Raw genomic sequence first — 288358 nt, 5'->3', positions numbered from 1 at the left:
GGCAATTAATAAAAATTGCTAAGCTATCTGGAGAGTGTGATGACACATTATCTTAATTGTTTGCAGAATTGGCAAGTTTTTCAGCTACGAGGCATCCAGGAAATGTGACTACCATCTCCTGAATCCTGTGCCCTATGGTCCTTCCATGTATTTCAGAAGACAACAGTGCATAAGATAAGGATGTGAGGTAACATACCTACTGTCAGAACTGGAAGCCATCTTTTACATTGGGCCTTCAAGCCTGACACATTTTCTACTCTGGGAAAATGGGAGGAGGGATTATATGGAATATGGAACAGTGGTGGGGTTCAAAAATGTTTACTACCAATTGTCTGGGTGTGGCTTGGTGGGCATGGCAGGGGAAGGAAACTGCAAAATCCCCATTCCCTCCCTACTCCTGGGGGAAGGTTACTGCAAAATCTCCATTCCCTCCCCACTCCACTAATCTGCTTTCCAGCTCCGTTCTCCTGTTCATGGCAACAAAAGAAGATCAGTTGGGAAGCTGGGAAGTAGCCGGGTGTGTGTGTGTGCAGCCTATTTTCCACTACTGGTCAAAACTGGCTGAATACCACCTCTGGTATGGGAGATATATAGTCTAAATAACATTCCTTTCTCAAAGAATCAAGGACACTTTGCCCTGCAGCTGCGATGGTGTGACTGGGAGGCATCTCGAATTTGGATGGTGCTTTGATTGGACCATGTGATGGACATGTGGGTTCTTGGCAGGGACTTGAACTTTCACTTGGGTAGGGAAAACCTGGAAGATTTCAGATTCGGGTTTTCCCAGATGTGTCAATATCACATCTCTAATAAAATGAGGAAACTCAAGCCTCGATGTCTTCTTTCATTGGGCTGTTACTTGAAACCCTGACACCTACAGCCATTAAAAAAAGCAGTAAGAACCACAAAGAGATATTTCTGTGTTCCTGTTCAATGCCCTCTTGTTTCTCTATCCTGCTTGTCTTGAAGTCATATTTTGCAAAATCAGTTTTTTTGAAACTCATGAAGGATCTGAGGAGCTTAGAATTGGAAGCTGCTCTGCACAATTACTTTATCTACTAACCAGCTGTGCCTGTTTTGTGCAGCTATCTGAACATCTGGGTATGTCTGTTCATTTTCTGGCCTGCCCACTTCTTTTTTTTTTTTTAACCAAACTATGATGGATGAGCACATCTACGCTGTTTGATATATAACACAGCACACATGAAAGCCTGGAACTACTCTGTAGATGCTTGGAACAAAGAGTTTTCTTTCACTAAATATGGATTGGATGATACATTATCTCAAAGTACTAAAATTGGCCATGTGATACCATTTATATCATAACCTGCTTCTGAGAGTCTGAGGGCAACAAAAGTATGTTCTGACATGACCACAGTTGGTTTTCATGTGGCTCTGATATGCCGACTCATTTTTCATTCTTTAGAGAGCACAATAATGATTAACAAAGGAATTCCCTTATGCCACCAGGCTTGAAATGTTGGGCTTAGACAACTTAGAACTTCGCCGTCTTCGATCCGACCTAAGCGTGGTACATAAAATTATCTGCTACAATGTCCCTCCTGTCAACGAATGCTTCAGCTTCAACCACGAAAACACATGAGCACACAATAGATACAAACCTATGGTAAACCGCTCCAAACTCGATTGCAGAAAATATGACTTCAGTAACAGAATGGTCAATGCCTGGAATGCTCTACCCAACTCTGTTGTTACATTCTCAAACCTCCAAAATTTTAACTTTAAACTGTTTACTGTCGACCTCACCACATTCCTAAGAGGTCTGTTAGGGATGTGCATAAGCGCACCAGCGTGCCTATCGTCCCTGTCCTAATATTCCCTTGTATTCCTATCCATTTCATGTATTCATAATCATGTTTATACTTATATCTGTTATCTAATTCATGCTTGATGAAATAAATAAAATAAATGAAAATAGAAATAAAATAGAAAAGGGGATTACAAATCATTGGACAACTAAGAGGAAGAGCTGCTAGGCTGTTGATACAAAGGGAAATCTTAAATTATGGTTGATGGGCAAAGAAAAAGAACCATCCTGGTTTAATTTAGAAAGAGATGGTTTATTTATGTGCATCTCACTAAATATTCATATTTTCTTTTTGGGAGTTTGGTGGATTATAAATTGTTTCCTAGATTAATATCATACAGAAATTGTTATTATCGGTAGTCCTTGATTTACAATAGTTTATTCAGTGACCGTTCAAAGTTACAACAGCACTGAAAAAATTGACTTAATTTATGACCGTTTTCACAGTTACGACCTTTGAAGCATCCCCATGATCAGGTGATCAAAATTCAGATGCTTGGCAACTGGTTCATACATTGTTGCTGTGTCCCAAGGTTCACAATTGAGCCCAAAATTATTGTTGTTAAGTGAGTTTTGCCCCATTTTACGACCTTTCTTGTCTCGGTTGTTAAGCGAATCATTGCAGTTGATAAGTTAGTAATCTGGTTGTTAAGTGAATCTGGCTTTCCCATGGACTTTGCTCATCAGAAGGTTGCAACAGGGGATCACATGAGTCTGGGACACAGCAACGGTGATTGGCTCTTAATGTTCTAGAACTGTATTAGGTCCTATTTTTAAAACTGGCATTATAGTTTTTCTCTGTATAGACCTGTCTCCTATGGACTCCCACAGCTAAATATTGCCTTATAAGTGGCACCTTTAGAACAGGCTAAATTATTATAAGAGTTTTTTTAAAACACTCATACATTCTAGAGACTGCTTGTTTATGTCTAAATGTTTCTCGTCTTATTAGTTAGGTTGAAACATGAATTTGGCAGCGGTGCTAGATTCATATCAAACAAGTCTGATTACAAAGCTGAACAAGACTTGATATAACAGAATATTTCAACACTGACAGATATTTTCGAGGTGTGGCAAAATGCAAATCAGTTATGCTCAAGATTATCGCCGCTGATATCATTTTCCACAGAATGTAATTTAATATTCTGAAGGCATGCTTGTTCCCTACTTCACTGTGGCATACTTTTACAGGTCTGAGCTGAAACTTATTTGTAGGTTTTGAAAGAAAGGCTTCATTGAACTGAATCACTTGGTCCAACCTTTTCATTGCCATCTGGTGTGCTTTATGAAATTTGCAGCATGAATGAATTTTCTGGAGTCAGCAAAACAGCCTCAAAATCCGTCTTATCACCTCATCGGTCACCTTAGAATAAAGTAAAAGGTAAAGGAGTCCCTGCAGGTTTTACTCCACTAGTTGTTGCCTACTATAGAGGGTGGTACTCATCTCCGTATCAAGACCATTCAGTCAGCATTGTCCGAACATATTTCCGTGGTCATATCACCAGCATGATGTCACAGAGCCCTATTAGAATCTTACATCGTGGTACTTATTTATCTACTTGCATTTGCATACTTTTGAAGTGCTAGCTGGGAAGGAACTGAGGTGAGGATGGGAGCTCATGCTGTCCACATGGTGCTCGGATCTTGAACCTGGGCTGCCAGCTTTTCAGCCAACAAGATCAGTGTCTTAACCCCAAAGCCATCACACCACCCCTACCTTAGAATAAGGACGGCTGTAATCCATAACCACATTCATCCCATTAAATCATTTATTGCAGATTTACTGACAAGTCCACCCTCCAAACCTAGGGAAGATATTCTACTCAACCTCGGTGTATGGCACAGCCTAACCCACTTCCCATCACAGGGGTAGATTGGTGGTCCTTCAGATAACTAGTAGAGTAATATCTATTCTGTATCTATATATGTTATTTGAAATGTCATATTGTTGTAAAAGAAACATCTAATTGCTTCTTTTGTTGTTCATTCTGGGAAAACCTGAAAATATGCTACTAGCTTGTCAGTGCTAGCATTTCAAAGAAAGATAATAAAACAGGAGAGAAGGAAACGGTTCTTCTCCTTGGCTTGCTTTTCTATTTTGTGGACAATGGACTGTAACTTAGCAAAGGCAATGTATTTTTAAAAACAGGCTGAATGCCATCTCTCAGATCTCTCTCTCAGATCTCTCCTCCTTTTCTTCCCTCTTGCTTAAGGTTTTCTCACTTGTGCAAACAGCATAAATTCTGCAAGAGAACAGCATGTGCTTATTTGGCTGTTTTTATTTCTCACCCAAAAGGGATCACCTGACATGTGAATCTGAACAATTGGGGATTAAAGTCATGGAGGATGAATAGACAATTCCTTCCTTCCTTGGACTGTCTGATAGTGCCAGATTCTCCTTCATAGATCTCATAGTCCTACTGCTTAACTTTGAAAGGCAAATTTCCTTGTTAATTCAAGGAACAGATTGCACTTTTGTCAGTCAAGTCACAAAAGTCATAGTTTTCATTTCAAGACACACACAAAAATCACTTGAGCAAGCTGTAAAGAGGACCAGCTTAAATCAGCTGTTCCAACCCTTCCTTCCTTCCTTCCTTCCTTCCTTCCTTACTTACTTCCTTCCTTCCTTCCTTCCTTCCTTCCTATTTTATTAAAGGTATGCTGCATTTTAAAACAAATTTCCCAAGCCAGCTTAAAAATACTGCATTTGAAATGAGAACTCTAAAGTTGAATTAAGAATAATCGTAAATTATTAAATCATTTAAACATTTAAAACAAAAGGAGCAGAAATAAGTTTAATTAAAATAATCACACAGCACATAAATTTGGAATTAATCTTTGAGATCTGAGATCTAGAACAAGGTGATGCAAAGCTGATAATAGTGCATCTATGTGGTTATGAGCAACGGTGTTGTTTTTGATGGCCATGATATAAACTTATAGATAATGGTTGAAGTGCTCCAGGCCTAGACATAAGTGCTGCTGGGCATGTATTTATTACTTAGGCAGTTGCACTTTCCAAATTAAATCAACATCAACATTAACATATTAATATTAATACATTAACATGTCATTCATTCATTTGTATAGCTGCCCATGTCATATTTGTGAATCTGGAGGGCTCACATAATTAAAAACAACCAAGTAACACAATCAATAAGCAAAATACAATAATCAATATGCAACACAGGTTTTGCCTGCAAAACCAAATTAAAAATCCAATTAAAAACCTGAAACCTAAAAAGCAAGGAAGTGAAAATCATGAGCAATCCATACAGCCATAATGTTTGCACGGCCAACATCTAATGAACACTAAACCTCACAGAATTTCATGAGATTTCAAGTGATTTGAAACCTCCAATTAAAATGATACCGATCCTTGTTGTAAGCTATATTAGAACAGAATAAGCAGAAATCCTTCTGGATGAGCTGTTCAGGTCATAGTGAATGGAAACTTTTCTTTGTTTTACTTTAAACTTTAAGTTTAGGATTAATTTTTAAGATACAATAATTGAATGTAAGCTTCCCAGTCACTTTATTGTGGCGAGGGGGTGACATATATAACAACAACAACATGTCTATGGATATTCTCAGTCATCCACATCATGGTTGTCCCAAAGGTGTTTTTTTCAAGAGGCATCTGGGCTTTCTGATTTTTCTTTGAAGATGTTTCACTTCTCATCCAAGAAGCTTCTTCAGTTCTGAGCTTCTTGGATGGGAAGCAAAATGTCTTCAAAGAAAAATCAGAACGTACAGTTGCCTCTTGGAAAAAAAACACTGTTTGAATGGACTTCCTGGGGGCGTGGCCTGTTGCCGAGGAGGGCTCCACCGAGCTCCTCAGAGATCTGGTCTGTATATCTAAATAAGATCATAGATAGCACCCCTTTTTGGCTAAAAAAGGGGCAGGGAGTAGCTCTGTAGGCTAGGGTCTATTCGTAAGCCACAGCCTTTTTCTTTTTTTTGGCTGTGGACAGAGATTAGATCCAGCCGGAGCAGAGCTTTTATCTCCAGCCAGTTCTTCTCAGCTGCCTTTTTTTTTTGACAGCCCCAGACAGGCTAGCCCCCCCCAGGACAAAACAAAGTTTTTTCAAGCTAGAATTGATATGGGCGGGTCCCACCCCTGTGAGATTTATGCTTTTATTACTATCTTAAATACCAGCACCATTTGTCTTAGAGACTTCTTTGTCTAAATGGACTTCAAAATGGTGATTTCTCTCCGTGGATGATTGATAGTGGATGTACTTAGCCGGTTTTACCTTCCTGCAGACCGCTCCTTAACAAAATAAACTCTTTTTCTTTGGAAATAGAGGGGAGCAAAGCGCTGCTTACTTGTTTATTTATTATGGCACCCAGGTCAAAGAAGCGTCTTGCTACAAATGTGTCTAAAGAATTTAAAGAATTTTTACTGGAACCACAGCCTTTGTCTCCTATGCCCTCTACTGGAGAATTTCTAACACAGGAATATTTCTTTAAAATGTTTAATGCCTTTAAACAAGAAATTAAGGAATTTGTATTGGAACTATATGATGATTTAAAGTCTAAAGTTAATCAAATGAAGGCGAATACGTTTGCAGCCGTGTCTGCCCTGTCAAATTATTCTGCTGAAATAGAGAACAAATTGGAAAGTTTGGAGAAGGCTAATTTTAATTTGACTACCAATATTCAAATTTTACAACAAAAAATTAGAGACAATGAAGAACAGCTCATGATGATAAATTTTAATAGGAAGGCATTTGCAATAAGAGTCAGAGGATTCCGTGAAAAGGAGCAAGAGAATTTGAAACAGACCTTTGCTGAAGCCTTCAGCTATGCGGTGGGAAGCCCGGGACTTAACTTTGATTGGCAGATTCGGAAAATCTATCGCCAGAACTCATTGATAGCGGAACAGCGACAGCTCCCGAGGGACATAATTATACATTTTTCTACAAAAGAATCTAGAAATGCGATTGTGCAAAAGTTTCATAATAACAGTCTCCGAGTTGATGACCAGGACCTGATTGTCTTCAAAGATATTCCTTTCCAGATGCTGAAAGCAAGAAGGGACTACACCTTTTTAACTAAGGAGCTTAGGAGTCAACAGATTCGATACAGATGGGAGGCCCCTGCCGGCATCACGGTTACATTTGAGAATCAAAGATTTCGTCTTAACTCTGTTTCGGAGGCTCAAGATTTCTATTGCAGGATTCTGAAGGCGGGACTTCCTGACTCACTTGGAAGAGAGGAGAGACAAGCGGAAGGAGAAGGCAAACGGCAGGCCATGTGGTTGCAAGATGGAGGGGGTAGCCCTTCCTCCCTCGGAGAAGCAGAAAAACGGAGATCGAGAATTTAGACATTTCAAAATACTCGCCAAAGTTGAGGACTGAATGGGGGTTTGAGACCTCTCTCCGGTAGAAAAAGCGGACTAACTCTTATTAGAAGGGAAAGCTGGGTGAAACTACTTTGAGCTAGATTTTAAATTAACGTTAGCATAAATTTGATAGTGGTAAACATCAGACAAGCAAGGGATGAGGGTAAAATATATGTGGAATGATTTACGTTGTTTAAGGCTTATTAGAACAGAAAGCCGGTTGGGATTATCTTAAGATAAGTGTAAAAAGAATGTGGAATGATTTATGTTGTTTAAACTTTGTTAGAAGGGACTATTTTAAAACAGAAGGTTAACTGACTCTTGCTGAAAGTATTATTTGAATATGTGGAATGATCCATGCTATTTAACTTTTATTAGAAGGGAAAGTTGGTTGAAATTGCTTTGAGTTAGATTTTAAACAAATGCTAGTATAAATTTGATAGTGGTAAATATCAGACAAGTAAGGGATGAGGGTAAAATGCATGTGGAATGAACTACGTTATTTAAATCCTATTAGAAGAGAAAGTCGGTTGGAATTATCTTAAGATAGAAATTGATTTCTGTGTAAAGTAATATTTGATCTACGCTGCTTAATTTTACTAAGAAGGGGAAGCTTGGCTAGATTATTTTGAATTACTGTTTGAAAAGGAGGTTAAGAAAGATCATTTACGCTGTTTAAATTTTACTAGAAGGGAAAGTTTGATTACTCTTCTGTAAAGTCATATTTGAATATGTGGCATGAACCACGTTGCTTAAATCTTATCGGAAGGGATCATGAGGTTTAGGAAGAGGAACGGGAGAGTCTACAGAAGGTTGGGGTAAATAGCAAAGAAGTAAGAGACGAGAATAAAATATAGATACAATGATTTATACTATTTAAGCATAGATAAAGATGGGGGGCTGAGATCAACACAAAGAGTGGTTTCTTTTTTCTTCTTCTTTTTTTCTTTTCTCTTTTCTTTTCTCTCTTCTTTTTTTTTCTGTTTTTCTTTCTTTTGACATATTACTTTTATTTTTTAATCCATATGTATACAAGATATTTTAGACAGAAGGTAGTGCCAGGTGTGGGCCCTGGGAAGTCGGGAGGATTGGGGATGGGGATTTGTGGGGGGGGGGTGGGGGGTGTTAACATAGTCTTAATAAGAACAAGAATGTATTTATATACGGTGGTTTTTTTTTTCTTTTATTTTTTTTTTTCCCCTTGGTTCATTTTACTTTTATCAGATCAAACAACACTCGAATAAAGGCATACACCAAGGAGGGAGGTAGAGGGAAAGAAGAGGGAGGAGTAAGGAAGGAGTAAGGGGAATGTAAGGAAGGTGTCTGGGGAGTAAGGGGAGAAGGAAGGTTTGAGGGGAAAGGGAAGTAGGAGGGGAGTGTTAGAGGGAGAAAGGAAAGTTGGAGGGGGTAGATGGGGTGTATGGAGGATGGAAGGGTTAGGTGGTGTTGTGAATGATGAGTTGTGTTTCCTTTTTATTTGTTCGTTTTATTCCCTTTTTCTTTTTTTCTTTTCTTATAGTAAATACCCTGTATATAAGTGATTGCAAATGGAATGTGAAAAATGAATAAAATATATTTTTTAAAAAAAAAAAAAAAAGGAAAAAAAACACTGTTTGAACAATAATAGCAATAGCACTTAGATTTATAAACCACTTCCAGAAGTGGGCCCCCGGAACCAGTTCCCCGGTCTCTTCTACTGGCATGTTTCTGTGCATGCGCAGAAAAAATTACAGTCAACTGTGCATGCACGAGCAATGGGCAGCGGGCACACGGGAAGCGAACTGGTACCAACCGGTACAGGAACCCATCCCTGACTACTTCGTAGTGCTTTACAGCCTTCTCTAAGTGGTTTACTTAGTCAGCATATTGCCCCCACAATCTGGGTCCTCATTTTACTGACCTCAGAAGGACAGAAGGCTGAGTCAACTTTGAGCCTCTCAGAATCAAATTCCTGGAGTGAGCAATGAGTTATACTTGCTGTACTGCATTCTAACCACTGCACCACCACAGCTGTTTTTAATATAATATAATAATAGCAATAATAATAATAATAATAATATACTTCATGCCAAAAAGCATACATTTAGCATTTTCACGGGGAACAAAAATCTTTGCAAAATATGCCACTCCCACTTCAATTTTACATGAATGGGAACACCCATTTCTTGCAAAGATGTTGAAGAAATGAGTCTAGTTATGCAAGTCAGCACAAGAAAAACCCAAAATTCTTAAGTCAAGTGTCAGGATAATAAACCAAAAATAACACAGCAACCATTACTTCCACATTTATCAGACTTCATTTTTTAGCCAGTGAAAGTGTGTGACACATTATTATTTTTCTTTTTTGAGACTGACTGAATGGAAAAAAGGACATGGTAGTGTGTTTTTAAGCTGCTAGCATAAATGGAGAAATGATATAATAAAAGCAATATATTTAGCACAGGATCCTATTATCTAGTAGAAAAAAAATATCTTCATCTCAAAGTTATACATGTGTATGATCATTATATCTTTAAGTTATATAAATATACATAACCTTTTTTTTGCTTCAAATGAAAGCCCCAAACATAATAAGTGGCTAAATAAATTAATGGCACATTTAGTAGCTACCATACTTTTATTTGTAGCAGATGTTGGCATATACAAAAATGTATAAATAATGTAACTATTATTTACTTTCTTTTTCCTTTTTCTGAAAGAATACATTTCTTTGTACTAAATCAAATAGCTGTTCAACCATACACTGTGTTAGATCTATCATACCAGTAAAACTAAATAAGAGACTTTGCTGACATGAATAAAATTGTATAGATCTACCTTACTACCTAACTCTTCACCTAATTAAGAACTGAGGCTATGCAGGTCTTCAGAAATAATTTGGAGCAGCAAACACATTAGAGCATGCAGGAGCATGAATGTAGCAGTTGATTGCAACTCTTTAAAGCAGGATTACACGGCTAACCCTCAGCACGAACCTTTGTGTTGATAGGCATGGGCAACAGAATGTTGTTTTGCAGGTAATAGCTAGATTAGGAAGCTTGGATAGAACTGAGTGCATGCATGTTGGAATAAAATAGGGTTTTGTTTCCACATGTGCCGTGCTGAGAAAAATGTGCAAAAACGGACAAATATTGTGCTTGCCATTAGGTATGTGACTAAGGATAATAACATAGACTGCATCGCCTCCATCTTAGTGAAAAGCAGTATGTAAAAACTTCAGTTGGCCCAAAATACCATGTAAGACAAGTAAATGATAAAGAACAGGAAGGAAGGAGGGGAGGGAGGGAGGGAGGGAGAGAGAGAGACAGAGAGAGAGAGTTGTACATCTATGAAACTTAAAACAGGGGAAGGATGAAGATGATCTTGTGGATCAATATTTGGGAGATGAATATCTGCAGGGATGTGTAGATATAGCTTTAATTATAAATGAAAGGGCTAAAGCATATACCAGAAACTATGAATTGATATTATGCAAATTATTATGGGTGCATTATGTAACAGTGGGAATTCAAGGTTGGGAGAGGTGCACCAACATACTCCTCTAGATGGTAATAATGAAAGAACCAGATGTGAAGTTTGGAATAATTGTACAACATTCTGAATTAATGTGACCCACCAGAAAAAAAATCTTCTATTTAGGTGACATGAATGAATGGGTGGGAATAAGACAGTGGTGGGATTCAGCCAGTTCGCACCTATTAGGGAGAACCGGTTGGTAACTTTCTAAGCAGTTCGGAGAACCGCTTGTTGGAAGAAATCTCATTTTGTTTTTTTCCACTTTACAGGGCTAATCCTGTAAGGAAGGCAGGAAGGAAACATTCTGGTGTTTCTAGCCTAATCTTTATTGCCCTGCTTATAGAAACTGCCTCTCTGGTTAACCCTTATTACATTGTAACAGCTAAGGTGAAGCACCCATCAGCATGAGTGATGTTGAGTTGGCCATGCCCACCCAGTAACATGACCACCAAGCCCAACCTACCCTGCTGGTCATTAGGGCAGAGAACCAGTTGTTAAATTATTTGAATCCCACCACTGGAATAAGATAAGAGATAACAAAAAATGTGATTGTCATTTGGACCCCAGAGTGAATGAGAATGATGGCTGTTTTGCACTACTGATGAATATCTGCTGACACAAAGATCCATTTGTTTTAAATATATACTTAAAATATGTCTGTTCATAGACATACTGCATGTTGCAAAAGAACAGATTTATATAACAAATTTGTTTATGATGAAAGATTGGGAGGGTTAGGGAAAGGTACAAGGATGATCAGAGCTTTTGAATGTTAAAACAAATCTGTTTGGTAGTGCCTAGAGAGCATCTTTGAGGAAAATGGAGAAAAGGGAAAACAATTAAAGAAGCAACAGTGAAGGCTGAACAGTGAAGGAAGACCACCTAGAAGTACTGTATGGAAAAACAAAATTGAAAGGCAGATTAATCTTTCAAGAAATAAATGGCAAGTCGATATAAGAAAAGTGGATAGGAAATAAAATGAAAAGAATTATGTTCCAGAGTTCCACAGAAATGTGTACAATTATAGTAATGGGAAATATGCAAAAAATGGTGGAATGATGGTTAAAAAGTTGGAGATGATAAATGCATGAATGATTGTTTGTAAAAAAATATATATAAATGAGTGGTATTGGTAACAAACAGATTGGCTAGCTTTTATTTTTTTAAACTCATGCTTTTTGCTTTTTAACTCATTTAATTTTGTTGGGTATTTTTTTTATTCTTTTTATGCTTTGCAAAAGATTGTTTATTCTGAAAAGGAATAATATGTGTTTTTAAGTGTTGCAATTTTATTGTATAACTGTGCCACCAGTGTAACATATGAATGAATGAATTCACGTTTCATGTAGACAGAAGGCAGAATGATATTCTTTTAACTGTTCTGTGTGCAGAGAAAGAGTTCCAGTACTTAAATGAACACAATTATTTTAGGCACCTAATTGCCAACTGTATAAAATAAATCTAACTCTGGCACTTTTTAGATGTGTTGGATTACACCTCCCATATTGCTTCAATTCTAGTTGGTGATGAGAACTGCAGCCTATCACATCTCAAAATTACCAGATTAGACATGACCATAGAAGAAGACATGTCCATGCATATAAACATTTCTAGAAAAAATACTGGAATATTATATAAAATGTATCAAAATCAGATGTGTGATACTGTTTCCCCACATATTGTAGGAGATGACCAGACTGAGACTGAGGGAGGCGTCAAACATGTCATAAGTCACGAATCCCTGTGTGCCTGCAAGAGATCGAAGTCCAGCTCACCTTGAATGCCTCTCTTATCTCCTGATCATTTGCTTTGACTGTTAGTTGGTCTGATTCTTAGAGAACTTAAGCTTGCAATAAAACTTTATAATCATTTGAACTGCCTGGATCTCCTGATTTCCCTGATGCTTTGACACATATCCATCTAATGAACAATCCTGTAGATGGATCAAAGTTCTATCAGGAATTATTCCAACGTAAAAACACATTGCTTTTTTGGCAGCACCAATACAAACACATAATCCTCTACCTTGCCATTAATGATCTATTGATCTACCTAAATCTACTTAAGTTTTGGATATGTCCAGAATATCAACTTCTAATCACAAAAAATATGACAATGAGTTGCATGGTACTAGGGGTGTAGATTTTTCCTTTTCTGTCCTTCCTACCCTCCTGTCCCATGTTCAAATATTTTGTCAGCAAAGACATTGCTTTCATCCTGCAGCTAGTATCAGACTACAGTAGAACCTCTGGTCATGACCATAATTCATTCCACAAATTTGGTTGCAAACCAATTTGCATGTGACCCAAATCTAATTTTGGAAATTTGGCGCCTACAAAAAAATGGCACAGGAGAGGAAATTGGCTGCGGGGGGAAAATGTGAATTTTTTTGGAACCCGATTTGATCGTGGTGAGAAGTGGTTTTTTTAAAAAGGTTTTTATTAGGTAAACATTAAAAACATTGCACATAGTGCGACATTTCTGGCATAGTCATTTCCATAGAGTTCTTAGATCTTACAACAATAAGAGTTTATATCCATTTCATAGGTATGTGTAATCGGTCAAATTACCTACCCATTAATCCCTTTCATTATATAGTTACTATCAGTACATATACATATCCAGTTCCTACCTATCATACAATATTAATACCATATTTCCAATTCTTAACTTATCCGTGTTTTTCTGTCCCAATCTTTTTCCCTTGTTTCTAACCACCGGTACCATTTGTCCCAGATTTCATGGTGTTCTGTTGTGGCCAGAGGTTCTACTGTATTAAACTGCCAGTGTGGCTTGCAATTTGTGCATGGTGGAAATGAATGGAAATAATTAGTAGTCAGAGAAGAGCAGATTGCACCCCAGCCCCAGCCAATAGATCTATGGGGCAGCAGAGCAGTGGTGGAAAGGAAAAAGTCCCTCACTGGAGCAGTTCCTTTAAAAAAAAAATGAAATGGCTTTTCATCCTTTTTGACAAAAGTCTAGGAATTGTTGAAATCCTTCTATGGATCGAAGGAGATGAAACACTCCACATTTAATTAAAGCAGCAATTTAATGCCTATTTTGGCATTCACAGGGAAAGGGCAATTTCCATCACAAAGGTATTAAAGAAGTCGACTTTCTGATAATTGCCCAAGAAGGAAAAGAATGAAGGTCTCACTTAAAAAAAAAAATTCTACCATTTTGAAATGCACTTGAAGCTTTGTTTGCCTTCCCTCCCAGTTACAAAGTAGGTTTTAGGATATTTTGAAATTCCACTTATTCTCTGGAGATGCTGGGATGGAAAGAATTTCTTCAGAGATTCACCTTCCCGTTTCTCTAAATATCTTCTTCCCATATTTTACTTTACCCCAGTTTCCTTAGAAATGCATTTGGGGACAAAGTGCACTTCAGAGGAAACAATATTTGCAAAGATATAAACAATTTCCAATGTTTTCATTTGAAGGCTTAAGCACCGGCATGATTTTTAGGTGGAATGCTTGAAGAAGAATGAGTCCAGAAATAGAAAGAAAGAAGAAGATGAAAACTCAGAAAAGTCACTTGGCAATTAAAGACCAGTTTATGCAAACAATGTAAGGGAAACTGCAGAATTGGGGCATGTGGATCTTTGGACTAGAACAGAGTTTTCTAACTTTGGCAACTTTAAGATGTGTGGATTAAAGTTGATTCCCACACATATTAAAGTTACCAAGGCTGAAAAACACTGGACTAGGGAGTCTCAGGATGCAGGTGAGATAGCCAGGTCTCTCTTTTCAAGGAAGATAAAGACAGGAGGGGCAGGAGATACTCCAAATCAAGCACCTAAATGATGATGAGGATTGAGTTGGGATTGGATAATGTTGTGGCCTGCCAGCGGCCGGCAGAGCTGGCAGCAGATTCAGACAGTGAGGAGGTTAGAGAAGAACATGGGCAACTCCTGGAGTCTGGGGAAGGCTCTGATGAGGGCTCTGTGTCAGAGACAAACAGGGGGCCAGAGCCGTCTGCCAGTTATCAGCTGCCTTCAGAGTCAGACATCAGTGAGGCAGACGAACAGCAGGAGCCTGTTCCCAGTGTGCAGATGCATGGAGTTGCCAGACGAAGGGAACAGCTAAGAAACAAGGGTCGACTTGGGAGTAAGGCCACAGGTAGATGGTGAATGGCCCCTCCCAAAAGAGGAGTGAAAGGGGAGGGGTGTTTGCAGGAGACAATTACTGTAGTTCATTCCTGCATTCTTGCCAAGTATTGAGGCATCTGAAAGATATTGGCCTGGCCACTCTCCAAGCCTGATAAAGGTCGGTAATTGTGAACTATCTTGAAAGACTGTGGGCCGGGACTTTGCTGGAGAGGAATTCACTGTAAATTAAATAAAAGGGGTTTATCAGGACAAGGACTCGGCTTCATGCTGCTGGGGAAGCCTAGGCCGGAACAGATGATTTATTCTAGACCAGGGGTGTCAAATTCAATTTCATTGAGAGTTGTATTTGACCATGGGGGCATGAGCAGGGGACAGGGCCAGCTTGACATCACTCATGTTGGGGGTGCTTGTGGTGGCCTGAATGCTCTGCCAGTGAAAATGGGCTCCTGATTTCCGTTTTTGCCTGCAATGGTCTCCTGCAAACAGTGAAAACAGAGCTTGGGCTGCACTCAGCCCTCCCAAGTTTTGTTTTCACTGGCAGGTCCTTTGCTGTTTCCAGGGCGGCCCAACAGGCCAGATCTAAGCACTCTGTGGACCAGATCTGGTCCTCGGGCCTTGAGTCTGACTCCCCAATTCTAGACAATAGGAAGATACCCTTTGAAAATCTTTACCCTGAGACTTCCAAATACTATTATCTTACTGCTGTCCCATTCATTGCAGAGAGAGATACATATCTGCAGCCCTATTGATGCATGGACAGAATAACAGTTGGAAGGAACTTTGGAGGTCTTCTAATCCAACCCCCTGTTCAAGCAGGAAACCCTATACCACTTCTTAAAAACCTCTAGTGTTGGAGCCCACACAGCTTCTGGAAACAAGTCATTCCACTGATTAATAGTTCTAGCCAGAGGTGGGTTCCTACCAGTTCGCACCTATTCGGTAGAACCGGTTCGTCAAATCTACCGAACTGGTTAGAAGAGGTTCCACCAGTGGACCCGGAAAGCAGGCCACACCTACAGAAGAGGTTCCAAATTTTTTTGAAATCCACCACTGGTCCTTGGATATGATTATTCTACACTATCATGCTCATATTTCTAAAACTCAGTCCCTCTGTGAAAGGTAAGGATGACTACTGCATTTGTGGTGCAATCAGAACATTGCGTGTGTTGAAGTTGTTTTAACGCAAACCAAAGATGCCTTTTAAAAAACAAGTTTACATCATATTCTTATGCATGTGTCGTCGGCATCTTCATATCCGGTCACATGGGCAGCAAGTCACTCCCATCCGGTCACATGGGTGGCAAGCCACTCCCACAAAGGAAGCCGCACCCACAGAGTAGGTTCGAACAATTTTTGAAACCCACCACTGGTTCTAGCTGTCAGGAATTTTTTTCTTGTTTGCTTCTCTCCCTGATTAGTTTACATCCTTTGCTTTTTGTCCTGCCTTCAGGTGCTTTGGGTGCAGACCTCAAGCCCCTTTAAATTGTTACAGAACTGCAGAATTTTTCTTGAGAAAAATTACAGTGCAACATTTTATTGCACATCTGTTGCTGGAAACACCCTTACCTATCCTATGGCATTCACAGCAAAGAGAACCCATTGCAAAGTTCTAAAGACTATATTTAATTTGGCCTCCTTTCTGTCTTTTCTTTGCTCCCCTGAGCCGGCAATCTCCCAAGGCCACAATAGGGAGTTTCCTGGATTTAGATTCCAGGAAGCAGGAATTCTAGATAACAGCCGCAGCCTCGTCAACAATCGGAGAAGACTGCACATTTTCAGTGGCAGCTGGTCCTCACAAGAACCTTTTCTTCTGTTCTCCAATCATTATTCTGTGCACCCTCAGGATACCCCTTCACAGGGCTCAGGGCTCATCTGCATCGAACTCTGACTTCCTTTCTGCAATATGCTTGAGCCACACGTTCCTTCCAAACTTTGAGATCTGTACTCATGCACAGTGTCCCATTATCTCAAGGAACAGATTAGCTAAATATGCCTGGGAGCTGTGTATGAGGAAACATGCATTGGCAGCCTTAGCTTGCTTTGCAAAGTGGAAGAGATGGTGGCGTGCTTGAACTCCATAGAAGAGAATAGGAAAAATATTGAGCTTTGTGGATTGTGTTGGTTCATTTAAAAACTTAGAAGCCTTCTATGACTCTCACTGGAAGTGAAGCTCCTGAATTGCTACTTAGTTTGCAATTAAGCTTCTGGCAGCAGCTGAATCCTCCCCCCCACCCCTGAAAAAAATATTCTGTCTTTTGCAAGTTTGGTGGTAGCATCTAACTAACCTTGGATGATCTCAGAAGCAGGATTGGAACTGATTAGGATCAGATGGAAGACCAGAAGGAAATCTTGAGACTATAAGTTAGTCTGGAGGAAAACCATGGCCAAGCATTTCTTTACTATTGCAATAAAATTACATAATTGAGACCATGTAATTGCCAGACACTCAAGGAAGATCCTATCTTTTACCATGCCCTGAACATGGAAGCTTTTAATGGAACTTAACTTCTTCTGCTTTTCAAAATGTATTTGAAGGGCTCTGTTTTTGATTAATTAATTTCTGCTGAATTGTCAGTTTACAGAGCAGCAGTGAAAGCCTCCAGATGCATACATAAATACTCCTTCCCCATGTTTTTGGAAAATTAGCAAATCAGATTAGAAATGTACTTAAACTCTCTTGAGGCTCCCTATTTCCCCTGGTAGTCAGAAATTCCAGAGCCAACCACAACAGTGGAGATAGGGATGGTATTATGGCTGGATGTTGCTGATGTACAGCACACAACATTCCTCACTGTGCTGACCTGGTTGGGGGAAATGATACTGCAGCAAGATCTGTAGGCCACAACATCCTTCATCCCTGTCTTACAGATCAGTTTTCCTGGTGCAAAGCAAGTATTAAAGATTTGTGGCATTTTGCTCAATGTTTCTCACAAGCGCATTATGATCAGTGGTGAGATTCAAATAATTTAACAACCGGTTCTCTGCCCTAATGACCACCTGGGAAGATGGAGCTTGGTGGTCATGTGACTGGGTGAGAGTGACCAACTCAACGTCACTCAGTTTGATGGGCGCTTCACCTTAGCTGTTACAATGTAATAAGGGTTAACCAGAGAGGCAGTTTCTGTAAGCAGGGCAATAAAGATTAGCCTAGAAGCAACACCAGAATGTTTCCTTCCTGCCTTCCTTATTGGATTAGTTCTGTAAAGTGGAAAAAAACAAAATGAGATTTCTTCCAACAACCAGTTCTCTAAACTGCTTAGAAGATTAACAACCGGTTCTCCTGAATAGGTGTGAACTGGCTGAATCCCACCACTGATTCTGATGAAGAGGCTTTAGTAGAGAAAAGTTTATGCAGCAGGGAACGGAGCCGAGAGCAGTTCCTTTATCAACTGTATTCAATGAAATTTTTTTTCTAGCAAGTATACTAAAGATTTCATGGGCAGCCTTTAAGATGAAAAATACTATTATTTGCTAGGACAGACTAAGAAAAATGCCCATGGGTCATTGTTCTCAGGGCAAATGGCATAAGACACTCAAAGCAATATTTTTTAAGAGGCATATTTAAAAATAAAATGAAACGAAGACATTTTGGTTCAGGAACCTGCTGCTGTTTCTCCTCTCCTCTGTTCCTTTAAACTTGTCAAAGCATCCTCTTTTTCTGACTTTCTGCTTGTTGCAGCTTTGAGAAGATTAAAAATAGAGATGAAACATGATTGTGGCTGCATGTCTTGAGCTGTTCTATTTTACAGAGATCAAAAGAATATCCATACGTCTGGGAAAAGGAAAAGCCGTTTTTACAGGGGAAGTGTGTTGCCACATCAACCTCTTGCTGTTCTCCATCTACGCCAACTATCATAAGATGATCTCTAATTAGCATTTTCCTCTTATTCTAATTTTAACAAGCCTCTAAGAATTACAAGGAAAACTAAAAGGTATTCAGCCTGAGCCAACAGCAACTTGCAAGCTATACATGCAATGTAAGTATATTTCTTTCAAAGACAGCAGAGCAATTATCCGTCTAGAATTCCTGGTGTTTTTTGTTTTTTTTTAGTCTACTGCTATAGCATTTCATACTCCATTTTCCCGTGAACACATTGGCAGCCTGACAGCCCATCTATAGATGGTCCCATAACTCAACCTTTTAAAAAACTCACATTTAAGACTGACATCAAGGTTGACATTCAGCCTTTACTTGTAGATTATTACATGGCTTGTAAATTAGAATCTGGCAAGCCCAGCTGCATGCATATTTCTTTGAATCCAAAATGGGAAAGAATAGGGGCTGGTATTAAATCAATTTAAATCAAACATGCTGCTAAATATATTTCCAGTTATTCTGATCCAGTCATTCTGAGTTTGTGAGACCGCTAAACTATTACCCTAAATTTGTAATTATCTTAATACAGCTAATCAATACAAAATCAGAACATAAAATATAAGCTGGCCGGATACAACCTCGTAGATGATCCCACTCTGCCAAGGACCTTGGAGTACTCATCTCTAATGATCTAAGTGCCAGAGCCCACTGTAACAACATTGCCAAAAAGGAAGTAAGAGTTGTTAACCTAATCCTGCGCAGCTTCTTCTCTGGGAACACTGTACTACTAATCAGAGCATACAAAAGGGAAGGGAGGAGAGGAGAGGAGATGAAAGAATGGAATTTCTTTGGATTTGGCTTAATGCATTTTATGTACACTAGTCTCTGTGGTTTAGATTTGTCTATTCTCTGAATCCAGCCAATTGTGCTTTATTCACTAATTCCAAGTAAACAAACAATAAATTGTCAGAGAGATAAGAAGAGACCATGATCTGAACTCCAGCACGATTTTTTTTGGTGGAGATTTAGTATAGAGCAGTAATGTGTATAATCTTTAAACTATCCCTGTTTCTTCATTTTGTATGTTTATAAATAGCAGATCTGGGATGTGGAACACACAAGGCAATGTTATATTTGTAAAGTTGTCTGGGCTAAGGTGTATTGCTGCCTTTCTTCTAACACACACAGGTTTGGATAGATGTTAATGGCGCCCGCCTGTTTTGAAGTTGGCTGCCTTAAAAAGGCGACTCCAGGATTTCCAAGAAAGGAAATAGGCAAATTTGTCCATTTCAGTTTCATGATTTTATTTATTCGTTCGTTTGTTTGTTTTGTCAAGCATGTATAAGATAATCGATACATACAAGATTATGAATACATGAAATGGATACGAATAAATGGGGTTGTTAGGACAGGGATGGCAGGCACGTTGGTGCACTTATGTATGCCCCTTACAGATCTCTTAGGAATGGGGTGGGAACAACAGCAGACAGTTTAAGGTTAAAGTTGTGGGGGTTTGGGGAAGAAACCACTGAAACAGGTAACATATTCCAGGCATTGACCACTCTATTGCTGAAGTTGTATTTTCTGCAATCGAGTCTGGAGCAGTTTACCTTAAGCTTGTATCTATTGTATCTTCGTGTATTGTTGTGGTTGAAGCTGAAGTATTCATTGACAGGTAGAACATTATAGTAGATAATTTTATGTACTATGCTTAGGTCAGATCAAAGGCAGCATTGTTCTAAGTTGTCTAAACCCAAAATTTCAAGTTATGTAAGGCATTCTGTTGTGAGCAGTGGAGTGGCGGACTCTTCTCATGAAATATCTTTGGACTCTGGACTATATTCAAGGATTGGTCTAGCAAAGGTTTTGTATGCCCTAGTTTGCAATACAATATTATTAGAGAAGAAGCTTCACAAGATTAGGTTAACAACTCTTAATGCCTTTTTGGCAATGCTGTTACAGTGAGCTCTGGTGCTTGGATCATTTGATATGAGTACTCCAAGGTCCTTGACAGAGTGAGGGTCATCTACGAGGTCGTATCCACCTAGCTTGTATTTGGTGTTCGGGTATTTTTTGCCAATGTGCAAGACAGAGCATTTATTGTTTGAAATTTGGAGTTGCCAATTGTTTGACCATTCTGACACATAGTCAAGGTCTTTTTGTAGGGTAGCAGCCTTGTCGATGGTGTTGAATAGTTTTACGTCATCAGTGAAGAAGATGCAACTGCTTTTGAGATGATCACAAAGGTCATTAATGTGAAGCATAAAGAACATGTTTTCTTTTGCCATTGATTTATCAATGAAGGTTGAGGTGCAACTAAGAGGCACCTTCATTATGAAATGGAATGATAGAGGCTACAACCACTTTGGATTGGTGGCAGAATCATTGGACTAGAAAGTTCAGTAGGATATAACAGAATAACAGATTTGGAAGGGACCTTCATGTCCAAGCCACTGCTCAAGCAGGAAACACTACACCATTTCAGACAAATGGTTGTCCAATTTCTTCTTAAAAACTTCCAGTGCCGGAGCATTTACAACTTTTGGAGGCAAGTTGTTTCACTGATTAATTGTTCTAACAATTAATTTGGTGGTTTGTTTAATTTATTCTCCCAGGGTTCAAATTCTATATTGGAATGACATGCATACTCTCTGTGCTTACTCAAACAACATCTTTGTTCATTAGTTTATAATGTAAAATGTTTCACAAATGTCCATTACTTTCTCTTCAAAAGAAAACCTACAATGCAATGTGTCTTTATTTCCCTGAATTCAGTCGGACTCACTCTCAGGCAAATGCAAGGAGGATTATAGCTTTGAACCAGAGATGAGATTCAAATTTTTTTACTACTGGTTCTGTGGGCATGGCGTGGCGGGCGTGGCAGGGGAAGGATACTTTAAAATTTCCATTCCCTCCCCACTCCAGGGGAAGATTACTGCAAAATCCCCATTCCCTCCCAATCAGCTGGGCCTCGAGAGGCAGAGAATAGATGGGGGTGAGGCCAGTCTGAGGTGGTATTTACGGGTTCTCTGAAGTACTCAAAATTTCCGCTACTGGTTCTCCAGAACTGGCCAGAACCTGCTGAATACCACTTCTGCTTTGAACTCTCATCTTAAGAAGGCAATGGAGGAAGATTTGAGATCTATATAATTGCACCATTGGTGGAATTAAAGGCTTGTTTAGATACAGTCAGCATAATTGGCCTTGTAGCAGTGGTGGGTTTCAAAATTTTTTAGAACCTCTTTTGTAGGTGTGGCCTGCTTTGTGGGAGTAGCTTGCCGGCCAAGTGACCGGTTGGGAGTGGCTTGCCAGCCATGTGACCGAGTGGGAGTGGCTTGGCAGTCATGTGACTGGGTGGGCATGGCCAACTTGTAAAATGTGGTGAAACTCACTTAACAACGCTCTTGCTTAGCAACCAAAATGTTGGCTCAGAAACTCTGGCATTTGAAGCACGCAAGTCTTAAAGCTGTCAAGTTACAAGACCCTTGCACCCCTAACCCTTTAGAAAAAAAATCCCAGGGATGTTCAAACTTGACAGCTTTAAGACTTGTGGACTTCAACTCCCAGAATTTCTCCTCCAGTCATGTTGACTCAGGAACTCTGGCATTGAAGTGTGTGAGTCTTAAAGCTATCAAGTTACAAGACCCTTGCACCCCTAACCCTTTAGGGAAAAAACCCCAGGGATGTTCAAACTTGACAGCTTTAAGATTTTAAGGTTTAGATAGGACTCTTAGAGGCGGGCGGGGTGATTGGTGAGCCAGGGAATTAGTGAGCGGCGAGCTTGGGGCAAGCGTGGTGCGGACAGGCGGGGGGAGGGAGCTGGAACTGGTTCTAAACGGCACGGTAGATTTGTGGAACCTCTTCTATAGAAGAAGTTAGAACTGGCAGGAACCCACCCCTGCCTTGTAGATTTTTGGTAAGAATGTCAAAAACTACAGATCAACTCTATTTCAGGATGCAACTCAAAGCTTATTTTCTACTTCCAAGCTAGTGCACAGCAGGAAAAGAGGAAGTGGTTTGCCACAACAAAGATGCTTCTGGCATGTAAACTCCTCCTAACTACAAGTATGAGATTGTACCTCATCATACAGCTGCAGACAAAAACTCCCAAGCACTAAGCATTCCTTGCCAAGCTTGCGGACTGAAACTTCAAAGCTGAAATTGCATCTTTATTTTGAGCAGCCTTTTATGATCCTGTACTCTCCAAATATACATCTTCATGCTTATCCCAAAATACATTTTGGTTGTTTATGGTCTACCTATGTAGAAAATGGAAAAGCATTCCTCGTTTGGTATAGAAATGACTATTGCAGGTTGCAGGAGATACAAATGCTCACTTTAACAACAGTTATATTCTCTGTTTCATATCTGTAGATAAATTACTATTCTGAGTTCTATATTAAGGCAGATTTACTGACATCCAGAGGTGGGCTGCTGGGGGTTTACAGGGGTTCAGGAGAACCTCTAGCTAAGATTCTGTGCAGTTTGGAGAATCCCCAAATCCCACTTCTGGCTGCCCCTGCCCACTCTGCCCCACCCCTTCCAGGAGTCCCCACAGGGCCCATTTTTGATGCAGGTAAATGCAGGGCAGGGCAAAAAATGGACCTGCCAGAAGTTCATGAACAGGCTCATTTCTGGTCTCCAGAGGGTCTCTGGAGCCTGGGAAAGCCTCTAGAGCCCAGGGAGGACAAAAACGCCCCCCCCCCTCCGCTGCCGTGGTGCAGGAGACCGGCTAAGCCATGCCCACCCAGCAACCGGGTAGAGAACCCCTTGCTAACATTTTTGAAGCCCACCCCTGCTTACATCACACTTAATTCTCCTTCTGTATATCCTATGTTGAGTATTTCAGCACAACCAGATGATGGGACAAATTGTTGAAAACACTGGTGAAAGAAATGCCATTTATAGTAAGTGAGAAGACAACTGTTCCCCCAATCAGTGATTTAAAGTGATCTTATTTTGGAGATGGTTTTCTCAGTCTCAATGACATGACAAGGATTCTGTTAGCAAAATCGTGTTGGTTGATTCTGGCAGTTTTCCCAGAGTTTTATCTATTTATTTATTTTCAGTAGAAATGCAAACAGTCATCTACGATTCCAGTGACAGATGTGTTGTGACATCATCTAAGAATTATGAACCTTGATGAAAGGATAAAAAAATTAAACAATTTGGATGAATGAACAGTTGATAATGTACGTGGGATTAATAAGCAGATTTGATAAACTTGTACAGAAACCCAAAGCCCTAAATTCAAATAGCTTGAATCAACAACAGCTTTATCATGTTGAAAGGATAATAGATATATCAATGTACAGTAGTCATTTATAACATGAATGAGTGGGTGGAATGCTTCCTAGGCTTTTTAAAAGACTACATTAATTCCTTGCAAAAATTAATTATTAGCCAGCATTTACATAAATGGGCAAATTGCCCAGTGTGATACATCCAAGGTCCATCTAGTCTAAAACGCCCAAGAAGATAAATGTTATGGGAAGCACAGCTATCAGCAACCCTCATTTTTAGGAGGGGGAGAAGATACATGAACTATTTTATTCTTTAAACATTCAATATCTATAGTATAAAAATCTATACTATAAAAATGCTGAACAAAAATAATAATATTTCCCAATTTAAAAACAGCCAACAACAAATTAAAATAAGGATGGCAATAAATCCATCAATTGAACATAGGTCAAACCCCTGGTTTAAAAAATTGTGGGGGGGAAAAACTTTAATTGACCTTGTACAATTGTAAAAAAAGGAGGAAAACTTTATCTCATCTGGGGAGAGATCCAGAAATTGAAAGCACAAAGGGGTGGACTTCACAAAATCCAATTCAGGCTGCAGCTATATTGATCTAACATAATATAGCAAAACTGTTATGCATTCCAAAATCATTATGTAACAATAACTAATGTACTTAGTATATTTTTTTCCTTAGCCTGAAATGGAAAACATAAGGGAAAAATGAATTATTCTTTGAACAGAAACTGAATTCTTTGAAAGTTTCCAAAATGGTTGATCAGTTGTTTTATGTATTTCTCTTAGAAAACAAATATTGATCTTTTCCCTTTGTTATTAAACAGATATTAACCAATTAGCTGACCTCCACCTAACGTGGAATATGGCTGTGGCATTACCCTGTAGTTAACACTAAAATATCACTTCGTGTGTATATTGTAACAGCAAAGAAAGAGCTAAGTGCACAAATGACACTGAATCTTTGGTGTTGTCAGAAAGAAGGGAATGTAGGTAAAACACTAGTGGAATTCTTTTGTGGAATTGGCTTTGTTTTTGTGTTATATAATTTTGCTAGATTTTATCATCTCTCTTTTTATTTAATTTACTAATTCCTTGTACTTCTTTATTACACAGTGCTAAAAGTCCTCTCACTAATCTTCCTGTTAAACCCAGCAACCCTTATATTCATCTTTTTATTTCCCTATGTTCTACCTTCCCAGACTGTAGAGTATGAGTGATCGTTTTTGCAGGAGTGAATTCTTCCTCAAAGTGGCGTCTCTTGTACAAGCAGCCATTGGAATGAATTTGTCTTGTTTTGGTGCTCCTTAATTCTGTTGAGTATTTGAATTGTTAAAACTACTCTTGTTTATTTTCCACTAATATACACCTATACTGTTGAATTCACTGTAAATACATAGCATTGGCGGATTGAACATTTAATAGTTTCTTTAATTGCTTTGATGGTAACCTGCATTATACCTTTAATTGTGCCAACTATATTTTGTATACTACTTACAGCATACTCTTCAAATCAATCACAGTAATGATGACCTGAGAATAGATTACCCTGATCTGACCCTACATTTTTTTAACAATCATCATAGCCGTGTCCAACTACTTTATTGAGTTCTAACCTAAAATGAGAATAAGCAGATAAAATTGATTATATCTAGTGTAATTTGATTTGAAATTGAAATAAACTCAAGAAATTTCTCATGTAAGGGTGTGTTTCCATTATATTCTTCTAGAAATCTTATGCCTAATCCAACTGCACTTTAGGCTGCTTCAGCTGCTGCAGTAAATCTTCTGGATATATTCATCATTACATCAATATCCTTTCTCATAGTTGGGCCACATAATTTTATTTCCTATTTTGTGTTCTTACAGGCATGTATTTAGTATATCCACTTTCCAAATCTTAATGTTTCCTCCCCAGCCTCAACACTAAATTGAAAATTATACACCAAGTTAATACAAAGAGTAATGTAATGGGTGCCACGCTATATGATGGAATATAGAATAAACATATCTTCTTTTATATTTCTTGCATATTAAAACTAAGTTGTGGCTCACTAGATGCCAGTTTTTGTGTACGTGGCAGAGAAATAATTAGCTGTGAACAACTATGCTGCTTACTGTTTGAATGTTCTGTGGCAGTTTACTTCAAATTTAACTTTGTTGCAAGCTTTAGTAATAAAAAATATTCTGTTTCTCTCTTTAAATTAATGGCTGCTAGGAGAGAAATAAAACACAGTAACAATAGACAACTCCATTCAAAACAACAGAATATGTTAACTATGGAAAATATTTAGAAAGCCAAAATACTCTTGGACTTGACCTGTCTAAATTCACAATTTACTAAGGGGTTCTAGCTTTTTTCTAAGCAGTTCATATTTTAACACATATCTTATAGCCTTTCATTTATATACCGTACATCATGTCAGAGAAAGTCTAAGAGGGGGGAAAAAGCAATACGGATTAACTGATTCCATTGTCTAAACTGAAATCCTAACTAACTTTCGTCTCCATGTAAAGCCCCATTTAATGAATGTGTGCCCACATTTTTATAGTTCACATATAATAGGTAAAGGTAACCCTCACATATACAGTAAGTGCTAATCATCCTGACTCTAGGGAGCGAGGCTCATCTCTGTTTCAAAGCTGAAGAGCCAGCGCTATCCAAAGACATCTCTGTGGTCATGTGTCTGGCTAAATGCCAAAGGTGCACAGAAACCTGTTACCTTCCCACCAAAGTGGTCCCTATTTTTCTACTTGCATTTTTACATGCTTTCGAACTGCTAGGTTGGCAGAAGCTGGGACAAGTAACAGGAGCTCACTCCATTTCACGGCGCGAGGGATTTGAACCACTGAACTGCCAACCTTCTGATTGACAAGCTCAGGATCCTATCCCACTGAGCCGCCATGTCCCTTATAGTTCATATATAGTTAGTACTTAATATGGCTTGAGTTTAAACTGAAGACAGAATTTTAGAGATGATGATAATGATGGCTGAAGTTCTCATTTTCTCAGAATCATCTTTGGAAATGAAAAAGGCCCTTCCTAACCAGAGTCTGGCCCTAAGGAGCTGATGGCATGAAAAACACTGAAAGGCAGTAGAAGATAAGGGGACAATCTATCCAGGGAAACCTAGCTTTTCCCTTTCTTTCTTGAAAATTGAGCTTGTAGAAGTGTTTCCAAAGTGCAGTTTTCAACTGTTTGACTCCCAGGATGAATGAATGAAGCTGATTTAAGAAACCCTTTCTAGATTGCAACCCTTATCTTTGCTTTGTTACATGGATGGAACTGGATCTAGACTGGGTTTGGTTAGATGAATGTCCCTCTGCTTTATTCCTGGGATGGGGAGGGAATGGGGATTTTACAGTATCCTTGCCCTGGAATCCAGTGTAAATGGAGATTTTATAGTATCCTTGCCCTGGAGTGGGGTAGAAATGGAGATTTTGCAATGTCCTTCCCTCAGGAGTGGGGAGAGAATGGGGATTTTGCATCTGCCCCGCCACTCCCACCAAGCCACACCTACCAAGGCATGCCTACCAAGCCACCACTGACATAGCTTATGATTCCCATGAGAGGGGGGGGAAGGGAGGGAGGGAGGAAATAAGGAAGGAAGGAAGGAAGGAAGGAAGGAAGGAAGGAAGGAAGGAAGGAAGGAAGGAAGGAAGGAAGGAAGATTTTCATGGGGTCATTTTACACACACTTACAACCCACTTTTTAAAGATCCACAATGAGCTTATGAGCAGCTTTCTACTCATGGCACTCAGAGATGAATCAGATATTGGACCCCAGGACTAGCAGGGTATACCAATTCTCTTTTAAAGCCATCTGTGTATGCCAACAATTCCCACATCCTCTAACATGGAGTATCTAGGGTGGTACTCTATACTTTAACAATGTATTATGTGAAACAGGGCTTTCTTTTGCATGAATTGACTTTTTAGTTTTGCCAGATGAGTTCAGGTACTCATAAGAAAAGAAGAGAATCATAGTCATGATTATTTTCTCCAACTATGCATAATTTTAGTCTCCACACCTGTACCTGCATTCTTCCAAGGCAAAACATCATCATCCTTTTATGCATCTTCTCAAGTTCTGCCATGTTTCTTTTTTCCAATTCCTATTGCACCATTTTTCTGGACCAAAAAAAAAGTAGCCTTAAATATTTTTAAAAATGTTCTTAATTCATAGCTGTAAATGGCTAAAACCTACGTATCAAAGGTTATGGTCCCCTTTTAAGATTTCCCTTCTTATTTGTAAATCTGCTTTCTGTGCCAGTCAGGCCCAGGAAAGCCTTACATAACTAGAAGCCTATAATTGAAAGCACAGCTCCCTAACATCTGAACCAGATGGGCCTTTGGAACAAACAGCGGTACAGAAAGGAATCAGATTTGCATCAAATTATGTGAAACAATAATCGCTAGCCTGTTTTGATGTGCTTTGATGTGTTCTTTCGCCTGTGAACTAAGACTAAAGAGAAAGCCCAGGATTAGAAAAAGAGAAGATGAAGTTGGTTGCAATTAGCTAATGAGAACCTTACATCCCCAGCATGCCTAAAAGGTAAAATACAGAAAGTATATAGGCCAGCAATGGAAAAAAATGGTCCAAAATGATGATTGGTTAAGGGAAGCAGCTGTCTGACTAACAGCAAAGGAATGTACAGTCAGCTTTTATCAGGACTGACTGTATCAACCCTTTAAGTGCAGGGCTTTTTCTTCAGATATTTACATTTGTCACTTATATTTTCTCATTCCAACAAAAGATGTTTGACAATCTTATTAGATAATTTGTTAGGTGCCAGTGTCCTTCAAAGGTAAACATTTAAAGTATGGCTGTGATATGAGAAGCTGGGGCCATTTCCAGTAGAGGGAAAGGAATTCATATATTTCTTTGTTTAAAAGCCCCCTATTGTTACTGCTCCTTAACACACACACAATTTCAGCCTCCATCGCGTGCCATGCTGCATTTTGGAATATCATGCCACTGAGGCAGGGCGACTTTTGAGAGCCCTTCTTATTTGTGAAGCTCTGCCATTATTTTGACTGCCTGCCCAGACTTGTAAATGTCATTTAAGAACAAAGATCTCAAGTCTGAACATCTATTTTAGTGATTGTACTGCTGTTCTTGTTTTTATTACAGTCTTAGAGTTTTTGAGTGTTAGAAGGGCTTTCTAAGATATTTAGCAAAAATGCTTCCTATTCAGATATATATTTTATGGCTGTTCCATACCTTTTCCATTCTAAAGCCGTGGTAGCTCAGGGGGTTAGAATGCAGTATTGCAGACTAATTCTGCCCACTGCCAGGAGTTTCATCTTCACTGAGGTTGGAAAAATGAGGAGCCAGAGGCTTATGGTCAATAAGCTGATTTTGTAAAGCACTTAAGAGTGCTTTAAGCACCATGGTTCAGTATATAACTAAGTCTAAGTGCTGTTGCTGTTGCTAAAATGTAGAATGATCCATGCTTATCATGTATCATGATAAGCTATATCATGATACATTGCAGCTTATTGCAGGTTATATAGTTGTCAATTCGAAAGCATGTAAAATTGCAAGTAGAAAATAGGAACCACCTTTGGTGGGAAGGTAACAGTGTTCCATGTGCCTTTGGCATTTAGTCATGCCGGCCACATGACTAGAGACATCTTCAGACAGCGCTGGCTCTTCGGCTTTGAAATAGAGATGAACAATGCCCCCTAGAGTTGGGAACAACTAGCACATATGTGTAAGGGGAATCTTTACCTTTGCCTTATAGTTGTCAATACTGTTTGTCAAGCTCTTTCAACCAAAAAGGTATCTACCACTGCTTATTATCTATCTAACCCACTATGTCCAGCAAATCAACAACAAAAGTAGTTTTCATTCTAAATAGAAAATGGTGAGTTTTCCATCACAGAAAGATGTTTCTTTCTCTTGTCATTATGTATTTCAGGTTGGGAATGATAATTATCTAGAAAATAGTTAGTAGTCCCATTATTGATTAGCCCTTCCATTAAGATTCCAAAGTTGGATTTAGCTCAACCACTTAATAGTCGATTAAGATGCTGCTTTATCTTGACATCACTGATATTTTATTTCCAGGCATCACAAAGTTGTCAATTTTTGAATGTGTGGGACTCTATTGCGTGTACTCCTAACTCCCCTTGTGTGAGTTAGGAGTACTGAAGACTGGCGTCCAATCCTTTTGTAAGATGTGCTTGAGAATGGTTGTTGAGGAATTTGGTGTCCCAATTGCAACATGGCTTATACATTAAAATAAACTGAAGGATGACCCAATGATGAGAAAGATAGATGATCAAAAGGAGACAAATGGAATCCATGTAACACAGATGTCTCATAGTCAAACTAATAGGCAGACAGGAATTTGGTCAGACTATGGTGAGACTAATAGGCAGACAGTGAAGAGCACTCTAATACAGACCAGCCTTCTAGTTGAAAGAGGGACCGAGCAGCAAGTCATCTACAACGCTGTCTGGCAGATAGAGCTTGAATCAGATGGACTGTCTCAACAATCTGACAAAGATTTCTAATTCAGATCTTTTGGGATATGTGTGATTGACTGACTTGATGCTAGAAGCATCTACAAGCTAGTACCCATTGCATGGCGATGCCGAGATGTAGTAGCCATGCAGAAGACCATTGTTATTTCGAGGAGTTTAGTAACGTAGGTTCGATATTTTTATTCATATTAAAAAAAAATTCTAAAAGGTTAGAAGGTTGAGCAGGTTTCTGAACCAATTTGCTTGTTTTTCACTCTTGATTACCGTAAAGGAGAAGGGAGGGGGGAGTATACATGTAGTTTCTCCCACTGTGAAAGTCTCAGACTTTGGATTCCTATCCCGAGTCATGTGTCAGCCAGTCAGGGTCGTGCAGTCTCATGATGGTAGTAGGGCCATGAAGTCATGGTACAAGAGACAGGATTGTTGTTGGTTGGCAACTTTTACATGGAACCCATCACTAGGTGCTGTGGAAATTAGCTATCCTTGGGATATCTGTGAGAGATGTGGGTATCGCCTTGCTTTGTATTTCTGTTTTTTCATATTATGCTTTCCAATCTGTTTGCTTGAGCTAATAACAAAGCTTAAAATCCCTTTATTTATTTACTGGTGTGCTTATTGTCCCTGGATTCAAAAGAGTCAATTTTCCTGGGCACCTGATCATTGCCCTGACACTTGACAAAACACAAAGGAGCCATTTTAAATTGCCCTCTATGGTATTAGCCATTTATAATTAGAAAGATTTATCCCCTCCTTTTCTTACGAAGCCGAGAAACAGAAAAAACAGCTATGGGGGATGGGGGTGGAATGATCATATATGGAGAGAGCTGTCAGGTCAATGATTTAAGGCACCCCCTTAATGGCAGAATAATATTAAATCATAGGAATAGTAGTGAGCAGTGTGCATGTGGATATGACCTTGGAGCTTGCAAGATTTCTAATCTTCGCTTCAATTTAAAAATGCTTGTAAGGAGAAGCAAGACTGAGACTTAAGTCCAAGCTTCCTTCAGTGGAAGAAGCTTTCCTTTGCAGGATCCAATCTGGGCTCCATCACGGGGACCAGAGGTTCAGTCTTCTCAGCTTTCAGACTTCTTCCGGAGCCCATCCTCAGGGAACTTCTCTTAGCAGAACGTGTCTTTAGACTATTCCATGTCTAATATTTAATATGATATCTGGTCGTCTGTGGTTCATTTGAGTTTTGATGGCCAGCTATTAAGTCCTATTAAGGTATTGTTTCCTTGTACTGCCAAGCTCTCCTAAGTACTTAATAAACAGGTGGCAAATTAGCACTTCTGTTGATTGACAAGGGGCCCATTTCCCAGGCTTCAATCATGCCCCTGGCTATTTTTGTCCATTTGGCCAACAATCTTAGTAGCTGCAACAATGAATGTATGTCCTTGTTCACTGAATGTGAAGCTATCCATGAGTTTGGATCTCCTCATCTGACCGTTTGCTGGTTTTCTTGCAATCTGGTGGTTAGCTTCCTCCCCATTTCCCAGGCATAATCCTTGCAGGGGATCCTGTAGATTACATTAGAAATATCTCCTACCTCCAAGCAATCTTTGCAATGCCTGATGTGTCCTCTCGAAGAAGCTTTCCTTTGTCAATGTAAATACCTTTGGATATTAAATGTGTATTGTTAAGTTCTTTCCAAACACCAGGGCTCCATGTTAATGGTGCCTGAATATACATGGGGAGCATATTAGCCTCCACCTAGTTCTTTTAATTGATTTATGTTTTATCTTATTTTTGCTGTCCAGAATTCCATGGTGACTATATAAATGGTGAAAATAAGTAAATCATTTATTACCATTTATCCCTACCAAATTCTGCCAAACAGATATTCCACAACAATCTCTAATCTTTCACTAATGGATTTTGGCAGAAAATATAAGGCAAAAGTTTCAAATTATCCTTAGGTATTAGATTGAATAGGCTGATGTTCCATTTTAAGTGAAATATAATTCATCTTCATGGGATTAAATTTTGTTTTCCATCTCAGTAAGATGCAACAATTTATAATGCTACTTCCCAATTCCTTCCTCTGTTGCTAAAACTTTTCATTTTGGGGCTGAACTTTTGATCAGGCTGTTGTATTTTAGTAGCTTTCTAAGCTCCAAAGTGGAATGAAGATTACTGCGACATTTTCCTCTTGCCTCAAGGAATTCATCTGCCTGAAATCTTCCACAAGCATTTAATGCAACGACGGAGAACAAGAATAATTTTAAAGCTGGGTAATTATTTTACCAAAGCTCCATTAAACCATTCCATATTTACAAACTAGAGATTAATTTCTTGCCTTTTACAGCCTATTATCTAGCAAGCTTTGTAGAAGTGCATAAGGATTAATTTAAGAACTGCATTTTTTCCAGTCCTACCTTATAGGATGTTTAACTTGCATAGTAAAGTTCATTAAATGTAATGCCAGAGAGTTTTTCCTTTTGGGAGCGTCCTTCTGTCTATTAACCTGAGAAACAAGCCTGCTTTGGATTCATTCCAATCAAATGAAGTGTGTGTGTGTGTGTGTGTGTGTGTGTGTGTTTACACACACTCTTCCTAACAACATGCACTGTTACCTCCCAAGAGCAGAACGCACGGAATGAAGCAGATGTGATTTTTATTTTGAGTAAGTTTACCAAGCAAACATTTGAAGAGTGTGTGGAGGACATATATGTGACAGCAAATATTTCATATCTTGCAAAGTTCTTCCCTAGTTGATAGTGAGAATTTAGTGGACATGGAAATTAGTCAGGTCTCTCTTTGTCCTGGTACATTTTTTATCCATATTAAATCAGCACCTCAGGGACTTAAGTGGATCCTCAAACCATCTCTTAAGTACAAGGAGGGGAGTCAGGGGACCTTATAAAAGGCTGCTTTATTCTACAATGTGATTACATGTGAATGGGAAGGGAATAATAATGCATTTAGTGTGAACTCTTTGGAACTCCTGCAATTCTGTCAGTCAAATAAAAGAATGTTAGAGAGTCTTCCTCCCTCCCCCCCACAAAAAATCATTTAAGCTTGTTACACTGTTGTTTCCACTTAGAACCAGAAAAATGTAACCCTGGGCTTATGGTTTATGGCCATGTAAAAGTATGTGGGGTCACCACACCCAGGATTCCGCACCCAAAATGAAGATTCCTGGCTCCCAGCAAGGGAGGCATTGGAGCTCCAGAGAGCCTGAGAAGAGAAACACAGCAATTTATTTCAACAGCAAAAATAGGTCAGGGTAAGCCATACTTGCTTCTGTTAACCACACCTAAGCTGCAGTTATCTACCTATCTACCTATCTTACCTTCAACTCGTGGTTGTCCACATTTTTGCATCCTGGTCAAGTAATGCAGAGAGTAAGGAAGTAAGGAAAAGGGATGTGGTCGCTAAAGGGACGCGGTGGCTCAGTGGCCAAGACGCTGAGCTTGTAGATCAGAAAGGTTGGCAGTTCGGCGGTTCGAATCCCTAGTGCCGCGTAATGAAGTGAGCTCCCGTTACTTGTCCCAGCTTCTGTCAACCTAGCAGTTCGAAGCACGTAAAAAATGCAAATAGAAAATAGGGAACACCTTTGGTGGGAAGGTAACAGCGTTCTGTGTGCCTTTGATGTGTAATCATGCTGGCCACATGACCACAGAGATGTCTTTGGGATAGTGTTGGCTTTGAAATGGAGATGAGCACTGCCCCCTAGAATCGTGAACGACTAGGACATATTTGTGAGGGGAACCTTTACTTTTAAGGAAGATGACTTGAATAAATATATGCAAGTTCCATTGTTAAGATGATCAGGATAAAATGCTTTTTAAGTCCAGATGTCCAGATAATGTTCAGAAGTAGCTCAGGCTGATGCTTCCCTAATTCACTGAAGGAGGAAGAGCTATATGCTCAGGCTTGCAAGATTCTCTTCTTATAGGCAATGTACTAAAAATGGTTTTAGATTTCTGCTTAGCAGAGTTGAGAAGTAGCCCTATAGTAGTTGCAAAGAAGGAGCAGGCCTCTGGATCTAAGGAGACAGTTATCTCTTCACCTAACTTCACGTTAGCTCTACTACTTTCTTATTCATTTAAAATATTGCTCTTCTCCCTTTCATCTGTAAACTCACCATCCTAAGCAAACTTCCATTTAGGCTACATCCATTTAAATAGGAATGATGAGAAATGCTCAAATGGTCCAGATAGCACACCTGAAGAACAAACTCATGTATCGCAACATTCTGCAAAAATAAGAGAGGGGAGGGGAGAGACGAGGGGAATGGAGAAGAAGGGAGGGGAGGGGAAGGTAGGGGAGGGGGGAGAGGAAAGAAAGGGGACAGGAGGGAGGGAGGAAAGGGCAAGGGAGGGGAAGGAGAAAAGGGCAAGGGAGGGGAAAGAACGGAAAGGGGAAGGGAGGAGGGAAGAGGGGAAGGGAGGAGAGGGGAGAGAAAAGAAAAGAAACAAGGAAAGGAAGGAGGAAAGAAAGAAAGAAAGAAAGAAAGAAAAGAAAGAAACGAAAGAAAAAGAAAGGAAAGAAGTATTTTCAAGGTACTTTATTTGAAGGCGGGTAGGGGTAGTAATTCATTTCACACCTCCAAATTCTTCGTGACCCGTCAAAACCGCGCTCGACTAAGCCACGCCCGATTAAACCGCGGCTGACATCATTAACAGGGCGACAACAGCCAGCGCGGAGAAAGAAGGGCGCTTTAAATAGCGCTTTGAAAGCAAGCCGATTCAACTTAAGGTAAGGGTTAGGTTTAGGTTAGCTTTAGGGTAGCTTTAGGGTTAGGTAAGGGTTAGGTTAAGGGTTAGGGTTAGGGTTAGGTTTAGGGTTAGGTAAGGGTTAGGGTTAGGGTTAGGGTTAGGGTTAGGGTTAGGGTTAGGGTTAGGGTTAGGGTTAGGTTAAGGGTTGGATTAGGATTAGGATTAGGATTAGGATTAGGATAGGATTAGGATAGATTAGGATTAGGTTTAGGGTTAGGTTAAGGGTTAGGTTTAGGGTTAGGTTTAGTGTTAGGTTTAGGGTTAGGTTAAGGGTAGATTTAGGGTTAGGTTTAGGATTAGGTTTAGGGGGGTTAGGTTTAGGGGTTAATTTTAGGTTTAGGGTTTACAGAGTGCTTCTGTCTCCGTGCTGTTGTCGCCCTGTGATGACGTCAGCTATGCGGTTTAGTCGGACACGGTTTAGTCGAGTGCGGTTTTGTGGTGGAACCCAATTCTTATTGTAACATTATTTTGTAGCTTGTCGTGGGAAGAAAATCTGGCAAGGCCTCATTCTGAGCAATAAACCTGTGACTGTAATCGTTGCCAAAAACAACTGCATCTAATAGGTGGAATCCTCTTGATTCTTTTTGTACTAAGGTTTTTGGGTATGCTACCTCTGTTCAGATGACAAATTAGGAAACATCAAGGAACCCTTAAAGAAGCATCGTAAACCTGTTGCTCTTGACTCATCTGCACTAGAATCCCATTTTGAAAATGGGATTCTGCCATGAATTTTGTCCCTTTGAACTGTCTCCAGCAGGTGCATAAAAATCTTGCCTTGAAAGATGGGGTGAGAATTTGGCCACTGAGTTTATAAAACTTCCAAGTATTCATTTACTACAGAAAACAGATGTACAGAACAAACTTCCTAGGAAAATAAAACCTTCACTCTTTGGATAGAATGTAGTAAGCAGCCAGATTTCACTTTTCATAAAAATGACTAATGAAGAGTTGATTTTTGCTAGCACTTTCTTCCTGATTTATATTCAGACTTTCTTCTCAGCTATGCAGTCTCCACAGCCCAGTTTTTACGGTTAAATATAGCTGAACTCTTGTTTAGAGGATAGAGTGCTAAGATCTTGAGAGAAACCACCAGAGTGAATTGGATTATGATCAGGTTTATATATTTCAGGATATGCAAGAATTCCAGGGTAACCTATGTACTTTGCATGAAAAAGATCTCTACATCTGCAGTTATGAAAATGCAGATACTGGGGGGGGGGGGGGGCAGAATCTCTTTTCAAATATCTAAATCTGCCAAATGTTGAACGCAGCCCTAGATTAGAAGGACAAGTAATGTGACCTCTTACAACCTGTCTTTCTAAAGTTTTTATGAACTTTTATTGAACTAACGATTTTGCATGAGAATTTCAAAAGATCTGGCATTGGTATTGCAGATGGAGAATATAAATAGGAATGTGTAAAATATTTACAGCTTAAAATGCCAGAGTGCATTGAATGAAACACAGGTAGTCCTTGCAATTAGGAGCAGAGTTTCAATCATAAGTCCTGTTGATTATAAATGAGCACACACATGGCTGAACCTGATTTTACTACTGTTTTTATGATGATGATTAAGCAAATCACACAATTGTAAGACCAAATCCATTCTCCCCCAAAAAATGGTTAAAAAAAAACCATTGCAAATCACAGTCACATTGCACAGAATGCTGCAATCAGTTGTAAGCATGAGTCAGTTGCCAAATATCCAAACTGCAGTTATATATCTATGGGGGAAGCACACAACATTTTACAACAGCTAGAAGTCCTATATGGGCCATAAAGCATCCTTTCCAAGGTTGCTGTAACACCAAATAGTCATTAAACAATATACCGTATAACTCGAGTATAAGCCGAGTTTTTCAGCCCACTTTTTGGGCTGAAAAAGCCGGCTCGGCTTATACTCGAGTCTACAACTGGATCCGGCAGTGCTGTTGCCTGTTGGAGGAGGAGGGGATTCCTTCCTGCGAGACCCCGTCCAGAAAAATGCGGGGAGCGGCATTTGTGGGAACTCCGGCCGCTGCCCACCCGTGGGGAGAGAGGGAAGGAGCCCCGAGCGAGCCGCCTCGGTTTGGCAACCAAACCCATCCAGCCTTTTACCTCCCGTCCCCCCGCCCGCCCCGTCGCAGCCCCCTCCCCGGGCTGGCGCCAACTCCTCCCCGTGCCGGCTCCAGCCGAGGCAAGTCGGTGTCTCTTTAAGCGAGAGAGGAGGGGAGGGAAGGCAGGGACCAGCCGGCTGACAATGGGCCGGAGAGCGGCTGAGTTTGGAGCAAAATTCCGCGGTGGAGGCGGCGTCCCAGCTCCAGCGGCTCCGAGGTCGAGCGGCTTGGCCCTTCCGCTGGTCTCGGAGATGAAGGCGCACTGGCCTGAGTTGAGCGGCGAGCTTTGCCGAGCGCGCGGCTCCGGGAAGCCCCCTCTCCTCCCTGCTGGAAGCCGAGCGAGCCCCGCCGCCCACGGACTCCCGCGGCCACCCCCGGGCTCCGGGAGACAGGGACCCGGAGGCAGCCCAGCCCTGCCGCCGCCCCCGCGCCCTCCACCCGCTGCGCGAGAGGGGACCCCGCTTTCCCCTTGCCGGATGCGTCCCGGCGGAGCTGAGCCATGCGGCGGAGGCTCCCGCTCTTGGTTCCGGAGCTTGCTGTGCCTCCTGGCCGGTCCTGGTGGGACCGCGGCAGGTAAGAGGCGCCCGTCCGAGCGACTCATACACTGATTTATGTATGAGGTTTAAGTGACTGAGACACACTCCTGGCTACGCAGCAATGTATTTCTGACTTAGTATACTATGAAATCCCCAAATCCTCCCCACTCCAGGGGTGTAGGATACTATGAAATCCCCCCAAATCCCTCCCCAACTCAGGGGTAGGATACTATGAAATCCCCCAACTCCTCCCCACTCCAGGGGAAGGATACTATGAAATCCCCCAAATCCTCCCCACTCCAGGGGAAGGATACTATGAAATCCCCAAATCCTCCCCACTCCAGGGGTAGGATACTATGAAATCCCCCAATCCTCCCCACTCCAGGGGTAGGATACTATGAAATCCCACAAATCCTCCCCACTCCAGGGGTAGGATACTATGAAATCCCCCAAATCCTCCCCACTCCAGGGGTAGGATACTATGAAATCCCCCAAATCCTCCCCACTCCAGGGGTAGGATACTATGAAATCCCCCAAATCCTCCCCACTCCAGGGGTAGGATACTATGAAATCCCCCAAATCCTCCCCACTCCAGGGGAAGGATACTATGAAATCCCCCAAATCCTCCCCACTCCAGGGGAAGGATACTATGAAATCCCCCAAATCCTCTCCACTCCAGGGATAGGATACTATGAAAGCCACATTCCCTCCCCACTACAGGGGTAGGATACTGCAAAATCCCCAATTCCTCCCCACTCCAGGGGAAGGATACTATGAAAGCCACATTCCCTCCCCACTCCAGGGGAGGAAAAATATTCAAAAACATTATTGGTATCTATTTTTATTTTTGAAATTTACCGGTAGCTGCTGCATTTCCCACCCTAGGCTTATACTCGAGTCAATAACTTTTCCAGCTTTTGGGGTAAAATTAGGTGCCTCGGCTTATATTGGGTCGGCTTATACTCGAGTATATACGGTAGTGAAGGACTCCCTGCACTAGTTTTGCATTCAGAACAGGTTTTGTTCTGAATGCAAGACTAAAATTACTATTTTGAGTAAAATCCTAACAGTCTTAGGTCCTGTGAGTGGCTTGATGCTTAATGTCTCTATTGCACTTTAATTTTTCCAGCAGACCAGCAAACTGGTAGAGACCAATTCTATTGTGTTGTTATTGGCTGAAAGTGGGGCGAGGTGACAATGGGATGGAGATATGTGAGAGGTAGCCTTTATATAAGTAGATGGCCAGATGGGGTAGTGCTGTTGCTGCAAAGCTGGGTCATTGACTCAATCATTGGAAACAGGATTTTGCATCTGCATCCAAAGACCATTGTGGATGAGTGATTCTAAATGAAGTAACTGATGAAGGTCTTTGTCAGATGTCTGCCTACTAGATATACTTTAAAAAAAATGAATTCCTATAGAAAGTTCAGTTCCACAATATAAAGATTGTGCACAACTTTCTCCTGTTCCCATGTCCCAAAAGTGCTTTTTCAAGAGGCAATTGGACTTCGTTTTTTTCTCTTTGAAGATAGTTTACTTTTCATCCAAGAAGCTTCTTTAGCTCTGATTGGATGGTAGGAAATGGAAGGATTTATACTCCTTGCAGACAGCTGGCCATTTGCATTTTTATAGTCAATAAGGTCACCTGGAGGTTTATCTGTGTCATCAGGGTCAGTGATGCAAATGGGTGGTGCAAATGGTTGTGGAACCTTCTTGGAATTGATGAAAGGACTGTGTTGTAGACTGGAGTTGGATGATATCACATTCCTCTCCCTCTGTTGAGAGATGGCTGTTGAAGTTTGTTATAGATGGCCTCTTTGACCCCAAAAAGCGGTCCTCTCTGTCCAAAATGTGAACTTTGCTCTCTTCAAAAGTGGCCTTTCTCTTTTAAATGCAGATGGACTGCTGACTCTAGGCCTGATGGTTTGTTCTCTTATGTTGTGCCATTCATTTATGAAGTGGCTGTTTTGATGACACAGTTAAACCTCAGGTGGCCTTAACAAATCACTAAAAGAATGCAAATGACCAGCTGTCTACAAGGGGTATAAATCCTTCCATACTTACCATCCAGTCAGAGCTGAAGAAGTTTCTTGGATGAGAAATCAAACATTTCAAAGAAAAACCAGAAAGTCCAGTTGCACTTTGGTTCAACCATGACCTGGATGACTGAGAATCTCCATAGACAAATTGCCATCCTGTTTCCATGCACTTTCTTGATTGTATCTTTCAGATCTGAAGCAAGCCTAAATTAGTCTCTTGTACCTTGCATGAGCCCTTTATCCACACTATAATGTACCTTTCCCCCCCAAAAAAATAAGACCTCCACAGATAATAAGCCCATTTGGGCTTTTGAGCACATGTGCCAAAATAAGCCCTCTCCTGATAATAAGCCCTCTCCAAACATATTGCAACACAGCAGCAGCCATGAGGTGACCACGCTCTCCGCCTCCTGCATCTCAAAAATAATAAGTCCTTATTTCAGGAGTCAAAGAAAATAAGACCCTGTCTTATTTTTGGGGAAACACGGTGAAGATATTCATATGGGAAAACTTTACAGAGGTTACGTATAGATAGTACTACTGAAGTAAATGGAGTGACTCAGTTTCCATCTGACTATCTTAATCCTTTTGATTTCAAGTCGGTCTAACTTGATCATCAGGGGTTTGATCATCAGGGGGTTAACAATTGGAACACACATTACATGGTTTGGTGGCCTCATTCTTCATATTTTCATTCATACACATATCTTCATGAGAATTCTGAACCTGGATTTGAAAAACAGGTTTGGCAAAGTTACAGCTCTTCTTGGTGTGTGTATTCTCTCAAGGCATAAACATTTTGAAGTTATCTGTGTTGTCTTCTTCTGGCTTTAACTTCATCTAGTCAGGAGGATAGAGACTCATCTCGGCTCATTTTCTTCTGGTGATTTCTTAACTCCGTTCCGTATTTAGCCAAAGTACAAGCTGCTTTAACTTTTTTCCACCTATGCTATAGTTAAGTTGTCTGGCCATAGTGATATCTGCCTGCATATTTTTTTTTAAAAAAAGCAGTTTATGTTTATGTTTCCCCCACCTTTTCTCTTTGCAAGATCATAGTTTTCCTGCACAAGAAGCCAAATGAGCTTGGCAAAATACTCACCCTGCTCCTTTGTATCGGTGCAGTGTAAATAACATCCCAAAATTGCTTTCTCTAACCCGGCACCCTCCAGATGTTTGGAATTGCAACTCCCATGTATTTGCCATCAAACATGACCTTTGACCATCCAGGCTGGGTGACAGTCACAACATATCTGAAGGGTGTTGAAAGTCTTCTCTCAAGCATAAACTCATCCTGGAATGCAGCCACCCCCTGCAATCTGTTTCTCTTCAGTATATTCAAGCGATGGGTGATCTTGCATCGTCTCGCAGGAAAGTCCATTTTTAAGCTCTGAAATTTCAAGTCATCTTGAAACTCTCCAATCATGCCAGGAAATATTTAAAGAGCATCATGGGAGTTGGAATTGATTTGCAGTTCTATACAACTAAAAATGCATGGCGTTTAGATTGAAGAAAAGGAAATAATGTATGAGTTTTTTAAAACGTCCAAAGCCTGGCAAAATAAAAACATGCCACTCAGACAGTGGCTCAAGGAACTGGCTACTACACAGACTATAAAAGGCAATGCCTTGGGTTTAAACTCATTAATTGGGCATCAAGAGCCTTTGTAATGGGGTGAACCCTTTGAACTATGGTACTGGAGAAGGACTCCTGCAAGTCCCTTGGACTGCAAGGCAATCAAACCAGTGAGTCCTAGAGGAGATCAACTCTTGACTTCTCTTTAGAAGGCCAGATCCTGAAGATGAAACTCAAATACTTTGGCCACCTAATGAGAAGGAAGGACTCACTGGAGAAGAGCCTAATACTGGGAAAGATTGAGGGCAAAAGAAGACGGGGATGACAGAATGAAGTGGCTGGATGGAGTTACTGAAGCAGTAGGCGTGAGCTTAAATGGTCTCCAGAGGATAGTAGAGGACAGGAAGGCCTGGAGGAACGTTGTCCATGGAATCGTGATGGGTCGGACACGACTTCCCAACTAACAGCAAAAGCCTTTGTAATATGCTAATCTGATCTTATATTTGGGAAGTTAGTTCCTGCAAAATATAATTATTTTTTTTTAAATGTACCAGAATATAAATGCATTTTATTTTAAAAGAGTTCTGTTAATCAATTAAATAAGAAGAGTATCTCAGACAGTTTCTAGATAAAAAGATTGTTGCCTTTTCACAATACTGTTCTTGGAATGGGCTGTTTCCAGTTAGCAAATATCATGTTTGAATGATGCCCATGTCAGCTGTGCATTCTTTTCAGTTCACTGGATTTCTGCCATAGGAATTACATTTATCATTTAGAGAGGTATTGTGAAAGAGTGGATAAATATTAGAGAATAATGATCAATGTAATAATAAAATCAGTGGAAATTAATTCTTTAATCTCATTATAAACGCATGGTTTCTGAAGAAATCACTGGAATAATTTTCTTCCCATAGTTAGAATGCTTTTTGTTAAATATTGAGAAGTAAAAATAAAATCCACACTATCCAAATGATTTGATAAGGTCTCGGAAAAATTAACTTTGGTCAATCTTTCAATCTTCTGTAGTTAAGTATAAAACTACAATTCAAAACTGTTCTCTTTTTTTGTTGTTGCTTGCTTAACATATCTTTACTTGTTTCTTTACAATATTTTACATTGTTCAGCAGCCCATGTTCTCTGGCTAACTTATTGTAAGCATTCAAAACAATAAAAAGTGAAATAGAATAAACCCAGTGAAAGCATAAATTCAAAATAAACCCAATAATAGAAGATAGTAAGTAAATGAATAACATTTCAAGACTGACAAGTATGCATTTCAACATCAGTCAGTGGTATTCAATACTACCCCTTTACCTTCTCTAGCAATAATGCCCTGCAATTCATTTGTCAGGTATGTGACAAATTTTGTCATGTCTAATGTATTTGCTTAATGACTTACAAGGGGTGGTGAGAGTAGCCAGGAAAGATTTCACCCATGCTGTCATCTGCCTGCTGCCTGAAATGCTACAGTCCAGGAACACTTTTATCAGATGACAAGTAGTTTGTCAAGAGAATGTCTCCATTCTAAATAGATTAAGTAGGATGAATGTTTGATTAGCTGTAGAAGTGGTCTGGTAGAGAGGGGTGTGTGTGTGTGTGTGTGTTCAGGGATGTAACTCCCAGACTCAACAATTCTTATTAAGTCACTCACTGTTCAGGAGAGAAGCATATAAGCTTCAGGCTTCTCTTAAAACTGTTTGCTTGCAGAGGGTTCAACACCTAACCAGTACCCAGGTTATGATTAGCGGTGGTATTCAGCCGGTTCAAACCAGTTCACCCAAAATTGCAGTTCACCCGAATAGCGGAAATCTCAGGTCGACGTGCCCACCCACTCCGGCTCTATGCTGTCCTATTCAGGCACATTTTTGAGGCCAAGTGCATGCGTGGAAGGCACGTGCAAGAGCAAAGCGCATGCACGGAAGACCGGGGGCATGCATGGAAAGGAGGCACACGCACGAAGTGAGCGTTCTCACATGCAGAGACCAGTGATAAACAAAATGTGAAACCCACCACTATTTATGATGTTACCTAATTGAGTACTGAAATGTCTGAAATCAAACACCAAGATCAAAGCGCATGAAGAATTTCACAGTTCACCTCCTGAGTGACAGATATTCTCTCCTATTTTAATTATTAGCCAAACTTTGTACGATAGTGTTCTTTCTGATCTTTTTCCATGGATGAGTGAGAATATATTTTTAATTTAGTATGGATATTTAGCATGGGTATTTCAAAACCATACAGCATAGTAATTCTAATGTAAACAAAAAGCTATTCAGTTATCAATTTTGGAGGTTTTATGAGACAATTTCAACAGTAAAATTTATGTGTACGGATGCCTTGCCAGAGTTGATATTGTATTACCCATCTTAAACAGTTGTAATCAGAAAAAGAAAGGTGTAAATTGGTACCAGGATGGGATCTCTAATCTCAGTTTTACTGCACAGCCACTTATTAGATTTAGTTTATACTAAGACAGCATTAACATACATTGAAAATGCTTAACTATCCAATTGGTGACAGAGAGAAAAATAAACTACAGCAATTAAAGACACCGAGCTTATCAGCTGGAAAACGAACTGCCCAGGTTCAAGATCTGAGTGCCATGCAAAGGGTAAGTTCCCATTACATGCTCCAGATCCTGCCCATATAACCAGTATGGAAGCATACAAATGTGAGTAGGTAATAGGGTACCACTTTGGTGGGAAGGTAATAGTGTTCTGTGGATCTCAATGGCTACATGTGCAAGTAACTCACAATAGACTTCATAAAATTTTGATGAATGTACAGGCTTCAACTATCCCAAATGCACTTTGTAATTGTTTGGTAGAATATGAAAAGTATAGACAAAGAGAAATTAAGTTTAAGTTTAAGTTTTATTTTATTTATATGCCGCCCTATTCCCTAAAAGGGACTCAGGGCGGCGAACAACTAAATGGGAAGGGGAAACATACAAATACAAATAAACATATTAAAATGACCAACAACCACACCTGTCGAGAGGGGAGGGGAGCTCATCAACCCCAGGCCTGCCGACACAGCCAGGTTTTAACGGCTTTTCGGAAAGCAGGAGAGAGGTGAGGGTCCGAATCTCCGCGGGGAGTTCGTTCCAAAGGGCCGGAGCTGCAACAGAGAAGGCCCTCCCCCGGGTCGTCTGAGAAGTCACCCTCTATATGGACACTCTGCATAAAACTTTCATATTTTTCAGCCAAAAGAGAGGCAGGACATTCCACAGAAGAACTGACAGCAAACCCTGAGATAATATTCCACTGCAATCTTCATGTTTCATTTTTGTTTTACTTTTAAAAAATTACGTTAGGAAAGGGAACATTGAACCGTTGTTCAGTGTCATTGGACCAGTAGTATTGGGTAATGTCTGAATGGATCTGAAAAACAATCGAGGGGAAAGACACAATAAGAATGATGCTAGAAAAATGCATAAATCATCCATGGTGGCAGAGTGGTTAGAATGCAGGCTAACTCTGCCTATAGCCGGGAGTTCAATCGGCTTGAACATTTGCTAAAAGAATGCCAATGACTAGCTGTCTTCTAGGAATATAAATCCTTTCATTCCCCACCATCCAGTCAGAGCTGAAATAACTTATTGGATGAGAAGCGAAGCATCTTCAAAGAAAAACCAGAAAGTCCAGTTGCATTTTCCCTTCCCCAGCAAAAAGGGGTAGGTGGGTCTAAAGACTCGGTGGTTTTGAGACATGAATGGGGCCCTTGAATAGAAACAGCACTGTTTTCTGGTACTCTTATATAAACTTTGGAAAGCAATTTAATGGTCTTCCCAGCTGCGACTTTCAGCTATTATGAATGATTATCTGCATATGCTCTTCTCTGGCTTTCTCTTGCCCTCTTGAGATACTTATTCTAAATAAAAACAAGAAGGGAGAAAGAAAAAGATTGTCTTCTGTCTTCCAAAGAGTAGAAAGGAATTCAAAATGGGCTCCACAGACTGTTATCATTTTGAACTGGTAAATTATAAATAACGGCAGAGTGTTAGAGGAGGCAAATGAAAAGTGTTGTGTTTATTATTCGGCATGATTTAAGAGTACAACAGTAAGAAATCTGGTTTTCAATGAAACTGAATTGCCTAACTTCTAGACCACACAAGGAGACATTCCAGACTAGAATGGGGATTGAAGATGAATGTGCCTCTTTTTCCTGGGAACATATTTAAGAAAACTAATCTCTACTGAAAGTCAATGAATTTAATTTAAGATAAAACTAATATAGGAGAATCTCTGTGTATCATCTGTGTATATGTTTTTTTAAAGAAACCCATCTCAGTATACAGATATCCTTGGACAATGGAATAATGAGTTTGGCTGAAATTGTGATTTCCAGGGTCACTAATGGTGAGAATTTCTGTATCACTGTGTGCTCGGATGGATTTTTTTTAACATATAGCATATGGCATAGATTTGTTTCCCTCAACTGAAATCATGGAAACATGAGCCACAAGAACAAACTCAATTTTTTCATTGGTGTTCCCAGTTTAAGAAGAGATACCATGTTTTCTCCCATCTTTTGATCCCCAAATAAGTGTTTGGCCTTATTTTCGGGGAGGTCTTATTATTTTTGAGGTGCAGGAGGCAGCGAGCATGGTCACCTCATGGCTTGCTGCTGTGTTGCAATATTTTGGGAAGGTGTTTATTTTTGGGGAATGGCTTATTTCAGCGCATACACTCAAAAGCCCGATTGGGCTTATTATCCGGGGAGGTCTTATTTTGGGGGAACAGGGTAGCAATAGCACTTAGACTTATATACCGCTTTCTAATGCTTTTACAGCCCATTCTAAACAATTTACAGTCAGCATATTGCCTCCAACAATCTGGCTCCTCATTTTACTCATCTTGGAAGGATGAAAGGCTGAATTAACCTTGAGCTGGTAGATTTGAACTGCCGAACTGTAGCTAGCAGTCAGCTGAAGTAGCCTGCAGTACTGCACTCTAAGTATTGCACCACTTCGGACTCTATTGTTGCTGTTCCCAGTATCTTCATTTAGGCACATCACAAAGGGCTCCACGTCTACAGTGATATCTTCTCAAACCAATCAGTCAGAAGGCAAATTTCAAGGCCCTTGGGGCCGAGGATAGAATCCTATCTCTATTTCCAGAACCGCAACGAGAGAAAGGCGGAGGGAGAAAACACACCAAAGGAGGAAAAAGAGGATTGTTGCCTCAGTGAACACAACTTAAGGTTCAATGAAATGCAGAATGCTACCACCATAAACCAAGAGCCCAAACTGTAATTCTATTACAGTTACAAGCCACAGAAAGGGTGGGAGAGAAGCAAGAACAATCTAACTCATAGAGGAAGAAAGAAGTGGATAAGTATAAAAGTCTTGCATGGAGATCTTAAAAAGCTATTTAAAAATCTGTTTCTCTTCCAGAACTAGATATGTTAGGCTAACAATCAACACCAGGGAAGTCAGGCTTCCGGTTTCCTCTCCTATTTTCTTAACTGTGACTGGATTTCATCTCATTTATCAGAAGGAAAGGTCTGCAAGCTTTATTTACATGGTACAGGAAGATTATAAATAGCTGGGTTTGTAACAGGGCTCCTGATGCAGCATTACAAGAATGACAACACTAACAATCCAGGCAACCAGCTCACTTTTTCAATTGGGTAATACATGGTGGCCATTTACTAAGAATGACCTCATGCTGTGACCACTTATCAACATTGCCAATAAAGGGAAAGAATGTTGAGATTTGGTCCCTAAATAACATTTTGCTCCAGCGTGATGCTCCAATTGGCTGCTTATTTTGTCCTTTTTCAACTTTAAATAGGTGTACTAGCCCGAAAATGAATCTGAAACCAGGCAATGTAAAGGAATTTTAGAATCAGGGATGTTCAAAAGTGCTCTGAAGATTGAGGCTGATCTTACCTGTCACTTTATGTTTCCATTGAAATCTTTTCAGTCTTTCAGATGAGAACTCATGCTCAAATAATATTTAAATAAATCTCGGTTGAGTTTTAAAATGCTTGGACAAACATATGTCCATTATCTGAAAAAATAAAAAATAGTAAAATATGAATAAATAAGAAAATAAAACAAAGCAACAAAAAACTCTCAAAAGTGTAAACTAAATGAATTACTAGGACTTTTTCTCCCATCAGATTTTTTTCTGTTTCTGTGTTTTATTTGATAAATAACCTAATGACAGTCTGAAAATATGAAATATTTGTTCTCCTTCCACAAAGAACTGTACTCTAATTGATACAATGCATATCACAGTAGTCCTCGACTTACCACAAAGTGGTCCCTATTTTTCTACTTGCATTTTTACATGCTTCGAACTGCTAGGTTGGCAGAAGCTGGGACAAATAATGGGACTCACTCTGTTATGCAGCGCTAGGGATTCAAACCACCGAACTGTCAACCTTTCTGATTGACAAGTTCAGCATCTTAGCCTCTGTGCCACCACGTCCCTTTCCCTCTAACCATTCCCTATAATGGCCCATTTTCACATGGCATGATCAACCTAATTAATTGTTAACCCAATTAGATCCTCTAAGCAGAAGTTTTGAAAATACACAGTAACTCTGTCACAGAATGGTCATTTTGGAACACAGAATCCCCCGTTCACTTTCTCCAGCAATGGCTTGTATGTCATGAGGCACCGGCAGAGTTACTGACAAAGCTTTACGGTATCTCTAGCGCCTTCCCTCTTTGGCCTAGCAAGAGAGAAAAATACAGGGAGTGCTCTAAGCCCTGTTTTGCATAAAACATTCAGGTTCTGTTCAGTGTCACCTCACACTGCGAGATGAGTGGCATATAAATTTGATAAATAACATTGGAAGGACATCGTGCAAACAGTCCCTGTAGCCACGCAGGGAGGTGTATTTATTTCATGAGTCCCAGAAATCACTGAGTTCCATAATAAGCAGCTTTATTTTCTATTCATTCTACAGCCCAGATTCTTTTTTCCTGGAAGAGGACTAAGTGAAGCCGGGCAGTGCATCATTTTCAACTTGGCTTTTGATGTTTTTATTACTTGTCAGGTCAGGAGAGGGTATTTTAACCCAGGTCAAATTCATGAATAGCTGTGGGTTAAACCATTTATCCTTAACTCTCTAGTTGACTGTAGGCTACACTTACCTCATTATGATCCATGGAAGATGGGATATTATTGTATGCAGAAGCAGAAACATGTTAATGCATAGACAGATGTTGCATTGTCCAGACTGAAGTTCTTTAAATGAAAATTGTATGCTTCTTCAAGCAAATATATCAATAAATACAATAGCAGAGTTGGAAGGGACCTTGGAGGTCTTCTAGTCCAACCTCATGTCTAGGCAGGAAACCCTATAACATTTCAGACCAATGGTTATCCAACATCTTCTTAAAAACTTCCAGTGTTGGGGCATTCACAACTTCTAGAGAAAAGTTGTTCCACTGATTCATTGTTCTGACTGTCAGGAAATTCCTCCTCAGTTCTAAGTTGCTTCTCTCCTTGATTAATTTCCACCCATTGTTTCTTGTTCTACCCTCAGGTGCTTTGGAGAATAATTTGACTCCCTCTTCTTTGTGGCAACCCCTGAGATATTGGAACACTGCTATCATGTCTCCCCCAGTCCTTCTTTTTCATTAGAAGTAACTGAATTGCAATATTTCCTAGAATTTTATCCCAACCTTCTAACCTTCACATCTGTATACATGTACAGCATGGCAGTAAAATAATGATATTTAACTGCCCAAAGCATAAGTCTTCATTTGGGTGCATAAGATTTTATTTTCCTCTCTGGCCTGCATAGAGAGAGTATATAAGCAACACAGAAATGTAAGGGTGCAACAAAATTGCATGTTTTGCTGCCGTTGCAAATATTCAAGAGTTATAGGTGGATATTTGCAGCGCTTGAACCTCCTGAAACTCTTCATAACCAGAGTTCCAAATCGCAGGGAAGACCATAAGTAGATTTCAGGAGTGAATCCACCTCCATGCACGCGCAGGACCTTCCATGCATGCGTGAGCGTCAAAATAGATGTGATGTCATCCGGGCAGGTGGGCAGAGCGTGCTACCGAGCACACCTGAAAAGTAAGTAGTACAGCGGGGGAATCGGCTGTGCCATGCGATTTAGATTAAGTAGAATAGCAGGAGATCTTGCTTTCTAGCTATATAAATCATGCATCACAGCTGATCATCAGAAATACCAGTTCGCCTGAACTGGTAGCATTTTTTTACTACAAGTTCGGGCGAACATACATATTTTCCTTCCACGACAAAAGTAGTATTGTGCAAAATCAATCAAAATCTATAGACTTACCTCACAGCCCTCTTTCTTATAATGGCTACTTCTTGGAGATTCTACTACTAATAAAAATTGCATCAACCTACATACTATTCAAGTCACAATTGTAACCGTCTATGTACCATTTACAGTCAACTGTAAAGAGGGTTTTGGCAGGTCCTTTATTACCAAGTGAAATAATGTTGCCCCATTTACCTCATGTCAAAACCTGCCTAAAAGAAATCATTTGGAGTGAGTCAATAAGAATTGTAGATAAGCCAAAACAGACAAATAGATTTAGATGTACTATTTTTTCTTTTACCTGGAAATGATTGATGTACTTATAAATGTTCTGTGCTTTTCATTTAATTATTAAGAGTCCAACAATAAAAATAATGATTGGAGACTTCCATTATGTGATAATATATTTGACTACAGTTGACTAAGAGTAATCAATCTGACATTCCATCAAAGCATCGGTGAATTATTGTGAAATGTCTGTCTTCTGTGGTTGGAAATCCTGCAAACATGTACAGCTAAATTATAGTTAGCATTTAGGTGACAAATGGTTTCATTTAAAGTGTGATAAATATCTAGATCAGGGGGAAAAAGTCTATTGCAAAGGAAACAGAGGAGCAAGATTCAGCTTAAAAACTCAAAATATCAAGGTTAATCTATCACTTTGGATTTAATGTTAAGTTTAATTAATTAAATAAATAATTTAATTTAATTTAAAGAATATAAATAAGGTGCTGTAAGAACATGGGAAATATGTTTTTGGGAGCATCACGTATTTAGTTCAATTTTGTCAACAGTTTCTGGCAGTAACAAGACTTTCTCCAGCTGAGATTCAACTTGACTTCTAAAAAAAAATCAGAGGGATTTACTCCAAGAAATCACTAATAAATTTGGAATCTTGGTTGCTTAAATGTATTAGAAAGTCAAAGGGCCATGCAGCTTCTTTACAATCACTTGCTCATTGTGGAATTCATAGCTAGTAGTTTCCCAATAGATTTGAGTCCAGTCTATTCCTGAAGATCTTCAAAACGCCAGCCCCAGTTTTTAATTAGATTAATTGCCTGTAGTGAATGGTCAGGCAAGTCTCCACAGCACATTTCCTAAGAGCCAATGTGACTTTCACATTGGCCAAGGCATGATTTGGGATCAGGTAAGTAGGGATTTTTCTCTCCAAACCCTCCTTTTCTTCTAGAGCAAGGATGTCAAACTCGCGTCACATCAGGTGACGTATCAGGACTTTTTTCCCTTCACTAAACCATGCATGGACATGGTCAGTGCCTGGCGCAATCCGGGCCGTGACCTGTGGGCCGAGAGTTTGACAACCCTGTTCTAGAGAGAAAAACTGTTTCTTTTTTTAAAATAAAAGCAGAAGATTGTTCTGTTTCCCCAGAAGCCTCAGAGTTAACTGATTTAAATCCTCAAGAATCTGTAGGAGAAGCCCGGAAATACAGACAGAATGATATCTGTTTCAAGAAAATAGCTACATCTGAAAAAATAGGTTAAAAACAATCTAGGCACAAATATTGTGGAAAATTTTAATTGTGTTTATTTGCGTTTAAGTCTAATATTCTGTGTTTAGTATTTGTTCTGTCAGAAACACTGTATTTTTCTTTTTATCTTCTCTCTTTTCCTCTCTCTTTCTTTCTTGATCTCCCTTCCTGCCTGCCTGCCTCTATACTCTGCCTGATTTTATTTTTTAAATAAAATTTAATTTTATGCATCTCTTGTGAAATGGATATATCTCTCACTAGATGGCAAAGAGATGATATTCTTTCAAATTATTTTTTTTCCTTTTCATTTGCCATAGAAGACACATGGTGTAGGACCCCAATCTCTGTCACACAATAAGCCAATTGAGAAGGACTTCCTGTGACTGTCTCTAGAACATTAGTGATGATAATAAGAACTGCCAAGCTGCACACCAAGAACCACTAGGGTACATAGACCCAAAGATCTTTGGCAAGACATTATTTTGAGGCCTCCAAATTTTTAATTTATATGTTTAGGTCTACCATTATACTGCCAATGTTTAATTGCTTCAGAAAGCATTAGAAAAACATAGAGTTCTAAAGTAATGCAAGTTTTTCTTGGACAGTTTCTTGAATTCCAAATTATTTAAGGATTAATTATTTTGTTATTATTCATGATATTTTTTGATAAGCACTGAATACATATCCAATATTTTTATAGAAATGTCTAGTACCCAATCTGCTCATAATGTGTTCATCAAAACATTTTGTGTTTGAATTTTTAAACAGAATAATGAATGCCATAGGATGTTGTTCATTATTGGGCATACTACTATAGATTTTGTTTTGATAGATAATGTTATTATACTCCCATTGAAATATGTAACAAGCAAATAACAAAGCAGGTAACAAAAATTATTTCTATCTCATAATGATGCATTTGAAACAAACAGTTTGAAGGTAACTTACCACACCCTTACTATCCAGATGAAGCCAGTGTACCAGTCTTATGGTTTTTTACAAAACTATTTTGACTTGCTTTTTTCAGCAAATAATTTTTACCTTTATAAAAGCTGTCCAAAATATACAGTATTCTAGTTAGCATACTTTCAAAGACATTACGCAATTTCTTGATGTATTTTGTAAATTCTTGGACATGGTACCAAGTGCCCCAATGACAATGAGTAACATTGTTACATGTTTTATCCATAATCACATAGCTTCAATAGCCAGGTCATTTATTATTATTATTATTGTTATTGTTGTTGTTGTCGTCATCATCATCATCATCATCATCATCACAACAACAACAGAATTGTATCACAGCGGTCATTTTTTTTGCCGGATTTGGCATTGGTTACTAGTCGGGCCCCACCCAGGGGCCTAGGACGTCGTAATGTATTTTCGTAATATGCGTGCGGATCCAAGCAGTGCGGCTTTTTGCATTTGACTGATGGTGATTTTGTCAATTTTTAACTGTTTTAAATGTAGTTCCAGTGTTTTTGGAATAGCACCGAGTGTGCCTATTACCATTGGAATTACCACTGCTGGTTTGTGCCATAATTGTTGAATTTCGATTTTTAAGGCCTGGTATTTCACGATTTTTTCATGTTCCTTTTCATCGACCCTGCTATCACCTGGTATTGGCACAATTTCCAGTGAATGATCTTTCAAACCCGGTCATGACGTTGTAGGTAGTCAAGTCTGATAATTTTTTTTTATTATAGCAATAGCAATAGCAGTTAGACTTATATACCGCTTCATAGGGCTTTCAGCCCTCTCTAAGCGGTTTACAGAGTCAGCATATTTATAATAATAATTATTATTATTATACAATTGTATCACAGCAGCCAGTTGTTTCGCTGGATTTGGCATTCCAGTGTAATTCCAGTGCTTTTGGAATAGCACCCAGTGTGCCAATTACCACTGGAATTACCACTGCTGGTTTGTGCCATAGTCGTTGAATTTCGATTTTTAAGTCCTGGTATATTGCGATTTTTTCATGTTCCTTCTCAGCGACCCTGCTATCACCTGGTATTGCGATGTCTATGATTGTGACCTTATTTTTCTCAATCAGTGTGATGTCTGGTGTATTATGCGCCAGTATTTTGTCCGTTTGTATGCGAAAATCCCACAATATCTTGACCATCTGATTTTTGGTGACTTTTTCAGGCTGATGTTCCCACCAGTTTGTTGCTGTTTTAATATTATAATTTTTGCACAAATTCCAATGGATCATTTGTGCTACTGAATTGTGCCGCAATTTATAATCAGTCTGCGCGATTTTTTTACAGCAGCTGAGTATGTGATCAACAGTTTCATCAGCTTCTTTGCAAAGTCTGCAAAGAATCCAACTTTAAAGTAGACAATTGATAGTCACCTAGTTAGTATATTGTTAAAAACAGCATGCAATTTTGATAATTAATTCTTTCAATAATCCTCCCCTCAGCAACTTCAGCATCTCTTCCAACTTTGAGCACAATCCTTTTGGAATTTCTTATCAAAATGCTCTTAATGGTAGCAAAGAAAAATTATCCTATGGTTTTATGTACATAATTCCATTTTCCACTATAAAGTCTCTTAAACAATCTAACCCCTATTTTTCCTATAAAATAACATTTCCAACTATGTCATGCAGATTAAATGCATTGTCTCTAACATGAGAGAAGAGTGAATAGCCTAAAGAAAAAGTAATTCATACTTAGTTCAGATTTGCAGGCATATAGCTTTCACTTAACAATTTACATTGTTCTTTCCCAGTAATTCATTACAATGCTTTGAAGAGGATTGCAATAAATTCCTCTCCTAAACAAAACCATATTTTATGGCTTCCTTATGGTAGAACCAGAGCATAAACCATCTAAATTGACAAAAGGACTTTCAAATTCTGGGCTATCAGATGTTTCTGAAGTGTATGGAATGGAACTCCCCCCCCCCTAAAAAAAAAAGCCTGTATTGGACAATATTCATGTGAAATAAGTGTCTCTTTTATTACTTTAGTGAAAATAAAGTTTATCTGAGAACAAGATAAAAATAAATACCACATTTTAAAGAGAGTCTTGTATCTCAGTATTTATATACTCTTGAGATATTTTTTTAGCAATCCAAAGACAATAGAAAAATGAGCTACCAAAATCAGCTCGTGACTGTGCTGCTGAATTCTAAGGATCTGTAGTTCAAAATGTTGAAGGACACCATGATGCTAAAGGGTGCATTATCAGAAATAAGTCCTGATTCACACAAGAGCCTGGTTGGCTTAATTGTACAAACTCAACCAATTGTGATTTATTTAGTGAATTAGCATTAAACAAGCCCTAGTTAACATCTGAATCCAGCTGTGAGGTTCTACCTAGCCACTGCTACAACAAAATAAACCTCAGAGAAGGTTTATTGGGAGGAAGTACAGGTTGGTTCCATGCAGAGTTCAGATAATTAATTGGCCATGAAGTTTAGCCATCCATAAAATGCCCAGAGAAGCAGTATAAATATATTTTCGTTAAATAGCCTGGGCATTCAGAGCTAATGATAACCTGATGAATAAATTGTTCTCAGTTCATCAAATCTAGTTGACATTTCCCTTCGCTTTGCTTGCGCTGATGAAAAAGGCGGGGCAGGTGGAAACTGTTTTCATCCATGCAGTCTTTAAGCACCAAAGAGACAGGACATTATTAAGACTTGCTGCACCCCAGAGAATCAGGGAAGGGGCTCTTGAGATATTTACACAAATCTCTTTTCACCAAAAAGCTTATTAAAAGTCAGTTTTGAGAAACTGATGACAGGCCCATTAAAAGGGATCTCCGCTTTGATTTTGTTAAGAGCATGTTCAAGCCAGCCCAGTTTTTTCCATGGCATGTCTACACCTCAGGTTAAACCATCTGTTTTCCTGTTTAACTATCCAATGACGTCATGTGTCACAAGAGGCCACGATCCTAACCCTGTCAGGATGAAGGGCTATCTCCTCCGTGATTGGAATTACCCTGTTCAAAAGGCAGGAAAATGGTTTCCTGTGGGTTTGCCCTTGACTCCATAAAGCTGATTGCTAAGAAAACTTGGCAGGCAGATTCTGTGATTATAACTGACAAATGAATCCATCAATTGCACTGGGACAAGAGGTCAGGCAGGGACAGCGTGAAGGAATAAAATGCAGTCCTTCATTTATGGGGATTAACATGTCAAGTAGAAATTGGAATGATGTAACTTTTCCCCCTAGGTTTCAGCATGCAACAACCAACAGGGAGCCCTTATGCAAACAAATCAGGTTTTTCCCCACAAGCTCATTGAACCAAGAATCCCGCAATGAGTGATGGACTTTTCTGCACCACCATCCTTTTCATTTCCTAACCATCCTCACCCTCAATCTTCTTTTCACCCCTTTGGCATCACCTTCTATGCATCCCAAACCTTTAGCATGGCTCTGAAGTTCTCAGCCCATTCAGCCAATCTTTCCTCCAACCAGGCTACTCAATTGCTCAGCTTTGAGAACACCAGATCATTATTTCTACCCAGAGTCTCTATAAAACAAAGAGAACTCCCTCCGAAAGCTCCTGCTCACTACACTAGAGGTAGTCCTCGGCTTGCAACAGTTCATTCAGTGACCGTTCAAAATAACAACAGCACTGAAAAGTGACTTAAGACCGTTTCTCACATGACCATTGCAGTATCCCTTTGGTCACGTGATCAAAATTCAGACACTTGTCAACTGACTCATACTTATGAGTATCCCAGGATCACGTGATTACTTTTTGCAACCTTCTGACAAGCAAAGTCAATGGGGAAGCCAGGTTCACTTAACAACCGTGATACTAACTTAACAACTGCAGCAGTGGTGGGTTTCCATTCTTCTCACTACTGGTTTGCTCACGTGCATGTGTACGCGTGCGCGATGCTTCTGTGCGCACGTCTGGGAGGGTGGGAAGAGCCTCCTGCTGCTGTCACTACCGATTTGCCTGATCTGGGCTGAACCAGGAGCAACCCACCTCTGAACTGCAGTGATTCACTTAACAACTATGGCAAGAAGAGTCGTAAAATGGGGCAAATTCACTTAACAGCTGTCTCACTTAGCCAAAACAGAAATTTTGGGCTCACTTATGGTCAATTATAGGTTGAGGACTACCTGTACATATTCCTAATAAAGCATTTTATTGCAGTCAATCTTCATTGGTTAAGCAAACAAGCAAAGTTGCATTCTACAATTTTCCCCTAAAGTAGAATGGAATAGAACAGAACAGAATAGAATAGAAACTTCATTGTCATTTTGAATGTACATTAATTGGCATATATTAAAATGAAATTTTGTTGCATACAGCTCTCATAAGATCACCACTTTCAATATATGCTGTATAACATAATAAATAAATAAATAAATAAATGAGAAAGAAAGAAAGAAAGAATGAAAGAAAGAAAGAAAGAAAGACAAAATTACGCATATACACACATACGTATATTATATGACATAATACAGTCTATTTTGGATGTATACATATACATGAAAAAAAAATCTTGCAAGTTTACCTACATAGGGATCAAAGCTGTTACAGAATTGCTTGCAGGGAGGCGTACTAGGCCCAACACGAGGCGTGGGGGGTGCGGTGCTCCCCCTGCAGCCCATTTTTGCTTCCAGGAGGCTGCAGGAAAGCCTACTGGCCCAAAACAGGGCATGAGGATGTTGTGTGCACATGTGTGGGGGGAGCATGGGGAGTGCGGGGGGGGCATGTGCCCATGTGTGGGAAGTGTGGGGAGCATGGGGGGCACACACATATGCAAAGGATCATGTACACATGTGGGGGGGGCGGGGGGGAAAACAGGGGGGGGGACCAAATTGTATAGTTAACTGTCTGTAGAGATTCTCAGTCATCCTGGTCATGGTTGTCCCAAGTGCTTCAATGACCCTCTAAAAGGATGCAAATGACCAGCTGTCTGCAAGAAATGTAAATCCTTCCATACCCCACTATTCTGTCAGAGCTGAAGAAGCTTCTTGGATGAGAAGTGAAACGTCTCCACTTCTCAAAACGAATCCACGAAAAGAAGAATGTTCAGTTGTTTCCTGAAAAAGCAGTTTTGGATTCCTGGTGGTTACCTATAAAAACCCAAATAGTAGGGAGATCAGAATGCCTGGGCCTGCCTCCTCCTGTTCACTTTCAGAGTTAATAGGGAGGCTCTTCTCTGCATCCCAGCAAGAGCTGATGCCAGACTGGTTGAGATTAATGAGAGGCTTTTCTAGCACCACAGTTTTGAACATCCCACATAAGTTACTTTATGTTGTCTGATTGTGCACACACACCGTCCTTCAGATGGGCTTTTAATTAGCCTCGCTGTTTCTCTAATTCACCCTCCTATTTGTGGTTTCCTTTCAATGTGTGGCATGCTATTTATCTTCATTGCTTGTTTTGTTATTTGATGGATTATTTTATACACTGGGAGCACCTTGAGCATTCAACTTTTTTGGACAAGGGAGGAATATATACTTTGTTAAATAAATATTGAATTAAGTTATGATACAACGGGGAGGACTTGCAAATGGTTGGCTCCACTTTGTTTTCTAGGAAACTTTCAAAGCTTGCAATTGTGGTTAGCTTTGGTTGGCACAGATTTTTGCAAGTCTGTGCTGTCCTCAAAATTGAAAAAAAGAAGTTTTTCATGGCATAAAGGAAAAAGCCACCCTTTCCTTCTCTTTTGCCTTTCCAGCAAACTTTTGAAATAAGCTAATTCTTATATTATTACTATTATCACCACTACTACCAGGCTTTATATTGTTCTTCTTCCTGAATCAGCTCAAAATTATGCACAAGAAAGAATAAAAACAATCTGCCCAAATATCTATGAATACATGAGACAATAAAAACCATACAAAATCAGGAATTAAAACAGTTGATTTTTTTTTTAAAGGCTAAAACGGTCTCTCTCAAATTAGGGGCTTTGAGTCACTAAAGTTAAGCTTGGAGTACAATGAATGCAATCTACTCAGATGGCTTTTTCTCTGGCACAAAGCTTACCAAAAAGGCATTTCATTGCCAGAGATGTCTGCAGGGTGTGGTCAAACAGTCAAGAAGACAAGCACAACAGTGGGATTAAATCTCTGCCAGGTTTTTATGTGCATTGCAGCCTATAGCCGGGGGTGAAACGGGGGATAGGGAAATATTGACTGAGTCTAGAAAGGAGGTTCAAGACAGGAAGGAACAATTCCAGCCTGTTTGGATTGGCTCTTCTTCTTTTATTCTGACCAGTTCTGCTCTTTCTGGATTTCCAATGCACCGATTGGTATACTCAATAGGTGCATGATTTTTCCTGCCATTGCATACACCCTATCTTGGGCATGGCATTGAAGGTAAATATTCTCATACTATAATGAGCATTACTCCTCTCTCCTTCCCGTTCCTCCCCTCCCGTCCCCTCTGCCCTGCTCTGCTCTGCTTCTCTCCTCCCTCTATCCCAGAGCTAGCCAGGTATCTCATAAGGATTACCTGCACTTTTTACCTGCTGTGGCACCTTCTTAATATTGTTCCTTCTTCCATTGTTCTTATTCCTGAATCAGCTCAAAATCGTTCATGAGAAAGAATTGAAATAAGCTACGAAAATATATGTGAATACATGAGACAATGAAAACCATACAAAATCAGGAATTAAAACAGTTGATTTGTTTTCTATTAAGGCTTCCTTTTAATATATCTTCTTAAATATGTTCCTTCTTCCATTGGTGTTAATGCCTTCAGTTTGAGTGCCCACAGATAACCCAGTTTGGCCAGGACAGTCCAGTTTAAGGGAAGGTATCTCAGTTGCAATGTATTTCCAGGTGCAATTCAAAGTGGTGACGGTTAAAATCCTTCATAGCTTGGGACTGGGCTGCTTATGGGACTGATTCTCCCAAATTGTTTCCACCTATCCCACCCAATCTGGCAGAAGGGGCATGCCATGGGTGCATCAGCTAAGAAGTGTTGGCCGGTGTGGCACAAAGGAGAACCTTTTATGCCTTGGGGTCTACCCTTTGGAACATTTGAGATCAGACTGTCCCCACTCTGTCAGCTTTTTGCAAGACCTGAGAACTTGGTGTTTGTACATGGCTTGGAGCTCCAAAAATATAATAAAGTCCTCTGGATCTTTGCATTTAATTTGGCTTTATTGGAAGCCACCCAGAGCCACATATATGAGGTAGGTGGTGATATGTATCAAATCAAATCAATTTAATTCAAATCAATCAATCAATCAATATACCGGGCAGATTCTCCATCAGCAAATTTGGGAGACTTTCAAAGTTTTTAGACTTTTTAAAAAATCAACTGCTTTAATTCCTTATTTAATGCTATTTTAATTGTCTCATTAATTAATGTAGTGGCTATTTTTGATGAGTGTTATTATTATTCTTTATGATCATTCTGAGCTGCCAACTGGCTGGCCTGGCATTAGTGAGACCCTGAGGTAGCTATTGGGATAGCTCATCATGCACTCTTATTTTCTTATATTTATCACAAACACAGACTTCTTTTGTAGAGTCTCCAGAAAGTCACATTCACCAAATATCCAAGCAGCTGCTGCCTTCCCTCCCTTGACTGATGCACAAGGAACTTTTGGCCCAAATGTCTCTTTGCTGCTCCCACAGTTCATTTCTTCATGAAAAACTCAATGAGCCTAAATACAATTCAAGGCAGAGCATCTTTAACAATGTGGCACAAAGTCCTGGAATTGGTGTCAACTCAGCACAGATCACACGCACCTTGCTTTCATGTTGAAAGAACTGCTGGTGTCTTGTAAACAAAATTCCCTTCTCTCTATCTCAGGAAAAAGCAAGAAGGATAAAGAACTTGTGGGACAGGAGAACGCAGTGGTAGGATGGAACACGTCCAGGGTGAAGAGAAGGTCTGCATTCATACCATGCCATTGATCTCTGTGTTCTTCATACCAATGGCTATAGGCTGGTTTCGTGCCAGAAACCCCTGAATATATGTAATACTCTCTTTTGTTGAACGCTATTATGATGAATACAAGGGTATGCGGTGGCTCAGCGGCTAAGATGTTGAGCTTGTCAATCAGAAGGTCGGCAGTTCATTGTTTGAATCCCTAGTGCCATGTAATGGAGTGAGCTCCCATTGCTTTTCCCAGCTTCTGCCAACCTAACAGTTTGAAAGCACGTAAAAATGCAAGTAGAAAAATAGAAACCACCTTTGGTGGGAGGATAACAGCATTTCATGTACCTTTAGCATTTAGTCATGCGGGCCACATGACCACGGAGATGTCTTCGGACAGCGCTGGATCTTCAGTTTAGAAACAGAGGTGAGCATGGCCCCCTAGAGCCGAAAACTACTAGCATGCATGTGCCGGGGAACCTTTTACCTTTACTTTATTATGATGAATAAGATACAAATTCATTTAAAACATTTCTGAATTCATAGTAGTTGTTAATCATTGTTTTATTTAAGCCAACACATACTGAAAATACAGCTAGCTCCAATTTTTTTAACACTGAGTTTTCCCCTGACATTTTAAGAATTAAATTTAAGATTGATTAAATTTTAAATTTGTTTGCTGATTCTATAACTTTTGTTCATTTAAATATACTATCCATATTAAGCTCTCAGGTCCCTTTTAGTGGTGGTCTAGCACAGAAAAATTAAGCCTTGAGGTCAAAATGTCCTGAGAAAAGCAAACATTTGCAATCTATTTAACCACCAAAGGGTGAAGGCTAGATAGACACAAAGCTCCAACCATTGGTAAGAATTAAATTAGGATCTTATTTGGGTGTTAGGTTTTAAGGAAGGTGGTTCAAGGGTAAGATTAAAAGGCAAAAAAGGATTTTAAAAAGATTTTTAAAAAGAGTACCTGTTTTAGAAAAGTGTAAAATAAGTGATGGCTGTTCCCTTAAAAATTCACAAGAGGTTTCCGGTCCCAATGTATGTAAATATTATCCTTTCTTAATCAAAGGAATCAATTTGTCCATCTCAGCAAATTCTGTCAATTTCACTACCGGTCCCTGTTTGGTGGTAATGCTGAACTTTCTGTCTTTGTGCATATAGTGATCTCACCGTAGTAATTGTATATAGAAATAATCTTGATTATCCAAGAAACAAATCAGATCAGGCTTTCCTCCTTTCAAGTAAATAAATATAAAATTTTATTAACCATATCAACATTGAATAAGACACAGTTGGCTAAGGTCATCTATTGTGCATAAACGATGATGCACAAGTCACCATATCTATGCTTACAGAGTGAATTAAACCCATATCAAACTAAATGAAAGAAGGTGCTGAATACTGTATAACATCACAGGGTTTGGTTGAAGATCTAGTACGCTCTAGATCGAGGTCATTGAAGGCCACATCAGGGTTTTGTTTGACCTTGGGGGACAGGATGGGCATGGCCAGCTTGACATTACTCATGTTGGGGATGCCTGTGGTGGCCTGAGTACTCTGCCAGTGAACACAGGCTCCCGAGCTGTGTTTTCGGCTGCAATGGACTTCTGCAACCTTCTGCCAGTGAAAATGTAAGTTCCGTTTTAAGCTGCATCTATGTCCTGCAACCCTCTGCCAGTGAAAACAAGCTCATGAAGACTGCCCGTGGCCCTCCTGAGCTGTTTTCTCTGGCAGAGGCACCGCAGGCCAGTTCTTCACTGTTTCCAGGGCGGCCCCACGGGCCAGAGCTAAGCATCCCATGGGCTGGATCCAGCCCACGGGCCTTGAATTTGACACCCCTGTTCTAGATCAACTCCATGTGGCCAGACCTAAAAAATATTCACACATTCTAGTAAGGGAGAAGTTCCCTGAGTATGGGCTCCAGCATGAGTCCAAAAGCTCAGAAAACTAAACCTCTGGTCCTAGTTACTGACCCAGTTTGCATCCTAAAAATTACTATTGCCTGGAGTTTGACACCACCAGTATCATTAGGATATTGCTCATCCCAATTGATCTACAGTATCTTCTTAGAAAATTTCAATGTACAATTAGGAGAAGGTCAGGATTTCATACCTTCTATGATAACAAAGGGTCCATTTCAGCTAAAATCTGGCACTATACATAAGAGTTAAATTTGATATTCTATTCTGGTGGAGCCGGAGATCAGAAGGTGGAGGTCTCCATATGAATTAATTGTCACAAATATATCACTCTATCTGAGTTTTAGATTTGACAGATCATATACAGTAAAGCTCTACACTGTTGGAGAGCCAGTTAGACTGGTTTGACTCAGCCACCTCATGTGGTAACTAATGCTTCTTTGAAGGTGGGGTCTGTCCTCCACGCTTAAAGGAAGCAGCTATAAGACCTCTTGGGGGGAAGATTCTTCACTTGGCCAGGAAATCTATGCAATTACAGGCTCATTCAAATGATATTAATTATCTGTCCCATTTAACCCAGCTTTCACCCAAGATACAATTCTGAAACTAGTTACCTTAGTGAATGACTTATGCCAGAAATTGGATCAAAGGTGTGTAGCCTTGCTGGGCCTTCTAAGTGGGTTTCAGGTTTCTTCATGCATGGTAGTAGGAATAATGTTTCTTAGAAGACTTTTGTATCTGAAGGAAGATATAAAATCAGTTTATTGATTCAGAACCCCAAGAGTTAATACAGAGCCTGATAAGTCAGATGAGAATTTGTCTGTAATAATACCTTATCTAATAGCCCTAGCAACATAGAGTTGAGGTAACACATCTGCTGGGCTACATTTTTTTATTTCCCTTAGAAATTAGGAGTTGCCTGTATTTCATAAAAGAGTCTTCCTCCTGTGCTGATTTGCACACCGTTGTTGACAGACTGGCCAACTGTATAATGGGACATTTGCCAGGGAATCCAGCTGCTGCTGTATCAACAGCAGTGGAAGGATACGAGATTCTCATACTTTTTGTGTTATCAAAATAAAATCTAAAACCTTGTCCCAAGCAAGGAACATTCAAGAAATTAGGATGAGATAATTAAGTACCTGTGATTTTATAGCTTTTGTGAAGATTGAGATTTGTGGATGATTGAATTATGGTATATTATTATACTTCATCATTAAACATTAACTCAATCAACTGAACATTCAATAATAATAATTCTGATTCTACAAAAAACCACCCTATTTGGGACAACTTATATCCTCCGACGTTACCTTAACAGTTCCTAGGTCTTGGTTAGGATCAAGCTGTTGAGCTACCAACCAGCTCCAAAGGGTGTGAATCTCACCAAAGATTAACCAATAATACTAATCTACTTTATTCATTAAACATGAAACTCAGTCAACTGAACATTTAAAATGTGTCACATGATGGTTGATACAGGTTGCTGTCAATGCCCTAGCAATCAATCAAGTGGCCTTCTTATATATATTGATGTTCCAAGTAGTGCAGTTTTTTTTCCAGTTCCGCTGGTGTTATTGCAGGAAGCTGCAATTTCTTGATGTGTTTTGTAAAGTTCTTGGACATGGTACCAAGTACCCCGATGACAATGGGCATACTGCTACATGTTTCATGTAATTTTGATTGCCAGGTCGCGATATTTCATAATGTTTTTCCCAGTTCTTTTTCTTCAACTCTGACATCTCCTGGTACAGTGATATCAATAAGCTGTATGATTCAGCCCTCAACAACCGTGATATCTGGCATGTTGTGTTCCAAATGACGGTCCGTCTGTATTCAAAAGTCCAACAAGATCTTCCACCGTCCCATTTGGTGATTTTTTCCACCTTTGTGCTCCCATGTCTTTTCAGATACAGATCTGTTGTATTTTTTACATAATGACCAGTGGACTAATTTAGCAATTCGATCATGTCTAGATTTGTAAGCAGTTTGCGTGATTTTGCTGCACTCAAATATTAAGTATGAAACAGTTTTCAACTTTGTTGTTGCAAAGTCGGCAGTTTGGATTGTCAGTGGATTTTTGTATCTTTGCTTTCATGGTTTATAGTTTATAGTGCTTGTTCTTGAGCAGCCAGTATTACGGTAAATCTTCCATTTCGGTCTTGAGGGTTCCTCTCTTAAGCCATGTCCATGTCAAGTTGTTATCACATTTTCCTTCAATGTTTCTCAAGCCCTGTCCATATAGAGTTTTGGTTTTCCATCCTTTTATAAAGTTATAAGGTTTTTATAATGTTCTCCATTTTCACAGCCTGCAGCAATTTTTCTGTGCTTTGGTTCACATAATCATTCAAACTTCATTTTTCTTCTTCTACAGTTTGATGGATTTGCAATAGCCCCCTGCCTCCTATTCTTCTTGGTAGGTGCAACCTGTCAGTGTCACATCATGGATGTAAAGCGTAGTGAGTAGTACATATTCAAGAGTTTACATGTTTTTCAGTCCAGGTTTCCAGTTCAGTCACAGTCTAGCTGATGATTCCAGCTGGGTAGCACATCACTGACACTTCCCATGTATTAATGGATTTTATTATATTTCCACCATTTAGTTTTGATTTTAATATTTTGTGGACCCTCCTGATGTTTTCCTTTTGCATTGACTTTTGACTTTTCCATTCAAGATGTATCTGTTTCCAATATGCCTAGACATTTGTATCCAGCATCCTTTGCTAATGCTTTCATGATGCTTCCATTTCCTAGGTCTATATTTTCTATATTTTCCATTTTTCCTCGCTGCATGGATAGTTAGAGCACATTTTTCAAGTCCAAAATTCATTCTGATGTCACTGCTGAACAATTGAACTGTGTTGAGTATTGATTCAAGTTCAGTGGGGCTTTTTGCATAAAGTTTTAAGTCATCTATGTATAGTAGATAGTTTATCTTGCCATGTGGCTTGAGATTTGGTATCCCAGTTTTGTGCTTCATAGGATTATTGTCAGTGGAATTAATCTGATGTTGAACAGTAGTGGCAAAAGTTAGTCCCCTTGGAAGATGATGACTGTTTTAGTTGTATATTATATTTTGATTTTTAATTGCTTAGATTTTATTGAGTGAAACATTTGTTAAACATAACCATTTGTTATAACCATTTGTCTGAAATGATATAGGGTTTCCTGCCTAAGCAAGAGGTTGGACTAGAAGACTTCCAAGGTCCCTTCCAATTCTGTTATTCTATACTTAATAAAATACAGCTCTATCTATATAATTATCATATTTTTGGAGTATAAGACGCACTGAAATATAAGATGCACCAAGATTTTGAAGAGGGAAATTTTTTTCAAAAAGTTTTTGCACTCTACAGACCTCCCAAACCTTCTGCCACACCTCATTTTGAAAAAATGAGATAATGCAGAGTTTGATGGGCCTGCAAAGTGCTCCTGGGGGCTAGGGGGGGAACGAGCAAAAAACAGTGTGATTTTTGCAAAAAAGGACCATTTTTGCCACAAAAAGGGCATGCATAGTCTTTAGGAGGCTTGTAGAGTGCTCCTGGGAGCTGTGGGGGGACCAAAAACAAGCAAAAACAGTGTGTTGCTTGCTCATTTTTGCTCTCTCCAGTTTCCAGGAGCATTTTGCAGGCCTCCCAAACCCATTTTTGTGAAGGGGGTAGAGTTTCGATAGGCCAAAAAATGCTGTATTCAGTGTATAAGTGGGACCCAGATTTTCACCCTCTTTTTTGGGGGGAAAGGGTGCGTCTTATACTCCGAAAAATATGATACCTTTCTTCCTTCTGGGACCTCATGGAAGGATTCGGCTTGGGCACACTATATTACTTTGTGTGCTGATCCTTCCTCTCAGGCTGTGTCAGAGCGGTGGTGGGACATGGCCATAGTTAAATTGGTTCTATCTTATCTCCAGTGCTATTCAAGATGAATGTGAAATTGCTGAGTTAAATAAAGAGATAAGTTCTTGAGCTAAGATTCTTTACAATGTTGTCAGATTTGGTTGTGTTATGACATCTTGGTTACATCTTACATACATACATGCAGTAGTTATCTTCTACTATATAATGCACTCTGGGCTAACTTGAAAAATATCCTGAAACTCCTCCAATTTATGCCAAAATTGGAAGGTGTGTAATGGTGGAAAGTATAAGAGTTTTCTGTTGCCTGCATCGAAAGATCTTCATTGGTTGCCAACTGTCCATCTTGCAAAATTTAAGATGCTGGTGCTGAAATGTAAACACTTTTAACCTGATGATCAACACAACTATTTTTTCTTTACAAACCTCATTAGATGATGTACTCTGTAGACTGTGTCTATTTGATCCTTGCATAGCAAGGAATTATTCCTTCTGGCATACAGGAGAGACATTTGCATCCTACCAGAGTTGAATTTTAACTCCTTTTAGGCATCTGTAAGGAAACAGTTCATGTCCAGTTTTTAATAAATAATTATATTAATATTAATTGTATTATTAATTAGTATTAAATTAAATTGCTTGTTTTAATAGTTTACTTCTGTTGAGTACTCCATAGAATAGAAAGGTAGAGGTATAAATAAGATAAATAAATGACTTACAGTTTTGCCTATGACATAAAATCGATATGGGATAACTGATAATTGATAAAACCCAATGAGAATGATCTTGACAGGTTGGGGAAAAGAAACTAAAAAACGAAACAGAAAAAGACAAATGCAAAAATCTTCATATATATGAAACTTATGCTCAGAATATTCAAAGGGAGATGCTAGATTCAGCAAAAATATGTATGAAAGGTTTGAGTTGGGTGTGGCATGTCAATCAAATTTCATTCATTAACTTTAATAGCTAATTTTAAAATTACTTTTTGAATTTTTCTATTTTAATTAATTATCATGTTGATTTTTGTGCTGTGTTTTCTTTGGAAGTTTAAGATGCCTAGAATCTGTTAGGCCTTCAGGGATGTTTAATCATCTTGTCATCAGCTGTAACTGACCACAAACTGAATAGAAGTCAATGGTGGGATGTGGCTTTTAAAAGGCAAACATAAATGTAAGATGTGTTGAAAGAAACACAGTTTTGACATCATTGGGCATGTCTAGCTTAATGAAAAGAGGACTAGGAATGATATGATTAATATTTGAGGAGCCACCACAAAGAAGAGGGGGTCAACCTATTCTCAAAAGTATCTGAAGGCAAAACAAGAAGCAATGGATGGAAACTTCTCAAGGAGAGAAGCAGCCTAGAACTAAGGAGAAATTTCCTGACAGTTAGAGCAATTAGTCAGTAGAATGATTAATTTTTGCGTCCAGAAGTTGTGGGTGCTCCAATAGCAGAGGTTTTTAAGAAGAGATAGGCCAACCATTTCTCTGAATGGTATATGGGGTCTCCTGCTTGGGTAGGGGATTGAACGAGAAGACCTCCAAGGTCCCCCCCAACTGCATTATTCTATACTGTATTATTCTATATATAGAATATATATATATATATATATATATATATATATATATATATATATATATATATAATATATATATATATATATACTAATATATATATATATATATATATATATAAATTCTGTGTTGGCTAGACACCATCTGGCATACTGTCTCCAGTTTCTAAGCACCACTATTTACAAAGGATTTAGATAAAGGTTTTTGAAAAGATGATGAAAATGCTCAACAACTAGAAAGTTAAGTCCAATATGGAGAGATGAAGCAATTCTTTGACCTTGAGAAAACCTGACAATGAGTTGTGATAGCATTTTTCAATACTAAAGAAATCCCTTAGCAAATCTGCTCTGATCTTCCCAAAGTGCAAGATATAGCGATGTTCAGTTGTAGAAAACTATGTGGCAAAATATTAAACCCTAATTACATAATATCTTAAAGTATCAAAATGCTAAAATAAAATTAAGTTGATATTTTGCAATTTAACCTTGAAGAGGTATAAGAGCAGCTATTTCAACATTGCTGACTTTATTTATTATATTTCTATCTTGCCTTTCATTCAGGTCATCAAGTCAGCAGAGGGATCCATGGAGAGAGAAGGAGTAAAAATGGTGACTTAGGCCATGCAATTGTAAAGGTAAAGGTTCCCCTCGCATATATGTGCTAATAGTTCCCAACTCTAGGGGGAGGTGATCATCTCCATTTCATAGCCGAAGAGCCAGCGCTGTCTGAAGGCGTCTCTGTGATAACGTGGCCAGCATGACTAATGCTAAAGGCACATGGAGCACTGTTACCTTCCCACCAAAGATGGTCTCTATTTTTCTACTTGCATTTTTACATGCTTTCGAACTGCTAGGTTGGCAGAAGCTGGGACAAGTAACGGGAGCTCACTCCATTATGCGGCACTAGGGATTCAAACACTCAACTGCCAACCTTCTGATCGAAGGTTCAGTTAGCCACTGAACTATCGCGCCCCTTATACAATTGTAGCCCTGTCATTTTTTTCTATGCACACAGCTGCCATTTTGATTTGTTTTTTTTAAAGCCCCCCCCCCTCATAAATGCTCCTGCAAGGGAATGTATAAATCTCTCCCACCTCCATTTTTTCTCCACACTATCCCCATACGATACGTTGGGTGAGAGAATGTGGCTGGCTGAAGGTTACCAGCAAACCTCCTTGGCTGAGAATGGATTAGGAATTGGTTGTCCCAGTGCAATTGTCTTAATCCATACCGTAATCATATAGTACCAGTCATGTTCTCTGAATGTATTTTTCTCCTATCCCCTAAAGCCTCACCTTGAATGACACTATGAAAAGTGAGATTTCCCATTTTAGTCAATTAAAGAGCAGAGATCACAACTAACTAGAGTGGTGTTTCTCAAGCTTGACAATTCAAAGATGGCTGGACCAGTAGTGGGATTCAATTTTTTTTTACTACCGGCTCTGTGGGCATGGCTTGGCTGGCATGGTATGGCTCGGTGAGCATGGCAGGGAAGGATACTGTAAAATCTCCATTACCTCCCCACTCCAAGGTAAGATTACTACAAAATGCTCATTTCCTCCCAATCAGCTGGGACTCAGAGAATAGATGGGGAGGGGCAGCCACAAGTGGTATTTAGCGGTTCTCCAAACTACTCAAAATGTCCGCTACCGATTCTTTAGAATTGGTAAGAACCTGCTGAATACTACCTCTGAGCTGGACCAGGGGTGAATTCAGCAGGTTCTGAAAGGTTCTGGAGAACCAGTAGTGGAAATTTTGAGTAGTTCGGGAGAACCAGTAAACACCACCATTGGCTGACCCCAGAGTGGGGTGGGAATGGAGATTTTGCAATATCCTTCCCCTAGGAGTGGGAGGGCAGTGGGGATTTTGCAGGATCCTTCCCCTGCCACGCCCACCAAGCCACACCCACAGAAGCGGTAGTAAAAAACAATTTGAATTTCACCACATGGCTGGACCCATGCTGGCTGGGGAATTTTGGGAACTGAACTCCACCCATTTTCGAGTTGCCATGGTGGAGAAACACTGGGCTACAGGTATGATGCTACTCACTCCAGAATTTTGTTATTTTTCTATGATTAATCCATAAGAATCTGGAAATAACTTTCTCTTGCCACTTATGAGGAATCACTCCCCATAAGGGACTGGGGGATGCTAAAATTTGCAACATGAGCTGATTAAAAAGCCCAACTATCTACTATTAACCTTGGGTTGGCAATTGGATGAGGGGAAAGATTTGGCTTCAAGGCCATTCTTTTTCTTTGTGAAATCTCCCCCAAACTCAAAGGCAAACTAAAATTAATAATGAGAACATCATTTACCATGTAAGAAAAAAATATATGAGATGACCTGTTTCAAGAAGACAGATCTCTTTGTGCTATGATCCCAGGAAAACCCCATCTTTCAAACCATACAGGCCCTCCTTTGGAAGGACTTTCCCTTTGATCCTGTTCCAGATGTACAAGATGATTCCCCCCAATCTGTCACTTGTGTCTTGAAAACACTGAGTGCAATAAATAAGTGCCAAGCAAGCTGCCAGCCAAACAACAAAAGGAGGAACAGTAAGACGATTAAGAGAGAGTGGATGTCAGTCCAACTATAATAAAGCTAGTATCAGTTCAGTCTGCAGTGATTTAAAACAGCTGCCGGCTGGCCATAGCCTGTGGTGGAGCAGGGCCAATTCTTGGACACTGAGTTATTCTTAGAAATATGCACACAAGCATTGGCAAGCTTTGTTGAAAGCTGCCTGTTGCCAGGACCCTATCAAATTCATGTGCCAATGGATCTTAGAGTTATTGTCCATATTTATGGGGGGGAAAAATAACATGGCTTTGCTTCAAATTGCCCAAAGGTCAAAGAGATGGAATAGCCAAGATGCTTCAAATTTGGTTTTTATACCATCAAATAATAAAGTTGATTGTGCCTTTGCTTAACAAGGCAAAAGGTACCATCCATCAGCCTTCACCAATTTTATGGTTAAGTAAGCAGAATAGAACAGTTTCTCCAACCCGCTGATGGAAAGGGAACTGGACAATTTTGTGTTTGAAGTATCTGGATATGTGTGATGCACAACTCCTCGGTGTGATGAATCTCTTCTTAAGGAAGAACCTTCAAACCCTGGGAACTAACAGGGCCCACCCACATAGGCTTTTCAATTTTCTTGGACAGAAAGGAGTATAAAAGACTTTCTATTTCAGTTGACCATTTTGTTAAGATTTTTTTTTCTGAATTCTGGTGGGTCATGAATTCTAATCAATCTGGTTTGATCCTGGGTTCTATATTCTGTTGCAGTTTCAGCTTCCTATCAGGGTTCCAAGTAATACACCCTGTCAACCCTGAAGCTGACCTGACCAAAGCCATTTTGAAACTTCAGAATTGCCATTTCCCTTGCAGGCTCAGCTACCGGTACAGCTATACAGTCTACTGATAATAACTGAAGCTATCCAAAGGATTATCTAGTTAAAAACATTCCCCACAATAGCCAGGTAGGGCCAGGTAGCACTGGCCAGCTAATCATACCCCACAGCTGGACTTCAAAGTATGTCTGATATTCCTGTGCTTGTCCCCTTTTAAGCTATCCACGTTGGCAACTATCTTTTTTTCCTTCCAACTTAATAGGATAGAAGCCTTAACACATTTTTCATTATATCTGTCCAGTATTACTTCCAGGGAACTTCCTTACTACCTTTGAGTACTACTATTATTGGTGATCAAGAAAAATTCCCATTTTTAGTCTTCCCACTCTGGCCATGATTCCATATTTTAACAGATTAACAGAGTTGGTAGGGACCTTGTCTGTCTGTCTCTGTCTCTGTCTCCCTCTCTCTCCTATAATCTGGTGAATATTGAACATATTTTGAAATAATATAACAGAGTGGTATTCAGCCGGTTGTGGCTGTGGGAGGCCCCAATGTAATGTAATGTGCGAGTACTGCCATTCACAGAATGTGGTGCATATGCACAGACGTGGGATGTGTGAGCCAAGTGAGCGCGAGCACGCTCACATTTGCAACCAGCAGGGAAAGTAAGTGATCCACTGCTGAATATAAGACCTATAGAGTAAACTCCAAACAGAGCAGTAACACACATAAACTAAAGATGCAATGTCCTGTTAGAAAAATCTATGCAAGGCCTCGCGGGGAAATCAGGTTTAGGACCATTTTTGAGGTATGGTGATCGCAGGTCCTACAAGTCCTAGCTGCTGGCTGCCTGTGGTTTAATCCTGACACTCTCTTTCCTGACAGGCATGACCTAAACAACTTCAGAAATGTTTTGCTTGTTTCTAAGAAAGAGTAGCTTGACAGGATAACAATTCTTGGTGAGCTAGTGGTCTCCCTTTCACAAGATGTGTTAGAGACTGTGTCAATCAGGGATGTTTCTTTGGAATCCTGCACTGAGATGCAAGTTGGCCTCAATGGCTACTTCCAATGCTAGGTTGCTTTTAATTAAGGGCACTAATACTGTCACTTTACCATCATGATAGGAAAATGAATCAGTCTAAAACTAAGATGACTATATACTTGGGAGTGGTTCAGTTAAGCAATACTTTAGTTGGCCTATTCCAATGTATCAGACCATTTACAGGAATTCTTTTCAAATAATTGTCATTGCATTTGCATTTTTCTTGGGCAGAAATATGTTGTTCTATCAAATTGAAACTGAAACATAAGTAGAATGTTTTTTGGGGGGTGGGAGTGGGGGGGAATTCCCCAATTGAAATATAACATTCTATTCTCCTGATTATTGGGATAAGTTGTTTTGCTCAGTTTCTCATTTTCCAAGTTTTCCATTTTTCCTAATAACTTTCTGTAATAAATATGTTGCTGCTATGTTTGTGTGTGCTAACCAAGGTATACATATGTGCTTATATAACTCATAGAGTTTATTTCTCTGTTAGTTGCACACATTTATTATTTTGTAGTGTAAGTTAAATACTTGACATGTGTTACTCCTACTACTTTGAGAAAAGGTTGGTTTCTGTAGAGCGATGTGTCCATTAGAAATTTCCCTTTTAAAAAGTGATTGTTTTTTGTATTTTTATGACTCTTAATATTTTAGCCTGAGTTTACAAATAGGACAATTTAATGTAAAGCTGAAATATACATTTTGTTAAGCTAGGTGACAGGATATCCCATCTGAGAATTGGAAATAAACAATTAAGCTGTGTTCTTTTTGACTGAACTTTAAACATAAAAAGCTTTTTCTTAGACTAAAATGCTTTGTTTGTTTGTTTGTTTGTTGTTTGTTTGTTTCAAAGAATTTCTGGAATGTAGAAAGAATCTATATTAAATTATATTAAAACAGGATCCTACCTTTATTATGCATGGCTGGTTTTTTCTTGATAGCAAGAACAAAAAAGCATGCTAACCAGGGGTGGGTTTCTCGCCCCGTTCCAACCAGTTCGGTTGGAATGGGGCCGGCGGCGTCCTCGTGCACGCGTGCAGTGCACGCATGCGTACTAGCGCCTGTGCAATGCTCCAGCTGCTCCTGGAGGATCGTGCAGGCGCTGTATGCGTTCTGCGCATGCGTGGAAGTGCAGAACTCGTCAAAACCAGGTAAGAAACGCGGGCGGGCGGGCGGATCCTTCGGCGTTCCTGGAAGTTACTTACTTCCGGGTTCGCTGACCAACCGGTTCGCGGGGACCGCCGCGAACCGCCTGAAACCCACCCCTGATGCTAACAGAAGTTTAATTTCTTAACAAGAGGCAACCGCCAACAAATTAAGCTGCTCGAACAATTCTAGATAATATTCTATAAAATGTTTTAATAAGGAATTATTTATGTTTAATCATCTCTAAAGCCTTATGCTGTTGGGGCATTTCTGATCTCAAACATGGAACAATGCCAGTGGGAAGCTAAAAATGTTTTTGATTATTATCTTGGAAGTCTAAAATTCCTTAGGTGAAATTTAGTATGAAATGCATCCATGCAGTCATGAAGGTGAGTGTGTATGTCAACATCTGTGCTTTATTAAATCTGAACTATTTTTACTAGGCAGTGAACTGGAGAAACCAAATTCTCTGATAAAACCAGAAACTCTGGAATGGATTTTTGAAGACATTCCTTGCTGCGTTGTCCATCAAGAAAATGCAAGTGTTTTATGTTATTCTCTATCCATCTCCAAACCCTAAGAGAAAAAAATTAAAAGAGCATCAATTTCTTAATTTTGTATATCATATTTCAAATGCATTTTAGTATCTCAGTTTGGAGAACCATTGATAATACCATATTTTTCGGAGTATAAGACGTACCCTTTTCCTCAAAAAAGAGGCTGAAAATCTGGGTGCATCTTATACACGGAATACAGCATTTTTTTGCCTCCCGAAATCCTGCCCTTTCACCAAATGGCTGTGCAGAGCCTTTAGGAGGCCTTCAGATAGGAACTCTTGGGGGCTGGGGAGGGCAGAAATGAGTAAAAAAAGGGCATTTTTTGCTCATTTAGGGGCCCCTGCAAGGCTCCTAAAGCCTTAGGCTCCTAAAGGCTATTTATGGGTTAGGGTTAGGAAAAAAATGGGACTGTTTTTGCAAAAAACGAGCCGTTTTTTGGGATGTTGCAGAGTGCAAAAACTTTTTTTTAATTTGCCTCTTCAAAACCTTAGTGTGTCTTATACTCTGGTGCGTCTTATAGTCCAAAAATACGGTAACTAAAATCCAGTGGTGAAATTCAAAAAAGTTTAGTACCGGTTCTATGGGTGTGGTTTAGTGGGCATGGCAGGGGAAAGATACTGCAAAATCCCCATTCCCTCCCCACTCCTGAGGGGAGGATATCACAAAATCTTCATTCCCACCTCACTCTGGGGGCCAGCCAGAGGTGGTATTTGCCGGTTCTCCAAACTACTCAAAAATTCACTACGGTTCTCCAGAACCTGCTGAATTTAAACTCTGCTAAAATCCCCACCAAACAACAACATAGACTTCTAATACTAAGTATTATGTATACATTGCTCAATGGTAAAATATGCAACCCAAGTGAACAGTGGCATCAATTCCAGATAGCAAAGCAGAAGCATGCAATTGAAATATCAACAAACAGAAATAGCTACTAGTAAATGTGCCACAGCCGGATGATTTATTGAGAAAGATTTCTATAACGAGGAACTCCCATTTAAGGCTGCTATCCCAGTAGAAGGGAATAAATCCAGCATTGCTGAGAGGAATGTGTTTTCAGAATAAAAGATTTCAATTTTACCGAACATTTTAGACTCCTAGGTACTCATGGGAAGCCAAAGCATCTTGCAGGTATTTATTGCTATTACCTTCATATAATTCATATTCTTCCCAATACGGTTATTAATTTCTCCAAAGTGGGGATGAGGATGGCTAGTATCATTTATTTGAATAAAATGATGCAAAGCAGAGAGGCTACTGCCAAGGCTGAACTCTAAGCAGCTGTCAGATATGAGCTATAAAGCAAAACCGAAGAACAAAGCCAGGAAGTTGGAAGTCAAAAGCCAGGAAAACAGATACTAGGGATGCGCAGTGCTTTAGATTTGAAGGCCAAGTTGTCCTTCAGATCATGTCAAGTTGCATATTCCTTAAACCAAGTATGCCTTTTCCTGGGACTGTGGGCCATTGTCACATTAAACATTACAATATGCTGGTAATTTTTGGTAGAACTCTACAGGCCACAGCCAAGATTATACATTGCTGTTGGGCTCAGCTACCACTTATCCATGCTGTTCTCCTACGCAGAATACCTTCTTGTCTTAAGAAGAAAAGAATAAAAAGCAATGGTGCAAATTTAGGAAGCACAGAAAATGTTCTGTGTTGCCTGTTACAACTTTGCCATCACTTGCAGATATGAATTTAGATATTTATTGCAGCCATAAATCTTTAATCAAAGTAGAAAAAAGCACATTGCAGACTGCATCGAAAACAAATGTTTTGCAAAAGAGTTTGAAGAAATAAATCTCAGATTCAGGAAAATTGAAAGATAGTCCTTTTCCAGTCCAAGCTGCATCTTTTTTATATATTCCAAGCTAGCAGCTTAGTAGCTAGGATTGGTAATGTTTGGTGGTATTGCAGTATTACTTAATAATACATAGTAATATTGTATTAAGACTTAACAGGAAATAACTTAACTAGCTAAGATTCTGTGCAGTTCAGAGAACCTCCAAATCCCATTTGTGGCTGGCCCTGCCCTCCCATGTGGCCCGTTTTGGATGCAAGTCAGTGCAGGACATGCACAGACGCCCAAGAAGGGCAAAAAATGGCCTACTGGAAGTTCGGAAAGGCTGGAAACAGGCTCATTTCCAGCCTCCAAAGGACCTCCAGAGCCTGGGGAGCCCATTTCATTCTCCCAGAGGTTCAAAGAATGCCCCCGTCATGGTGCAGGAGGGCAACTAGGCCATGCCCACAATGGCCACACCCACTCAGCAACTGGGCAGAGAACCCCTTGCTATAATTTTTTTTAAGCCCACCGCACACACAAAAACCCAAAATAGCTTATCTAATTTGCTGAATGCTAGAATAGACTTTCTTACTTTGAAGTAGAGAGTTTCATTCCCCCCACACACTTCTTTGTTGTAATTTGCAGGCTTTTCATAGGTTTAGGATTCAGGCTCTGGATCAGCTGACCTTGCCCCTCCAGGGACTTTTCTGTCACTACATTCCCTTCAGTTAATTTCTCTGCTTCTCCTGGAAATGCAATCTAGTTAAGTTTTGCACCTTCTGAATCTGAAGACACTCAGATGTAATCAATATCTTCTCTTAATGCCCAATTGTGCCATAGTTTATACTGATATTAGCTTTCAAAAGTTGGAAGATATTTACTGTGGCGAAAGTGTGGAACCTGTACATTTGGCAATTTTAACTGATTATGAACCTTTCTATTTCCTAAGGAGAAAAAGGAACTCCATAGATCAGGGGTATCAAACTCACGGCCCGCAGACCAGATGTATCCCGTACTGGCCATGCTCACCCCTGGTTTAGTCAAGAGTGGAAGGAGGGCTCAAGCAAGGAATCAGTCTGGTCTCCATACATAATACAAGTGGGCTAGGTCTCCCCTCCTGCCCAAATGCCAAGTCTGGAAAGATTCCTGTACTACAGGAAGATAACAATAAAGTAGCCAGTTTTAATTCTACATTTGTGGATCTGGTTGTTCGTGCCTGACACACATAATTCTTGCTGGATCAGAACTTACTTATAAAGGTCCCTTGAGAAACCAGTCCAAAGGGTTTGAGACTCTCTTGTCAGAGTTTGTTGCATAAACTCAAATCCCGAAGCACACACAGATAACTGATGCAGCAGGATTCATTAATTTATTTATATACATAAGAATAGATGAATAAATGTACAATACCAACAGGTGGTTCTTCCAAGTAAACACAAGGCAGGAGAGTTACAGGCAAACACAAGCAGTTAGTTTCATTTTAGCAGGCAAGCCCAGAAAGACTGCTAGTTTACTTCACAGAGCAGCAGACTGCTTAAATTTCTGTTTCTGTTTCAATTCTCTGCACAGACTCAGATCTGTTTCAGCTCCCATTGGCTGATTTAGCTGCTGTGCCTATTTGTTAGGGATGTAATCTCAATCTTGGGTTGGATACAGACACACACACACACCATGATTGAAATAATGTATCTGTAAACTTTAAATACTGAAGTGAGATTCGATTGGATGCTGTTGCTTTAATCGGTCATAAGAGGGAGTAGGAACTACTACTGGTTGTTCCTGGTTGTTTCTGTATGTTCTCCGTGCTGGTTATTGGAGTTGAATACTGTATATTGGATGGTGGCTACTCTGTATGTTAGTTACCTGTCTACATGGTGAATCGTGAGTTGAGCATCTGTAAACCAACGTGTTGTATCATAGACTGTGTATATAATTCAAGACTACTTATCGCTTGTTTTGGAGAATGTTTATCCTACTTTATTTTTGTTAATGCAAGTAAAGTTATCCTTGTTTTAACTTCGGCAGCTGTGATTGATAGTGTGACTATTCAGCGACACATTCCTTGCTACCTTCTGCTACTCAACTCTAGTCTCCAAAAGGAGATATACTTAACACTATTCATTGGCTGACCTTGTTCCCATGTCTCTCCCAATCATGAATATTTAACATCTCTCTTTCAGGAAAACATTCACGACATGAGCAACAACTGATTCCATTCTGTCAATTTACCCATGAAAATAAAGTTTAGTTTCCTCCGTCAGTAGCTTTTCTTATACACAAAGATCAGATATTAACTGCAAACATCCAGAGGATCACTACATGATAACAAAGGAGCCTCTGTATCTCTTTGCTTAGTGATCATCTGCACTTGCAACCCAGGTTTAGTAGCACTGACACTGTTTTAAATTCCTGATATGCAACATGTGAAGCCTAATATGAAACCCACAGTGCCTAACTTTTGTTTGCCAATTGTCGAGTTCCTTTCTAAAGCTGCAAGAATAGAAGATATGGTTAATTAACTCCCAGGACTGCAAAAATTGAAAGATGACAATTTGCCAGATGCTTTAGGATCTGTGGTTAAGCACATGAATAGCCAGTTATCAATAGGATGAGGTACTTCATCCAAGCACTTCCCCAGTTGACTTGAAAACAAGGAAGGAGATGGAATCTCTATCTGTTTCATAAATCTCCCAAGTTAAATGGAAGTAAAAGCTTCTTTAGAAGAGCCAAACAAAGCGTTCTTAACTTGGAGAAAAGAGCAGTATGATGGATGTGGACATAGATAATATTTGCTCTCCTGTCCCATGAGGGCAGGAGTAAACGATGGGGAAGGATACCTTCTGTATATATTGCTGAAATGTGCATACGGTAGATCCATAGACATTAAACAGGAAGCTAATCACCATTCTCTTTCAAGTTTATATCCATAACTCTGCCAGGCTAATAATTTAAAAGTCCTGTCATCCACTGCAACGTCCCCTGGTTTTCAGAATGGGGTTCTTTCATATTTTAAAGAGATGTTAAAAGACCAGAGGAAGTGTCCCACATTTGAAATAATGCCATTTTCATTACAATCAACACAAGTCAAGTTGATTTACTTGAGCCGAGAGAATTTGGCAGTCGAAACAAAACCAGGCTAATAATAAGCCATTTTTATTTTCTTTGACTGAGCCTCCAATGGACCGGTTTTGTTTTTCCTATTTCCATCATGTTGTCAAATGGAATAATCATCAGAATGTTTTTGAATTTAAGCCTCTCTCCCAAAGGCAAAATAAAAATACCCACCACATTATTTCACTGCTTCTTGCCTGCAATAAGAAACTTACGCTTTGCCATTTATCTGGAAGAGAGAGTTGGCAGCTGAAAAAGATAACATTCTGAACATATTTCCTCACATTGTTTTACCTGCTCTAACTGTTCACAGATGGTGTCTCTAAATCTTGCTTTATATGTTATTAGAAAAAGATACACATAGCTTCAAGACCACACCTCACTTCAGAAGCATTCCAGCTACAAATTAATCCAACCCTCTGCCAAAGAGGCTTAGGAATTTCCTTCCTAATTTCCCTTTTTTTTCCAGCTTAGCGTCTACAGAATTGCTAGGAATAGCCTCTCACCGGCATGCCCCCTCTAGAGTCAGAAACTGAATTCCTTCCCTTTTACAATCTTTTAGGTCCATGTCTTACATTTAGATTTTGGGGCCATAGTAGTGGTGGGATTCAAAAATTTTACTACCGGTTCTGTGGTGTGGCTTGGTGGGCTTGGTGGGCGTAGCGTGGTTTGGTGGGAGTGGCAGGGGAAGGATACTGTAAAATCTCCATTCCCTCCCCACTCCAGGGGAAGGATACTGTAAAATCTCTATTTCCTCCACACTACAGGGGAAGGATAATGTAAAAGCTCCATTCCCTCCCCACTCCAGGTAAAGGTTACTGCAAAATCCCCATTTCCTCCCAATCAGATGGGACTCGGGAGGCAGACAATAGATGGGGGCAGAGTCCCTCAGAGGTGGTATTTACCAGTTCTCCAAACTACTCAAAATTTCTGTTACCGGTTCTCCAAAAGTAGTCATAACCTGCTGAATACCACCCCTGGTCCACACATCATAAAGTGAGAGAGATCAGGAATTTTTTCTCAATTAATTCCTTTCATGCAATTGGCCAGTTTGTGGGTCAGTCTGAGTATAAAGACAGAGCTTGAAAATATCTTGGCCATGATATCACCATTTCCTTCTTTCTCACCAGCATATATATATATATCCAGACCTCCCATAGTCTTAGAACAATTAGAACATATCCTTGTAAGTGTGACCTTCAAAAAGAAAGATCTTATTCCCCCCCCCCAAAAAAATCGACTCCAGATTTTACTTGTTGTTATAAGGCAGTTTTCCTTTCTGAACATTTTTACTCAACAAACTAAAAACTTTCACCTCTTAGCCAATTAGCTCGTCAGTTTTCTGAAGACCTTTCAAAGCTTTCATTCTTCAGGTTTTAAGTCAAGCATGGCTGTTATTTCTCAGGAATTGGTTTATTGCTTCTATATGATAAACAATTGTAGTTACAAGTAATTAAATATGTTGCTTACACACCAACAACAGAGATTGCTTTTTTCCATTCTCATGCACATAAATGCACTGGTGCTTGGCACATTATAAGGATTGTCTCCATATTAATAACTGCAGTCAATCTTTAAAATATTTTCTTCATAGCTGAATCTATATAATACGCCTTTGAACACATACTCCTTTTATGTGAACATTTCTGAAGCCTCTTTGCCTGACACTGATAAATCTGAAATGTTGCTCCACCTTGCCTCATCATTATCTGTCTTCTTAATGCCTCCTTTTTGAGATGTATTGCAGTGGGCAACTGTCAGTAAAAGGTAAACATAAGAAATGGTGCATGAAATATTTCCTATGCTGGTAAGCAGATGCCTCTGAAAATCCAGAAGGTTATCATGCCAACAGCTTCTTCTCTATTGTTGATTGGCCCAAGAATGCCTTTATGGGGCTAGCTAGAAAGATAAATTTACGTGTGATTTGTAGCAATGGACTGTTGGTGTGTGTTGCATGTCAATGTATGAAAGGGGGATGGGGAAGTCCAACAAGAAAAAGAAAGGCTAATGTCAAGCACTACAGTCCCTGTTTTGGTGTCAAATTTGTAGTTTGGATATTACTTTATATTGCTACTCTTAACATATGTATACTTTTTCTTCTGTTAACGAATTGGATGGATATATGTAATAAAATTACACTGCCTTTTCTTCCTGCCTCTGCCAAGGAAAGTCTTAGTGTCAGTCCAATCTGCATCTTTTAAGTGAGTTGTTAGGGCAGAATTACAGAGCAAAATAAACAGCCAGAATCAAAATCCTTGTAAACCAAATACGATAAGTGAATTAAATTTACCTACTAAACATTTTCTTAGCAATGTTTTTGATCAGCACATAAAGCAATGGAAGAGAGCCTTCCTTGAAAGAAAGTTTCACAATGGGGCAACAGGCATCTCAAGGCTAATTGGTCATAGATGCATCCATCATATTAAATGGAAGTTTTGTTGGTTAAGTACATTAACCCGTAATCCTTGCTTTACACACCAAATGGCAGTGTTGTCACTTCATGCTAAACCAAAGCCAAACAAGCCAGATCAAAGCAACACAATGTGGGAACCAAGTTTAAAGATTATTTCAGTAGACAGGCAAAAGCACCTTCTTTTTTCTTTTCTTTTCTTTCAAATACCTGGTTCGAAATGAGGGAAAACTAGAGAAGAGGCACATTGTCCAATTGTTGCTGAACTAAACTCTCAGCATCTCTCTTGATTGATCAGACTGACTGAGGAGAAGTAGATCAGTAACCCGTAAAAGGCCACTTTTGCCTAAACAAACAGGGTTTTTAAAAATGTCTTCACTATGATTTGCAAACAAATTTGAAGCTTATGTAGCTTTCATTAAGAAATGGTAGATATTTGCCATAGTTATACAGCCTTCCTCTTTGCAAGTTTCACATCTTTGAGGAACATTCCTATCCAACTTGAATATGCATAAAGAGGTCATCACCGAATTCCTGGACACCGATGATGATGTGTTGAGACAAGTAGACAGGCAGACAGTACAGAGGTGGTATTCAGCAGGTTTTGACAAGTTCTGGAGAACCGGTAGTGGAAATTTTGAGTAGTTCAGAGAACCGGTAAATACCATTTTTGACTGCCCCCGCCCCATCTATTCTCTGCCTCCCAGCTGATCAGGAGGAAATGGTGATATTGCAGTAACCTTCCTCCAGGAGTGGGGAGGGAATGGAGATTTTACAATATCCTTCCACTGTCACGCCCACCAAGCCACACCATGCCCACCAAGTCATGCCCACAGAACCGATAGTAAAAAAAATTGAATCCCACCACTGGTATAGTTGGTGTAGACACAATACACTTATACACTGCCTGTCAGTCTAAATACACAATCAGAAGTCATATTATGTGTATGCATATATACTATATGTTATATCTACTATTATATAATACTATTGTTATACAGTATGCCATGATGCATTTATTATATTAAGGAAAAATTATCCTGTAGTGCATCTTTTTTTTCTATTTCTTGGAGGCAGACCTATAAAATGCTGCTTACATTTTTGTTGTAATTCTGGCCCTACTTCAATAATGAAATATTTGCAAATTTTTGTTCATACTTCTCAGCCATAATAGAATTCTATAAAGTTTTCATTTGAAAATATAGGGAGTGTAGTCTACTTAACTAGAATTATTTCTTGGATGAAGTCTAGAACTCTTATGTCTGTTATTTCTAATAAACTCTTATTTCTATTTCATGTTATATGTTTTTCTTTCTATGAATTCTCTTTTATGTTAGCCATGGTTAGAACAATCTTCCTGCTCCTAAATAATTCCCAGTGGACAATGATGTTGAAAAGGAGTGCATCTAGTGTGCATCAAAATAAATGAAATTGACTAGATTTCTGCAAGCTTTTTATAGTTAACTGAAAGATGCTCAATTTTCACCAAAATTTTTCAAGTAAGTTGAGAGTTAACAATCACAGCAAGGTAGTTATCAGAAGAGGTCACTTTTTATTTAACCAACTAGTTGTATATAATGTCATTAGGGGCCACAGTATTCTGATTAACTGGCTGGCACAGTATATTTACATATAACTATTTGGAGCCTGATGATTTATATTTGCATATACGTAAAGAACTTAGACTGCCAAACTTAATTGGCTTTAGAATTTTGCACACTTCTGGGACTGAATTACAGGCCATTCATGTCAGAGCAGAAAGGGCTAAGCTGTTCTCGGTGAGCCATCAAATTAGCCCTATTAATTAGTATCTGGAAATACAAATCTCTAGGTGCAACCAGGCAATTGGCAATTTATTCATGGCATAGTGGACTGGCTCTAATTGCTCAAACTGTCATTCAGAACACAGCACAGCTATTAACTTATGGAAATAAACAAGGCAAAAGTTGGGTGAGGGAAAACCAGATTAAAGTGGCAAAACTAGAAGAAATATCTTGCCTAATGCTGGATGAATATCTGGGGACCAATTGGTTTCATAAGCTATGAATTGGTTCTTTCACTTGAAATTTGCTACGGGTCTGTACTGTACTGAAGGAATGTGAGTTAATTATGTAATTCTTAATGCAGTTATGTGCAACCTGGGACTTATCACCCCATAGATGGCCTCTGTGGGCCCTTAAAATAAAATAAAATGTGTGTGTGTGTGTTTGTGTGTGTGTGTGTGTGTGTGTGTGTGTGTGTGTATATATGTTATATTTATGCTGATAAATAAATAAAGGGGGACTAGTATAGATCTATTTCAAGCTATTTAGCTCTCATCAGCTAGCCATACCCAAGTTTTGGGAATCGAACCTGTGCTCTATTGCCTCCCAGGCAGGGAGTTAACCATTTGAGCTACAGAGAACGACTCCTTTATCAGCCAGCCAGGGTGGGAGGTATATACTTAAAGTCACAACCCCTGGTATGCCCAAGTATGGGAGGAAGGTCACACTTCCACTCTCTGTCATTAGGCTCGTCACAAGAGACCATCCAGACAGAAACCCAATATTTTTTACTGTTGCCTTTTTTGTTACATTTGTTATATTTATGCTGATAAATAAATAAAGGGAGACTAGTATAGATCTATTTCAAGCTATTTAGCTCTCATCAGCTAGCCATACCCAAGTTTGGGAATCGAACCTGTGCTCTATTGCCTCCCAGGCAGGGAGTTAACCATTTGAGCTACAGAGAACGACTCCTTTATCAGCCAGCCAGGGTGGGAGGTATACTTAAAGTCACAACCCCTGGTATGCCCAAGTATGGGAGGAAGGTCACACTTCCACTCTCTGTCATTAGGCTCGTCACAAGAGACCATCCAGACAGAAACCCAATATTTTTTACTGTTGCCTTTTTTGTTACATTTGTTATATTTATGCTGATAAATAAATAAAGGGAGACTAGTATAGATCTATTTCAAGCTATTTAGCTCTCATCAGCTACCCATACCCAAGTTTTGGGAATCGAACCTGTGCTCTATTGCCTCCCAGGCAGGGAGTTAACCATTTGAGCTACAGAGAACGACTCCTTTATCAGCCAGCCAGGGTGGGAGGTATATACTTAAAGTCACAACCCCTGGTATGCCCAAGTATGGGAGGAAGGTCACACTTCCACTCTCTGTCATTAGGCTCGTCACAAGAGACCATCCAGACAGAAACTGTTTCCAGGAGTAGTGTGGGATCTTGGCTGTTTTGTTCCTTATAACTGCTGGTAGGGGATTAAATTTTAACTGCCAGTAGGGGATTAAGTTTTAACTGCCAGTAGGGGATTAAAACTGATTGAATGGGGGCTTGGGTGTGTCTTGATTAGGTGGAAGTGTGTCCTTATTTGGTGGAGGGGTGTTCTGTTCTGATTGTTTGGGGGGTTGTGTTTCCTGTGAGGGTAGGAGGGGTTTTTGAAGAGGCTGATTGTGCTTTAGCAGTCTGGCTTCTGGTTCTGGGTCGTGCCTCCTCATCAGTTTGTGTTTTGGTTGTTTTCTTTGTGGATGTTTTTTGGTAGTGTTCTGTGTGGCTATTGTGAGTGTGGGCCTGGTCTCATTCTTCATGTTTGGGATTCGTTTGTTGATGAGGGCGGGTTTCCAAAGGGCTTGTTATATATATACCCCTTGTTATATATATACCCCTTTTCCAAAGGGGTTGTTATATATATAACAACCCCCGGTATGCCCAAATATGGGAGGAAGATCACGACTTCCATTCTCTATCCTTCGGCTCGTCACAAGAGACCATCCAGACAGAACCCATTTTTTTTTTTTACTGTTGCCTTTTTGTTACAAATATAACATATATATGTATCGGTAGTCACAATCTCATAAGATTAGCAAAATTGCATGAGATGTCAGTAATTTTTATCAAAATTTTAGCAGTTTTTAACAAGAATGCTGAAATCTGACAGGAAAATATATTAGCATTATTCTTCTTCATGCAATTTTGCTAATCTTGTGAGATTGTGACAATTTTATTTTTGGTTATCCAGCATATAAAAAGATTATTATTGATCCCTGCATTAAGTACATATCACCCTCTAAAACAGTGGTTCTCAACCTTCCCAATGTTGCAACCCTTCTGCAACAGTTCCTCATGTTGTGGTGACCCCCAACCAAATTATTTTCGTTGCTACTTCATAACTGTAACTTTGCTACTGTTATGAATTGTAATGTAAATATCTGATATGCAGGATGTATTTTCATTATTACAAATTAAGCATAATTAAAGCATAGTGATTAATCTGCCAATCTTGGTTTGGGAGATGATCAGCCAGGCTGGGATTTTCCATGATAAAACAACCTCCCTGCCTGCCTCCAGCAGCAGTTCCTGGTTTACATGAATTTCACTTTATTAAGTTTACTTTTTTTACATTCCATCCCCCCCACCCAGTTTTCTTTCTTTCTTTCTTTCTTTCTTTCTTTCTTTCTTTCTTTCTTTCTTTCTTCTTTCTTTCCATCCCTCCCTCCCTTTTCTTCTTTCTTTCCATTTCTCCCTCCTTCCCTTTTCTTTCTTCTTTCTTTCTTTCCATTCCTCCCTCCCTTCTTTCTTTCTTTCTTTCCATTCCCCCTTCTTTTTCTTCTTTCTTTCTTTCTTTCCATTCCTCCCTCCCTTTTCTTTACTTTCTTTCTTTCCATTCCCCCCTCCTTCCCTTTTCTTTCTTTCTTTCCTTCCATTCCTCCCTCCCTCCCTCCCTCCCTTTCTTTCTTTCTTTCTTTCTTTCTTTCTTTCTTTCTTTCTTAAACACAGATTAAGAAGTTGTCCTTTAAATGGGATTTTAAATGGAGGCTTAAGCTACATCAAACTGTGCTTCCATCCCGGAAGGAGTGGATGGGCGGGGCCTGTCCTCCCTTCCGGCCTCTCCTGCCAGCCCTTCCTGGGGCCCAAAAAGCCTCTGAGCTCAGTTTAGCCCGCAGGACAGGACCGGTGGCGGGGGAGGCAAAGGCAGTGTCCAGGCCCAAGGCAGCTTGAATCCCAGCATGCGCCTGCCTGGGCAAGAGCCCATCCTGCCGGCTGAAGTGGGTGGCCCAACTGCCCCGCAGGTCTCCTGCTCTCCAGGCATCTTTGAGCCCCTGAACAGGCAGCTGGACTGAAGCAGCACCACCGACCGCACTCGCTTCAAATGTCCGTCGGAGCTGAGGCTGATTCGCCTCCCAGAAGAACCCATCTCTCTCTCCCCCTTCAGCGCCTCAGCCTTTCCCTGGCATGGAGACCAGGTGGGGCAGCATCTAGGTTGCGCCCGGAACTGGGAGGAGGTTGCTTCACCACACGGCACTCTTCATGCATCTGCCACTTCAGGACACGCTCCTGAGCATGGGCAATGCCAGTGAAGGTGGATGGTCTTAGGCGACCCCTGTGAAAGGACCGTTCAACCCCCAAAGGGGTCGCGACCCACAGGTTGAGAACCACTGCTCTAGGACCTTTCCAATATATTCTACTGCAGGAGGCCTTCTTCAATCTGATGACATCCACAGGGTTTATGGTGCCAAGATTCATCTGCACAGCACTAAATTTGGACAGGCTGATCTGAATCCTTTCTGTAGACCTTTTTTTTAAAAAAAAAAAAAATCAGCCTCTACAAGAGGTTGGGTTCATCCCTGTTGGCTAATTAGTTACCACCACTTTCAAGGACTTTGGCTTATATATGCAGGGTTCGGAATACATAATTTCCCCTGAAGACGTGCAGATGATTTATTATTGGGGTCAAAATATAATGAATTATCCATATGAGATTCAAAACTGTGGTTTTCTCTGTTGAATCATAGATCTAATTAAGACTAGCCATGGGTTTGGCTATGCCGCTAATAATTACCTTCCTATGGGGAGGTTTTGCTTTGCTTTAAACTGAAGAAGAGAACATTTATTTCTGTGGGTTCCTCATCTGCAGTTATGGAAAGGAGGACATAGTCATATAAAACCTTTGCATTTTAGAGAAAACAGCTATGTGTTAGGTTGAAACAGGTGGTCGAAAAAGAATTAGCTGATTTGACTTGATCCCAGAAAACTAAGTTAGTAATTGATGGGAGACCACAGGAAATTCCCAAGTCTGTAGACTAGACAGGGAATTTAAACAATCTGAGAAGAAGACAGTGACAAACTATTTTGCTACTTTCCCACAACTATATGGTTGTGTCAGGAAATCATCAGGATTTAAGCCTTTACTTTTACAAGGCCAAATTCAAATCTGTTTTCTTGCTTGGGACATGTATGGGGTGAAGTGGCAGGTGTGGGTGTCACAGTTCATACTGTGAAGTGCCGGGGAGCAAACTATAGGCACCATAACCATTTTCATTTTTTGTTTGGGAAACTTTCTTAATAAATTGTAAGAATGCTGTAGACATGGTATGTTAACTTTAACGAAGTACGGGTATTTCACAAATGCTGATAGGCTGATTGGAAGCTACATGAGTAGGGGTTGGATGGCATGACAATAAAGTGAATGGTTGTTGTGTCTCAAGGCAGGATATGGCATACTGTAATGTCTTAAACTAAATCAAAACGGGTTTCAGTTGATTGTGAGGATGTTATTTTTTCAGAGCCCTATATTGATGGAGAGAACTTCTGTGTTCAAGAAAAAGCAAATGCGTTCAGACAACAGGCTGAATGGGGTGAAATCAGGGAGAGGAGAAGTGTGACCATTTTCTGCCTACTTAAAAACTGTCCATATGTGTGACCTAGAACCCATTAAGAAAGTAGCAGCTGATGGCTTGTATCTTGTTCCACTCCCTCTGAGACTCCATCTGAGAGAGTCATCATCCACCCAAAAAGGATAGGACTGTTGATTAATCTTATGTCGTTAATCTAATCATGGAGAAAAATCTATCTGTCGATAACTAAATTAATCAGTCCATTCAAGCCATCTTTTCTCCTAGCCAAGTTCATGTCCAGCAACAATGTAAGACAATAGCAATAGCAATAGCAGTAGACTTATATACCGCTTCATAGGCCTTTCAGGCCTCTCTAAGCGGTTTACAGAGAGTCAGCATATTGCCCCCAACAATCTGGGTCCTCATTTTACCCACCTCGGAAGGATGGAAGGCTGAGTCAACCCTGAGCCGGTGAGATTTGAACCGCTGACCTGCTGATCTAGCAGTAGCCTGCAGTGCTGCATTTAACCACTGCGCCACCTTGAAGACTTTTCTAGAGGTGGTCTCTATCTAATCTTTCTTTCTTTAGGTAGGACTAGCTGAAAACCCAGCGCTGCCCTGGTGTTTATTTATCCCAAGCCTCCTTCCATTAACGTCCCCACAATTTCTACTGTTGGATTTTCCTCCTTAGCAGAGGGAGCCCCCTTGTGGAGTACTGTGAAGCCATTACCATGGCAACTCCATAGTGCTGTACAGTAGAAGCCATCTTAAGGCAGTACGGTAAAAGCATATATATGTATATGTATGTATGTGTGTATGTGTGTGTGTGTGTGTATACACACACACACACACACACACACAAACACCTACACATACACTTACACACACACACACACACACACACACAGCAATAGCAATAGCAGTTAGATTTATATACTGCTTCATAGGGCTTTCAGCCCTCTCTAAGCGGTTTACAGAGTCAGCATATTGTCCCCAACAATCTGGGTCCTCATTTTACCCACCTCGTAGGGATGGAAGGCTGAGTCAACCTTGAGCCGGTGAGATTTGAACAGCCGAACTGCAGAACTGCAGTCAGCTGAAGTAGCCTGCAGTGCTGCATTTAACCACTGCGCCACCTCGGCTCTTATATATGCTTCTACCGTGCTGCCTTAAGATGGCTGTGTGCACGTACACACACACGCACACACACACACAGATATATATATATCAGCAACACAGACACACACACACAGATATATATATATGTGTGTGTGTGTGTGTGTGTATATATATATATATATATATATATATATATATATATATATATATATATATATATATCAATCAGCAATCTTATTAAGCCTAGAATGGGGATGAAGTTTTTACCTGTTTGCACAGAATAAGAGATGGAGGTATCACTCTATGTGCCTTAGTGATAGTGTGTTCCAGTGGTGGGTTTCAAAAATTTTTAGAACCTCTTTTGTAGGTGTGGCATGCTTTGTGGGAGTGGCTTGCTGGCTATGTGACCATGTGGGAGTGGCTTGCCAGCCATGTGACTAGGCGGGCATGGCCAACTTGTAAAATGTGGTGAAACTCACTTAACAACACTCTTGCTTAGCAACCAAAATGTTGGCTCAGAAACTCTGGCATTTGAAGCACTCAAGTCTTAAAGCTGTCAAGTTACAACACCCTTGCATCCCTAACCCTTTAGAAAAAAAAATGCAGGGGTGTTCAAACCTGACAGCTTTTAAGACTTGTGGACTTCAACTCCCAGAATTCCTCCTCTCGCTCTTCATCTTGATGTCCGGACGGGTGGGGGGGAGGGAGCTGGAACTGGTTCTAAACGGCACTGTAGATTTGTGGAACCTCTTCTATGGAAGAGGTTAGAACTGGCAGGAACCCACCCCTGGTGTTTTCCATTCATGAGGCCCCACCATCCATCTTTTCTCCCCTTGAATTGTATTTAGAAGAAATACAGAAATGTACAGCATACAGAAACTAGCAATCCAGACATAATTTCACAGCAGAAATCACAAACGGACTAATAATGTGATTAATTTTCTCAGCTTTGGTTCATTTTAAGTGCACTTCTGTGACCTTGACTCTCTTCCATTCAACATATTTCAGATTTTTAAAAACTCCATTGCAAAGAAATGAAACTGTGTGCACACGTTATGATTTAAAGACAGTGGAAGTATTCATTTTAGTTTTTTTAAAAAAAATAACATCCATAAAGCTAAAGAACAGCCAAGGCATTGTTTAAAAGCCAAGATTTTATTGCAAGCTGTTATTGAAATTCAGGGTGGTCTTTCTTCTCCGGCAAATATGGGACTTTTTTAGCTGAAAACTTTACTAAATACTGCTTGGAATTTAAACACCAGACTATGCATAGTTTTATGATAAATTCTGGACTGTGATGACCTTCAGGATGCTTTGTGAACTTGGTTACCTCTTTTGATAGTAACTTCAATTATCCCAAACATCAGGGCCGTTATATACTACAGGCTTCTAAAAGTCTGGGTCATGCTGCACAACCATGATTAGAGTAGAAGAGAGACCAGAAGCCAAAATTGTTTGAATCTATAGTCCTCACTGCCAATGCTGGTGCTTCTGCCAATTCTTTAATTGTAGCTCACCCTACCTGGAGACCATGAGACTTTGGAAGGCTGGACTAGAATATTGGAATAGAACTAAGGGGAAATTGGTCCAAGCTCTTCCCTTGGGCACAAAACTCACACTGTTACCCTGGGTAACCAGGTTCACATATTGTGCTAAACCATAATGCAGTACAGTAGGCTTGGTTTAGTGCAATATGAGATCCCATGCTTTGCGTTTTGGCTTCATCAACAACTGTAATCAAAGAACCCACGTTTTAGCATAATATATGACTGTCCAAGCAAACATTGTTACGATAAAATGTATAAAACTTTCTTAAAGGAAAGGAGGAATGAAAATGCATTAAGTAACATAGATTTCTTATAATGAGACTTTTCAACCTGGGCCTCTGATTTTTTGTTACCCAGGAAAGACAAAGGAATGTATAACCATTTTGCCAATGTAAAGTTGAGCATAGAACAGAGTTGTAAGGGACCCTGTAGGTTATCTAGTCCAATCCACTGCTCAAACAGGAGACCCTACATCATTTCTGACAGGTGGCAGTCCAGTCTCTTCTTGAAAACTTCCAGTGATGAAGCTCCATCTCCCTTCCACCAATCAGGGCTGGGCTCAGTCAAATTTACAATATTTCTAACTACAAAGACTGGAAAAAAAATGTAGCTCATTTTGAGTGAAAATTGGGAGGAACATTTGGGATTGAATTATTGCTTTTTATTTGTTTTTCTCACTATTTTTTGGCAATTTTGTGGGATAGTTTAATATTAGCACCCGATCCACATGTTCAGAAGTTCTCAGGCAAGTGTGGGCCCCTTCTTTTCCATGTGTTTCCAGCACTTTGCATTGTCAACCAATGAAAGAAGAGCGAGAATTGACGAACCAAAAAAAACACAACCCATTTCAAAAAGATAAAGAGAATTGTGAACAAGGAGTGACAATTATGATTCTTTCCAGCTTGTAATGACTTATAGTTTATCCTCTTCATCTTAGCCACATGAGCACACAAAAAGAATAGGTGACAATGGGAAGATGAGCAATAAGACAACTATCCTCTCATTGTGGCATGATTTTCAGCAGATGCACTCATGCCAGTAAAATTTATTTATTTAGCATATGGCAAATACATGGACTTATAGTAGTCCAGTCCACCCAGCAATTCAAGGACAGGGTGGTCCATGCTGAAAAAAACAGACACTGGGCAGAGGGAAGCTCTTGATGTTGTTTATCATATATTTAGAGAGCCAGGAGTTCTACAAAGATGTCTGACTGCCAATTGTCGTTAACTGCTAATCCTTCAATGTAGTCTGGCTGCCAATTGTTGCTAGTCATTTGATTCACACTTCCATGCTATCCAGGGTGCACCACGAGGAGGCAAGCTAGCATCACGCCCCACCAATCAAATAACATTAGCCCCTTAGGGAAGGGGAAATTGAGGCTGAGCGAATGGGATTTGCCAATGGTGAATTGGAAGTTGACCTGATCCCACTGAAGGCGTCTCAGTTAACATGATTAGATACTATCCTTGGTTTGAACACATAAACCATAGTTTACAAGCCACTAAGTCAAAACCAAACAAAACATATAGTGACATTTTTTGGGGGGGGGGGAATATATCTGTTCACTGTGGATGGAAATTTTGAAATCTGTCAAATTGATGGGTTTCTTCTTAATGTAGCTTCCATCCAGTTCCTTTCCATGCTTACTGATCAATTCTGATCAGCCGGCGATGCTCTGCACAGTCAGCAGTCTGGAAGTCAGTTGAAAACTCAAGTTCTACTGAATTAGTTGTAGGTAACTTCCAGAGAGGATCATACAGCAATAAAGACTCTTCATCGTAGCTTTTAGTCCCTGGGTCCTGAATAACTATTTTAAATTCTGGAAGGAGGAGGTGATAAAATAAACTGTCCAGATTCCAGTAGGCATATTTATAGTCTCTTTCCAACATTGTTTGTGCTGGGAAGCAACTTTCATTTCCAGATGTGGACTTTCAGGGCAGCGCAACCTTTGCACTCCCAAACATATTCAAAAGACTACTGCAATGACTTGTTCGTGTTTATCCCATGCTTTACCTGCTTTACATAGTAATTTTAAAAGATAGCATGTTTTAAGATATTAGGGTGTGAGGGAGAGGCAGGCATCAGGAGGAAAAGTCTATCAAAATAGACATGCTCTATAGTGCTTCAAAATGGGTTTCTTCCAATATCATCTCTGTCTGATTATAACCAGCTGTAAGCTACAGCTGTTACTGGAGCTCTCCTGCCCTCTGCTGGAAAAATTCAAAAACATGGTTTTAAAAAACCAATAATAAAATCCTGTTGAAACAAAACATCCTCCCTCTCTCTCTCTCTCCCTCTCTCTTCCTCTCCCTCCCTCCCTTCCTCCCTCCACAACTCTCTCTCCCTCTCTCTCATTCTTAGATTTTTTTAAATTATATCACAACTAGGTTTCAATTAACAATGAGCTTGCTAATACCCATCACCAGTTACTTTTTCTTACAGGTTTCTTATCTATTGGATTCAAAACCAACTTGTTTTTAACCAGCTTCACTTTTAAAATTGTATTTTGTGTATATGCTACATAAGAGAACACATTGTTGATATATCTATTAATGGCACATATATTTTTTATCATATTGTAAACTGCTTAGCTAGGCACTTATACGTTCATAAATATATAATACAAAATAGATTGAAACATTTCGGTCTCTGGCTGCCAGGTAGAAATTAAAAATGGATCAGCTTAGGAGCACTTGAGTGAACAGTAGAAATGTATTTTTCAGTTTAAAAAAGCTATCAAAAATACAGGAAGCAACATGGTGTTCAAAGTATTAGCTACAGCAGCATGCATTCTTGGGCAGAATTCCCCTATATCTACTAATTAATGCAGCATCAAATGGCATCAAAATTGTCCATAAGATTTGATTCTTCATCCATTTCATTTCATTTCAGCACTCCCACTTGATTCACAGTTCCAGCTCTTTCAGGCTTTCCTGTTTTTAGGTGATGCAATCTTTCTGTGTAATTCACTTGGCAACGAGTGATCTTTGCAGATAACTGATTAAGAGGAAAAAAAACGGCATATGCATAATAAATAGTAGAATACTTTCAGAATGTTAAAATAAATTCTATGACAAGAAGAGGAAAGGAGGAGAATCATCTTCAGGGATGAAGTGATAAAGCAAATGCTCATTGTTAACATCAGGAAGCTACATATTAGAAAGAGCGTCACAGTTCTTATTTCTTCTATTACTTGCATTAAACAGAATCTCTATTGCTGAAAAATATGGCAAATACTAGTTCACTGTCATCTAGATACAAAATTAGTCAAATACAGGTCCAATACAGGTAATCCTCGACTTATGACCACAATTGAGCCCAAAATTTCTGTGGCTAAATGAGACATTTGTTAAGTGAACTTTGCACTATTTTATGAACTTTCTTGCCACAGTTGTTAAGTGAACCACTTCTGGTGTTAAAGTTAGTAACAGAATTGTTAACTGAGTCCAGCTTCCCCCCTGACTTTGCTTATCAGAAGATTGCAACAGGTGATCCCATGACCTCGGCACACTGCAACTGTCATAAATATGAGTCAGTGGCCAAGCGTCTGAATTTTGATCACGTGATCATGAAGATGCTGCAATGGTCATAAATCTGAAAAACAGTCATAAAGCAATTTTTTCCAGCGCAGTTGTAATGACTAAATGAATTGTTGTAAGTCAAGAAATATCTGCACAAATGACCAAACCAGGAGTGGTTTTCACTTTCTTTCCCTACCAGTTTGCAAATGTGTGCACATGTGCCACCTCTGTGCATGCACCCAGCCTTCTGCGAATGTGCTTTGCTCGCGTGTGCGCCTTCCACGCACGCGCTCAGCCACAAACATGTGCCTAAATAGGACAGCATAGAGCCGGGGCGGGTGCCACCCACGATTTCCACCACTGGTTTGGGAAAATTTGTCCGAACCGGCTGAATACTACCTCTGGATCAAACCCACTGAAATAAACCACAGAACATCATAGTAAAGATGCAAGGAGAAGGAATGTTTCTTGGACTTTAGAGAGGATAACATTCTGAATGTTTGCCAGTCCCAACCTTCTGTGCATAAGAAAGCAATTTTTTCAGAAACAGCATAATGCTCTTTAAAAAGGCTTGCTTGGAATATATAAATAGAGAAATACAACATGGCATTTCCCTGAAACCTGAAATAATGATTTAAGACAGAGGTTTGCTTCAAAGCTGGTAAGTGATTTCCAGATTTGGATGCTAACAGAAAACTAACTTTAAGTAGAAGTTTCTTGATTTATCGAAGTATGCCATCAAAGAAACTACAGAGGAGTTGTATGCACAAGCAAAAAAATATTTACACACATTAGCAACGTACTTACATCTGTTCCAAGCTCATAAAATGATGAGCTGTCTCTTCCTTAGAATTTGTCTCCCAAAAGTCTGTTCTCCAGATTGTTCTCTCTGGTCAGGTTCCTATTTTGGGAAGAAATCAGACTGGTAGAAAGGTGATTCATGGCAAGGATGTTATGTGGGCATGACTTTAAGCTAGTTATTTAGGGCTGTACTCAGGAAGTTCTTAAATTCAGCAGGGTTGATTTACCATATTTTGACATAACCTAAGCCATTTTACAATTTTTTAAAAAATCTTCCCTTTATATGACAATGAAGTCCTAAAATTATCTAACTTCACTGTAGTTTGAACTGAGAAACTAACATAGAGTCAGCACTGGGTTATTTCGTTTCTTTGAACTTGAAAACTTAAAAATACCTTCTTTTCTAAGTAGTAAGTCTTGTGATTTGGGAAAGATCTGCCAACCCAACCCATTTAGTCTGATCCTGTCAAAAAAATATCAGCTCTCTCCCACATTGTAAGAATTGTTAAACTACAAGAATTGGATACAGCAACTCAATAGGGCAGGGAAACAGTTCATTACCCTTACATCTGACCTATAGTTAGATGAGGGTTTATGAAAAGTATATCTTATGAATATAGGTGGAGGAGCAAAGATCAAAGGATTAGGCAGAAAGAGCAAATGCCTGCATTTCTTCATTGCTGAAATGGGCTGGTTCCCTTCAATATTAGTTTGAAAGCGATGCTTTGCGTTATTAAGTTGACTCTTTTCTGTAACAGCTAAACAGGATTTTCTCTCTTTCTATTGTTATTCTAATTGGGGTGCCATTTTTGTACCGGTATACTATTTTGATGAGGAGTAATTATTTTTCCTTCCCTCCCCTTTTCTCTCTCCACTATCTTGCATCTATCCATTACTTCAGAACCTGGATATAGGAGACACAGAAAGATACATATATACAAACATGCATACAAGTGTATTATATGTACGCATTTGTTAAGGGGTACAAATTGACATGCTGGAGAAGCATCACAGACAATTTTTGTTTTTACATTTTTTATATACTATTCCTTTTTGGGAAATGGGAGGTTAATATCCGAAATTCTTAGAAGTATATGGCCCTGGAATAATTTGTAAGAGTTCATTGCATTTATTTCTAAATGGCACAGAACTTTTAAAAGGTTTGGTAAAAGATCTGAGTGGCTTATAAAGTATTAAACATTCCAAGTTTCTTAATTAATATTTTAAAGCCTTGAAACATTTCAAGACATGTCTATTCTAGTCTAAATATATACGTATATTTTTCATATCCATAGAGACACTTGAGCTGAATCACGTAGGGATAATACAAGAATTAATTTAAATTCTAATTTTAGGCTTTGCAGATGAATCATCAAAGTCTCTAAATCACTTCATCATTTGGTAAAGTGAAAATCAATGCAATGAGAATCTGATATTTGGTAAAGGTAAAGGTTCCCCTCGCACATATGTGCTAGTTGTTCCCAACTCTAGGGGGCAGTGCTCATCTCTCTTTCAAAGCTGAAGAGTCAGCCCAGCTCTGTCCAAAGACGTCTCAGTGGTCATGTGGCTGGTATGACTAAATGCCGAATGTGCACAGAATGCTGTTATCTTCCCACCAAGGTGATCCCTATTTTTCTACTTGCATTTTTACATTCTTTCAAACTGTTAGGTAAGCAGAAGCTGGGACAAGTAGCAGGAGTTGACACCATTACGCATTACTTGGTAAAGGTAACTTCATATAAATTGCAGCAGGCTTTCACTGCCTTCAAATTTCATTGTATTGATAGCAGCAAATTCTAATAAGACAGATGGTCAGCCTATACTGAGGAAGTCAGACTGAAGATCAGTTTCATGTTCAGAGCAATACTTTCAGAACTCCTATATTTTGATTAGGCCAAGTTGGTTCTTGCGATCATATGGCTCAGGACTCTCAATCTATGGCCTAAATCTCAGACTAACAACTTCATGACTATGACTTCTGACTCTAAAGGTGACTCCCTCACTTAGCATAGTGAACGTAGTGGAAATTAACGTAACTGTTTGCATCTCTAGAGAGCCATGGTGGTGCAATGGAGAGAATGCAATATTGCCGGCTAACTCTGCCAACTGTCAGCAGTTCGATCCTGAGCAGCTCAAGGTTGACTCAGCCTTCCATCCTTCCAAGGTCAGTAAAACCAGGATCCAGATTGTTAGGAGCAATATGCCGATTCTGTAAACCACTTAGTGGGGCTGTAGAGCATTATAAAGCAGCATATAAGTCTAAGTGCTATTGCTGTGGCTTTCTTGCTCTGCCTAAACTTCATGGAGTGACTTAGGACTGCCATTTAACTTGAAAACGTTTTAATGTTTCAAATGATAAACTGTCTCTTCTAAGCATGATGATAAATGTTGGAAACTGGAAGTAGTGAAAAACAGTGGTTAAAAAAATACCTTTAGGTGCTGTTTTTGTCTGGCTGGAAATCTTGGCGGCTGTAGCAGGTAAGCCAACATAAACACCTCCATAATCTCTTAATGAAAAAGACATGAAAGTCGTGACTGGATATCATAGTAAAAGTATAACCTTACGCATGGCAAAAATGTTTAATCTTTTTTGGACCACGTGTTACATTATTTAGTATAACTGCTCTCTCAAAAGTGAAATTTGGGCAGGATAAAATTATTCTGCTCATTACTCATCCTACATTTAAGTATTACTCATTCTGTTATACTAAAAATTACAATCCAATGGTAACCTTTGGAGGGGCACTTGGGATATACTTGGGAGGGATATTTAAGCAAGTCGCTCCAGGTGTATCTCTGGTTAAGACTTCTAATTAGTCAAAAGCAGTTCACATACATAAGTTCAATGTAATCCAAATATGAGACAAGTATTTGAGAGACTCCATGTTAGAGCATTTTTGCATTTTCCCCACAAAAAGTGAGCGGGCTAAAATGATTGGGATAACTCCACACACTCACTCTCAGCCACACATAGACACATAAATCAATGGGGAATAATTCACATGTATGTATTCATATGTTCAGATTTACATACCTTTTCATATGAATGTATTACAAAGGAACATACTAATACACACTCAGGTTACAAATAGAAACAAAATGGAGGGAAATAATGACTTCCCCTCCTCCCAAAAGACTCCCATGCAACAATTTACTTCTGAAAGTATTTCAATGGCTACCGGAAGCAGATTTTTATATTAATAGCAGAGGTGAGTTGCATCCAGTTCGACCTGGTTTGGCCTAACCAGTAGTGGAATTCAGGCCTGGATCGCAGAACCGGCAGTGACCCAGCCCTGTCACACCTCCCAACCGGTTCCCTCGCCGCTGCTGGGCCGCCGCCATTTTGGATTTTAGTGATTGAGCATGAGCAGTTCACTGTAAATTGTTCTGAGCATGCACGAAGAACAATTTACATTGAATAGTGCATGAGCAGCTATATTACTACTTGCGAACCAGTAGTAAAACTGGTAGCAACCCACTCCTAATTAATAGCTGGGTAAAACAGGACGCTTGGACTTTCTAGACCAATCTGATGGTTCTCCACAAATGCTAAATCAATATTATTATCCATATTCCTGCCATGTTCACAATACAAAATTGTTGAAGACATCTACATCTTAGCTCAATATGTCAGCCATATGCTGGAAAAATGGCCTTCTGAGCTATCCCAGAAGAGGACTTTTAAGAGAAAATGGTGAACTAATGCTGTAAAATGCAAACACATAACCATGGGATGCTAAAAATGGCATAAATGTGGCCCATTGTCAAGTACTGTATTTTTCGGACTATAAGATGCACCTAGTTTTGGGGGAGGAAAAAAAACCTGCCTCTGCCTCCCAGCAATTTGCCTTCTTGCGTGGAGGTCAAAAATGGGGGGGAGGGGCGGAGAGGTGGCAGTGATGATAGGCAGCAGTGATCCCCGCAGCCTGGAACAGCTGGTCGGTGGTATTTCAGGAGGCTGAAGCTGACCAGGCTGTTTGCTGTTAGCTACAAGGAGGCAAATTTCTGGAAGCAGAGGCCAATGGATGGGGGCCGATGGGTGGGCAGGGCTTTGGCAACATTCACTCTATAAGACACACAGACATTTCCATCCACTTTTTTGAAGGAGGGGGAAGTGTATTTTATAGTCTGAAAAATATGGTACCTAGTTTGGTCATGTGACTGCAGGAGAACAGCTGTCAGAACTTTGAATCCAGATTGTAAGATGGTAGATCCATTGTAACTAAGTACTAAACAACCAGGCATATGTCAAAGACTACCTTTATTGTGTTTATTGGTTTAGAAAAAAAATTAAAATATTTCATTAAAACCAGATTTCTTAATCTGTGGAGGTTACAATCCCTCTGCTGTAATATATCAGCATAAGACTATATAATACTTTTTGTCTCAGTAAGTTTAATTGGATAATCTTGCATAACTTTCAATATTTTGTTATTTACATCCATCCATGTTGTTTTATCCTTATAAAATGGCATAGGTATCTGGCTGAACCAAATGATATAAATTTTAAACCCAGTATTTCTTTGATGAAAATGAACATAACAGGGCTACTAGATCTTGGCTGCAAAAATACAACAGCAAAGTGATCATTTGCATTTTTTCCAGTCCAGATCCAGTATCTTATTATCTGAATCAACCTAAATATTTGAAACAAGCGTTTAACTATATTTGGATGACAATATCCGCAAGGCTAATCTGGGCACACAAAGGCCATTCATGGAGCATTCTTATAATAAACTTAATATCATTATGAAACTATAATGCTGCAACTATTTCCCAGGGACAGACTACAAGACAATAAAGTGACAGGTTTTCTTAGTTAAAATCTGAGCTCCTATTGGACAAACAAATGCAAAGCTGTTGGACTGGGGCTTATAAAACACATTTTAAATCATTTTCTTGACTTCTTTCTCATGACATAGCAGCCTACTTTTGATCAATGCAATTTCAGTCCAGTTCATTGTCAACACACCTCCTTTTTTCATCTTCTGATACCGATGCATCTGTTCTGCAATTAACAGAAAGAAACAAGGAAGTTTGCTTATTTTATTTAATTGATTTATATATTGTAAACAATACTGTGAAATAAAAATATACCGTGCATCTGATACCAAAAATCATCTGATAGCCCTTTAAAGTTAGAGCACTGCAAATTAAAAATCATTATAATATTAAAATATTTTACAATTTAAGGTTTAAATTTAAAAGTTAGTACATTTTAATAATTTAAAAGTAGTCTTTAAAGGCCCAACCTGGACCAGGTCCCAAATCTCCTATATCTATGCTTCTCTTTAGGAAAGTACATGTGATCACTGTCATATGAAACAGAGATATGGATCTTGTACAGCTGTGGTGGCACAGTGGTTAGAATGCAGTACTGCAGGCTACTTCTGCTGACTGCCGGCTGCCTGCAATTTGGCTGTTCAAATCTCGTCAGGCTCAAAGTTGACTCAGCCTTCTATCATTCTGAGGTCAGTAGAATGAGGGCCCAGATTGTTGGGGCAATATGCTGACTCTGTAAAACCACTTAAAGAGGGCTGTAAAGCACTGTGAAGCGGTATATAAGTCTAAGTGTTATTGTATTGCTATTGCTATTGCTATTGCTATTGTAAAGCTATCAAAAAACCCTGCCTGCTGATTCACTAGAACCGTGATGGCAAACCTATGGCACGCGTGTCAGTCTGAACCAGCTGAATGCACCTCTGCAAAAAGGCCTCTTCTAGTCTATCTCACTAACTCCTATTGCAGTGATGGCTAACCTTTTTTTCCTCACTTGATGAAATCACATGTGTGCATGCAACAACAGGCCTGCACAGGCCCACACCCATAATGCAATGCATCCCACCCCCTGCGCATGTGTGCCTGACCCTCCCCATTCTCCCCCACCTCCCATGCATGTGCACAACCCCCATACTTTCCCCACACATGTGCATGCTCCCCCGTGCCCTAGCAGGCCCCCCTGAAGCTTCCTGAAACAAAAAAAATGGGGTGCAAGGGGGGGTGATGCATAACCCCCACATTGCTTCCTGTTCCTGAGTGCGCAACCCCCCTGCCCCCTGCACATGCACACACATCTCCTGCATGCACGGCAGGGACCCAAAAATCAGCTGGCCGGAAGGAGGCGTGCGCGCATGGGCGGTGGAGCTGAGCTGGCGTGCCCATAGAGAGGGCTTCACATACCACCATGTTCGCCATCACAGCCTTATTGCTTCCTACAATATCTTCATTTCTCTTCTGTCTATTATATCGTTTCTTCCACTGCATAGCATTTTACCATTTCTACATTTAGAGCATGGCGATCATTAGATAGCACAATTTTCTACACTCCGGAGACTTAGCACTGTTCCGTGCCAACTCGCAACCAAGGCAGTTTCCTTCTCACAGAAAGTCAATAAAAAGACTTGGAATGAGTATCTCCTTTTATCAAGAGCAAGAAGTTGGGAAATTCCACAATAAACACATGCAGTTGGAATATGTAAATTCATTTTAGAAATTTTAAAATATGTCAGGACCTTGATATTAGTCTAACAGTGTTTTGCAACCTCAGCAGGATTTCTGGACTTCAACTCCCAGAATTCCCCATGCTGCCTGGTGAATTCTAGAAGTTGATATCCACAGATTTTAAAAGTTGCCAAAGTTTGAAAAACACTGCTCTAACAGTATTGTACTAAACTTCAGCCTAGCGAGCACAAAATAGCAGAATGTAAATGCAACCAATAGTAACAATAATGAAGCTAAGGGTGAACTTTCACAGTTCCTACAAATAAGAATTAGGAGAAAGCTTGTTTATTTTAGGGAAAACAGCAACAATGTTTCTACTATGATCAGGGGTGGGTTCCTGCTCGTTCTAACCTCTTTTATAGAAGAGGTTCCACAAATCTACCGTGCCGTTTAGAACCGGTTTCAGCTCCCTCCCCCCGCCCGTCTAGACCACGCTTGCCTTGCCCACCGCTCACTGATTGGCTGGCTCACCAATTGCCCCGTCTGGCTCTAAGAGTCCTATCTAAACCTTAAAGTCTTAAAGTTGTCAAGTTTGAACATCCCTGGGTTTTTTTTTCTAAAGGGTTAGGGGTGCAAAAGTCTTGTAACTTGACAGCTTTAAGACTTGTGTGCTTCAAATGTCAGAGTTTCTGAGCCAACATTTTGGTTGCTAGGTAAGAATGTTGTTAAGTGAGTTTCACCACATTTTACAAGTTGGCCACGCCCACCCAGTTACATGGCTGGCAAGCCACTACTACCCAGTCACATTGCCAGCAAGCCACTCCCACCCAGTCACATGGCCGGCAAGCCACTCCCATAAAGCAGGCCATACGTACAGAAGAGGGTCTAAAAAGTTTTGAAACCCACCACTGACTATGATACCATGGAGCCATTAAAGAAAAGAAAATATAAAGAAAATAAAACACTTCATATCATTTAAATAGATTAGATTAGATTAGATTAGAAGGTTTATTTATATGCCGCCCTTTTCCCTGGGGGGACTCAGGGCGGCTCACAATCCAAAGGAAAGGGGGAAAACAGACTTTTACATAGAAGACAATACATGATTAAAATACAACATTCATACCATTCGGGTGGGTTACAATCTTTAGCCCCAGGCCTGACCGGATAGCCAGATTCTAAGGGCTGTGCGGAAGGTCTGGAGGGTGGTGAGGGTACGAATCTCCACGGGGAGATCGTTCCATTGGGTCGGAGCTACCACCGAGAAGGCTCACATGTGACCATTTCAAACAAAATTAATGCTGCAAAGAAATTGGGAGTGCCTAGATTAGTGATGGTTAACCTATTGGCACCGAGTACCGAAACTGGAGTGCATGCACATGCACGCACCAGAGCACCAGAACCTGGAAGAGAGCAGCTGTCTGGTGTGCATGCACATGGCGGACAGCTGCTGTTCTGGGTTCCATCGTGTACATGCATACTGGACTAGCTATCCAGCGCGCATACATGTGATAGAACTCGGAAGAGCCATAGGTTCATCATCACTGGCCTATATTGTTTATTACTTTGCCTGGTAAAGAAAAATAAACTAAAACTGGAAGAAAAAAAAATAAGAATTAGCTAGACGAAAAACCATGTAAGAAATTACTTTGCAAAATCATGATAATAATCATACCTTTACTACAGTATATATTGAGTAAACTCTATATTTAAAGAAACCATGAAAAAAGTTCTTTTTATAAACAGTCTGCTTCAAAGCACTTAGCAAGTTAGTAGAATCATATATCTTAAAATACAGAGCTGTCTATATTTCTTGGCATCATTTTAGTAGTCATCTGGATTTTTGCACCCCAGATTTAAACCCTTATAATGTGGTTTATTTGATTTATGAGGTTGTCAACATTTTTTAAAAAGAGGGCAAGGAGTTTTAACTTGTAATAAATAACAAATTGCCAATTGGCATCAGAATTTCAATCAACATTCACCAGGGAAAGTTGAGTTATATCATATAGGTACAGAGGGTGGCCTAATTTCTAATTTTTTTGCTGGATTTATGAGATTTATAATAGTTTTTTTTTATTAAAAAAAGATGGGACTCCTGTGGAATGGAGCAAGCAGGTGTGTGCTGAGAAAAAGGGAAAAAAGCTGAATTATTTCCAGCCTCTTATTAAAAAGAAACAGTTTGAACAGAGATGGGATTTATTTTAAGGGTCCTATATTATATATTAGATAAGACCAACTGTATATGAAGTTTATTTTTTTTAAATTTTCTGACCAATTATCTCTGTCCAATCTACAGGAATTCTTAAGCTTTTATTCTTTTGACTTCTATCTCAAGCTATCTCAAGCTAATTACTATTTAATACTGTATGATATTGGCTATGTATAGTATACATGTGATTGTATGTTATGAAATTGAAATAAAAATATGTTCAAAAATAAAAAAAATAAAAAAAAATATCTCAAGCTATGTCCAATATCATAACAGACCAACGCCATCTAGTGGTCTACTGAATACTGCATGGTGTTTTATTTTTGCAATTCTCTTTTAAAATATTGTCCTAAAAGTTTGTCATTTTTTTAATAATAATTGTAACCAACAGTTTTTGGATTTTTAATATGCAAAGTTTAAAAATAATTTATTTCTTTATTTATTTTATTACAAAAATCTGTGTACCCTAATCCATGGAACTCTGGGCAACAAACAGTTTTCATATTTTATCTTTTCTCCATTCCAAATAAAGTTTGGTTTTGTTTATTTCTGTTGAGATTATTCTGTCTCTCAAGGAGGAGAAGGGCCAGATCATGGGTGAAATTCAACGGGTTTTGACAGGTTCTGGAGAACCGGTAGCAGAAATTTTGAATAGTTTGGAGAACCGGCAAATGCCACCTAAGTGTGGTGGGAATGAAGATTTTGCAATATCCTTCCCCCAGGGGTGGGTAGGGAATGGAGATTTTGCAGTATCCTTCCCCTGCCACACTCACCAAGCCACGCCCACAGAATCGGTAGTAAAAAAAAAAAAGAATTTCACCACTGAGCCAGATCTCTAGTTACCTGATTCTAAACCATGCATCTAAGAATTTATAGCATATAAAGTATTTCATTTTTCCATGTTTCTGTTTTCAATAAACACTACAAGTTATGGGAGCCCTCTCTCATTCTTACACCAGGGTTAGGGGAGGATATCCTGATGCATCCTGATGCATCCTGTAAAGATAGTTAGCAATACCTACCAACCAGAGGTGGTATTCAGCTGGTTAGGACCTGTTCAGGCAAACCGGTAGCAGAAATTTTGAGTAGTTCAAGAAACTGCAAATATTACCTCTGGTTGGCCCCGCCCTCCCATCCCCGTTGTTCCCTGTCCTATATTCCCTTGTTTTTTTTAGCTCAGCCGATTCGTGCAAGCAAGTGGATGCCCACGCCTCAGCTGAGCTAAAACACAGCTCAGCTCACAGCGCTGACACCAAGGGTGGCCTTTGAGTGCTGCGCGCGCTCATAAAGTGCGCATTAGGCACGCCTGCATGAAGGGTGAGCGCGTGCACGAAGTACACTCTCACAGAACTGGTAGGAAAATCTTTGGAATCTCACACTGCTACCAACCAGTTACACCAAGACATTCTCTGGGGCTAGTGTGCAAAGGCTCAGAGGGTTTCAAGGGGAAGAGGAAGTTGCCCTTCCACTCTATAAGCTTTTAAGCCTTTAACAACAACCACAACAAGGATTCCTCAGTGACATCTCCTTCAATACATTTTTTCCTTGAGAAATCCTTACCTCTTGAATTGGCATTGGCTGAGCAGCTCTGATTAGCTTCTGGCTAATTAGATAGATTCGATTAGCCAGAAGCTAATCAGAGCTGCTCAGCCAATGCCAATTGCAGTTTCACTCAGCTTCACATAGATGTTCCAAGAATGATGTTTCTAAGGCACTTATGACTACTATTAAAATTGGACTCCCAAGCATTGTAATTTCATTTCTGCCTAATTGTCCCTAACTAAACAAACGCCATTGCTTCATCATCATCCTATTATTGTAATACCTGCTCTACCAATAAGACAACCTTAAGAGAAAGCATACAATTATTATTATTATTTCATTATGAGTCTGCTTCTTGCTAAATAAGCCACAACTGATTGGTTAACACAACATATTAAACCATGACTTATATAACGCAAAACCTGGGTTCATGGGTCACACTAAGCCAAAATCAAGAAATCACATTATGGTTGGCATAAATAAATAAGTACTAGCTTCCTAAAACATCTTAAGTCAGAGGTATCCAACTTTGGTAATTTTAAGACTTGTGGACTTCAAAAATTCCGCAGCCAATACGGCTGCCTGGGGAATTCTGGAAATTGATGTCCACAGGTCTTAAAGTTGCTAAGGTTGGACACCTTTGGTCTAAACTGTCAATAAGCATATTTCAAGTTAGCAGGAGTTAGCAGATACTACCGGTAGTAATACCAGTATATACATGCCAATTAGAGGTAGGTTCCTACCAGTTCGGACCGGTTTGGCCAAACCGGTAGTAAATTGGCGGCCTGGGTCGCTGGAACCGGCACCAACTCAGGCCGGTTTGCACAGCCATCTTGTTTTTGCCTTCTGTGCATGTGCAGAGCAATTTTTGTTGCACTGCACATAGGCATGCAGCGCGCTTCAAGCGTGCACATGGCACATCCCTGAGCAAACTGGAACCTACCCCAATGCTAAAATGCTAAGCCATGCAACATGCTTTTGTAACATGCTATGCCATTTGGTATACCAAGTTGTACAAAGAAAGTAATTGTAGTTTGTTTTTGGTGCCTACAAATCAGTTTTTGATTCTGGTGATTACCTGGACTGGTCCTTGCAATTTTCTTGACAATTTTTTTCAGAAGTGGTTTACCATTGCCCCCCTCATAGGCCTAAGAGAGCATGACTGGCCAAGGTCACCCAACTGGATTTGTACCTTAAGGGTTTTTCCAGTTTTTAGCCTGATATTTAACCACTATACCAGACAGGCTTTTTTGTTCAATAAACTGTGGCTAAACGAAGTAGGGCTTAGTGTCATCCAATTGAAAATCCACCCAAACTACTTAGCAGCTATCTTGACCTTGTTATGTATTCTGTAATACCTGGAAAACATAACACAAAATAGAAAAAAAAATGTATCAAAATATATACTTACATTACTTTTGATGTTGCTGTAGTACCTGGAATGAAAAAAATGTGAAAACATATTTGTGAACTTAGAAGTTATCCTTTTCCATATATCTGACCAACAGTAGTTATAGGAAGCCTAAAATGAACCCCTTTCAAGAATGGTGACATCCAATGTTCTGCATATATCACTCATTTTTCCCACCTTCACTTTCCTTTAGTTAGATCAGTTTCAGAATAATTTAATCAGGAAACCCTGTGAATCAGTGGTGGTATTCACATACCTCTGCTACCGGTTCGCAAATGTGAGCACTCTCGCACATGCCACCTTTTGCACATGCGCATCGCATTATGTCAGGGCAGGTAGGTGGAGCCTCCAGTTGCCATCGCTACCAGTTCACCCGAACTGATAAGAACCGGCTGAAAACCATCTAGACCCACAATTCACAAAGTTTTTTCTCACCTTGCTACTTATTTGCCCACAATTTGACTTATGCAAATCATTCAGGCAAATCATTGCCTACAAAAGCAAAATATTTGTTTGTTCCAGCTGGGTATGGAGCAGGAACTTTGTACAGGAGTGACAACACAATTAGGACATCAGGTAAAAATAATCAGGATGGTAAAAACAATCACACTGATGCACCCATTTTGTTCATAAACCATACTGATGGCCCTTACGAAGACACCACCCAGCCTCAGCCTGAAACAGCCATTACCATAGACATTTTCGGCGTTAAGTGCTGCCTCTGCACAAAATCTCTTTTAGTATGTCCAGTAGCTGACTGAAAGTGTTAGAAGAGGCTTCTGTCCAGGATAAAGTATGGAAGATTTTCTGGTTACTAAAAGTGCTGACTTGAGCCTGTGAGGCCATGAAAAGCAAACCAACATGTACTTTTGTTCCATGTTTTGTTTTGTTTTTTTTCCCCAAGGACTGGACACACAATAACATAGCAGATAATGTACACAATGATTTACAGGACACACCTTGTCCAACAACAGGCTCTTGTTGCTGCCAAGCAGGACTCCTACCAGGATATGCTGCTCACTATAGATTGTGCTCCTGGCAGTTGACGTATAGTCTTCTTCAGTGGTGGGATTCAAATTTTTTACTACCAGTTCTGTGGGTGTGGCTTTGTGGGCATGGTGTGGCTTTGTGAGAGTGACAGGGGAAGGATACTGCAAAATCCCCATTCCCTCCCCACCCCACTAACCTTTCCAGCTCCATTCTCCCGTTCAGGGCAACAAAAGAAGATCAGCTGGGAGGCTGGGAGGCAGCGGGGGCGGGGCCAGCCTATTTGCAGGTTCATCGAACTATTCAAAATGCCTGCTACCGGTTCTCCAGAACCTGTCAGAACTGGCTGAATACCACCTCTGGTCATCTTACCTCCGTGTAATAGCTGCCAATCTCCAGATATTGCATCTCCAGAAAAGTTTGTTTGCCATTTTCTGATCTCCTTTTTTCTACACATCCACCCACACGTAGCGTTTGTTTTTGTAAGCCAAGGGCCTGGGTGGGGTGAAGCTGCCTCTGAACATCAGCACATCCTTGAAAACGCCAGGGTGTGGCTCAAATAGTCAGGTAGCTGGAAGACTGTTTGCGAATAAGGTTGTGAGTAAAGTAGTGAGTGAGTGAACGCACAAGGAAAGTAGGGTGGGAAGCAGTTCTGCCTGGCTGCAGCTGCTTTTCCCAAGCACAAACTGCTATCTCTGTTTCACTTCCTCACACATGCGGATGACACATTGCTTCATGGAACTACTTACCGTATATACTCGAGTATAGGCCGACCCGAATATAAGCCGAGGCACCTAATTTTACCACAAAAAACTGGAAAAGTTATTGACTCGAGTATAAGCCTAGGGTGGGAAATGCAGCAGCTACCGGTAAATTTCAAAAATAAAAATAGATACCAATAATGTTTTTGAATATTTATTTCAAAGAAAAACAGTAAACTAGCGGTGTATTCAATGAAATACTTCACTCACCTCATGATGCTGATGTCCCGCTGTGATGATGATGTCCCGTACAGCCGCGGGAGCGATGTCCCGCCTCCTATGACACACGGCACAGTGATTCCTATCATTGGATCACTGTACCAGAGGAGGTGGGACATCGCTATGTGGCTGCTTGCCATAACAAGGAGGAGGTGGGACATCGTTGCAGAGCGGCAGGAGGGGGAGGAAGGGGAATCGTAAGACAGCCCTGCATTACATTAGAACGTGAGGAGGGGGGATGGTGCGGTGCGTGCTGTGCGGCAAACTGACACAGAGGGAGGGGAAACTCACAGGGGCACTGGGCCATTCACGAGTGTCACCCAGCGGCATGGCCCCGCCCCTTTTTCTCCTCCATTTCGGGCAAATTTTTCACTGACTCGAGTATAAGCCGAGGCGGCTTTTTTCAGCCCAAAAAGTGGGCTGAAAAACTAGGCTTATACTCGAGTATATACAGTAATACGGTGATTCAGTCAAATCACTGTGAAATTGAATCACTCCTTCAAAGCTTTGCACAGCTACTAGTTAGTAAATTAGGGGTTTATGACTTAATCAACTGTTTGAGGTTAATGACAATGGCTCGTTTAACAAATCAAGGTTAAAACATACCAGGGGTGGGTTCCTGTCAGTTCTAACCTCTTCTGTAGAAGAGGTTCCACAAATCTACAGTGCCGTTTAGAACTGGTTCCAGCTCCCTCCCCCTGCCCGTCCGCACATCATCAAGATGAAGAGCGAGAGGAGGAATTCTGGGAGTTGAAGTCCACAAGTCTTAAAGCTGTCAACTTTGAACACCCCTGGGATTTTTTTTCTAAAGGGTTAGGGGTGCAAGGGTCTTGTAACTTGACAGCTTTAAGACTTGCGTGCTTCAAATGCCAGAGTTTCTGAGCCAACATTTTGGTTGCTAAGCAAGTGAGTTTCACCACATTTTACAAGTTGGCCATGCCCACCCAGTCACATGGCTGGCAAGCCACTCCCACTCAATCACATGGCCAGCAGGGCCACTCCCACAAAGCAGGCCACACCTACAGAAGAGGTTCTAAAATGTTTTGAAACCCACCACTGAAACATACTATTGTCTTTTACAGATAAGAAAATAAACACGTCTTCGTGGCTTGTTTAGACCAATTTCTAGTTTATTTGTCAATATGCTGTCAAGCACAAATAAATAGGAGCATTCATTGCATTTTAAGCACAGAAGAATTTATTACTGTAACTTATACAATAGAATCTAGTCAATTAAAGGTCAATCCTAAATTGGCACAAGATAAAGATCAATGGAATTCATGGGGAACAGGACTCTTGTGGCAACACAATGACTCCAAACATATAGTGCAGTTAACTCCGCCCTCCAGCTGTGCTACATATGTTTTTGTAAGTTTATTAATACACATAGGTGTTCAGAGGAATAATTGAAAATTTCAAAACAGTGACCGTGTGTCACCCACTTTTTCCATGTGCCACATTTGCAATGCGCATAAAAAAAACAGGATTTTGATTACCTATTTTAACTTTTTTTTAACTGCCCTACAGATGCTCTTGTTAAAATGAGTTACATAAAAAGTAATGGTAGCTAGAAAGAAGTCAGGAAACTACAAACAAATCATTTACTCGTGTTTGCCTATCATTCTAATCCAGCAACAAACAATGATTCCATTCTTTGTTGGATTGCCTTAAAGCCACCTATGGTGTATTTAATGACTACAGTTTGCACATCATTATGCTTTAAATGGGGGTTCTCATCTTTTGGGTGGAAAACAGTTTGAAATTGTGGCTGCCTTGGAGAGACACTGCCTATTTGTGGAATGGCCATCACTGTGAGTACCTCGCCTGATTGGTAAACTCAAACCTACCTGCTAAGATACTTTTTCAAACAGATGTGTTCCCCAAAACAAGAGAATTCAGGTAAGCCTTGGCATATACAGCAACACAACTCTATTTAGTGCTCTGCTTACAGTAACTCATGTTCTTGTCATTTCTAGGCTAGACTGCTGTAACATACTCTACATGAGGCTGCCCCTGAAGACCATTTGGAAATTTCAACTGGTGCAGAATGTGTATGCATGCGTAGTAAATGATGCCAGATGTACAGAACACCTAACACCGTTTCTGCATGGGTTACATTGGTTACCAGCATGTTGCTGTGTGTGATTTTAAGTTACTGGTTACCTTTAAAACCCTACATGGCTTGAGACCTGAGGGCTCAGCTTTTTTTCCCAGAGTCTCTACCAGTCCAATTAGGTGGAGCTTAATAGGCATGCTGCAGATCCTGTCAGGCAGAGTGCCAGCTAATGGAGATCAGCAGACAAGCTTTTTTCTGCAGTGATTCCTGCTCTATGGAGAGATCAGAATGGCCCCAATCCTGCTAGCCTTTCACAAAGTCCTAAAAAACAGGCTATGATCCCGTGCCTGGGGTCCTGAGTACATTAAAGATCCCGTTTCCTGGCTGTATTGCTAACTGGCCAAGTATTGTGTTCCTATGTGCATGTAATCTTTTTTAGTATTTTTATTGTTTTAAAATGTTTTTAACATTTTTAATTGCCTTTTTAAAAAAAATTGGAAGCCACCCAGTCATTGACTGAGATGTGCGGCTAGAGAAATAGAATAAATAAATAAATACTGAGTCATCAATATGTTTATTCTAAAATAATCATTCCTAGATTGTCCCCAGAAATGCACCTTGCCCTTTTCCAAATGCAAATCCATAGAAAAAGCATTTAAAAGACCATAAAGCTGTAACAAGAGCCAGTTTAGTGTAATGGTTAAAGCACCCGGTCAGAACCTGGGAGACTGTGAGTTCTAATCCTGCATTGGTCACTAAGTCACCTGGGTGACCTCAAGCCAGTCACTCTCTCTCAGCTCTAGGAAGGAGGCAATGGCAAATCACTTTAGAAAAACCTTGCAGGGACTTGTCCAGGCAGTTTTTGAGAATCAATTATGACTGAACAAAAGTAGTAAAAAAAGTAAAAAGTATAATAGATACACCAAAATAGACTAATTTCAAAGTATACTAAAATCTGCTTCATTAGTATGCAACAATAGATGTAATCATCTGAACACTCGTATTACACAACCATTATCTCTTCTTTGAGTTATGTCTTTTCAATATTTTCTAGCGGGTGGTCTAATCATGGTCAAGAGATTTCTCAAACTATTAATGGCATGGAAGAAATACAATAGATTTATTCCTTGAGCCGTGAAATTGATTATTCTTTGCAATATAATTGGACTTAGAATATCACTATATTGATTAATGAGATACTTGAAATGCCTCAAATTAGATATTTTATGACCTTATCTATTAGAAAGAATGGAAAAGTTCAAAGGGAGTAAAAGTAGCAGGTACTTGCCACATGGTTCTACTTATTTTCCTTCCTATATAGACACAAGGAGATAAGTTTAAAATTGCGCTTTGCACTATATATTTCATAATCCAATAGTCCTCCACCACTTCCAAGGGTTGATACATGAAGTCTGAAATAAATGCACTCAAAACTGTCTATTTTGAGGAAAAAAGGGATGAATATAACTAAAATGGTAAAGAGCACTAAAAATCTTAATGTTTATTTTTATCATTACTTTTTAAAGTGCCAATTTAAAACACATTCCCATAGATTACAGTACAGAAAACATTTTAAGATGAATGTGTACAATGGAAAATATTAAAAGTAGAACTTAGTATATCTATATCCAAAGTTATGTTAACAGAATAAGGCACATACTTATTTATAAATCCCACTGAAATCAGTGGAGCAGCTTCAGGGTCACAAGGATGGAAAAAACATATACATGGTTAGGATTAAGCTGTGCTGATTTTAGTTAAGACTTGTTTCTGAACCAGCCACAACATTGGGACAGAAATCATACTGTAATCATTTTACAAAAGGTATTCCATCCAGAGCGTCCATCCGTGGTAAAGAAAAGGTTGAGAACCACTGACTTAAGGATTTCTAGCTGGGAAATTTAAATAAAAGGCATGTGATAGGAAAACCACTTTAAGTCTAATTTGATTCTTATATTCATCATTTTCTGGCCAAAAGAGGGCATGGTGATGGTGATGCTAATGATTTGCAAAAGCTGGTAGCCCTACTTTTTAGATCAGCCACTTCACTGGCAAATGTTATCTGACTAAGTATGCCCCTCTTTTATTATACCTCCCCAAAATAGCTTTGAGGATTCTCCTGTATTGGGGGATGGGGAGGTATAGAGAAAAACAACAACAACAACCCCGGGGCTTTCTTGCCTGCAAATGTTATCTGAACATGAATGCCCCAGTTCTTTTGCTATACCTCCCCATCCCCGAATCCAGGAGAATCCTCAAAGGTATTTTGTTCCTGCAGAAAAAGATGAAAGGAATGCATTGCTGCCACGTCCTCTATACACACCTACACACGCGCACACACCCCATTTCTTCCTCCCAGCACCACCTTGCCTCCCCAATGCTGCTACAGCAGAACTTTCTTTGCAGTTCTAGAAGTAGCCACGCGCTCTCTTTCTCTTCTTTCTCGCCAGGCGCAAAAGAAAAACAGCAGCTTCTAGAACAGATGGAGCCTCTTCCTCCTCCAGTAGTTTTTTTTTTTTAATCCCTTTCGCTCGACTCTATTTCTTGACCCCGACTCCTCCTGTCCTTTGCCCCCCACTCCACTCCGGAGTCTTCCAGCTTTCCCTCCCACTCCCGTTTTGCTTGCGCCTTTCCTGCACCGCGTTATTCCGCGCCCACCTTTGCTGCCCGCGCTGGAGTTCCCACAGCCCATCGCTGGCAACTTCAGCCGGTTCCGGATGACTCTACCCTTCCCGAAACAGCCTGGAATGACAAAACGATCCGCTTCGTGCTGCGGTGACCGGGGGAGGGGGGAGAGAGAGTGAGAGTCTAAGAGATGATGCCAGAAGTTGCTGGACCTGCGAGAGAAGAATCCGCGCCGAAGGAACCATCTCTCTTTTCTCCCGATCCGTCGTCTTGGCAACAACAGAAGCCAATCAGCGTTGCCTTCATCTTTTCAGGATGCTTTCCTACTGGCCTAGCAGAAATGAGCGGGGTTTCCAATGGAGAAGGAATGGGGTGCGGTTAAAAACTCAAGACTGGACCAGCTGATTCGTAGGGAAGTCCTCAAGAATGGTCATCAGTGACGATTATTGCTTTTCTCACCTTGCAATCCTTCCCTAACAACTATTTAATGCTACAATGCCTTTGAAATTTGCCATTTTTTAATTTATTGATTTATTTTACATCCCTCATCACCATTATGTATACTTCTTATTTGTTTTTGGGTTTTTTGCAACAACTACTGTGGCAGTGGGCTGGACTGAGAAGAATGACTGGCCCAAAGCCACCCAACTGGCTTTCATGCCTAAGAATTATGCCAGCTGATCAATGGTGGGTTGCAGGCAGTATGTCCCGATACAGGCATAATGGAGCCTGCCCGGAGCCCCAGATACCATTCCAGTACGGTGCTCCGGAGGCGCCTGCCCACCTGAACTCCTTACCTTTCTTTTAAGGCTTCCGCGCATGCGCACGGCATGTAAAGCGCCTGCATGATGCTCCGCGGAGCAGCTGGAGCGTTGTGGAGGCTCGGGGAGGTGCTAAGACACATGTGTGCGTGTGCTGCACGCGTCCATGTGGATGGTGGGCTCGTTCCAACTACTGGTTGGAACGGGATCCGGAACCCATCACTGCAGCTCATTCATATGGAGGCTGTTTCCTGGTTTCTAGCCCAGCACCTTAACCACTACACCAGGCTTGCCAATAGACATCTTATCCAGTCAGGTATACAGAAATATATGTGGAGGGAACATTTGGACACATTCTTTATATATTTACCTGTTACGGTTATCTATATCAAATTTAAGGAGACACAAGTACTTCCAAGAAGGGTTAAAATAGTATCAACAATCATTAATGAAATAACAATGCCAGATTCTCTACCAATACAAACCAGATTGCCACCTACCTTTATAGTGTTCAAGAAGATGGTGAAAATCAAGCTGTTCTGGAGAGTGTTCTAATCAGTTTTGGCCATCATTATTCTTTATATTTTCTTTTGTTTATCAGTATTCTTCTTAATTCTTTCTTTTTTTAAAAAAAAGTTTTCTTTATTTTTTATTTTCAAAACAAACACAACACATAAAATTTTCCTTTTTTACATACTGTAGAAAGTGTATCAGTTGGTTACAAAAGACTTTTATGCATCTCTTCCACAGTCATCAAGCATAATTCATATTAACTCAAGTATTTTAACTCAGATATTTATACATGTTACCGTCATCATACCTCCATTTTCATTTGACTATAGTTGTTTAAACATCCTTCATCATAAAATATACCAAGATTTAATACATAAACACATACTGGCATTTCATTTACTATTTCTAAAATCCTCCAATGACACTAAATCCTTATGTCCTATTCTAGGTAAACATCCCTAATATTTAATAACAAAGTTTTCTATTCTTCTTTCCAAATCATTGTTTACAATTTACATCTCATTTCCTTATATTGTACCCATACATATATATACATTATTATCATTATCCCTCCTTTATTTGACTATATCCTGCATCATATCATTTTCCCCCCTAGTAATCAAGAGACTTAACTGAATCTAACTTAATTCTTTTTTAAAAAGTTATTATTAACCTTTATATATAATCCAAAAGGGTTTCTAATCTTCCTTTCATGGGTACCATTCAATATCCATATCCAGTTATTACTTATCATAACACTACACATTGTATACATTATTATCATTATCAATTATTTAACTATATCTATTATCACTAAATTAATTCTTTCTTAATTATCTTTATTCCTCTTTTAATATGTACTGTGGATATTTTCATGTTTTTATATATTTTAACTAAACTGCTCTAAATTATTGTGGCTGAAGCAAGTATGGAACATTCCCTCAGCTCCTGGTTCTTCTCGCCATCCAAAGACCATTGCTTTGCAATGTCCTTGTGAAAAGCAACCATACAAAATGCAGCTTGTATGATCTCACATCATTTCTTTGTCCAGAGAGGGTTGAAGGAATCAATCTACTGGTTGACTCTCTGTTCTTGGCCACAATCATTGGCTTTACTTTACATGGAGCAATCTTTTATCCATCATTCTTTTTCAGTTTTTCGGTAATGTAGATGTGCAAATAAATGTGTCTTTCTGAGAATAATTTCTAGGAGCCAGTTCAAAGTCAATAGAGTTTTGAAGAGACTTTGGTGCCGTATGCATTCCCCTGAGTTGTTCGCCGCCCTGAGTCCCTCCTGGAGAAGGGCGGCATACAAATAAACCAAATACAAATACAAATACATTGCTGTAAGACCAGTTTTAATAGATCATGATTAGCTTTCATTGAAAATTTGCCTGGAAATATATATTTTGATCAGGTAACCTAACAGCATATTTATGAATAAATCTATTTACTTAATTTTATATCAATTTATACCCCTCTCGCTCCTTTGAGTGTTGGGAAACCTACTTGTTTCACAGTTAATATAGTATCACAAAGTTTTTGTACTTGGCAATCAATTTCTTGCAAAACAGTGAGTATCTTACAGAAGGAAAAGGACAATGTAGTGTGATGTCATCAGGCAAATGCCATTAATTTTATATCAGACATTGTGACACAACTATTCAGTGATGGCTATTGCATGTTGAAGTGTGTATTGTTATTTTGGTGCCATTGAGATGTGTGCAAACTCCACTATGCATAATTATGAGTGGAAGGGGGAAAAGGTGAGAACAGGAGAAAGTGACAGCTTCATGTAATATATATATTTTATTATGTTTTCATTCTATACAATCACATATTTACTGTGCTTGATCAGGGCATATAACATTGAGTAATAAACACGGATAGAAAATGCCCTCTACAATACAAACCCAATATACCACCTTGGCCCACCATACACCCTCTTTCAACCCCCTCCAACTTTCATTCTTCCTTCTCACACACCCCTCTACGCCTACTTCCCCTCCCCTTCTTTCTAACCCTAACCCTGTCACTCCCTCTAATCCATTCCCTCCCTCCCTTCTCCTCCTCCTCTCTCTCACCCTCTCCACCCTCCTTCTTCTTTCATTCGACTCTTTCCTTCGGTATATTTCTATTATCTTCCAGTATATTCGGTTTGTTCTATTTTCGCACTAACATTGAAAAGCCACAGTATACAAATGCAATCATGGAATTTAACACATATTGTATTTCCCCCCTCCCCCCTCCCCCTAAATCCCCACCTCCCTTCCCTCCCCCCGACTTCCCAAAGACCATACGTGGTATAACTTTTGGACAATCACAGTCTAAAATATCTCTACATTGAACTCAGCTCCTTACTGTTACCCAAATTTTAAACAATTTAAATTGTTACTGATACTAAGCATAAGCTATCTGGAGTTTCTTAGTCCCATATTTACTTTTTATGTAATCAATCCATTTTTTCCAGTCTCGTTTATATCTCTCGTTTGAATGTTCTTTGAGATATGCTGAAATTTTGGCCATTTCGGCTAAGTTCATAACTTTCAAAGTCCATTCTTGAATTGTAGGTAAATCTTTCTTCTTCCAATACTGCGCCACCAAGAGTCTTGCTGCCGTTATTAAGTACAGAACCAAATTAGTCTCTGCTGCTGTAAAGTCAATACATATACCCAGTAAGAACAACTGGGGGGTGAATTTTATCCTTCTTTTGAGGATGTTTTGCAGGATCCACCATATTTTTATCCAAAATGCCTTGACATTACGACATGTCCACCATATATGAAAATATGTAGCATCACAGAAACCACATCTCCAACATTTAGGTTGAACATTTGGATACATAGAGGCAAGCTTTTTAGGATCTAGGTGCCATCTATAAAACATCTTATAAAAATTTTCTCTCAAGTTTTGTGCTTGTGTAAATTTCACATTTCTTACCCAGATTCTTTCCCATGTTTCAAGCATTATTGGTTCCTCGATACTCTGAGCCCATTTTATCATACAATCCTTAATCAGTTCCGTTTCAGAATCCATCTGTATTAGTACATTATATATCCTCTTTATATGCATTGAGCTTTGATCTCTTATTTGTTTAAACAAATTATCCTCAACTTTTACAAAGCCAATTTTTTGATCTGTTTTCCACCTAGCCTGCAGTTGACCATACTGAAACCACGTTTGAACTACCTTCTCTTCTTTAAGTACCTCTAAAGATTTTAGTTGCATCACCCCTCTTTCTGAGATAAGAAGTTGTCTATAGGTGGTTCTATCGTGTTTTTGTTCTACATTCATATTTTCAATTGCATGTCTAGGAATTGCCCACATGGGCACTTTATCATTTAGTTTATGTTGATATTTTTTCCAAACCCGCAATAAAGCATTTCTTAAGATATGATTTTTAAATTTCTTATCCATTTTTTTGTTAAATAACAGGTAAGCATGCCAACCATATAACAAGTCATATCCCTCGATATTCAAAATTCTGTCATTAGTTAGATGAATCCAGTCACTAATTGCAGATAATGCCACTGCATCATAGTATAATTTTAAGTTAGGTAATTTCAATCCTCCTCTTTCACGTGCATCTTGCATTATTTTCATCTTTACCCTCGGCTTCTTTCCTGCCCACACAAATTTGTTAATACCCTTCTGCCATTCTGAAAGATTCGCATCTCTTTTAAGTATTGGTAACATTTGAAAAAGAAATAAAAATTTTGGTAAAATGTTCATTTTTACTGCCGCTATTCTACCCAACAAGGACAAATGCAGTTTTTCCCACCTTTTCAACTCCAACTGTATACTATGCCAAAGTGGTTCATAATTATGCTTATATAATTTCCCATTTGAGATTAAAATATTAACTCCAAGATATTTAACTTTTTTAACTACCTCACATCTTAGCATCGCCCCCAGTTCTTCCTTCTGTTTGATAGTCATATTTATAGCTAATATTTTGGTTTTTCCTAGATTTATTTTAAATCCCGAGACTTGACCATATTGATTGATCGTGTTCAATAATACCCTACTAGATTCCTGCGGTTGTTCCAATATTATGACCAGATCATCCGCAAATGCACGGACTCTATATTCTTGCTGTCTAATTTTAATCCCTTTTAGACCGCCCAAGCCCCGAGAAAGTGACAGCTTCAGATGTTGTTGAGTGATGCAGAAGAAAGTAGTGAGTTGCAGTTAGAAACAGAATCACAGAACAGATAACATTTTATCTGTATGTATGTATTTACATTATTTCTTAAATATACTTCTAAATAGTGAAACTCTGCAAGCTATGCATACTCTGTGTTTAATGGGATTTACTGCCAGATATAGTAGCAGTCTTGAGTAATTAACATTGGCTAGTTTACTCATCATTAATTGTAATCCATGATTTAACCATAGCTTATTAAACAAGCCATTGAATCTAATTAATACACACTGATACATTCATTCATTCATTTTAAAATTCAGCATTTCATTGTCTCTCTTTGTCATGTTAAAGTTTAGCCTTTTCTTCACATTATAATACTGAGACCACTTCATCATGCCTTCTAAATATGGCTTATAGTTAAGAGTTGCGATACTGTGAGAGTGATTTAGGTGTCTTAGTGGACCACCATTTAAGTATGAGCCAGCAGTGTGCTGCAGCTGCCCCAAAAGCCAATGCAATCCTAGACTGCATCAACATAGGGATAGCATTAAGATAGCAAGAAGTGATAGTATTGCTTTACACTGTGTTAGTGACACTACATTTGGAATATTGACTTCTGATCACAAAGGTTAATTGCTCATATATAAAAAGATGTTGAGATCCTGGAAAGTATGCAAAGAAAAGCAACAAAGATGATAAAAGATCTGGAGGTTAAATCGTATGATGAACAGTTGAGGGAACTAGATATATTTAGCCAATCAAAGAGAAGGATTGAGGGGACATGACAGCTGACTTTGAGTACTTGAGGGGCTAATACAAAGAAGAGAGGGTTGACTTACTCTCTAAGGCACCAGAGGGCAGGACAAGAAGTGGAAACTTGTTGAAGAGAGATGAAATCTAGAAGTAAGGAGAAATTTTCTGCAGGGAGAGCAACTGATAGTTTGTTTCCTGAGATTGTGGGGTACCCCGTCACTGCAGATTTTTAAAAATAGACTGGACAACCATTTGACTGGCATACGGTTCCTGCCTTGAGCAGGGGATTGAACTAGAAGACCTTCAAGAGCCCTTCCAGCCCTATGACTTTACAATGATTTTATATTGGTTAATTAATGGGACTCTGGACTTTTTGTTTCATTGGACAAGATGTTGTTTATGGATTTGCTATAGTTAAGAGTTGAAATTTGGAATCAAATGTTTTATATGTTAATTAAGAGGAAATGAGAAATAGAACTCTTTATATTTGTGATGAGAGGTTGCTTTCTTAGAAGGCTTCCATTTTTTCTCTTTTTCTTACACCTTTTATTCTACTTTTTGTTTTCTTTTTTTGTTTTTTTAAAAAACTAAAGTTTTTAGTATTTACTGTTGTTATTACAACTTTTAATACACTTATTTTTAAAAAAAATAGGTACTGAGAGAGAAGCACAAAAGCCTGTTTCCAGTGCTTTATATGGCATCTTGTTTCTTTTCACAGTCCTCCATAACAGCAGGCTCTTAGAAAAATAAATCCTAAATCATCGGTAATCATTGATTTTTATTTAGCAGTACAGTCCTTATCTTCCTGAAAGGATGACAGTGTTATTGTGCAATTTCAAATGTGTAAAATGTCAAGCTTGTTTGCCACCCTAAGGGGTCAAAGCTGAAATATCTTCTTTAAGCTGTTCTATTTGGAATGCTTACTGGGACTGGTTGACACCTAGTTGGTTGGCAAACTGCTTCCCACAGCTTGAGGTGCCACCCTACAAGGAGTTACCTAACAAAACAGATGAGGCATAGCTGTTATTTAAGCTGTTACCATTACAAGTTGCACTACACAACTGGGGGCACCATCTGCGGTTCCTCGTGAGAATCATATTTTCTCCCATTTTATAAATACAAATAATAAATCATCAAAATGTCAAAGATAACAAGGGGCAAAATCAATGAATCTCTAGAATAGAAACATTCTTTAGAATAGAATACATATATAGGTGGTCCTCAACTTGCAACCACAATTGAGCACAAAATTTAAGCTAGGCAGTTGTTAAGTGAATCATGCAGTTGTTAAGCAAAACTAACTTCCTCTATTGTCGTTGCTTTTTAGAAGCCAGCTAGGAAGATTACAAGTGGTATCATGTGACCCTGGGCAGAGCAACTATCATAAATATATGCCCAGTTGCCAGATGCCCACAATTTGACCATGTGACAATGCAGATGCTGCAACAGTCATAAGTGTGAGAACTGGTCATAAGTCATTTTTACAATGCCACTGTAACTTCAAATAGTCATTAAACAAATAGTTGTAAGTCAAGGATTACCTTTTTTTTCAATCAGTCAATCAATTAGAATAGAGCTGGAAGGGACTTTGGAGATCTTCTAGTTCAACTATCTGCTCAAGAAGGAGATCCTATACCAGTCTCTTCTTAAAAACCTCCAGTGATAAAGCACTGGATCAGAGGTGAGTTTCACAGCTTGTATGCATGCATGTGGCTTAGAAAACAGGGCTAAATAGGACAGAATAGCACTGGGGCAGGTGGGCAACCCACAGTTCGCCACTACTGGTTCGCCTGAACTGGTCTGAACTGGATGAATATTACCACGGCACTGGATGAAGCACAATATATGACAGCAAGCTGTTCCACTGGTTAATTGTCCTGTTAGGAAGTTTCTCCTTAGTTTCAAGGTTGTTTCTCTCCTTGATTAGTTTCCATCCATTGTTTCCTGTCCTGCCTACAGGTGCTTTGGTAAACAGGTTGACCCTCTCTTCTTTGAGGCAACCTCTCAAATACTGAAATACTATCAGACCACCCATGCGATTTTGATTCTATGCCTCTGTTTATGTATTCGTTTTTGGCTGCCACCGCACAGCTGGCTCATATTTAAGTGATCTTTGTGATGATTTTCTTTTCTTGAAATCATTTTCATGGTAAATTAAAATAATTTTAAAATAATTTTTATTTTATTTCGTTTTTAAAAAGAACTGGGTGAAAATGATAACTTGAAGAAAAGCACACACAAACCTCTGTGTAATTAACAATTACATCAGTGGCTTTTCAAATTACAATGCAACATCACCCTTGTCTCACATTTTAACTGTAGTTCCAATCTGGATCAGAGGAGGAAATGCTTGCTTTATGCAGAGATGAAAAAGTCAAGGAAGGTAAATAGGATCATACAGAAGCTTTTACCCATTGCAAATAGGAAGTGATCACAGATGAATTAGAATCTTTCTTGGGACTTTTCTGTGATTCTGAAAACAGTCAAAAACATTGCGGGTGGGGGGGGGGAGGCATCATTTTTTCCAATGTATTATTTCAAATAACTGAAGCAGAACGCACAAAACAAATGTATATTGTGTTTACTTTTAGACTAAGCCCACTTGCTGGGTTAATATAATGACTTGCAGTTGCAGTTCTGAATGCAGATAGATTGTTTTGCTTTGTATAAAATGCCATGGCAGAATTTCAAGGAATGTTTGAAAAATTTTGGGCTTAGTTCAGAACAAGCTTGCTTGCTGCTCTTTGCTTTGATTCTTCCCACCAGAAGGCAAGGCTAACAGAATATAGACGGTTCTATTCAGTGGATTAATTAATGCACAACTAAGAGTTTGGAGTTGATGGGCATTTTTTCAATTTTAGGATCATGTCATCAGCAGGACTGAATGTTGTTGGTCACAAAAATCAATTATTTAGGGTTCCTCTAGCCATTTCATCAAAGTTTCCAGAATATTTACTGTATTATGCTGGTCTACGACCATAATGAATTCTCTATACTTTTTTTCCCTTATTTTTTTTTCATCATATCAATTTTCTTAAAAAATGACTTAAAAAGTCACTCTTGGAAGTAAAGATTCTAAGCATTCTAAAGATTACAGTAGTACTTTTATTTATTCTTGTGCTGATTTTTTTAAACCATTCAAAAATAATTTTTCTAGTGTATAGTTCAATTGACAACACATACGTGCCTTATGCTTACAAAACATTTTAAAAAGCAACATACAAAACAGTACAGTAAATATAATCATCAAGTGCAGTGGACTGCATGACGATCATCTGCAGTTTACAATAGCAATAAATACAAAATGGAAACTCTCATAATAGACCAGGAAAGCTTTCAAGGGCTCACACTTTTAGGAAACACAAATAAAGTGTATGTATGCTGTTCACTAAACAGCAAAGGCACCTGAGGTCAGCAAACGCACCACCACGGGGCCCGGGAAGGAACAAAAGAATCAGCATTCTAAGAAAATCTCCAAACTCTGCAAAAGTTTTAAAACTCTTTAAAAGGCCTAATGTCCCCATTTCCTCTGCTCTTATCATGTTTACTCTTATTCCTGTTATCTTGTACGAGTGACAAACGAACGAACGAACTAACTAAATAAGATAAATAAATAAAACTACAGGTGATATTTAAACGGGAAGCAATCCTCCTTCGAAATAGCCCCATGAACACTGATTATGCTCAAGTGGGGAGAGGAAACGAAAGTGTGACTTGAACTGCAGCATGCTGAGATGGGGTGGGGAAGGCCTGGCTGCCTAACAACTTGGCGTGACCCTCCACGCTGCAACTTTTACTCATAACCCTCCCTTGCTGTTTGCACTTTGCGTCTGGGCTCTTTGCCTTTGAGGCTGTGAGTAACCAGGGCGGAACGCACACAGAAGAGCTAATGAGGAAGATCCTCAATGCCACACTTCCTGCTGCTCTCCATTTCTCGTCCTGCCAGAAACAGCAACTAGGAGGAGGAGGAGTCCTAGGCGAGGCGTTTGCCCTGCCTGCTGACCGGGGCTGGGCATGCAACAGGCGGGAGTACAACCTGTTTAACACACCCCTGGGTTCCCGGACTGCGCCGCTGGCCCCCTTCTCCCCTTCATTTTAGCGTGGAAGAAAAAGGGGGGAAAGGAGGCTCCGGAGGAAAGGCGCCAGATTCCGCAGGCTGTTTGCTCGCCCCTTCGGTCTCCTGGGCGAAGCGTCCAGATCCGACGTGTCAGCAAGAACGTCTGGCCAGCGCTCTCGCTGCGAAGCGAGCCTACGCGATTTCCCCACCGCCTCTCTCTCTCCCTCTCTCTCTCTCCAGCGCCAGGCAATGCCCGCCGTCGACAAACTTCGCCTAGAAGACGCTCTGCAAGATAGTCCGCAGGTATCCGATCCCGGACCAGGCTTGCAGGCACCTGATCTGCGGTTTGGGAAGGGATGGCGCAGCAGATGCCGGGCAAAAACTACCTGCCGTCCGGGCGAGGGATGGGGCCGGGGCCGGGGCCGGGTAGAAAGAGAGAAAGGTTGACGGTAGTGACCGGGAAGACGCGATTTAGCTGAGCTGTCTTTATAGGACAGAGTTTTACGGTGGCATCAAAACAAATCTGAGACTGAATTTATTCTTTCACAAACAAGCCTAGGAAAATTACGTTCTGCAAAGACTGCAGTCTTCCTAACCATTATTCAAATGATACCATCGCGCCTTCTTCCTTCTGTTCTGTTTTCTTCTCTTTTGTGGCACCAAGAGAATAACAATATTATTTAAACAGACCAAGCGCTGTCACTAAAATATTCAAAGCGCTTTATCAGAGACGTGCGTTGCAGCGTAGGATGGCAGTCCAAACTTCAGTATTTACGTATCCTGGTCATATGGATCATATAAAAAAGAGCAGGGTACTTAACAATCGCAATAAAAATAAAGCTCACCCGGATACTGTACTGTGAAAACACCCCTTCCGTGCAGTTGCTGTTAATGTGTCTCGTCTTAGGTTACAACTTGGAAAGGAAGGAGAGCAGGGAAGGGTTAACGAGGATATACTCTGGAAATATTAATGAGCTTTTGGATGGAGGAGGTGGAGACAGGAAGTACTGCAGCTTTATTAGTGTATTTGCTCCAATTTGACAAATCTAGGTCACTGTGAAGAAAAGGGTGGAATTTTGCAGGAAAGAAAAACAATCACTACCTGAATGCAACTGGGGGGGGGGCAATGGTTTGGAATGACAGGGGGTAATTAAGGTTAAATATTGAGTGTCCACAATAAAAAATTATATAGGACAATTCAGTGTGGAAGGAGGAGATTGATTGTTCAAGGCTGGTGAATTTGGGGCCTTGGTAAATCATTATGGTCAGTCAACTGCCTCTGTTAGCAATGATTTTATTAGCAAAAAGCCCTCTCACTCGTCTGGTTTCTGATTTTTGTTAAGCATAGCAAAGGGTGTTTTGATTTATGAACAAACAAAGCAATATAACGTGATTCATCCAAATGGATGCAGATGCTTAAAAGTCTTGGATGGTTCCTGATTACTGGTTTGTGTCAAGGGACCTGGACAATAAAGTGAATGTAAAACAATTGCCACCATGTTTGGGAATTTTTTTAAAACTCATTCCCACAATTGCTGAAGTTCTAGTGTTCATGCTTGTCTATAATTTATAAAATGCACATGTTTCCTTGATTTGTAGATGTCTTAGATATAGTTGTTTAGCTACCTGGACACATTTTTTTTTAGTGAAGGAGTGTTGACAAGTAACTTGGAACTTGAGATATTCTGAAAAAATAATAAAGGTAGCCTATCACATAATTGTGTCAATACATATTGAGAGATCAGAGATGTAATACTTCGGACTAATAAATTAATTTCAAAGTGCAAGCACATGGAGGACAATTTGTAGTGGTAGTTTAGCTCTGTGGTAGCTAAACTACAACTCCCATCATTCTCACTATGGCTTTGATAAGAAAGAATGAAGGGAGTTGCCATTGGATTGCTGGGCATCTGGCTGGGAAGGGACAGCACATGCATTTTAATGTTACTGTGCAAAAGAAGCAAATTACATTCATTGTGCAAATAATATGCAAGCATCAATTGCACAGCCCTCATGGCTTGATTCTAACATGTGTATTTGGACCCCATGGAAGGTCACTTACCCATTTGTTCCATTGATACATGCTTCCACAATCATTTTTCCAAGGAATGCCATCTTCCCCAGCATGTTGTCTTCCATATGTGTTGAATTATAATTTAGATCACCCATGTTGATTAGGGATAATAGAGTTGTCCTTCATATTTAAACATTTTGGATGAATAAAAACTGAAGGGGCTGGTGTGGGTAGGTTTAGGAACCACACTCGGAAAATATTTTCTTTTAAAAATTGACATTTTAATCGTGCTAACTTGAGTTTGTAAACTTCCATCAGGAAATATACTTTGAAAGCTATGCATTATCAATAATTATGCTGCTTTAGGTGTTAGATTGCAAAACAAAACTCTTAAATCCAACTCTCCATGCTCCCTTTCTTTTCAACAGCTGAAAATCTTCAGTGTAAATGCAGAAATGAATCTTGGATTATATTCCCCATATTCTTAAAAAAAATTGGTCAGGATAAACAATAATATTTGGAGGGGATATCCAGTTACCACATCCCACACATCAAAAAATGCTAATTTCAAATAATTTTGTATATCTAACACCATCAGATCTCTTACAATGAGACTATTATCTTATGGAAATAGTTTGCTCCATAGTAACTTGAGAGCTGTAATAGGGTATGTAGTGTGTAGAATTCCCATAAATATGTGAATATTTTGAACAGTAAAGATTTCCTAGTCAATATTCCAAAATGTATTTTGTTATTATTGTAGCAGGATTTTTTTCATAGTTCTGAATTCATTTTGCTTTTTTGCTAAGAGTATCCCATCATTCTAATTTACCTCCTGTTGTTTTGATTTACCTGACAAGAAAACATTTTCCGTTGTGGTTTTAAATAATTCCATTATGGAGACAATCAAGATTGTCAAAATTAGAACAATCCATTCTAATCCTGATTGCAAGAAAAACGATTTCAGCAATAAAATAGTAAATGTGTGGAACACCCTTCCCGATCCTGTTGTTAGTTCCTCTAACTCCCATACCTTTTACCTTAATCTGTCTACCGTGGACTTTACACATTTCTTAAGAGGTACCTAAGGGGGCATGCATAAGCGTACCAGTGTGCCTACCATCCCTGTCCTACTGTCCCTGTCCTACCGTCCCACTTTTTATGTCTTTACGGCTATGTTTTGCTTATTTTTATCCTGTTATTTGTGCCATTTTTAATGTGTTTTTCCTACTTGTTTCCTTGTTGACAAATTAAAATAAATAAATAAATAAATAAATAAGATTGCAATATGGGTTTATAGCAGAGATGCTATTTAGCAGGTTCTGACCAGTTCTGAAAACCGGTAGCAAACATTTTGATAGTTCGGAGAACCGATAAATACTATCTCTGGCTGTCCCCGCCCCTATCTACTCTCTGCCTCCCGAGTCCCAGCTGATCGGGAGGAAATGGGGATTTTGCAGTAACCTTCCCTGGAGCAGGGTGGGAATGAACATTTTACAGTATCCTTCCCCTTCCACGCTCACAAAGCCCACTACAGAACCAGTAGTAAAAAAAATTGAATCCCACCACTGGTTTATAGGGATGTGGCAGGAAGCATTGTTAGCTCTATTTTGATCAGAAGAAAAATGTCAGATTCCATATTTTGACAAGCATCTTAGGCTGATTGCTGTGCAGCTTCTTCAGAGCTATTCATCAGGCTAGATAGTAAACAAAGCCCTCCCACATGCCTTCAAAGTGGCAAAATCCGTGGAAATGACTCTCATCACAGATTAGGCTCTGCCAGGAACTCCAATACAATTCTTAAGTTTAGGGGATGAAGAATCAAACCTTTTTAAGGATTATACCAGAACTGGCATTCCACACAGGGAACAATTTATTTTTAAATTCCAACTACAATATTTTAAAAAAAGAACAGATTCAAAGTGAACAGCAGTTCAAATTATATAAAAGCAATATAATTCATGATATATTTATAATCACAAGAAAAATAACATGTTTACCATCATTAAATGTACTTACTATCTAATTTACTGTCGTTCTCTGCATCTGCTTCACTTCTATCAATCACCTCACTTTATTAAATACTATAAACAAGTGTTCAGATCCCTCTTAAATCATTTGTCCAATGAAGAGTGAAGCTTCTCAAAACATTTCCTCCTGGCCCAGGTTTCAGACCCAGAACATGATAAAATTCTTCTTCTTCTAAAACCCCTAAATTCTTTTTATCTGAAGTTGCCCTGTGTATTAACATAAACTCTGTGGCTTCCCTTAATTTGTCAGTAATCATTTGGTAAAGCCTACATAATTAGTCATTACAGAACATACTGATTGTATGGATTTTCTCTGTTCTCCTGACTATTTTGGCTCGCCTCTCAATAACCTCATTTGAAGCATTTCCTGGGATTCCTCCTTAAAAATTACACAATCCTCCTGTAATCTGGTATCTTCAGGAGTTTGGATTAACTCCAAACTCCAAACTTTTATCACCCTGTAATCTCCAAGTATTCTTTGTTTTGTTTACCTTTGCCATTCCACTTTCCCTTATTCTCTGGTTTCTCCTACAGTGACCTGTTAATAGACAGAATTACCCTTTCAATGCAATAATTTAATGCAAATTGGCATATGGAATGTTAAGATTGGTTTATGCTCTTATCTATTATGATATTTTGCCACATAATTTCTTATTACATTTTAAATTATGTTAACCATATGTAATGTGGTACACCTTGCCATGCATTTCTACAGCATATAAATGAAAATAATATAAACATACTTTTGAAAATAAAAACCTCCCCCACAGTTACAGTTATCAGGAAAAATCTTTTCTAAGCCTAGATCTGTTTTGAGAAGAAATTCTGCATTTGAAGTTAATAGAATGTCTGAAGGGCCCCTAAGTCCCCCTTAGAGTTTTAGTTTGAAGGGGTAACCCATAATAGACATCCAAAACTAAATAGTTTAGCTGGTCACACCCTTCCATAATACAGTGAAATGTATTTAAGCATTTATCTAAAACTGGTATAAATATTTATTACCCCACAAACATGTCAAACAAGCTTGTGCCCTTTTTTGCACCTTTCCCTTTCATAAGTGTCTACGTAAGGAATTTTCCACAATGCAAGCAACACTTTCAAAACAATTATCTCAGTGGTTTTCAACCTTGGCCTCTTGAAGAAGTGTGGACTTCAACTCTCAGAATTCCCCAGCCAGCTCACTGAGGAATTCTGGGAGTTGAAGTCTTCACATCTTCAAGTGGGCATGGTTGAAAACCACTGATCTATCTAATAATGCCAGAAGTCGGGGTCATCTAATAAATAGAGACTTTCGTAGATGGTGTGGTTTCACTATGGAGTTTATTCCATCATTATATAGGTAACGTCTGACAGATTTAATTCTGCAAGAAAAGACTATGGGCGTTCACTAGTTCCAGTGGCTCTTTGAACAGTAATAATTGTTGGGTTCCTGGGCTTACGTCCCTCTTGTGAACTTCTTGTCAAGAACTTGGTGAACAGTATTCTGGATCACAGAATCTTTGGCAGATAGTTATCTGCTGAATGATTTTTTTTATAATTAGGGTGTTGCTAATAGAAGAATTAAAGTGTTGTAAAAGTGTTAATACCACTTTATAATGCCTGGGTAAGGCCATACTTGGAATACTGCATCCAATTTTGATTGCCACGATATAAAAAAGATGTGGAGACTCTAGAAAGAATGCAGAGAAGAGCAACAAAAATGATTAGGGAACTGGAGGCTAAAACTTATGAAGAAAGATTACAGGAACTGGGTATGTCTAGTTTAATGAAAAGAAGGACTAGGGGAGACATGATAGCAGTGATATCTCAGGGGTTGCCACAAAAGAAGAGGGAGTCAAACTATTCTCCAAGGCACCTGAGGGTATGACAAGAAGCAATGGATGGAAACTAATCAAGGAGAGAAGCAACTTAGAACTAAGGAGAAATTTGCTGATGGTTAGAACAATTAATCAGTGGAACAACTTGCCTCCAGAAGTTGTGAATGCTCCAACACTGGATGTTTTTAAGAAGATGTTGGATTTCCATTTGTCTAAAGTGGTGTAGGGTTTCCTGTCTAAGCAGGGGGCTGGACTAGAAGACCTTCAAGGTCCCTTCCAACTCTGTTATTCTATTCTATTATAAGAAAAAAAGATGTGAGAACTTCTGAATGGTACCTTTATTCAAGATTTTATTTATATGTTTGTTTTTAAATGTTTCAGACCCGCTCGTTGCTGAGCGTATTTGAAGAAGATGCAGGAACACTCACAGAGTACACCAACCAACTGCTTCAAGCAATGCAGAGAGTTTATGGGGCACAGGTAAGTTCATTTCCATGAGGGAGAGAGAGAGAGAGAGGGACCCCCATTTCTCACAGAAAACACCGGGAGCCATAAAACCTGGAAAGGAATGGCTGAGGGGGTGGGGTGTCATTTAACTGGGTGGGAGTGACATTGATTGGCCACGCCCATCCAGGTTTTGTGATTCCCAGTGTTTTCTTTTCTGTGGGAAACAGGTCCAAATGGCTCTTTGAGTGTTTTAAGGTTACAGACCCCTGGCTTAGACACTCACTGAAATGTGTTTCTTTGTCACCGTTATAATCTGCTTTTTGGTAAGGACCCAAGGTGGTTGCAGTGGTTTTTCACCACACCAATAAGTCACGTTGGGCTAAGAGAGAATGACCAAAGTCTCCCACAGAGCTTCAGAAGCTGAAAGCAGACATGACCCTGCCTCCAAATATTACCCAATCCTGACTCTACATAACTGGATAGCGTCTTCTTTAATAGTTGGCTTTAATGTAAATTCTCTTCTTTAATAGTATGCAATAAAAGACATTGCCTGAGCAACATCTTGGCCCAATCTGCTACTTTTGCAATAGAGCATGTCATTTAAAAGACAAATGCAGTCCTCCTTTGGAAGCAGTTGTGCAGTCCTTTCATTGTAAATCTTTAAGTGGTTGTGAGAGTCAATAGTGAGACACATTCTCTCTTTGTAGAATGAAATGTGCCTGGCAACACAACAGCTTTCCAAGCATCTTCTTGCCTATGAAAAACAGGTATGTCCGGTACAATCTTTTCCTGAGCAATTTCCACATTGGGGAAATGAAAAGTAGATAGAGTTTAACCTTCCCCTAGTATTTTGCTTGATCGTTTGCAGAGATTACAAGGAGACTAACTTGTTCTGACATACTCTGGTGGCCACGTGGAATTGATTCTTAAAACTCAAACAATTGTGTCACTCACTTGTGATCTACTCACAGTAGTGGTGATGTACCTAGGATGTTTGCAGTGAAGGTAGAAAATGTCAGGATGATAATCACAGCCACACAAGAGAAGTTTAAAAAGGGGTACAGCTTCAAACCTACCTATCTTGAGTTTTGGCACCCCTTTCTAAATACCCTTGGGAGACACACTTGGCCTTCTGATGTTGAGGAAGATACTACTGGCATTTATCTCAGTGGGTCATATTGGTAGGAAACTTTAGAAATGTTAGGAAGCCTATATGTAAGTGAATCAAACTGGTATTTTGCAGAAATTTGCCAAAGATTAGTGCAGTTGATTATCTATGACTAGTGGTTGAGTTGACTAGTGGCCCTTTAGAAGGCCAGATCCTGAAGATGAAACTCAAATATTTTGGCCACCTAATGAGAAGAAAGGACTCACTGAAGAAGAACCTAATGCTGGGAAAGATTGAGGGTGAAAGAAGAAGGGGATGACAGAGAATGAGGTGGCTGGATGGAGTCACTGAACTGTGAGCTTAAATGGACTCCGGGGGATGGTAGAGGACAGAAAGGCCTGGAGGAACGTTGTCCATGAGGTCGAGATGGGTCACTCACAACTTTGCAACTAACAACAACAACAACAAGTGGTTGAGTTTAGAAGGGGGGGTAGAGTTTCTATCACTTTGGGTTATAAATAATGAGAGGTAGGCTCCTTTTTCTCTCTGGCTCACAAGTACCCTTAATCTTGCTGAGTAAAATACTTTTGATTGGACTAAACCAAGCCTTCTTAGACTCATTCCCTTCCTTGATTAAGTGCTGCTATTAATTCTTCTTAACTTGCAGAATTTTGCCTTGGGGAAAGGAGATGAAGAAGTGATATCTACGCTTCAGTCCTTCTCAAAAATTGTGGATGAGGTAATCCAGATTATAACTCGCTTTTCTCTCTTTCACTTTCTTGATTAAGACATAAGGATGCTAGAAAATAAAAAAAGATCAATCAATGCACTATTACTATTATTATTTACTGGTGCATAAAATACTCTGTATGCTTATTGCCATTTGACAATTTTTCTATTTGCACCAATTAGCATACCCAAATGCAATAAAACCATTTCTGAGTTCTTACAATGTAAGGCAGGGATAAAACACTTGTAGCCTTCCAATTATTGCAGAACTTCAAAATTTTATGACCCTAAATTTCATCGTTTAAAGGCCTATGAATTTCCTCATTCATGTTCATAGACTTTATGCCATATCCTTGTCCTCATATGTTCTAAGATGATTTCTCTACTATTTCTATTACTGTCCATAATTTTTCAGAGGCAGATAGGGATTTTTTTCTTTCTTTCTTTCTTTTTTTTTTTAGCTTTTTCCAGCAAGTTGGTTTCTGCTATATCGCCCATTTTGGCTTGTTCTCAAACAACTTCATTATTCCAAATTTGTTTTCTCTTAGGAATTTCCCACCCTTTCCCACCTGGTTTCCATTGTTTAATTACATCCAACCAAAATCCACAATTCCGTGAGCCACACAACACTAAAACAATAATACAGAGATGGTGAACCTTTTCACCACCAGGTGCTGAAAAGGGAGCACTTTGCACGTGTTTCTCTGGGCTGCGACCAGGAAGAGGAGCTGCCGAGGGGGCATACACACGCCGGAAAATGAACTTCTGGTTTCTGGTGTGCACATGCGTGCTGGCTCGCAAGTCTTCCGGTTACTGCCATGCATTTGCATGTGCCAATCAGCTGGCTGGCATGCATGCTCACACAGGAAAATGGAAGACCAACTCTTCCGGTTTCTGGCACTGCCACATGCACAAAGGCCAGCTGATCATCATGTGCACATGCACACCAGAAACCCAGAAGAGGAACGGGCGCCGCCGCATGTGCCAGGCAACATGGCTCCACGTGCCACTTTGGGCATGCATGCCATAGGTTTGCCATCACAGCAGTAATACCTTTAGTAGACCATTAGCTGTTGCAATTTATCCTAAACAGTCTTAAGATTTGTATTTTTTTTGTGGGGGGGAGAATTCTTTAATCTCTCCATCATGTACCTGACTTAGTTAAGCCTGTAAGTGTTGGGCCTGATTAGTACTTGGGAGACCACTAGGAAATCCAATAGTTGTAAGCTAGACTAAGAAGAAGAAAAAACATCCTGGAAGAAGAACAGCTATTGGCTTCTTTCATATTGTTGGTAAAAGAAAAGTTATATGGAAGTAACAAGGAAGACTTTACTTTTTTTTCCCTGATAGTTCCCTAATCTCTACATTACGCACCAAGGTATAATATCCCAGAGAGAACGATTCATTCTCTTTTAATAGCTCAGTTCTATGTATGACTGTGCATACACAAAAGCACCTCAGACAAAATGTATCAGCAATTCAAGTACAAAATATTTGTTGTTGAAAAGTCCATTATCCTGTCCATCCTTTTAACAGAACACTTAACAGTGGTATCCTGGGTCCAAAATGTGATAGGGAGTTTGTCAAATACATACGTACATAGTAGATTTCAAAGAAAGTTTCTGTGTTCTTCCCCAGGTGTTCTCCCTTTCACACAGTGTAAACCATTTAGTGGCTCTTGTGTTTGTCATTGGTGATGAATCATACCTTTAGTCTCCTCCTTGTATTTATATATCAACCCACACATGAAAATCAATAACCATTTAAAAACCTCCCTTGGATATTACAGTGTTCTGCTAGGAAAAGAAAAACATAACAGCTATTTGTTTGGTTTGTATAAAACAGCCACATGGGCAAAGCAATACAATGTGCGAATGAAACTGAAGTTTCCAGAATCAATATAAACATCCCAGTTAATTTTGCTTCAGAGCCTCTCCTTAAGTAAACTCTCCAGTCATTTGATAACCTTGAAGACATTCTTGCTCTACTGTATAGTGAGGTCTTATTTATGTGTTGAGTCTTTGCATTTTGTGAAGTAAATTCCCTTGGAACCTTTGGTGGAATAATCCTAGTGTTCAGCTTCATACACTTTTAAGATATGGTTAGTTTCGCCACTAGAGGCAATTCACAGGATACATGCAGATATTCCGGATTGTAAACTTGGACTTCATGTGGGAAAACTACAGAGTGAGTGATTCTCTTGATCGGTCTTTACAAACTGCTACCTTCTGAGTGTGCTTAAATTGTGCTTCCTGTCATCCTCATGCTGGTTGGAGAAACGTTGCACTACAGGTAGTCCTCGACTTACAACAGTTCATTTAGTGACTCTTCAAAGTTACAATGCAACTTTAAAAAGTGACTTATGACTGTTTTCACAGTTACAACCTTTCCGGGATCCCCATGAGCATGTAATTAAAATTCAGAGGCTTGGAAACTACTTACAACCATTGCTGTGTCCTGGGGTCATGTGATTCCCCTTTTGCGCCCTTTTGGCAAGCAAAATCAATGGGCAACCCAGATTCATTTAACAACCAGGCTACTAACTTGTCAACTGCGGTGATTCACTTAACAACTGTGGCAAGAAAGATCATAAAATGATGCAAAACACACTTAACAAATGTCTCACTTAACATAAATTTTGGGCTCCATTTTTGGGCATAAATCGAGGACTACCTGTACACAACTGGGGGCACCACCTGCATTTCTTCATGAGATTCAGATTTTCCCCTGTTTTATAAATGCAAGTAGTAAATAATCAAAATGTCAAACATAACAAGGAACAAAATCAATAGGTCTCTAGAATGCAAGCATTAATATTGGAATACATGTACAAATAATCCTCATTTTACAGCCACAGTTGAGCCCAACATTTCTATTACTAAGCAAGGCAGTTGTTAAGTGAATTTTGATCCATTTTATAACCTTTTTTTGCCACAGTTGTTAAGTGATTCACTGCAGTTATTAAGTGAATCATGTGTTGGTTAAGTGAATCTGGCTTCCCCCATTGACTTTACTTGTCAGAAGCTTTTCTGGGAAGATTACAAATGGTGATCATATAACCCAATAACAATTCAACTGTCATAAATACATGCCAGTTGCCAAGTGCCCAAATTTTGATCACGTGGTCATCGAGAGGCTGCAATGGTCGTAAGTGTGAAAACCAGTCATAAATCACTTTATCTGGTGCCATTGTAACTTAGAACGGTCAGTAAATGAATGGTTGTAAGTCAAGGTCTGTTTGTACATATAAACCGAAGAAGAGATGTGGTGAAATCATTTACATTCAAAAGTTCGTCCAGAAATGTTATTGTACAGATGAAGATAAATCTACTGAGATCTACAGTACATTATAGGTATAACTTATTCTGTAAATCAAACATGGATGAGTCTTTAAGGAAGTTTTTAAGACTCTTACTGGTTAATTTGTCTTTCCTTCTCCCTGTCCCCGCACACACACACACATACTGTTCATCAAAACAGATGCACTTTAAGTACTCTTTTATTGATCAAAAGATGTTCCACAAAAAATACATCAGACTGTTAACTTCATATTTAGATTGATTTATTTTTAAGGTTTCCTGCAGTGAACAGGAGATGGACTTGACAGCTAAAAGGGCAGTCATTTAATCCCTGCAATTATAACAGATCTTAATCATAATAAACAGAATTCAATATTTAACCATTCTACATTAAAAAGTTGATAATTCCATATTAAAGAGATTCAAAAATTAGAAGACGTACCGCGTGGCTTGATATGAGATCAAGAAATTGCTGAGATGTGAATACATACAAAATGATTTTGAAGATAAAAATTGTTCTCGTGTGTGTGTGTGTGTGTGTGTTATATATATTAGAGGGGATTCCAATCAAGCTATATGCAGTAGTTGAAAAGAAATAATGTTGGTTTTCTCCAATCCAATGTCAATTTTTTTCTTCCTTTCTCTAATTTCCTTTGCTTCTATCAGCTTTATTAGGATCATTATCTAGAGATGAAATTGAGGCTGAGAGATATTTCCAGGGTTGTAGTACAGAGATAGTATCATTGCTTTCCTGTTTTTCAGCTTAATGTTTTACACACTGAACTGGCAAAACAACTTGCAGACACAATGGTTCTTCCTGTCATCCAGTTTCGTGAGAAAGATCTTACAGGTAAATAATTGAAATTTTTCTTCCTGGTTGGAAATTTCCACAGTATGTCTTCTCATTACCAGGCAGTCCTCACTTAATGTCCATCGTTTCAGTGACCATAAAAGTGCTGAACGAAGGGACTTACAACTGGTCCTTGATTATAAAATATTTATGACAATAACGGCGGAAAGAATTAAAAATATATTAAACAGAAACATACATCCAGATCAAAATGGATTTCTACCCAACAGACACATAAAAAACAATATACGAACGATAATGGACATATTACGAAATACACTCAGCATTGATATTTATTGATGCACAAAAAGCATTTGATAACCTGAATTGGGATTTTCTTATAAATCAACTAGCAGTAATGAACTTTCGAGAGAAAATTATTGGGATGATCAAAGCAATATATTCTAGTCAGAGGGCAAAAATAATACTAAATGAGGAAGCAACAGAAAGTTTCAGCATAACCAAAGGGGTAAGACAGGATGCCCTCTATCTCCCGTTATTTATCCTCTCAATACAGACAATGATGTTACAAATTAGACAGAATAAGGACATAAAGGGATTGAAAATTAGAACACAGGAATACAAAGTGCAGGCCTTTGCGGACGATGTAGCATTTATCATAGAGGAACCCCTAGAAACTGGACTAATATTATTACGACATAAACCAATTCGGTAAAGTGGCAGGGTTTAAAATAAATAAACTAATAAACTAATATTAACTAAGAATTTAAGCAAAAGACAAAATGAAGAACTGGAGGGGAAATTGGGAATTTTGAGGGCCAAGAAAATTAAATATTTGGGAATATGGTTATCAGCAAAATGTATTACAATAAAAGAAGATAACTACAATAAACTGCTACAACAAATATAAAAAGATTTGGATAATTGGATTAAACGACAGATTAATCCAACTACACACTAATCGGCAGAATCTCAACAATTAAAATGAATGTATTACCCAAACTACTTTATCTTTTCCAAGCAGTACTGATTAAATTAGAGAATTTTCTTTTTGAACAACTAAATAAAATGGTATCCAAATTTATCTGGTCAGGGAAAAAAACCATGTATTAAATACAAACTTCTATAAGACAGTAGAAACAACTGGTCCTTGAAGCCCTTGCAGTGGTCACGTGAACAAAAATTTCCCCCTCCTTCACCCACATTTACAACTCCCTTTTGGCCATATCCTATAGAAACACCTTCTTATGTGCCACTACAGTCAGGGTCTCTGTTGCCTCCCCCTCTCCCCCAGTGGTGAAATTCTATTTTTTTTACTACTGGTTCTGTGGTAGGTGTGGTCTGGCTTGGTGGACAAGGCTTGGTGGGCATGGCAGGGGAAGGATACTACAAAATCTCCATTCCCACCCCACTCCAGGGGAAGGATACTGGAAAATCTCCATTCCCACCCCACTTTGGGACCAGCCAGAGGTGACATTTTCCAGTTCTCCAAAATACTCAACATTTCCGCTACCGGTTCTCCAGAACCTGCTGGATTTCACCCCTGCCACCACCCCCAGGCCTGTGCTCATGTTCTGTTCAGGGCTTCCATTCATTAAACAAGGACTTTCAAAAGAAGGCCAATGCAGAAACCAAGGCCTTAATCAACGTTCACAAGAAAGGCCCAGCTGCCCCAGGCCAACTCTGTTATTCTGTTACTCATCTTAAAATAAGACCCCAAGTGATAGTAATGCAGAGTTGGGTGCATGGGGTGAGTGACAGGGCTGGGGGATGGAGCAGCTGGCAGCAAGGGGTAGATACGTTGCCAAAAGGGCAAAGATGAGAGAGAGAGATAAGTGGATGGGGGTGAGTTGAAGCAGAGGCAGCCTAAGTGGAGCATTTATGTCAATTCTGTCACTTAGCAACAGGCAGGGTAGTTAAGTGAGGACTTATCTTTTTATGATTTCCCAGAGAGACTGTGTGAATAGAAAATTAAAGGGAAGAAATAAAATATTTTTTATTTAAGAAATCTCAAAAGTTATAGACAGGAATATTACATCTAATAATAGCAATACTAAACACAGAACAGCTTACCAGTTCGTTTTCCTACATGTTTACTTCAAAATAAGATGGACAATCCTGATGGGTGTGGGGGAATGAAGGAAATGAGATCTTGTCTACAGCCTTCAGGCTTTTACCCATCCTAGTCGTTTCTAAATAGTCTGCCAGATTTCCCTGCTGTAAAGACATTCTGGACACTGGATTCAAAACATAAATTGTAATAAAACAAAGATGCTACGAGGATAGAAGCTTTCCCTCCCATGTTTTCTTGGGTTGATTAATGAAACCTATTCGGTGAGAATTGTATAGAAATTTTTAAGTAAAGCAGATGGAAAGTAAATTTAAAGGACTTCTATCCAAGATTTAATCCACATATTTGAAAAAAATATGTAATGCATACATTGTTGGTTTATCTTCTTTACTTTCTCCCTAGAAGTAAGCACTTTAAAGGATCTCTTCAGTCTTGCAAGCAATGGTATGCCTCACATTTTTATCTCTGATTTAATAGAATTCACTGGTGTATGTGTAGCTTCAGTTGTGAGGCTCAAAGGTTGCCTTTTCTTTCAGAACATGACATCTCCATGGCCAGGTACAGCAGACTACCCAAAAAGAAAGAGAATGGAAAGGTATGTGTTTCAGGTTTTAGATTATTATTTTTAAAACCCGCAAATTCTGGGCATGTAGAAAAAAATGCAAGCGGGCAGAAAGTTAAATGCGACACATCTACCGGTATTTCATACAAATAAAAATGCAATGGAAAAGATTGCTTAACATTTATGGTAGCCTTTGAATTATTTGGAAGTGCCTTCCAAATGATGGGTGCCTTTCTCGGAACGAGAGTCCTGAAAGTTGAAATAGACAATATAGTCCAAGTGCTTTCCATAGACTTTGATGTGATCTTATCTATTGTATGTTGCATTCTTTTGAAGAAAAAAAAAAGCTGACTGCTGATCCTTGTCTGGGTTTTATAAACATTTTATTATTCAGCTAAAGGCTGAAGTTGCCAAAGAGGTCGCCAGTGCCCGAAGGAAGCAGCATCTGTCATCATTACAATATTACTGTGCCTTGAATGCTTTACAGTATCGTAAAAGAATTGCTATGATGGAGCCCATGCTGGGATACGCACATTCACAGGTATGTAGTTCTAAGCAGCAGTTTTTTTAGCTACGAAAGGAGCTGTGAATTTTTCAGTGCAGTGGAATATCTCATTTGCAAATATATGTCTGAGCAAGATAATAGATCCCTAGTATTTCAGTCACTTTATATTCAAAGCACTCTGTTCTCTAATATTGTAAACCAAAGCTCTGATCACTTTTATGAGTGAATGATAAAAAGTGTGAATAATAGCCTACTCTTAAACTAACAAATGTAAGGCTTGTTAAATAAATTGTATACATCAACAGCCATGGGTTTTAACTGAAGTGAGGAATATTGATGCTACAAGAGAGAATGCTTACAAGTATTTCATAACAGAGAGCGAGAGGGAGGGAGATTAATGTGCAAGATCAGAGACTGAATTTAAGCTGAATTTTAAAGAGATATTTTGCCTATAGGCAGTGTTTCGCTTCATGCCACCTGGCTTATTCTTTTTAATCATTTTAATAATGATTTAAATTTTTCAGAGTGTCTAGGATCCTATTTATTTAAAAAAATAGTTTTGAATTTCACATTGTTCCATAGATATTCAAAAGACTAAAAATAAGATGCAAATTTAGAATGGGTTTCCTGCCAAGGCTGGGCAACTATTACAAGTGTTTTAGACTGGCTGTGCCCATGGTGATGCTGTTTTATGAATGGCCAAGCCCCAATTTTCTTTGAGGGTCCAGAAAAAGCTCTCAAAATACAATGTGCATCTACTGGCTTCATAAGGTTTGCAGACCCTTGGAATGAGCCATTTGCTAGTCAAAGTCTTCAGCTTCCTTTTTATACTTTTCAGATTAATTTTTTGAAGAAAGGAGCAGAGAGGTTTTCAAAAAAGCTGGATGGCTTTTTAACATCGGTTACAAATACGGTGCAGAGGTAACATCATATTCCTGTTTATATTGCTTTGCAGTTTGGGGAAGAGGGAAAAAGTGGTGCTTCCGTTGCTCTTATCTACATGATGAGCAAGAAGAGAGAGAGGGAGAGAAACGGAGATAGAAGTGTCTTGATATGAAAATACCATCAAAAGCCTGTTCAGCTATGAAATCCAACTGATAATTGGCCACGCCATAATTGGCCATAATTGTGTTATTTATAGTCCAATATGTCTGGAAGATGTTGTCTTATAATTTATGCTGCCTGATGAGGGATCCTGAAAGTAATTGTGTATTTTTCTCCCACTCTATGGAGCTGCAACTGTTTTAGAGATAGGAAATGGCACTAAAATAGCAACATAACAACATATCACAAAAGTGATTTCTGAAACGTATTGCTGCATTTTAGATCTGATGCTATGAGCAGCCTAAAACTTTTATCATATAAGATATATATGAAATCATGCTGCTATTGTGGTTCATAATTACTTGCAAATGCACATCCTTACACTGGTTTGTAGCTCTTAAGTGCTTATGAAAAACATATTTGTAAATAATCTTTAATGCCCAGCTGTATTAATTACATATGTAAAAGTTCACCAGAAGCAGCATGACGGTGAAGTGATTTAATTTTATTTATGAATTACAGCATCCAAGAAGAATCGGATGCCGAAATTGAAGCCATGCGGGTATCTCAGCAAGATCTGCTTTCAGTTGGGGAATCAGTATATACGCCCGATTTTGATGCTTCTCCTGTCATCAACAAAAATCTTATCCAGAAAGCAGGCTACCTAAACCTTAGAAAGTAATGTGGAAACTCAGGATTGTTTATTTATCTTGGTAGATTGGTCATTTCAGCTTTTTAAAAATTATTATTATTATCAGTATTCCTACCTAATTTGGACAATAAGGGCTAAAAATAGACAAAACACCATTTTTTACATTTACTTTGAAACTTAAAGAGTGGTAAGGTACTTCTTGTGCTGTGGAAAAATGCACTAGTACCGTGTTTCCCCAAAATAAGACAGGGTTTTATTTTTCTTTTGACCCCTGAAATAAGCGCTTGGCCTTATTTTCGGGGAGGTCTTACTATTTTTGAGGTGCAGGAGGCGGCAAGCATGGTCATCTCATGGCTGCTGCTGTGTTGCAATATTTTTGGAGAGGGCTTATTTTTGGGGAGGGCTTATTTAGCGCATGCCGATTGGACTTATCCAGGGAGGGCTTATTTTCGGGGAAATGGGGTAATTACAAAAAAGTGCCTGGGATCCAGATGATTAGGTTGAATAAAATATTTACATGTTTATATGAGGGCCTTTTTAAAGGCCCATATATTTATTAGACTTATATACCTCTTCATAGGGCTATCAGCCCTCTCTAAGCGGTTTACAAATTTTTTAGCAAATTGAGTCAGCAACTTGCCCCCACAGTCCGGGTCCTCATTTCACCCACCTCGGAAGGATGGAAGGCTGAGTCAACCTTGAGCCGGTGAGATTTGAACCGCTGAACTGCAGATCACAGTCAGCTAAAGTGGCCTGCAGTACTGCACCCTAACCACTGCGCCACCTCGGCTCTATACAGCAGGCTCTATACAGCAGGCTTCAACAGAGAGAGGAGTTGGGGGGAAAACAGCTAATTCCTTTTTTCCTTTTTTCCATTTAGCCTCTGCTTATGGAAGCTTATTAATATCTATATATGCTTTAGACATTGCAAATATCAGTTCCATTTGTGGGATGCATCTAATTTGTGGGGTGCATTGTGGTAAAAGTAAGAGTCTCCATTTGTCCAGCCATATTTAGTAACTGTATAGGCAGGTTATTGATCTCGACATTTCAAACAGCGGTGGGATTCACTTACCTTCCCTACCGGTTCACAAATGTGAGTGCACGTGCCGGGTCTGCACATCCACACCGCCTTCTCTGCATGCGCAGTGCCCGCACATTACATCAGGGTGGATGGGTGGAGCCTCCCGCAGCCGCTGCTACCGGTTCGCCCGAACTGGAGAGAACTGGCTAAATACCACCTCTGATTTCAAACAATGAAACCTTGCACAGCAATGTAGCAGCGTTATAAAATCCAACACCTGAAAGTATGTAAAAGCTGTAACTAGTGATATAGCCATGACAAAATATAGTCTTTAAAAAATCCATGTTCTGAAGATAATCAGACGGTCTTGTTGGAATGAATTTGGCAAATGTGTTCCAGAACTTTTTAAAATATATATATATATATATTGAAAACGTATAATTTTTTTTGCAGCAAAACAGGCCTTGTGACAACCACGTGGGACAGGCTGTATTTCTTCACTCAGGGCGGAAACTTGATGTGTCAGCCCAGGGGTGCAGTCGCTGGTGGATTGATTCAAGATTTGGACAACTGCTCTGTGATGGCCATTGATTGTGAGGACCGACGTTATTGCTTTCAGATCACCACTCCAACAGGAAAACCGTACGTGGGTCAGGATCTGGGGATCAAGGCATCTGCTAGAAGGAAAGCTTTGTCATTCTTGGCGAGGTTGCATTAACTGAGCTGCTTTGTGTACTTCATTTCCTCCACTTAATCTAAATCAAGTTTTTCTGGATTATATAGGAATTACTGCAAAAGTAATTTTGGCGTTATACATGGCTTTCCTTTTAATGTTGTAGCACATAATCAGCTTAAAGTAGCTAAGAGGCAGGGACGGCAGCAATATTTTTCAGTTACACCCCCCATATTATGGAATCGCTTCTCATGAGCTTAGGTAAGTGCCCTCCCTCTTGAATATGAGCCACCAGGAATAACATTTGGAACTTTGCAGTATAGAAGTTTAAAAAGGACACTGTTGTCAGCATCTAAGAAAGAACAATATAGGCATTGTATTGCACTATTTCAAGTGTAATGCACTATTGCACTATTTCAAGTGATGCGGTGGCCTAGAGGTGGAGCTCTCACCTCACAATCAGCATCTAAGAAAGAACAATACAGGCATTGTATTGCACTATTTCAAGTGTAATACACTATTGCACTATTGCACTATTTCAAGTGATGCGGTGGCCTAGAGGTGGAGCTCTCACCTCACAATCAGGAGACTGTGAGTTGGATCCTAGGTAGAAGCAGATATTTCTCTCTCTCTAGGCACACTGAGAATATATCTGCTGAAAAAAAACTCAGTATTGGTGAAAGGAAGGATATCCGGCCAGTAAACACTTAGCTCCATTCAGTTGCCCAGACTCCACCCTGCAAGGGATTATGGGTCGTTAAAAGAGGATGATGATGATTGTACTATTTCAGCGAACGAGAGTCAATTTGGTTAAGGAGATTAAGGCTTCAGCCTAGAAACAGAAGACTCTGAGTTCTAGTCCCTCTTTAGGCACAAAGCTAGTTGGGTAGCTTTGGCCAGTCATTCTTTCTCAGGCCTGGCACCAGAAGTGGTTTAACAGGCAATGCTAAACTCTGAAACCTTGGAAGAAAACTGCCTTGACAATTACCAGGAGTCGATAATGACTTGAAGGCACACAAGCATATTTCAGCAAATACAAATAAGCTTTAATCTGTACACTGTGATATAAGGGTTTTTCTTTGTGATTCTAACAGTTTCAAGGTCAGGTGTTTGAGCCAGAATGTTTAATCTAGAAGTTCAAAAACATTTTGATTTGGTTTGATTTGATTTCTAAGGCCGTCCAACTCAAAACAATGTGATTCTGGGAAGCTTATTTTTTGCTCTAAGACTTTTTTGTCCACACATGTGAATATTTTATGCTTGGCTGATTTCACAACATTAATATCCTCACACCATTAATATCCTGCGAATTCAAACTTTTGGATCTCAAATTGTATTGTGTTGTATTTTTCATTCATGCAGTCTTGAGCAAGAATGATAAAATAAAATCATACTAATGGCTGTGTTTTTTGTTTTTTTTTAGAGGCATAACCCTCCAGGCAGAAAGCAAAAAGGAATATGAGGAGGTAAAACATTTCACTGTAAATGGAAAGTTTTAATTTGTTAGATAAAATCAATTCTACCAATTAAGAATTCAGGAATATCCAGGTGCCTTATTTTAAATATTTGCTTTGTTGTCACAGTGGATAAGTGCAATCAACAACATTTCACGACAGATCTACCTGACCGACAACCCAGAAGTGAGCATGTTTTGATTTTTTTTTTCAAATTTATTTATCTTATAAGAGATGTTCACTTATGATTCTGTGTTTATGCAAGAACTTTAAACAGTATTACTTAAAGATGCACTTCTGTTTTACCTCAGGCAGTTGCCATTAGGTTAAATCAGACAGCACTGCAAGCTGTGACTCCAATCACGAGCTTTGAAACAAAGCAGGCTGGTCACCCCTCCAGGTACCTTCGTGTTTGCCTTGTGTTTTGTCCTTCCCCACTGAATATAAAACCTTCTTTTCCCCTAACATGCAATTTTAGTGTAAGCAGAGAGTTCTGTCCTGGGGGAATATTTAATCCTGCATTTCCTCTTCTAGTTATGAAGTGGAGAACTGTTCCACAACACAATAAAAGGGTCATATATTTATCAGTCATATGCCAATGAACGAGTATTTGCTTAAAATACACTCTCTGCTTCTTATTCTTTCTCATTCAGCCTTTGAAACTAGTAAAACACATGAAAAATGGTACCTGGGTTATTTTTAATGGATTCTCCATTCGTAATAATCCCTCGTGCTTTTTGATTGCATATTTCGAATGGCCCCCTTCTCGTCTCTTTTTTCTTTTTAGCCAGGATGGGAGGTGCATGGATATTCTGAATGACCAGACAGTTCCAGAGGAGTCTGCTGAAGCTCTCATCCCCATGGAGTTAATTGCACCTGGAACTCCCATTCAGTTTGACATTGTGCTTCCTGCAACGGAGTTCCTAGATCAGCACAGGGGCGGAAGGTACGGGCTGCTAACAACCTTTCTTTTGACAAGGAACTCTATTTTTTTATTTAACCTTTCTCTTAGTATTGGAAAATGGTATTTTAGAAATGATGTTGTTTTGTTGCAGACGTACCAATCCTTTTGGAGAATCTGAAGATGGCGAGAAAGAGGATGAAACAGGTAGATACTCCAAGCGCTGTTCATCACTGCTTGCTTTGGTCTCAAAGTCATCCAGGTTAATGTCCCACTTTCAGAGACAGAGCCATTTTGCCTATGTGACTAAGGCCACTGGTAGTTTATTCATTGTCTGTTAAATGTGGCTGTGGGATGTGCAGAATTGTTGTGGCCTGCCAGCGGCCAGCAGAGCTGGCAGCACATTCGGACAGTGAGGAGGTTGGGGAGGAACATGGGCCAGTCCTGGAGTCAGGGGAAGGCTCTGATGAGGACTCTGTGTCAGAGGTAGAGAGGGGGCCAGAGCCGTCTGCCAGTTATCAGCTGCCTTCAGAGTCAGACATCAGTGATGCAGACGAACAGCAGGAGCTGTTCCCAGTGGGCGCATGCGCAGAGTTGCCAGACAAAGGGAACAGCTAAAGAACAGGGATCGACTTGGGAGTAAGGTCAGTCGACTTGGGAGTAAGGTCACAGGTGGACAATGAATGGCTCCTCCCATAGGAAATAAAAGAGGAGCAATTTGGTAGTGGAGTTTGCAGGAGACTATTAGTTCGCTTAATTGGTTTGTGACTCTCCGAGACTCCTTGACAAGTTTTGCAGATATCGGCCTGGCAGCTCTCCAAGCCAGATAAGGTCTGTGACTGTAAATCCTCCCTTGAAAGACTTGGTTGGATGTGAATGAGAAGAATTCACAGTAAATTAATAAAAGGGATTTGTGTCAGGACAAGGAGTTTGCTTCATGCTCTTGGGAAGCCTAGGTCAGAACAAGAATACTTATTTCCTTTGACTTAAAAAATGTATAATCAGAAGTCAACAGTTCCGGTCTCTATAGGATGGGGACTAGGTTGGTTTTAATTTTTGAAACATGCTGTGGGCAGGATGGGGAAAGAGCTCAGTATCAGCTATGTATATTAAGTGTAGCCATGGTATACCACTCTCCATGCACATTTTTTAAATAATTTCCCTCCCTTCATATATTAGCTTTATTTGTAATGATGGATGGAATGACTGAGGGCATTTTTCGTAGTTACCATTATCATTGCACAATTTCTCACTTATTAGAAGAGTTTAACTGGTGACTAGAAGGGTGCAAAAATTAACGTGTAGCCCATCCCCTTCTTTCCTTTCTGCTACACTTTTTTCTGTGGTAGCTTGGAAAGGAAAAGTCTAGTTTCCATGAGGGTAAGCAGTAAACATTGGTGAACGGATATATTTAGTGCTAATATGGCTAAGAATCTGGGGGTGGAGAGGAGAGGAGATTCCTACCAGAAGGAAGCCGTCAAGCTGTGCAAATATGATAAAGAAATGGATAAAAATAAGCTTCAGCATTTGTGCTGCAAACTGCACTTGCATTCGTTCCATATTTACAAAGACAGATTTGCAAGGAGTTGCTAATTATTTCATACTGAGAATGTGATCGTTTATAACTGAGTATATGAACTGCCCCACTGAAAGAATGTTTATGAATGCACTCTGCACAGGAAGAGACAGTCTAGAGCTTATATACAGTACATGTGCAAGCTTTTGCTTAAATCTCAAAAGCCCCATGAAAATGATCAGACCAGACTTCTGGTCAAAGCAGTCTCTTTGCTAGGTGAAGAGGAGAGTAAGGAAATACTGAAAGAAATAAAAGTAGTCTTTTTAGCAAGGGCCTCATTTAGCAACTGTTCATAGTTAGTGGTGATGAAAAAGTAACTTTGCAACCAGTCCTCACATTTATTCCTTTCATAAATCTGTAAAGTCACGGAAAGCTAAAGTAGGATCATAAGCACGGTGGCAATTTCTTAGTGGCCACTTCACCTAGAGACCAAGTTGCTAATTCCGATTGTGGTTGCTAAGCAAGGACCACCTGTAGTACAAAAGAAGTGCTGCTCCTTCCTTGCTTTGCTTCATCAGTATATAGCACCTGAGAGGGGGCATGACCAGCTTGACATCACTCATGTTGGGGGCACCTGTGGTGGCCCAAGTGATCTGCCGGTGAAAATGGAGGTCCGTTTTTGCTGGCAGACACCACAGGCTGCTTCTTTGCTGCTTCCAGGGCGGCTCACGGGCCAGATCCGGCCCTGGGACTTGAGTTTGACACCCCTGTTTTAGAGTATTTATCACCACTTAAGCATCTATATGTGAACTGGGATTTGAAATATATTGCAGATGGGGAGACTTCTCTTTGAAGTAATAATCATTTTTTCAGGAGTCTATTAAAAAAAATTGTTATATCGAAAGGCAATATAAACAGATTTCCTTCCATTTCTCTCCCCACCCCCAGATTCACTCCTGCAGCACATGTTTGTAGTTCGGTTTTTAGGCTCTATGGCTGTCAGATCTGACCACACAGTGGAGGTGATCTATGAAGCAATGCGGCAGGTGTTGGCAGCTCGGGCGATTCATAATATTTTCCGTACAACTGAATCTCACCTCTTGGTCACCAGCAATGACCTGAAGTAAGCAAAGTTTGCCTTCTCTGATCCATTTCCGCTTATCTTTCCCTCATTTAGTTTTGTTGCCCTCTTTTTGGTTTTAGTTGTAGAGAAAAAGCATTAGGGAAAGGAGGCAGATTTTGTTCTCTGATGCACATCTGCTCCAGTGTTGATCCTTCAAGAAATGAGGGAGGGGCTAAGAACTTATGAAGAGCTTTGCTAGATCAAAGGCATGTCTAGTCAATCATCTTTATACTCTTCAGTCCTCAATTTAATAGCCAAGACCTTGTGTATCCAAACCTGTAGTAGTGAAAAGTATTACTGATGATGAAGGCAATACCTAGCTTTCAGGAGTGGTAGTTATTGATCACAGTTCTTCAGGGTCTGGAAAGGGAAGGGAGATGCCATGCCCCACCCCTTATTGGCAGGAGTTTCAACTGCATAAAAAATCCTTTTGTTCATAGATTTCCTCTGGATTCAATCGATAATCATGATGGGAGATTATTGCCTTTTAAAGCTGAACATATTTTTTTCCCATTAACAGATTGATAGATCCTCAAACCCAGGTTACAAGATCAAATGTAAGCATATGCTTTCTTTTATCACCACAGAAAGATTGCAGTCCCTGAGAATTTAAGTAAATTTATATTAGTCTCACTTTCTTTTTCAGTTTGAACTAGCCAACGTGACACAGTTTGCTGCTCACAAGGAAAACAAGAGGCTGTTTGGGTTTGTGGTTTGTGTCTCTGAATTGTCAGGTGAAGACGGCATGAGTGCTTATGTGTTTGAGAGTAACACTGAAGGTGAAAAGGTATGGCTTTGTTGTATAATTAAAATGAATGCATGTAACTGTTTTCTTCAATGAAATGGAGTGTTATGAGCTATTGACCCAATCTGTTTTGTAAAATGTAGTCAGATAAAAACTGCAATAGCAGCAAGTTCATTAAAAGTATAACATGTGCAGCTAGCAAGTTTTGCAAGCCTCAGAATGGATTGGGCCAAACATTTATTTCCATCTTTGGGGTTTTTTTTTTTTTTTTTTTTTGGTCGAGTTCCAATTCTTAAATCTCCCAACAGCTTGTTACTTTCCAAATAATCTGATTCACCCCCAAATTGGTCCTGGTCTTGCCCACTGTCAAATTATAGTGCACAAAATCTAATGCAGCCTTCAATCCAATCTTTGATACCAGTAGACTTTGACTTACGACCATTTGTTTAATGGTGGTTTGAGGTTACGCTGAAAAAAGTGACTTAGATCCCATCCTTGAAGTTATAAATGTTGCACGATCTCAACTATCTTGTGATCATGATTTGGACATCTGGCAACTCACCCACATTTACAATAGTTGCAACATCCTCCGGTCACAATCATCCCCCATTGACTGTTTACCGGAAGCCACTGGGAAGGTTGAAATCACAATCATCAGAAGCCAACTTTTCAGCCGGCTTCCAATAAGCAAAATGAATAGGGTTTTTTTGCCAAATTGACTTAATGACCATATCAATTCACTAATGGACATGGCAAAATGACCGTAAAATCAGGTCCAGCTACATGACTACTCACTTGACAAATAAATGGCTTAGCAATTGAATTCTGGCCTAGTTATATTTGTAAGTCAAACAATACCTGTAACCTTGATATAATGGGCTTATTAATCAGTTCAAGTAAGCTTATTTTTATCCTGCCTTTATTATTTTTGTAAATAACTCAAGGCAGCAGAGAGTTTATTGTTATCCCAATTTTATTATTTATTTATTTTACAAATAACTCAAGGCAGAGAACATATCCAACAATACCTTCCCCCTATTTTCCCCACATCATCTTCGTGAGGTGAATTGGGCTGAGTGGCTGCCTGGCCTTGAAATGGAATGTTTTCTTCTGCTGATGGTATCCATTTAAAATGACCCATTGGTAGAATTTCATTTGTTAATTCCAACCTGTGGCTTGGAATTAGAGCAGCATTACCATAGAAAGGGGTATGGTTTGGGTTCCCTTATGTAGGTTGTTGGATTACAATTTCTTTTAGCCATAGCTAATTATATTATGAGCATTACAGTTGGTATATGGATAGTGACATGGGTATTGCCAGACAAATAATTTCTTACAATTTCCTTTAGCCATAGCTAATTATATTATGAGCATTATGGTCAATATCTGGATGGTTAGATAGCTACTGCCAGACAAATAATTGGAAGTAAACATCTGTTCTAAATGCCTGCCAGTGCCAGAAAGCTGTTGCTTCAGCAACCATCTGAAGCAACTTTCTTTGTCATAAATGCTGCTAGTACAGCATTGTAAAGCTTTCACAGACTATTTGGTGGTCTTAATTTTATTATTGGGAATTCTGCCATATAATTTCTGAGGCTGTAATCCAGATCAAATAATAGGAGAAATTATTCCGGAAATGTATCCATTTATTTGCAGTTTTAAATAGGTAGTAAAATCAACAAAAAATGTAAGTGGTGCTGAGACAGATTGTGTTTCTTCTGTAGATTTGCTATACAATAAATCTGGGGAAGGAAATCATTGAGGCTCGAAAGGTAATATTTTTAACTTCATATTCCTTATCCTCTGAATTAAATGTTGCTTTTGATTCTCTGGTATTATGACTACACACAATTCAAACAAATCATCTTTACTTTGGAATTAAGAGGATGTGATCTGGAGCTAATACTATACAGTAAATTCCATAAACTTAATTCAATACCAAAAGTAGTTACCTAGTAACTAAGCGGTTTCAATGTCTTGTATAGTGCCAGCAGTGTGCATGTGATGTGCTATGGGAGTCCTTGAGCCAATAACCAGGTATAGATAACTAACATCTAGTTTGCTTGCAGATACAGAACAGGTAAATATCTACTTTTGCTGAACTTAATAAGCATGTTAAGTTTTCAATGAACATTAGGCTGAGCCAGGTGATAAATTAGGAAAAAATGAGTTTGATAATGAAGGATTATGAAAGTTAATTCAAGGTCAAAGTAGTAAGCTTTGAAAAGTCCTTGCTTCCCTTCACATATCATCCTCCATTGTACTGATGTAACAGCAGTCTTCAGCATGATTTTTAGGACTGAGTTTGTTTCTTTGAAGAGTCAATTTGGCGTTGTGCTTAAGGCATCAAGCTGGAAACTGGGAGATCATGAGTTCTAGTCCTATCTTAGGCACAAAACCAATTGGGTGATCTTGGGCAGTCACTTTGTCTCAGCCCTAGGAAGCATGCAATGGCAAATCATTTTGAAATCATGCCAAGAAAACTAAATGAAGTAGTCAAGGCAGTTGCCAGGAGTTGCCAGAAGTTAAGAACTCTTGTTTTTTTATTGTCTAATAGAATTGTTTTATCATTAAAAGTACAAAAGCATTCCAGAATGATGAAAATGGTTCCAGATATTATTTCAGTTGGAATTAAAAATGTCAACTGAATAACTGACTCCAGGAAAGTAAAAAATATGAAGTCACTTTACAGTGTTTGTAAGATGATTAACAAATCTTTCTCTAGCCATGTGAATTGTTAAGATATACAGTACCTTATGGGAACTTTTAAGAAAGAGTCATTGCAGGCATAAAATAGTGATGGCTTTTAGGGGCTGATCTTGGGAACACAACAGAAAAGAAACTGGCCCTCTTGATTTATAGGCTGCTTTTGGAAAAGCCATTCATGAAATTACATTTTATTTGCCTTGAATAATGTTCATTTGTCATTTTAATTATAGGATCCAAAAGCCCTAGCTCAATTAATATCATCCATGCCTCTTACTAACGATGGAAAATTCAAGTTACTGAATGAGCAATCAGAAGAAGACAACGCTGTACATGGAGAAGAACAGGAGTCGGAAGCATAACTTATAATTTCTCTCAGATGGAGATGATGTTGCCCATAAGAGAGTGTGCCCTGTGCTCTCAGCTGTGGTCCAACATAGGTGGGCTAGAGGAAACACCAAGAGATAAGAACTTGATCCAAATATTTGGTATAGAAACTGACAGACTTTTAAAAATTCTTCCTCAGTACCAAGCCATCTTGAATACTGATGGGAGGACCACAAAGTCATCACTACCACCAGCAAAGAGTTAATTCCTCATGAGCATGCATTCATAAAATTTATAAATACACACCTGTTTCACATAATTCTACTAGCAATAGTAGAGCGGAAGAAATTTCACATGCCACAAAGTTTCTGAAAGTCTGAATAAAAATACAGAGGCACTTCACAGAAAAAAATAATATTTTGCATCTTAAGCAAAATAGATAGCAGAATTTAAATGTTTGGAATATAGTTTAGCTAGCAGAATTGAAGTGTTGGATTATAATCTCAGTGATAAATACTTTATTTGCTCCTATTTGCATACCTTTTAAAAAGTAATGGGAAAGCTATTTTAAACTAGGCTATTTAGAAAGCTATTCAATAACAGTTTCTACTAATATTTATTTTTGTACTTTTATCTGAGTTAAGCTTTCAAAATTAAGTGCCTAATTTGTGATAAAACAAATAACTCGAGCGAATAGAAAATAGAAGGACCAGAAAGCAAGTTAGACCTATTATGAATCTCAGTTATTTACCAAGGCTGAAGAAAAGATGAGCCAGTGGTTGTCACTGCTATTCAAATAAGCCTGTTAAAGGCTAACCTTTTTGCACTGTTCTGTAAGACGAGATAATGGCTTTCCTACTTTTACATGAAAGTTTACAAAATTGATAGAAGAGGGACTCCATTCCTCAGACAAAACAATTTTTTCAAACCTAGATATAAGCAGCACCAAAAGCATTTTCACACTGCCCTAGGAAAAGCAGTTTCTTCAGAAAGAAGATCAAGCTAGCCAGTGCTTATACCATCTTCTTTATTTGACATTCTTCCTTGTGCGGCCAGCACAAATTTGGAAAAATATCTGTTTTGTCAGCCTTAGGTTTACTCCTTTAAATTATAAACATGTTGTAAGTAAATTACAATGATAGCTGAATCTCATGAAGAATTTTATCTGTCTTTGTTTATATGTTGTTTCAATATTAAAAACAAGGTCCACATCTTGCACTACAACAGTTTCAGCAATAATGGCTAAAGTAAGAGCCTGAAAAATAGGTGAGAATTTATGTGAATTACAGTACGGGACATGTTATGATTTAGTCACATCTTAAGATTTTTAAACCAGAAGGCTAGAAAAATACCAGTAGATTTTCTGAAAGAATATTGTACCGAAGTTTTCTGTATTAATGATATTCAAATTGTTCTACTTAGTACAATAGATACTAAGTAGATCAAATCATTTAAGTGCAATAAGCTTATAATGGCTGAATCTGCTCCCAGGTTAATATTACCGTCCAATCTAGTTGATATAAACTATATGCAGTGAAACAGAAACGGATAATTTGACTGCTTTAGAATAGGCCTGTCAAAACTGGCGGCCCGCAGGTTGGATATGGCCCACGCAGGCCACACTCATCCCGGCTCTGCAAAGCAAAAAATATTGTGATACGTCACAATATGCCCAAATTTGATACCCCTGTCCTAGAGGTTGAAGCAGAAGGTATTGTTGAGATTCCACACAAAGGTATCTTACTGGTGATCCATCCATAAATGAAGAACTATTAGAACTGACTGACAATGATTACATTTAAGCAAGTATACTTCACTGTTTTTGTTATCCATTAGGAAGAATGTGGGGCACATTTCTAAAGGAAATTTATTTCAACACATTACCACAGAATAAATTCTATTTCAGTTTGCCCCATGTAGTTGATTAAATCAATCCTAGCGTTCTCGCTTAGCTGTAGATTGAAGTATCTACATTGGCAAACCTGGTTCTCATGAAAGATACAGCATTCAAAGAAGTCAAAACATTCCAGGCTTGTGACCACTATATACAAATCCATTTTTTTTCCAAAGTTGCATTTATTAACATTATGTACAGAATATCTAACAGAATAAAGTATTGAGGTAACAGTTTTTTTTTTTGTTTTGTTTCATTTTGTTTGTGTAAATGAATTAGAGTAAGACATGTTATAATTTTGTCCCTTTCATTCCTGAGAATTTGAACCTAGGTGGAATAGATCAGAGTAATAGATCAATGACAAACAGGACCTCCCTTTCAGAAACTTTGGCAGAAGCTCAAACATACAAATGTACAAAATATTCATGGCTTTGCTGAGTCAATCCCTATCCCTCCTGGTAGGCCTTGTGATTTTATTCTGGAAGACCATGTAATAGCCAAGAGGACTTACTGGAAGTGACCTAGACATTTGTGTTCAATTACGTATTTCATAGAAAATAAAAGATTCCTTACAAATAAAGATTAAGAATTTGAAAGAGAAAAATCTCTCTGTGGCATGCTTTTGTAAATAAAATACATGGAGAAGATGCCATAGCTACTGTCTCCATGTTGGAAGACAGATTATTCAAAAGATGAAACGGGAGAAGGCAAATAATAATTCCATGTTTTACTGAACCTACCACCAATCCTATACTGTTATGTTAAATAATTCCCATGTTTAATGTGCCACACATCTAACAGCCATGAAAGACTTGTATCTACTGAAAGACCAAGCAGTATAACAATTTCTCTTTCTGTGGCAGAAGGACACAATATTAGGCTCCCAAGAACAGATTTGCATTCAAGGCCCAAATTACCATATTTTTCCATTACTTGGTTTTACAATTTCAATGTAAGAGTAGCAACCATCACTATATTCACAAAGCTCTATGTATACATATTCACAACATTACATATACATGCTTTTAGAATCTAGATAATTTCAGGATTTTGTTTTCAGTATTTCACAAAGATGTTAGTTTAGTTAACACTGTACAGTTTAAGCCGTGTATCTAAAATAGGAGTCTCTCAAATTAAATGCCAAAAAGGTATGAAAATGAGTATGTTTATTACAGCACATAGCTACCTTAAGCTTAGTACGCTTTATACAGTCTCTGGGACAATACAAGTTGTCCATTCAAGTCAGCAGTCTAATTGGTAAAATCTATGAATTAGACAGGGTTTTTTTCCCCAAGGGGAATTATATGCACTAGGAAAACAAGCAATAACAACCATATTAAGGATGTAATTTGATGCATTTAGAATTATTGAATCCATTAGGTATAAGAATATTTTAAAGCTTTCCAATAACAAATTTGCCCCCTTTTCAACCACATCTTAGATCGAAATAGCATACGTGGCTGGAACTCCAAAACTGTGCTGAGTGAGTATTACAGTAAATTATGTGATATTTCACAGCACTTCTGGATCACTTATCAGACCGATGAGGTGGATGTTTTATGTCACTCTGGTCCCATCAATTTCAACCAATGACAGTTGCTCTAGAGTTCTACAGAACATAAAGCAACACATAAATAAAACTACACTCTGAGAAACATTTCCCTTTTTAAACCCCTCCCCAAATGATCCCTGAATCCCCGAGGAGCAGATTTAAGTGAACAAAGTAGAAAAGGAATCTATTAGTAGACAAGCACAACTGAAAAACTATTTTTTAAAGATTAAAGCCCTCTTGTTTTAAAATTTTAGTTTGTTATTTGTTCTGATTATTCCTATTTACTTTCTTTGCAAAGTCAAATGGTAATCAGAACAATGATATTTTTAAAAAAAAGCATTTTGGGGGGGGAAAAATCAGTAAAAATTGCACTTTGTAATTAGGGCTCTGCACCCTTTGAAAAGTATTCAGAAGAAACAATTCAGACCTCATGCAAAGACAGCACTTATCAGATACTCATTAAAGTAGGCATCTGTGTGAAACTCAGGAGACAACTGGACTTTCTTGGGGTTTTTTTTCTTTTGAAGATGTTTTGTTTCTCATCCAAGAAGCTTCTTCAGCTCTACAAGGATAGTGAGAAATAGAAGGATGATCCTGAGGACACAAATTCTCACTGCTTCAACAACCCTCTAAAAAGATGCAAATGATCAGCTGTCTGCAAGGAATATAAATCCTTCCATTCCCCACTATCCTATCTGAGCTGAAGAAACTTCTTGGATGAGTAGCGAAACGTCTTCAAAAAGAAAAAGAAAAATCGCTTCCAGTTGCCTCCCGAAAAAGCACCTTTCGGACAACCTGGATGACTGAGAATCTCTACATACTTCCATCTGTATAAAAAGTACAGTTTTAAAATTTTGCTACAAACACCTCTCTCTCAAAGCAGCATGCTTTGCTTTCTTTTGAGGAAACCTGGTGGGGGGGGGAGCTTTAAAAAACAACTAAAGTGGTGCTGGCTGATGCAAATCTTAAATTGATTCTTCCAAATTGTTTTTCAAAATGTGCACAGCTACCTTTTATACAATCTCACTGAGGTAATACTATTTTCTATTTTGCAATTTTGCTGGATAAGAACTTACCCTGAGCCAGAATCTATAAGTAATCATTATTTTCCTCACCCATTACGTTTGGATGGGTAAACCCATCCAAATTCAGTGCAATTATTGTTCCGCCTTTATAAAATAAGTAATCAGAAATCACAGTTATATCACGGTACTCGATTTCAATATTCTGCCGTTAAGGGTGTATGCAATTTAAACAAATATTTAACAGTTCCTCTAGGTTTGGCAGAAATACGTAGAACAAGTGAAAGTAATTTCAGGTTAGGAGTTCTCGTATTTGGAGAATACTGCAAAACTTAAAAATCTTATTTTAATATAGTTTCTGAATTTTAAATACTATTAAGAAATACAATCACATCCGTAAATTAACCATACCAGAGCTCTCATTTTACAAGGGGATCTGCAGAAGAAGAATTCGAAAGGTCGTTGCTTGTTTTTGTAGATTCTTCTGTAATACAAAAAGGGCCAATTTCAACAATTTTATGTTTCTGAGTATTGAGTAAAAAAAATGGAAGATTTTAATACATTTTTTTAAATCATGCAATTAATTCTGAACTAATAAAATAGACAACTGTTTGTGAAGAGCTTTTATATGGGGGTAGAATCAAAAAGAATCTGTCCCTAAATATCGGTAGAAATAAAAGAGTGAAATGTCAAGAAACAAAAATATGGGTACCATTTATCTAAACAGCAACAAACATCTTAGCTAATATGTGTAAGCAACCTCAAAATGCAAAATATGCCACACTCAAAAACTATGATGTGCAGAGACTATGCCACAATCTGAAATTCCTATATTTCATTTTCTGTTAAGCCTACAGTTTGCTATTCTCTCTTCTAAACATAGGTTATACTTTCCTAAGGGATGACATTCCATTTATCTGATGAAGTGGACTGTGCCCCATAAGAACTTAGGCTACAATAAATGCATGTTTCCCTGAAAATAAGACAGGGTCTTATTTTCTTTTGACCCCCGAAATAAGCACTTAGCCTTATTTTCAGGGAGGTCTTATTATTTTTGAGCTGCAGGAGGCAACGAGGTTGTCAACTCATGGCTGCTGCTGTGTTGCAATATTTTTGGAGAGGGCTTATTTTCAGGGGTGGGCTTATTTTAGAGCATGTACTCAAAAGCCTGATTGGGCTTATTATCCGGGGAGGTCTTATTTTTGGGAAAACAGGGCATTACATATTTTTGTTTTATTTACCACTACAGATAGCCCTTAACTTACAACCATTCATTTAGTGACCATTCAAAGTTACAACAGCATTGCAAAAGTGGCTTGATGAGCCGAGGTGGCGCAGTGGTTAGGGTGCAGTACTGCAGGCCACTTTAGCTGACTGTGATCTGCAGTTCAGCGGTTCAAATCTCACCGGCTCAAGGTCGACTCAGCCTTCCATCCTTCCGAGGTGGGTGAAATGAGGACCCGGACTGTGGGGGCAAGTTGCTGACTCAATTTGCTAAAAAATTTGTAAACCGCTTAGAGAGGGCTGACAGCCCTATGAAGCGGTATATAAGTCTAATAAATAAGTCTAATAAATAAATAAATAAATGACCGTTTTTACACAACCGGTGCAACTTCTCCATGGTCACATGATGCAAATTTGGATATTTGGCATCTGGTTCATATTTAAGATGGTTGCAGCATCCCAGGGCTCATACGATCACTTTTTCTGACCTAAAGTCAATGGAGAAGCCAAATTCACTTAACCATGTTACTAATTTAGCAACAACTATGGCAAGAAAGGTCATAAAATGGGACAAAACTCACTTAACAGCTGCCTTGCTTAGCCACAGAAATTTTGGGCTAAATTGTGGTTGTAAGGACTACCTATATTAGCCTACTATTTCGTTATGTTTTCTAGCATCATTGTTCAGTCTGCTCAGTAAAAAATCACAATATGAATGTACTATTGCATATTGTGAATTATTCCAATAGTCTGAATTGCCTACTCATGCTCTAAATTGGTAATAATAAAATTCAGGCTTATAGAAATGGAATGGTACTTTTTTTACTAGTAATATTCCCCCATGGATTTGTAGCTTAGTGCACATAGGAGCAGAAAATAATTTGCATTTGGTGCCAGAAAGTCCCAGAGAGCAGAATATTTCCTACTAACCTTCACTGTCTTTTTTATCTTGGTTTTCTTCTGCTGCAGTTTTATCTGCTCTAAAAAAGATCCTTGCGCTGCTTAGTGAGAAATAAAGCAGTTCAAATTCCTATGAGAAATGAAAAAAAGATCTGCATATTTTAACATGCCACATAATCACAGAATCTCGAAGTTATTTTAAGGTGCATGAATATATGAAATTCGCATAAATATTGTACACAATTTATAACGGAATCATCAATATCATCTTTTATATATTTTCAACATAATATAGTGAAGAATATCACTCAAAGCACACAATTAAATGTATTTGTCTTGATTTTTACAGTTAATGCCCTATTTATAATGTACTTATTTCTAATTAACTGTGCTCCTTTGGACATTTTCTTGTCCAAGATCAATTATTTATAATCCATTAATAAAATTTGTTCCTAGTGTCATTATCTCAAAGGGAGAAATCATGTCAGCAACATTTTTAGTTGGCCATTCTGAGTAGTTAAAAGGAATGATTTCAGTCTACATTATTTGCATTATTTTTGATGATTTGCATTATTTGGATGATTCATGGACAACATTAGTGTCGTAAGCCTCGAATTAATTTAAGACTTCAACCCATTAAAAAAGAATCTGACTCAAATGATTTCCTTACAACAATTGATTATCCTGAAGCTTCAAGGGAAGGAGAACTGTAGATAGTTCTGCAAAAGACCAAGAACTGGTGAGTAGACCAGTCCCTTGGAACCTCTCCAGATACTGATAGGATGAGAGTTTGCCCACATATGCTACAGATACATGGAAAGGGACTTTAGGACAGTGCAGGGGTGTTAACCCCAAGGCCCAGGGGCTGGATCCAGCCTGGGGGGGGTATTTAGATTTGGCCCGCAGGGACGCCCTGGAAACAGCAAAGGACCAGCCCGCAATGCTTCTGCCAGCAAAAAGGGAGCTCGGGAGGGCCGCACACAGCTATCCTGAGTCTGTTTTCACTGGAAGAGGGTTGCAGGAGGCCATGGGAGCTGAAAATGGAGCTCAATAGCCTGTTTTCTCTGGAAGAGCGCTCGGGCCACGACACCCGCCCCTGACATGACTGATGTCAAGCTGGCCATGCCTACCCTGGCCACAGCCCCCCAGCCCCCCAAGGGTTAAACACAACCCTGATGAGGCTCTCAATGAAATCGAGTTTGACAACCTGGTACGGGGGGGGGGGGGTTGTTTGTAGATTTGAATGCCAGGAAACAACTGTGTTAGCCATTGCTCACAATTGCAGTGGAGACTTTTAAAGTTCACAAACCTCACTTTCTAATAACTTTTGCTACTGATTAAACCAAGGATGTGCACTTAATTTTTCCAAGGGGGTCACATAAGAAACTGGGTATATTGTGGTGGCCACCCCCACCCCTCACTATCCCCCCACTTCCAATGCCTTGCCCCCCACCACCACTGCCAAACCTGTAGCACCCATGGGCTGGATGTGGCCTGAGTGCTGTGAAATGCCCAGATCTGGATTAAACATTAGTGATTCACCAAAACTGCCTTCTAGCAAAAACTTGAGGGCAGTGTTTGAGTATTTTAAAATGTTATTTATTAGCACTAACTTAATGAAGCTTGTAAGAGATCCTATCTTTCGGTAGGCATGAGACTGCAATTTAATGATTTAAAATACCTGCAAACAAACTTCCAGTCGCTTATGAGTAAGATTCATGGTCTGTAGCAACTTCTCATCTTGACTAGCTGATTGGACATTCTGTTGTTTTGCTAATGCTCTGATTTCTTTCACATATTTCTCCCGTACAGACTGGAACCAGTGGAGGGAGTCAAATTCTTGGTACTGGTCCAAGAGTTTCAAAATGTAAGCCACACCTGAAAGATATGGATATTTCCACCCCACCCCCAATTAAAAAACAATAATGTGTTTTGCACATTTGTTTTAAATTGGTCTATTTTTACTATTCTCGGTTTATTTTTATTTTGATCAATAGCCAGTATAACACAAGTAGTTATAACTTCAAAAAATAAATAAATAAATAAAACAATAATATTGTAATAAAGATTATCAGGATAAAATTACAGAATATGTTTATCCTGAAATACCTATAAAATTATATTTATAAAAGACGGATTGTAATTAGAGTATTTAATTTGCAGTTTACGGCTGATAAAATGCAGATTACAATTAAATAAGGGTATTTAATCAATTTACACACAAAAACAGGCAAGCGTATACACATCCCCAAAATCTTTATTCCTTCAAGTAGAGGCGACAAAGAAGACAGGACAGAAAAGGGGTCGAAAAGTATGGATGGCTGTATTAAAGAAGGGAAAGTAAGACGGATGTCAAACACAAGGCCTGCGGGCCGGATATGGTTGGATCCAGCCCTCAGGGCTGTCTTGAAAAATGTTAAGGGGCCAGCATACATCGCTTCGGCCTGGTCTACCCAATGTGAAGAAGAAACATAAGGCCAGCATGGTTTCGGCCCAGTCTACCCTGTGCGAAGAGGAAACATGCCAGCTGTTTGGGAAGTGGCGTCAAGCTGGCCATGGCCACTCAGTTGGCCACGCCTCCCAGCCCCCCAAAGTCAACCAAGGCCCTGATGTGGCCCTCAATGAAATTGAGTTTGACACGCCTAAAATAAGATGATCCAGCCCAGGCAAAGGGGGGGGGGGACCTGTAGAGAGATGAAAAGCTTTCTGCCTCTTTGATTTTAGAAAATATAAGATGATTTCCCCCTTCCCAATTCCCAATTGCTGATTTGGGGAAAATGTCATCTTCTTATTGAGTAAATAAAGCATTTCTACTCATATATTTTCAAACGGTTAGAAAAGGAGATCCATATAGGAATACAGGTAGTTGTCTACTTACAACAGTTGTTTAGTGATTCAAAGTTAGAATGGCACTGAAAAATGTGACTTATGGCTGTTTTTGTATCTTCCCCATGATCATTTGATCAAAATTCAGCTGCTTGGCCACTGACTCAAATTTATGACCGTTCTAAGGTCATATGATCACCTTTTGCGACTTCTGACAAGCAAAGTCAATGGGGAAGCCAGATTCACTTAACATCTGGGTTACTAGCTAATCAACTGCAGTAATTCACTTAACAACTGTGGCAAGAAAGGTTGTAATATAGGGCAAAATTCACTTAACAAATGCCTCACTTAACAACATAAATTTTGGGCTCAATTGTGGTCGTAAGTCAAGAACTTCCTGTACTGCTGTTGTACTTACCCATAGCAAAGCCATCATCAGTAAAAGCTGCACCAACTTTGTTCTTTTTGTTCAGTTTCTCTTTGCAACTGATTGAGTGTTCTATAAAATTGAGTGCCTAAAAAGAAAAGACCAGGAATTGCATGAGATTGCCCAAATAATTACCCCAATTTAGTAATTCCAAAATAATAAAATCAAACAAGGAATTTAAAGAATGCTACCCTGGTTATACCACTTGTACATATTATTTCTGATGGCATCTCAGAGATACCGTGTTTCCCCTGAAACTATGACATGTCCTGATAATAAGGCCATGCCATATTTTTCCTGTGGGCAAAAATATACGCCTTCCCCCGATAATAAGCCCCCTGGACAACCCCTCACCTCCAGCCAGGCAGAGCGCCAATCACCAACATAGCGATATCCCGAAGCACCAAGCTGCAGGAGCCGGGGAAGGGGGGGCAAAGGTGCTCACATTGCTTGCCGCCTTCGGGATACAGTTAGGTTGGTGAGTGGTGCTGTGCCCGGCAACCCCCCTTTTCAGCCGGGCAGAACGCCACTCACCGACTCAGTAATATCCCAAAGGCGCTAAACCGTATGGCACTCAGTCCGGCTGGAAAGGGAGATTGCATGAGTGCCTGTTCCGCCCCCTGCTCATGTGCCTCCCAGCCACACCATGCCCTGGCCCAGCTCTCCCTGCAGGGCCAGGGCGCCGGCACTGCCACAGCTCTCCGAGCATAACCGGCTTCCAAACTCAAAGATCCGCTGCTGAGTCTTCCGGCAGCGGCCGCTCTGGGACTACGCTCTATAGTTGTGGGCTGGCTGCCGAAAGACTCTCTGTTTCAACAGCCAGCCCACAACCATAGAGCGTAGTCCCAAAGCAGCCGTTGGAAGCCTTGGCAGCGGATCTCCAGAGTTTGGAAGCCGGTTATGCTCGGAGCGCGCCGGCGCCGGCACCCTGGCCCTGCAGGGAGAACTGGGCCAGGGCATGGTGAGGCTGGGAAGCACGCAAGCTGGGGCGGAACAGGCGCTCACGCAACCTCCCTTTCCAGCCAGGCAGATCACGTGGCTCAGCGCCTTTGGGATATTACTGGCTTGGTGAGTGGCACTCTGCCTGGCTAGAAAGGAGGGCTGCTCGTGAATGTGGTCACCTCATGGCTGCTGTGTTTCTCTGCTGCAACAGCGCATCCCAGCCGTTTGCCCCGCCCATTCGCAAGAGAGCAGCCACCCAGCAACCCCAAACCAATACCCCCCCCCCCCCAAAAGCCCCAAGCAACATTTTTTGGGGGGAGTGTCAAAAGAAAATAAGGCCCTGTCTTATTTTCGGGGAAACATGGTATTCTTCAGGGTACCTTTAGTTCTGGAAAATGACTTAAGTGGAGCAGAAATATAATTACAAGTAGAAATGTTTTGTGAGGTTATTGTCTTAATATTAAGAGTCAAGCCAGTGGAAAGTGCAATTAGCTATTTGGCCTCAAATAATTATCCAAAACCCTGAGCAGGGTGGCCTAAAGATGGAGTTCTCGCCTTACAATCAGGAGGCTGTGAGTTCAATCCTAGGTAGTGACAGGTATTTCTTTCTCTGGGCACAATGAGTAATTGCCTGCTGTGAATTCCACATAGGCATCAGGAATGGCATCCAGCCAGCAAACGATCAGCTCCAATCAGTCACCCCATCCCACCCCAATTGCATGTTGTTAAAACCCAACACTTAGGTCTGTAAACCACATGCTCTTTCACTGGATAATTCCAGTGTGATGTCTTCTCTGTTGTAAATGGATGCTTCTCCTCACCCCTCAAATACCAGCTGTTTCAATATAGATATATTTTACATGTGTGATCACTTTCCTATCTTTAAGTCAATTGTGGATGCTTTCATTATGACTGTGTATTGCTATCTTGGTGAACCACCAAGAGTCCTTCAGGATGTACATGGGTTACCGTATTTTTCAGAGTATAAGATGCATCTTTTTGCCTCAAAAAAGAGGCTGAAAATCTGGGTGCGTCTTATACATCGAATACAGCATTTTTTGCCTCCCAAAGCCCTTCACCAAAATGGCCGTGCCTACCCTCAAGAGACCTCCTGGGGGCTGGGGAGGGCAGAAATGAGCAAAAAATGGGCTGTTTTTTGCCCCTCCAGTCTCCAGCAGCACTCTATAAGCCTCCATAAAACTATGCATGCAATTTTTTTTGACGGAAAACGGGCTGTTTTTGCTCGTTTTTGGGGGGGGGGCAGAGCACCCTGCAAGCGCCCCCCCCCCAGGCTATTCATGCCTCCTTTTTTGGAAAAAAAAACGGGCCTGTTTTGGGAGGTTTGCAGAATGCAAAAACTCCCCCCCCCTTTTGGAAAACTCTTTAACTGATTGATAAGAATTACATTGATCAAGTGCTGTGCCATCAGAAATACCTATCTACTGTATTTTTATCTCTCTCTATTTCTCTCTCTCTATCCCTCTACCTACCTACCTACCTACCTACCTACCTACACATACTCTCTCTCTCCCCCTACGTACCTACTGTATTTCTCTATCTCTATTTCTCTCTATATATCATTTTATCTACCTACCTACCTACCTAACTACTCCCTCTCTCCCCCTACCTATCTACTGTATTTCTCTCTCTCTCTCTCTCTCTCTCTCTCTCTCTCTCTCTTCCTCTACCTACCTACCTACCCACACACTCTCTCCCTACCTATCTACTGTATTTCTCTCTCTTTCTCTCCCTCTCTATCCCTCTATCTACCTACCTACTTTTTTTAAAAAAAAGTGCCTCTTCAAAACCTTGGTGCATCTTATACTCTGAAAAATACGGTACATGGGTTAAGTAAATAAATAATTAAATATCCCTTCTGTTATCTAAGAAGTCAATCAATGCAAATACTAACCAGCGGGGGAACAATGATATAAAAATTGCGTAGATGCATGTTCTTTAGACTACGGAATTCAGGCGCAAAGACATCCACAAGCATTTTGAAGTACTCTGTACCTTCTGCAGAGCTGCAGGTCAGATCACTAAGTACAGAATCCAGCTGCCTGCAAAGCAGAGATATAGCAACAATCAGGAGGGAAAATGTCCTGGTCCTATATTATTCTTTTCATAATAATTACATACAGAAAATAAAGCTGCTTGTTTCATGATCTTTAGCACCGTTTTAAAGAAGTGTTCAAATCACCCCTTTGCTACCTTAAAGCAGCTTGCCTCCATTTGAGACCATTGAAAACATTTAACATATTCTGTACAAAAAAAAACATAGCATGGCTGGCTGGGGAATTCTGGGGGTTGAAGTCCACAGATCTTAAAGTTGCCAAGGTTGATATTCCTGATTTAGAAGGATAACTGAAATCTAAGCATTATTCATACTTTTGGGAGCCAGCTTGCCAATTTTGTAAAACTCATCATACCAAATACAACTGTTAGAAATAAATCAAAATCAAAATCCCATAATTGTGGGAACAATCTTCCAAGCTGTATTTACAAGATTGCCAAATAAATAACAGTGCACATATTAAAAACAATTCGATATCCTCAACTTGCTCAAGGAAGAAACTGTTATGCATTCTTTTATCACTAAGCAATTTAAATACAATTTATTTTTTTAAAAAAATATACAATTCTAGTTCTGATTAAATAACATATAAATATCAGCTTGACAACAGAGTACTTGGGACATATTTTAGTAAGCACTGACAATATCTATGTAAAGTCAAACTGTAAACCACCTACTTTAATGTAGGCAGTGGGGAATTTTCTTATTTTTTCATGCACAGATTTAAACAATAACTTTAATAACATTTGGAGATGTTTAAAAGAATGGTATGAAAGGACTGGGAAATAAAATCTCCCACAGAACTTTGTCAAAGGATCTAACAATGGGATGGTGGTGAAAGTCAAATAATTGAGAGAATTATATGCATTATTTTGAGCTTCTGGAGGAAAGGTAGCCTATAAAACTAATGAAAGAATAAAAAATATCAATAACTTGTATCCTGAGACAGCCTCAGTGAATTTGGAATTTTGCCAATGAGAAAATAAATGAATGACCCTGTAATAGAAACATAAGAATATCTGAAGCACTATCAGATGCTGATATCAGATCAATATCTTTTCTGGTTCAACATCACATTCTCCTTTGTCACTAAACTGTTGCCTTTTGAGAAGCAACAAGACAAAAATAACTCTCTCCACCAGATGTCCCTGAACTGGTTCCCACAGAGTTTTGTAATGCATAGCTACGAATGGAGTTCAACATTTTATTTTATTGAAAGTTGTTTGAAAAACAGCAGTGCAAGTAATAGTGAATTTTTTTTTTATACTTGCATTATAATTACCTAGCTGCTTGTTGTGTTTCTTCTGACAGATCTTCCTCTTTCACAAGTTCTTCAAAGTTGACAATGTCTTCAAGGTCAGGAACAAATCTACAAGTTTTGTTAGGTTTTCATATAATTAGACATTTTAATATATAGATGTATGTATATAAATGAACATACATTTTCTATTTTACATGCTGTATTTCTATTCCCACCTTATCACAAGCTAGTTCATATTTTATTAGCAAGTAACATTGCTTTGCTCTCAAATAAGTATTTTTGTAGCTTATTCCACATCAACAAGAAGGCATACTTCTAGCCACCACATTTTCCAGGTTTTCAGGTATCAAGTCGCAAAGTGTTACAACATCTGACAACAAAATTTCTATATTTACCATCATTCAATGCTCTTTCGCATCTTGTGCTCTTTGTATTATTTACACTTTTATACTGACACCCAAACTTGCTATCATGTTACTATAATTTTTATAATTTTTACAAGTATGAACTGTCTAATTATTGAAAATTTAATAGGTAAAGGTAAAGACTCCCCTTGCACATATGTGCTAGTCATTCCCGACTCTAGGGGGCAGTGCTCATCTCCATTTCAAAGCTGAAGAGCCAGCACTGTCCGAAGACGTTTCCATGGTCATGTGGACGGCATGACTAAATGCCGAAGGTGCACGGGGTGCTATTATCTTCCTACCAAAGTGGTCCCTATTTTTCTACTTGCATTTTTTTTCAAATGGCTAGGTCCATGATGGCGAACCTATGGCACACATGCCAGAAGTGGCACACAGAGCCATCTCTCCAGGCACGTGAGCCATTGCTCTTCCAGTGCGCCAGCCAGTTGGTCTTCACATGCACGGGAGTGCCAGAAACCAGAAGAGCAGTCACTCAGAGTGCATGCACATATGGGGAAAATGATGTTCCGGTCTCCAGCATGTGCATTCACACCGGTTAGCTCATCTTCATGTGCGCCAGAAACCAAAAGACTAAGTGGCTGGTCCGCATGCACATGCCAGAAACCAGAAAATCATCTTCCCAGTGTGCACATGCGCATCGGGTGGCTTCTCTTCTGGTTTCCTGTGCATGCATGTGCTCTGGGCAGCTGGTCTTCACATGTGCATGCATGCCAGAAACTGGGAGACCAGGTGCTCGGTGTGCATGAGCATGCCGGAAACCGGAAGACCAGCTGCCCAGCACATGCATGCTCACATTTCAGCACTTGGTGCTGAAAAGGTTTGCCAACACTGAGCTAGGTTGACAGAAGCTGGGACAAGTAACAGGAGCTCATTCCGTTACGAGGCACTAGGGATTCAAAGCAGCAGCCAGCCAATCTTTCTGATCAACAAACTCAGTGTCTTAACCACTGAGCCACTGCATTAATACGAGTATGCAATTTTAAATTTACTAAACAGATGTACCAGTATAATATATTCAAACAGAAGAAATACATCCAAACAATTACTGCAATGTATGTTAACTGTAAAGAGAAAAATTGAAGCAGGAAGATCTGCAAAAGATGTACAACATGGACAGACAAGCTAAAAAATATTGGTGCATACCTAATTGCACTGCTGCAGCAGTGAAGTCCACCAGATCTTATCATTCGTACATAGCCCATAGCGTTCCCTTTAAACAAAGATAGTAATAATTGAATTTATATTACAGAAACAAATATAAATAATTGGAATACTAGCAAGATGAATTTTATCATTTGTTAAATAAACATGTGGGACATATTTAGGATAATTTATTCTCTTCAGCACAATTAAATAGTACTATTTTCTAATTCAGCTGTGAGAGTTGGATCATAAAGAAGGCTGAATGCCAAGGACTTGATGCTTTCAAATTGAATCAATTGGAGAAGATTCTAGAGAGTCCCTTGTCCTGTAAAGAGATCAGATCAATCAATCCTAAAGGAAATCAACCCTGACTATTCTTTGGAAGGACAGATATTGAAGCTGAAGCTCAAATATTTTGGCTATTAAATGAGAAGAGAAGACTCATTGGAAAAAACCCTGATGTCATGAAAGGTTAAAGTGAAAGAAGAAGGAGACAGCAGAGGATGAGACGGTTAGATAGTGTCCTTGATGCAATGAACATGAATTTAGGCAAACTCCAAAAGACAGTGGAGCACCGGGGGAGGGGGGGCATTCTATGGTACATAGGGTTGTGAAGAGTCACACATGACTTAAAGACTAAATAACATTTTTTTGTAATTCAAAAGAAAGTTATTCCATGCCATTCCTATGTTTGGACAGAAAATTCCTGACTTTTAATCATGCTAGGAAAACTTATAATAATCTACAGTAGCTAGAGAGTGGCAAGTTATCTATCCTAGCCTAAACAGGCATTATAAATTAGGAAATACATAGGCAGCAGTTAGGTTGTGCGAAGACCAGGATTTTAAAAAGCTACACCTGCCTATTTTTTCCCCCATCTTCTGCTTAGAGATATAACAGCACAATCCTAGCAGCAAGGGACTGGAGGAGAAAACTGATTTGATATATTTATGATAGGGATTTCCATAGCCCAAAAATTTCAGCATAATGATATAGACAGCGGGTTTTTTTGGTGCTGGCAGATTCCCTGCCATACCTGACTTCTTACAATACATCAGTGTTTCTCAACCTTAGCAACTTTAAGATATATGGATTTCAACTCCAGAATGCTGACTGGAGAATTCTGGGAGTTGAAGTTCTTACACCTGCTTTTAAAATAATGACAGATAATGTATGTTCATACCTATTTGGCTTATTAGTTGCCTGAATTGGTCAAGATAACTTTGTCCATCTGGTGTAATCCCAAGTTTTCTGATTCCTCGATTGAATTTCTCTGCTCTCTCAAATGGGTACTAGAAAAAATTTGATAATACATTACAAACAAGTATTGTTTAAAAAGTGACATTCAAAAAGCCCCTTTGAATTGAATTTCCCATGTATTGATGCATTTTTCTTTATTAATTTCTATACTCCTATAAAAAGGAGACATATATATTTTTATAATGAAGATTAGTTAAATCTGGTAACAACTACATTGTCCTTTATTTACAAAACATTTGCAGAAAAGTTCTGAAAATAGCTTCTGCCAGGGGCAGGCGGATGCAAAAGTGGCTAGTGCAGTGTAGGCCAGGTTCCTCAGCAGAAAAAGTGGCAAGTGTAGGAATGACTGACAGGAGCAACTTGTGACCTTCCCTGACAGCTTCCTTATTGTCTTTCCTGGCTATGGGACACTGCAACTGTCATAAGTTTGAGACAGATGCCAATTCTCTTGATAGTGATCACATGACTGCAGGGGTACTGGGATATCAGGACCTTTGAGTATCATATCATAGATACTCCTTGTCCAGTGCCTACTTTGGTCACTCACTGAATGAGTGGTCTTTAACTGAGGATTACCATTATAGAGTCATTAAAGAGACAGAACTAGTCTCTAAATTTTATGTGTATATACACACACAGGCTTATTTTAGAAGCAGCACTTTGAAATTCAATTTCTCTATCCTTGATACTAATAACCATGATCGCTAAATAAAATTCAGTTTTACATTGGGATGGGTAATCTCAGGGATAAACAATACAATGTCCTCAAATACGTTTCTTGGCACAAAGAATTCTTTGCCTTATATTTTGGTAAATTGCTATCTTGTAACTGATCACAATACTTTCAGCAGTTTTTGCTACTATACAACTCCTTCACGGCAGCCATTTTCTAATCATATTGTGCCCATTGGTCCCAAAAATTTGCTTATTCTTGGCTCAGCTAACTACAAAGTATTCCAAAGTATTATCCTAAATTTTATTTCCAGAATAAATCTAGGTTACTTATATGGAACTAATTTTCAAATAAACAAATACAGGATTGTGTTCTCAGTGAATTTAAGTTAACACTTTTCTCAAGAAGAGAACCATGAATCTATAAGGACCTGTAACATACCTTATGATCATTTTGATCCTTAATTTCCCTAAAGAATCGTATATCTTTGATCAACCTGGATTTGATGTGCTCATCATACATAAATTGACTAAAGATGTAAAATTTCTTTCTCAGGAACTGGTATGTGAAATTTACCTAAAAAATATAAAACAAATGCATTTTTTAAAAATTCTATCTCTATTGATAAAATCAGTATTTCATCCTCTGATCATAATGTCCAAGTACCTGCTTATTGAATAGTTGGGTGCTATTAAATGGTAAGACATGCTAGCACTCAAACACAATCACTAATTCTGGATGTTGCACCATAGCAGAAGTATGTAGGTACTATTTGGCGTGGGAAGGTGATATCATTAATTCCGCTATCTTTCTCGATGCAATGTATGTGTAACCACACAAAAGCAGTGTTCTGTTTGCAGTAATAATATATGAATACCCCCCGAGACTCACGTGTTACAATTCCACAGTTCCCCAGAAATGAATATGTTTTGTTCAGAGGTGGTATTCTACCACTTTGGACCAGTTTGCCTGAACCTGTAGTGGAAAACGCGGATGGCCCTGCCAGTGGTGGGATTCAAATAATTTACCAACCAGTTCTCTGCCCTAATGACCAGCTGGGTAGGCGGGGCTCGGTGATCATGTGATTATGTGGGCATGGCCAAGTCAATGTCACTCAGGTGATGGGCACTTCTCCTTAGTTGTTACAATGGTAATAAGGGTTAACTGGAGAGGCAGTTTCTATAAGTAGGGCAATAAAGATTAGGCTAGAAACAACACCAGAATGTTTCCTTCCTGCCTTCCTTACAGGATTAGCCCTGTAAAGTGGGAAAAAAACCAAAAGATTTCTTCCAACAACCGTTTCTCCCAACTGCTTAGAAAGTTACCAACTGGTTCTCCCGAATAGGTGCGAACTGGCTGAATTCCACCACTGGGCCCTGCCCACCCACCCCGGCTTTACGGCATCCCATTTAGGCCCTTTTTTTGACAAAAGCGCATGCGTGTAAGGCTGTGTGCATGTGTGGAGGTGGCGCATGTGCTCACATTTGCCAACCGGTAGGAAAGGTAAGTATATACCACCCCTGGTTTTGTTGCTCTGAGCTATTTATATCCAAAATTATTTGTGAAAAGCAAACTGCAAAGATTTGTAAAACGCAAACTGCAAAAATTAATAGTCATATGGTGAAAATAAAAAGATTTGAACTACCATCCTCAAAGTTGTATTTGTGGAGAGAAACATTATTCTCCTGTTGAGACTTATCTTAGACTTAAGGTACAATGAAAAGACAAAAAACATTGAATTAATTCAATGTTCATTCCCACGCTCTACATAAGTCTACTCTTCTAGAGCATTCGGGAGCTATAACTGGTTCAGAGTGCAGCAGCATGGACAATTATTGGGGTCCCTAGAGTGGCCCATGTTACACAGATGTTCCGGCAGCTGCAATAGCTGCTGTTTCTTTCTGAGTACAATTCAGGGTGTTGGCTATCACCTTTAAAGCCGTGTATGATTATGCGTCCAGGTTACTTGAGGAACTGTCTCAGTGCTGACAGGGGGGCATGCTGTGGGTCCAATGAGCCTAGGAATTCTACCTGCAGGGTTCAGGAAAAGACCTTTTTCTGCCATTACTTTTGCTCTTTGGAACATTTTGCCCCCTAAGGTAAGATCTGCTCCCACCCTTCTGACTGTCCATAAGAGCCTAAAGGCAATTGGCTTGGGGCTCCAGAATATCATGCTGGAGGTGGTTGATGGATTAAGAGGAGATCCTGCCCCCACCCCCACGGCTCATTCTGTTCCCTCCCCTCCCATCTTTTAATTGTACTTTTTATTGTTATCAGAAATATTTATTTTTATGCTTTTATTTTAAGCCACCCAGAGGCAAGAGAGGCGGCAAATAAATACATAAATGCAAGTTTATGCGCTGAATTTAAAACTTAACCCAACACCCAAGCTAACCTCATGCTTTATTTCAAAAGGGATAATTTTTCTACTATGTTTAAAATGTGCTCTTTGCTGTTTATAATACACTTAGTAAAGAAATCAATGTTAAATCACAAAGCAATACTTACTGTTGTGTTCATGATTCCTGTGCCATGTGTTCGAATTGAATTAGCTATGTGTCTTATATTTATTGTGTTCAGATGTTTGTTATTGCTAATTCTTTCAATGAAGATCTGCAATGACACAGTTGTTGTATAATTTCAATAGTCATCAAAAAGATATCAGTTAATAATGGGGGGGTTTATTGCTTTCCCCTTACCTGATTATTGAGATTGTACAGGTATCGGGATACGAATACATGAATATTTCTCATAATTTCCAGAACATCCAAACCCTGAAACAAGAAGAAGAAATTTAAAAATCCAGATAAAATTATCCATGATTTTCAATTATCCATGAAACCTATTCATCTGGCCAGCCAATCCAATGAAACAGGATCAATTCCTTCCAGATCTTGTCTATATGGGATTATCTTCCAATGGGATTTTGAAAGTGGGCATTTTTAGTTGCTTTCCCCATTCTTTGGAATTCTCTCCACGTGGAGATCTGGCCTGCTCCTTCCCTCTTCAATTTTAGGAAAGCGATTGAGACCTGCTCCATTTCATCGAAGACAGAAAGAATGCGTGTTGTGGTTGAAGACTGAGATTTGGCATCTTGGTATGCTTTCTGTTTCTTACTTTGATATGGTTAATTTTTGGAACAGAAGGCATATAAATAAAAAAATATTTCAATACAATGAATGCATGTAAGTGTAGAAAAAAGTTCGTTTCAGGCTAGAAAATCAGTTCCAAAGTAAATGCATTTTGGAACTGATATTTAATTTCATCCTTGAACAACAATTTATAAGCAATCACAACAATATACCTCCAAAATGATAAAAAATACAACATATCCAAAAGTTGATGCAACTCTATTACATAACTGTTGCGTGTAAACACACAGCAATGGATTTCTTTTTATATATTGGAGAATACTCAGCAGGAAGAAGTCCTATTTAAATGCCTGTTCCCTAATACTAATAGCAGGAATTCCCTAATTGCAGAGAAACAGGAGCAATTTGTGTAAGAGTATTTCTTTACTAATGACACTGGATTTAGGGAAAAATAAATACTCAGTTATTAATTACTGGGTGATAGAGCCACACCTTGCTTGAGCTGTTGATTCTTCATAGCCCATATTTAACTCTTGCATTTTAAATTTTATATTTGAAATTGTTTTTATATTTATTTTTCCTAAATTGTAAACTGCCCAGAGTCGCTCTGGATAGCATATAATTTTAATTATTAATTTTAATAATATCAATCAATTAATCAATCAGTTGATGCACGAAATTTCCAAATAACTTTAAAAAAAACACAGAACAATTTCTTTGTACATTTCATACCTGTTCTAAAGTCTGGCTTGGAAGATGTGCTTCTGCCATAATTAAACCATAGCGCTGAGTTGCTAAATTCCTCATTTCACTGTAGGTGGCCCAGTCATGCAGAGCTACTGTGGTTAGATTGTAAAAAGTCTTGTCTAGGTAATGAGTCACATGAGCTGTAAAAAAGAAAGGGGAAAGATACCGTATATACTCGAGTATAAGCCGACCCGAATATAAGCCGAGGCACCGAATTTTACCCCAAAAAGCTGGAAACGTTATTGACTCGAGTATAAGCCTAGGGTGGGAAATGCAGCAGCTACGGTAAATTTCAAAAATAAAAAATCAGTGTTATTTGAAATTCAAAGTTATGTTTATTCAAGGGACCCGCTTAATTAAAGTGTTCTATAATATCAGTATGACTTATAATACTGCAAGTCTGCAATATTAAAATACTTGTATAGGGGATCCCCAGGATCCCCCGAAGAGATCAAATCACAACCAGTATGCCACCTTCTTGGTATATTGTTTTTATTTTCACTGAGTTTTTAAAAATGAGCATTATTTCATCCTTTTTTTCTTTATGTTTGATTGGTATCTGCAATTTGTGTTAATTCTGTTCATACATATAATATAAATGAAAAACCCAGCTCTCTTAAAAAATATTTTAAGTTCTTTCTGGTGCTCCCTTTTAGAATTGGCCAACTAATATTTCTGTTCGCCCAACTAATGTCAGGCAGAGTTAACTGAAAAAGTAATTTTTCATGAAAGGACATTTTCCTAGGATTTTAATTGTTCTTACTGTCAGATTTCTCGTTATTTCCAGCTTGAGTCTCCTTCTGACAAGTTTCCATTGCTTCTTGTCCTGTCCTCAGGTGCTATTGCTGCCGCCGCCTCCTCCTCCTCCAACAGCACCAGCACATTTGCTGCCCAGCGCTGCGGCTGAGGTGAAGCCGCCAAAGCTCCCGCTGGCGCCCCCGCAGCGTTGGGCGGATATCCGGCAGTGCTGTTGGAGGAGGAGGAGGCGAACCAGCCTGCCATTGCCGGCCACTGCCAGCCCCGCCGCTCTTCCCACCCCCTTCCAAGCCCCACAGTCCAGCGGACGGAGCAGAAGCAGCTCCGGGGCTTCGCTGCTCCATCCGCTGGACTGTGGGGCTTGGAAGGGGGTGGGAAGAGCGGCGGGGCTAGCGGTGGCTGGCGATGGCAGGCTGGAATCCCCTCTCCAAGGGATCCCCGTGCAGAAAATGCGGGGAGCAGCAGCGAAGCCCCGGAGCTGCTTCTGCTCCGTCCGCTGGACTGTGGGGCTTGGAAGGGGTCGGGAAGAGCGGCGGGGATAGCGGTGGCCGGCGATGGCAGGCTGGTTCGCCTCCTCCTCCTCCAACAGGCAACAGCACTGCCGGATCCAGTTGTAGACTCGAGTATAAGCCGAGGCGGCTTTTTTCAGCCCAAAAAGTGGGCTGAAAAACTCGGCTTATACTCGAGTATATACGGTAACTTTGCCCAATTAGTACCTGAAAAACCTACTTTTTTGCAGATATTTCATTTCAGCATTAAACAATGGAAGAAATATCTCTTTAAAGTAACTTCCCAAGTTACAGTTAGCATAAAAGTTGAGAAACTGAAAACAATCAAGTAGAAAAGTTTTGGAACTGTAACAATAGCAATAAGAGCCGTGGTGGCGCAATGGTTAGAGTGCAGTATTTCTGCTGACTGTTAGTTGCCAGCAGTTCAAGTCCCACTGGCTCAGGGTTGGCTCAGCCTTCCATCCTTCCAAGGTGGGTAAAATGAGGACCCAGATTGTTGGGGGCAATAGATTGATTTTGTAAACCGCTTAAGAGAGGGCTGTAAAAACACTGTGAAGCGGTATATAAATCTAAGTGCTATTGCTAATAAATAAACCACCAGAGTCATGCAAGTAAGAACAAAACAAACAAACAAACAAATAAATGTGTACCTTTGATATCTATGAACCGATTAAAAAAGCGAATTGGGTTTAAAGAGAAGAAGTGAGCAAGATCCTTCATTCCAACTTTGAATGGATTTCGGTCATCTAGTTTTAAGTGCGTGTGTACCGACAGGCGCAAATCCTTTTCAATTTCTTTGCATAATCTGTCTAGAAGGTGCTGCTCGAAACAAAAATGTTAAGAAATTTTATTTGCAGAGGATGACATATCTTAATCTTCCCAGCACACTGGTCGATTGATAAGAATTCTATAAAGCACCTTCATAATGAACTGGAAGAGGAAAGGAAGACTTGACTCTGGCAATATTTGAAACTTAAGAGATGGCAGCCCCCATAACAAAGAGGCAGAGTAGGGATGCAAAATGAATTTGATTTATACCAAAGATAGAACTCTGTTTTTCACTTGAAAAACTATCCACTTCAAAATGGCCTTTTATAAAAAAAACTAGTGCTAATAACCCATCGTTGCCCAGGTATTTATTTATAGGGGGGAAATGTCCAGACGAAACGTAATTTCTAATGTTGGATTTTCCCCCTTACCAGAGGGAGCCCCCTTGTGGAATACTGTGAAGCTGTTACCATGACAACTCCACTGTGCTGTACAGTAGAAGCCATTTGAAGGCACAACAGGCTTTATCTTAACAGAACACAACACCCCCCCAAGGCAGTGTTAGGGTATTTTTCTACAGAGAATAAGTCATCTGTGTATCAAGTTATATATGTTTTCGTAGATTTTCACGGGTGTAGGTATGCTAGTCTTGTTGTATTCGGGTCTTTTCCTGTGTAAGATTGTAACAATCTTACACAGGAAAAGACCCGAATACAACAAGACCAGGATGTGTGTGTGTGTGTGTGTGTGTGTGTGTGTGTGTGTATATATATATACTGTAGTCTTGCTAGTTATGTGCAGGTTCATTCCTGCAAGAAGTAAGACAATTTCTCATGGCTCCCCATTTTGGCTTTCAAATAATGTTCTAAGCCATAAATATATTAAGCAAATACTATAAATATCTATGATACAACATTTTTTGCCTTTTTCCCTACATCCTAATTATTGGTCACTGACAAATAATTATCAGCCACGTGAATATTTTATCTGAACCATAAGAATAAATTTATATGCATTAATTGTGTATCACAAGTTCCATCCGAAGGGCCAAGAGAGACGAGATAGAGGATGGACAAGATGAGAACATTTAGTATATATGCTTTCATTTTTAAAAAAGGAAAAAAGCTACAACTAAATAATCTCTTATCTAAATGAAAACAATAATTGAGTAATGGCTTTAAAAAGAACCAAATAAACATTGAAGGTTTATTTAACGTCCAATAATTAAGAAGCAAATTTTATTAACTTTAACAACCTGAAATTATCTGTACATACTGAAATTGATAATAATGATTGAACTATTAAAATTAAAATAAATTTAATATTAAATTACTTATAATTATATTTAATATTTCAATTCTAATACAGTAAGATATTTTTCTACAGGTCTATAATAAATTACATATTAATTGGTACTCTTTAGCTTACTTACACCTAGAGTTACTAGACTACTGTATATTTAACATTATGTAGAGTCCTGTTAATCCATAATAGATTTGAATACACGCTCCTTATACAGGTGTAATTCAAAATAAATACAATACATTCCCTCTAACCTTATCGAAAACATCCATGATTTCTCTGTCATAGTTTTCTAGAAGTATTTCAAAGGAGTCCAAATGCCTTGAGTGCATCATAGCTGGTACACAATCCCGCAATGCTCTAAACATATACTGAAAAAATAATCCAATTTAATAAAGAATTCGGGCAACTATAAATATTCACAAACACACAAATTATTCAAAATCTAGATCCTAAATGGCAGCCCCCTAAAAGTGCATTTTGAGAGTTTACAATTAGAAGAATGAGTCGCTAAAATCTTCCAACTTGCATAATCTGTTTCTGTTTCTCCCTGTTGTGTTTGCAAAAGATCTGAAACTATAAACTTGTTGATAAATTATAATTTTGTTAATGTTAATTACGTTCAATTAAAATTGTATTGTTTTATAACTGTGGCTTGTCTCCATCAAGCAAAATTAAGATTGATAATGATTTATTTAGATTTATGTAATATACACCAGCATGCTGACTGGGGAATTCTGAGAGTTGTAAGTCCATATATCTTAAAGTTACCAAGGTTGAGAAACAATTCACTGTTTATAAAAATGGAATGAAAGCTACTGAATATTTTGTCACAACTTTGCTTGAGAGGATGAGGATGTGAACCCAATTTACCTAACCCAATTTATTCAATCCTAAACATTATCCTACTCGGCCTCAAGTCCCAGCTTCAAATGAACTGTTCTCCTCTTTCTGCTGTTTCATCTAAGCCACAAATATCAAACTCACAATGCCACGTTGCCGTCACGTGACATTTCTCAACGTTTTCCCCCTTCACCGAGCTGGGGTGGGCGTGGCTTGCACGTGACGCATGCAGCCCGCAGGCTGCCAGTTTGACATCCACCCACCCCGATTTAAGCTGTGATTCAGGAAATAAATCTAAGACGTGATTGGTCTCCTTTCTTTTTCCTCTTTTAATTTTTAACTCTGGAACAAACTATATTTCATATTACTATATTTAAAAAATTGTAGAATGGACTTGACCTTATCAATTAGCAATACTTGAAATTATATTAGAATTACAGGTAGTCATCAATTTAGCTGAACCATTTGTCTAGTGACCATTCAAAGTTACAACAGCCCAGAAAAAAGTGACTTATGACCATTTTTCACACTTATGACCATGGCAACGGCCCCATGGTCAGAGGGTCCAAATTTGGGCACGTGGCAACTAACATGTACTTACTATAACCGTTGCACGGTCTCAGAACTATGTGCTCATCATTTGTAACCTTCCCAACGGGCTTCCAACAAGTCAATGGGAAAAGTCAGATTCCTATAATAACTGCCTTGTTTACCAATGGAAATTTTGGGCTCAATTGTGGTTGTAAGTAAAGGACTACCTGTACAACATCCCTGTAATTTTCCTGGATATTTCAGATTTAATGTTTTACCTACATGTAATCTCGCAGCATCCACTGCGTTTTCATAAACATCATCCAGATATATTGGAAATATCGTTCTGTGCCAGTACAAAAAGCAACAATCGCACTGTGCTTGGACTCTAAAATGGAAAAAAATAACGTGACTAAGGAAAAAAATATTCGTAATTCGGAACTAATTTCAAAGAGTCATATATTTACTCAGAATGCATTTTATAATCTATTTTCATAATCGTAAGAGACAAAACCTGACTTCTAAACAAACATATATTCTCGGGGATGCTGACTTCTATTTTTAAACCTCAATTTTATAATGAAAATATATCATCCAGTCTACAGCAAGCATCCTGATATGGCAAACCGTCTGCCACACCACTCTATTCTAGGTATGCCAGGATGTAAGACCAGAGGTGGTATGTAGCCAATTCTGACAGATTCTGCAGAACCGGTAGCAGAAATTTTGAGTAGTTCAGAGAAGCAGCAAATAGGCTGGCCGCACCCCCAGATGATCTTCCTTTGTTAACCTGAAGAGGAGAACGGAACTGGAAAGCAGGTTAGTGTGGTGGGAAGGAAACGGGGATTTTGCAGTATCTTTCCCCTGTCATGCCCACAAAGCACAATGCCCACAAAACAACACCATGCCCAGCAAGCAACACCCACAGAACTGATAGCAAAAATTTTTGAATCCCACCACTGTGTAAGATTTATCATTTTATAGCTTTATTTACCGTTCCCTAAGTTCACTGATTAAGGCCAACTTTTTCATAACTACTTGAAGAGGAAGGAGTTCTTCATCTTTAAATGTTTTCTGCAAAAAAAAAAAAATAGAGAGGCAAGCTATTGGTTGCATCACTGGTTGCTAACAAACTAATATTTGCATCAGTCATTAACCACAAAATTCTTTATATTATTGCTTATAAGCAGATAAGGAAAGAACGGTTACACTTACCATTTGTGTGCCCACATTGAGGGCAAGAGAAATTATAAGTCGCCTCTGTTTTGTGCTAGGGCCATTAAGGGTGTTTTCGGCCAACACAAGGGCAGAAAGTACATCAAGGCGCTGTTCACTGTACTTTTTGTCAGAAATTACTCTTTTCTTTAAATGATAAAGAGAAGGATAAGGGGAAGGCGAAGGGACAGAGAAAACCAGTATTTTGGGATTAGTAATTGAGAAAACACTTCAGCTAGTAAACTTTATTTCAGAGATTGACTAATATATTTCTTTTTTTTTAATTCCAAACTAAACCAGTTTTAAAGCCAAAACAAATTAATCCAACAATTAAAATTGACATTCTAGCAAACCAAAGGATCCCTTATTTTCATACCCAAATGAGCATAAATGATGTCAGGTTTTATTCTTGCCACTCTGAAGTTCCTTATAATTTATTCAAAGAGCAGCTTGTCTAATTTTTATAATCACTGAGCTTAAAATTGATTGAAATTGCTTTCCCACCTTGGCTACAGCAATGGCATTGAGAGCCTGATGTTGAAGATGCTGAATTATGTGTGTCACTGAATCAGCAACAGTCATACTTCTTCTGTAAAATGTATATTCTATTGCCTAAAGTTGTGCAAATTTCATAGCACAAAATAAAAACAAAAGTTAATATCAAACTCTGCAATCAATCAGTTAATCAATTCTCACACTTATTGTCTCATCTGCATACAAAAGGTTAAATTTAAAACAAGCTTTATTAAAACGAAAGAATATATGATTTTTTTCAAATCAAAGCATATAATTTCTAACACAGTATGAACTTTTGAAAGAAGCATTGTTAAGTTATATTAACAAATCACAAACTATGGTAACAATACAAAGATTATGCTAGATTTTTAGATAACTATATATTTTTATGTGTGTCCCATGAATGAGATAGACACTGTTGACACAAGAATGATTTGCTAAACCTTAGCATGAATTTGGATTCGGGTGTTGTATTTTAGCCATCCTCTAGAACTAAAAGATATTATTTTACTAAGATTAAAGAATGCAGCAAAGATAACAAAACATGCAACAATGGAGATATGCATACCTTAAATGGAATCAGACAAAAACATGTTTTTAACTTGCCATTTACTACAACTGTGCGATGTTTCACTTAACAGAATATTACTTCAGATTGTGAATATAATAGCTGTTTGCAACTCTTGAAAGCATCTGTAGAGGGTGGCCATGTGAGCCTATGAAAGGATGCAGCTGCTTTAAAGAGCACAGACAGGTGCTAGATTAATATGCTTGTGTGTTCTGAAGAATCATATTGAAGAGCTTACTGTCTAGTTACAACCTATGTCATCAATTAAATATGCATCACTTATCCTAAAATGTTATTGAAGAACCATTGTTAATATTTGTGTCAGTGAGGATATGCAAACACCTCGACTTACTTTGAGTAGTTCCACAAGCCTGCATAATGCTTTAACTGAGGTTTTTGTCATTGGCTTCTGCATTGACATGTGCAGATTCATTGTAGTTCTGATTATATTTCTAAGGCTGTAAGCATAGAGAAAGCCCTAAAATGAGAAAAATGAATCAATTACATCTTTCTTGTATCATTATAAATGTGCATTTCTAAAACATTTGTCAATTTCTTGACTCTTTGTGGATAAGGTCAATGGCAGTGACCGGTGCAATCTCTTCCCATATTCAATGAGACATCTTCTGTCCTATCAATACTGAAGAAATTGATTCAGACACCTCCTGGCTTTTCTGGCGGGGGCAGTTGGTGGTCAGTACTGTGTTTCCCCAAAAATAAGACAGGGTCTTATTTTCTTTTGACCCTCGAAATAAGCACTTGGCTTTATTTTCGGGAAGGTCTTATTATTTTTAAAATGCAGGAAGCGGCGAGCGTGGTCAGCTCATGGCTGCTGCTATGTTGCAATATTTTCGGGGAGGGCTTATTTTAATGCATGCGCTCAAAAGCGCGCAAATTAAAGCTTCAAATTTTAAAATTTTAGTAATATATTAAAATAGTGATATATTAAAACATATTTTGGTGCCTAGACACTGTCTTTCTTAAGGCAATAGTTATTTACATAAATATCATTTTATCAAGTTAATTGATCAGGGATTCATTTATTTTTTGCTTTTAATACTAAGTAAGTATTCTACCTTTTGTTTTTCCCCCCCGTTTCTTACTAACATCATCATATAGTTTTATCTGTGCTCATTTTATGGAAGTTTTTTTTTAAATTCGTACTTGAAATTTATAAAAAAATGTATTTTGCATCGGTCAATGACAGCAAAAAAAATCTATTCATTCATAACTTCTAACCAATTTGTTCATAAGAATTGGGGATTGTATAATATGGATCTGATTGTATACAGTATAGACAGTATTTTCTTATTGGTTTTTGAAACTAAGCATATACACACCTGTATAAAAACATTGCATCTATTACTGAGATCTTCAGCAAACTTATCCATCCTTTGTTCCCTTGACAAAAGAGATTCCATTTTCATCATCCAGGAGCTCACAAATACATAATAAGTTTGCATCTCTCTAAAAAGAAAACAAATAATAGTTTCTTAAACATTTTGATACCATACTAAGATTTAGAAGGCTAAACACAGATTTGAAATGGTATCTGAATTCAGAAACAATGGCTTGTTATCATGCCAAACCTACTAGCTCAAAACAGATAAATAAGTGTTTACCCCCCAAACTTACTTTGTAAGCAACTGAGCCTTTTGCTGTAAAAAACTTTCTCTCTGTAATTTAATTGCATGAAAGCTTTTTCTGTCCAGAAGCTTGGCAACAGCTGACATCTTCTGAATCAAAAAGTTGTCAGCAAACCAGATGACATTAGCTGATAGTGTGATAGCCGGCACCTATAGCATTAGCAGAAAAAAATTAGGTAAGCGAGAGAAAAGTATCTTTTAGAGTAGGTAATAGATTTTCATAAATGTATTCCAAGACTCTTAATGAACCATTCTTTTACTACACAAATTTTACAATTATAAAAATGTTCTAATTTTACTTAGTTTAATCTCAGTCTCATATTATATGACACCACTTCATTCCCCAAAGTTATTTACTCAGCATTTAAAAATAGTCTTGAGCCTATACAATATTTGCAGAAGACGCATGGACATGAAAACATTTGGCATTTTTAATGAGATAAATGAAAAGGAGATAACATCCCTTACTAAGACTATTCATAAATCCAGATACTTTTTTGAAGGAGGAGCTAAGCCATACATGAATAAATAATAGCTCTCACTGAAATCCATAGAAATTTGTTGTAGTTATGACTAAACTATTAACTTGATAACACTTATTGTCGAATTACTAGTCATTCTACACAACAGCATTACACCAAAACATGCACTTCATCCAAACACTCTAAGCACTATAGATGTAAAAATACAATATTGCAGATTCTTTAACTGTGGTTGGATATAAAATTTGTTTTGCAAATCTCTTATGCAAATTTTCAAATTATGACAATGAAACCTAGTTATTATAGACAATTTGAGGGAAGGATATCTATTATTTATGAAAGTAGTCCAACAAAAAAGTACACCACAGTGCCAATATTTATCATTTATGAAATAGTACTTCATTTGCACTAGGACATCACATCTCTTGTTTGATAAAACAATGTAAATTGTTAACAGAGATTTGAACTGTTGTATGCAAAGCCTTTTGTATTGAAGTTCACTAAATCAAGCTTTCATTCTAGTAAAGAGCAGCACATTACTTGCTGAAATTGTCAAAAAGATTGAATATGATCATAAATTTAATTCTGGTTGTTATTTGTTGCAACGTCATTCACAAGCATCTTATCTAATTTGTATGTTGGTTATCAAATTCTAAGTTCGATAAAAGTTACAAGCAGTAAAATATTCACCTTTTTGCAAATGTCCAGTAACAATTTGTAAAATTTCTTATCTACAGTTCGAAAAATCTGAAAATGTAGTACAAAGAGACCACAAATTCCAACATACTTATCTCGCTGGTCAATTTCAGAAGGTTCACCTTAAACAAACAGGCACAAGAATTAGTTTTTGAAATTTATCCCAAAATATAGAATCTTATCAATATTAATATAAAAAGGTTCTGTTCTGCATTACCGAGTTTAGCTTCAACATTTGCAAAAATTGTGCGAATACTATGCGTAAACTCCTCAGCAAATATGCTGTTCTTTGAAACTGACATGCCTCCATTGAGACAATCAAATTGCTGTTCTATACAAGCCTGAATAAGAGAAATAAAAGCAGTTTACAGTATTAGTATTAATGAGAACACAATCATATTCAAAATTTCATTAAAAACAAATAATAGCATGCGAGTCTTACTGTGTTCTATCGAAATAAACGTTTTATTGGAAATTTAAGACTATTAACATCTATTCATAGGGATTGTTGGTTGATCATCTCATTTTTTTTATTTTTGTTATATTCAATATATAAATTTATGGACTGAAATCAGCAGTATTTATGGGACCCACAGCTCATTTAGTTTTACTTTGCTACCTTCTTACCAGAAGTGAGTAAAAGCAGCCAGAAATCACTGTAGTCTATATGATGTTCAACCACGCTTTTAAATTTGTGATTTCCAGTAGCAATAGCAATAGCACTTAAGACTTATATATCACCCCATAGTGCTTTGCAGCACTCTGGGCAGTTTACAGAGTCAGCAGGATCTAGGACAACTTGCTGTGGCTAATTCGCTGCAGTCAACTCATGGCCAACTCGCCATTTACACTAATAGCGAAGAAATGGTGGAATGCAATTAATAAAGAAAGGATGCCAAAGGAGGGACAAAATGAAATGTGAATGACAAAAATTAAAATAATGCTTTAATTATTTTAAATAATTAAATTGAATTATTGAGTTGTCCAGTAGCGAGTTGGCCTGTGGCGAGTTGTCCCTCGGTGAGTTGGCCATGGCAAGTTGGCTGCAGTGAATTGCCCAATTTCAGAGTCAACATCATGCCCCCAACAATCTGAACCCTCATTTTACCAACTCTGGAAGGATGGGAAGCTGAGTCAACCTTGAGCCCTGTCGGGATTAAACTGCAATATCCTCCCCTTGAAAGTGAATTTTTTAAAAAAAAAAACAAGTGGAAACAAAACCTTTCTGGACAAAAGATCTGGAAATCTTACCACCAATAAACTAATTTTTGAATGCACCTAACATTTTGATGCCTAACATGTCAGAATGTTAAGCATACAATTCAAAAAAAGAAATAGAAGCATACAAATTAAAATCGCCAAAACATTTGGAGATTTTATACTATAGATTGTACTGTATTACACAATTGTACACTATAGATTCTACAAGCCACATTTACACTCTATAAAGGAAATTAGACAGTATTTATCATACTACCTGGAATATCATGCCATCCAATAGCTGAGTTTCTAATTTTAACAACAATTTTTCAAATGGTTTCAGCTTATCTTCTTGGATTCCAAATTTAGGAGGATTGTGGTGGACAGATTTTAATAGCCTGATCAAAGAAAAGAGAAAAAAAAGAATATTCTTTAATGGAGTTTTTCATGGACATCGCAAGGGTGTTTTTTCAGGAAGCAATTGGACTTTCTTGTTTTTTTTTCTTTGAAGGTGTTTCAATTCCCATCCAAAAAGTTTCTTCAGCTCTGACCGGATGGTGGGGAACAGAATGGTTTATATTCTTTGCAGACAGCTGGTCATTTGCATTCTTTTAGAGAGTCATTGAGGCCACTTGGAGGTTTATCTATGTCCTCAGGGTCACCTGAGTAGTGCAAATGGGCATGGAGCCTTCTTGGCTGCAGGATGTTTTCTGCCCTATGTCCCATCACTGTTGAAGACAGGTGCAGGCTCTTGGTGATGAGTCTGTGTTGTCTGCATCTCAAACTGAAGCGCAAATGGTTCCTGCAGTCTGCATTTTTTTCTGGAAATCTGTTCATACTCCACCAGTTGCCTCCTGAAAAAACACTTTTGGGACAACCATAACCTGGATGACTGAGAATATCTTTCACTGAAACACTCTTTCATGGGCACAATTAGGTTTTAAGAATTTTCAGAGGGTTATAGAGCTAAACCCAGCATATATATATTTCCTTTGTTAAAATATATATGCTTCTTTTTAACAAAGGAAATATTTTGTTACAAAAGTAGCTTTGCTGTTTGACTGCATTCATTGGGCAGCAGGCTTGTGGAACAATAAGACAGATTTATCCTTAGGGCTAGCCTTGGTGAAAAAAAAAGATGGTCATCTACATTATGGCAGAAGGTACAATACTTTTGGCAATACAGTGTATGTGTCTGCAGGGGTAATTCAAAAATATTTCATAATGGTCATTGTAGAAATAGCTATAGAAGCTATTAGAAATAGCTATATATGGCATAAAAATTAATAAATAATTACAATATTAAATGTTTATCATCAAATAAGTAATATTTAATAAATATTTAATTAAATAGGTTATATTTAATGATCCCTTCCACAAAAAGTGCCATCTTTTAAAAAAATATATTATTTGCATATATACTGAATAGTGTGATTATCCTGGCATTTCACTTGCCATGAAAACCAAAGTGAAAAACAAATAACATATATACTATTTAAGCAGTGCTAGCATTCTAGAGTTATCATATCATTCTAATACATCAATGCATATATAGTATCTCTTTCCAAGTCCACCTAACCTAATTTTTCCATATTCCAACTTCCACCTCGTGCTTCTAACCATTGACAGAATCTGTTCTGTGTGTCATAATTTTCTGTCTCTCCTTTGTCTTTCATTTTTAATATTAGTCTATCCATTTCTGCACAGACTAATATCTTCCTTATTAACTCCTTCTCTGAAGGGGCATTTTCACTCTTCCACTGCTGCGCATACACCATTCTTGCTGCAGTCAGGATGTGTAGTACTAAGCATAATGTCCCTTTATCATAGCCATCTGGTATAATGCCTAATAGAAATAATTCTGCCTTGAACTCTATACATTGTCTAACCATTTTTTCTAACCTCAAATGAATTTGTATCCAAAATTTCCTTGCTTTTTTACAGGTCCAAAAGTGTCATCTTGTTGGACCCAAGCTGTTCCTTCTGGGTGGTAGTAGCAACCCTGCAGAACAGCCTTGATCTTGTTTGTTTTTTGAAAGACTCTGAAGACTTGGATATTTTCTCCAGGGATCTGGAGGTTAAGTGAGCCCTGTTGCTTATTATGCATTCTTTTGTGATTGAAGATTACTTTGGGTTCATCAATTTTATGCTTGGTCTTTAATTTCTGTAGCCCACTCAGAGGCACCTTTGGTGGCCATGTGAACTGTACTCAATACAGAAAAAGAAAGAGATAATAAATATTAATTGGTATTAATAACATCTTATGGAGATTCTCAGTCATCCAAGTCATGGTTGTCCCAAAGGTGCTTTATCAAAAGGCAATTGGACTTTGGGTTTCCTTGAAGCTGATTTGCTTCTCATTCAGGAAGCTTCAGAATTATACAGTACAGAAGAAGCCTCTTGGATGAGAAGCAAAACATCTTGAACGGAAAGCCAAATGCAGTTGCCTTTTGAATAAGTACCTTTGGGATACTAATAAGGAACTGCAAGATCTTTTAGAAGTATCCAGTAGAACTTCCACTCGAGACCCACTGTTATGAACAGATAACTGGATACTTTCAACTATCTTGTTAATGTTATTTTCTATAGTATTCTGTTGTGACTCAGCAGAAGCTTGCTGTGAATTGCATCGGGATGCAGGAATAATGAGCAGCTGTTGCTCGTTAGGGTCATCTTCTGCAGATAAAAGACGGATGATGCCACACCTTAGTTGCAGAAGTCAACGTCGTTCGTGGTTCATCATTTGTTTGTTTGTGAGTTCAGTTTCGAGATTCAAAGAGGCACTTGGATAAGTGATTTGCTTTCTGTAAACCTGATTCAAAGAGGCACTTGGATAAGTGATTTGCTTTCTGTAAACCTGGTTTGTTGTAAGAGCTTTTTGTTTTTGCTTTTGCTGTGTAACTTTTTGCCAGAGACTTTATCTACGTTTATTTTTGGGCTCACAGCCAGCTTGAGCCAGGACTGATAAAGATATTTCCTTTGAAGTTCTGTCTGACTGTCATTTGTGAACGAGCGAAGAGGGAACAGTGTTCTATAATGCTCTATAATAAAAGTAATTATTTTTCTATAGAAAAAAATAAGCAAATTGACCCACATACCTTTTGTACATAGTCCAGTGATCTTTCAAGGTGGCATGATTGTTTACTATCTCATCAAGTGTAAGCAGAACTGTCAGTAGTTCTCCAAGATGCTCATACATAGTCTGTTGGAAAAATTACATCATTGATCTGAGAACATATCCCATACACCCAGCAGAACCTACTTAAATAAGCAGTCCTGGGATTGCACTCAACATATCCCTCTAAAAAATGCTAAGCACTACAGATGTAAATATGGAACATGTAACAGTATTGAATATAATGCTTTCTTCACTGTACTTTATAGCAATAGCAGTTAGACTTATATACTGCTTCATAGGGCTTTCAGCCCTCTCTAAGCGGTTTACAGAGTCAGCATATTTCCCCCAACAACAATCTGGGTCCTCATTTTACCCACCTCAGAAGGATGGAAGGCTGAGTCAACCCTGAGCCGGTGAGATTTGAACAGCCGAACTGCAGAACTGCAGTCAGCTGAAGTAGCCTGCAGTGCTGCATTTAACCACTGCGCCACCTCGGCTCTCAAAAAAAAAAAAAAACTTACTGGGAAATAAGGGATCCCAAGAAAATAGACATTCTGGACTATTAAAGAACTTAGGTTTAGGTTTAGGTTTATTCGATTTATATGCCGCCCTTCTCCCAAGGACTCAGGGCGGCGTACAACATTAAAAGAAACATATAATACAAAAGTTAAGAAGAAATTAAACAGGATATCCCAAACCCAATTAAAATTGACAATGACACATTTTTTTAAAAAAAGAATTAAAATTAAAATTAACAGTAATCAATAATTTGATTTGTTTTGTTCAGGCCAGGCTGGCTTGCTGAAAAAGACAACTTTTTAGGGCGCGTCGGAAGGACCGGAGGTCGGGGATTATACGAAGCTCTGGGGGCAGCTCATTCCAGAGGGAAGGCACTCCCACAGAGAAGGCTCTCCCCCTTAATACAATATCTGTCTTAGTATTTTAAAAAATCTGCCAAGGAAGATTTGATATATTTAAATAAAATCTTAAGGTTAACAACTTAAAAGGAATTTTGTAATAAACGGTATAAAAATAAAACATTACCTGAAAATGAACTCCTGAAGTCTCTATCACTTTAGGTGTATTCCTGGAAAACAAAACATATTTCATGTTACTTAATATACACGTTTTAAGGATCCAAGCCTTTAGCATTTCTAAATAAATCTGGAAATTACTTCCAATGTGCAAACCATATATGGGAAGGTAATTCTTGAAAACTGAGACATACGAATACAGTTAGTATTAGAATCAAATTAGCATGTCCCAGGTAGCTATGGAATATAGGTCTATTCAAGTTTCGATCCAAAAAGCTAAACATCACCCATCAGCCAAGTATGCTACTCAGCTATTTTTGATCCTAATCCACCTAATCCCAATCAACCAACCATAATTTCAAAAACACTATGGTGATGTAATTATGCAACTTTGTATAATCCATAGTGGAGAACATTCAATTTGGTGAGGCACAACTATACATGGTGATTGGAATAATGCCTTGGCTGAATTTACTAATCTTTCATTTTAACTCTATATTTTAAAATATTTTAAGTTTTATTACAAAGAGACTGATTACTAATCTCATCTGTTTAAAAAAAGCATCTTAAAAAGATAAACTCAGGAGAGAATTGCTCCTTGATAGAACAGAACTACAGATGCAAACTACTTGCAAGACAGTCAATACCTGAACATGGATTGGGAAAAACCATACAGCAGTGGTCCTCAACCTCTTCTTCACTACGGATTCCCTTTAAATACCTTTTTGTGGCCACAGACCCTCAACGCTTAACTCAAGATTTAAATCATAACATTTCTTCAAGCCTTTAGAGGTGCCCTGTGACATCACAATCTGTGGTACATGGACCACAGATTGACAACCACTGCTGTAGAACTTTCCAGAAATCCAAACATTTTAGCTATTGTTTTTAATATTTTATGAGGGCTGACCGATCAACAACTCATTTAAGATAATGTGCCACAGCATGCTTTTAGCTTGTGAAAGTGTACCATTCTTTTGGCACAATTACAAAAAAAGGATATGGAAACATTATCTGCAACTTGCCATGTTAGCAAACTATGAGTAATGGAAATAATATACACTTTCAAACCACAATAATACACACACACACACACACACACCAGAGGTGGGCTGCTGCCGGTTCAACCCAGATCAGGCGAACTGGTAGTAGTGGTGGCGGGAGGCTACACTCGCCCACCCAGAGGCTTCTGCGCATGCGCAGAAGTGTCACACATGGGAGTGCGCCCAAAGTGGTAGTAAAAAAATTAGCAACCCACCTCTGATATATGGCCAATAAAGGTCATAAGATGGGGCAAAACTCACTTAACAACCACCTTGCTTAACAATGGACATTTTGAGTTCAAGTGTCGTCACAAGTCAAGGACTACCTGTATATTAAAAGACGATCTAACCTTTTTTAATGAGGGCAAAGACCCAAAACATTCCCATTCCCCCAGAACTAATAATTTAGAAAACTGATCAACATGCCGGACCTATTAATTTATTCTTAGCTAGCAAATAATTACTTGTTACTGGTATAAAGGGCAGCTAACTGGTGCACTACGTTCATCACCACTTCATAGCACCGTGTCACAAAACAAGACAGCTCCTGCAATGATAAAGTTGCACTGATCAGTAAAATAAATACACTAAATATACTTATTTTACTCACAAACGATTCCATACTACTGAATGGATCACCTACCTTTCCATCTGAGAGTACAAGGTGGCAGTCATAGGAAGTCCTTCCTCATTTTATCCTCCCAAGAATAATCCTGTAAGGTAGGCTGAGCTAAGAGATTGCAACTGACCCAGTGATATCCATGGTGAAGAAGGAACTTTGGCACACGAATGTATTTTAAGAGCTAAACCAATTACAATAATAATAAACAGGAGATTTCTTGAATGTTTTATTTGGAGTAGTATCCGATCCCTTTGGCTTTCGTACCTCAATGCTTATTTCTGTTTATAGTGCACAGCCTATAAAATGCTTAACAGTTTATGTTCTACACTGTTATTGTATTCTTTAATTCTCTGCATTTAATTCAACAAAGAAAAACATGATACTAGGCAGGTGTTTTGAACTTTGACTCCCTGCAGCTTCAAACATCATAAACAATTACAAAAAAACAACAACAACAATGTAGAAGCTATAACTCAAAACCTCTGGAGGATATCAGGTTTTTTATTTAGACTCTTCAGAGATCAATGTTTGAAATGGAAAACAGGCAGCAGCACAACTCATTAGTTATTTAAGAACTGCATAGAAGCAACCACGTATTTGCTGTAACTGTACTCAGGAAATTGAGTAATAGTCATTTATGACTCCACCTAGAGAATAAATCTGCAGCTATATTTTCGGTTTTGTGGGAACAGATTTACTTTGGAAAGTTGCAAAAGAACAACGGGAATAAGATGAACATTTTAAATTGTCTGAATTTATCTTCAAACGAGATGAAAGATTGGCTTTTAAAAGGCTGCCAATGTATTGCAGGGCTGTAAAAGCTGGATTAAAGCAGGAAGCCTCAGGTTCAAGTCCATCCTAAATCATGGAAACTCACTGGGTGAATTTGATTCAGTCACTTTCTCTGAGCCCAGTCTAGTTCAGAGGGTTGCTGTTGTGATGATAAAATAAAGGGAAATCCCAGTGTAAACTGCCCAGAGTTTTTTGTGATGGGGTATACAACAAATAAACAAAGCAGATTAGGGCTTATTTCTCCGCAATGCTAAAATAAAAAAGGAAATAAAATCTAATAAATTGAAATATTAAAAAAAATCAGAAAGTTGACTTCAAGCTCATTTTACTGCTAGATAATTTTTTTTAAAAACAACAGCTCCCTTTTTATTAAGTGTTGCTTAGCAAAAACCAATCACAAGGTCCCGAAATTATGCCAAATGAAAAGGCATGACAATTGATTACATACAGCAAAATTCAAGTCCTATTAATAAATACATTGTTTGTTCGTTTTTATCAAAAACATTCTCTCTTAAGATGTTTCCCCGAGCTATACTTCCAGTATCAACTAAAAGTGATTTTTCAAATAGCTACAGTTTTTGCAAAATACACAAGTTCATACTATTTCTAAAAGTTAATTGCCATACTGCATATAATTTTTCTTCTGATTTTCAAGGGAGGAAATGCCCACAACACTATATCCCTTATTAGGGGCACTGATAGAAAGTAGAGAATAAGGAGAAGATTCATTGTCTACCATTGGATACATCTAACATTATCACCTAGACTGCCTTTTCCTTATTAACCCAAACCTAATAGAATTGTTAGTCTTATTGGTCTTTTTCAAGGCATAGAGATTCATCTGCAGATGAGAGTGTTTTAATCCACCACAGACATACTACAAATAGATGCATGCAAGAGTTTGTTATAAAATCTGCAAAGGAAGGTGGACAAAGCAAAGAGAAAAACAGAAAGCTAAGAACAATACAACTCTACTTACCACCAATTCACCCAAGGACATTTACCTAAATCCCTTTTGTTGCTGTCATAGGGTGGGGGTGAATCCCATAGCACATTTAAGAAGTCAACCACTTAGCAAAGGAAAAAAAATCTGCAAAAAATCAGTACTATAAATATTACCTGGAGAAATGAAATAAATCTTCCCATCTGTATTTGACTATCTCCTTCCACCTTACTGGAATCCACAGCTTGAAAAATAAACATGAAAATTACCCTACTTTGAGAGAACTCAATCATTACCAATCAATTACCCCCAAATATATGTAGCCATTTTTTCCCCTAGTCATAAAACCAATGGAATTCAAATTAAAAGCTTAGCACAACATACTGTTTTCAAGTTTAAATTCTACTTTATTATCCTATACCATGCAAAAATTACTATGCACAAAAAGAAACAAGGCGGTGGGTGGTAGGATTTTATTCTCTTACAGATTTGGCCATTTAGATCTATTTGCTTGGATGCTTCCCAAATAAATGTGCTTGAATTTGCCAACCCTTTTCCCAATCCCTGCATCACAGTCAAGAAGAAGCTATTGATAAAATAAATGTGACTTGTGCAGTTGTTTCAACACACTCTTTGCTTCCTGCCAATGAACCAAATAATCAACAGTGCCTTGTTTTCATTTTGGCAGCATTTCACTGCATGTTTCAAAATAGCAATAGCAATAGCAGTAGACTTATATACCGCTTCATAGGCCTTTCAGGCCTCTCTAAGCGGTTTACAGAGAGTCAGCATATTGCCCCCAACAATCTGGGTCCTCATTTTACCCACCTCGGAAGGATGGAAGGCTGAGTCAACCCTGAGCCGGTGAGATGTGAACCGCTGACCTGCTGATCTAGCAGTAGCCTGCAGTGCTGCATTTAACCACTGCGCCACCTTGGCTCTTGGCCAAATCAGGCATGATAAGAGAACAAACATCATAAGGATATTACCTGCTTAAGATAATAGTGGTTCATGTTATATTAGTAGAAATACACACACATAAACAGACCCAGACACACCATCACTAAATGTCTGTTATTGAAGGACACTTCTAAACATTAATTAGCTAATAACAAAATACAACTGTGAAAACTGTGCATATTCATTATACTTAGGATAAAAACAGTCAGCTAATGAAAACATCCAATATTGGTCAGGCATTTCTATCAAGTACTTGTAACTTCTGTACTGTCTGCTCACCATTTGGGCATTAATATTCTATTGATCACAAGATCGGCTTTAATATCTATGAAAGCATCCAAACTATATTTCAGCAGTGAAACAATTTCTTAAGCACATCATCAGTATTACTGTATATTCTCAAAGTTCTAAACAAGGGGCGTCAAACTCGTGGCCCGCAGGCCAGATGCATCACGCACTGGTCACGCCCACCTCCAGTTTAGCAAAAGGAGAAGTCGTGCTAAATCACATGATGACATGAGTTTGACACGCCCGTTCTAAACTAAATTACAAATCGGTTCCAATATATAAAATGCAAACTGCACTTGACGTGACATATGGTCTACTACTGCTCTTCATAAATTTATTTTGCACACACAGAAGATGTAAAAATAAACCATCTTAAAAGAAGCCCTTCCTATTTCAGAGGGTGCTACTTGCAGATTGTTCCTATGCTATAGCTACTGTTGGTAATGAGATTGGAAAGAATTTCACAACTTATGCTCTGCTTTTCCTATCTTGTTATATATAGTGGGACCTCAGGTGCCGACTGCAATCCATTCCAGGACTTCAGTCAGCACCTGATTTGTTTGTGACCAGAAGCAAGACTGACTGTGTATGTGCGCACACACAAAAAATGGTGTGGAAGTGGAAATCGCCGTGGCAGAGAAAATCGCCATGGCTGTGTTTATTTGGCACCTGAGGACATATACGTGACCTGAGTGCAACATTTCGCGGTTTTTAGGTCGGCACCCAAATTATTCGTGGTCTGAGCCGTTCGGGACCCGAGGTCCCACTGTAATTGATTAAACAAAGATTTAAGAAAGTTTTCTGTTTCTCAATAACAAAAGCATATTTGAAGTTTATTACTGCACACAGAATTTTTGAATAAATGTGTCCCATATTAACATAATTAATATACAATACTTACTTCCTTCACCATAAAACAGGAGGCCGTTATAAAACTTCGTTTCTGCCTAGGAATAAAAGCAGATTTTTTTTCTTGCACAATAGTTTATATAGTTTTAGTTGATAGAAATTCATGATTACATCTTAAATATCAAATGTAAATTAAACATGTATGTAGCGGCTTATACATGATACAAGAGATAAGAAATATTTCACCTCATGTTTTAACTTTTTGATTTCACAGCAAAGAGCAGCATATACAGTGATGACTTTGTTCAGAACCTGGATAAGAGAAAAAAAATGCAGACTACTTTTATAAACAGAATAAAGGAGGGATAAAATGTAGGTATGATATCATCTGTCTCACATACCAACTTTAATACAGAAATAAATACGTTTAATTCAAGATGGACATTTCAACTTTAAGAAGTGGGACTTCCTGAATCCCATCCTTATCTCTTTGTCACATCTTTTAGATTATAAACCTGGGAGCAGAGAATATCTTGCTTATTACTGACTTTTGGCGAGCAGCTCTGGAAATATTTCTAGTGAAACTTAGTGATTTAAAACTTATAAACAAAAGACATATCTTGTAAAGCACAAAAAGCAACTGCAATATGTTTGTAATGTTTTTGACACCAAGCAACATACCTTGTTTTCTGTCTTTATGAGTTCAAGTAAGGAAGACTGTTCATAAGGCAAAAGCTAAAATTAAGCAAAAATACAATCAGTTTAAGGGAAAATCAGAGATTTGCAGCATGATTGTTTTAGCTAAATGAAATAGGAAGCTTAATCCAAACTGCAATTACCGTGTACTATACTCTGAGAAAACAAGTACCATACCGGAGAGCCAAGAGATCCTTTAAAAATTTCATTCCAAACTTATTAAACAGGTGATGATTGTCACAAGCAAAATAGAAACAATAGTCAAAATCTTGAAATATAAATATACATTTATATTTTATAAAATATAAATATTGGAATGGGGTGGAAATGTTATACCTTACTTCTAAAACAGGGATGTAAAACTCAAGGCCCAGAGGCAGGATCCAGCCCGTGGGGTACATAGATCCTGTTCTACCTACATAGTTACATAGGGCAGCCCTGGAAATAACAAAGGACCGGCCCATGGTACTGTCAGTGAAAATGGAGTTCCATTTTCATTGGCAGAGGGTTGCAGGACGCAGACAAAAACGGAGCTCGGGAGCTCATTTTCATTGGCAGAATGCTTGGGCCACCACAGGAGCCCCCGACACGAGTGATGTTTAGCTGGCCACCCCCACCCAGCCCCCCAAGGTCAACACAACCCTGATGCAGCCCTCAATCAAATCGAGTTTGACACCCTTGTTCTAGAAGCTTATTTAATGAGTTAAATTGCTATCTTACCAGAGGCATGGAAAAAAACGTACATATACATACCGTACATAAAGGGTTTTTTCCCAACTAGAATATTTTTGTACATGCATAACAAATGTACTAATTGACAGTTGAACTAATTAAATATAAACAAATACAGCAACCAACTTGGGGGAAATTGCAAATACTTCTAATGATGGCCTGAAGCCAAAGTAGCCTACAATGAACTGTCTGGTGGCAGTTAAATATTAATTATTCAACAGAAGGTGGTTCTAGACAGATTGCTCTCAATGCAATTATTCAAGGGGCAGCATGCAGGTATTCCCTCTTCAGTGAGGTTAGATTAATCAACAGACTTTTCAACATGAACCCAGTATGGAGACTGGGGAAAAAATCCCACATAAACAGGGCAATAGGTTTGGGAAAGTTGTTCTGAATGTCTGGTTGCCTCATAAAATTCTGTGCTAGTATGGTATGTAATTGAATAGTAAGAGGCTTGAGTAAAACAGCATAAGCACATAAGGCATACACATACATTTAATGCAATGGGGTCAAGATTGAAGTCCCAAACATCTCCAATGGAATCATCCAATGCATCTTCAATTCTCTTCAGCTGGGAAGTATATGCTTCCAGGAATTTCCCATAGTTCTTTAACTGCACTTCAGCATGGATTTCTAGGAGTAAACAGTATTTTCATTATAATATTTGGAAATATGCAGATTAAGCTTGGAATCATAAAAATTACCTAAATTCAAGCAATTCCTTATTTACTTTTTTAAAAAATCACTCCAAGTTCCCTCCTTCATTTTCTTCACAGTTTTTTTGCTTCCAATCTATTATTTTAATATTATTAAGCAATCTATTATAAGGCTATGCAATAATAATAATTTTAATATTGTAGCAAAAAAATAACATTTCACCACAAGTCAGTCATTCTGCTATTTTGATAATGGAATTTATTGCAGGAAGATTGATGAAACAGATTTCAAACACTAACGATCCAGTGAAGTCTCCCTAAAGCAGAAGTTTTACATTGATGAGTTACATTATTTTACAAGTTTTACATTGATATTCTAACCAACTGTAAGGTACCAGGCTGGGGATGAATGAACTATAAATTGCATTATTAATGTGTAAGAGGGTACTTGCATGTTGCAGTTTTGTATTAGTACAAATAAACATTCTTTATTTAAATGTTTAATCAAGGAACTGGAATCACAACAGGCAAAACAGGAATCTGTTTTTCTTTTTATATACTACTAAACATGGTTGCTTACAATAAAGCACTTTAAATTCGTTTTAGTACAACCAAAGAGACTGAATTTTAAAAGACTCAATTGCTTTATGATTTCAGCAACAATATACAAGTGACTTAGAGATGTAAATGCACATTATGTTGTAATATTGACAAGGCAATTTATAACCAAATGTCAATGCAAAGGCAAAACTACTCAAATAAATTCATTATGACATTTTCTGGGTAACTATTATGCAATATATTTGATAAGATAGTTTTGTAATTAAATATTTCATAAGTGACAAAGTATGTATTTTATGCATGATAATGAAAACATGTGCAAGTGTGCAGAATATCTCCAAGAATGGTATATATTCTAATTAATATTCATATCATGTTAACACTCGCAGTTCATGCACATCTGTAAAAAAAGTTCCCAAATATAAATTAAACAGACTATCAAGTTCTAATTTCTGCATAAGGGGAGAGATGCATCCACCAAGCCCCTTAATTACTTCAGCATGACTTCATATTTCAGCTAAAGCAGAGCGCAGCTGCAAGAATAAAGTCTTTATCCAAAAAGTATGTGTAAAATTTGGAGAATATCTTCCAGTTGCCGGAAATAACACAAAAATAAAATAAACTATTCTGGAACAATCAAGTGAGTCGGAAACCAACAGAAAGCAAAGAGGAAGTAAAGTGCTATCAACAGGGAAATTGCTGTTGAAGAGAGAAGAAAACATAATCTCAAGTGGGAAGAGGGAAGGGCCTTTACTGGAAAAAAACATTCTACCATCATAGCAGCAGAAGTCTGTAACATTTAGTTCTTACAACTTATTCAGATAGTCCTCGACTTACAACAGTTCATTTAGTGACCATTCAAAGTTACAACAGCACTGAAAAAGTGAGCTAAAACCATTTTTCACATTTATGACCACTGCAGCATCCCCATGGTCACATGATCAAAATTCAGATGCTTAGCAACTGACTCATATTTATGACAGCTGCAGTGTCCAGGGGTCACCTGATCCCCTCTTGCGACCTTCTGACAAGCAAAATCAACGGGGAAGCGAGATTTATTAACAACCATGATACTAACTTAACAACTGTAGTGATTCACTTAACAACTGTGGCAAAGAGGGTTGTAAAATGGGGCAAAACTCACTTCACAAATATTTCACTTAACAACAGAAATTTTGGCATCAATTGTGGTCATAAATTGATGACGACCTGGATTACAAAAGACATTGTGCATTATTGTTACATTATTGTTAGACAAAATTATCTCAGAATTAATGAAATATGCAGTGAAGATCTTTTACTCAGCATTCATCTGAGTAAACTTCATCTCATACTTCATCACTCACTACCACTAAAGAACACATTAGGATCCTAACCTCATTTATAAAAATGGAATAAATAATTTATTCTCATCCTATGCATTATCAGTCCTGCAGAGGGGAAAATCTCAATCGTATTCATTATAATACTGATCTATATTCAAGAGGCACAAATCTATATTCAAGAGGCCAGTTTTAATCCAGATTAAGCTAGGTCTAATCCTCCCATCCCTTATATTCAGGATTCTCTGCAATTATCATTTTAAACATCTTTCAAACTTGAGCACTTTTCAATAGCTAGATGCAGTTACGGGACCATTCCTCCAAAATCCAGATTAACTAATCCCCCCTTTTTAAACAAAAAACAAAACCAGGTTACTGTTGAACAAAGGTTCTTCAAATCAATTATAAACTATCAATCATTTGAAGCCATGTTAGCAAAAAAAAAAAAAAAAAAAAAAACCCAAATCTTCCGCAGGGCACACAAATATTTGCCATGTTCTCAATCTTAAATTTTGCTCTCAAACATGTTAATGAACATCTACCGAAATTAGGGTCTGCATTTCCATTTCAAAATACCCCTTGCGACCACCATGGACAATGTTCCTCCAGTCCTTCCTGTCCTCTACCGTCCTCTGGAATCCATTTAAGCTCATGCCTACCGCTTCAATAACCATCCGCCACCTCATTCTCTGCCACCTCATTCTCTGTCATCCCCTTCTTCTTTTGCTCTCAGTCTTTCCCAGCATTAGGCTCTTCTCCAGTGAGTTCTTCCTTCTCATTAGGTGGCCAAAGTATTTCAGTCTCCTCTTCAGGATGTGGACTTCTAAAGGGCAGTCAGGGTTGATCTCTTCTAGGACTGACTGGTTTGATCACCTTGCAGTCCAAGAGACTCGCAGGAGTCTTCTCCAGCACCATAGTTCAAAGGCCTCAATTCTTTGGCACTCAGCCTTTCTTATGGTTCAACCTTCACAGTCATCCATTGCAACTGGGAAAACCATAGCCTTGACTATATGCACTTTGGTTGGAAGGGTGATGCCTCTGTTTTTTAGTGAATACCCCTAAAACTATTCATTTTGGTGTGTGGTGTATGTGTTTGTTTGTGTGTGTATACCTTTGCAATATGGTAGAAACGCAAGGGCTGAGTAACACAAACGGGCAGAGTGTGGTATATTCACAATTCACTGGAAAGAGGAATAAGATTTCAGAACAACTTTTTAATCACAAAATTTCCTGCTTCGGACAAGAAGTCCTGTGTGTATTTTGTCTCTTGCATATCTGGGGATTTGGCACCAGGGTTTCTCATTTTTAGGTAAACCAGAGTGTGAACTTTGTGTAAGGAAGCCAAACTCTCCTTTTAACACCACCACCCACCCACCCACCCCAGCCACCTTGACTGGGAAGGAACGGATGGAGGAAAGTACGTCCTTTCGCCCCCAAACCGCAGCAGCCTCTGGACAAGCTCTGGGCACAAGCTAAGCTTCGGTCCCGGAGGAAAGAACCATTCATTCCGCCGGGACGTGGAGGGGGGGACCTTTCGACGGAGAGGGCTTGGCCATTCTCTCAAGAGCCAGAGCACCATTGCAGGCGCCCCTCCGCAAACCTCTCCCTTGGTTTGCCCGGATTCGGAGCCAAGGTCCCCACTCCAGGCCTTCCCCACCCCACCTCTTACTCTGAGAGCCGTCGTCAACGCGGTCGAATTCCCAATCCGGCGAGAGGGTCTCCAGCGCCATGACGAACCCACATCCAACGGTGGCGGCGGCGGTGGCAGCAGCGGTAGGAGCACCGCTCCTACTACAAAACACGGGATTTCCTGTCACGCCCGCAAGGCCTATTGGGCAATGTAGTTCTCAGATTTAGAAGGAAGCTGGACGGAGAATGCGCGTGGCGCGTTCGGTAGCGGCTCCTGGCGGATGAGGCGTCGATAATGTGTAAGAAGAGTGGCTGTGATTACTTAGGTGGCGGGTAGAGGGCGGTATTGCTCAATACACAGCTTTTACACACACACACACACAGTGAATTGATTATCTTGTGACTTTCGTCTTTGGTCTCAAGGAAAACATTACGGTTCCTGTTATTAATAGTCAATTTATAATACAGGATTTGTGCCTGATGAGGCCAATCCCGTCCTGGTGAATTAGGCAACAATTCAGAATTCTCAGCTGTTATATCCTGTACTAGCTTGGCAAACAATGTAATACTGGAGAAAGATAACAAAAGCCAAACCTTGATAGAATCTTTATAATAATAGTGATTTCCCTCTTAAGAGTTATCAAACCTTTATCAAATAAATATTTGATACAGTTGACCACACATGATTTGTTTGCTAGGAAAAATGATATGTCAAAGACAGTAAATGGAACATGTGCTTAAAATGTTAGTATCAAGAAAAATAAATGAAGCTGTGCAAATGTTGATGCTAAGAGCCGAGGTGGCGCAGTGGTTAAATGCAGCACTTCAGGCTACTTCAGCTGACTGCAGTTCTGTAGTTCAGCTGTTCAAATCTCACCGGCTCAGGGTTGACTCAGCCGTCCATCCTTCTGAGGTGGGTAAAATGAGGACCCGGATTGTTGTTGGGGGCGATATGCTGACTCTGTAAACCGCTTAGAGAGGGCTGAAAGCCCTATGAAGCGGTATATAAGTCTAACTGCTAACTGCTGGTCCTGAAAAAGTGCTAAAATATGAATGAATGCTTATGAAATGGAGTTTTCAAATATATAAAACTTCATTTGTGCCTGACAATTAGAAGATTTATACTGCTGATGCTGTTAGCAAAAATGAATGCAAAAATTATAGGGGGATTAGGTGCACTTGAAAAGGTATTTTGCAGAATTTTGACTAAAAGTGTAGATGACAGTGAGCAATAAGCACACTACTGTAGTGATAGTTGATGCAAATGCTATTTGTACAAAACATCCCTTAAACCAGGGGTGTCAAACGGAAGGCCTGGGGGCAGATCTGGCCCACACGGTGCTTAGATCTGGCCCACGGGGCCACTCTGGAAACAGCAAAGGACTAGCCCACGGTGCTTCTGCCAGCGAAAATGGAGCTCGGGAACCAGTTTTCGCTGGCAGAGCACTCAGGCCACCATAGGCGCCTGAGTGACATCGAGCTGGCCACGTCCACCCCAGCCGTGTCTCTCCACCCCCCAAAGGCCAAACACAACCCTGAAGGGGCCCGCAATGAAATCGAGTTTGACACCCCTGTTTTGAATAGATTGCTATGGCAGAGTTCCCCAACCTTTTCGGCTTTGCAGATGGGGGGGGAGAGTGGGGGGAGAGAAAAGGGGATGGTTCCTCACAAGAAGCAGCAATTGTGCTGATTCAGGCATAGCTCTATTTGCGTAGGTGGTAAGCATATGCGCCTGCCGTCACACAGGTGAGGATCCACATGGACATATGCTCTCCCATCGCTTCTGCAGCCCGGTTCTGAACCGCTCACAGCCCAGCAGTGGGCCATAGCCTGGGGTTCGGGGACCCCTGTGCTATGGTATAGCCCTTATTGTACCACCCACATCCTATTTTTATTTTTTAGATTATTTTGCGTAGTTGCCCATTTCAGAATAGTAACTCTAAATGGAGAGCCACAGCATATAAAAACACAATTTAAATAATATCAAAAGACCATAAGGCAGCCAAGATAACTAACTTAGGAAGGACAGTGAAACTTGATGCCAAGCATGAATGTGCAGGTTAAATTCCATTTCTCCAGCATGAAACATATGAATGTGAGAAAATTTATACTGTAGCTACTGAAAAGCTAGGAAATGTTTTTCCCATCCTTAATGCATCAGCTTGCAGTAGCCCAGACAAAAATACATAACTTTAGTTTAATTCCTCAAGAGGGGGCACATGTTGTCTTTAGGAAGGAGAATATCAACAGGTTTAAAAAGGCCAAAATGGTGACTGCCTGTAAAAAAACCCATACGTTGTCTATGTTAAAGGAGAAGACAATGATTTATCAATGGTGGATGACTTAGCCTTAATTCCAAATGAGGTTTTTAAATTGGACTTTGAAACAAAACATTTTTATCTGGAAAAAAAAAAAAAACAGTTGTTCACCTAAAGTTATTACTGCTTTTCCTGGATATTTTTTCCTTAGGAACAAATACACATACATATAGTTTAGGAAATAAAAGTAGAATAGCTGCACCACGCCTTTTAATTAACAGAACTAGGAATTCTGGAATTCTTTGCGGTAGTTAACTTCTCTAAACAATGTTTATAGTTTGTTTTTCTTTATAAAACAAAGTCCAGGCATCTGATATTAAATGGGGTAAAGGAATCTTAATTGTTATTAAGACCCTTTCTTGCAATAAAACCCAAAGATGGGTAATACAATTCAATATGTAAAGAGAGGCAGAATGCTAGCATGCAGTAGAAGTTTAAAGTAATGAAAATAATTTGGCATGAGAGAAAAGTTAATGTGGTTTTTAATTCAAGTATAATCTAGATAATAGCAAACATTTCATCAAGTAATAAAAAATTGCCACAATAGGGAGAGTGTGTATCATTCTTTGTCATATAACCCAAGTACAGTAGAGCAAAAGAAAAAAAAATCGGAACTAAAACAAGAAAAACAAGCTGCCTGTGAAAACTTGCTTAAAAGGTTTCCCCAACTGTGAGAAAAATTCTATTATAGTGGATTGCCAGAAGATAAATGAGAAATTGTGTTACAAAGTAGACAATCAAAGTAGATAAGCATTCACACTGTAGGCCTAAAAAAATGTTCTCCAGTGAAATACAACCATGTCTTGTAATATTCCCAGCTTTCTCCAAGACATATTGTATTACACAGGTAGTCCTTGATTTACAGCCATTCATTCAGTGACTGTATGAAGTTACAATGGCACTGAAAAAAATGATGTATGGCCATTTTTCACACTCTTGCTAAATGAGACAGATACTAAATGAGGGGATTGCTTTTCAAGGCTTGGGGTGGTTTGGGTTCTTTATTTTTTGAGAAACAGGGACAGGCTACATGGTGTCTTAGGGCACGTCTGATATTTATTTATATATTAATACATTAACAGAGTTGGAAGGGACCTTATAGGTCATCTAGTCCAACACCCTCCCCACCCAGCTCAAGCAGGAGACCCTACACCATTTCTAACAAATGGCAGTCCAATCTCTACTTGAAAGTCTCAAGTGATGAAGCCCCCACAACTTCCGAAGGGAACTTCTGTTCCATTGGTTGATTGTTCTCACTGTCAGAAATTTCCTCCTCATTTCTAGGTTGAATCTCTCCTTGGTCAGTTTCCATCCATTATTCCTTGTCTGGCCTTCAGGTGCTTTAGAAAATAGCTTGACTCCCTCCTCTCTGTGGCAGCCCCTCATATATTGGAACACTGCTGTCATGTCTCCCCTGGTCCTTCTCTTCACTAGACTAATTAATTGGTATGGAATTGCACTGGAATCTGTACCCTCCTATCCAGAATAGAGGACAAAGGTAGGCTGGAATTGTATGGAACGTTTTTGGTCAAAACTGAAAACAATTTCACCAGTTTGTTTAATTGACTGTTCCTATCAAGACCAAGCAAACTACTTTCCCACTGAAGGCAGGAGTAACATCTGCCCTTCTCCAGTCCTGTGGGAGTAAGAATATCCTCTGATTTCTCAAATAATCACCAAAGTGTGACATCTGCCCATTACTCCAAGACTCCCCATTGTAATGGAGGGAACATAGTCATGATAACCAGTTCTCCCTAATTCTTGACTATCTTGACTTATCTTCTTCCTTTTGTCATAGCTAGATCCAGATGTTAGAAATTTGAGCAGGAAAGTAGATCTTCCCCATCTGTAATCTGCACTATGTGCAAACATTTATCACAGCCCATTCTCTCCTGCATTTTACGCACTGGGAGCACAGTCAGTGCAAGGAAAACCACCCAGGCCTTAGAGGAGCGTTGCCCACATGCTTTTCTCCAGAGGGGTGTCATTTGCACGCAACTGGATGTCATTTGCACACCCAGCCAGCCTTAACCAATGGATGAAGGAGATAGGAAAGGGATGCTAGCTTGGAAAGGCCCAGTAGACAGAAGTAGGTGAACAAGACTATGCCTACATCATAACCTGCTCTTGGTAAAAAATCTGCACCTGTTGAAAATCTGCTCTATCAGGTAACAACCATGATTCATCCTCACCCAAGCCTAACCCAGATTCGGAGGCAGCCTCCCTGCTCTAATAAGAGGGCGTTCAGACAAGCAGGAGTTTTCTCCCCGTCCTTTGTTTCAGATTCAGGTGGTTTTAAGGAGAAAGGCCTGGGCGCCACCAAGCGCGCCCCCGCCGCTGAATCGCGCCCCCGCCCCGCTTCTGCGCGCCCCCTTTGGCTCGGAGCCAAAGGCAGCCCGCTAGGGTTGCATCAGACGAGACGCTTCTGCCGCCGCCGCCGCGTCCCTTGCTCGCCCAGCCTTTAGGCTCAGGATTGAGCTCCCTCTTCAGGTGATCGATCTGCCTGCTGGGACAAGCGGGCGGCTGGTCCTCGGAGCTGCTCTCCTGCAAAATGTTCTCCAAAAGCAACCACTTGCTTAGGAAATTCTCCACCACAGCCAGGGTGAGTAGGAAGGTGGGGACGTGGACAGGGGCTTCGGTTCTAAAGGGCAGAAAAGATAGGATGCTGTCCACTCCTCTTCTTCCCTCCCTTCTTCCCCTCCTCTCTCCCCCTTCTTGCTGCCCGGCTGGCGGATGGGCAGATGTTTCTCCAAAAAAAAAAATGGGTTTCTGGGACAGACAGGTCAGGTTTGAGGCAGCATTTTGGTTTGCCAGAGAGATTGGAAAGAAAAAAAAAGGATGGAAGGTGAGGCAGGAGAACTGTAGTAACGTGAACAGAGGGTGTTTTGTTTGGCTTCTTGCTGTTGTTTTAACAAAGAAGAAATTCAGCACAATTTGTGTGCTGGTATTCTTGCCAAAAAGTTTCTGCTTATGTAGGATGCTGTCAGCCTGAAAAAATAGCTCAGCCGTCATGACTGTGTAGGATAATCCATCCATGAGATAAAAGGCATTACATTAGGCTCCCTGGGAAAGATGGGATGGTTGGATCCCCCCCCCCTCCCAATGATGTGTGTGTGTGTGTGTATGTATGTGTGTGCATAGATGCAGATGCATGCAGCAAGTAATCCATTCCTTCCAGACTGATACATGTGTCATAATTCCTGGAGCTGCCCAAAATAATGCCTGCTTTAGACCTGGAGAGGTTGCATTTTATATCTAACTAGTCATGTAATGTTTACCTTAAACTATTTCTCACATTGTATGCCACCATTCTTCTTGCAAAGGGTCCTTTACATCAGCCTTTCCCGGTAGGCTCACATGAAAGAGATCAGTTCAATACCAGCCAACTGGTTTCATAGTAAAATCTGCCTTTCCAATAATTTCCCGCTTTCCGCAATTTCAGCCCCTAGAAAGCACTGGGGACTGGAAATCTGCAAATCCTACACTATCCTGACCCCCTTCTGACTGGGAATTATGGATCTCTTTCCAAATTGGGAAAGGTTATATTACAGTGTATCATTTTCTTAGTGATTGTGCAGTTAACTTCTTGAATACTATTTTGCCTTAGCATGTTAAAAGATTTTATTTGGAACCTGAGCATTTTCCAAGGGGTTTGTGGGGGGGTTGTTTTGTTTTTGTATTTTTGCACAGAAACCACTTTCACCCAGATGTTTTAAATATTGTGTGTGCATGAGAATTGAAGTTCTACCAGCACTATGTCTTCTGGAGGCATACCATACAGTATGGTATTGTCCCAGAAAACACAAATGTACTAAACAGGACGAATGCCCTAAAATGTACTTCTGTGGGATTTGCACTGAAAGTCCCTTTAAGTTCTTTTCTTACTCGATTGTTTCTAATTCTGTGTGCAAATTCACAAACTCAACCAAGTATCTCTTGCTTTATTGAAGGGGCGGGGAGGGGGTTGGCATATGTGCTTGACAACACATACGTTTAGTGAACTGCCAGCTTCCTAAATATTTTTTTTCAAATCCACATTAAGGAACAAATATAGTAAGAAGGCTTCATATGAGCTCCCTGGATTGCATCAGCAATGTTAAATATGAGAATGAATGACTGACGACAGCACATTGCCTCTGGATAGACTTTACGAGCTTTACAGCTGTAAGCAGAACAGCCAGTAGACGTGGAAGTGATCACATGTCTTATGCTTTAACCACATAAAGACTCTTCCAAGCAGCCATATATTGCAGCCAAAATTATGTATATTTAGCTATTCACTGGAAATCCACGTCCAAGAATCACAGTATAAACCCTTGTGCTTAGGTTTGGTTTCTTAAGACTTTTGTCAAAAAGAAAAACTCTTAGTTTGCTTTTTTCTCTCTCTCTCTTGTGGATTGCCTTACTGACAACAAGGAAATTAAATATGACCCACATCCAGATTCATTTAGATTCCTAACTAGATGTCTTGCCATTTCCTTATATACTCATTTGTATACGCATGCAGTGAAATAAAGGGCTTTCAGGTTTGTTTTATACGTAGTAATTTTGTTATATTGATTTCACTTTCATAGAAAAAAAAACCCTCTTTGATTGTATTTCCATAGTAGTGTAGGCCAGTGATTGTTTTAAATATAAATTAGAATAGAATAACAGAGTTGGAAAGGACCTTGGAGGTCTTCTAGTCCAACCCCCTGCCTAGGCAGGAAACCCTATTTCAGACAAATGGTTATCCAACATCTTCTTAAAGACTTCCAGTGTTGGGGCATTCACAACTTCTGAAGGGAAGCTGTTCCACTGATTGATTGTTCAAACTGTCAGGAAATTTCTCCTCAGTTCTAAGTTGCTTCTCTCCCTGATTAGTTTCCACTCATTGCTTCTTGTTCTACCCTCAGGTGCTTTGGAGAATAGTTTGACCCCTTCTTCTTTGTGGCAACCCCTGAGATATTAAATAAATTAATTATTTTAAAATTAATTACTGATAATTTATTTGTATTTTGTCATACTTATGTGCAAAGCTGGCTGGGGAATTCTGGGAGTTGAAGTCCTCCAGGGTTAAAGTTGCCAAGGTTGGAGATCCCTGGACAAGATTAGAGCCGAGGTGGCGCAGTGGTTAAATGCAGCACTGCAGGCTACTTCAGCTGACTGCAGTTCTGCAGTTCGGCTGTTCAAATCTCACCGGCTCAAGGTTGACTCAGCCTTCCATCCTTCCGAGGTGGGTAAAATAAGGACCCGGATTGTTGTGGGGGCAATATGCTGACTCTGTAAACCACTTAGAGAGGGCTGAAAGCCCTATGAAGCGGTATATAAGTCTAACTGCTATTGCTATTGCTATTACCTATAAGGTCCCTTCCAATTCTGTTATTCTGCAAGTGGAACAGAATGACTATAGGGAAATTAGCCGATCTTTGGAGGGTTTTTTTTAAACCGAATTTGTTTTGCTTTTGAACATAGGACTACTATCAAAATAAACTAAAGCTAGCTTTAATAGGACAGAGTCTGTTTGGGCAAGAGGTCTACAAGCATTTGCAAAAAGAAGGACACAAAGTGGTCGGAGTGTTCACAGTCCCGGATAAAAATGGGAAAGCGGATCCTTTGGGTAAGTAGATAAGCACTAATGGCTACAGTAGGAACCGGGCAGCATTTGAATGCAGAATCAATTGAACTTTTCTTATGTTCTAGTTCATGTTCTCACACCAACCTCAACGATGCCTGAACCCATGTGGCTTAGACATCCGAGAGTAAAGTCCACTTGTTCTGACTCAGCTCCCCAAACACAACAAAACCTCTGCAGCAGTGGTGGGTTATAGGTGGTATGCCCCGGCACAGGCGTACCGGTGCCTGCCCGGAGCACCAGGTACAGTTCTGGTACATTGCTCTGGAGGGCCTGCCCGTTGTCCTTTAAACTCTTAGGTGCTTCCGTACACGGCACGAACAGTGCCTGCACGCCACTCGGCTGAGCAGCTGGAGCATCGCAGAGGCGTCACTGGAGGGTAAGACGCATGTGCATGCTGTGCGTGTGCACGCACTCGGTGCATGCGTATATGTGGAGGACACCGGGCCCAGTTGCAACCATACCGGTTGCAACAGGATCCGGAACCCACCACTGCTCTGCCGTTAACTCAAAGATTCCTGTATTAGGAGCGCCACCAGCCCCAGCAAAAAGTTTCTCTCTCACCGCAGGCAAACAAGTCTGTCTGGCAGGGGGATGAATAGTTGTCTGTCGCATCTATTTATCTCCGCCCCCTGCCTTTTATCCCCAGAGCTAGGGTGAAGCTTCACTAGCAGCAGCAGCTTTTCCTTCCCAAAGATCAGCCCGGGGATTTCCACTGCTCTCCTCTCCTCTGCCTTCTGCACATCCGTGTGTCAGGCACTGGACGCAGCTGTTCCTCCTCTTCCTCATCAGCTACCTCCAGACCTGGGGGCTGTTGACTCTCCATCTGAGGACTGACAGACGGCCCAGGCTCTGCCTCTGTCTCTCTGCCAGCTCCATTCCCTCTTCCCTCTTGGAGCTCTCAGGTTGCCTTGATGCTGACCCTGCCTCCCACGCCTCCTCCTCTTCTGATTTGGCTGCTGGAGAGGCTGGCGGCCGACAGGCCACAACACCGCTGTGATATTAAAGTAAGATGCAAGAGTGCAGGCTTTCTTGGCTATAGTGCTACTGTGATATCTGAATGGGATCTTGATATGTTCCTACATACGGTTTTTGCATGTATTTAGTTAGTTGAGAATGTATTGCTGTAGGAGTTAAGGCGCTAGGCTAGAAGCAGGGAGACAGTGAATTCTAGGCACAAAGCCTCTGGGTAACCTTGGGCCAGTCATTCACTCTCAGCCGTAGAAAGGAGTCCTTGACTTACAACTGTTTGTTTAGCAAACTGTCAGGGTTCCAAATAACATTCAAAATTAAATCAGCGTCCAAGGCAAAGTATTGCTCTACGTTCCAATTTATTAAGAGAGTCATGTTGGCACATCCGGGAAAACCCAAATCTGAGCTTCCTGAGTTTTCCCCACCCAGTTGAAAGTTCATGATCTTGCCCCACACCCACAAGTCCATCACATGGTCCAATCTTCCACTGCCATGCTGGCAGTTCCACCCATCCAGTTCCGATCAGGTGCAGAGGTGTAGAGACAAAGGATGATCTTGGATTCTAGAAAGGAATTTTATTTTGACAACCTCCCATTCTAGTCCTTACTATTCTCCCTCCCAATTCCCTACTAATGAAACAGCGTAGTAGAAGACAATATTAGTGTGGCAGGCCAAAGATCCCAAAGGGAACCGGCTTCAGGCCTGACACAAATATTCACCAGCATTGAAAAAAGTGACTTATATAATTGGTCCTTGTAGTTACAGCCATCGCAGCAGCCCCACTGCCATGTAATCAAAATTCGTGCGCTTGGCAACCGGCATATATTTACGATAATTGCAGCATCCCAGAGTCCTGTGATTGCACATTGGTGACCTTCCAAGCTTTGAATTATGTCAAGCAAAGTCAAAGGAGGAAAGCTGTATTCACTTAACAACCACACAATACCCTTAAACTGCAGCTGTTCTCTTAATAACCATGACAAAAAAGTTATAAAATCAGGCATGACTCACTTACCAACCACCTTATTTAGCAGTAGAAATGTTGGTCCCAAATTGTGGTCGCAAGTTGAGAACTACCGGTAATGGCAGATTTCTTCTGAAAAACCTTGCCAAGAAAGCTGCAGGAATTTGTTCAGGCAATCGTCAGGAGTCAACGCACAAAAGACACATAGACTCATGCACAAATTCATGAATTGGCTATAACGTGTGTTTTTGTGACATTCGTTCAACTCCATACTGCGTGTTATATTTTAGCTCTGAAATTTTAAAAAAATTATTGACAAGCCTTTTGTTTTCCAGCCTCAGCTGCTGAAAGGGATGGAACTCCAGTCTTCAAATTCCCAAGGTGGAGAGTTAAAGGCAAACCTATCCAGGAAGTTCTTGAAGCCTATAACTCGGTTGGAGCAGAATTGAATGTCCTTCCATTCTGCACACAGTTCATTCCAATGGAGGTTATTGATGGTCCAAAGCATGGCTCTATTATTTACCACCCCTCAATCCTTCCTCGCCACCGAGGAGCATCTGCAATCAATTGGTAAGTAGGCTTAATTATAATTTATTTGACAGATGGAAGGTCAGAGAGATGTGCACGGTCCACATTACCTAACAGTAGGGTCAATGTTGTGACTTAGGTGGAAATAACAATAGCAATAGTACTTAGACTTACATACCACTTTATAGTGCTATACAGTCCTCTCTGAGCTGTTTACAGAGTCACTATATTGCCCCCAACAATCTGGGTCCCCATTTTACCCACCTCAGAAGGATGGAAGGCTGAGTCAACTTTGAGCCTGGTGAGAATCGAACTGCCAAATTGCAGGCAGCCAGCAGTCAGTAGAGTAGCCTGCAGTACTTCAGTCTAAGCACTGTGCCACCAAGGCTCTTATAACTGTGTTCAACTTCAGTAAAGTTTCCTGACAAAGGTTTTCCTGTGTAAGTCTCCTGATTTGTTAATGGACTTGTCTAAGGAAGAAGTTCTCCAGGTTTCATCTTGTAACTTTTCCACTTTCCAGTTGATCTTTCTAGGAAAATTTGTTTTCTTCCAAACAATATAGGTACAAAGGTAGAAAGGAATAAACACTGCAGTAGTTTCAAGTGGATCATTTAATATAAGAATGGAAAAAAATACATTGTTCAAAAGATTCAAGTTCTTTGCCAAATTTGCAATGTGAATACATTTGTTTTATAGAGGTAAAGACTCACTAAGTCAAGTTCATCTCACAATGATTGTATTTGGTGGCACAGTGGTTAGAGTGCAGTACTGCAAGCTACTTCTGCCGCCTGCCGACTACCTGCAATTTGGTGATTCAAATCTCATCAGACTCAAGGTTGACTCAGCCTTCCATCCTTCCGAGGTGGGTAAAATGAGGACCCAGATTGTTGGGGGCAATAGGTTGACTCTGTAAATCACTTAGAGAAGGCTGTAAAGCACTGTAAAGTGGTATATAAGTCTAAGTGCTATTGCTATTGCTATCCATGTGGTTTTATTTCGCAAATTTATGGACATGTGTTGAATTGCCTTCTTTTCGGTTGGACTTCCCTATCTAGTCTACAGTCCTGGAATTAAGCATTAAGCCAGACCCTGATTAACTTCTGAGATCAAATAAAGTTGACCAGTAATAAAGGTAATGAATAAAGGAGACATTTTTTAAATTAAGGCATGTTTTACTTATTTTCAGGACTTTAATTGAAGGAGACAAGAAGGCTGGATTTTCAATTTTTTGGGCAGATGAAGGTTTGGACACAGGACCAATTCTTCTGCAGAGGGACTGCGATGTTGGCCCAAATGAAACTGTTGATGACCTATATAATCGGTTTCTTTTCCCAGAGGGAATCAAAGCTATGGTGAGACATCTTGTCTAATCATAAATAGCTAAAAGGTTTCACTGTACTGAGCTGTGGAGAAAAGCAGGCCAGGAAGAGAGCGCTTACTTAAACAATCTCTGCTGCATGAGGAGGGGAAAAAAGACCCCCCAAAAGTATAATCGGATAAATAACAGTAATAGTGAACATATGACTGAGAGAGAGAGATAATACAAAGGTTGTAAATGCAGCCATTGGTTGCAAAATTACTTTTTCATCTCATCTGTCATAACTGCGAATAATCATAGCAATGTCAAGTCATTATGAAACCTGTGCTTTAGCACATCTGGAAGGCATTTAGTTGGGGAAGACTGCAACAGAGGCCGCAAATCTTGGAGTACCACTTTACCCTGTTCTTATGACATTGGAGCCTTTCTACAGCTGTTCTGCCCCCTAAACAGCGGTGGGTTGTTCCCAGTTCAGCCTGGATTGTGCTAACCGGTAGTAATGGTGGCGGGAGGCTCCGCCCACCTGCACAGATGCTTTTGTGCATGCGCCCGAACCAGTAGTAAAAAAAATGGCAACCCACCACTGCCCCTAAACCAATTAATAGTAAAAAAACCAAGTCCAGTTGCTTTTTGAAAAAGCACCTTAGGGACAACCATGACCTGGATGACTGAGAATCTCCACAGACATTTAGATAAATGGGCATCTGTACGTCATGTGAAAAGAGGAAAAGGTGTTTGACAAGGACTGGAATGCAAATAGAGTGTCTCTCCCTTTCCAGCAACCCCATGTGTGGGAAGCTATGTCAGGAGCTAGAGTTTCTAAGGCAAGGAATGTTGAATATGTCAATAAATTACTACCACTAGCACCATATATAAGAAGTGCAAAGCAACGTTTCCAATCAGCTGCGGCAGGAGAAAGCATACCTGATTTTAAACTTGGAGGATGTAAGAATTTTGTTAGGAGTCATTGACTGTTCACAGAGGTTTCTTTCTTAATACAGAATAAAGATTCTTTGTTAACCATACCATGTAGTTAATACAGGTAGTCCTTGATTTACAACCTCAATTGAGCCCAAAATTTCTGCTGCTAGGTGAGACATTTGTTAAGTGAGTGAATTTTGCCCCATTTTACCACCTTTTTTGCCACAGTTGTTAAGTGAATCACTGCAGTTGTTGAATTAGTAACATGTTTTGTTAAATGAATCCGGCTTCCCCATTGTCTTTGCTTGTCAGAAGGCCACAAAATATGACCCCATGACCCTGGGACGCTGCAACCATCGTAAGTATAAATCAGTTGTCAAGCATCTGAATTTTGATCACATGACCATGGAGATGGGGCAACAATTGTAAATGTGAAGAATGGTTGTAAGTCACTTTTTTCAATGAGGTTGTAACTTTGAACGGTCACTAAATGAACTGTTGCAAGTTGAGGGCTATCTGTAGTGAAGCTGCAGTCAGGATTAAGCCAGTTAAAGAGAGGGAGCTTGACATGCTTCTGGTTGGATATGCAGCCTCTATGGCCAGCCATATCCTAGTGTTGTGTATTTCCAAAACTTCTACAGGATTCAAGCGCTCACCTAATGTCAGCACTGCTTTAAAAAAATCTTTGCTTTCCTAGATCAATCAAAGCTGCTTTTTTGTTGTTGGTGTTTAGATAGAAGCTGTGCAGCTAATTGCTGATGGCCAAGCTCTTCGAATACCTCAGCCTGAAGAAGGTGCTACCTACGAAGGCATCCAGAAGAAAGAAAATGCCAAGGTACATTGAGCAATAGAGCACTGTTCTTTGAAAGCCAGATATCTCATGGAGGGGGAATGGGCTACAACACATTGGGTGGCTTAGTGCTTTGCACTAAGTTTTCTTTATGATTGGCAGAATATGCTAATCTGCAATCTTTGGTTTTGTTCCAAGCATTCCAAGCCCCCCAAACAAATACATGTTGGCTTCCTGGGATCTGGTTTTTTTTTCTTCCAACAGACTAACATGCCCATCCCTCTAAAGCAATGTTTTTCAACCTTACTAATCTCAAGAATTGTGGACTTCCAATCCCAGAATCACCCAATCAATAAAAGTAGTAGAGTAACATAATGTTTGAATTAATAATTTAGAGTAATGGTAATAACATATTAAACTCATATGCTGCCCAACTCCCAGTGATAAACCAGGATTTATCTTTCAGACAACCATAGAGGGGGAGGGAGGATATTGTTCTATCTTGCTTTGTTTGTATCTTAAAAGCCACTTATCTTAAATAGGAAGAGATCAACTTTGCCTCTTGGTTTCCTAGATATTTTGGGATCAACCAGCTTTATCTTTGCATAACTGGATCAGAGGACATGATAAAGTGCCTGGAGCCTGGGCAGAAATCAATGGCCAGGTAAAACATTACGAATTATAAACTTACTTTATCTACCCTGGGATAATGGATCCTTTATGTATATCAAATAATGATCAGAAATCCATTGTCTTGCTACCATTATATTATTATTATTATTATTATTATTATTATTATTATTATTATTATTGGTATTGTTTGTTAGATGTATGCTGCATTTCTTCAGGACCAACAGCCCTTTGATTGATTTAACGAAAGAGAGTTACAAGGTCACCTTCCTGATGATCAGATTTCATTGCACAAACAAAAAGAAATTGCTAGGAAATGAGGAATAATTTGATAATATAACAAGATAAATTTTGGTAGTAAAATATGCTGATGACTGAAAAAAAGTCATGCATTTTCTCTGAATCAAACTTTCTTCTATAGGACTTTCATTTAAGATAAGTATTTTATACTTAGATTGAACAACCAAGAAGAAGATGTGGAAAGAGATAAAGACCCTAGAGAGGAATATGAGAGGAAAGAAGAAAAGCATAGTAATTAAAGTAGTGAAGTGGGCAAGAGATGATGGATAGATGATTTCTCTTTTTTGTTGTTTTGACCTGCTTTTATTTTCCTTTCTCTCCTTTTATTTTGTAGGTAGGTGACATGACTAGAAGTTAGGTAGGATAGAAAGAAAATGTTTTTTTTTAAATAAAGGGTGACATGATTAAAAATTAGAATAAGAACCCATAGCTAACGTCATGTTTGTAAAAAAAAGATAAGATAATTGGTTTTTTTTATGTGCACCTTCAGTAACAATTTAAAGTAGTCTTTCCGGTCCAATTGGAAGGAAAGAACAAATATTTTACTTCTATCAAATCCTTTCACTTGCAGTCATTGCTCCTACTCTTTGCTAAACCCTACATAATAAAGATTATCTTCGTTATAGATCGTTACTTTCTATGGCTCATCCATTCTTGATGGCTTAACACCTTCAGGTGAAGAACTGGAAATACAAGGTGCTGCAAAACCTGGTCTGGTAACTGACAAAGGTCTGGTTCTGTTTGGCAATGATGGAAAGATGGTAAGCTTTTAAAGATATAGTGCTATTGAACCAGGGGTGGGCCGCTACAGGTTTGCATGGGTTCGGGAGAACCCGCAGCTAACATTATGGTCGGTTCTGAGAACCTGCAAATCCCGCCCCTGGCTGGTCCCGCCCACCACGCCACGCCCCTGCCACCCCACTGTGCCCCTCCCAGGAGTCGCCACATGGCCTGTTTTGGATGTGAGGTAAGTGCAGGGCCTGCGCAGAGGCTCAGGGAGGGGGAAGAATGGGCCTCCCAGAAGGCCTCCAGAGCTCGAGCGAGACAGTTTTCACCGTCCCAGAGGCACGAGGAAAGCCTCTGGAGCCTGGGGAAAGTGAAAATGGCCTCCCTGGCGTGGTGCAGGAGGCTGACGAAACTACACTTATCATGGCTACGCCCACCCAGCAACCAAGCAGAGAACCCATTGCTTACATTTTTGAAGCCCATCCCTGTATTGAACTGAAATTAAAGACCCAACTAACTAACTATGTAAAGATTTTCGTATAGAACAAAGATGGGTTGCTTCTTGTTCAGCCCAGACCGGCTGAAGGAGGCTCCGATCACCCACCTGGATGCTTCTGCGCATGCGCAGAACTGTTGAGAGCTAGCACGAGAGTACGAGTGAACCAGTAGCGTTGGGATTTGAAACCCACCTCTGGTGTAGAATGTTTCTATACATATTTTGTATGAGTCTTTGGATAGGGCCAAAGCCAGGATTAAGTTCATGATAATAAATTATGCTGAAAATGAGTCAGTAGCCTCCATTTCCCCCACTCTGCTGACCGCCTTTTCTATGTTATTTATTCTACAGCTGCTAGTAAAGAATCTTCAGTTGGAAGATGGAAAAATGATCCCGGCATCTAAATACTTCTCCACTGATGAGGCAGCTGCAATAGAACTTACTGAAGAAGAGAAAAAAATGGCAGAAGATATTAAGGTAAAGTTTTAGAGGGAGAAAAATACAAGAAAGTGAAACCTAGTTTAAAACTGATTAATTTTAATTTATTTTAAGCCTGCACAGAGGGCTACATTCATTGCTTTATTTAAGCATTGCTGGATTCGGGGGAGGGTGGGGTCTTTTCATGACCCCATAATCCTTTGCATTGAGGTTGAGTCGGGGCAACTGAATGGAGCTGGGTGCTTACTGGCTGGATATTCTTCCTGTCGCCAATGGCAAATTATATTTACTCATTGTGCCCAGAGAGAGAAATATCTGCCACTATCTAGGCTCAAAGTCACAGCCTCCTGATTCTTATACAGTAATTAACACGTTCTGATGCTAAGGAGCTCTACTCCCCCTCCCCACCTGAAAAGAACTCTGTTCCAACTGCCAGTTGCCTCATATTCAATTATCTCAGTTCAAACTTGCAGACATTGCACTCCTTTATTCAGAAGTGGTCTGGAGCTCCTTACAGTACTAAATGTCAGTTCCTCACTAAAATGTCTACGCCTTCCATCTATGGAACTGCTTCCAGACTCAAGGCAGCGGGAGCAATATTCCCTTATGTGCTTCAGTCACTGACCACCACTGAGCCAACGCATTGAACTGGAGTGAACTGAATTTCTCCTGCATTGCTTGATCACATAGTTTCGTCGCAAAGCACAGGTATCCAGCTAGTTAGTTAGTTAGTAAATAAACAAACAAACAAATAAATGTATTACATTTTTGTGCCACACAGTGACTGGATTGTATACAAATTGTAAGATCTGGCTGGATTGGCATGCTTAGTGTCCCCTCTGTTAAATATTAGGAGCCGAGGTGGCGCAGTGGTTAGGGTGCAGTACTGCAGGCCACTTCAGCTGACTGTTATCTGCAGTTCAGTGGTTCAAATCTCACCGACTCAAGGTTGACTTAGCCTTCCATCCTTCCGAGGTGGGTGAAATGAGGACCCAGACTGTGGGAGCAATTTGCTGACTCAATTTGCTAAAAATCTGTAAACCGCTTAGAGAGGGCTGAAAGCCCTATGAAGCGGTGTATAAGTCTAATTAATAAAATAAAAAATAAAAAATATTATCATCTTAGAATCAGGAAGGGTACCTTCTCTGTGTTCACATCTGCCCTTGAGGTCTGTATGGTGACAATTCTGCTGTCCTTCAAAAGAGTCCTGAAATCAGAACTCTTTCCCTAAACATTGGACTGGGGCTATATGTGAACATTCCTCTGGCAGGGCTGACGTATTGTGTCAAATTATTTATATTCATATAATTGTATAATATAAATATTAAACATAACATTATTTACTAAGCCACCCAGAATCATCTTGCAGGGAATATGTGTGGCATAAAAATTTAATACTGTAAAATAAAAATAAATATCATTTACTTTGAATTCTTGTGAATAGTATAGATTTGTATGCAAGTTGAGAACCATACAAACTGGATTATAAATATAAGAAAGTAAATATTGTAAAATACAATGAACCATAGAGCTAGTTAGGCATATACTTTAAGGAAATTGTCTTCCAAAGAGAGAACAACCTGATTAATAACTAATGATTTTCCACCTGAGGAATTTTCTTAGGATAATGCATTCTCCTAGGTTTTTAATCTTTGTACAATGACTAGAATTTTTTTTGCTTTCCAAATAAATCGATTTGTTAGGAATTTGCAGCATGTCAGATTTTATCCTCCCAAAATGCTTTGAGGTCTGCAAGAACACAGATGTAGTACCTTTTTTTCCAACACTTTAAGGCAGTTTTCCTGTTTTTCATCTTCATGCTCCTCCAGTTTCATAGTGAGGAGTGTAGGTACTGTAATGCAAAATATAGAGATTAAGATTCTTTGGTACTCATCTTAAGGCCATGTGCCTTATTAGTAGCTTGGGTTATTTGTTTCATTGTCTCAGGATATTTCCATCTTTTGCAGTCCATTTGGAAGGGAATTTTGAGCAACGTGGCTGAAATTGAAGACACCACTGATTTCTTTAAAGCTGGAGCAACATCGATGGATGTGGTTAGGTAATTCATTGTTCTCTAAGACATTGAAGAGCATTGTGGGTATCATGGGAACAAAATGTACTTTTCATATTACAGGTAGCCTGGATTTAGTGTCCGTTCAAAGTTACAACAGCACTGGAAAAAAAGTGATTTATGACCATTTTTCACACTTATGACTGTGGCAGTATCTCCGTGGTCACAAATTAAAAATTCAGATGCTTGGCAACTGACTCATATTTATGATAGTTCCTGGGGTCATCCTGGGGACCACTTTTCACAGTTACAACTTTTGCATCCCCATGATTGTGTGATCAAAATTCAGATGCTTGGTAACTGGTTCATCCTTTTGACCGTTGCAGCATCCCTGGGTCATATGATGACTTTTTGCAACTTTCTGACAAGCAAAGTCAATGGAGAAGCCAGATTCACTTAATAACTGTAGCAAGAAATGTAGTAAAATGGAGCAAAACTCACTCAACGAATTCTCACTTAACAACATAAATTTTGGACTCAATTGTGGTCCTAAGTGAGGACTACTTGTGTTGCCTGTTAGCCTGGTCTGTAGTATTCCCAGTAAGCAATTTTATCATTCAGAGCAAGCAGAATTGTTTGTTAATTCTAATTAAACAGTTAATGTTTTTATTTAAAACAGTAATGTTCCAAAGTGCCAATTCAAAGACAAAGGTTGTGGAGAAAAAGGGGAAGGGATAATAATAAGACCACTTTTTTAGGGACAGTAGTACCATAAAATTATATATCAATTGAAAAGGAAAGATAATTTAATCAAGAGTGTAATGCAATAACTTTTATGAAGGATTTGCTATTACAATAATCGTTACAGTATAAAGAAGAAAAGTGAAACACATAGAAAAAATGAGATATACAAAAAATATCACCTTAGAAAAAATGAGTTATACTAAAATGATCGCATCAGTTAATACTTAATTGGGTAACCTTTAGCATGAATTACGGCCTTACAATGTCTTTCCATGGAGTGAACCAAGTCTTTTAGTTCTACAGCTGTTATAATGTAAAACCAAGATTGAATTATTGCTTCTATTAATTGGGTTTTATTGCTGGGTCGTTCTGACTAACAAGTTTATTGTTAGTTGGCTCCATAGATTTTCAATTGGGTTAAGGTCTGGGCAATTCCCAGGCCATTTCAGCAGTGGAATATGATTTCTTGAAGCTCCAAAAAAAAGTGGTGTTATTAGCCTTCAAACCTCAAAAATACACTTTTCCCAAAAGATTTCCACAATTTTGGCCACTACTGTTTCTATCCCATTAAGTTTTCTACCAGGTGGGGATAGAAGAACAATAAATTCCAAAGCGCAATTAAGAAAAAAGTTTTCTACCAGATCAATGTTAGACAATCATCTGTTAAAGGTTCTTTAACAGGGATGGTTGCACAAAGCAGAATTAGTCCCTTCTAGCTTTATGATTCTTTCTCCATTTCCGGACTTGACCAGTTGTTCCTTTTCCAATGTCTTTATATCTTCAGGGTGATTGAAGAGATCAAGCAAAAATGTGCTGGACTTGAACTTCAGAATGAAGATATCTACATGGCCCCCAAATTTGGTGATTTTGTTCAAATGGCCGTCAGAAAGCACAGAGGAGAAGACAAGGAAGAAGAATTAGAGATAGATTATGTGAGCTGGTTTCTAAAATAGTTATGTACGTTTGGGTATATTCTAGGCAGCATTCAAGTAATAAATACTTGAAAATCCTAAATAATTCCATTATAAGTAAAATCATAGTATTCCAGTTATGTACTGTACATATTTGTTCAGTGGTTGAAATGTATTAAGCCAGCAAATATTCGTGTGTGAGTGTGTGCATATGTGCATCAGTGGTGGGATTCAAATTTTTTTACTACTGATTCTATGAGCGCGGCATGTCATGGCATGGTGGGCATGGCAGGGGAAGGATACTGCAAAATCCCCATTCCCTCCCACTCCTGGGGGAAGGATACTGTAAAATCTCCATTCCATTCTCACACCACCCAAGGGCAAGGATACTGTAAAATCTCCATTTCCAGCCCACTCCAGGGCAAGGATACTGTAAAATTCCCATTCCCTCCCCACCCCACTAACCTGCTTTCCAGCTCCATTCTCCTGTGCAGGGCAACAGAAGAAGACCCAGCCAATCAGCTGGGACTTGGGAGGCAGCAAAAGGATGGGGGTGGAGCTAATCAGAGGTGGCATTTGCCAGTTCTCCGAACTACTCAAAATTTCCACTACCGGTTCACCAGAACCAGTCAGAACTGGCTGAATACCACCTCTGATGTGCATGTTTGTAACTTTGAGTCAGTTTGTCCCTTGGTGACTCCCTGGCGAAGGCCCAGTAGCTTTCTTAGTAAGATTTCAGAAATGATTTGCCATTGTCTGCTTCCTAGGGCTGAGAGACCTAAGCCAGGACTAGAACTTGTGGTCTCCTAGTTTCTAGCTTGATGCTTTAATCACTACAAATTGGCTTTTGGATATTTTCATGCAATTGTGGAAAATTAGTATTTATTATTTGCCTTGTGATGGAATCTGAAACTGCATTCAGTACAACTACTTGGGCTATAATCAGTTGGAGAACATATGCTTGTAATACATCATGTTTTCTGTAGGAAAGCATTGTTTCTATGATACTAAACCAAATTGTTTGTTTGGGTCCTAGGTTTCAAAATATATTAACCATGTGACTATAAAGATGCCATATCAATGTTTCATCAATGGAAGATTTGTAAATGCTGAAGGTGGAAACACATATGACTCTATAAATCCAACAGATGGATCAGTGAGTAAACCTCTATACAGTAATGCTACCCCCCCCCTGAACTATTCATATTTGTAGCAATTATAACATGCTGTTGGTGGGTTTATCAATGTGTTCATTTCTCACTTCTTTATTATTATTTTTTCAAAAGCAGTATATAAGCAGCAAATGTTGCTTTAAAATACCTGCATTGCATTGGACATTTCCTGTGGCCAAGGCAAAAGACCCAAAACGTAATAATTTGTAAGTTAGGCATCTTTTCCTAAGGAAGATGATGCCAAAAATTTATATTGCAATGTTGCAATAAGAGACAACTCCACCTAGTGATGTTGTAGTTACATTTCATCTCCCTCCTGTGGATGTGCTATGCATAATCAGATTGACAACCTGTCACCATCAGGAACATAAGAAATATCTGGTAGAAGGGATTTTTTTTTCCATTATAAAACTGGGGAGGGGAGGGAAAATAGCTCAAGGCTCAACTGTTTGCTGACAACAGGCACCTCTTGGCTGAGAATTTCTGTACCTATCAATCAATTATGAAGGGCAAACTGATTGATTACTGATTGCCAGGATTGCAGGCTGACAACCAAGTAAATTTACTTTCCCCATAGATTCCTGTAATCTTGAAACAGCAAAAAGTCTGATGATGGCTTGGGCCATGATGAAGATTTAGGGATCATCTGGAAGTGGCTCTAGTATCTTCCGGTTCTTGATATTACACTTCCAGAATTTCAAAATACATGTGCTGATTGGTGTCCAAGCACATCAGAAAGTGTCTTGTCTGGAAAAAGTTGATATGTATTGCAATTAATAATAGTTAATATCCCAAAAATTGCCTGCTATTTTACCAACTCCATTTGTTGGAGAGATTAATAGATAGATTAATAATAACATAGGAAGGAGTAACAAATATTTAATATCCCTTTAGTTTACTTGTTTGTATTTTAAAGATTAAGGTTAATTAATTCAAGTTATCCTAATACTAGGGAGTCTAGAAAATTGTACCTAGTGTTGAAAGTCAGAGGTGGGTTTCGGATGGTTTGCCCCAGATCGGGCGAACCGGTAGTGGCGGCAGCGGGAGGTTCCGCCCACTCACCCGGATGCTTCTGTGCATGCACAGAAGCATCATGCAAGGGTGTGTGTGCGCACGAGCAAACCAGTAGTAAAATAAATTGAAACCCACCACTGGTTGAAAGTATAAAGCAGATTTTTTTGCATATTTTTTTGTAAAAAAATAATAATAATTAAGCAATGTATTGTAGAATCAGAGAACTCTGGCAGTATGAACTGAACAAAACATGTCATTAAAGCCAGCAGCTCCAGTCAGATGTGGTATTTTAATTACATTTCCCTGAAATTTTGGCTTAATCATAGAACTGAACATGCTTTGACTTAGGTTCCCTTGAAATTGAGCAATTAAACAAGCCTGACTTGTATTTTCCTTGGTTTATTTTGTGCTATCTGCAGACTCAGAATTTTGCTTCTTCTGAGAAAAATAGGCAGATTTCCTAGTTCACACAAACATACTGCTAATCATATAAATGCTCCTGTAGGATGGAGAAGCCAAAAATAAATAATCCAACAGCACAGATCCACATGTCTTACATTTAGTCTGTTGGAAGAAAAAAAAACCCAGATCCCAGGAAGCCAACATGTAATTTGTTTGGGGGGCTTGGAATGCTTGGAACAAAACCAAACATTAAGCCAGGATTCTAACGAGTGATTTTAACATCATGTCAAAACATGACTAATGAACTGCTATCAGTTTTGTCTTTTTTTCCCCCCTCTCATTTTCTTTCTCCTTTCCTTTTTCCTTTTTCTCCCTTTCCCATAAAAATATACTATGAATGTAAAAAACAACAACTGAAGATGGCAGGATACGAACAATGGAATGAATGAAGAAAATGGGAAATTTGTAGTTGAACTGATAAAGCTGTTGGCTTTTGTTTTTTTTTTAAGTTAGCAACTTCTTATCTTTATCTAAGGTGATTGCTAAAGTGTCACTGGCTACGGTGAGTGATGTTGACAGAGCCGTGGCAGCAGCAAAAGATGCCTTTGAATATGGTGAATGGGGAAAGATGAATGCAAGAGAAAGAGGACAATTAATGTACAGGTATGGCATGCAGAACATCTTATATTGTTACTTTTATTCTCTTCTGTTTACTCTGTGTTGTTGTAATATGTCCAGCTGTATAGTGTAGACTTATTGAAGGAAACAGACCAGTAGTGGGATTAAAAAAAAATTACTACCGTTTCTGTGAGCGTGGCTTTGTGGGCGTGGTGTGGCTTTGCGGGCGTGGCTTTGCGGGCGTGGCAGGGGAAGGATATTGCAAAATCCCCATTCCCTCCCCACTCCTGGGGGAAGGTTACTGCAAAATCCCCATTCCCTCCCCACCCCAGTAACCTGCTTTCCAGCTCCGTTCTCCTGTTCATGGCAACAAAAGAGGATCTGCTGGGAAGCTGGGAGGCAACATGGGCGGGGCCAGCCTATTTGCCGCTTCTCTGTACTACTCAAAATTTCTACTACCAGTTCTCCAGAACCTGTCAGAATTGGCTGAATACCACCTCTGAAACAGACAATGTAAATATGAATTTTTAGTTTTTTCCTATCAAGTTATTTTGACTCTTGAGGATTGCCTAATCTACTCCCTGCAGTATTTGGGAAGTGATTTGCTCTTGTTTCCTTTCTAGGGATGAGAAAGAGTGACTGGCCCAAGGCCACCCAACTTGCTTTGTGTTTAAGATGGGAGTAGAACTCGTGGTCTCCAATTTTCTAGCCTAGTGCCTTGACCATTACATCAAACTGGCTCTAAACTTCAATATCATGTATCCCCAAATCCTGCATACATAGTATGATTTATTTCAAAGGGTTCATAGCTGTTTTCAAACCAAGGGCCACATTTGGCTTCTGAGCAGCTCCTAGGTAGAAGGGCATAAAGTGAAAGCATCTAGGCCAGGAGAAAATTGATGCTTATGCTTGATGTACTAATTACTTAAATGATTGGAATCCTAACTTGCCTCTAAGGAAGTCAAGAGGATATTTATTTTATTTTATTTATTAGAATTTGTCAAACAAAAGCTAGAACAAGAATAAAAGAATAAAAATACAGTGGGCAGGGATGATAGGCACATTAGTGCACTTATGCACCCCCCTCTACTAACCACTTAAGTATGATGTAAGGTCCACGGGAGTCAAGTTGTGACTGAAACTGTGAAATTTTGTAGCTGAAACAACTGAATCAGGTAGAGCATTCCAGACCTTGACAACTCTGTTACAGAAATTGTATTTTTTACAGTCAAGTTTAGAACAATTTACATTAAGTTTAAAGCTGCTGTTAGTGTGTGTATTATTGCAAATAAAACAAAAAAATCATTTAAAGGTAAAATATTATATATAATTTTGTATGCAATACCTAGGTATGATTGCAAGCATTGCAGTTCTAAGTTACCCAAACTGTGAATTTCGAGCCTAGTATCATAGGGAATTGTGTATTGTGTACAGAAGTGTGCAAGAGTTTTCTCATGAAGTACTTCTGAACCTGCTCAATTGTACTGATGTTCACCAGGCCGAGGCGGGCGGTGAGAGGACAGCAGCTCCAGGGCCTCAGGGAATGGTGAGGGATGAGAGGACAGAGGCCCCGGCCTCTGACCCAGGGTGAGCGGGTGGCATGCTTACTTACCTTTGGCGAGCTGAGCAGAGCAGGTGAGGCCCGGAGGCGACTGGTGAGGCACGTACTTGGGGGCTGGGCCACATGGTAAAGGCATATATAGGGTAGAATGGGCAGGGCAAGTGAGCGGACATCGGGTGGGCATGTGACCAGCAACAGGGGGATTGGTTCGGGGGCGTGGCCAGCCAGCCATCGCTACCAGTTCTCTGACCTCAGGAAAATGGCGGCCACCGGTTTGCACAAACTGGTGTGAACTGGCTGAATATCACCTTTGGTGCATACTTAACATTGGTGAACAGGAGCACGAATGTTAGGAAATGGGCCAATGTTCTTTCCTTTAATACAGTCAGCACGATAGACAACATATAGATTGGTTTCACCTTTTCCAAATGTTCTTTAAGCTTTGCATGGAGCTCACGGGCATGGATATGTTGTAGGATGGACAAATCAAGAAACATAATTTCTTGCGGTTTATGCTGCTTTTGGCAAACACATTTATCTTGGATATACTGTATGTGAATTCTACTCCTTCAAAACAGCGACCTTGTAAGCTTCAGGTTACCCAGATTGATATAGATTTTATTCTAAGGTCCCTAGATTTTCCTTGATAGTTTAATATCATATACAGTAGCACTGGCTGTTTGTTCTTTTCCTATGCTTCTTAGAAGCTACATTCACATCAAACTGATTTTCAGTCATGGTTTATTGAGAGACATAAATATGAGATTACAAATAACACCATGTTGAAAATCAGTCAGCCTCATCATGACCTAATGGAACGTACAAAACAGATTTATAAAATATTTTCCAAAATTATTGCCGAAAAAATGCCCTGATCTTCAAATCACATACAATTTCCATGTGATTTAAATTTGGTGAACTTACTTTCCAGAGTAGCAACTTTCAGCACGAATTCCAACCGTGCCACTTACAAGCATGTCATGTTGTGTTTTTGTTCTACTGTCTGTGTGATTCAATTGAAAGACTTGCGGATCTGATGGAAGAACACCAAGAAGAGCTGGCAACCATAGAAGCTATTGACTCAGGAGCTGTGTACACATTGGCTTTGAAGACTCATGTAGGAATGTCAGTGCAAACATTCCGATATTTCGCTGGATGGTGTGACAAAATACAGGCAAGCTAATATTTGAGTTGATGTCAAGTCTTCGGTATTATATGTGACATTATTTAGACAATTCAATGGTTTCAAAGAATTAGTGGCAGAGAAAAGTAAAAATGGACTTCTTAAGGTTTGCCTTCCTCAAAGACTAATTCTCTTCCAGAATTATTATGTGGGTCAGACCTCAATTCTTGCTAAAGATAAAGGCAGCCCAACCTGGAATAATAGCAAAGTTTCTAAGCAACTCAGACGAGGACTGAAAGGGGCTGAGCAATAGCTGAAGTCCACATTTTTTTTAATTAGGGCAGTCAAAAATGTTGCTAATTGCACAGAAATATGAATTCATGTCTGAGAAACCAGGCCCTATCCTTGTGTTAAGATTGAGCAACTTTATGATAGCAAGCACTTCACTTAATGGGGTCATGGGTAATTCTCCAAAGTGGTGTATCACACTTCTGGACAGGGCTGAAATCTTGAATGCTTTTTGCTTTTGGGCTAGTTTCTGCAATCCAGGGAGAAGATTTATGAAGTGCACGTTTTAAAAAACTGCTTAAAGGTGGAAAACTACAGTATATCCTCAGTTTTCAGTAGTAATGGTCAGAGTGGGATTTGGGGGGGATCACAAAATGAGAACTAAAGGCCAAATGCAAGCCTGATTTATAGTTTACCAACTCCTGTCTTATGTAAGCAGTTCTGTGTGAAATGATTACAGGTAGTTCTCGACTTACGATCGTTCATTTAGTGAACATCCAAAGTTACGGCATCATTGAAATAAGTGCCATTTTTCCACACTCAACACCTTTGCAGCATCTCCATGGTCACATGATAAAAAAAAAAATCAGGTGTTTGGCCACGGGTTCATATTTTTGACGGCTGCAGTGTCCCGGGGTGACGTGATCCCCAATTGTGACCTTCTGACAAACAGAGTCAATGGGGAGACCAGATCCTCTTAACTGTGTTACCAATTTAACAACTGCAATAATTCACTTAACCACTGTGGCAAGTAAGATGGTAAAATGGGGCAAAACTCACTTAACAACCATCTTGCTTAGCAACAGAAATTTTGCGCTCAATTGTGGTCGTAAGTCAAAGATTACCTGCATTGCTTTTTAAAATACAAATAGCAGTTCTGGTAAGACAGTTTTTGTTCAAGAAAAAGAACACTGATTTTAAACCGATTCATATACAGGGTTATCAGTGGAAACATCCTCAGCCCTGAAGAAATACAGATAATACCATAGTAGAAAATGTCCACGTAGCTTCCTCACTACCAGTATATTTATCATGTATATTTATCATCATTTGGGATGTTTTAGGAGACATTCTGTAACTGCCAACAGGTTATTCAGACACATGTGATGATACAATTGATGCCGCTTTCGTCATGACTGTCATTTAAAAAAAAAGGATAAGTGTTTTTTCATTTAGGGTTCTACCATTCCAATAAACCAAGCACGACCAAACCACAATTTAACGTTCACCAGAAAAGAACCCTTAGGGTAAGATCCGTTGTCTTTGTTAATGAAACCAGACTCCGATTAATTTTACTCATAAAATGCTTCTCTTGCGTTTTGAAATTCAAATTTGCTTTTGTGTCTTTTCTTCTTCTTCTCCCTGGAATCTGAAGAGTCTGTGCTATTGTTATTCCATGGAATTATCCCCTGATGATGCTGGCATGGAAGAGTGCAGCGTGTTTGGCTGCTGGCAATACTTTAGTTCTGAAACCAGCACAGGTAACATCAATGGCCATTTATGCCTTGGAACCAGGGATGGGTTGCTGCCACCTGCACTGTTCTATGTAAATTGTTCTGTGCATGTGCAAGGACCATTAAAAACTAATAAAAACCTTGCTGGTAATTGCAAAAGAGACCAGGAAACCAGTTTAGGGGCGTGGCCAGCCTGGGTCACTACCAGTTCTGCGACCCAGACCAAAATACCACTATCAGTTTGCCCGAACCAGTAGCAACCCACCTCTGCTTGGAACAGGGATCTCCAATCTTGGCAAATTTAAGCCTGAAGAACTTCAACTCCCAGAATTCCCCAGCCAGTTTGCTAGGGAATTTTGGGAGTTGAAGTCTGCCAGGCTTAATGTTGCCATAGTTGTAAACCCCACCTTGGAATACAGCATTCCCTGAAGCCGGCAATTCTAGCTTGGCAGAGGTACAGATGTAGAATGTCTTTTAATCAGAGGGTTAATCCACTATGGGCCTTAATGGGAAAGCACAGATAGCAATAGCACTTAGATTTAAATAGCGCTTCATAGTGCTTTGCAGCTTTCTGTAAACAGTTTACAGAGTCAGCATATTGCCCCCAACAATCTTGCTATTGCTATTGCTATATTGCTATTGCTATTGTGTCCTCATTTTACCAACCTTGGAAGGATGGAAGGCTGAGTCAACCTTGAACTAATTAGGATCAAAGTCCTGGCAGTGGGCATCAGTTAGCCTGAAATACTGCAATTGACTGTGCTACCATGGCTCCGTTAAAAATAGAACAGCATTAAAGAACAACAACATTTTCAACCTGGTCCCCAGAGCTACCTTGCTAGCAACAGTTATGGGAATTTAGTTATATATTGAAAATATTTATAGCCTCTCCAGAAGATCTTACTCTGAGTTGCATTCATACAAGCAAGCCTAAGTAATAAAGCCAAAAAAGATACGTGAATCCACATAATAAGGTATGCACATATTTATTACTGGGGATACTCTAATGAAATTAAAATATTATCTATGAAAACATGCATATGGTGTACCTCTACAATCTAAATCAAATTGTTTTTATTTAGGTAACTCCGTTGACTGCCTTGAAGTTTGGAGAACTCTCTGTGAAAGCAGGATTTCCTAAAGGCGTTATCAATATTTTACCTGGTTCAGGTACAATGGGAATATAAATATTGATAGCCTTTCCTAACTTGTTGCCCTTCAGATGTATTGGAAGTAGGAGACCCAGAATTTTTAGTCTACATGGCCAACAGTTGGGAATGATGGAATATGCAATTATCACATGCCTAGAGGATCTCAGTTTGGGTTCAAAGAGTAGCTCAGGTGGAATGGGGTACAGGAGCATTAAACAACATTCTGATTCAAATTCTCCAGGTCATAGTTTCAGTAAAAGTCATAGTATTGTATCTCTCACATCATGTAGGTGGTTTAGTAGGACAACGCTTATCAGAACATCCAGACATCCGTAAACTTGGGTTCACTGGCTCAACACCAATTGGGAAACATATCATGAAAAGGTAATCCTTTCCTTCTGTAATATTTTTCAGTGCAAGATCTTAACTTTTGCTCAGTGGGAAGTTGTATGAATGCTGCTTTACCTGAAAGTCTCCATGTCATTTACCAACTAGATCCGTGATGGCAAACCTATGGCATGAGGGCCACAGGTGGCATGCAGAGCTCTCTCTGCGGGCACACGAGCCGTTGCCCCAGCTCAGCTCTAACCCGCATGCACGCGCGCCTCCTGCCAGCCAGCTGGTTTTTGGGTCACTGCTGTGCATGCGTGGAGGATTAGGCACATGCAGGAGATTTGTGTGCATGCGTAGGGGTGCATGGGGGGTCACATATACATGTGTGGGCTTGTAGGAGGAAAGTGGGGATTGCACACGTATGTGCGGGAGCAGGGTGTGTCATGTGTGCATTGCATTATGAGAGCGCATGCACACACTTTCGGCATTCGATGATAAAAAAGGTTAACCATCACTGAGCTACATAGTCAGAATAATATTGAGTTAAAAACTGATATTGGTTTGGATGCATCAAATTTGCTCATGTGAATATTTTCCCTGTTTTTGTATACTTCTTCCCACTTCCAAAATTTTCCACTACAATTTGGGTGACTTTTGCAAATTTAGCTAGGATCCAGTCAAAGTAAGAGGAAAATGTTGTCAAGATACCAATTCTAATATACCATAGTTTAACTGTGTTTAGTATTTAACTTATTTTTGGGAAATAGCTAAAATGAGTATATAAGAAAATGTTTATACCACGATATGTCTTAATATCACTAAGAAATGAGGAAAATGGTATTTGATTTTCAGACTTATGTTCTTTATCACTTTTATTCATTATAGTTGTGCTGTCAGTAACCTGAAGAAGGTTTCTTTGGAACTAGGTGGAAAATCCCCACTGATCATATTCAATGACTGTGAGCTTGACAAAGCTGTGAGAATGGTAAATAAGTTTTTAAGCTACATATAAGATTTTCTTCAGAAAGTGTATGGTTCAAATGTCCCGTACTACACTGTGACTTTTTACTACTGTTCTGGAGAACAACCTGTCAACCTGCAGCTCTTACCACACCACATGAGCCTTTCAACTTTTAAAATCTTCCTCAAGCAATTGATGCACATACCTACCATTTGGGCACGAGAGAAGAGGAGAATTAGGCAGAGGACTGCAGAAAGAGAATGGTGGAGAGAGAAAGACATCTCAGAAATGATAATTGCTGGTTTCATCCTTTTTGGTTCTTAACGTACCCTCTGTTTGCTTAAGCCCACATATTATTGCAGGCCCACAAATTAGTCCCATAGGGAAGAAGTTATCAATATTAAATATTCAGTATTCATATTTCAATATTCTTAAAATATAGTATGTTGTAGTGATAAGCAGCAGAGTAGCTAAAGGCTGCTCTTTGGTGATTCTCAGGTTCCCTGTACTATTTGACATTTTCTAAATGTAGTTTAACAAATTTAAAAGGATGCCTGAAGAATCAGATTTGTTTGTAGCAATGCTTTCTGGCCATGCAAAACTGGAATGATAAAGAACATCTTGAAAGGCTGATTCACTGTCTGGTAAATTACCCTGTTTCCCCCAAAACAAACCTCTCCAGATAATAAGGCCTCCCTGAAAATATTTAAATGCATGCACAGCTAGTCCCTGGCATTTCCTGGGGGGAAGGGACATGCCCCATGTGCATGCACCCACGTGGAACGGCCTCATGGAGCTGCTCCCACAAACCCTAGCTATAGCGCCCTTTCTCTTAGTGGTGGCCGCAACAAGAGCGGAAGTCCCAGTGACGCCAGGGATGGCAAGAGTGTGCCAGAAACAGAGGCAGAAGTTCTGGCCCTCTCTGGATCCGCAGATGGGCAGGCTGAGGTTAAGGGGCCTCCTGCACCTCAAAAATAATAAGACCTCCCCGAAAATAAGGCCAAGTGTTTATTTCAGGGATCAAAAGAAGACCATGATTTATTTTTGGAAAAACATGATAATATTTTAGGATCAGCCATCCTCAGCAAAGGATGTTTTTCAGGGCATGTATACATCAGGGATGTCAAACTCAATTTCATTGAGGGCTGCATCAGGGTTGTGTTTGACCTTGGGGGGAGGGGCAGGGGGCATGGCCAGGGTGGGGATGGTCAGCTTGACATCCATTTTCAGCTGCGATGGCCTCAAGCAGCCCTCTGCCAGCAAAAAAGGTGCTCAAGAGGGCCACGCGCAACCCTTCCGAGCTGTTTTCACTGGCAGAGGCATCGCGGGCTGGTCATTTGCTGTTTCCAGGGTGGCCCCATGGGCCAGGTCTAAGCACATGTGGCCCATGGGCCTTGAGTTTGACACCCCTGGAATACATAGTTCTTCCATGGCTTTCAAAATTCAAAAAGGGTATCCAGCTCTAAAGATTGTCTGTTTTATATTATTAATTTTTTAAAGTTACTAAATATGTATAATACATTTATTGGGTACTGCATGCTGTGGTCCTTGATTTATCAGACATAACTTTTTAATGTCATCCAGCTTCCGTTATATGCAGAAAAGCCTTTCTCATTTTTGATGGATGTGTTACTCTTCTCCAAGCTGGTGCTCTCCAGATGTGTTACAATTTAACTCGCATTGTTTCCTGACAGCAGGGGGAGCTGAAGACCAACACATCTGGAAATCACTAGATTGGAGAAGCTGAGCTACATAAAGAGAGACTGAGATTTAGCTTCATATTATCACCTTGTTAACCCACCGAGTGAGAAGTTTTTTTAAAAGAAAAAGATTTCAAGACATCCATAAAAACAACCAAACCAAAAATGGAATGTTCTTTTCCGTACGTTTCAGGGCATGGGAGCAGTATTCTTCAACAAAGGAGAGAATTGCATTGCAGCTGGTAGATTGTTTGTTGAGGAATCTATTCACGATGAATTTGTTAAAAGAGTGGTAAGAAACTTTTAAGAATCAATATGAAAAAATAATTCTGCCATACCTATTGTTGCTTTGTACAAGTAGTCTTCAATTTACAACACAATTGGGACCCGAATTTCTGCTGTCAACCGAAGTAGTTGTTAAGTGAGTCTTGCCCAATTTTACAAATTGTTATCGATTTGTTTTGACTGTGGGTGAGAAGTGAATTACTCCATTAAGTGAATCACGTTGTCATTAAGAAATCTGACTTCCCTCATTAACTTTGCTTGTCGGAAGCTGCCTGGGAAGGCAATCACGCTACCCTGGGATGCTGGAATACATGCCAATTGCCAAACACCTGAATTGTTGCGAGTCACTTTTTTCAGTGCTGTTGTTAACTTCAGATGGTCACTATGAGAATAGTTGTAAGTCTAGAACTGCTTATAGTTGTAATATTTTTCACAGATAAAATACGAGTAATGGAGCAAAGCCCTATTTTTTTCAGTGTTCATTGATTTTCTGAGGTGGCAAAGTTTCAGGTTTATTTTCGATCAAGCAATTTTTATTACTTTTCAAGCTCTTCTGACCAGGTCCAACAGAAGGTACTTTCTGTTTCCACTTCCATTTCAATGGGTATGGATGGTTATGGATCTACCCATCAGCAAAAATTAGTGATACACTTTTTTCAGCATCTTATGAGCTTAATAATGTGAAACACAATATCTGAAATATTCCAGAGTGCAGTTTCCTTGTATTTGGTTTGAGGTTTAGGAACATATTGCTGTTACATGCTATACAACTCAATACTTCTGTGTGTAGATGAAACTTTAAAATGCCAGAAGGAAGCCACCTTCTTGGCTTTGTTGTTGCCCAAAAAAATAAATCATTATGTTTCTGGTAGTAGCCGACATATCAACAAATGGGCTACGTTCTGTGTCTCTCCACACTCACATAAGTGTGTTGTTATCCACTAAGAGCCTCCACTCAAGCATACTGGTTTTACATTACATTACATCATTCAATGGTGGGATTCCAAATTTTTTACCTCCGGTTCTATGAGCGTGGCTTGGTGGGCATGGCATGGCTTGGTGGGCATGGCAGGTAAAATCTCCATTCCCACCCCACTCCAGAGGAAGGTTATTGCAAAATCCTCATTTCCTCCCAATCAGCTGGGACTCAGGAGGCAGAGAATAGATGGGAGCAGGCCAGTCAGAAGTGGTATTTACCAGCTCTCCGAACTAATCAAGATTTCCGCTACCGGTTCTCCAGAACTGGTTAGAACCTGCTGAATACCACTTCTGTAGTCACTCCAACTCTCAACTATTCAGGGCCCTCCAAGTAGTATAAGGGAAGTCAGATCCTTCAGCCATATCCTCCTTTAATGTTATTCCTTGCTCGATGGTCTCCTTCCTCCACCTTATAATTCAATTTTGTTCTTGTTTACCCTCAAAAATGTTTGTTCTTTCCATATAGGGCTCTATACAATATAAGGTGAACCAAGAGAGGACAATGTCTTCCACTGTAACTTTAAAAATCCTAATCTACAGTATTTAAAATACTGTAGAATTATTGTATTATTATCTGTAAAACTTTAGCTGGTATATTACACTATTTAATCCCCACTTTCTTTGAATAATCTTTAGGTAGAAGAAACCCAGAAGATGAAAATAGGTGATCCACTGGATAGAGCTACAGACCATGGACCTCAAAATCACAAAGCACATTTGGAAAAGCTTCTGGAGTACTGCCAAACTGGAGTAAAAGAAGGAGCAACTTTATTATATGGAGGAAGACAAGTATGTAGACCAGGTAAGTAAGAATACAGGAATATTAGAAAGCATTTGAATGTATTTAAATCTTTTTTCCCCAATGTAAAGGAAATAATAGTATAGCACATTATATGAATTTTGACTAAATGGGGTGACAATGGAAGTAATTGCAAACATACTGCACCAACAACTGGACTGCCATAGATATGCCAGAATGGCTACTGTTGTTTATCACCATGTTTTTCCTTTTCTCTCTTTTTAAAATAAGATTGTCATTAAATTTCAATATCAAACATTAAAATGCAAACTAAGAGAAGAGCAAAAGGGAATAACAAGACAAATTAAGTGACAAAAATACATTAAACAAATTTAAAAGGAAAGTGACTTCTGATTTTAGTTCGATTATATTCAGCTGATGACCCACCAAAATGTATGTTGCTGTTTTTACAATAGCTAATTCCTCAATTTTATTCTTGCAGTCATGGTAGTATTGTAAGAGTCAAGTAATTATAAAGCATTTAGAGGAAGGGGTGTTGAAGAGGAAGGCAAATGATCATAAAATGCACAACAGAAACTGTTAACCTAGCTCCAAATGATCTCTCTACAACACCCTTGTTTGGAAACTAAAATTATATTGAATGGATGCTCATTAAAATTATCAATTGGCTAAAAATTGAAGTCCTTGGTTATTAGCCAAGTTATATATAAAATGCATTGGTGAAGACAGATAACCTATGACCCATGTATCAAGATAGAAAATGATTGAGATCGTAACTACCCCTTTTTTCATTAGGCTTCTTCATGGAACCTACCATATTTACCAATGTTGAGGATGACATGCATATTGCCCATGAAGAATCCTTCGGGCCAGTGATGATCATTTCCAAGTTCAAAGATGGGTAGGTTCTGTTCCAGTTAATGCTGTTGTTGCTGCAGTTTTTCAAACCCTGCACCCTTGCAATTAATAGTCATCTGAGAAGACCAAATGAATCTGCTTCACTCCTTTTCGCCATTGCAATTTACATCTTGGAGGAAAACTTCTGTGAAGTAGATTCCTCCCCTAATTTGGAATCCTGTAGGAGCATGGTGGCTCATGAGGTTAGGACGCTGGGCTGACGATCAGCAAGCTCGTATTTGAGACAGCTGCTTGCTGCCACGAGGAAGGGTGAGCTCCCCTCACAACTGCTGCCCACCCAACAATTCAAGGGTGGGCAATAACAGGTAGATAAATGGGTACCACTTTGGTGGGTAACTTAATAGGGTCATGAAAGGAATCTCCAACCCAGGGAATGGTGATGTCACCGTCCAATTCTTTCAACCCGGAAGCGCTTTAGCGTTCTTGGCACAAATGTAGTAGTATTTGGAATCCTATAGAGCCTCAGTGGCACAGTGGTTAGAGTGCAGTACTGCGGGCTACTTCTGCTGACTGTCACCTGTCTGCAATTTGGCAGTTCAAATCCCACCAGGCTCAAGGTTGACTCAGCCTTCCATCCTTCCGAGATGGGTAAAATGAGGACCCAAATTGCAGCAATATGCTGACTCTGTAAACTGCTTAGAGAGGTTTGTAAAGCACTGTAAAGCGGTATATAAGGCTAAGTGCTATTGCTATTTAATTATTACTGATATTCTTTCCCAGTCTATGACCTTAAGAATCATGCAATTGTTAAGTTTGTGGATTAAATATCATTGTTATATATATATTCATTACATACATTCTAGTCAAGTTCTAAAATACTTCACAAAAATATCAGATTGGATATACAGATGGTTCTAAGCAATGTAGTTTTAACCATATTTCAATCAATTACATTTCAATGGCTGGTTTGCAATTCCAGACAGTTATAGAATTTGATATATAAACCACGATTCCTAAATTACATGCTTGAACTGAAATAAATTTTATTATGGCTTAGCACAATATGAGAACACAATGTATGCTACAAAATCTGGGGATGAAAAATAATAGGGCATGATAAATTTAGCATCTTTGGTATGTTTTATGATGCCTACATCTTGTATGTTTCTTTATTGCCACAGAGATGTTGATGGAGTGTTAGAACGAGCCAACAGAACAGAATATGGTTTGGCTTCAGGTGTTTTCACCAAAGACATAAGTAAAGCTCTATACGTCAGTGACAAACTGGAAGCTGGAACTGTTTTTATTAACACTTATAACAAAACTGATGTAGCAGCACCATTTGGTGGATTCAAGCAGTCTGGTTTTGGAAAAGATTTAGGTAAGCAGCACTTCATATTTTCTCTATAGACTCCCAATTATATTTACAAAGTGACATGTACTAAAGGTAAGAAATTTATCACCTTCCAGAACTCTTTAGGTCCCATTCTGAATCAACATGATGAACAACCAGTAACCAAGGGTTTTGTAGTGTAACAACAAAAAATGATTGTTATAGACTACTTGTTTTCTAGTACAAAGTGAGTTTTGTAATGGAGCAATTGTGAAAATGCATTTGAAAGAGAGTTGTGCTATTTTACCCTTGAAATCAGAGCACACATCCAATACTGTAAATTGCAGCCTGACAATCCCATGTGGAAAAAAGATGCAATTTAGAACCTTTTACAAAATGCAGGATTCCTTTACAGTAGAAGCAATTTTTTAACATCTTAAGCTGCACTTAAAAAAAAAATATTACATGGTTTTGGAGGAGGTATAAGGCTGTAATTCTGCCTATTCACTCACTCCCTGCCGGCCAGACATATAGGCTTAATGATCTGTTGTAAATCACCTTCTCAAAAAGGTGGGAGGATTCAGACAAGTGCAAAAAATAGGATCTGCATTGATCCATGGACTACTGTCTGCCTACTTTTGCTTTGAATTTCAAAGCTTGAAATCCTGTACCAGTTCTTTCGTTGATGATTTAATGGCCATGTTTTTATTAGACAATTATTCATTGCCTACCCTTAGTATCATTTTTTCGTGGGACACAGTGGCTAAGACGCTGAGCTTGTCGATCAGAAAGGTCGGCAGTTCAAATCCCTAGCGTCGCGTAAGGAAGTGAGCTCCCATTACTTGTCCCAGCTTCTGCCAACCTAGTATTTCGAAAGCACGTAAAAATGCAAGTAGAAAAAAAAGGAGCCACTTTTGGTGAGAGGGTAACCGCGTTCCATGTGCCTTTGGTGTTTAATCATGCCAGCCACATGACCATGGAGGCGTCTTCTGACAGCTCTGGCTCTTCGGCTTTGAAATGGAGATGAGCATTGCCCCCTAGAGTCGGGAACGACTAGCACATATATGTGAACCTTTACCTTTATTTTTAACAGAAAATGCAGGAATGGATAGTACTAACAGGGTTGTTGGTTTTTTATAATATGCTCCATCTTCTAGCTACCTCCCCATGGTATCTTCCACCACCCTGATCTTCCCCAGAGCCTTTCCTGTCTCATCCTTTCCCTCCTAGAAACTCAAACATGCTATATGCACATATCACATTGGCCTGTCCAGCCTTCCTAATTTCCCTCTCCTCTCCCTGCCCATATTAACTGACCCTCCAATCTTCAGTACATATACAGCAGAAGGCTGTCTCTTTTACTAGACTAATCTCCATTATACTGAAGAGTTTACTTGGTTTTGAGTTCTACCTTGCTTTTTGCAAAGGCTTCCACTGTGAAGAACTTTGCACCCTTGGAGACTCCAACTACTGCAGACTCCCTTATTCCTTTTAGGTGAAGAAGCTCTTAATGAGTACCTGAGGACAAAAGCTGTAACTGTGGAATACTGAACAGCTCGGCCAAGAATCCCCATTCTTCCATGGCAACTACAGGATTACAAACAACAAAGTAGAAAATGCTCCCTGGCATGAACATGCCAACCAGTGTCTCAGTGCAATGATCCAATTAAGAACATTTGCATTTATTCACAATGGGATTCCTCAGAGGAGTTCAACACTTGCTATGGATTACTGTGATCATAAAGTATTCTTTCCTGTAGCTATCATGTCCTCCTTCACCTGCTGATATTTAGGGCTATCTGAAGGTGAGATGGAAATCTAGAAACCATCAAATTTCTGATATTTTGTCTCTATGAACCCTTTACTTAAGTTGGAAACATGCTATAATTTTTTATTTGTCCTCGGTAACCATGTGGGTCTTGGCCACTTTACACCAGCATACTTTTTTCCTGCAATAAACATTTTTGCATATTTGAACTAACTCTGAATACCAGTTCAGCGTAAACATGGTTTATGTACCCAAGGAAGTGCACTTATGAATCTGTACAATAAAGAATTGAACATCTGTGTTATTTCCCTAAATAAAAAAAAGTAGCAGAACTATTTTGCAATCTGTTTGCCAATGAGTTGTATGCGATCTCTAATTGTGCGTGCCAATGACATTAAATAAATGCTTTTTGGATGTCCTGTAGTATTTAATGACCTAGTATTGCATCTGTAAAATAATCTCTCTCGCTCTCTAATGTATTTACAATGCTCTAAAGTCAGGGGTCCCCAACCCCCGGTCTGTGGCACTGATCCACGATATGCTAGAAACCCGTCCATGCAAAAAAGTGACGGCCCAACCATGGGACACAGGCAGCACACGAAACCATGCTCCCTTTGGTCCACGGAAAACCTTTCTCCACAGAACTGGTCCCTGATGCCCAAAAGGTTGGAGGCCGCTGCTCTAAGTTATACAATACATATTAAGTTTTGGCTCTGGGAAAAAGTCTGAAAACAACCATTCTGTTGCACAATAGTTAGAATGCATTACTGCAGGCTATTCCTTCTGACTGCCGGCTGCCTGCAATTTGGCAATTCAAATCTCACCAGACTCAAGGTTGACTCAGAGTTACATACTGCTTTACAGTGCTTTACAGCCCTCTCTAAGCGGTTTAAAGAGTCAGCATATTGCCCCCAACAATCTGGGTCCTCATTTTACCCACCTTGGAAGAATGGAAGGATATTGCTATTCTGAAGACATGATTAAAGCCATGGATTAATACAATTTGTGAAGACAATCATGCCAGGTTTTGAATGTATTTACTACTTGCAATTGCAAAATATTTACTGAAAACAACACAACATTGTGGTATAAAATACAGTGAATAGAAAGAAAAGAGTATGGCAGTGTTCGTCTGAAAACAGATAGCTGCTCTCTAAGCAGGAAGATATTTTGCCATTTGTATCGTGTGTAAGCTTTCCAGGAATATACTATGGAAAATAAATAGAAATCTTTGGTGGGTTGTACAAGGGCACCTAAATTTATGCATTACAAGTATTATTATCAACTCAAATCAATACACTGCATGATGTCCTCTTCTCTGAAGGTTACGGACCATAATCTAACATATACAGTATGGGGCCAGTAATAGTTGCTAATTCCAGAACGTTCAGCCTATTTGACTTTTCATGTCAAACATTCCTGATTTCCATCCAACCCCATTGTCAAGTTAGCAATAACAGCTCAATTATTATTTATTCAGAAACAAGATGATCTTATTTAGTGGAATATATGATCTGGTAACAAATTATCCATAAGAATGATATGAAACTAATTTCAGCTAAAATTCGCATGTATCTTGCAAATTGATGCCTTTTACAGTATAAAGCAAATAAAGTTACCTTAAAAATTTTTTTATTCATCTTAAATAAACTTTATAAGAATACAAGGCATATTTTAATTTCAAAGATGTAACATGATCTCAAACTGGCTGGGATTATAAACTCCAAATTTGAACTCCCAATTTTATTTGTAGCCTATTTTGGACCTTTAAAATATACTGGATTCCCAATGGCATTCCTCATTATCGATTATGAATGCCGCTTATCAATAAACATGTATTTCAGTCTAACACAATTCTTTCACCTTGAACTTAAAGGACAGTTCGTGCAAGATGAGTAACTGTTGGCACAAACAAATGAGCTTGAATCCCGACAAGACCTGGAGTTAGGAATGTCGCTCATTTGGAAGGCCACTACTATTAACATACAACAGTGGGCCACCAGCCCAAATACTTTGTAATTGAAACAATCTAGAGTAAATTATCTGTTTTCCACAGACACTTTCTTAGATCTCTATGTAACCCAAGAGTTTGTATTAATCTATAATGTTATTACAGATTAAATAGTTGATAGCTATTCTTTATTTTTGTCTGGTCCAATTATTCTTTCTGCTTTCCCCTCAATTGTGCAAATGTAATCCTCATTTATTTCTTCTGACTTGATAGCAGACCTACAACAGATTTCTTTTGACACCTTTCCATATATCAAGTACACAAGCTTATTAGTACACAGCACAATTTTCCCAGAGGCCTTGAAAAAATGAGGATTACATGTAGATATTGAAATGGTGAGAAAATAAGGCTAATTCCCCTACTCAGTTTTTACCGTCCAACATTTCTATTCGTCCTTCTCTTTTTGACAAAGGAAACTTAATATTTTCTTCGGTAATTTCTTCACAGGTATAGCTCTCCTCACATTCCGAATCATCTTCTGATTCTGTTGTATCACAGTCATTCAGTTCTACTAAGGCCACATTCTGTAACAATTTAAATAATGAAAGTAAGATAATATTCAGTACACAATGAGAATGTATACCGTATTTTTCGGAGTATAAGATGCACCGGAGTATAAGAAGCACCAAGGTTTTGAAGAAGCTTTTTTAAAAAAAAAAAGTAGGTAGGTAGATAGAGGGATAGAGAGGGAGAGAAAGAGAGAGAAATATGGTAGGTAGGTAGGGAGAAAGAGAGTAAGTAGGTAGATATGTAGGTAGATAAAGGGATAGAGAGAGAAATACAGTAGGTAGGGAGAGAGAGAGAGTGTGTAGATAGGTAGGTAAGTAAGTGAGGGATAGAGAGAAAGAGAAAGAGAGTAGATAGGGAGAGAGAGAGAGTAGGTAGGTAGATAGGTAGGTAGACAAAGGGATATATATATATAGAGAGAAATATATATATATATATAGAGAGAGAGAGGGTGTAGATAGGTAGGTAGGTGGTAGGTAGAGGAATAGAGAGAGAGAAATATAGATAGAGAGAAATACAGTAGATATGTAGGTATTTCTGCTGGCACAGCACTTGATCAATGTAATTCTCATAAATCAGTTAAAGAACTTTCCAAAAGGGGAAAAAAGGTTTTGCACTCTGCAAACCTCCCAAAACCGGCCCGTTTTTCACAAAAAAAGGCCCGGGTTCCCCCTCCCCAAAAAAGGCATGAATAACCTGGGGGGGGGGGCTTGCAGAGTGTTTTGAGGGGGGGGCAAAAACAAGCAAAAAATGGCCCATTTTTCATGAAAAAGGGCCCGGTTTTTGTCAAAAATATTGCATAGCCTTATGGAGGCTTATAGAGTGATGCTGGGGGCTGGAGGGGCAAAACAGCCTGTTTTTTGCTCATTTCTACCCTCCCCAGCCCCCAGGAGCTCTCTGAAAGTCTCCATAAGGCTATGCACGGCTATTTTGGTGAATCCACAATGAAATTGGTTGATTTATGGCATTCTCTTTATAGGTGATCCTCAAATTACAACTATTTGTTTGATGTTTGTTCAAAGTGCCAGCAGCACTGAAAAATATGGTCAGTTTTCACTCTTATAGTCATAAGAGTGCAGAATCTCCACAGTCAGAGTGATCAAACTTTGGATGCTCAGCATCCACCATGTATTTACAATGGGTGCAGCATCCTGGATCCCGGGATTCTCATTTGAAACATTCTCAGGGAACTTCTGACAAGCAAAGGCAATGGGGGAAACGACATTCACTTCATGACCTCATGATTCACTTAACAGCTTCAGTGATTTGCTTAACAACCACTTCAAAAAAGTTGTAAAATGGGATGCAACCCACTGAAACAACTGTCTTGCTTAGCAATGGGAATTTTGGATTCCATTATAGTCATAAGTCAAGGACTCTTATACTGGCTTTAGCAAAATGATTTGCTTTCTGTCCTGAGTTACCTATTTAAGATGGCCAACCATTTAAGATGCTCGGCCATAGAAATAGCTTAAATGAGACTATTGTCATGAAAGCCACTGGCAAAGTCTTTGTTTATAGCCAAGAAAAAGAGCTAGATCAGTGATGGCTAACCTTTTTGCCATCGCATGCCAAAAGCGGGGGAGAGTGCAGGGGGATCGTGCATGGGCGTGCCCACACCCATAATTCTATGCATGTGCGACCCCCACCCTCCCCCGCTTTTGGTGGTTGATGGACCCGTTTTTTGCCCTCCTCAGGCTCCAGAGGCTTTCTAGGAGCCTGGGAAAGGCAAAAACGCACCCCCCCCCCCCCGGGGGGCTTCAGGACACTTCCCTGAAGTCTCCTGAGAGAGCAAAACGGCCCAACGCCCAAATGGAAAGTCTATTCCCAAACTTCCGGTTTGCGCATTGGGTGGTTTTTCACCCTCCGTAGGCTTAAGGAAAGCCTCCAGAGGGCAAAACACAGCCAAAAATGAAGGCCAAAGACAGCTGGCCAACGTGCGCATGCGCACTGGAGCTGACAGAGCAACACCTCGCGTGCCCTAACAAATGGCTCCGCGTGTCACCTATGGCACTTGTGCTACAGGTTCGCCATCACAGAGCTAGACTGATTAATTGCCTTCCATGATCAGAGGCTGAAAACACTTACAAAACAATTGATGAAAATAAAGCACAAAGCACTTACAAAACAATTGATGAAAACAAAGCCAGTGGCTCTCATCTGCTACTTAGGCAAATCTTCTGAGCATGAATTGGTTACCTCCATCAACAAGCAAGGCAAGATTAGTGTTGAAAGGAATTTTGGAGACAATATGGTCTAATGTCTTTAGTAGAGGAAGGTGCTAGCTGCAGCAGTCCTCCTAAATCTGAGACTTTTCTGGGTGTCTTGTGTATCACATGAAGACTTTGTGACAAAGCTTGTCTCTGATCAGGCTGACAGGGATTTTTGAGAAATATAACCCTCAAACATCCGGATTGCATATGGGAAAGAGAGCTACTCTGACACTTTGCCTGAAAAGTTTTAAAAGCTTAACTGAAAAATGTTATGACGCCAATCTCCTTGGCCTCCTAGAAACATGGCTTTTCAGGTATCTTGCGGAGAGTGTATAGCAACTTCTTAAAAAAATTAGCTTTGTAATTTTTGTCATGATTTTAATTTAAAAAAAAATTGTACCAATTTTAGCACTTAAACTGCATAAGCTGTCTTCTCTCTATTTAGTTTCAGGGGTCAGATAAATTTGATAAATAAAAAATTACTTCAGTAATAGCACAGAAATCAATTTCAACAAAAAGATAACATCCAGATATTATTATAGATAAAGAGGTCCAGACACTAAACAACAACAAGAAGTCATTCTACTTTGGTTATACCATAAACATGAATGTAATGCTCTATGCCAAGGAATTAAGTAGAAACAAAATTATATTCACCATTTCAATTATGTTTTCCATCGAAGGATCTACATGTTCAATGTCAAATTCTTGGCCAGGTTTGCTGTCCATTTCTCTTCTCAACTGACTATTTGCACTAGCCATCTGGGGTAGAAAATTCTGCACCTTATCCAAAACTAAATGTACAAAAATGTGTTTATGAAGACATTAATATATTTCTAAACATTTAAAGAGGGATGGCCTGCCATATCCCACATATAAACATAGAAAATATAGAAAGGCAGTGTAAATATGCTGTTAATCAATTGCCATATTGCAAGATAAAATTATTAAGAAAGGTCCAAACTTCAAATCTGTATTTAAATAAAGATGCTATATAGAAATGTACTTCATTATATTTAGTTTAACTACTACTGATTGTTAAGGGGCACCCAATTTTAATGTTCACTCTCTGCTCTGCATAAATAATAGAAGATGCATGGTTCTTCATGTATATTTAAGCATTAAATCTGTTGACATTCCAGTCCCTCCCACCAAAAGGCAAGACTTTGTTTATGATTATTATTTTCTAACATACAAATATAATTCAGAAAGGCACAATCCTCAGTGTTTTTCAAACTTGTCTAACTTTAAAATGGGTGGACTTCAACTTCCAGAATTCCCCAGCCAACACACTGGGTATGGAACATGTTAAAATTTGGAAAGTTTTGGAAAAGTTTGGAAAAACACTGCTCTAAGTCAGGGAATATTGTTAACTCACTGATAAAAAAATAGATATACCTACTGTTGCTCCTGGGCAGCCTGGTGGTCTGTAAGGTTGTGTCTTTCTTTTTAGCATGTTTTGGACTGAGCAAAAGTGTTTCGCTGATACCTAGAAATCCAGAAGCCCTGCTTCAGTTGAAAAGGCACATACTACTGATTTTACTAGTACAGTATTTCTTTCTATATAGGCAGCTTTGCACTCTACTGCAAATTAGTTGATGCAAATCAGTTCCTCCGAATAGCTCCAATGTTAGAAGCAAGGCACTTTTTTCAACCCCATGCACTACACAGCAGGGGTCTCCAAACTTGGCAACTTTAAGACTTGTGGACTTCAACTCCCACAATTCTCCAGCCAGCAGATCTATGAAGTCCACAAGTCTTAAAGTTGCCAAGTTTGGGGACCCCTGATTACAGAAACCAAATATAATAATATTGTAGAGATATACTATAAACTAAGCAAAACCTTTCAGGCTATTGTGCCTTTCAAAAGTGGAAAGCACAAAAGCATTCTCATCGACATTTAGGCAAGCATTAAATATATGAAACAATGGAGAAAGTCGAGATAGAATGATTTTTTTTCATTCTTTCACTTTTAGCAGGGAGGTGCATTATTTCCAAGTTTGCACAAAAGTTGCACCTTAGTTTTGAAGATATTTTTACGTGCTGTTCATTTATTCACGCAAGATCTCAAGAATACCATGTCCCTACAGGACTTAGTTATTTATTTATTTCCTTTTATTTATTTATTTATTTTATTTAGTTTGTCAAACATGTAAAAGATAATAGGTATAAGCATAAGCATAAATATGTTTATACTTATATAAATACTTTATACTTTTGGCAGCTACTGTCAAGAATCTGGAAGCAAAGGAACGGGGTAAAAAAAACCAAGTTATTAGTATTGCAGCGTTTCTCAAACTTGTTAAGATATGTGGACTTCAACTCCCACAATTCCCACAACTCAGCAGCCATTGGGAATTGTGGGAGCTGAAGTCCACACATCTTAACGACGTTAGCCAAGTTTGAGAAACGCAGGGTTAGTGGGAAAGGGCGAAACCAGGAAGCGCGGCGTTCGTTCCTTGATCTGCGGCTCCTCTCATTCATTGCCACTTACCTCCTCCGCCTCCCACGGAAAGAAGCACCCGAGATATCTCGGGACCCGCGTTGTCGCCACTCTGCGCCATTCAGCCCGATAGGAGTCCCGCTCGCGGTTAGTGAAGCCGCCCAGCCTACAAGGGGAAGCCGGAGCAAGAAGCCGGGAAGGGCCAAAGTCAGAGTGGCTTCGCAAGCGTAAACAGCGCCCCCTAGAAGCACGGAGGATCTTCATTCGGCTCGAAAAGACTATGGGAAGTTTTATATCGGAGAGTAAATTCTCTCACATAGTTTCACGCTTCACTTTGTATTTTATTTAAGTTACGGCGGCCCTTATTTTCTTTTTGCAAGCCTCCTTTACAGATTCCAAGAGGTAGTTTTGTGTCTCAGTTACAAGCGGCTACACAATTCCTGCCCTGCAGAGTTGTGACAATTAGACTTAGAACTTAGACTTAGAATAACTTTATTGTCACTTTGAATGTACACTAATTGGCATACGGTACAATGAAATTTCGTTGCATACAGCTTTCAAAGGGTCTCCACTAGACTGCCATTCTATAGATGATCCCACACAAATCAAGCAAAGTATTGATAACTACATTTCAAAAGTATAAGGTAAAGGTAAAGGTTTCCCGTGCACATATGTGCTAGTCGTTCCCGACTCTAGGGGGCAGTGCTCATCTCTGTTTCAAAGCCGAAGAGCCTTTAAAAAAATGGGACCTTTAGTAGAAAAGGTTATAAGCAACCCTTTAAAAAAATAGGGAGCTTGATGGAAACCCTCGGTATTTTAAAAAAATCTAATTTGAAGAAAAATCTGATAGTTTATCCAAACATTTTGTAATAGTTATAATAAAGATGCTATCTTCTTGATATTCTCCCAAAGGTTAGGAAGAGTATTGATACTTCTGAACTTCGTGTTAAAGAAGACTCCTGAGAATACCGTGAACAACCAAGAAAACAAACCAATGGTTCCTTGAACAAACCAGCCCAGAATTCTCACTTGAGACACGAAGCACCAGGCTCAGACTATTCTACTTTGAACACATGTGAAGACCAAGCGGAAGAAGGCTCTAATTTGGGGGAAAGTGGAAGGAGGGAAAAGAAGATGACAAGCTGGTGGGTGGACTCAGTTACAGTGGTGATGAGTGCTTCATTGGAAGACCCAAAGGACCAGATTAAAAATGAATAGTTACGGAGAAAATGTATTTAGGTGGTCATCAAGAGTTGATGACGATTTTAGTGCACTTTAATCAAGTAATCCTCTTGAAATCTGTGCTCTATAATTATAAGATTGTAATAGTGTGATTGCAACCATTATGTAAATCTTTTCCATGCTTTTTCTGTAATACTTCAATAATACGCCATTATCTCATCAGGAATCATTTTTCCTTGCATATTTATGTTTAATAGACAAACTTGCTAGTCTATTTGAACATTCTTTTTTGTTTCCCTGTTTAACACTGTTATTTTAGGTGGCTGTTGGAATTTCATTTCCATTCTACCCAGAGGTGGTATTCAGCAGTTCTGATCAGTTATGGAGAACTGGTAGCGGAAATTTCAATTAATTCGGAGAACCGGTAAATACCACCTCTGGCTGGCCCCGCCCCTATCTATTATCTACCTCCCGAGTCCCAGCTGATCAGGAGGAAATGGGGATTTTGCAGTAGCCTTCTTCCCTTGGAGTGGGGAAGGAATGGAGAGTTTACAGTATCCTTCCCCTGCCATGCCCACCAAGCCATACCATGCCCACCAAGCCATGCCCACAGAACCAGTAGTAAAATTTTTTGAATCCCACCACTGATTCTACCGCTGAAATGTAGAACGCAAACCAGCAATATAGGAAGAGCAGGTAACTTTTCCCAAGGTCTCTACATCACCCATGGGGTCCACAGCCCTGTTTATTATGGCATTTTATGCTTCTTATCAGCTGTGTCCTATGTATGCACATGGAAGCTATTTCTTGAAAGAGCCTGTCATACACACAGAACAATCTCTTCACTCCTCAGACTATGAGTCCCCATTCCAATCCATTGGAAAGAATGGATTGACAGTACAACTGGAGCCGAGGTGGCGCAGTGGTTAAATACAGCACTGCAGGCTACTTCAGCTGACTGCAGTTCTGCAGTTCGGCTGTTCAAATCTCATCGGCTCAGGGTTGACTCAGCCTTCCATCCTTCCGAGGTGGGTAAAATGAGGAGCCGGATTGTTGTTGTGGGCAATATGCTGACTCTGTAAACCGCTTAGAGAGGGCTGAAAGCCCTATGAAGCAGTATATAAGTCTAACTGCTATTGCTATTGTTCTACCTGCTTCCAGCAAATGTAAGATCTGCACAAAAGAAATGATGAGTTGATATTAATATTTTCAAACACATTCTGCAATACTGCCACAGTTCTCCATCCACTCCCTAGCAATGGGACCAGCTTGGCCGGTCTACCCTTAGCTCTGGGGTAAAGCTTACCTTTTCTATTCTATCTCTCATGCTTCTGTTCTGCATCTTCCATAATAATGATAGAACACCCCATAAATCAGGGGTGTCAAACTCGCGGCTTGTGGGCCAGATGCATCATGCACTGGCCACGGCCATCCCATTTAGAAAAGGGGGAAAGATGCGATACATCATGGGACAGTGTGATGACGTGAGTTTGACACCCCTGTCATAAATGGTCTCTTCTACTTCTCATTTCCTCCATAGACTGAAAGACAGTCATCTCACTCTAAGCAAGATGTTCCTTCTATTATATTAAACAAACTTACTTCAGGCACTGATGTTGATTATGATTTAACATGGTCATTATGATGTTTTTTATTATTCTGCTCTATGATGCTGTTTTTACTGTTATTGATCTTACTTCATTCAGATTGTTAATTGTGTTTTGTTGATTACTGTTGTGAATCTTAATCTTGATGAGTTTGATTTTATGGTAGAAAAGCAGACTTGCTCAAGGAGGGATCCTATTGTCACAGCCCTTATCAGTATTTATTTTCTTACAGTATTTAAAATTCTGTCTCAGTCAAAAAATGAGCCTGAGATTTTGAAAAAAAAAAGTACAATAATAAAAAAATAAACAATGTAATTTCACAGTCCATTGGGGAAGAATAAAAGCAAAACTCATAAAATACGGTTCTAATATATCCAAGGAGTGGGTAGTAGACCATTCTACAGGGCCTGTCAGAAACAAATGATGAGTGGTTAACTTGCAAAACGAGTTTCCTGAATTTAAACACAGATAAAAACTATTTGAATAAAACATGACGAGTACATTTTACTGCTCAAATAGTGTAGCTGTACGTAGTCATACAGAATACATATTTGCACAGTAAGGGCCATCAAATCCAAGTGCTCCCGTCTGAACTCAGAAGAAAAGGGTTGCTTAAAAACCTTTTCTATTAAAGGTTTCATTTATATTCTTCTTTAGTAAAAGACTGGATTGACATATTGTGCTAAATCAAGGGTGTCAAATTCAAGGCCTGGGGGCAGGATTCAGCCCATGGATTGTTTAGATCTGGCTCACAGAGTCACTCTGGAAACAGCAAAGGGCCAGCCCGTGGTGCCTCTGCTAGCAAAAATGGAGCTCGGGAGGACTGCAGGCAACCTTCCCGAGCTCTGTTTTCACTGGCAGAGGATTGCAGGAGGTCATTGCTGCCAAAAACGGAGCTCAGGAGCCCATTTTCACTGGCAGAATGCTCCGGCCACCACAGGCACCCACAACACGACTGATGTCGAACTGGCCATGCTCATCCTGGCTATGCTCATCCTGGCCATGCCCATTCCACCCCCCCCCCAAATATCGGGTAGAGGGTTGCAGGAGGCCATTGCAGCCAAAAACGAAGCTCAGGAGCCCGTTTTCACTGGCAGAGTGCTCCAGCACTCTCCCCAATGACTGACCTCAAGTTGGCCATGCCCACCTTGGCCATGTCTTCAAGGTCAAACACAATTCTGATGTGGCCTTCAATGAAATCAAATTTGACACCCCTGTGCTAAAGCATCAATAAGATTCTTTGCTTTTTTGCCTAGCATGATTAGATTACGGCTTATGCAAAGATCACTAAACTTGTCTGATCCCCAGGTATCTCACCCTAAAGCCGGAATGCAAACAGGGCAAAGGTTATGTATGGACAACCAGCATTCATCTTGGGACTCTTGGTTTTCTTGCTAAACATGGTTTGCTTTTGTTAGGGTTTGCGAAATAGGTGACAATAGGTAGCTTAATATGTTGTGCCAGGTTATTAATAGGGCTTACAAACCACAATAGCTAGATCAGATAACACGTTTTATAGTCCCAGACCAAACCAAACACATTATGGATTAGAACGTTGTGCAAATATTGCTTTAGGACACATATTTAATTTGCAGTTTGAAATTGTGAGGTATTATCTAGCTTGTGGCAGTTAATCTTTTGGAATCAGTGGGAATGTATGAAATATTGAGATTATGTTAAGGGCACTCTTCCAAAATAATTGCCACAACAAGTTGATTAGAAGGTAAAGTGAAGGCTGGGCTCCACTTTACTTTACTCCCAGTGGTGGGTTCTGGATCCCGTTCCAACCGGTATGGTTGGAACGGGCCTGGTGGCGTCCACATGGGTGCACACAGCGTCTTAACACCTCCAAGAGCCTCCGCGACATTCAAGCTGCTCCATGGAGCATTGCGCAGGTGCTGTATGTGCCATGCATATGCGTGGAAGCCTTAAAAGACAGGTAAGGAGCTCAGGCAGGTGGGCGTGTCCTCCGGAACACCGTACCGGAACAGTATCCGGGGCTGCGGGCAGGCTCCGGTATGCCCATACCGCAGCATACTGCCTGCAACCCACCATTGTTTACTCCTCTCCTTACCTAATACCTTCTGAGCAACTGGCATGTTTCCAAAAAAAGCACCAGGGATCATTGTTATGTTCTATAATACCTACACTTCAGCATTATTATTTTAGCCATGAAACTATGCAGGTTGTAAAATTTAGGTGTTGTTAAAAATGAAGTAAATTTCCTCAATTAAGTGTGACCAATGTTAAGTTCATACTTCACTATGAAACACTCCTGTAAGTTCATTTATAAAGGACTCCTCGGAATAAAATTAAAACAATGCATCATATGTTAACATCTGGTTCAAAAAACACATTGCCTTTAAGAGAGTGGTAGCACTGAATTGGAATATATGAACATATAATATACTGAACACTGGCAAACAGATGACTACCTGTTATTTTAAAAAACTTCTGCTAATTGTTACACCTGGCAGGTGCCCCTGAGATTAAAGCATTTCTCTTAAGGCATTCATATTATCTTTTACTAAAATTACTCATATGATGCAGCTTATTCATTCTACAGACTAGGTGTGCTTTTGATTCTTACAGATATTTTTATCAAGAAGTGTACCTTGAGACCAGGAGAAGTAATGGAATAATTTAAGAGATAACAATGAGAAATGATACCTCGTACAAAGTCCAATCCACGTCATAGCATTATTACAATTTCCTGCGAATATTCTATGATGTACACGTTTGGATTGTTATGAATGAGAAGAAACAATATAATGGAATCAAGATTCCAATCCACCTGATCTTTCTCAGTTCCTGCAAACCCTTGCTTATATCTTTGTGCATTATAGGCCAGGAAATTTTTGGTAAAAAGCAGCCTATATAACTTCAAGGATTTTTCTTTTCTTTTAAATTAATGCTGTGTTTTACAAACCACCATTAGTTAGTTATTTATTAAGCAAATTCAAGAAACACATTACAATTTATATAATAATAACTATATATACAACTATGTGAATGTATGTACCTGTGATATATATGTGTGTGTGTGTGTGTGTGTATGTATGTATGTGTGTGTATGTATGTATGTATGTATGTATGTATGTATGTATGTATGTATGTATGTATATATATATATCACACACACACACAAATATAAGTGTCCAAATCACACATAAGTGATTTCAGGTAGCAATTGAACATGCAGCCCAATTCTTTATACATGAGAATATAACCTTGTGTATTCCGATCTGCTATTAACCCAGAAAAAAGTCCAATATGATCTTATATAATCTTTTATATCAAAAAATGAAGGAAGTTCAATTTGGAGACATTTGATCAAATCATTCAATCTAAACTTGATTTAATTTGGAAAGTTGACTAATTTGATCAAGTTACATTCAAGTTATATTATATTCTCATCCTTTTGGCTGAGATCAAGAATGTAGTATTGCACACCTCTTTTATTTAGTCATTTCGTCTCCTTTTACCCTTTTCTTCCATTTTTATCATCTCATCTGATGGATTGTAGAGTACTTGAAAGCTTTTACAGGGTAGTCCTTGATGTATGACGATAACTGAGCCTTGTATTTATGGTGGTAAATCATTCATTCATTCATTCATTTTGCTGCCCACTCATTTCAAAGTGACCCTGGACAGCTTACAGCATTAAAAACATAATAAATATTTATAAAACAATAAAAATGGAAATTAAAATCAAAAATAGAATTATAGTTAAAAGATAAGAAGAGAGGAAACAGGATGACAGCCATAAAGCAAATGCTGCGGTTGTTAAGCAAACCTACTGTTATGGAGTTTTCTCCCCCAGAAATTAGAAAGATGTCATACATCATACTCACATGAACCCTGGGTGTTGCAAATAACCATAAATGCAGGCTGGTTGCTGAGTGCTAAATGTGGTTATGTGATTTGTCAGGGGGCAGACATTTTGAATCATGTTGTGAAGAGCTTTTGAGGGGGCCTGTCATAACTTCTAACAGTAGTTAAGTGACCAGTCATACTTTGAGGACACTTGTATCTCTTTTGTGATCTTGAATTGTTGTAATATGTGTTCTCTTGGCCAATATGGCTTCTTGTGTTCTAAGAATAGAATAGAATAGGAATAGGAATCTTATAGTATGCTAAAAATTGAGAGGTACATAAGTTGCTGTGAAGCAATTCATTTGCTTCAGATAATGGGCTGCTTAAAAGGAGAGAAAGAATGAGATTAAAATATATTTCTGCTATTTTCTTTGTCCTTGTTACAGCTGCTTACAACTGCCTTGCTGCAGAACGGAAAGAAGTCTTTGTTATTTCTTCAAATTATGGTTATCTTGTGATTCATGGTATTGTTTTGCATAGTAATCTCTAGTCACTTGATACGAAGAACAACATTCATAAATATTTTTATTCAACTTTGAGAGGAAAGAATTGCTCAGCACTTGGTTCTTATTTTGCACTCCTTAAGCCATGTTCCTCCCACTTGTTCTTCCCAGAGCGGGGAAAAAAAACACATTGCTGTAGAGAAAGCAGATTCCAGCCAGTTTTGCCTCTGAACTGTGCTGAATTTTGCCACAATAATAATTACCTGGGCTTGGCTTTATCTCTCTGTAGCTGGTCGTGAACCTGAAAGCTTCTCATTGTATTTAAGTACAATGATAATAAAGATTATACTATACTATACTGACTGCATTTTGTGGGTACAATAGGCATTTGGGCTGCCCTACTGGAGGAGGCCATCAGGCTGGCTTGCCCCCTCCAAACTCCTTTCTTTTTTAAAAAAAATATTTATTCATTTCTCATTAAAATATTAGACACAATGCGCCGTACATACCATAAGCTACCATCTGTGGGATTATGCCTAAACTGCCCCCCCAAACTCACAGTGCTTCACAGCCCTCTCGAAGAGGTTTGCAAAGTCACCATATTACCCCCAACAATCTGGGCCCTCGTTTTGCCGACCTCGGCTGAGTCAACCTTGATACAATATGTATTGCATCATTCAAAAGAATGCATCATGACAATCCCCAGTTCCTCCCAATAGGTTCCTCAAAGGCCGCTCTAGCTGGGGATTATGGGTGCTGAAGTCCAACTCCGTTGGAGTGCCCCGGATTTGGGGAAGCTCTGTCGACCAGGTGGCTGTTCACCGCGCCTCCTACTGAGGATCCCGTCCCCATCGCGTGGGAAAGCGGCCAGTTGGCTGGACCAAGAGCTGGACGTCGTCGCCTTTTTTTGTTCCCGCGGGGGCCGGGCGGGGCGGCCGGTCCTCGGAGGAGGCATCTCCGACGCGCACCGGCCACATCACCCGGCTGGTGGGGGGGGGGGGTTCCCGGCTAGTCACGCCCCTCGCCCCCGCCGACTTTGGCCGCGCCTGCTCAGTGGGGGCGGAGGCCCCGAGGAGCTGTCAATAACTCCGCGGCCGCCGGGCAGGTTCCTTCTTCCTGTGCTGAGCGGGCAGCTTCTGGGCGCTGCGCCCGACGGAGGATGGCAAGCGGCGGCATCTGCTGCGAGAGGCTGGGGCCAGCCCCGCCGTCCTTGGCCAGGTAGGTCTGGGGAGCTGGAGATGGGCGCCAAGGCGGGAGCCGGAGGAGGGGATTCCCTGGCCTGGCGGGTCCCAGAAGGAAAGTAAGGCAGCAGTCGGGTTGCTCTTGGTTAGGAGGAAACGTGCCTTTCGCCTCCGTCACCTGGGCTGGGGCTTCCCCCGGCTTCTTCCTTTCGGCTCTCCCCGCCCACCCGAGACAGCAAAAGGTGGCAGCTTTCAGCTACCCCCCCCTTCCTTTCTCAGGAAGGATGGCAGATGCACTGAGATCTCCATCCCCACGAGGCTTGGGTGGGTAACCCTATGGTCTTGTATAAGATCCCTAGGATCCTAAAAAGTAGGTCACTTCCTTCCTCCAATAGTGTTGACTGGGTGGGTATCTGCCCACCCAACCCCAGATCCACTCTGTTGCCCTTTCTGCGCAGCTGGGGTCTTTGAAGGGGCAAGTTCTACAATTTATAAGCTTGAGTGTCTTAATGATATTGGTCATAGTAGTTTATGGTAGGGTTACACTAGGGTAATGTGATACCTTTGTCTTTTTTGTTGCTTGAGGGTTGGAGAAGGAAAGCTCATGGAGGTGAACTTGGCTGATTCAAGGAAGTTCAGTAGAGAGCTCTTTAAAAGATTGTTGGCAAAGCGACAATTCAAGGCCATCCATACAGCTTGATGAAGGTCAATCTGTGTTTTTTTTAATTTAGTAATTTTTTGTTATTGGCAAAAGGATGCCTTGGCTTAGCAATTTCTTGCTTATAAAAGATTAACAACTTGAAAGTATATGAAAGTCAGAAAAACAAGGAGAAGTTGGTTATTGCTTTAATGAAGCAGTAGGCAATAAACAATTGGTTTAAAAATAATTAACAGATGATGTTACTTATGGAGAAGAAACTAGAAACAGATTAGAGAGTAGAGATCATGGAGACCATAATGGAAACATCACAAAAAAGTACTGTGATGGTTTTCTGTGTACTTTATTCTCAGTTTTTACTTGAAGAATACATATCTGGGGGTTGTGCCCTTCATCACTGATTTGATTGCATGAAGTTATATCTGTCTGGCTTTAATCAGGTTACCAGTATTTGTCACAAACTATAAATTGTACACCACAAACATTTGCAATTCAAAACTCAAGATTTTCCACCCAACAGTTCTGGCATGTTGCCTGTTGTTAATCATTGAAGAATGGCTACCTGAGACAAGGGAAGAAATTTTCATCAACCTTATTTCTGAATAATGTGGGCTGAAATTCAATGTACAATATATTGTTTTAAAGGTTCAGTTTTAAAAACTGAAAGCCAGAGTGATAAAACATATTAAAGCTAAAATTTAAGGTTTAAGTTATTAAATGCTAATTTTCATTAGGTATTATTCTTTAAAAAATGGTTCCAGATATGAATAACAACCTCAGCAATATGGTACAGACTAGGCTTATGTCACTCTAAACTCTGTTTCTCAACTTTAGCCATTTTAAGTGTATGAACCTTAACTCTCAGAATTCTCCAGCCAGAACGAGTAATTCTAGGAGTTGAGATCCACACATCTTAAAGTTGCTGAGTTTGAGAAACACTGTTCCAAGGTATTATAATCTGTTATTTCAGCTAAATAAACTATCTTATTGTCATTTTGCATGGCAAAAATGTCGATCAGAAAGGTTGGCAGTTCGAATCCCTAGTGCCGGATAACAGAGTGAGCTCCCGTTACTTGTCCGAGCTTCTGCCAACCTAGCAGTTCGAAAGCAGGTAAAAATCAAGTAGAAAAATAGGGACCACCTTTGGTGGGAAGGTAACAGCGTTGCGTGGGCCTTTGGTGTTTAGTCATGCTGGCCACATGACCACGGAGATGTCTTTGGATCATGCTGGCTCTTCGGCTTTGAAATGGAGATGAGCTCTGCCCCCTAGAGTCGCGAACGACTAGCACACATGTGCGAAGGGAACCTTTACCTTTATCTTAAGTAAAATGTAAGGCACGGGTGAATTTCTTCTGTTGTGCAGATCCAGTTCTTGCAAAGAAGGATAGTAATTCTGTCTTTTCATAACCACATAGAAGCTTCCAAATTTTGTATAATAGGTGTGTAAGTGATTCAGTTAGATACAAGTCTATGTGGGAATATGCTGCTATTTCAATAGTATCACACAAAACTGTAGGGAACAGGATTACAATTAATTAGGAATGAGATGATGAATGAGACCGTAATATTTTGGGAATGTAATCTGAAGCAGAGATAGGTAATCAGGACTTGATTAAAATGTATACTGATTACATTGGTAGATAATATTGTACAAAAGGCTCCTGAATATTTTGGATTTCTAATCTCACTTTAACATTTTGGGCAGCTGTGATTACTTCCTGTACTTTCTTGGCATTAAGAAGGATTACTAACCCTGCTAGATTTATACTTTATTTGGCAGAGAGAGGCCTTCAAAGTTATGAAAACACAGCAGAGCTTAATTTCAATTGTTTTCTGTTCCGTAGGTATCTGATCTTTGGCACCATCATTTAGCACAGTTTTATTTTAAGCAATAATTGCCTTTAATAGTATGGAAGTATGGCATTGGCATGGGAAACTTGCAGTTTGTGTTGGTGGAGAGAGAGAGAACAGAGTGGCATGAAACAGGTATAATCTATCAAAGCTAAAAGCTGCAACTACTTTTGGCTCTGGTTCTGTTTATCATTATATCTGATGTTATGCCCCAGAGCTGCAGTCCTACCCTTGGCAGGCTTTTCACAAAAGGATATTTTTTTTCAACCATCTTGAAAACAATTGAAAAGTTATGGAAATCCTGTTATTGCTTTGAGTTGCAACCAAAATATTTTAATATCTCCCGGATATTAGGAACAAAAAAAAATTTCTAGGGAAATTTTTTCCTCTGCTTATCCTATACTAATTGATTTGGCCACCTTTGTTGTAAAATAAAAGGGCAGCCAAACTATTTACATCAAGGTTATTAAGTTTAACTTTAGTTAAAAATTAGGGATCTTTATGGTATGGGCTTCAGGAAAGCATTATCCTAGCAACTTTAGTTCTTTTAGTATAAATTTGATCCTTTCAAGGATGCCGACATGTCTGTGAGCCCATTATAATCCCTACTTCGGAAACGTCTATTATTACTGCTTATTTTCTTGGTGGGATGCAGCAAAAAACTTTGGAAAGAAGAGCTAAACCTAAAAAGACAAAAAGGGATGAGTATAAGATGCTGTGGCCCTGGTTATGACTAGTATTCAGATGCTAAGATACTTTCTCTAAGGAGTAAATTTCCATTGATGAAAAATGGTTTCACAAATCTCTTTTAGAGTGGCCCTAGTTGTGTCATTTTTTCTTATTTGTCTCTGTCAAAATGTTTACCTTTCCCAACTTTAAAATGCCTGTGAAGACAGGGAAAATAACTTCTGTTTGAGGCAAATTAGGCAGTTTATTTGCCCTGAGCTGCCAGATCATTAAAAAAAGTCAAAATCTGGATAAAGTTTTGGGTGTTGGCTACTTGTCAGGTGTTAGTTAAACATGTCTGCTTTTTACCAGTGCTTTTGTTCAGTCTTCTTGAATTCTATTGCATTTCATCTCTTTAGCTTAGTTTCTATTTCCCTGTAAGATGAAATGTTTAGCACACTTTGCATTAATGATTTTGTATGCAATATATATGGCTGTCCTGCAGATACTGGAGTTATTCAAACCTGCTTGTACATAACTGTTTGGGTACAATAGCTTCTCAAATTGCAGTTCCTGTAGTCTGATAAACCAAAATAACAAGCCATGTTTGACCGGGTTTAGGGCTAAAACATCAACTTTGATAAGCCATTGTTTTGCTCTTCTCCAGGGCTGCTACATCATCGAAATTTATGTAGTTAAAACATTGGAAACCTATAACAGTCAGCATGATTTATTCAGTAGCTGGGAAGTTCATTCCATCCCACAATTTATATGTGCAGTTGAAAATGTCAGCAATGGATTGGATTCAAAACTATGGTTTGATTTGACGTTTGAATTGATAATGTTAGAAGAGAGGTCCTTCAGATATATTGCTGTCTAAGTTCTAGCATTCCTTACTGGACAACGTGAGTGGGGAGATGAAGTTTATGAACATCTGGAAAGAAAGAAAGAAAGAAAGATTATATTTCATATGTAGAGCTAATAAACAAATATACTCTGAGGAATTCCAGCAAGCAGTCTCAAGGAAAAGAACCTTATCTGAATCATGAGACCCTGTGCACAGTCATTCATGCCTTCTTAATGGATTACTTAGTAGATTACTGCAATGGGGCTACCCTTGAAGAGTATTTGGAAGCTACAGCTGGTATAGAATGCCGAATGCACACAGTTTTGGGTGGCACATGAACACAGCTATTGCGTGAGCTTCATTGGTTACCAGTTTGCTTCTGAGTCCAATTCAAGGTGTTGGTTATTACCTTGAAAGCCCTATATGGCATGAGTCCAGAGTACCTGACCCAATGGGACTAGCCTGCTCCACTCGCTCCACTGGAAGAGGCCTAGCACAGACCCATATGCTAAGTAATTACAACAGTGGGGTCAATGAGAAAAGCCTTTTCCACTGTGGTTTCGGCCCTTTGGAACTCGCTACAAGTGGACAGAAGAAGTGCCCTACTCTTTTGGCCTTCTGGAAACTGGTTTTGTTGGTTGGCCTGGTGCCCCAAGGGGGGCACTCAGCATTGGAGATGGCTGATAGGGTAAGACGACCTCATGTCCACCTTGTCCATCTCTTAGTTCTGGTTGAAGTGTTAATCTGTGCAGTTTTAATGTTTTAATTATTTTTCTATTTGTTTTTATAAATTGTAAACTATCGGTAATAACCTTATAAAGGGGAGATGTGTGGCATAAATATTAAATAAACAAACAAAGATATAAATAAATATTCAAGTTAGATATAATAATCTAGGTGGGAATGATGTGATCTGTATCTGTTCATAAAATCAGTGCAGTTTTTCAGATCAAGATCCAGATTCAGTCTCATTCTGCCACCCATCTCTCCATGATTTAACTAGCTGTGCAATTAACTTTATCATTGAGCAATTAAAAGCTACTACTGTAAAATAAAGTACTTTAATACTTTAAAGTACTTTAAAGATCAAGAAATATTTTAGCAAATCAAAACAAAATGTTGCCTTATAAATCTTATAGTTCTGTACATCCCCTAACACTTTAGCAAGTAATTTTGTTGAAAATCCTGGTATTATGAATATGAAGCATCAGGAACACCATATAAAACGAGAAACCATTATGCTCATAGGATGTACTTATTTGCTAATCTAGTAAGTGCGTGAGCAGACTGCTAATCTGGCTAATCAAAATAGTTTATGATCTGACCCATGAGGCATACTTAATGCAGACAATGTAATTATCAGTAATCCAATTTGGCAGGAAGAGTAAAGAATTAACAGGATTACTAATCATATAAAGATCTGGCAGGAGTTTAAGTGAAATATAGCACACTCAGAAACGATAAAAATCATTGGATACTTCTAAAGTCTATATATACCTTGCAAGAGCAAGTCTAAACTTCAAATCTCATCGTTACAAATGTTACCCAATATTTGCTCTTTTATTCCTCCTCCTCCTCCCCCTCCTCCTCCTCCTCCTCCTCGTCTAAGGGAATTTAAAAATGTATATTCTCATTGTCTGGTAGAAAGACAGACATAATAAAGTTCTGCAAGTTTACATCCTTCTGTCATTAGGCATACTTATTCTATAGAAGTTTAGAAAATTTACTTTAGTGTTAACATCACTAAATCAATGCAATATTATAGGATTCATCTGTATGTAACATTATGTAATTTTGTATATAATTAAAGATAGTTTCTGCAAATACATAATTATTTCTAAAGACAATATAACTGTTTTGCTCTAAGAAAATGTTATTTCTAAATTATGAAGGATGCATAAGAACGATCTTCCTCATTATATATGGCAAGCATATCCAAGATATATTGTTTGTTTGTCAAATGAATCAATAAGACAAATCCTTTAAATGTAAAAAGATTTTCAATTGTTTCTTTCATTATGTATTACTTCTTTCATTGTATTGGTGCCTGATCTCCGCTTAATTAAACATTACCTACTTCTGACTCCATGATTTGGCTTATATAAAGTATGTTAAGCATTAACAAAAGTTCTTAAGCTAGTAACTTTTAGTTTTTAATTAACAATGCAAAGGACACTATTAAAAATATTACCATCTAAATTGCTAAAATGTACCTTCAAAGAAAATAAAAGGCATATTTGGTTTCTGATTGATTGTTTTTCTCATGCATTGGTTTATTTAATCACTATCAGTAATAAAATTAAGAGTATCCATATAATTCCATTCATTTGTTAGGGGATTTTCCAATACTTGGTGCATTGGCAGAAGATATTTTGAGCTATTAAAAAATGTGATGTCTTGCTTTGCAAAATGCTTGCCAAAATTATTTTATAACTTGAAACAAAGACTCAGTGTCACTGCCCTCTGCTTTATATCTGATTTGTGTGTCCTTTAGTAGGATTTTTTATGGTGGTGTTGGTGTGACATACAGAAATGATCCCTCATTGTGATTGAGGATTAAGGAGATTAAGGAGTTCATTGAAGGCACATTGAAAACTTCTTACTCTTACAACACAGGATCAATTTAACCAAGGTTTCAACTGGTAAACATCCTAGATGAAGATAAATCCAAAAAATGCTAGCATATTCCTGGAAGCTTGGTGTTTGGACTAATCAGCTATCAGTAGACACAGAGATAAATCACATTTACACACCATTCAAAATGGACAATTAAAAAAAGCTTAGAAAGAAACAAAAACAAAAAAACCTGAAGTATCTTCTCCAGCAGCAAAAACCTAGATAAACAGGGATTAACACTAGACAAACCAGCAGAAAACAATAACCTAATCAAGAAACTACAGCGGGAAAAAACAATACCCCCAACAACATTAATAGGGCAACCTATTGTATATAAATAGGAGTGAGCCCCATACTCAACTAATACTATAGATGCTTCCTAGTTGGATAATGAAACATCTGCAAGCAAACCACCAAGTTTAGAGAGCACCAAAGACTATTTAATTGAGTTTATATACAGTATTCACTGAAATCATCATTGTGTCTTTATATTTTCTACGTTGTACTTGTGTAGAGGATTTAGCAGTAATATAACTCAAGGATATAATTGTGTTGTTAGAATGCAAAAATATGATAAACCACTCAAAAGAAATTATCAAATATGAGAAATGGTAAAATTAATTTATTTTTGCTATATTGTTTTTCAGATTTAAACTGGGTTATGGAATTGTTCAAGACCAAAAAGACATAAAAAGAACACTTTCTACATAGTAGACAAAAAAGCACTTTCTTTGTTCCTGTATAACTATAAAATTTGTTGAGAGCTCTGAAGTGATTATCAAAACAATATTTCCAAAACAGTATGACTAATTGTAAAGGAAGATCTGTCAGCAAGAAAAGAAATGATAACGCCTATAGTGAAGGAGGATTTGTAAACTGGACTATAAATCTAAATGCAATTCAGTCTGACAAATTCTTGAACTTACTGTTGAGCATGGTTCCAATTGTTTATCACAAAACCCAAGAAGAGAGACATAAGAAAGGAAATAGTCTCTGGCAAGATGGATTGCAGCCATCAGGACACAATTTCAGTATTAGGACTGATCAACGCATGGATTATCATCACTTTTCAGAATCAGCCTATCATGGGAGTAATGGACACAATTCATCAAGCTGTAGCCCAAAGTATGATAACTTTGCAAGTTACAATTATTCAGATGGGACTGACTCTTCAGAAATGGATGCTATGCTGCAGGAGAACCATTTACCTAGCGACAATGATGAAACTTCTCCCATTGTGGAAGGAAGTAGAAAACAGCCCAAGGAATCTAGTAGCATTATGGCATTGCAGATACTTGTGCCATTCTTGCTAGCAGGATTCGGAACAGTGTCCGCAGGGATGGTTCTAGATATTGTTCAGGTAGGTATTTGCTTATCATATAGTACTGTAAACATGATGTTTCTGGACTAGGGTTTTAGATAGTGTCATCTTTATAACACTTCCATGGTTCCCCAGAATTTATGCCCCCCCCCCCACTTGAGGAATAATTTGTGGAATAGCAGTACACTGGCAGAACTTTTGACCTCCTTCAAAATCTCTGGAGTTTTAATGCACATTGGTCAGGGTAGGAAAAAACCTGTTTTTTTCCACAAGTTGATTGTTGTAATTTAAGTCTAATTAGTAAAAATAAAAACTGATTCAGGAAAACCCAGAGATACTTCTTGATGGATTTAATTGTGGCATTTTATATTTTTTTAAAAAATATATACTAAGGATGAGGAGTGCCGTATTTATGATTATGTCCATGTTTTCAGGATGGGGTGGTGATGTGGGTTTTTTTTTTAAACATGACTATATCCCCAGTTTCAGTAGCGGTACAGATTTTGAATCTCTCCAAGTTTTGATTAGATTTTAGACTTCTAGTTATGTTTATCCACAACTATCTACTGAGGGTGGGTGGGAGATTCATAGAATTCTAGCATTGGGAGGGTTACTGAACTACTCTGTGCTGTTTCTGTTCAGTTCAGATATTGAAGCTAAAATATTCTAGACAGATGGTTGCCATCCTGTGAAGAGAGGTCATCTCTTTTCTTGATAAATAATTTTACAGTAAAATGCTTTTATTATTAGATATTTCCTTAACATTCAATTAGAATGTCCCCCCCATGCCTTATGTCTCCCTATAACTTAAGGGGGGGGGGCATGGTGGATCAGCGATTAAGACACTGGGCTTGTTGGCTGGAAAGCCAGCAGCCCAGGTTCGAGATCTGAGCTCCACACATCGGGGTGAACTCCTGTCCTCACCCCAGCTCCTGTCAACCTAGCAGTTCAAAAGCATGCAAAGGCAAATAGATAAATAGGTACCACTTTGGTGGAAAGGCAACAGTGCTCCGTGATGTCATGCTGGCCACATGACCATGGAAATATCTTCGGACAGTGCTGGCTTAATGGCTTTGAAACAGAGATGAGCACTGCCCCTTTAGTTGGCAATGACTAGCAGAATAACCTCATCCCCATAACTTAAATTCATTATTCATTATGTCTCTAATAAATAGCACAGAATAGCTTTTCTTATGTGTGACATCCTGTTAGATGTTGAAGTTGCTCTCATAACTTCCCACAGTCTTTTCTTTGCAAAACTGAGCACTTCCTATTTGGTGCCTGTCTTTATAATAGTTTTAGGTCTTCATTCCTTAATCATCTTTATTATCCTTCTCCAAATCTGTTTGTTTCAGACTTGACAAGCAGTCTAACAGGCTGCTCGGTTTATCTGAATTATTCTAAAATAGGGTTTCTGTTAAGTATTATTCAGTTTATTTATTTTTTAAATAATGTTGGAATGGCTGGTCTATAGGGATAACATTTACTTTCTACAAGGCAGTTGGCATTTCACCCATCTCCAGACATTTTCTTAAAGATAATGTTTAAAAGTTCACTAGCCCACTAGCATGCTATTTTAGTATTCCACGATGCAATTTATTCTGCTCTAGACAATTGCTTGGTGGAGCACGCACTTGTTAGAGACATTGGGTCCAAGAGCTGCCCTTTCTTTGATTTTTGCCATCTACCCTGGGCAGAAGGTTTCCTGCTTTTTTATTTTTATATTTTATATTTTTTAAACCAGTATTTACTGTTGTTCTTAACATCCTTCAGCAATCTAAGTTAATTCTGAGTTTTGGTTTTCCTGTCACTATTGTAATAATTCTGGGCTATTTTTCCCCCCCTTTTTTTCGGCAGACTGTCCCTGTTTCATTTATTTTCGGATTTTACTATGGCTACACTAAACTCTTTGTGTAGCCATATTTGTTGTTTTCTGTTTTCTTCCATGCTTTATTCTTCCTGGAGTGGTTTACAATTGAGCTTTTAGTATCTCTCTTTTTAGAAAATTTTATCCATATTGATCCAAATATTTCATATTAATTTCCCCTGCCACAGAATTTTCATTGCTTTGAGTTTATTAAAATCTGAAAGGTCCAAGATATCAGTGTAACTACTGGTACATTCAGAGGTGGTATTTCTACCGGTTCGGACTGGTTCATCTGAATCAATAGCGGAAATTGCGGGTGGCCCTGCCCACCCGCCCCAGCTTTATGGCATCCCATTTAGGTCCTTTTTTTTGCCAAAAGCACTTGTGCGGAAGCCTGAGCGCATGCACGCATGCTCACATTTGCAAACTGGTAGGGAAGGTAAGTGAATATTGCCCCTCGGTACATTCAATTTTACTTTCCCAAGAAATCAAGAATTCCAGTATTACGGTATCACTTTCCAGCAAAATTCCTCTTCTTTCCGTCTTCTTGATTAATTCTCCTCCATTGGTTCATACCAAATCAAGAATAGCTGGTATTGGCTGGACCTTCCTTCATGGTCTGGAGAAGAAAGTTATCAATAAGGCAAACAGAAATTTCCAGGAAATACGGTGCTTGACAGAGTTTAAGTCCCCTCTTCATCTTTTTATGTTTGCTAGAGGGAAAAAATCAGTTTTAGAAATCATCATCCATATATTATCCTTAATTGGGCAAGCAATTGTAAATATTAACAGTGTCAGTACTGTTTTTTATTAATTCTCCACCTAATTTAATACAAAGGCCCAACTATTGCCAAATGATTTTCGTTGGATACGAGCAGCTGCAGTTGTAGTTTTTCTATATTATATCATAGAAAGTGATAATTTCCACTGGAATTGGAAAATACAGAAACTATTTTGTCACATTGCTAGTAGACAGTATGCTTCCTTGAGCTGATGGGTTAGATTGACGCAGATTTGTTTTGGTTCCTCATTAGTAATGAATCATTAACTTCCAGAATACTCATATCTTTGCAGAGTCCAAGAAAAAAACAAATTCTCCTGCCCTTCAAGAAATCATTATCTTGTGTCCTGATCTGTGTCTCCCTTTCTTTCCCTGAAGGTTTAGTCTTGTTATTATCATTTTTTGCAAGGGTCTGAAACTGTTTCTGAATTCCAGAGGTACATATTATTTTCTGCGTCACATATATTTGCCACTCTTGACCTTTTCAAGTTTGCTTGATTTTATCTTAAGGAGAATTGCTCCCTGTTTCAGTTTTTATTGTATTGCCTACTTTTTTCCTCTGATAAATCTTCATCTTTTCTCATCAATAGAGAAGCCGTAAAAGTTGGCCACTACTTAATTCTAATTATCAGGTCTTCTACATTTTTTCTTTCCTCTACTTACTGCAAATCTATGGCATTTTTCTGTTCTACGTGAGGAGCATAAAAATGTAACAGGTATTGCAGGAAATAGCTGTTGAGCCCAGCCTATTCATACTCATGTTTGTCTTGTGAAATACCACTAATAAAAAGCTTCTGTTTTTTGTTTGGTTAACCAAGTGCGTCTGCCATAAATTTGTAACAGAACCTGTCAGATCCCCTTTCCTAGAATGTCCACTCTCTCTTCCCCCTCTACCTGAGTTCCAGTTCCAGTCTTGTAGCTTTTTCTCCATGTGAAAGAGTTCATCTAGGTAGGTTGTGATGCTGCTGTCAGCTATTCTAGAATAGGGAGACGGTCCCCCTTTCATCCAGGTGACAGAAAAGAAAAGAGGAGATATTCCTCCCCCAATAAGTAAGGTATCATTAAATATCTCCTTTTAAGTTCCAGTTATCAAATCCAAGCGGTTTTGGAAAGCATGGTGTTAGTACTATGAATCCAACACAGGAGTAACAATAGGTTGATTATTTCATTTTGTATTCTAAAATGAAAATCAGTAATATAAGATTATTCACTTCTGTCCGCCATTAGTTCCAGAAATAAAAAGGCCTCATATTTTGTAAAGCCGCTAACCATTAGTCGGTAAGAAAAGTTTAACAATGTAACAACTTAGCTTGGTCAATATAGCTTCTATTGACCAAGCTATATTGTATTGACCACATATAACAATAAATAACAATATTTATCACTGTTGAATAGCATTGGGAAGTGTTCCGAAACATTACTGAAGTTTTCATCTTGGTCCCTGCATTACTTGGCTTGAAGGGTAATCTGGAAATGACTCTGGCATCTCGACTATCCACAGCAGTAAGTTTGGGTAACATTTTGGGGTTGATAATCAACTATTTCGTTAGGAGTAGCCGCATTTGTGGAAATTTGTCCTTCTGACTTCTACCTCATATAGTAGAACTTTTTAGTAAATTTTTGTCTAAGGGCAGGTAATGTGGTACGACCATTCAAAGTTTGGTATTTGGTATTTGGTATTTATTAAGATTTATAGGCCGCCCTTTTCCCTGAGGGGACTCAGGGCGGCTTACAACCATTAGGAAGGGGGTACAATACAAAATAAACAATATATAAACAAAATAAGTAGTAAAAACACAACATGCATTCTACATTCAACACTCGGGTGGGGCAAATTAAGGACTTATCCCCAGGCCTGTTGGGAGAGCCAGGTCTTGAGGGCTGCGCGGAAGGCCTGGACGGTGGTGAGGGTGCGTATCTCAACGGGGAGATCGTTCCACAGGGTCGGAGCTGCAACAGAAAAGGCTCTCCTCCGTGTAGTCGCCAGTCGACATTGACTGGCGGATGGAATTCGGAGGAGGCCCAGTCTGTGCGATCTTATCGGTCGGAGGGAGGTAATCGGCAGAAGGCGGTCTCTCAAGTACTCAGATCCACTACCATGAAGGGCTTTAAAGGTGGTCAACAGCACCCTGAAGCGCACCCGGAGATCAACAGGTAGCCAGTGCAGCTCGTGGAGGATGGGTGTTATGTGGGCAAACCGCGGTGCGCCCACTATCACTCGCGCGGCCGCATTCTGAACTAACTGCAGTCGCCGGATGCACTTCAGGGGCAGCCCCATGTAGAGCACATTGCAGTATTCCAGCCTAGAGATCACAAGGGCTCGAGTGACTGTTGTGAGAGCCTCCCGATTCAGGTAGGGTCGTAACTGGCGGACCAGGCGAACCTGGGCAAATGCCCCCCTGGTCACAGCCGACAAAGTTAGGTTGGTCATGAATTGCGTGCTTTATGTCCTGTTGTAAATGGCCGTGTCCTACACCCCTGGTTATGTGACTGCATGTCAGTCAGGTCAGCTTTACGATTGATCGTGACATTCTACATTCACGCGACTGCAATCAAGTTTATGGTAAAAAAAAAAAAGCCCTTTAATGAATTAGTTTGCTTAATGACTGCTGCATTTGGTTAATAACTGCAATGTTTGCTTGATGACTGCCATGAAAAAAGGCCAAACAATTACTTCCGGTCACATGGGTGCCTTGATTTATGACTGCAAGGACTTACGACCGTAATTCTGGGTTCAGCCCAAGGTATGCTCATGTTGCCATTTTTGCCTTGCATAGAAGCCCTCTGCTAGCCCTCCCTGCTGAAAAAGCTTGATGACATTTGGAAAAGGGGCTTTTACAAAAAAATAAATGTTTAGTGCTTTAAAGTAATGATAAGGAAAGTGCTTTAAGGTTTTTCCATTGTTAAAACACTTCATTGCTTTTCATAGGTAAACGTCGGGAAAATGGATTCCCCCATTGAGAAGTGGAATCTAATAATTGGTAATTTGGCTTTAAAACAGGTAAGGTCATTAAAAGAAATCATTACAACTCCGTTTCTATTCATTTTGGAGAAGTAGTATAACAAAAATCTCTCTCTGATTAATTAATCCAGTGCTGGTTCCTCCTGCAGTTGTGACTCCTGATTTGCTTCTGTGCCTATAGCTGATGCTAGGGATCTCACTGTGCGGTTGAAATCTGGGGAAGTTCCTGGAGATAATTTCATTCTTCGAGAGTTGCTAAAAGATAATAAAGATTGGTGGAGACCCAATTGACTTTTTTAAAAAAATCTTATTTTAAGTAAATAATATAAGCACCTTTTTTATCTGAGCAGAATGAGGTCATAGCTATCTCGCTCTATAAGAATACAGGAAATAGATTTAACCCTGCCAGCTATAGACCAAAGAGCTTGATTAAATACAATAAGCAACTAGGGGAACTAAGGGAAGTAAAAGGTAAAGATTCTCCTGCACATGTACGCTAGTCATTTTCAATTCTAGGGGATGGTGCTCATCTCCGTTTCAAAGCCAAAGAGCCAGTGCTGTCCAAACACTTCTCCATGGTCATGTGGCTTGATTAAACGCTGAGGGCACACGGAGTGCTGCCAGTTCTAACCTCTTCTACAGAAGAGGTTCCACAAATCTACAGTGCCGTTTAGAACCAGTTCCAGCTCCCTCCCCCAGTCCGTCCACACATCATCAAGATGAAGCGAAAGAGGAGGAATTCTGGGAGTTGAAGTCCACAAGTCTTAAAGCTGTCAAGTTTGAACACTCCTGGGATTTTTTTTTCTAAAGGGTTACGGGTGCAAGGGTCTTGTACCTTGACAGCTTTACAACTTGCGTGCTTCAAATGCCAGAGTTTCTGAGCCGACATTTTGGTTGCTAAGCAAGAGCGTTGTTAAGTGAGTTTCACCACATTTTACAAGTTGGCCACGCCCACCCAGTCACATGACTGCCAAGCCACTCCCACTTGGTCACATGGCTGACAAGCTACTCCCACCCAGTCACATGGCCACGCCCACCCAGTCACATGGCTGGCAAGCCACTCTCACTCGGTCACATGACTGGCAAGCCCCTCCTACAAAGCAGGCCAGCACCTACAGAAGAGGTTCTAAAAAAATTTGAAACCCACCACTGGCTGTTACCTTCCCACCAAAGGTGATTCCTATTTTTCTACTTGAATTTTTTTACATGCTTTTGAACTGCTAGGTTGGGAGAAGCTGTAACAAGTAACATGAGCTCAACCTGTAACGAGGCGCTAGGGATTCGAACCGCTGAACTGCCAATCTTCTGATTGACAAGCTCAGACTCTTAGCCACCGAGCCATCACGTCCCTTATATGGGAAGTATCTTCATTTAAAATTGTTGGGTTGGATTGAAAGTGAAAATATTCACATTAAGGAATAAACAGGATTTAGAGGAGGCTGTTCAACCTTAGACAACTGGTCTTGCACCATTTTAGCCCAAAGGCACTCTTTTTACAGCCTTTGTGGGTTTCAAATTTGTTTTTGATCTGATTCCAAGGAAGAGGCCATGGCAACAACTTCAGGTATCTTCAATGGTTAAGAAAACTGCTCCTCCTTATTCAAACCCATTATTCTAAAATATCTCATTGAGGGTGGGATGTTCCCATTAAGAGCACCTAACTGATGCGATTTCTATTAAAAAATATAATAAGGCAAGGTATTCTAGGCTTTCCCTTTTAATATGGACACCCGTTCAATAATTAAAGCCCTCTATCATTAATCATCATTCCCCAATGTTAGCAGATTGTGCAATTCCCAGTTTGCCACATTCGGAGAACATTTTATCAGTTTTCCAGGTGGTAGTGCGGGTGGCATTGACGGCACTGGCTTCTTTTGCCTTAAAGAACAACTTGCCAAATTACAAAAAAAACCCAAAAAACACCCTTGATTGCTAGTGTTTGTATGACACAACAGTAGGTTAGATAAATGGCAAAGGAATGGAGAGCAGGCATGTATTTACAAATACCCAATTTCCCCGAAAATAAGACCTCCCCTGATAATAAGCCCAGTCAGGCTTTTGAGCGCATTTGCTAAAATAAGCCTTCCCCCAAAATATTGCAACACAGCAGCAGCCATGAGGTGACGACGCTTGTCGCCTCCTGCACCTCAAAAATAATAAGAGCTCCCAACAATAAGGCCAAGTGCTTATTTGGGAGGTGAAAATAAAATAAAAGCAATTCTACGCTTAATTTGGGCGCACATTTCTCTTATCAAGCAAGTTAGCCAAGTATAGCTAGATCTACAGCTGTCTTAAGAGTCTTCTGTTCAAACCAGGGACATTTCATTCCTGCAGCTAGCAAAGTTTTTCTTGCTAAGATCATCTGTCAGCTTCTTCATGGTGTACGGATTTGCATTTTGTACAAAGTTTAATAGCTTGGAAGCCGTCAAGTCCAAATTTATAAAAGCCATGCTTGCAATTCCAAATGCATCTCTGAATCTTAGTATGGTTTCTATGGCTCTCAGAACCTGGTTCTATTGCTTGAATTTTGGGATAAAATTCATGTTTTCTCTTTTGGGTCTGGGTCCACTGGTTCTCAGGGACCGTTTTACATCAACCTGGCTAACAAAAACTAATAGTAAACTGCAGACCCTAGATTTCTCTTTGGAAACTTTTCATTGGGGGTTTGCATCTGAAATGTTAATGCTAGTTTAAACACAATATCCAGCCCCACAAATTATGGATTATTCTTATTGGGGCATGAATCATCATTTTGTCTTCTCTTCGTTTCTAATTCTGAAATTTCATGGGTTTTTTACTTTGACTAAAGGACATGGTGGCTCAGTGGCTAAGATGCTGAGAGGTTGGCGATCAGAAAGGTTAGCAGTTCAGCAGTTCGAATCCCTAGCACTGCATAACGGAGTGAGCTCCCGTTACTTGTTCCAGCTTCTGCCAACCTAGCAGTTCGTAAGCACATAAGAAAATGCAAGTAGAAAAATAGGGACCACTTTGATGGGAAGATAACAGTGCTCCGTGAGCCTTCGGCGTTTAGTCATGCTGGCCACATGACCACGGAGACGTGTTTGGACAGCGCTGGCTCTTTGGCTTTGAAATGGAGATGTGCACTGCCCCTAGAGCCAGAAACGACTAGTATGCATGAGTGGGGGAACATTTACCTTCACCTGTCTTTAACCAGGCAGGATGTACTACTGTCTTCAATTTTGTTAAAGAGATATAAAAACATTCCTTTTCAGCTGTGCTTATGCCCATGTGGAGATGTTTCTATGCAATCCATAAAACTGCATCCTTTTTTTATTATGCTCTCTAAAAGGATTCTTGGGAGACATAGTTTTATCCCATTTTAAAGAATTATTCTGGTAAAGATCATGATATCTTTCTATCAAGTGCTTTTATCTGAGCAGGAACCTGCTATCTCTTTCCAGGTTGCCTGATTTTGTTCTAACGTGTTATTTGCATCTTTGTTGCAGATGTGGTTTGGCACAAATTTTTATGATTGCCACTGCTACCTGTATTGCAGTTATTATAATAACATGTAATTTTATTGCATTTTTAAAAAGTAATCATTACAGGTTTATGGATTTTATTGTGTGACAGTAATAAGGGTGTGGTGATGATGATGGTAGATTTGCAGAAAATGCTGACATTTGATGATAGTGCTATAAACGCTAAATGTAATAAGGGAAAGGTGACAATATTCCTGATTGTCTGTTAAAACAGAGAGTACACCATTTTCAACATTTTCAACAATTACATCGCAACATATATTTTAACCATTGCATCAATATGTGGTAACTCAGGTGGCAGAAATGGTAAATCATCCCGAGTATTTTGAATACAGTGAATTGGATCTATTAAATGTACATGCTGCCAAGTTTGTCCATCGTATCTGAAGTCCATTAAATCTCCATTTAGTAGACCAAGAATTCATTGCATTGATAGTTGCTTAATTTACTGAGTACTACTCTCAATTTTATAGAGAACTGTATATAAACTCCATTGTGTTTATAGGGAAGCATACCTTTTCTCATGTTAAATATTTATTGTTATTTTGTAGGTACAAGCAACAGTGGTTGGTTTTTTGGCAGCTGTGGCAGCAGTCATATTGGGTTGGATTCCCGAAGGGAAATACCATCTTGATCACTCGATTCTTTTGTGTTCTAGCAGTGTAGCGACAGCCTTCATAGCATCACTTTTACAGGGTAAAATATATATATATAATATTTTAAGTGTAAATACCTTTAATTTTAACATTATTAATATTATGCAATTTAAAGAAAGAGCAAGGTTAAGTTCACTAGACTCTTGTCTAATGGTTGGTAGCATATGGTAGATGGCTCCTTCCTTAAGTACAAATAAACAAATAGTTGTATTTTGAATTTATAATATTTATTTATTACTTTCATTCATAGTCCTTTGTTTCCATTTGGCCACATTTGTCATTGAATCTATATACTATAACTATATACTATACTATAACTCTTGCCAACTACAAAACATAAATCTTTTTTAATTAACAGAAACATTTTAATTTAATCTGAGCCTGCCAGAACTTTCAAATTATTTCCCTCTTTGGCTAGTAAATTATTTTTTATTATTGAACTGTCTTGTTTTATTGACATATTATCATTATCATCAGAGTCCGTTGCAGTAACCAACTGTCATAAATTAATACCTATAATAAGTATTATTGTTACATGGACGATAGGCCCACACGTGAATGAATATACAATATAAATTTCAATATAAGAATATCAGCAGAAAAGGAAAAGTCTTTCAGAACGGAAAATCTGGTTGAAGAATATAAATGTATTTCTATTATAGAAATTTAGAGCTTATTTAAAACAATGGAGAATTAATAGTTTCTCAGCACACTAGTGGTAAATGAAGTATTATAATTTAGTCATTCTTTTCTGAGGTATTTTCATAACTAGTCTAAATTATCTTTTTAATGGTTTTGCTATAAACATATTTAATGGCATTAACACTATATATTGCTTTGATTAAGAAGTGACACTATAAATTTGTGAGTTTACAGCATAAGATTGACCCACTTTCTATTACCATGGTTTTAGGCATAATAATGGTTGGTGTTATTGTTGGCTCTAAGAAGACTGGCATAAACCCTGACAATGTTGCCACCCCTATTGCAGCCAGCTTTGGAGATCTAATCACGCTTGCCATTTTGGCATGGATAAGTCAGGGTTTATATGATTGCCTTGGTAAGTGTTCTTTCTTTGTAAGAACTAATTCGCCAGTTCGAAGTATCTTAACTCCCAGCCCTAACCTCTTGAACCTATTTCCTTTGAGTAATATTTTGACAGGGAAACTTTTAAAAGGAGAGTTTGCTTACTTGAAACTAAGTGTGTTTCCAGATATCTCAGATACATCGGCGTGACATTAAACTGAATTAATTTTTATATTGTTAATAAGAAAATAAAAAGAAAAATGAAGAAATGTTTGGATATCACAGGGATTATAAACAAAAGACTTAGGAAAGAACAAGACAGGGTGATTGAACAGTGTTGAAAGTACAGGTGTAAGTCCTTGATTTACAACCATATCACTTAGTGACCTTTTGAAGTTACAACAGTGCTAAGACCATTTTTCACACTTATGACCATTGGGGCATCGCCATGGCCATGGGATTTATATTCAGATGCTTGACAACTGACTCACATTTATTTATGACATCTGCAGTGTCCCGGGGTCATGCGACCACCTTTTGCCGAACAAAGTCAATGGGGAAGCCAGATTCACTTAACAACCGTGTTACTAATTTAACAACTCCAGCGATTCACTTAACAAATGTGTTGTAAGATGGGGGCAAAAGTTGTAAAATGGGGGCAAAGCTCACTTAACAAATTTCTCACTTAACAACATAAATTTGGGGCTCAGTTGTGGTCCTAAGTTGAAGAGTACCTATAAAATTGTTTTTTAAACTACAGATAGTTCTCAATTTACAACCATTCGTTTTGTGACTGGTCAAAGTTGCAACAGCACTGAAAAAAGCGACTTATAATTGTTTTTCACACTTACGACCTTTGCAGCATCTCCCTTAGTCACGTGATCAAAATTCAGATGCTTAGCAACTGTCTCATATTTATGATGGATACAGTGTCCCAGGGTCATGTGATCACCTTTTGTGACCTTATGACGAGCAAAGTCAATGGGAAGCCAGGTTCACTTAGCCGTGTTACTGACTTAACAACTGCAGTGATTCACATAAAAATTGTGGCAAGAAAGTTCATAAAACGGGGCAAAGCTCACTTAAGAACCGTCTTGCTTTGGCAATGGAAATTTTGGACTCAGTGGTGGTTGTAAGTTGAGGACTACCTGTGTTCTCTTTTAATATCCTTTGAAAGCACTAGAGGGTGCTGTTGGATTGCAGATTGAATGTCTTGAGAAACCTTTTGTAGATAGTAACTCATATTAAAGGTACCTGATTAAAATGTAAACACTGGATGCATTTAATATTTTTACTTGTAATTGTTTTAGTGTAAATACTTCTGGAAAAAAAGTGCTCTAAATATCAATGATCAGACATGCCGTTGCATTGTTGTTTTTATTTAGTTGCATTCTGGTTATTTGGAAATTTATTGTTTTGTGCACCTCCTAGGGTTGTTACAATACAGGCAAATTATGTCTTTTAAAAGGAATAAACAATGGCAACTATTTTCACTGTCAGTTATAATTACCGATACAAACTTTTGGTAGAACCTTTCTTGAGTTTTCTACTTTCTAATCTAGATTACAGCCCTTTAAGCATCCTAGGTACTAATTAGGCCCAGCCCTTTCAGCTCTAAATAAAGTTAGCTGAATACTATCACCTTCTGAAATAATCATATGGTGAATCCTACTACGGAAATAGTAGAAAGTGTTATTAACAAAAGAACTCTAGAACCCGTAATCATTGTGAATTTTCAGTAAGACTTCACGCTAAAAACTTGGTGATAAGATCAAACTGGTGTGCTCAATTACCTTTCTTTGTTCCTTTAACAATCCGCTTTTTTTAACACATTACCTTGATCTTGTCATAGTTATTCAGGCATAAAATAGTGATTCTAATCATGAGATATATGTAAGCCTTATTAATAACAAAGCATATTATAATTAATAATTTTATTTGTAATGGAGGAGAATTGCAAGAAAAGTTTCAATCTGAAATAAGATACTCATAAAAACTAGCAACTAATTTCCTCAGAATTTTATAATAACGCCTAACATTTTGTTTTAATTCTAGAGAGCTATTATTATATATCGCCGTTAGTTGGTGCCTTTTTCTTGGCTCTGACTCCTATGTGGATTATAATTGCTGCTAAGCATCCAGCTACAAGGACAGTCCTCCATTCCGGGTGGGAGCCTGTTATAACTGCAATGGTCATTAGCAGGTAAGGAGTTTTAATGACATTTAGAAAGTGTTTAACAAGGATCCAAACCAAATAAAGTAAGATGCTGGGAAGGTGTACACACAATTACATTAGCTGATTTTTTTAAAGCATAGAATAGAAGTCACATCTCCAACACACACACATAAACACACGTGTGTGTGCGTGTGTGTTGGAGAAGATGTGCCTTCTATTCTATGCTTTAAAAAATCAGCTTATGTAATTGTGTATGCCTTAGACTTACATTCCTCTCCATAGTGCCCTCTTAGACTTACATTCCGCTCCCTAGTGCTTTACAGCCCTCTTTAAGCAGTTTACTGACTCAGCATATTGCGCCCCACAATCTGGACCCTCATTTTACCGACTTTGGAAGGATGGAAAGCTGAGTCAACCTGAGCCAGTCCTGGCTATGGGTAGAGAATACTTCATTCTAACCAATGTGTCACCAAAGCTCTAGAAAGGTTGCCTTTAAATTAGCAATTGCATTTTCTAATTTAATAGAGAGAAAATTATTAATTGCAGGAAAATAATGTTAAATAAATGTATGTTAAACCATGGACATTGTCCTTTCTCCCGTCATGTCTTTGGTACCTAACTATGTCTTGGAGTGCAATTCCTACCCTGTTCGTTAAAAAACAGAGGCATCCCTTAGTTCCCCCCCAAATAGCAATTGCACTTAGACTTATATACCGCTTCATAGTGCTTTACAGCCCTCTAAAATCTGGTCACAGAGTCAGCAAATTGCCCCCAATAATCTGGGTCCTCATTTTACCAACCTCGGAAGGATTGAAGGCTGAGTCAACCTTGGGCTGGTGAAAATCGAACTGCTGGCAGTTAGCAGAATTAGCCTTCAACACTGTATTCTAACTACTGCGCCATCATAGTTCAAAGTTGATTTGTGACATTTATTTAATTAAACACCCTATACAATTCCATACAAATGGCTATCCAGGGTCTTCTTGAAAGCCTCCATTGATGGAGCACCCAGAAATTCTGAAGGCAAGCTATTCCACTGGTTAATTGTCGTCACTCAGGAAATTTCTTCTTAGTTCTAGGCTGGATCTCTGTTTAATGATTACTCCCAGTCGTGCTCTTAGGTGCTTTGAATAATAACTCAACGCCTTCTTTGGGACAGTAACTCACATACAGGAAAATTGCTATCATGTTACCACTAATCCTTCTCTTCATTAGATTAGCCATTCCTAGTTCCCTCAATCATCAATGGAATGTTTCAACGTCAAAATGTTTTACATACCCCTTAAAAATAACAAGCTTTCCCAAATGAAGGCACCCTAGATACAATATTAAGGTGCCGTTAACTAGAGTGAGAGGAGATGATTCTTTTGGATTTAAGATGTATGAGGCTTTAAAAGTGAATATGATCATAAGTGGACTTCTGCCGGCACAAACGTACATTTTATCCATTTAGATTCAATAGACTTCAGTGTGGTTAATTTTTAAATTTATAAAAATTTATATTTTATTTATTGCTATGTACTTATCTGGAAGATAAAATTAAGTACTAGATGGTGTTTTCTGTTTTCTGTTGGCAGAAGTAGATTTTTACAATAAAACATATGTAAATGTTTTATTTATTTATTTATTAAATTTGCTTACCATCCATCTTACCACAATATCTATAGTATGTTCAAACTCAACTTTTCTAGTACAGTTCAATGTTTTATAGGTTATGTTAAGAATATTTCCTGGTATTATTAGATTGATTCTTAGAAACAATATAGCAAAATGTGTAACAGATATACGTAGCTTCCAAATTATTTCTGTTTTGTTTATTAAGCCATAATATCGTTCAAAATATTTAAATAGTTTTTACAGTCTGACTAGCCCTGTCTGAAATTTCAATTTTCTTTTTCAGTATTGGTGGCCTTATTCTGGATACAACTGTATCTGATCCTAATTTGGTTGGGATTGTTGTTTATACTCCAGTAATCAATGGTAAGGGAGACGTGGAATTTCTTAAAATTGCTGTGGTTCACTGCATGCTCATTAGGTAAAAAAAATATTCCAGACCAAATCGAGACATAAGTGGGTGGGTATGTACTACTGTAAAGTCACACTGTAATTTTAGAGTAAAAACAGTTCCTGGTTTCTGTTGTGAAAAGATAAATATACATTCATAGGATCAGATGGGGATAAAAAAAATATACTTTTAAATCTTATATAGTTTATATATTTAGATCCCAGATACATATTTTAAAACATTGTCTTAGACATTTCTATGTACTGCTATATAAAGATTTCTGTAAACATTATACAGATACATACAAACACAAATACACAGATACCGGTAGTAATAACTCTGTTTGTAACGTTGTAATAATCAGTATGGATGCCTAAGTAGTTATATTTCAGTGCATAGATTTCTTTCTATATAGTTTGAATTTCCACATATATTCGTTAGTATGAGAAAATTGTTTTAGAGTTAGCAAAATTCATCTAGCCATCCATGTTAATCAAATTAGTGTGGGTGGCTAACGTGTTTACAAACAAAATATACATATAAGCATAGTAAACATAATAATAAAATATACTAGGTAAAAATAATCATGCTGTCTACCAGCAAAGCAAAACATCCAAATTAATACTCTGGTCCCAAAGTCTGAGGGAAGAGCCATGTTTTTAAGAGCTTCCAACAGGCCAACTTTGGGAGGGGGGCTTGGGGTTGGTGGGTGTGCACATGCATGCCCACACAATGATAAAAATAGTAGATACAACAATCACCAAAAACATTTTATATCAGGAATGTCAACCTGGCGGCCTGTGGGCTGGATATATCATGTGCAGGCCACGCCCACCCCAGCTCTGCAAAGGGGAAAAATGTCGCGAAACATCACATGACAGCAACGTGATGCGACGAGTTTGACATCCGTGTTTTATATCATATGAAATTACAATTTTCATAGCCTGGACCAGCAATCATATTCCCTAAATAACATCAGCATTAGTTCCCTACTTTTAGCATATTAGACAAATATCTGTTTTATAAATACAATGCATTCTTAAGTTGATTCCCTTGATTTAGTTTCCGTCTTCCACGTAGCTCCCACTATACTTTGATCCATAAATATGCTGGAAACAGTAATAAGATGTTGGCTAATACAGGTAATCCTCGACTTATGACTGCAATTGTGACCGAATTTCTATATTTAAGCAAAGTGGTGTTGAAGTGAGCTTTGTCCAGTTTTATGATCTTTTTTGCTATAGTTGTTAAACGAATCATGGCAGTTATTAAGTGAATCACATGGCCGTTAAGCAAATTCAGCTTCCCCCGTTATTAACTTTGCTTGTAGGACCCGGCTGAGAAAGTCACAAATAATGAACAAGTGACCCTGGGACATTGCCACTGTCATAAATACATGCCAATTGCCAAGGGCTCAAATGTTGATTATATGACCGTGGGCATGCTGCAACAATCAGAAAGCTGAGGATTGGTCAAAAGTCATATTTTTCAGTGCCATTATAACTTCAAATTGTTGCTAAACAAATGATTGTCAGTCAAGGACTACCTGAAATCACAAAGCAATAAGACAGTTATTCATTGTGTATGGCAGCAAAGGAATGTGGTGGCTCGGTGGCTAAGACGCTGAGCTTGTTGATCAGAAAGGTCGGCAGTTCAGTGGTTTGAATCCCTAGCGCAAAAACAGAGTAAGCTCCCGTTACTTTCCCAACTTCTGCCAACCTAGCAGTTCGAAAGTATGTAAAAAAGCAAGTAGAAAAAATAGGGACCACCTTTGGTGGGAAGGTAACAGCGTTCTGTGTGCATTTAGTCATGCCACGTGACCACGGAGAAGTCTTCAGACAGTGCTGGCTCTTTGGCTTTGAAACAGAGATGAGCACCGCCCCCTAGAGTCGGGAACGACTAGCACATATGTGCGAGGGGAACTTTTATCTTTACCTTATGGCAACAATAAAACTTTAGGTAACGAGACACACAAAAAAAGTGTGAGATCTATTTCTTAGCCTTATTGTGTAATCATGAATAAACAATGGTATTTTTCCTGCCTGTTCTCTATAGGGATTGGTGGTAATCTAGTAGCAATTCAAGCCAGCAGAATTTCGACTTATTTACATTTACATAGTGTTCCTGGAGAATTACCAGAAGAAGCCAAAGGCTGCTGTTATCCATGCAGAACATTTTGTGGCACAGGTACAAGCTGTGTTACCTTTTCTTTACGTTCTGATTTTTCTCTCCCAGATGTTATTTGTAATACTTTAAGAAAATATTATGATTAAAGATATTGGTAGGTAAGCCGTATTTCATTTTTGAAGGTTTACAGATTACATTGTACATAGCACATTCCTCTATTAGAATCAAGTTCAGCATTCAAACAAAAGCATTGAATAAATGCCTCTATTTCATTTTTCCTATATGCAGCTTGTTTCTCAAGGGTTGTAGGACTGCTATTTTTAAAAAAAAGCAAATGTAGTTACTAGCAATAGTTAGAATGCTTAGTTCCATAATCTAAAAAATTTCAGAAGAAGATTGCTCTTCCAAAGGTGGGTTCTCTTTTTAAAAGGCAACTGGACTTTCTTAAGAGGTGGGTTGCTCCCGGTTTTACTACCGGTTCCCTTCTTGCGCATGCGCCAAACGCAAGCTGTGAGCACGTGCACAGTTCAATGTAAATTGTTCTTCGTGCATGAGCAGAACAATTTACAGTGAACTGTGCACATGTGTACACTACTAAACAGTGACAGCGACGACTGGGGAACCAATTTGAGGGTGTGGCCAGGGCTAAATACCACTACCGGTTCGGCCAAACCGGGCCGAACCAGGAGCAACCCACCTCTGGCTTTCTTGGTTTTTTTTCTTGAAAACATTTTGCTTCTCAAAACCAAAGAAGATTCTTGGATGAGAAGTGAAACGTTTTCAAGGAAAAAAACCATAAAAAGTTCAGTTGAAAAGCACCTTTGGGAAAACCATGACCTGGATGATTTGAGAATTTCCATAGGCAAAAATATTGCTTTTTGATTTCTTAATTTCTGCCCCGTGTGCAACCCTTTGTTGGATTTTTTTTTCATGAGAGTAAAATGTCATTTCATCATTCAGTCCAGGATATTTAAAGAAGCCATTTCCTTTGATTTTCAACATGTTGCACGTGATAATGATTCAGTCATTATGAGATATTAAACCAAGTATACCCAGTGTATCCAGTCATTACTGGTGTCTTTTTAACCGACTGTTTCCCGTTATTTTTTTTCCAAAACCACAGAACCGAATGAACTAATAATGTCATCTTATTACCCAATGAAAATATCAGTAGCCTTCTTATTGACAAACAAGTGTTACTTATTCTTATTTACAGGAGTAAACAATAAATCAGCTCAAGTTCTTCTGCTGTTGGTGATTCCTGGGCATTTAATATTTTTGTACACGATTCATTTAATGAAAAGTGGTCACACATCTTTGACACCCATCTTCATTGTTGTATATTTGTTCACAGCACTTCTACAGGTAAGGCTGAAACCTTTTTTGAAATATTATAGATTACGTATGGATGTAACAACAGTCCCCTTTTCGTTCACCACTGCTCAAAATGGTATCTCAGTGATACTTTATGACAGGCGTCCCCAACCAGGAACCAAGGCACCAGGGACCGGTTCTGTGGAGAGAGGTTTTTCCACGGACCGGATGGGGCGTGGTTTGGCATGCTGCCTTTATCCCAAAGATGGAGCTTCGTTTGTGCAGCCCAGTTTCTGGCACGCTGTGGGCCAGTGGCAGTACATTGACCAGGGGTTGGGGTCCTCTGCTTTATTATTATCGTGAATTGGTAAAGAAAATCCAGTGTTTGCATTTTTAGTTTGGAAGGATTCGTGGGGTACAATACAGCATACTCAAATTTTATAAAGCATTATGTTGTATAAAAATGTTTTTATTCTTTTGTATTATTCAGTTCTTCTGTCCATTATATTTAGGTCTCATTGTTCTTTTATTAGCTACATTAATATCTGCTATCCTCAGATATTAGGAACCAAAAAGCTAAACTGCATTTCACCCAATTTAATTAGAATCTTTTAAATAATAGAAAATATAGCAAAATAATAGTAACAATAACAATGTATAGTGTCAAGTCTCTGACTAACAAACTCAAGCAAATCAGAACCTTGACACTTGGCTGCTTCTCAAAGGTCTTCTTTAATGAGTACATCATATTGGCACAGCTTCAATGGAAAACCAAATCAAAATCTTTCCCGTGGTTTCAGTACAATTAAACTAGGAAATAACCCCATTCCCCAATGTCACAGGTCACTTTGGCCAATTGAATTAATTGGCGAGCTCTTCAGGCACTCCTTTCCCAGCCTTATCTGTGGTCAGTGGAGATGACCGGGAAAGCTCTTTGTTGTGTCTGGTAATGCATTCCATTATGTCCCCCACCCCCTTCCACCCTGTGTGGCAACTGAGGAACGGGGATGACCAGGTTCATTTCGAAGTTGACAGTATAGTTTTGATGGGCTGTCTTCTAAATAGCACACACTCAAAAGTAAATCAGGAAGACTGTAATTGTTTGTTTGGCAAGAACAAAGAATGCTTTTCAACAGGAAATATGCATGTGTAAAGCTTGTAACAATTATGGATAGTTAGAAAGCTGATAAAAGTAATAAGAGTTAGGCAACTTGCAGATCTCAGCTAAAAGTTAGCAATGGAGATGGCCTGCAGCAAATGAAATGTGTATTAGATAACTCCTGGGGCATTCACTAAGGTTTAGGAATAGGGATAGCTAGAGACCAATAGAACCAATTGTAGAATTATTACTAAAATGTTTATTAGATGATATCTGTTACTATCTCGCCTTGTCCCGCCTTCTCCTTTAGTGAAAATGTATAAAGCTTTCTTAATCCTTTGTTCTTTGTCCTTGGCATTTAGGCCAGCAGCCCTTTTCCTTGGGGTACCCCAATAAAAAGCAATCAAAACTTGCACCTTGTGTCTGGTGTCCTTCATTGGCCTCGGCACCAGGCTCAGACCCGAATTGGGAACAACAGTTTCCTTGCACAATATTCAGGTTTTTTTAAGTCTTCATTTTAAGACTTATCGGCCACATAAAACTGAATACCAGAGAGCAATAACCAAGCCATCCATTTCATGATTCCGAGTTTGTAACTTCCAAAGCCTGTCCTTCATTTTGGCTAAACCTGCCAAGAGTTCTCTGATATGTTTGCATCTTCATGAGAAATCTCAGAATTCAGTTATATTAAGGTAGTATTCTTAAACCTTGGCCGTTTTCAAAATGTGTGGACTTCAACTTCCAGAATTCCATAAGCAGCAGACTGACTGGAAAATTCTGGAAGTTGAAGTCCATAAATCTTAAGGTTGCCAAAATTGAAAACACTATGTTTAACAGGACTTGAAATAAACAAGTAATGGGGAAACTCACCTTGAACTTTAAACAGAAATGGTCAATTTATTTAAAATCAGAATTGTTCTGCAAATGTTCATGTAAGGTAGAATTCATTAGATTGGCTGTTGATCTTTTCTTACTGAGAATAGTGATCCAAATGTTCATGTGGGAATATTTATCTTCTAATGCAGTGTTTCTCAACCTTGGCGACTTTAAGTCCTGTGGACTTCAACTCTCTGGGAGTTGAAGCCCACTGGACTTAAACTCACCAAGGTTGAGAAACACTGTTCTAATGGTAGCCAGACAAATCTGACTTAAAGCAACAATTCAACAATATACAAGATTTTGAAAAGAAAAATTAATAAAATGATAATGTGAACACACATGTGATGGCCTTTCTTGATGTTTTAGCAATATAAAGGAGGCATAATCTCTAAATAAATGGACATTATCAGATATTTGTGAAGACTAACAGCTAGAAAATTGCAGAGATCTGAAAATAAACAATTCACTTTAGCAATCAGATCCTGGCACTCTGAAATAACAATTGGAAAATTGTCAGCTAAGTAATGGGAATGATTGTGTATCATGAGATGTCCCCATAGCAGCAGCAATGCTGGACTTGAGCATAATATTAGTAGTTCTTTTTTTAAAATATATCATACTTATTGGAGGGGTAGAGATACAAAGACAAATCAGCAAATAGTAGGTGGAAGGTAGTAGTGTTTCATCTTTCAGAAACCAAATATTATTCTCAAACACAATTTAACATCGTTTATTTTTGATAGGAGACAAGAGGATAAGATAAGAGAGGATACTCCTTGCTGAGAAATGATCCTACAGTGTAAAACTCAAGGTGGAATGGGAGCTCAGATTTTCATGTAAGGGATACAGGTGGTGTCTTTGTGTTGTTAGAATTTATAGAAAGACCAATGGATTAGCTAGATTGGCATCAGACCACATCTCAGTGATTGTGATTGCTCTACAGATTGCTCTATTTATTTGTAAGTTAAGGGTAAAGGTTCCCCTCACACATATGTGCTAGTCATCCCCAACTCTAGGGGGCAGTGCTCATCTCTGTTTCAAAACTGAACAGCCAGTGCTGTCCGAAGTCCGTGGTCATGTGGCCAGCATGACTAAATGCCGAAGGTGCACGGAATGCTGTTACCTTGCCACCAAAGGGGGGGGGGTGGAATCCTACTTTTCTATTTGCATTTTTACGTGCTTTTGAACTGCTAGGTTGGCAGAAGTGGGACAAATAATGGGAGCTCACTCCGTTATGCAGCGCTAGGGATTCGAACCACCGAACTGCCAACCTTTCTTTTTTTTTTTTTGAAAAGTTTTTTTTATTTTAATTGAACAAAAACACAAAAAAAGCATCATCCTTCATTACATCTTGTAGAAAGCGTGTTGATTGGTTACAGATAACTTTCGTGCATTTCTTCCACAGTTATTACTTATAGTTCATATTAGATGATACACTTTAAATCAAAAATCTTTGTATATCTTACTATCAATATACCACAATTCTCATTTGACTACAATTATTTAAACATGCTTTTACCTCAAATCATTCATACTTAAAGACACAACCACATAATGGCACTCATTAGCTATTTCAAAAAATCCTCCAATAACATTACACCTTTATGACATCTTTTAAGTAAAAGTCAATTAATAATGTTTCTAAACCTCCCCCCCTTTTCCCCCCAACTCACTGCTTAGAATTTATATCCAAGTTACTTTTTCCAATACCATAGCATGTATATATAGTATTATTAAACAATGTCCATTGACATTTCCTTGTTGTCATTATAATTGGCTAAAAATCATTCACTATTTATGTCCCATCTCCTCTCGTCATACACCCCCCCCCAAAAAAAAAACCCTTACACCTTTATGACAAGATCTAAATAAAAATTTGTTAATAAAATTTATAGGCCTTTTTCCCAAGTCACAATTTGCAATTTATATCCAAATTGCTTTTACTAGTTTGCCAGTACATGTATATAGCACTAAGCTGTATCCATTATCATTTCATTATTGTTATTACAGTTAATTATTTGTTAACAAATAAACATTTAATAACAATCTAAAATAATCTAAGAGTTACTAAATTCCTACTTATTGATCAGACTGCCAACCTTTCTGATTGACAAGCTCAGCGTCTTAGCCCCTGAAACACTGCTCAGTGGCTAAGACAACACAACATAAGCTGTGATAATTGGCATTTTTAAAACATTATATGATATCTAAATACCTTCTCTTCATTCAAACTAACGACTATATTTGTTATGTCCCAGGCATTCTGAATGAATAAAGTTCTAAAGGTCTTTTTGAAAATCCCTGTATTATGTCATGGTATTTTAGTTAGCTTACATTTTAGAATATTTTTAATCTCCATTTTCCCATTCATACTTTCAGACATCTGCTTTTGAACATTTGCCCTTCCCCACTCCTTGTATTCCCCCCTGCCATATGATTAGTGTTGAGGCATAGGCACAGAAGTCAATCCTGACCTACTCAGGTGACTGGAAGGGGAAAATATTCACCTTTGCTCTCCTTAATGTGGGCTTCCTGGTCAGCTAAAATAATGGGGCTAGGTAATAACATCCCATATTTGATATGAAGTGACAGGATGTTGCTCATGTAGAGATAAGTGCTGTTAGTGTGTCTTGTGGTTTTTTTGAAGAGTATGAGATTAACAAATGTTTGCATGAAGTTTTAAATGGCCAGTGTTGTCTGCTTTGGAAAAAAGAGGACCTGTCTTAAAAAATCCTATTCCAGGAGGGGGAAAAAAGAGTCTTTCAAATATAATTTTTTGGATTAAAGAGTAGCACACTAAGCACACATATAATTAGCTTAGGCTCACACCTAGCACACATATAATTAGCTTAGACTACATAGTGACTTTTTCAGTAAAGATCTTTATCTAAATAAATAAAACATGTTCCTTCTATAATGGCAAAACTAGAAAGAAACTTGATCATTTGAAAATCGTGTAGCCATATGGATATTTTCCTTTGTAGCATAAAATCAAAGGTTTTGTGCTTTTAGAAGTATTAAATTATTTCAGGGTACTTAATACTTAACATGTTTCTGATTTGGGATGTTGATTACTTACATTATTTTTAAAGAAATATGAACTTTCAAACTGGTCTATAAAATATTGTGAGACATACAAAGTTTGCAATATTTTAAATTTGTTTCCGCCTGTAGAAATCTATAGAACTCTTTAGGTTGGAAATATAATTTCCCAAATTAGATTAGTTTAAGTTATAACTCTGCAGGCTGGTTATTTAGTTTAAGCAATTCCTGTAAAAAGGTAAATAACAAGGAAATTATGATTATGATTCGTCACACAGTCAGCCAGATGTTTAGACTGGATTTGGCATTTTTAAGTATCTATTGACTTCTTCCTAAGGATCTGGGATATGCAGAAGTTGTTTGTTATTGTTAACAGTATCAGCACAGGATGTAGGCTGTTCCAAATAAGCTGCCTTTTGCAATTGAGGGTAATTTTGTCAATTGTAATGCCAAGGGTGTTCACATGGAACTCCAATTTTTTGGGGATTGCACCCAAGGCATCTATATCAGAGGTGGGTTTCTGCCTGTTCAGCCCGGATCGGGCGAACCGGTAGTGGCAGTGGCAGGAGACTCCGCCCACCCACCCGGAAGTGTCACACACACGCACGAGCAAACCGGTAGTAAAAAAAATGAAAACCTACCACTGACAGATATTCAACTAAGTGAAATCACAGCTGCCAATTCTTTTTCTGGAATTCAAGTTCTTCCCAAGAACTTAGGTTGCCATGATGTATACCAACATAATATACATGTGGCCATTTGTAATTGACACAAGGAAACTACCACACTCCCTTTATGTTTATCTTTTAAGTTCAATTTTCGTATTTTGATACTTTTGATCTTCTCTAATTCTTTGTCTTCTATTCCACTGCTCCTTGGTATCGCCACATCAATTTTCCATGCTTTCTTCTTTTCAACCACAGTTAAATCTGGTGTGTTGTGTGCCAAGACTAAATCAGTTTGTATTTGGAAATCCAACAATATTTTAACCTGATGATTTTTAACTACCATATTTTTCGGCGTATAAGATGCACCAGAGTATAAGACACACCAAGATTTTGAAGAGGCAAATTAAAAAAAAGTTATTGCACTCTGCAGACCTCCCAAAAAGGCCCGTTTTTTGCAAAAAAGGTGCGTCTTATCCTCCGAAAAATATGGTACTTTTTCAACTGTATGTTTCCATCAAAGTTTCATTGCTGTTTAAACATAATATTTAATCATGTCCCTAACCGTGTTGTTCTCTCATAGGTATTTATCTTATTATGGATTGCTGACTGGATGGTGCACCACATCTGGAAAAAAGGGAAAGATCCAGATAGTTTTTCTATTCCTTATCTTACTGCACTTGGAGATTTTCTTGGAACTGCCTTACTTGCACTGAGTTTTCATTTCCTGTGGCTGATTGGGGATAGGGATGGAGATGTAGGAGATTAATAAATTAATAACACCTAATTTATCCCATTAGTTGATGTCTCAGAGTAGGGACCACTTGATTTAGCATTTCATATGAAATATATTAAGAGAGTAGTTGAGTTTCATTACCGTAACGTCAGTGTTGACACTGATATTAAACAGCCTTAACTTTTTTAAAACAATAAAAAACTAAAATAAGAGGCTTCAAGTATTTTTACACTGCAAAGGTGTGTTTGGGACTCTTTCTCATCACAGAAAGAGAAAGTTGGGCAGCGTTATGTCAGGAAATAAAATATAGTTGATAGGTAACAGAATGATGTGGTTTAACCACTGATGTATCTGCCTAATGAAATGTAGCATGCGTTTCATTAGGCAGTCTGGCTATGCATTTGAAGTCATATAATATAATGGGTTCACAACATGAAATAGAGATAACCCATAATGCAAAAGATATTATTTTTGCATATCAATAAGGTTCAAGGAAGACATTCGACATTGCGTTTATTTTATTTGCTGGCAGAAAAGGGATGGAACACTTTCTGTTCAAGAAAATTAATCTGTTGAAATAGGAAAGATGTTTCTCATAGAGATAATACAGTATGATCATGCATGGACAATAATAATGTTGAATTAATGATTGTAACTCAAGAGGTACATTGACCCTGTTTTCAGGTGTTCAAGTTTTGTCCTTTATTGTGATGTATAAAGAATCAAGACTATTTAAAGAAGAAGAAAAGCAACTTTTCATATGTATTGGGGAAACTATAATATAACTTCTGAAATAGCAGGTGGATGCTTTTATTTTTTTTATTTTTAGAAATAGCTATTATTAGAAAAATACTATTGAGTTAGTTTATCTTGGAGATCTTTTATCAAGCACCCAGAATTGCTTTGGAGTTAGACATTGCCGAAATCTAAACCAATGAGTCAATCAATCAGTCAGGCATTCATGCCAATTATATGCAACCAATGTTATTTCCTGATACGTTGCAGTTCAAACTTTAAGATTTATATTTAGAATACCATCTCATTTTGCAATGAGAGGTTGTTCCACTGAATACTGTTTTAATCATAGCTTTGTTGGGCTAAAGAAATTGCTTGTTTCTGGGAAAACATGTCCCGTGTCCAGAATGTTAATGCTTGTTGAATGACTACTTTGTAGAGTATCTTTATGAAGTGTCACAGGTACTCTTTAGTTAGTTTCTGTGGTACGTTGATGATGATGGGGCATTTTCCACTGCACACCATTCATGTCTGTTATTTACACAAAAGAAAATCAGTAAATGTTTAAACTGGTTTTTGTTTAAATGTTTAAAGAATTTTTTTGCTTTAGATTTGGGGGAAAAGAAAAAGATTGTAGAAGCTTTATGATATAGATTATTATGAGTTGTAGACTTCCTTGAGTTGTCCTATCATTAAACATTAATATTCAATCAGTCCTTGGCAACACAGTTTCTGACTCCCTGCGCTGGAAGCCACCAGTGAGAATTTAAAAATTATAATTTATAATTGTTTAATTTTCTACTAAAATTAATTACATTTGGCATCTAATTATTTCCATTCAAATTACATGGAAATCCAAGCTACAGAGTGATGTATTTTAAAGGCAGATTCATGGTAATCTGTGGTAGTAGATTATTGTGTGGGACCCCAATATTCAGATGTGGGCTTCTATTAATACAAACACTCTTGGGCCTAGTATAATTTCTTGATCATTATCTTCATCTTAATAGTTCAAAATACTGGCAACTATTCAGCTTGCTAATTGAAATTCTGTAGATAATTTTCCTTTACTTTAATGATACAATTTTTTTCACGGTAACTGTCTTGTTTATTTCTGTACTGGAGATGGAAAGATAGAACAGAAATAAGCTTTTGTTTTTGTTGCCCTTTGGTTGTTATCTATTAGACACTTTTCAGGAAGTAGATGAACTCTGTGAGGTCTACTTCTTAGTGCATATGCACTGTTACCATTACTAAGCCCAAAAGAGATTTGGATTTAGCAATTAAGGTTTGAATTCTGGTTGAATGTTTTTATAAGGATTCATGGTCTGATAGAAAATATTGCCGTATTTGAAGAACATATAGTTCCAAGAATATATATCCTTGGAACCAAGAAAAATAAAATGTCATCTTTATTCAGTGTAATACCCTGAATATAATGTATGCATGATATTTTCACTTGCTTTCCCTAGTTTTTACATACTTCCCTTACGATTTATTGAGAAAGACCAAAGTAACTATATGTAGACTAGGTTCTAATTTCACTGAATTATAGGGCAGGGGGAGCAATAATCAGGACGGAATAAAATTCATATGTGCGTGTAATATATTTGAGGCAGATCATTAACATGTTCAAAATACAAAAGCACATGCTTACAGAGTGAATATGTAAAGCAAGGTATTGAGGTGTTTTATCAAACAATTATTTTAAATTCCCCTTTATTTTAAAGCCTCTACTTTTCTGCTGTTCTACAGATTTCTTCTAATGCCATTTGATACGGAACCTTTGAAGCAAACACTGAGAATTCATGTCCTCTGTCACTTGCTATTCATATAACCCATCCACCATGACAAGTTTAGTTGGAATGACATAAGCAGATTCAGTTCTGTTCCCTTTATGAAGTGCATAAATTAGAAGAAAGTAGCACTTGATGGGTTCAAATAGAAGTCCCTGCTAATGGTTGTACTGAGTTGCTAAAAGATGAGAGAACAGTGACTAAACCAATTGACTAAACTTTCAACAATAGAAGCAGAGCAACCACCAGTTGGAAAGTGGTTGCTAACCGAGAAATTCTGCAGACCAGTTTATGTAAGTTCAGGAGAAAGAAAACAGAGGGCCATCAGATTTTGACCATGACACTGACTATCAGAATATATAGTCTAAGAGAGTTTTAAGAGAAGACTCGATTGCTGTCTCTTGGATCATTTATTTTGAATGTACTATTGTATTTTTACCAGTAAAAAACACACACATTTTGTCTTAAATGTATAACAGTGGTTTTCCAGGCTGCACAAGTTTCTTCCCTATTAATGGGGCAGCCTGTTGACAAAAAAAAAAAAAAAAAAAAAAAAAAAAAAAAAAGCTGGTAGTGAAATAAGCTTACATACGACTACAAAATCAGATAGTAAACAGATGGTTGAGATGGATGGTGCTTGATTTCCTATTTAATTTTATGATTCTGAGGTCATTTTAAAAAAGAATTTATTGTCACAAGCTGTACAAAGTTCCTATTTGAATACTATTCTCTTATATTAAATATAGGTTATTCTTCATATCTGAGTTGCATTTGATTTCCAACTAAGAAAACGCTAGGGTTTCATTTCCTGGGAGAAAGAAATAATCTGATCAGCCTTTTTCTTGTTATTTTTTTTATGCTGCAAAGAGAAACTTTTTTTTTTTTTAGAATCACCTTTGATATCAGTTGCACATGCAGGCTTATTGCATTCACTGTAATAATGTTTATATTCCAGAGTGATAATGCACATTGACTTCAAAATAGCCAAGCTGTTATGCAGCTCCATTTGATTGAAGACATTGCAATAATTCAGGCATGTCGGGAACATTTATAAATGGCCATTTCACTCACGAAGATAAATATGATCAGGGAGCTGCTATCATTCTGCTTTTCAGAAGGTCTCATCTTTTGACTCCAATAAAAAATATGGATGGGAAAAATGCGTGGTTCACTAAGGCAATTTAAATGTCAGCTTAAAAATGTGTTATGTTACTTTTTCTCAGTCTTTTACATATGTGTGCACACACACACACACACACACACAAGAGTATATCAGAATCTTATGTGCTTTTTAATAGAAGTAAATTCATTTTTTTAATCCTGGTTCTTTCTTTGAGGTCATAGCAATAAAAAGCATACACATGTAACAGGCTTCTTGCAATCCTCTGCCAATGAAAGTGGACCTCCATTTTAACTGGCAGAGGCACGGTGGGCTGGTCCTTCGCTGTTTCCAGGGTAGCCCCACGGGCCATATCTAAGCACCCCGCGGGCCGGATCCGGCCCTCAGGCCTTGAGTTTGACACCCCTGCTATATATACTGGTAGATATGTTGTTCACCCACAGCAAGCTTTCTACTGCATTCAAAGAGGAAAACGTCGAAATCTTCAGATGCTAAATTGTGTTTCAATATTTGTTAGGTATGGCAGTTCTGACATATAGGAAAACTTCCTATATGTCTTCTCTTTAACAAGAGATACAGGGATAAATATGAATTACCTCCACCCCACATTTCTGCTTGGAAATGGTGCAGGTTTCAGAAGGCCAATTTAATTTCAGATGCTTTTTATCCGGTGTATTAATTACATAACTACTGCAACGGGCAGATTAACATTTGGTTACGCCACCTGACAATAATTGAAAGAAACACTGATGTTTACATGCATTTATCAATATGCAAAATGCAACTGAGTACTTGAAGGGAAGGTCAAATCTCAGCAAGTTACCAGACAAGATTGCCGTGATGCCAAGGGGACACCAAATAACTTTGTCTGCGATGCCACCTCCCAACTTGTCCTAGTGTTCTTAATGTCTGTGGAAATGTTAAACATCATAAAAAGAATGACAAAGTCTAGAAAGAAACCC

The 288358-nt window shown here is 39.0% G+C and overlaps 5 protein-coding genes across 7 annotated transcripts; 3 read left to right on the top strand and 2 right to left on the bottom strand.

Annotated features, from left to right (window-relative positions):
- The first annotated feature begins 122176 nt into the window (after positions 1–122176).
- APPL2 (adaptor protein, phosphotyrosine interacting with PH domain and leucine zipper 2) lies at positions 122177–152436 on the top strand. Of its 2 annotated transcripts, none has more exons than XM_032222168.1 (21): positions 122177–123051; positions 128991–129089; positions 129764–129823; positions 130832–130903; positions 134955–135042; positions 137480–137518; positions 137611–137669; positions 138031–138177; positions 138980–139062; positions 139708–139863; positions 141315–141503; positions 142958–143000; positions 143118–143174; positions 143300–143388; positions 143776–143934; positions 144044–144096; positions 146354–146528; positions 147049–147085; positions 147175–147315; positions 148998–149045; positions 150213–152436. In XM_032222168.1, the coding sequence occupies exons 1-21, from the start codon at positions 122998–123000 to the stop codon at positions 150339–150341; spliced, it is 1977 nt and encodes a 658-aa protein (XP_032078059.1). In that variant the 5' UTR covers positions 122177–122997; the 3' UTR covers positions 150342–152436. The 2 variants fall into 2 exon arrangements, with proteins under 2 accessions (XP_032078059.1, XP_032078058.1); XM_032222167.1 differs by having other exon boundaries at positions 122179–123051; positions 137477–137518.
- On the bottom strand, positions 152353–198212 carry WASHC4 (WASH complex subunit 4). The gene is made up of 34 exons (XM_032222166.1): positions 198086–198212; positions 194371–194510; positions 193131–193184; positions 192696–192761; positions 192502–192547; positions 190529–190596; positions 188460–188542; positions 186963–187005; positions 185899–186002; positions 183078–183198; positions 181818–181941; positions 181595–181722; positions 180412–180572; positions 180117–180243; positions 179129–179254; positions 178197–178304; positions 177693–177839; positions 177472–177551; positions 176760–176865; positions 175358–175474; positions 173684–173852; positions 171754–171908; positions 170629–170703; positions 170438–170542; positions 168371–168505; positions 167180–167288; positions 165997–166063; positions 164450–164536; positions 163006–163153; positions 160143–160239; positions 158580–158776; positions 156929–157028; positions 155186–155258; positions 152353–153809 (listed from the first exon to the last, which is right to left on the bottom strand). The coding sequence occupies exons 1-33, from the start codon at positions 198144–198146 to the stop codon at positions 155194–155196; spliced, it is 3519 nt and encodes a 1172-aa protein (XP_032078057.1). The 5' UTR covers positions 198147–198212; the 3' UTR covers positions 152353–153809; positions 155186–155193.
- A 4702-nt stretch (positions 198213–202914) lies between these two features.
- Positions 202915–236273, top strand: ALDH1L2 (aldehyde dehydrogenase 1 family member L2). The gene is made up of 23 exons (XM_032220621.1): positions 202915–202965; positions 205818–205962; positions 208249–208483; positions 209628–209793; positions 211414–211515; positions 212045–212134; positions 213027–213161; positions 213974–214099; positions 216028–216119; positions 217600–217747; positions 218763–218882; positions 220850–220977; positions 223517–223667; positions 225081–225151; positions 225280–225385; positions 226441–226528; positions 226800–226893; positions 227728–227827; positions 229697–229795; positions 231403–231568; positions 232322–232427; positions 233566–233765; positions 235213–236273. The coding sequence occupies exons 1-23, from the start codon at positions 202915–202917 to the stop codon at positions 235266–235268; spliced, it is 2775 nt and encodes a 924-aa protein (XP_032076512.1). The 3' UTR covers positions 235269–236273.
- Positions 236274–237100: 827 nt separating this feature from the next.
- Positions 237101–242849, bottom strand: C7H12orf45 (chromosome 7 C12orf45 homolog). The gene is made up of 4 exons (XM_032220497.1): positions 242711–242849; positions 241619–241705; positions 240874–241010; positions 237101–238020 (listed from the first exon to the last, which is right to left on the bottom strand). The coding sequence occupies exons 1-4, from the start codon at positions 242778–242780 to the stop codon at positions 237859–237861; spliced, it is 456 nt and encodes a 151-aa protein (XP_032076388.1). The 5' UTR covers positions 242781–242849; the 3' UTR covers positions 237101–237858.
- Positions 242850–250840: 7991 nt separating this feature from the next.
- SLC41A2 (solute carrier family 41 member 2) lies at positions 250841–283955 on the top strand. 2 transcript variants are annotated; one of them, XR_004255751.1, is made up of 12 exons: positions 250841–250985; positions 258234–258946; positions 262951–263058; positions 264485–264556; positions 268572–268716; positions 269590–269736; positions 271758–271905; positions 273779–273858; positions 275939–276070; positions 277227–277375; positions 280046–280138; positions 283593–283679. XR_004255751.1 is itself a non-coding variant. In XM_032221652.1 (11 exons), exons 2-11 carry the CDS (start codon positions 258389–258391, stop codon positions 283776–283778), a joined length of 1725 nt encoding a protein of 574 aa, XP_032077543.1. In that variant the 5' UTR covers positions 250841–250985; positions 258234–258388; the 3' UTR covers positions 283779–283955. The 2 variants fall into 2 exon arrangements, 1 of the variants encoding a protein (XP_032077543.1); XM_032221652.1 differs by lacking the exon at positions 280046–280138 and having other exon boundaries at positions 283593–283955.
- Positions 283956–288358: the final 4403 nt, after the last annotated feature.

This window comes from Thamnophis elegans, chromosome 7 (genome assembly GCF_009769535.1).
Source record: "Thamnophis elegans isolate rThaEle1 chromosome 7, rThaEle1.pri, whole genome shotgun sequence".
Taxonomy (NCBI): domain Eukaryota; kingdom Metazoa; phylum Chordata; class Lepidosauria; order Squamata; family Colubridae; genus Thamnophis; species Thamnophis elegans.
The sequence above is the reverse complement of the archived record's forward strand: the minus strand, read 5'-3'. Positions and strand labels throughout refer to the sequence as shown.

Bases quoted from the DNA above. Each gene is read 5' to 3' on its own strand.
- WASHC4 (XM_032222166.1), bottom strand. From the start codon at position 198,146: ATGGCGCTGGAGACCCTCTCGCCGGATTGGGAATTCGACCGCGTTGAC. The intron at 187,006-188,459 runs GTAATTATTTGC...TTTGTTTTCCAG, and splicing joins GCCCTTTATACCAGTAACAA to GAATACACCTAAAGTGATAG. The intron at 177,840-178,196 runs GTGGGAAAGCAA...TATCATTTAAAG, and splicing joins ATGCCATTGCTGTAGCCAAG to AAAAGAGTAATTTCTGACAA.
- ALDH1L2 (XM_032220621.1), top strand. From the start codon at position 202,915: ATGTTCTCCAAAAGCAACCACTTGCTTAGGAAATTCTCCACCACAGCC. The intron at 217,748-218,762 runs GTGAGCTGGTTT...TTTGGGTCCTAG, and splicing joins AAGAATTAGAGATAGATTAT to GTTTCAAAATATATTAACCA. The intron at 232,428-233,565 runs GTAGGTTCTGTT...TTATTGCCACAG, and splicing joins ATTTCCAAGTTCAAAGATGG to AGATGTTGATGGAGTGTTAG.
- SLC41A2 (XM_032221652.1), top strand. From the start codon at position 258,389: ATGACTAATTGTAAAGGAAGATCTGTCAGCAAGAAAAGAAATGATAAC. The intron at 269,737-271,757 runs GTAAGTGTTCTT...TTTTAATTCTAG, and splicing joins GGGTTTATATGATTGCCTTG to AGAGCTATTATTATATATCG. The intron at 277,376-283,592 runs GTAAGGCTGAAA...GTTCTCTCATAG, and splicing joins TGTTCACAGCACTTCTACAG to GTATTTATCTTATTATGGAT.
- C7H12orf45 (XM_032220497.1), bottom strand. From the start codon at position 242,780: ATGGCGCAGAGTGGCGACAACGCGGGTCCCGAGATATCTCGGGTGCTT. The intron at 241,706-242,710 runs GTAAGTGGCAAT...CTGGATTTCTAG, and splicing joins TTCCGTGGGAGGCGGAGGAG to GTATCAGCGAAACACTTTTG. The intron at 241,011-241,618 runs GTAGGTATATCT...TTGTACATTTAG, and splicing joins CAGGCTGCCCAGGAGCAACA to TTTTGGATAAGGTGCAGAAT.
- APPL2 (XM_032222167.1), top strand. From the start codon at position 122,998: ATGCCCGCCGTCGACAAACTTCGCCTAGAAGACGCTCTGCAAGATAGT. The intron at 143,935-144,043 runs GTACGGGCTGCT...GTTTTGTTGCAG, and splicing joins GATCAGCACAGGGGCGGAAG to ACGTACCAATCCTTTTGGAG. The intron at 149,046-150,212 runs GTAATATTTTTA...TTTTAATTATAG, and splicing joins AAATCATTGAGGCTCGAAAG to GATCCAAAAGCCCTAGCTCA.